Below are 288358 nucleotides of genomic sequence, written 5' to 3'. Positions count from 1 at the left end.
TGATTGTTGTAGCTACTTCAATTAATTTAATTGCTAACATACAGTGAACTTACAAGGAGCAAAGTAGAGACTTGCATCTGAGGGAAATAGGCTGTTAAGCAAGTGACATGTTTAAAAAACAGCCAAAAAAGCGAAGTTGTATATAATGATCAACTCATAAACTTGCATCTTATTTGATGTATTTCACGCAACTGGAACAACTCAATTAACGTAGTTTCTTGTGGTATGGCTGTATGAACTAATACGCAAGTCAAATATTTGTAGTTATATGTTACAAAAATATAGAAATGTCATATTTAAAGAAATAGATTCAGATCAAATTTTAATCGAACCAAATGATTTACATCCTCTGTTATCTCCAGCAATAATGCAGAAGACAACAGATAGAGATTAAATATAAATTCTCAAAATGTAATAGGTGTGTTTTTGTTTTTTTATTTCATTAATGTTTAACTAAATCAATGGAAGTTAATTCCTAATGCATGCTCAGTTTTATTTAAATGCATTAACAGATTTTGACATCCGATAAAAAACAGAAGCCCTACTAAGTCTGTTCATGTTTTTTTCCCCCTGAAATGTAATCTTAAATAACCCTCTGTATAGCCATTCAAATATTCCATATCACTTATATTAGAAAATAATATCTCCCATGGATCAAACTACCCTTTCCTTTCACAAATTACTTCTGATCCTGCTTTCCTTTTATCTGAGATCATTTTCCATTCTAAAGTTGCTTTTCATTTCATAATTCATGTAAATAATTAGCTATGTTTAGGACGGACATATTTTGTCCTAGGTAAACAAGGCACTAATGGATTAAAGGCCTACAGTTCATTATCAGCAGAGAGGGAAATATAACTTAACCAATAACCTTACAATAACTTATACTCTATAAATAACTTATAACTATAAATAACGACACAACAACTTATATTTAGTGGATAAATTTTAAACCGTCACAGGTTAAAAATTTGTTTATTAGAAAAATAGAGATAACTTAGGAGCCAACAAGGCTAAGCTGGTGGGAACAAAAGCTGGCTAACCCAGCTCTACAGGAGGTCAGTGGCCCCAACGGAGACTGCAGCAGAGGGGAGGGTCCCCTCTGCCCTGGGAGATGCTACAGAGGGAAGCAAGCGGATGGACCCACCCGCAAGGGGAAGGAGGGGCACCTCGTGCGCACCTGAGGCTATCCGCCCCTCATAACTTTTAGAATGGCCACCGCTCCCCCCATTCACCCTCTCCCCCCGCAACAAGGCCACGACCTCCCGCAGTCAGGGTGTAAGTATTCTCCGCCTGTAAGGATAACTGCCACCCCAGGCCGCTCGGACCGAGGAAAGTAGTATGATGGAGAATCATATACTACGGCTATGGGCTTACTAAGCTTAGATTGACTAATCATAACTATGCCATAGCAGTATTATAATCTTCGAACCGCCAGAACAAGGGAAAGGAGAGAGGGGAAACGTCTCTGCTTCAGGATCCAGGAGAAGAGGGCAATGAGACTGAAATCAGCACACTTTAAGGTCAGACTGGGGCTCCTCCCTAAACTAGCAACAATGTTGCACACTTCACTACCCAGCCCTCTACTCCTATCTCACTCACTGCAGCCTTAACCCTTAGATTGCTACAGTCCCATTTAGGTCCTTTCACTGCCTTAAGGGATTAAAGGCCTACAGCTCGTTACCAGCAGAGAGGGAAATATAACTTAACCAATAACCTTACAATAACTTATACTCTATAAATAACTTATAACTATAAATAACGACACAACAACTTATATTTAGTGGATAAATGTTAAACCGTCACAGGTTAAAAATTTGTTTATTAGAAAAATAGAGATAACTTAGGAGCCAACAAGGCTAAGCTGGCAGCAACAAAAGCTGGCTAAACCAGTGCTACAGGAGGTCAGTGGCCCCAACAGAGACTGCAGCAGAGGGGAGGGTCCCCTCTGCCCTGGGAGATGCTACAGAGGGAAGCAAGCGGATGGACTCACCCGCAAGGGGAAGGAGGGACACCTTGTGTGCACCTGAGGCTATCCGCCCCTCCCACTTTTAGAATGGCCACCGCCCCCCCCCCCGTTCACCCTCTCCCCATGCAACAAGGCCACAACCTCCCGCCACAAGATAACCTCGAAGACGGTATCCTTGCCGCCACAAAAAACCTAGCACCTGACTTAAAGGAAGGGGATAAGAGACCTTCGAATATCACTGATAAATATATCCAAGGCTGCATCCTCTAAATGTACCCTATCCTTCCTGTAATGCTCAATCTTGTCAGCCGTTAAGGCATCGTGTCTGACCACGAAACCTCCCTGCTCTGTGATGGTTCTACCTACGGTCAAATTATTTTTTTTCCTGACACTATACGCTGCACTATGTGAGGACATGTTCCTTCATTCCAGCCTCGGTATAATGTTAGACCAACCCAAGATGACATTGGGGATACGGGTTTTTATCCATGTTATGTCAGCCTGCATGATCTTAATCAGCTGCAGAACGGGAAGGGCACCTAAATCATTTCCCCCTAAGTACAAAATGATGATATGGGGTTTTCCCCAGCGAATAAGGGCCTCGGACAAAAGGGAGGGGAGCCTAAGCCAACACATTCCTCTCTCCCCCAATCATCTAACTGATGCTCTGGCAGGGGGAAACCCAAAATTTTGTCCACCGGGGTGGGATAAACACCGGATAGATGCCCAGTGTACGTAGGAATACCCTACAATCCAAATTCTTGTTGCGCCTTTGGATGCTCCTACAAAAACAAAAGGAGGTTAGTAACTGTGTCTGACTATAAACAGAGTTAAACAAGGGGCCGAAAATAACACTTATACTTATTCGAACGCCACCTACCCAAGCGCTTAATAGATTCCACTGATTGCCCTGATGTCGCTGCATTCATCGCTGCACCTTTCCTAAATGAGTGCAGGGCTCTTTTGGTTGCATCAAGACCCGCTACAGTAGCAGCGCGGGACAGTATTCTGTGGAACTGATAAGTGGACAACGCAGAACCATTTTTGTGCATAAGCAATGGGCCTGGAACTGGGGGACGAGTAGCCAGATATAGGGTCACTAATTTGACAGGGCAGCAATCACCCAACATTGGGGAAATGGTCACCCAAATTCCCTTGCCCTGCTGATCAGTTTTTGAACGAGGGAGGAAGAGCAAAATAGAATCAGACAATGCTTTAATATGCTGTATTTGGACACCCTTATTGGTGCAACGTTTAGATGGGAAAAGCAGTTCGCCTATGCGCAGGGCAGCCACGTATGCCAATACAAACGCTGACCGGAATAAGCCTAGCTCATATGGAGAAGAGCACACCGCCTCCAAGGCCGCAACCAGCTTCTCCAGGCGCTCTCGGGTAATGGGCTCACGGGAATCTTTTAGCTGCGGCTGAAAGCGACCCCAACCCTTGAGCACTTGCCGCACAAAAAATGAATTAGTGGGATTGGGTAAAGCAAGTGCCCGATTGAAAAAGGCGAGCGTGGCCATGCAAGACTGAATGGCACCGAGGCGTGCCCCAGCCGACCATAAACTCACCAGCCAGTTACATAAGACTATTTGCGTAGCTGCAACCGCCTCCACTTCCTGATCATGGCAGAAGGACTCCCATTCCCTCCAAGACCTGACATAAGAGTACCAGGTGGATGGAGCCAATGATGCGCGGACTAAAGAGAGCAGGGATACCCAGGATTCAGAAGCTGCCAAAGAAATTGGGGACAGGGTAAGCCTAATCTGGCAGCGCAAGGAGCAAGACGCCTAAATGTCGCCCATTCAAACCTAGATAGGGCATCAGCAATTACATTATTCACCCCGGGGACATGTTTAGCTTGAAACTGAATGTTAAGTTCCAAACAGTGTAACACCAAGTGCAGTAACAAGCAGACCACAGCAGCCAAAGTGGCAGACATTCTATTTATGGCATGCACTACACTAAGGTTATCCATCCAGAAAACAACATTCCTATTAGAAAACTGTTGCCCCCAGAGCTCGATCGCCATGACTATGGGGAACAATTCCAGGAGTGTGAGATTACGGGTTAAACCCCTACTCTTCCAATCTGCAGGCCAAGGGCCCGCACTCCACTCCCCCTGAAAGTATGCCCCATAACCACCGGATCCCGCGGCATCAGTGAACAGGTGAAGTAGCTGACTCGAGAGAGGTTCTGAGCGCCAGAAATGAATGCCGTTAAAGTGCTGCAGAAAAGACTCCCACACCTTTAGGTCGGCAGTCATTCCACCTGAAATATATATTTTTCCCGTTGGTTTGGTCCTGCCACATAATTTACTTTCAAGCCTGCAATTAAATACCCTCCCCATGGGAATAACCCGGCAAGCAAAATTCAATAGGCCAAGGATTGACTGCAACTGTTTCAGAGTAATGTATTTTGAAGACACGGCCGCTTCTAACATGCTCTGCACCTTGTCCATGGGCAACCTGCAAATCATTTGTACTGTGTCAATCTCTATGCCAAGGAAGGTTAAGCAAGTAACTGGACCTTGGGTTTTCTCCTCCACAAGAGGAACCCCTAAAAAAGCCATGAGCTCTCGCATTATGTTCATTGCTTCTAAGCAATCCTCCAAATCCTTCTGACCTAGAATCAAAAAGTCATCCAGATAGTGCGCAATGCAATCCCTACCCACCCTATGACCTACGGCCCAGTGCAAAAACGTGCTGAATTTCTCAAATAAGGCACAAGAAATGGCACAGCCCATAGGCAGGCATCGATCAACATAGAAACCACCCTGGAACTTACAACCCATCAGCGGGAAGGCAGAAGGATGTAGGGGCAACAAACGAAACGCGGATTCAATATCCAATTTCGCCAATAAAGCACCTCTCCCACACCCCTGGACTAGCTCAAGAGCGCTATCAAAAAATTGATAACGCACTGAGCTAAGCTCAGGATCAATAGCGTCATTCACTGAAATTCCTTTAGGGTAGGAAAGGTGCTGTATCAGCCGAAATTTCCCTGGCTCTTTCTTCGGGACTACCCCTAACGGCGAGATGACCATGTTAAGAAAAGGAGGGGACTGGAAGGGCCCTATCATGCGTCCAAGGCGTATTTCCTTGTCTAATTTTTCTTGTACTACTTGTGAGTAATCATATACTGAGCGTAGGTTCCTATGCTTGACTGACCCCTTAACACTCGTATTAACTGGAATAACGAAGCCGCTGCTGAAACCATCTCTTAGTAAATTTGCAGCTTCGCGATCAGGGTAATAATGCAGCCATACTTCAAGCGCGTGGGCCGTCACTGGGGAGTGCTTTTCTGGCCAGCAAGGGTTCTAACTCAGGGTCTACTAGCTGTGGCATATTTTCTCTTGCAATCGCAACCTGAGTGCAACCCTCCGCAGAACTTTCAATTATGCTTAAATCCGCAAGCGCTTCCTTTTTCGCATTTTGTTATCTTGGAAAGCCCAGCAGAACCCACCCCTAAGCTTTCCTTTCTGGTTCCGAAAGGACTGAGGCACTGTTGAGGTGGACGTGGAGGGAGAACACTGCGGGCCCAGGCGCTGCCAAAGATGGGAATCCGTACAATCAAATGTAAGCACTGGATTACCCGCCATTTTGCGCCTGAACTCAGAGTCATAGTCCCGCCATGCCCCCTCACTGAATTTCCTTTGAATCCAGTGTATTGAGTCTGTGTACTTTAGAATAGCGAGGTTTTGGTTCGGGTATCTCTCTAGATAACAGGAAGAAAACACTCTAAAACAAATGAGCCACTCCTCAAAAGTTTCGGGGCGTTTAAACCTCTTAGGGCCAGTTCCATCGGAGATTTTCTACTTCTGCCTATAAGCCTCAGGGGATAATTCAAAAATATTGACGTATTTCCCCTGCTGTATTTTTTTAACAATCTTTGGCTTTAAATGAGCATGCAGCGAAGGCATATACGAGGGAATAGTGTTGCCATGCATTGCAACCTTTCTTTCGAGGATAATAGTAAATGGGGGATTCTGCAATGCTGGATTCTGCAACTGACTTCCCTGAGGAGCTGACTGAGCGACCACTGGCAATTGCGCAACCGCTGGCGGGGGTGCTTAAGGAACCATGCTACTTTGTTTAAACCCTCCCGACTGCATCTCGCGCCACATTTTTAACCATGTGAAACATCCACTTTCCTCTCAAGCCTAAAGACGTGTCACTACCTGAGTCTGATTCGGATAAGGATGAGTCAGCCGAATCAGATCTATCATGTGTGAATGTGGGTGTACTATGCTCATTATAAACATTTGCACATGACTCACCGGTGGCAGAGGAGGCTGGTGGAACATGAGGTGATGCTTGCTCCGAAGCCGCTTGAACTGGAGCAGTGGTTGCAGCATGCTGAATTTGAGTAGAGCTCGTCGCTGTAGAGCTTGCCGCAAACCCTGATGCTTGCTGCAAGGTGGATGGCAGGATAGATGGTTCCTGCAGCGAACTCATGCCTGACGCCTGGTTTTGGTTTTGCGGTAGCATGACCCCCTGTAAGAGAGAAAACAACTCGCGAGCATTGCGAACTTGTGGCATGGCAGGAGCTGTTAAAGATACATTTTGTGAAACTTGATTGCCATGATGAAGCACATCAGCGTTCTGCCCATGCATACGATGATCATGAATTATGGGTATGTATGATGAATGATTATTGACATTACCAGCATCACTCACACTGCCAGTGCTGGTTGGCACATTCACCCCGCCAGTGTTATCTGTCACATTCATTCCAGAACAATGAGCTTGTGAAGCATTCTGCAAAACATTCACTCTAGAACAATGAGCCTGCGAAACATTATGCACAACATTTGGCTGTGCTACTTGTGTCCCAACATTAATTGTTTGCACATGCTGCAAACCACTATCTGCAAAATTATGAGCTGGTTGAATATTATGAGCTGGCTGAATATTAATAGCCCCAGCTCCCAATGTCGCCGTATTATGCTGCGCAGCAATGGTATTGAAGCCATGTTCCTGAACTGCTGCGATGCTCTGCGCATCGTTTATGTGATTAGCATTTAAATTTTGTACATTCAAAATAGGCTGTGCAGCGTGTATGTTAATCGGCACAGCGCTCTGTGTCACGCTTGCAATAGCCTTATTAACTGGCATATTAACTGGCATATCAGGGATCACCCTAGCACCTTGCCTGCCTGAATTCCGTAACGGAGCTTTCCCTTTGTTTGCAACTTTCTTGGTGGCCTGAGTTAGTCGAGCTGCGCCACGCCCTCTCCCCCAAGACCTGTTGCCAATGTTCCCCCTTGTAGGTAAAGTGCCCCTCACATGCTTAGCCCTTTCTGCTATGTCGCCTTGATGAATCTGAGCCCCCCTATGGTCAGGTCCCACCAGGCCCAAAGCTCTCTCGTGATGCTCACCTGCAATCCGAGGAGCGATGGACCGTGTCTGCTGGGGACCGTGCTGCGAATGACTTCCGGTGACGTCACCGGAAGAGGCGGGGCGCGTTGCGTGGACCAACCGGAATGGCGGAGGACGTCGCTGAAGATGCCATGGCTGCCGCGATTGACGAGAGGAACGCCGAGACCGCCGACGCTGCAGATGGAGGTACCGACGCGAAGAGGGACTCGACTGACGCTCTGGGTAAGATGGCGGCTGGCTGAAGGTAAGTATCTGAACCAGGCCCTGAACCACCAATGACGCACGTGGACGCCATATTAGCCTGAGACGTGCCAGGCTGTTGTAAAAGAATGGCGGATTGAACCAGGGGTTGCCTGGCCAATTGAGGGCCAAGATTAGGCCATGAACCACCAATAAAATGTGTGCTAAGGCATAGGTTAGTAGTCCCCACAGAAACGGCAGTAGAAGCGGTCGCAGCACTGGAGACATTAGGCCCTGCGCAACACCCACTAGAACCGGGGGTTGCCCGGCTTACACTAGGCCCCAAATTAGGCCCAAGGGCAGCCATACTGGTAGAGGGGGCTGCAATAGTAGAAGTGGTGCTAACGCTAGGCCCCAAGGAAGGCCCAGGAGTTGCAATGGTTGTGGGGTCCGCTCTAACGCTAGGCCACAAATAAGGCCCTACATCACCCGGCCCTGTAACTAAAGGCCCTGTCTGTTGATGTTCTGGAGATTCTGGAATAACAGTTAGTGTGCTCTGCCCTTCCTGATGTGAAACTGCATGCTCTATAAGCCCACTAGTGTTCTGAGTTGGAGGGATCACATCCCCTATGTTATCAGAATTATTCTTGGTACTTATCTGCTTTCTCCCTGTAGGTTTCTGGAACTGAAGTTCCTTGAAGTGGGCTGGAGGCAAGCTGAATCGTCTGGAGCGATGCATGCTGACAGGATATAGGCCTAGCAGACCAAAGAAACAGGACAGAAACGTCTCTGCTTCAGGATCCAGGAGAAGAGGGCAAGGAGACTGAAATCAGCACACTTTAAGGTCAGACTGGGGCTCCTCCCTAAACTAGCAACAATGTTGCACACTTCACTACCCAGCCCTCTACTCCTATCTCACTCACTTCAGCCTTAACCCTTAGATTGCTACAGTCCCATTTAGGTCCTTTCACTGCCTTTGCCTTGGGAAGCATTGTTTGAGTCCTACTACTACTATTATTTATTTATTATTATTATTAGGATATTAAACACTAAATAAATTCTACATTGATGTATTTAAACATCAGATGAGTCTAAGAAAAATATGCAGATGTATTATTAAAATATTATTATTTAATTATTGAAAAAATAGAAGTGGAAAGTTGTTTATAAATTAATGGAAGCTGCCATGTTGTAATCTACATGTTCTTGTCTGCAGAGACCAATTAGGTACAGTTATTAATGGATTAATACAGTGTGAAAAGCTCTCAATTCCTATGGCAAAAGCACACAAAATTAATTATATTGCAAAATATTTTTTAAAATAAAATTGACAAAACATTATATATTAGTTTGCATGTATTGATTTTTTTTTATTTTAGTCAATATATTTTTAATGTTAATTTCATAACAGAAGTTTACATTTCCCCTTAACTGTTTTCTTTAAATGCTTTGACTGATTTACTAATATTTTAAAAGTAGAAAATGTAGTCTTTCTAATAATGATTTTATACCTTATGCTTGCATTCCCTTACCATAATGAACCCCCAAAAAAACAAACCCTAAAGCCCAAACATGAACTCTAAGAATGGAGACAGACACAAGTATTGAGATTTTGAAAAGGTTTATTAAATCAAGCCAAATTTATTGCCTTCATGGAAGAATTATGAGCAAACAAATTTAAAATCAATTAACCAAATTAAAATCATATCAATAATATAATTTAGCAGCATTGAAATGAAACTTTGAGGACCACGTGATTAAGTAGCATGACCTCTCGGTTTTCAGAGGTGTCATGGTAAATGACAAGAGAAAACCCAACACTGGTTAGCAGGACCATCTGAGTTTGATCAACAGACCACCACTACAAGTCCCTTTACCTGCAGGCTTCATTCCCCGGGCATCACCTCACCCATCCAACTATAGATCCCACTTGAGTCTCAGCAATTACCTAATCTACTCCATACAGATGTCATTACCTTAATCTGAAAGATGATCTCCATTATTATAGAGATTTTCAGCCTTTTTGCATTGATGAAGGGATGCTCAAACACGTTAACCCTAATACCCTCATTACCTTACTGCCTGTCAGATTTTAATCTGAAACCTGTACAACATAGTGAAGAAATCACAGTAGACCAAATTAAGCAAGTTTCCGGCCATGTCCACTTTAAGCCATTAAAGACCTCATCAGTCTGTCCTTGGAGTTCTGTTATAATCACTTATGGGTGAAGCAGAGCAGGAAAGGTATAAAGAGACAAGCAAGGGGCTTGAGACATAGCTAAAGAAGGCAAGCATAAGAGGTGAAAACCGACACAGATACAGCCGATTTAGTAACCGATACAGTCGGCCCTACCGCAGTGATGTCAAATACTCCCTGCTTTTTATCAGTGCTACTCTTTTTTCCCTCCTTCTCTTGCTCCCCTCTCCTTCAGATTGCACTTCCCATCCAGGTATTTCATGGGAATAGTCCTGTTTATTGAGGCCAGTATCTTCAGAATTCAGGAGCTCCAACACAACATAAGTAATACAAAAAGCAAAGGATAGTTTTTCTGACTACTTCCTTCCTACCTACACTGCCTTTAATTCCCTCCAGACCTCTCCCCACAGGTAACTCAATGCCAGCCTTATCTCCCCATATGTAGGCAACAGCTATAACATCTCCAATACACTTTTTCTATAGCTAATGTCCACATTAACCAAACACACATTTCCATTCCACCCAAGGTTCCCTTCCTAATTAGTCAGTACACTATTCTTATTTCTGATTCTACTGTTCTTTTGTTAAGTTATTATGCTATAATTTGTAACTGCTGCAAGTAGTGGAGATCTGTTAGATGTTTTAAAGGGACATTAAACACCCCTTGCTTTTTGTGTAAAAAAAACAAAAACTGTTGATGCAAATCAAATACCCGGGATAAACAATTTAGAGCATTTTGAAAACTTAGGTTACAGTTTTTGCTTTTTGGCATCTCCAGTTAAAGTGGGACAAACAGATATTTTACATGATAGAGGTGACTAAAGTTCCTAAAACAATATTCTTCACATTTACCTTGTATATATAATAATCAAATTCAGGGCCCTCGCAAGCTTAGAATCAGGGGAAGAGAGTACTTTATTAATCTGGAATTGAATCTTTTAGACACTGGCTACTTGCACATTAGCTTTTACAGTGAACTTGCAATTTGTCTTAGTAACATTCTTTGACTTTTGATCTGGTTTGCCATAGCAGAGATTATATGATCTCTGACAAAGAACAGTTCCCACTCAAGCATGCCGGGGTGATGGTGTTTTGCAAGAAATGTGCTTCCAGTATGTGAGAATGTACAATAGAAATATCCAATTTATGTCAGCAGATGTAAACTAAAATCAAGTCCATTATTGGAGAAATTTTGCAAACAATTCAACCACATAGATTTAAACTGAAAATGATGTGATACATATCAACCCCAAATAGCTATAATCATGATCAATTTGGTTGGTCTGTTTTTAAAGTGCTTGTTTGTACTACTTATCTATCCAGTGTATTTATTTTTCCATTTGTAGGTTATATGATCTTTTCTCTGAAGATTATGCATGACTTGTGTAAGCAATTAAACTTTGCACCTTTACCTATATACTGTATAACCTTTGTGATCTTGGAAGGGAGAATTACATTAAAATTTGTTAGGTTTAAATCGGTATGATAAATAGAATAAAAATAGACACTATGGGCTCCATAATAAGCAGCAGGTTGCAAAGTTGAGGTCATACTGCTGATTTTTAAGTTCTTCTCCACCATTGAAGTTAAAGATATACATCACTCCAAACAGAATTTGTCAAGGGTGATTGACAGTTACTGCTCTCGTTGGTGCCTCACAAGCAACGACTGCAATGTACAAGTTTAATTGCATGGAAATTACATAAATGTAATCTTATTGCAAAGTTTTTTTCACTACATAAAATCAAACACTCTTTACAGCCTGAAAATATTATATGTTCCTTTTAATGACAAAAATGTACAATGTATAAAATAAATAAAGTAACACACACACCATTTATTCTGGGAATAAGCAATTGACACTATGGCTCCATTTATCAAGCACCAATAGCAGCTTTGGAGTGAGCCTGAAATGCTAGTTCCTCTTTGCTACCCAAATGGGATGATTGACTCTTATATGCTATTGGCTGCGCACAAGCAGGGAGCCTCATTGCACAATATGAAGATTGTGCAGTGTTAAATGCAGGCAGGGTACTGCTGCATGCTCACCAAGAGGCTGGGCAGATGAGGTTCATTACAGTGAACCTTGCCCATCTGCCAAATAATACATGGAGCCAAAAGTATAGAACATGCAAAATAAAATAAAAAAAGACAACATATGTCAATTTTAAATTAAAGCAAATATCTATCAAGATAACTCCATTTTTAATCAACCATAAATCTAGACATCACTCATCATCTAAAAAAAATAGACTCCTATAATTTGACTTCTCAACTGTTCAATGATTTTTTTATAAAGAGGGTTGTACCGTCTTGTTGACCAATACGGTTATTTCTCTTATTTAACTCAGTACCTAATAGATTAAATATTAATCTTTTTTTCATCAACTTTGATATTAAGGGGCCGAATTATCAAGCTCTGAATGGAGCTTGATGCCCCTGTTTCTGTGCGAGCCTTCAGGCTTGCCAGAAACAGCTGTTATGAAGCAGCGGTCTGCTCTGAGACTGCAGACATCAATCCGCCCAATCCTAAACGATCGGTCTGATTGACACCCCCTGCTAGCGGCCGATTTGCTGTGAATCTGCAGGGGGCGGCATTGCACAAGCAGTTCACAAGAACTGCTTGTGCAATGATAAATGCCAACAGCGTATGCTGTCAGCATTTATCAATGTGCGGCCGACATGATACGCTATATTGTATCATGTCCGCTCTCACTTTAATAAATCAGCCCCATAGAGGGTTATTACCCCTCATTTAAATGAGGGCCAATTTTCTTTTGCATGAGGTGTCCTGTATATGTGTCTTTTTGACAAAGTGTGGAGTTATGATCATTATCTGCTTTTAATGCTTTAATAAAAACGAAAGTGTAAAATCTTTCTTGCGCTGCAAAATTAGGTAAGCTAAAACTCCTATTATATTCCCCCTGTGAATATCTGGTGTTGTAGTGTGAAAGGAAAGAGTTCAGGAGTAGAAAGCGCAAACAAATAGGGAACCCGAATGCTTAAACCTTTATGGAGCAAAATATGTTGGTCTGATATATATTGAGAAGTTGGAAGTACTCACTTTAACACTTAAACAATTAATGTCTCAGTGTACTAATTAATGGTGTATAGTACCTATTAGAGAATGCTTTGCTGTATAATTAATGAGTCGTCAAAAGAAAACTACATAAATTAATCCTAAATACCTCAAAATACCTATAAATTCATTGATTTCTCTATAAATGTGATATAAATAAATTTAATGGAACATCTAGTCAGATAAAAAATAGATATTTAATTAATGAAGCAATATAAAACAGGATAAAACAGATTTAAAAAAAATAAAACAGTCGGCCGACTGGTTTCAAAGCGCATATATATCGGAATTAATCAGTGCACTCCTTAAATGTGATAATAGTAAGAAAGGTTCATAGGTAAGTTGTTCTACTGAGTGTCGATTCAAGACTATTTGGGTGATTTCAAAAAATCCCCGTATTTACTTGCCGTTATTAATGGATATCTTAATCGTTTGGTCAATAGAACCAGTTCTCCTTTAGTTAATATCCATGTCCGGAAAACAAAGAAAAAGAGAAAGTGGAACAGTATTTGCTCACTGTCTGCCGTGTTAGCACAGCAATCCGGTCCTGGCGCTTAATGTAGGTAATCCTTAGGTCTTTAATGAAAGGATACCTAATCGCAGTCTCAACCCAATTTTTGTAGAAATGTTACTCTTTTCGGGCTCTACAGTCTTGTCTGGGGAAGTGAGGTCAGCACAGTATAATGAGGTGGTAAGAGTTTATCAGCGGTCTCAAAATAAAGTGGTGTTTACTTACTGTCTGCCTCTGTTGATTTAAACAAGCCAGTTCTGGAGCCTTCGTGAAATACCTCATTATCTGTGAAATCAGGTTGTTCAGTCCAGATCTTTAGAGGGTTTCTTTGTGTTCTGTTGTTTTAGGCTCTGCGGTCTTGCATCCGATCTTACATCAGGGTCAGAACAGTGATCAGCAACGGTAATCAGCAAAAAGTTAGTGTAAAAATTTCGATCCTCCAAATGATGGATTTGGGTTTTCTGTATATCACATCAGCAATCTCAGCATGAGGGATGAATTTATTTAGCAATATGAGCAGTAAGAGCTACGCGTTTCAGCCGTGTCCACCTGCCTTTTTCAAGCTGTACTGCTAGACAGGTGTGTTTGGCGGGTTTTTATACCTTTTCTTCTGATGGCTTGCAGCTGAGCAGGTTTATTTTCCACCTGCTGCTGTTATTTGCTTGAATAAGTTCCCACATAAAATCACCATTAAAACACATAGAAGTAAATGGAACACATAAATTTAATAAATGTGATCAAGATATAAGAGGATTTCATTCACATTTTAATATTATTTCAAATAATTTTTTTGATAAAAAAATTGATCGATAATACATGAGATAAATACTTAACCCCTTAAGGACAAGGCCATATTTCAATTTCTTTCCCTTAAGGACCAAGGCTATTTTTACATTTCTGCAGTGTTTGTGTTTAGCTGCAATTTTCCTCTTACTAATTTACTGTACCCACACATATTATATACCGTTTTTCTCGCCATTAAATGGACTTTCTAAAGACACCGTTATTTTAATCATATCTTATAATTTACCATAAAAAAATTATAAAATATGATGAAAAAATGGAAAAAAACACACGTTTTCTAACTTTGACCCCCAAAATCCTGCACATCTACAACCACCAAATAAGACTCATGCTAAATTGTTTTTAAAATTTGTCCTGAGTTTAGAAATACCCAATATTTACATGTTCTTTACTTTTTTTGTAAGTTATAAGGCAATAAGTACAAATAGCACTTTGCTATTTCCAAACCATTTTTTTTTCAAAATTAGCGATAGTTATATTGGAACACTGATATCTGTCTGGAATCCCTGAATATCCCTTAACATGTATATTATTTTTTTTAGTAGAAGTCCCAAAGTATTGATCTAGGCCCATTTTGGTCTATTTCATGCCACCATTTCACCGCCAAATGCAATCAAATAAATAAAATTGTTCACTTTTTAACAAACTTTTTCACAAATATTAGGTTTCTCACTGAAATTATTTACAAACAACTTGTGCAATTATGGCACAAATGGTTGTAAATGATTCTCTGGGATCCCCTTTGTTTAGAAATAGTAGACATATATGGCTTTGGCGTTGCTTCTTGGTAATTAGAAGGCCGCTAAATGCCACTGCGCACCACATTTGTATTAGGCCCAGCAGTGAAGGGGTTGATTAGGTAGCTTGTAGGGAGCTTGTAGGGTTAATTTTAGCTTTAGGGTAGTGTAGTAGACAATCCAAAGTATTGATCTAGGCCAATTTTGATATATTTCATGTCACCATTTAACCGCCAAATGCGATCAAATAAAAAAAAATGTTCACTTTTTCACTGAAATTATTTACAAACAGCTTGTGCAATTATGGCACAAATGGTTGTAAATGCTTCTCTGGGATCCCCTTTGTTCAGAAATAGCAGACATATATGGCTTTGGCATTTCTTTTTAGTAATTAGAAGGCCGCTAAATGCCGCTGCGCACCAAACATGTATTATGCCCAGCAGTGTCAGGGTTAATTAGGTAGCTTGTAGGGAGCTTGAAGGGTAAATTTTAGCTTTAGTGTAGAAATCAGCCTCCCACCTGACACATCCCACCCCCTGATCCCTCCCAAACAGCTCTCTTCCCTCCCCCACTCCACAATTGTCCCCGCCATCTTAAGTACTGGCAGAAAGTGTGCCAGTACTAAAATAAGTTTTATTTGTTTTTTTTTTATTATTTAAAAAAATAAAAATCATATTCTGCTGTATAGGATCCCCCCCCCTTAGCCCCCAACCTGCCTGATCCCCCCCAAAGAGCTCTCTAATCCTCCCCCCACTATTAGTCACCATTTTGGGTACAGGCAGCTGTCTGCCAGTACCCACTTTGCAAAATAACATATTTTTTTTGGAACATTTTCTGTAGTGTAGCTGCCCCTCTCCATACCCTACACCCTCCCCCTCCCAGATCACCCCTCGATCACCCCTCCTCTGCACCCACCACCCTCTCCCAGCAAAAAACAAAACTTCACAATTGCATTAGATTGCGGGTGCGAACGCACGCGCGCGCGCTCCCGCCATGTAGAACAGCCGGAAGGAAGTTCCCCAGTGATGTGCCGCCCACCCACCTCCCTGCAATGGCTCCCACTCGCCAACGATCGGCACCATCACTGACCGATGCAGAGAGGGCCACAGAGTGGTTTTCTCTGCATCGGTGTGCATAAAAAGGTATTGCAGTGATGCCTCAATAATGAGGCATCACTGCAATACCTTGAAAGCGTCTGGAAGCGACCAGGATCGCTTCCAGCCGCTTGAAACCCTTAACGACGTACAGGGTACGTTGCTGGTCTTTGAAGACCAGCTTGTGTAAGACGTACCCTGTACGACATGCGTCGTTAAGGGGTTAATTACATACATAGAAAGTTGTATGGATATATTATGAAGGCATGTTTTGGAGCCTGTTTAAATCTATATACGAGTTATAAGTCAGAGTGTTTAGCCCTCCAAAATAAAATATTATTATATTACACATAGTTTTTAATAAAAAAATAATCATTCATAAATTCAATAATAGATTGGTAAATAAGTAAATATATTGAAAATAGTGTGAATGTGTTCTATAGGTAATGATAAAAAAACAGAGTATTTAGCCCTCTTTTAAAAAGCTATTCAAATTAAAATCAATATTTAAACCTTTTGGATGTATTGTCTGTAGCTTAAATATCCATTTTGCTTCTGATTGTAAGAGGTTTTTTATGAATGATTCCCCCCTTCTGCAATCTTTTCTTACTTTTTCTATTGCAGTGAAATGGGAAAATTTAAGATTACTACTATTGCACATTCTAAAACTTTTAGGGACTGGGAGTTCTAAATTTCTTTTATATTCTGAATTTTCAATTGAGAGAATGTGTTCTCTTAAACGTTCTCTTATCATCCTTTCTGTTTCCCCTGTATACTGAATTTTGCATTTTCTGCATTCTATAAGGTAGACAGCATTCTTATCCATACATCTAATAGTGTTATTAATCTTATATTCTTGTTTTGTGGTATTGGACGTAAAAGTGTGTGTTTTTTTTAGAATGTCTGCATGCTTTGCAAATATGGCAAGGAAAAAATCATTTTAGATCTGTGCCTAATATTCCTTTTTCTACTCCTCTATTGACATTGTTATTTTTCATAGATGGAGCTAGTCTACTCAAGTGTTTTTGCCTTTCTATATCCAAATCTTGGTTTACTGGCTAGATATGAGCCTATGTCTGGGTCATAACTTAGAATGTTCCAATGCTTTTTGATTATTTTTTCTACAGTCAATTTATCTTCCCCATATTGGGTAATAAAAAGGATATTAAATTTCTCGTTTGTCCTATTATCATTCACTGTTATTTTCTTTGTGCTATAATTAAAAATATATTTTCTTTCTATTTTTCGTACCTGTTCTATATCTTGTTCGATTTTTGATTTATCATATCCTCTGTCTAAAAATGTTTGTTTGAATACTGTAGTTTGATGTTCAAATATTTCAGTATCCCTGCAGTTTCTTTTTAGTCTGAGGAATTGTCCTTTTGGGATGTTTTGTTAACATTTTTTAAGATGGCAACTATCCCAATGTATATAATTATTCGCGTCCACTTCCTTAAAGTATGTTTTTGTATTAATCTTTTCTCTTTCGGTAGTTATTTCCAGATCTAGATAATGTATCTTTTCCTTATTATAGGTGTACGTGAACATTAGGTTCTTATCATTATTATTCATATCTTTCAGGCAACAAATAAGATCATCTATATACCTAAAATAAAATAAATTTGGTACCCATTGAAGTGCCGCAAACCTGTCCATAGAATATTCCTTCATACAGGAAATAATTGTGGTTGAGGATGAAATTGATGCCATCCAGAATGAAATCAATCTGATTTGAAGGCATGTCACCATCTTTGGTTAGAAAATGTTTTACTGAATTTATTCCATCAGCATGCTTAATACAAGTGTATAATGAAGACACATCGCAAGTGACTAGTAAATAGTCGGGTTGCCACTTAATGTCCTCTAAAATCTTTAGCAAACTAGTGGAGTCTCTGAGGTAGGAGTCAAGATTTTTAACATGTTGTTGTAAGAATTGATCAATGTAGGCAGATAAATTTGATATAAGTGAATTTATGCCTGAAATGATTGGACGACCAGAAGGGTTAACTGTAGATTTATGTATTTTAGGAAGTGCATAAATTATTTGAATTCTTGGATAGTCTGGATATAGGAAATCATATTCTTTGTCTGTAATAATTCCTACTGTATTAGCTTCTGTAAGATGATGTTTCAGAAAAATCTGATAGACCTTAGTCGGATTTGAAATCATCCGTTTATATGTATTGGTGTCATCTAGGAGTTTAAAAAATGTTTCATCATATTGTGATTTATCTAAGATGACTATTCCATCACCTTTATCAGCTGGTTTGATAACTTCTTTATTCTTTTCTAATTCAGAGATGAATAATCTCTGTCTTCTGGTAAGATTCTGTTTCATATTTTTGTTTTGTTTAAGATTCATTATATCAGCCATAATTAATATTTCAAAGGTATCTATATATTTTCCTTTTTCATTTTTAGGATAGAAGTTAGATTTTCTTTTCAGATCTGTATGGATAAATCCCATTTCATCTTTAAAAAAATACTTTAGTTTCAGTGTTTTTGTCTGTGTTTATGTACAGAATGTGTATTGTCTATTAGTTGTTTCTCAACAGGATTTTTTATAAAGTACTTTCTTAAGGTTAGATTCCAGACAAATTTGTGGGCATCAATAAATGTGTTGAATGTATCTATTGTTTGTGCGGGGGCAAAGGATAATCCTTTAGTAAGTACTTGGATTTTGGAGTCATCTAACTTTATTTTACTAAGATTATAAATTCCTTTTTGTTTTATGTCTATTTCCTTCTTTTCCTCTCGTGGAATTGGGCTCTCTGTGGATAGTCACTAGTGAAGAGAGAGGTGCTGCTGCAGTGATCGTCCGCCAGGCACAGGAAACAGTGCGGATCAAACCATATGTGAGCAGGGGGAAATGGTGTGGAGCCAACCAAAGGGTAGCGGCGGACTACCGCAAAAAATGTACAAAAGGAAAAAATGGAAGGCTGCTGAGCATCAGTAAAACGGTTAGTTTATTTCCAAATATAAAAAAATACACATAGAAGTGACCAAAGTGACCAAAGTCACAACAAACAGGGAAGGAGACAGCAGTCTTACATGTTTCACGCACACTTGCGCTTAATCATAGATGCTGGGAACAAGTATGGACAGCTGCTTCATTTAAAGGGACAACACACCAATAGAAACATTCATGTAATTAAGTCATGCAATCCTTGGTTATCAACTTATGCATTTGATTTGTAAAGTGTGTGTCCACATTCAATGATGCAGATCAGATAAAAACAAAATACAAAATACTTGTGAAGGGGGGACAAAATCTGGCACATATATGAAAGATACATATAACTATAATTTATAATATGAAAATGTTCAAGTAAGTAATATAAATATATATATATCCTCAAATAAAATAGTAGATAAGAAACAAATATATGTGTGATTGTCTACAAAGTATGAAACATCATGGAACCTGTGACATATTAACAAAGCATCACATTAAATTTGCAGGATAAATAAATGATATTCATGTGTCCTTGTCAAAAAATATGTATATATCTCAAATGGAATAAACCTGTGACCTTACTACTGAACCTATTGGTGTAGTCCATAGTATCACAGGTTAAACAATTCGTGAGATGTGCCCTAAAATTACCTACACCCCTAAGCCAATTAGCATTAGATCTAGTCTCATTTTTAACTAAGCTGGGGGAGAGTTTGCTAGCTAGTGTGGGTGGCTTTTTTGCAACGAATTTGCAGTCTTTAACATAAGGCTGTAAAACCTCATCACCCTTCAATAAATGTAGGTGCTTTTTAATGATACTACATATGGAATTGTATTGGGGTGAATACTGAGTTGAAAAAACAATACTTCTTTCATCCAAATAACTCTTCTGGTTACCCTTGATATTGGCATGTCTTGTCCCTTCGGCTGTGTCATCAGTGTTAACTGTGTGCACCTTGTTTGGAGGTTTCCAATCCTTAATCTCCTCAAGAGTTTTATATAACCCTTCCTCATTGTATCCTCTGGCCTTTAGTCTAATGATAAGATCATTTGCACCTTCAATATATTTTTCTAAAGTGCTGGCATTCCGTCTTAACCTAATGAATTGGCTTCTAGGGATGGATTTAATTAGATGTTTGGGGTGGCATGATGTGGCATGAAGTAAGGTATTACCTGCCATTTCTTTTCTATATGTAGTTGAAATAATCTTATGTGTGGTGGCGTCACCATGTAAGCTAAGATCCAGAAAATTTACATCCTCGTGATGTACCTCCCCAGTGAATGTAAGATTGACATCATTATTATTCAAAAGTGTCAAAAAATCATCAAACAAAAAATCCTCTTTTACAATGAAGATAAGGTCGTCTATATACCTCATGAACAACAGGATGCCGGACCTGAAAGGTTCCTGTATGTCATATAAGTGAGCTCCCACCTACCCACAAACAGATTGGCATATGAGGGGGCAAATTTTGCCCCCATAGCTGTTCCTTAGATCTGCAAATAAAAAACAGAATCAAACATAAAGTAATTGTGGGTAAGTAGGAACTCAACAACCTCAACAATGAATTGTTTCGTCTCTATTTGATAGGAAGTATTCTTATCCAAGAAAAATTCCAGAGCCTGGCATCCGTGCACATGAGGTATAGAGGAATATAAGGATGTGGCATCAATTGTAATCCACTAATAGCCTGCCTGCCAAACAAAGTTACTCAATATATCCAAAAGGTGACCCGAATCCCTGGTATAGCTGTAAAGGTTGGTCACCAGGGGTTGTAATATACTATCAATCCATTCAGACATAGGCTCCAAAAGGGAGCCTATGCCTGAAATGATTGGTCTGCCAGGTGGAGATAAGAGGCTCTTATGCATTTTCGGGAGATAATGAAAAATGGGTGTAATAGGATGTGAGGGTAAGAAGCTCTTAGATTGATCAGCAGTAAAGATACCTAAAGCAACAGCTTCATCAAGAAGCTTGTTTAACTGTTTAGAAAAAATATGAATGGGATCAAATCCAGTTCTATAGGTGATCACATCTGAAAGTTGCCTATTAGCCTCTGACATATAGTCAGATTTGTTAAGAACGACAACATTGCCACCTTTATCTGAGTTGCGAATGACAATGCCGTCGTTCTCAACCAAGTCTCTTACGGCTGATCGTTCCTGATTGGTTAAATTTTGACTAGACCTGAAGTTGGAGGAATAACATTTTTCCTCCAGTTTCAGGACATCCTCCTCCACCCTTTTATGAAAGGTATTAAGGAAATTCCCCCTAAAATGCCTAGGATAGAAATTGGATTCATGCTTTTTTGGAATGGGTAAATTCTCTAATGTAGTACTGGTGGTATTAGTATCAAAATTATCAATGGTTTCAATCAAGCAAATCTCTGAAAAGGAAAACATTTTATTCCAATCCACTTTTTCTTCAATGCTGTGAACCATGGGATTATAGACATCATAGGTAACTTTTTTCTCTGAATCATGAAAGAATCTTTTGAGGGTCAACTTTCGAACAAATTTGTTGACATCAATGAGTGTTTTAAAAGCAGAAAATGTATGCGTGGGAGCGAAACCTAGACCCTTTTTCAAGACTCTCTCATGATCCAGGGTGAGTTTTGTGTCAGATAAATTAATGACACTTAGAGTCATTTCTTTTTCTGTGTCTTGTGTTTCCTTGAACTGTTTTCTTTTCTTCCTTCTGGATCTTCGGGTCCGTTTCCTAAAGGGATATTCGGTTGGTTGCGTGTCTTTGGGCGAGCCGCCATCTCATTCTTATTTTTATCCTTCTTTGAAGAAACCTGTATGGAGAAGGGAAGAGAAGAGGGAAGGGGAGACACAGGAGCTAGTGCATCATCACTGGATCCTGAGGAGTCTGTATCATGATCAGTGGATTCTGGTTCAGTAGATGAGAAAACCACTCTGCGTTCTTTATCCTTTTTGAGAATGGATTTGAGAGATTTACTATTCTCTTCATCTGTTGCGCGTTTCTTTGAAGGTTTTCTGTTTCGTCTACGGAACCTGGACCAATCATATACTCTCTTATTGTCATAGTCATCACGGTCTCTTAGAAATTTGTTCTTTCTCACAGCAATTTCTGCATATTCTTTTTTTATTTTCTCTTTCATTTGTGATTTTAATGTTGCATATTGTTCGTCTGTTTTACGTTTTTTCAAATCTGCTTTAGTGTTTAGGATTTTTTCTTTTAAGTTGTTTCTCTTTTGTTCCTTACTTCTAACCAGAATCCCCAATAGCTTTTATAGAACATCCATTAAGGGCATTGTTCCATTCATCCTGTAATGCACTGTCCTCTAGGTCATAATTGGGGTATTTCTTTAGTCTGAGACCCCTAGGCACCCTTTGGACTTCAATGTAGTGATTTAGGGTTACAACATCCCACATGGTGTGCGTGAAACATGTAAGACTGCTGTCTCCTTCCCTGTTTGTTGTGACTTTGGTCACTTTGGTCACTTCTATGTGTATTATTTTATATTTGGAAATAAACTAACCGTTTTACTGATGCTCAGCAGCCTTCCATTTTTTCCTTTTCTCTGTGGATAGTGTTGATCTCTTTGGTCTCTTGGATTTATCTTCTCTATTTCCCCTCTTTCTGAGTGTCACCTTTTTCTTCTCCCGTAATGGGAGCTGTGGCCTAACTCTCTAAAAAATTCCTATGCTCATAGGAGTTGGATGTTCTAATTGGGGATTTGTTTTTAATAGTGTGATGATCTCTATTCTTCTAATGAAAATCAGAATTAGATCTTTGGTTTATCAAGATTTTCTAAGCTGGAAAACCTGTTTTGTAGACTAAGATGTCCTCTTGTTAATGTCTACCCATGAGCTGTTATTTCTATTACAGTTGTCAAGAGGTTTATTTTGTGTGTTGCATGGTGTTTGATTCTTATATTGTTTGTTATATGAATGGTATTGGCTACTGGTATTCTTAGATTTTCTATAATCCACCTTTTGCCAAGAAGGCCTAAAATTATAGTTATTATGTTGTATATTTTCTGATTGCCTGAGGGAAGGACTCTGGAACTGTGTTTTTTGTTCTTTCTTTGTGTAGTTTTCTAAGTTTGGTTTGGGTTTTTCATAGGTTTCTATTTTCTTGCCTCTCCATTTGTGACTTATGGTAGTTATCTCCGTTTTTTTTTTCTTTCTTTCAAAAGCTACATAATCTGCTTTGTCTCTCTCAATTTTTTTAAATTTATTGTCTACTAGTTCTTGTTTGGTTTTATTTAAGTTGTTTTATCTCTTCTTCTCTTTTTTTATATTCATTTAATTCTTTAAATTCATTGATTTGTATTTCCAGTTCATTTATCTAATTTCCCAATAATAGTAGTTGTTCTTCCCTATATTCCTTAATTAAGTTCATCAATTTAAAAGAAGTTTCTTCTAATTTTTCCCTCCATTTACTCTTAAAGTTAGAGTCTATGTTTTTAAAAGAACATTCTTTTTTTATTCTCAGTCCTCTCGGGACTCTTTTTGTTGTTAAATATTCATTTAGAAATATACATTCTGTTTTGTGCCTCATTTCAAGAACGAGTTTTGTTTCTAAATTCGTGAGGTATTCCCTCATTTTGACTATATCTTTGTTTTTGGGTTCTATTTTTTGTCTTCCTTCTTCAAAGATATTGTGTATGTTGTCGTATATTTGTGATCTTAAATCAAAAATATTCTCGTGTGTGGGAATTACTTTTTGATTTGCATTTTACATGCTCTCTGATTAGAGGTTCATTTGATACATTGTTTATGACAATACTTTCCATGGCTGCTGCAATACTTGATTTTTAGGGGGAAGAAATCTACAATGAAAACAAAAGTGTAAAATCTTTCTTGCGCTGCAAATTTAGGTAAGCTAAAACTCTTATGATATTCCCCCTGTGAATATCTGGTGTTGTAGTGTGAAAGGAAAGAGTTCAGGAGTAGTAAGCGCAAACGAATAGGGAACCCGAATGCTTAAACCTTTATGGAGCAAAATATGTTAGTCTGATATATATTGAGAAGTTGGAAGTACTCACTTTAACACTTAAACAATTAATGTCTCAGTGTACTAATTAATGGTGGATAGGTGTATAGTATCTATTAGAGAACGCTTTGCTGTATAATTAATAAGTCGTCAAAAGAAAACTACGTAAATTAATCATAAATGCCTCAAAATACCATTAAATTCATCGATTTCTCTATAAATGTGATATAAATAAATTTAATGCAACATCTAGTCAGATAAAAAAAGAAACGAGTAGCTCTTACTGCTCTTATTGCTAAATACATTCAGCCCTCATGCTGAGATCGCTGATGTAATATACAGAATATCCAAATCCGTCATTTGGAGGATTGAAATTTTGACACTAACTTTTTGCTGATTACCGTTGCTGATCACTGTTCTGACCCTGATGTAAGATCGGATGCAAGACCGCAGAGCCTAAAACAACAGAACACAAAGAAACCCTCTAAAGATCTGGACTGGACAACCTGATTTCACAGATACCGAGGTATTTCACGAAGGCTCCAGAACCGGCTTGTTTAAATCAACAGAGGCAGACAGTAAGTAAACACCACTTTATTTTGAGACCGCTGATAAACTCTTACCACCTCATTCTACTGTGCTGACCTCACTTCCCTCAGACAAGACTGTAGAGCCCGAAAAGCGTAACATTCCTACAAAAATTGGGTTGAGACTGCGATCAGGTATCCTTTCATTAAAGACCTAAGGATTACCTACATTAGGCTCCAGGACCGGCTTGCTGTGCTAACACAGGCAGACAGTGAGCAAATACTGTTCCACCTTTTCTTTGTTTTCTGGACATGGATATTAACTAAAGGAGAACTGGTTCTATTGACCAAACGATTAAGATATCAATTAATAACGGCAAGTAAATACGGGGATTTTTTTGAAATCACCCAAATAGTCTTGAATCGCCACTCAGTAGAACAACTTACCTATGAACCTTTCTTACTATTATCACATTTAAAGAGTGCACTGATTAATTCTGATATATATGTGCTTTGAAACCAGTCGGCCGACTGTTTTATTTTGTTTTAATCTGTTTTATCCTGTTTTATATTGATTCATTAATTAAATCTTTTTTTTTTTTTTTAAGATCTAGGACTCTAAATCAGAAACATCAACATTTTAAACGTTAATAAAATTATAACTAAAACATTATGTGTTGTTCAGCTGCCGGAACCTGTACACAATAGTGGATATGACAGTTTTCATGCTATGAAGTTAACGGTGCAGCATTGTGTCATGAGAAAAAGCTTGGGTAGAAAAACAATTTTTATGGGGCCGATTGCTTTCTATGCCGAGTCTTTGTTTGCTTATGCACATACCAGCTGTTGTCCTGTATAAGAACAGTCCTGTGTCGATAGCCAGGCTAGGTGGGAGCACCCTGAATACTCCCAGTCAGGGCAGCATGAGAAGAGGCTAGAGAGTCCTGTGTTGCGCCCCAATCTTTAGCATATGTAATGGTTGAGAGATTATTATGCTTGAAAAAATAACCTTTAAAAGTATAGGCAAGGCTTGGTACAGGCTTGGTGAGTCTCTTATCAGGTGAGTATGCCTTTCCCATGGTTACTTTCAGTGATCTTTCATCGCCCCAAAAACCATGTCTTGCTTCAAGGTAGATACTGTGTTCCTCGGGGAGGCCCGTGTGGCGATCATTAGTGTTCTGGAAGTTTATCTGTTTTCCTTTCTCAGCCTCCCAGGGGCCCCCCATGAACCCCCTCAGGGCTTCTCTTTGCACCAGGCAATCCGCTGTCTGATTTAGCTTATTCTTGATGCCGGTAGTTTCCTCCTTAGCAGCTTTGCTATCTGGAATGCGCCTCTTTTCTGTGATTTCCTCCAAGCAGGTACACGATATCCCTGCCGGCGCCTTTTCTTTCTGAGCCGCATCCCGCCACTGAGATTCTGCTGTAGTAATCAAGGTGATATCAGTGGTTTCAAGCGGTGCAGCTTTGGGGAAGCAATAGTTTAGTAGGAAGTCATACGGGGCTCTACCTATTAGTCTTTGGCACATTTCTTCAAATTTAGACATGCGGCTGTTTATTTCTGCCTGCATTTCCATTTCCCATGCAGCTGCCATTTTGACCCACCAAGTATTTTGCGGGTATGTGCGATGTATCTCCGTCTCCTTGCGTTCCTCCCTGCTATAGCTGAAGATGAGTGAGTATGGTGTCGAGCAGACTAGATGTCCAGATGCGACAAATACCTTCGGCTTGCTGAGGGGGGGTAGCGCTACCTATTATGGGCCCGCCGCCCTAATCCTTTATTGTCTTTTCCTGGTCTCCGGTTTCAAGAATACACCATAGAGTGGATTGTATAGTGCTTTGCCCCATAAGGCTTCACTCTAGTGAGCAAAGGTTGTGCAAACGCTGTAGAATTTCCCCTTTTATCAGCGGTTAACTGGAGATTCTGCTGGAGCTCAAGAGAATTGCGACCATTCCCGGTCGCTGTTAAGACACGCCACCCTAAATATCTATTTTTTTATCTGACTAGATGTTCCATTAAATTTATTTATATCACATGTATAGAGAAATCAATGAATTTATAGGTATTTATGATTAATTTATGTAGTTTTCTTTTGACGACTCATTAATTATATAGCAAAGCGTTCTAATAGGTACTATACACCTATCCACCATTAATTAGTACACTGAGTCATTAATTGTTAAAGTGAGTACTTCCAACTTCTCAATATATATCAGACCAACATATTTTGCTCCATAAAGGTTTAAGCATTCGGGTTCCCTATTTGTTTGCGCTTACTACTCCTGAACTCTTTCCTTTTATTGCTTTAAACCTGGTGTATGATTGGCTGAGACATTTTTACATAGACCATGTGATATTCAGAGGTACAAGTGTTCATGCAGTCTCACATACAGTCATACTTGTGCATGCTTTCAGAGACATGAACAGTAAACAATAACTAATGTGACAGAAGCACATATCCTATTGTCCTTACTGCAGGACCAATATTTTTACCCTTGGCATTGATGACTTAGGACAGGAAAGGCAGAGAGCAATTCCTGGACCTATATTGGGTTTTTAGATATATTCAATCTCAGGCAGCTCCTCCTCAATAAACACTCTTGGTGCGGAGCAACTTCATTGGTACAAACACCTTCTTTAATGTTTTTGTTTGTACAGATTAACTTACTAGGGTGCAGGGGGTACACTTTACAAATTAAAAACTGTAGCCAATACAAATCAGATTATATTGTTTTCAAACTATAGTATCGTACAATGGACTCTATTTTGTGTGTGTTTTTTTCTTTTTAGGGTAATAACTGTTTTATATATTTTGACACAATCTCGCTATCTTGGTTTTCTAGATAAAAAAGTGACAATATGTTGAGACCTTGCAGTCAACTTTCAGCTACATTTATGAAATGCTTTTGTTCACTCAACTAACAGAGGCGTGAAAACAGTATTTTATTAATTTTATACTTATAAGTATTAATTTATATGTTTCTGCTTGTGCAGTGTAGGTTTTAGTTATATTTTGATTTGTGCATTAAATAGGTTTTTCCTGCATAATTTCAATACAAATTTTATTTTTACATATAATTTGTTTTGATTGTTATTGTAATTTATCTATACACTTAAACTGCATATTTTTATTTCAATAGTTTATTAATTCTTTAAAAATTTAAATTACAGCTTTTTTGTGAGCAGTACAAGAAAGTCCAAAAATCTTAAGATAATCAAACCCAGATTTATTTAATAGGTGAAATGAGAATGTGTAAACACTGAGAAAAAAATATTACTGTGGAACATACCTAAAAATATTAGAAAGAGGTAAAGTGTGTTTTTAAGTGTTCAAAATAAAATACGGATGTTGCGTTAAAAAGCTAGGTATATAATGTGTGCAGAAAAATCACAGTATTTACACAGAAATAACAGTATTTAATATAACTTCATAAAAAATATATTGCTATATAATTGATGCTAAGTAATCACCAGTGGTACACTCTTTAAAAACAGTAAAAAATATATATATTTAGGAAATTGAACTGTCCAGTAAAATAATTATAGCGACCAAGAAATGAGCAAACCGGGGAGCTTTTTTTCAGTAAAAATAAACTTTTATTTTCACGTTGTTTTCACGTTAAAAAAGTGAAAACACTTCACCCACTGTACCCGGATGTGTCGGCAGCATACCAGACATGCAAATGGTTAAATATTGTCACTACCGGGTGATCAATCAACAGAAATTCAGCAGTTTTTTGATCAAACATGCCTAATTCTTTCCCTTTATCAATTAAGTAGCTAATTTCTCTCTTGAAACCATTTGTTGGGTCACTCGCCAGTGTCAAATATTTTGTATTATCCTCAAATAATTATCCAGAATAATGGTGAAAATCCAGATAATATGCTTAGAAGCCTCTTAATTTAAAAGTGTCTTAGTTCAATATACACGTTTGTGTGGCTTCAGGTAATGGTAAAGGGAAAATTAAGAGAACAGTCCGCTTAGAAACAGTACATAAGAGGGTGCAAACACTGAATATTTTGTATGACACGCTACTATGTTACCAGAGTAAGATCAGCAGTACAGTTCCATTCATTCAGCTATGACCATCTCCCGTTGATCGCCTCTATCGGTCTGTAATCAACCTTCTGGGCCGGGTTAAGGATCTACCTTTTAGGTGTCCGGTCATCCTACTGTGGGTCTTCTGCAGTGTCTAACAGTTTAACTTGGTGTGTAGCGGTTATTCTTCCTTCCATATGGAATGATCACGTGGTCAGTTTAAACCAATCTGATTCAGGTTCTCACGCTGTCAGCCACAGGATTGCAGATTTTGAATATAACACAGAGCGCTCTGTTTTTTTTAAAAAAAAGTCTTTCGAATAAAGACTAGAATGGTCATCTACGCATTTCAGCTTCCAACATAGGCCTTTATCAAGATGATTTTTTGGTTTCCTGTGCAGCCTTTTAAGGCCCTTTCAATTTCCTGTTAGCCAAACAAGCTGCATCAATTACCTGACACATTAAGTATTTTTTTTAAGTTTGTGTTCAACGCTGTTAAAGGATTCTAATCATTTTTAAAATATCACCTTGAAAATATACAGCAAAGAAGCTGGATAGCCTCATAGCTGAATAAGGCTTGACCATGTTAAGCATAGGATTAAGGGTTTGTAGGTGAATCGGGGGGGATGGATATTTTTTTCCCCCCAAAGAGTAGTGTTTTTAGGCAGGTGTTCTAAAAAACAGGAAATATTACTCTCTTACCTTATCTTTCCTGACATTAAGAAGGAGGGTGCAGTCTTCCTGACATAGATGAGATGATCTCTGAGATAAGTATCCTAAACAAAAAAGAAAATGGAGAGATGCATTCAACTGAGACTTAAATGATGATGATATTCCCCTTCCCCTGTACCATACTTCACAGTCCCCATGACCTCTACTGTGGGCCTGGCTTCTTGCCAACTGCCCTAATTAGCAGATATGTCCCTGGTAGATGTTAACCTTGGATAAACTCCTAAAGATTTGAATTTAAATTCTTTGTTGACTGCAGCTCAGAGAGACTTGGGCTGGTTGCTGAGGTGCAATCTGGGTTGCAAATGTATTGGATACCTGTCTGGTGGTGGGAGGATGAGACTGCCTGCTTTTTCCTACCTTGCCCCTTGGTACAAACAGAATTTTAATGAAAGCCTTCACCGTGCACTCCATGTGGCTTGCTCAGTGGTCAAATATGGTGCCATCCTCGGAACTACTGGGTCTACTTTCGGCGAGTGGGTTCCACTTTGAAAGCTGCTGGCAGTGTGGGTGTGTGTCAGGAAAGATGGGGGAGGCAGGTGGACATTTAGAGGTAGAGTAGTGAATAGGGGTCACCAATAAGGGAATATCCTTCAGACATGGGGTGGGGAGTGTGCAGTATAAGCAGCAGCAGGCTGGATTTGGTGGCATGCAGCATAGAAAAGAGTAAGATTGCAACTGTTAAAGCAAGTAAGATGCTGACCAAAGCTAGAATGCTTCACAGATCAGCAGCTACAAGAGCAAGTAGTGGAGGCTCCATAGTTAGTGTTGGAGGCAGGTAATCTGGTGGTATGGCAGTGGGATAGGTTAGCATGCTCTTTGTTGATTACCAGTAGAAGCTTGGGACATATGCCTCTAACAAACAAGGATCCAATATGGGAGTGCCTTATCTAGTAGATGGCAACTGTGTCTAAAGCACAGGACCTGCTGTGTTGAAGCCAGTGGATGTAGATACATATAGTGATTGTACTAGAGTTTGGGATAGTGTACCATCTAGTAGCAGCTCCTACTCTTCTTCTACTGGAAAACCAAAGTCAGAAAAGATATATATAAATTTCTTAAAAAGATTGCAAAATTATGTAAGGTAGGGCTTCTGCAACCATTAGGAAGCAGGATCATGGGAGGTTCAGAAAGCAACAACAACAGACTATTACCAATGAATTATCTATCCTTTTCATGAACACTTGAAACCCAAGGAACCCTGAAATGATAAAATACAAATATGTTAAGTTTTTTTTCATTATTCAGGACTGCCTATGAGGATGAGTGTACAGTGAGGAGCGTAGGGAGTAGGTAATTACATGCAAGTTGCTTGGCTCACAAAGTTGAAATTGGAATGTGCATCAATAGTTGTAGCTAGATCAAGATGGTGGCTGTTTCATTCGAGTGTAAGATACTCCACGTGCAGGAGCTAGGAAATAATTTTTGGTTAAGTCTTTAGCATTAGGGTGGAGCAGGGCCATGCTTAGAGACATTAATAGCAGGGGACTACAACGACTAGGGGCAGAGATAGATGGAATTTGAGTTTTACATTTTAAAGTCAACAGAAAGATGAGGGCACACTGAAATTATTTTGCATCTTGGAGGAAATTATTTTTGTAGCTCTTCAGCAGCAAAACCTCATGGCTATTATGGTTTTTGATCTGAGGTGTCTGCACACTGTGTGAAATTAGGGTGGTCTTACATCCTCCTAAGGTAGAAATTGTGTTTTTTGATGTCTCATTCAACAGGTCAATGCATTTCAAGGAAACTTAATGTGAGCAGGGCTGATTTTTATTTGGTGGTTGGCTTTCTGATTACCTACTGTCTGAAATGAAGATCAGTTTTCAAAATTGGCAAGGGGAAGTGCAGTTGTCTGACATGTCTTTGAGGAATTGGAAGGCTGTTGCACTGTTGTGCATAAGTTGTAGTTCTGGGGTGCGATTAAATATACGGCGCAGGTGTGGAAACCGACGCCGCCCCCTAATTTCACCTCGCACATCGGGGTATTACATATACTGCACTGTTGGATGCTAAACTGGCATAAGTAGGACAAACTGTCGATCTTCTGAAATGTGCGCAAATGCACATTTCAGTCGTCGTAAGTAACTTACATCAGTATTTTGTCCACGGAAAGTGTCAATAAAGAGTAGTTTTATGCAAATTAGGCTAACACTCGTAAAAATTAACCGTGATTTCATATAAAAATGCGACACATAATTACGCTATTCAAAATTCATATATGAACCCATACGCAGCCGCCATTTTCTTCAGTGTGTTTGGATTGTTCGTTGAGCTACTGCACACTACACTGAAGTTTAGAATTAGTCAGAGTGGAGAAAGAGAGAGGCACAAGCAGAGGAGTTAATTAGGTTGCATTGTTGTTTGATTAAACTTGTACACTTACACATATTTTTACATATTGCATACATACATATACAAATACACCACACTTTTTGTTCTAACACCTCACATTTTATTTGAATTTTACAGTGTGATAGGCTGATAGGTGTGTGATTGAACTGGGAGTGAGTGTTAGTGTGTGTAGTGTAATTTTAGTGTGAGGATGGCAGGGAGAGGTAGGGAGGAGGGGAGAGGAGTGGCAGAAAGAGGAGTATAGGAGAGGACAGGAGGAGCAGTGGGCCCCCCGTCAGGGAGTAAGTGGAGTGGGGAGAGGGAGAGCCAAAAGGGATGATGGGAGGGGAGATGCCCAAGAGCCCCAGAGAGCAGGCACATCTAGGAGAGGGACAGAGGGTGCACATTTGGACAGAAGGGGGAGGATGGAGAGGATAGGGAGGAACCCACACCAGGGACATCACAGGGAGGAAGCCAAGTATCCATGGAGGATGAGAGGTTGAGATGTCCCAACTTCTCATTTGATGAAAATGTTGCCCTTGTCCAGGCCATCATGGACAATTACAGTGCCCTCTTTGAGCAGGAGAAGGGCAAAGGCATTGCCAAAAAGCAAAACATGGCTTGGTTGGTGGTAGAGGATGCCATCAACAGTGTGACCCCGCAGAGGAGGACTGTTGAGGGCCTTAAAAAATGCTGGAATGACTGCAAGAAGGGAACAGGTGGTGGTCCATCCATGGATATAGCGTATAACACCTGGTAGGAGATGATACGCAGGTTCCTGAGTATCACAGCAGTCTGTTGACTTCCAGGGGCTCGTGACTCAGGGGCTGCAACCACAGCACATCATGATGGTGAGTAACATCACACACACCAGTTGTTATATGTATTTGAGATATAACATCCTTTAATATCACACATTCATGTACACAATGAGGAGCATGGTATTTGGCTTACTAACAAAAACATCTACAATTATACTTGACATTACTGCTACTTAACACAATGCAATTCATGATATGAGGTTGAACAGTGAAATACTAACATGCCCCACCAGAACCATCAGATGCAGCTGAACCTGCCCCACCAGAACCATTGGATGCAGCTGAACCTGCCCCACCAGAACCATTGGATGCAGCTGAACCTGCCCCACCAGAACCATCGGATGCAGCTGAACCTGCCCCACCAGAACCATCGGATGCAGCTTAACCTGCCCCACCAGAACCATCGGATGCAGTTGAACCTGCCCCACCAGAACCATCGGATGCAGCTGAACCTGCCCCACCAGAACCATCGGATGCAGTTGAACCTGCCCCACCAGAACCATCGGATGCAGCTGAACCTGCCCCACCAGAACCATCGGATGCAGCTGAACCTGCCCCACCAGAACCATCGGATGCAGCTGAACCTGCCCCACCAGAACCATCGGATGCAGCTGAACCTGCCCCACCAGAACCATCGGATGCAGCTGAACCTGCCCCACCAGAACCATCGGATGCAGCTGAACCTGCCCCACCAGAACCATCGGATGCAGCTGAACCTGCCCCACCAGAACCATCGGATGCAGCTGAACCTGCCCCACCAGAAACAGCGGATGCAGGTGACACTGCACCTCAAGCAACTAGAAGCCCTGCTGCTCAGGAGCCTGTGGATAATGTAACTTGATAATGTAACTTGGATGTGTTGGTTGAGCACTTTACACACCAGCAGGACACTACCTCCAGCCTATCATCTGTTGCCAGCACACCAGCAGAAACACCAGAATCTGCTATAACTAAGAGAACAAGGCAATCCACTACAGGCACCTCAGCTCCCTCATCCAAAAAGTCCAAGAAAAATAAATAATGTTATAGTTCACCATAAACATTGTCCTTTTTTATTTACCATGTAATTTTCATACATATTAATGTGATGTTTTTTTTACACTAATATTGTTAAAACATGATAATATGACCTGTGTTGAAATAGCCAAACAAAACAGGTGAGATTATCATGTTTATGACACATTCATGTACTATAACCAACATCACATAGTTGTGTATGAAGGGTACATATAATACTATTCACTTATAAGATGTAAATCAAAGGGGGCCGAGCCGGTAGTGCTTAAGATGGCCACATAAACTCCGTGTAAGCCAGCAGCAAATAGAGAAATAAATGCCATAAAATTGGGCTTTGTATCTCAAATTGAGCACCAGAAGCAGGCTCTGTATTGGGTCACTCATCACAAGTAAAAACCGAGTCTTAGGAGCAGATCGCCACTACACAGCAGTCAGATTAGACCGGGAGGTGCATAACCGTAATGGTGGAGTAAAAGAGCAGCAGCTCCGACGCAGCCCAAACTTTACCGCTCCATGATCAGACAGTTACTTACCCACCATCGGGGGATATAGCATTTAGCAGCGGAACGATCCTCACTGACGGCTCCTGCTGTTGGATATCAGCTACGCACAACAGAATAAGGTAAAAGTCAAAAAAGCACTGACATTACATAAGTAGTCAGCGGATCACAATTGGGAGTGACAGAGCACCATAAAAGCAAAGTGGGACTAGCATAAGAGAAAGAGAAATACTAATGTGAGCAGTGCCCAAATCTAACATTGGGAATCGACCAGGCCTTTACAGTTTATTCATAAACAGAAAAAGGACATAGCAGTTAAAGCAGTGGGCCCCAGGCACTTTATTTATTTGCAATTTATTTGCATCCCACATGACAGCAAGTGAACTACAACATAATTATCAATACATCATAGTTTGAAGCTAACATCTGTCACGTGGTGAACTTAAAAGGATATCACACTTAGAGTGGTGGTTTTATTGCTGCTGATACAAATATAAAGACGCATATCATAAAATAATAGTCTATATTCTATCAAATGGCCTCCAAGAGAAACACCAGAACTGACAGATTATCTAAACCTTCAATAAGAAAGAATTCTACAGTGGCTTCATACTTTAACCCGTCCGAAAGCACTGGTATCTTAACATCTCACATATTTCCGCCAGCAATGATTTTCCCACAATCTCAGTCGGCACCTACAGTTTCACAACCACCGAATGTGGTACAAATACCCTCAACTATATTGTCCACTTTTCCATCCAAACAGGATATTGTGGACATTGTGCGAGCCTGTGTTCGCAAAGAGTTAGCTGATCTAAAGCAAGACATACATGCAATCTGATTTAGAGTAGAAGCCCTAGAGGACAACAATGATACTATCAGAGAAGATATTGACGGCTTACAAACCCAAGCAAAAACTTTTACTTCCACTATTGAGATCCTACACTCCAAAATTGAGGATTTAGAATAGGAGTAGAAGGAAGAATTTAAGGATCAGGGGGGTACCTGAATCAGTCTTGCCCAAAGACCTACCCATGTATCTACCTGCCCTGTTTAATCACCTCAGAGGGAATGCTTTTAAAGAGGAGACCCCTTGGGATAGGGCACACAGAGCCCTAAGAGCTAGACCCCCAGATTCTGCCCCTCCCAGTGATATCATCATTAAATTAAAAAATTACAGGGATAAAGAAGAACTCCTAAATCTTTCGGTCGACAGACCCCTTGCCTAATGACACTAAAATCCACCATGTACTTCTGACACGTGAGTATGTTTATGGTAAAAGTGAACTAGTATAACACAAATTGATGTTCATAAATACATACTGTGAACTCTGTGGACAGATAAGCTCCAATTGCTGGATCACGAGAATACTATGTACACTCAAGAAATGTTAAATGTTCATTACATCTTCTATATTACCACTTTGTCCTCTGACATACATCTACATGCTATATATTAACAAAGCTAATGGGATACATAAGATAGGCTTACACCTACCTCCCCCTGTTGTTATTTACATCGTATTTACATTGGTGTAAAGGTTTCTAATTTCACCTGCACTAATGGTTCAAACATTGCATTCTAATATGGATTCCTGGCTAAATATGTCAGGATTTGAAAGTTTTAGTTATTTTAACATTTATATTTGTTATGCTACTAAACACAGGTTCCTACAATTGTTTTTTGCTGTATTATGGTAGTTTTGCTCATTATATGTTTATTTTACATGCGTGAAATCCATGACAAATGTGTTCGTATCTGATACTCTCTAAGTAAAGATGTAATGGCTACTAAAAAAAAATACATCCTCTTACAATTCTAGCTCAAAATGTTAAGGGATTTCTCTCTCCATGTAAAAGATCAAAAGCATTGTCAGATATATACAAGAAAAAATCAGACATTCTTTTCCTACAGGAAACACATTTCAAGAAAACACAAATCCCTAGTTATTTTGGTAAACACTACACCTAGCACTTCCACAACACAGCGCCAACTAAACATTGCAGAGTTAGTATCTTAATTCGTAAACACATCACATTTATGGCTTTGCAGACTGTCAAGGATGGTGAGGGTAGATTCCTGGGAATAGCAGAACTACTGTATGGTAAACCAATTACATTGATTAATATTTACGCCCCTAACATACAACATCTGCCCTTTTTTAAGACAATGTTCCGGAAGCTACTTGATATTTCTAAGGGTCCAATTTTTCTTGGGGGAGATTTTAATTTCTCTTTCAAACCATCCATAGACTCTTCCAATCCTCACCCTAGAACTTCGAAACGTACTTTGTCATATTTATGGAAAGCAATGATAGATTATAATATGTATGACATATGGTGATTCATACACCCTTCCACAAAAGACTATACTTTTTACTCACATCTCTCGCAATCCTATAGCAGAATAGATTATTTCTTAACTAATCAGACAGAATTTTCATTAATAACGAATTCCACTATCACCCCTACATCCTGGTCCGATCACTCAGCAGTTACGGTGCAAATCGCATGGCCAAACACTCCTACTAACCCTTTCCACTGGAGACTTGATAACTCACTGTTAACCCATCAACCCTTCATAGACCACTTAACTAAAGTAATGGAAGAATACTTTCAGATTAATAATAACTCAGTAGATGACCCATTTGTGGTCTGGGAAGCTCACAAATGTACCCTTCGGGGAGAGTTTATAAAATATAAAGCTCATCTTCAAAAAACTTCAACACAGCACTACTCAAAGTTAACCTCTGATCTGGCAAATCTAGACTATTTACACAAAAAAGACCCCAAAAATGCTGTCATTCTATACGAAATAGGTAGCATTAGAGATCAGTTAGAAACATTCCTTGCCTTAGAACATCAGAAATTATCCATGAAGCTAAAACAAAAATTGCATTGTGAAAGTAATAAAGCAGGGAAAATGTTGACTAGAATTCTTAAAAGAGTAAGATTAAAATTGTTTATTCATAAACTCAAAACCCCTCAGAACACCTCGGTCTGCACAACCCCAGATATTCTCGACCAGTTTCATGAATATTACTCCAATCTATACTACTTACAGGACAAGGCCTTACCAACAGACCCATTTTCTGCAGATGCAACTCAAGCTTATCTTGACTCATGTAATCTCCCTTCAATATCCCCTAAACAAAAAGAAGCACTAGAATACCCAATGACCACAAATGACATTTTTGCATCTATAAAAGAAATGTCACCGGATAAAAGCCCGGGCCCAGATGGTTTTTCTGCCAAATACTATCAAATATTTGCTTCAGTTCTTATCCCTAACCTACATAACATATACAATAGTATATCCTCTACTACACACTTCCTTTCTTCGATGTTAGCAGCACACATTATAGTACTACCGAAACTGGGTAAAATACCAGATACAGCATCAAATTTTCGCCCTATCTCATTATTGAACACAGATACAAAAATGTACGCAAAGATAATAGCAGGTCGTTTAAACAAGTTACTCCCTCAGTTGGTACATTACAACCAGATTGGCTTTACTCCATGCAGGGAGGCTAGAGATAATTACGCCGTGAAAGCAAAACCCCCCACAATCTTCGCATCCATGGACGCAGAGAAAGCTTTTGATCACTTAAATTGGAACTTTCTTGAACAGATCCTAATTAAATTTGGTTTCCCAGATACCTTTATATTAAAAATAATGCCCCTGTATAGCACCCCAAATGCAAAAATCAGGTTAAATGACTCATTATCCCCGGCTTTCAACATTCACAACGGCACAAGGCAAGGATGCCCTTTATCCCTGCTTTTATTTGCCTTAGCCATGGAAGCTTTAGCAGGTAGAATAAGAAACAATCAGAAAATAACAGGCTTATCAATACATGAGGATTATAAAGTTTCTCTAGATGCGGATGATGTCTTTTTGACCATAACCAATCCGCTCACCCCATTGCCCGAATTACATTCTGAATTCCAAACTTATGGTAAATTATCAAACTTAACCCCTTAATGACCACAGCACTTTTCCATTTTCTGTCCGTTTGGGACCAAGGCTATTTTTACATTTTTGCGGTGTTTGTGTTTAGCTGTAATTTCCCTCTTACTCATTTACTGTACCCACACATATTATATACCGTTTTTCTCGCCATTAAATTAACTTTCTAAAAATACCATTATTTTCATCATATCTTATAATTTACTATAAAATAAATTATAAAATATGAGGAAAAAATGGAAAAAAACACACTTTTTTTAACTTTGACCCCCAAAATCTGTTACACATCTACAACCACCAAAAAAAAACATGCTAAATAGTTTCTAAATTTTGTCCTGAGTTTAGAAATACCTAATATTTACATGTTCTTTGCTTTTTTTGAAAGCTATAGGGCCATAAATACAAGTAGCATTTTGCTATTTCCAAACTACTTTTTTTCAAAATTAGCGCTAGTTACATTGGAACACTAATATCTTTCAGGAATCCCTGAATATCTATTGACATGTATATATTTTTTTTTAGAAGACATCCCAAAGTATTAATCTAGGCCAATTTTGGTATATTTCATGCCACCATTTCACCGCCAAATGCGATCAAATACAAAATATCGTTCACTTTTTCACAAATTTTTTCACAAACTTTCGGTTTCTCACTGAAATTATTTACAAACAGATTGTGCAATTATGGCACAAATGGTTGTAAATGCTTCTCTGGGATCCCCTTTGTTCAGAAATAGCAGACATATATGGCTTTGGCATTGCTTTTTGGTAATTAGAAGGCCGCTAAATGCCGCTGCGCACCACACGTGTATTATGCCCAGCAGTGCAGGGGTTAATTAGGGAGCTTGTAGGGAGCTTGTATGGTTAATTTTAGCTTTAGTGTAGTGTAGTAGACAACCCAAAGTAATGATCTAGGCCCATTTTGGTATATTTCATGCCACCATTTCACCGCCAAATGCGATCAAATAAAAAAAAAAACGTTAAATTTTTCACAATTTTAGGATTCTCACTGAAATCATTTACAAACAGCTTGTGCAATTATGGCACAAATGGTTGTAAATGCTTCTCTGGGATCCCCTTTGTTCAGAAATAGCAGATATATATGACTTTGGTGTTGCTTTCTGGTAATTAGAAGGCCGCAAAATGCTGCTGCGCATCACACGTGTATTATGGCTAGCAGTGAAGGGGTTAATTAGGAAGTTTGTAGGGAGCTTGCAGGGTTAATTTTAGCTTTAGTGTAGAGATCAGCCTCCCACCTGACACATCAGACCCCCTGATCCCTCCCAAACAGCTCCCTTCCCTCCCCCACCCCACAATTGTCCCCGCCATCTTAAGTACTGGCAGAAAGTCTGCCAGTACTAAAATAAAAGCTTTTTGGGGGGTATAGGTTTTTTTTTTTTTAAAAATAATAATTATTCTGCTGTATAGGACCCCCCTTAGCCTCCAACCTCCCTGATCCCCCCCAAAACAGCTTTGTAACCTTCCCTATCTGCCTTATTGGGGCCATCTTGGGTACTGGCAGCTGTCTGCCAGTACCCAGCTTATACAAAAAAGTGCTTTTTTTTCTTAAGTTTTTTTTTTTCTGTAGTGTAGCTTCCCCAAACCCCCCCCCCACCACCACCACAAACCCCAACCACCTCATTGATTGTTTTTTTTCTTCAGTTATTTTAAACTGATTGCACCTTTTTCTGTAGTGTAGCGGTTCCCACCCGCTCCCTCCCCGTGCACGCGCCCGCCCCCGCCCTCCCGTGCACGCGCGCGCGTCCGTGCGTGCCCCCGGGCATCCCCGCCCACGATCCCGCCCCCCTCCACATCTCCAGGGCCATCGATGGCCGCCACCCGCCTCCCGGTAATGCTCCCACCCAGCAACGAAGGAAGCCACCGATCTCCGGTGCAGAGAGGGCCACAGAGTGGCTCTCTCTGCACCGGATGGCTTCAAAAGGTTATTGCAGGATGCCTCCATATCGAGGCATCACTGCAATAACCGGAAAGCAGCTGGAAGCAAACAGGATCGCTTCCAGCTGCTTTCCACACCGAGGACGTGCAGGGTACGTCCTCAGGCATTAACTGCCTTTTTTTTGAGGACGTACCCTGCACGTCCTCGGTCGTTAAGGGGTTAAATAAAAAAAATTCGGAATTTATGGGAGTACAGATCCCTGACTCTACGATTACTCAAATACAATCCACATATCACTACAAATTCCAAAAAAAATATTTAAAATACTTGGGCATTCAAGCTACAAAAGACCCTCAACAAATGTACAATGCCAACTATGCTCCCCTACTAAAAAATATACAACAGGAACTACAATCTTGGCACAATAAAACCTTATCTTGGATGGGCAGATTGCATGCTATAAAAATCTTATATATATTTCAAACTATCCCAATTAAACTGCCTAAGCTCTTCTTTAATAAAATTCAAAACATATTAAACAAATATTTATGGAACAATAAGCGCCCTAGACTTGCTAAAGCAATCATATATAGACCTAAATTAAAAGGAGGGTTGGGAATGCTGAATCTTTACTATTACTTCATAGCAAGCCCTCTTACATGGATCATAGATTGGTGCAAACATGGTACCCACAAAGAATGGGTAAGACTTGATCATGACCTGGCACAAAACTCACAACTGGGAGCAAGCTGTTGGATACCACACATTCATAGGACCCTACACTCATCCACCTCAGAAATAGCTAAACTAACATTTAAGACTTGATCATGACCTGGCACAAAACTCACAACTGGGAGCAATCTGTTGGATACCACACATTCATAGGACCCTACACTCATCCACCTCAGAAATAGCTAAACTAACATTTAATACTTGGGACAAATGTCTTGGCAGCTTTCCGGTGATTTCTGACACCCTTGAAACACATCCCAGAAACACGGATACCATTTTCTATTCATTATGTAAAGAATTTACCCTTACAGGAAGCCATACCATGTTGTATGGCCATAGATAATAAATCCCTTAAACCTAAAGCTGATCTGCAAGAAAAATTTGGAAGCTACTTCACTCCTTGGTTTAAATATTTTCAAATAAATCATTCTCACCACACATACCAAACATACCCAAATTCATAGACCTTTAACTCCCTTTGAGTCTATATGCAAATCAAACTCGTACTCAAAAGGCTCACTATCCCTGATATATAAATTACTAGTATAATACCACTCCAGAAACCTACCATCTTACACAACTAAATGAACTGACGAATTTCAAATCCACTTACCCCCTGACCACTGGGCAAGAATTTTCAACAACATGAATGGACACACTTCATCCATAGCACAACTAGAATCGAATTTGAAGCTACTGTACAGATGGTACTATACCCCTGCCAAATTAGCGGCTATGTATAATCTCAGAGATAATAACTGTTGGAGGACGTGCGGGGGAGAGGGAGATTATCAACATATATGGTGGACTTGCCCTTACATTAGCCACTATTGGAGAGAAATACAATTGGCGGTTAACCATGCAATTAACATTGAACTTCATTTAGACCCTACCATATTCTTATTCAATAATTTATCCAAAATTAAATGTAAAATAAGAAGAAGACTACTGATTCTATTACTCAATTGTGCTAGGAGATGAATATCTAGGAAATGGAAATCAGCAGAGGTTCCATCAGTCACTGAATGGCGATCTTTAGTTTAATATACTTTGTCAATGGAAAGGTACCATTATGCTATTACGAAAATATTGGAGGATTTCTTAGATATAAACTTCATATGGGAAGAATACTGTAACTCTATGAAACATAACGGGCAAATTATAACCTAAGTGTAAGGATAAGTTGAGCACTCATTCGATAGGATTTTGTGTTCTTAGTTGTTAGGATCTAATGTTACAATGTTAAGAGATACAATATATTGAATCATAAGTTAAACAGTCGTGGGTGTCATTACTGTACACTCACCATAATAATTGGGATGACTTTTTAAGGTTGTCATGACTTTTTTTTGCTTTATTTGTACCATCATCCTGTGACATATTGAGCATACTGTAACTTGTGTTGTTTCTTTGTTTGTTTATTTCTGTATCATTCTTCTTAATAAAGAAAAAAAAAATGTAAATCAAGTTTTGTTACATCCAAAATAAATTGACACATGGATATATATATATATATATATATATATATATATATATAAATAATAATGTATTTACAGAAGGTGTGAACATAAGGTGTAAACATCCATTTTCATTCTTCTTAATAATGATAGTCAAGAAATCATAGTGACCTAAACATGAATTAAACAAATTAGATATTTTCAGTAATTAGGGTGTTTAAGGGAAGGGAAGGTGGGATCTAGTAGTTTCACTTACATGCAGTGGAAATCCACATTATAATTCTGCAAGACATGATATATACACATGGATTGGTTGGTGAGGTACAGTCAAACATCATAATACATGTGAATGTTACGGTTTACTGTACTGTTATGAACAAGTAACTTACAGGTGAAGTATTCACGGATGACAAAGTCCCTCACTTCATTCCCCCTCAGTGTCCCCCTGTCCACATCCTCAGGTACAGGAACCAGCTGCTGATTTGGTCTGGTTCTATGTCCCCCAATATACATGTGTCCACAGCAATGTTATATAGAATACAACATGCATTGACATTGGAACACACTTTGTTGGGGTTATACTGTAAAGCTCCGCCTGTCAAATCCAGGCACCTGCATCTGGTTTTGAGTAGGCCAAAGCTCCTTTCTATTACATTTCGGGTGCCTATGTGGGCCTCCTGGTACCTGAGATGTGGCTCTGTAAGGGGGTGTGCCAAGGGGGTTAACAGCCATGGTCTGCAGCCGTACCTATGTCACCTGTCATGTAACATATATATTCTGATTACTACAGGTTCATCATGTGCTTAAAGGGATATAACATGGATTTAATTTAAAATATATATTTTTCAAAAACATTAAATTGGTGCATTGTAAGCAATATACTTTTAAGCAAGGATAAGTCTAGACAAAATTCTATTTTCATGATTCTGATAGAACATGCAATTTTAAGAAAATGTCCTTTTAAGTGAAAAACTATATAGTATACTGTCCCTTTAAATGGACATGAAACACACATTTCTGCTTTCATGAGTTAGAAAGAACCTGTAATTTTATTAAATTTTATAATTTACTTCTATTATGTAATTTGCTCCATTCTCTTGATATCATTTGCTGTCAAGCATATTAGATATGCTCAGTAGCTGTTGATTGGTGGCTGCACATAGATGCCTCATGTGATTGGCTCATCTATTTCTTCAACAAAGGATATCTAAAGAATGAATCAAATTAATAATAGAAGTAAATTTTAATGTTTAACATTGTATTCTCTATCTGAAACATGACATAATTATTTTGTGTTTAGTGTCCCTTTAGTAGCAAAAATACAGACAGAATGAAGGTAGTGCATACTCACCAAGCAGCCAACCTCCAGAGAGTGTTCCAGAATAAAAAAGCTGGAATAAGGAAGTCTAGCGCAGGATGTAGGAATCATGGGCACTCCCTGGAAAGCCTGCATACACATGTGTGAATTTCAGAGTGGTATCACAGACCATCTGGCAATTCAAGGAGTAAAACTCTTTCCTGTTAATATAGAGGAATGGCTCCTCATGTGGGGCCACAATAGGCACATGTGTGCAATCAATTGCCCCCATGACATTGGGAATACCCCCCAGTTGATAGAAGCCTTGTTTAAGATTGTTCCATTCCTGGGGGTTACAGGGGAAATGAATGTATCTCTGTGTCTGGTTATCTAGAGCAGTCAAAACCTCCCCTAGGATCCTGGAGAAGGTGGACTGCGCTAGGCCAGACACAAGGCCCTCTGTTGACTGGAATGAGCCGGATGCCAGGAAGTGCACAACACACAACAGCTTCTGCATACCAGTCAGAGCTTGGTTCCTATTCGCTTGAAGGTCAATATCAACTTTCAAGACCTCATATAGGTCAATGAGGCTTGCAGAAGTCAAGCGATACTTTTCCCTAACCTCCCCTTCTGTCATTCCAAACAGGGTGACCCAAACCTTGTGTATTCTTGGTGCCCTTTCTCTACCCCTCTGCTGATGCCGACGTCTTATAGGCCCTGCTGGCCTATGACCAGCTGCAGCAACAACAGCAGCAGGGGCAGCACCAGGAACAGGGACAGCATCAGGAGGAGCAGGGATGGCAACAGCACCATGACCAGTGACCTCAGCAGCAACTATATCAGCAGCAGGTATATCCTCCACAACATGCTTCCAGCACCCCTTGTGCCCCATGATGCTGTCTCTCTAAATATTGTAGATAAAGCAGGGGAAACATGGTGGCTAATGAGGGTGAGCATGTGACAGACCACTTGTCTAATGACACTAAAATCCACCATGTACTTCTGACACGTGAGTATGTTTATGGTAAAAGTGAACTAGTATATCACAAAGTGATGTTCGTAAAGACATACTGTGAACTCTGTGGACACAAGAATACTATGTACACTCAAGAAATGTTAAATGTTTATTACATCTTCTATATTACCACTTTGTCCTCTGACATAGATATACATGCTATAAATTAACAAAGCTAATGGGATACATAAGATAGGCTTACACCTATCTCCCCCTGTTGTTATTTACGTTGTATTTACATAGGTGTAAAGGTTTCTAATTTCACCTGCACTAATGGTTCAAACATTGTATTCTAATATGGATTACTGGCTAAATATGTCAGGATTTGAAAGTTTTAGTTATTTTAACAGTTATTTTTGTTATGCTACTAAACACAGGTTCTTTCAATTGTTTTTTGCTGCATTATGGTACTTTTACTCATTATATGTTTATTTTACATACGTGAAATCCATGACAAATGTGTTCATATCTGATACTCTCGATGTAATGATGTAATGGCTACTAAAAAAAAAATATATCCTCTTACAATTCTAACTCAAAATGTTAAGGGATTTCTCTCTCCATGTAAAAGATCAAAAGCATTGTCAGATATATACAAGAAAAAAGCAGACATTCTTTTCCTACAGGAAACGCATTTCAAGAAAACACAAATCCCTAGTTATTTTGGTAAACACTACACCCAGCACTTCCACAACACAGCGCTAACTAAACATTGCAGAGTTAGTATCTTAATTTGTAAACACATCCCATTTACAGCTTTGCAGACTGCCAAGGATGGTGAGGGTAGATTCCTGGGAATAGCAGGACTACTGTTTGGTAAACCAATTACATTGATTAATATTTACGCCCCTAACATACAACATCTGCCCTTTTTTAAGACAATGTTCCAGAAGCTACTTGATATTTCTAAGGGTCCAATTTTTCTTGGGGGAGATTTTAATTTCTCTTTCCAACCATCCATAGACTCTTCCAATACTCGCCCTAGAACTTCGAAACGTACTTTGTCATATTTATGGAAAGCAATGAGAGATTATAATATGTATGACATATGGCGATTCATACACCCTTCCACAAAAGACTATACTTTTTACTCACATCTCTCGCAATCCTATAGCAGAATAGATTATATATTAACCAATCAGACAGGACTTTCATTAATAACGAATTCCACTATCACCCCTACATCCTGGTCCAATCACTTAGCAGTTACGGTGCAAATCGCATGGCCAAACACTCCTACTAACCCTTTCCACTAGTGGAGACTTGATAACTCATTGTTAACACATCAACCCTTCATAGACCACTTAACTAAAGTAATGGAAGAATACTTTCAGATTAATAATAACTTAGTAGATGACCCATTTGTGGTTTGGGAAGCTCACAAATGTACCCTTTGGGAGAGTTTATAAAATATAAAGCTCATCTTCAAAAAACTTCAAGGCAGCACTTCTCAAAGTTAACCTCTAATCTGGCAAATCTAGACTATTTACACAAAAAAGACTCCAAAAATGCTGTCATTCTAAACGAAATAGGTAGCATTAGAGATCAGTTAGAAACATTCCTTGCTTTAGAACATCAGAAAATATCCATGAAGCTAAAACAAAATTTTTATTGTGAAAGTAATAAAGTAGGTAAAATGTTGGCTAGAAATCTTAAAAGAGTAAGATTAAAATTGTTTATTCATATATTTGATATTTTGGCAGCTATAAAAGTAATGTCACCGGATAAAAGCCCGGCCCAGATGTTTTTTTCCGCCAAATACTATCAAATATTTGCTTCAGTTCTTATCCCTAACCTACATAACATATACAATAGTATATCCTCTACTTCACACTTCCCTTCTTCGATGTTAGCAGTACACATTATAGTACTATCGAAACCGGGTAAAACACCAGATACACCATAAAATTTTCGCCCTATCTCATTATTGAGCACAGATACAAAAATGTACGCAAAGTTAATAGCAGGTTGTTTAAATAAGTTACTCCCTCAGTTGGTACATTACAGCCAGGTTGGCTTTACTCCATGCAGGGAGGCTATAGATAATACCATCAAAATACAAACCCTGATAGATTACGCCATGAAAGCAAAAACCCCCACAATCTTCGCGTCCATGGATGCGGAGAAAGCTTTTGATCACTTAAATTGGAACTTTCTTGAACAGATCCTAATTAAATTTGGTTTCCCAGATACCTTTATATTAAAAATAATGTCCCTGTATAGCACCCCAAATGCAAAAATCAGGTTAAATAACTCATTATCCCCGGCTTTCAACATTCACAACTGCACAAGGCAAGGATGCCCTTTATCCTCGCTATTATTTGCCTTAGCCATGTAAGCATGTCAGCCTTGAATTTCTGTAATAAGCTCCTAACCTCCTCCACAATCAGTAATATGATGTCAAGAGAGCATTTGTTCAATACTGCGCACCAACGTTTGCAGAACTCGGGGTTAGATCTACCGATGGTGGGTACATTGGTTATACAGAATCCCCTAGAGATTAATGTCTTCCTGTTGTATTCAGATAGATTTCCTGTGATTTGAGATCTACCTCTTTTTTTTGAGTTTCAGTATCTGTATATAAAGTCTGTGCATTATCTGCTGGGTTATCAGGAATCACTGTGTCAAACAAGATCCTTGCAGCATCATTCTCACTCAGAGTGAGTGTTTCAACCCTCTCAATCTCAGCAGGGATATTTGGTGTGGGTTGTGACATGGAGATGTGATCTATAACTTCTGCAGTGATATGTGTACAAATAGTGACACCACGGTGGTAGTAGAATGTCAAACAAATGACCGGGTACAAGACAGTGTGGAGGATCCAATGAGGCAGACAATGGTATGTGCAGCCAGGAAAGTAGTATAAAAGCAGAGATAGGTGCACTCTCAGGAACAGGTTTTAAATGCCAGGGTGCTGAATGTAGATAGGATATAGTAGATAGAAGACAGCACTCACTGGTCTTAATGTAATAAGTGATGTTTCGGGGAAGGCTCCCCTGCATCAGACCCCAGAAAATAAGTGAACATCAAACATTTATACCCTGTGAGACCCACCTCCTGTGTGCAAAAAAACCCCCACCAAACTGGTTGCCAAGGCAACCAGCCAGTACCTTAATACAGCAATAAGAAGAAAAAGTAGTAAAAAACACCCTATATACAAAGTAACAGTGCACTGCAGGAAATGAAATACACATCATACATATAATTCAAAGTGCATGTCATCACCACTAGTAGTGCCAAAATGTTCCTTGAGTCTCAGGGTTGTAGTGAATATTTGTACATCCATGTGTAAGTCAAAATGATCAGGTTTGGAAGTAGGGACAAATGAGAGGCCCTTATTCAGGACATTCCTTTCGTCTTCTGTAAGTATGTGACTGCTCAGATTAATAATCAGTTCTTCATAGACCCCCCCTCCTGGGTGATCTTGGTGGGCGACCTATGACCCCCCCCCTCCGGGTATGTGTCCTCTGCCTCCATTTTTAGAACGTGTTTGCATTCCCAATTGATTATCTATGCCTGTTGTCATCGGTCTGTTGGTATTGTCGGAGTCTGAGCTGTTACCTGAGCTATCCACAGTCCCAGGTGGTCTAGTATGGTTTTATATATATATATATATATATATATATATAATATGGAGGCACCGCATAGTGCCCTAAGTACAAATAAAAGTTACAAAAATGGCAACTCACATGTAGAAGTGCACATAAAGTGTGATGGCAACAGATCAGCCCTCAATCACCTTGACAGACTAACCTCCCAATACCGAAACACCCATCAAGTCAATCTACCATAGGACACGGTTTCAGCAGTCCAATGTGCTCCTATCCAAAGCCCAGTTGTGCACTTTCTGTCAATTTCAAAATTAATTTAACTTTACCTTTTTCAAAAAAAGTTAAACATTTTATTTTTTTAACATGCATAATAGAAAATTGTTGAGTTTAATGTCCTTTATCACACGGTGCAATAAAGCTTTGCAATTTTTTATAACAGTTCGTTTTTAGATGCTTGAGTGTAAACTGAAATATATTTGACATATCCTGCTATATTATCTCTCTATGTATTTCAGTCTTGTACATAACATTTATGACAGACATATTTAGACAAAGAGGTTAGTCTCTCAATCAAACTCTCCAGGATATAAAAGTTTTATCTAGCAAACACATTTCCTTTAAATTTTGGTGAAGCTTATAGCTTTTTTTTCCCAGTGTAATTCTGCAGTAAGAGATAAAAGTTTCTTATCACCTTGATGGCTATTGCTGTGATAGAGACATTTTGTAAACTGTTGATCCCCTGAGAAATTTGACTCTGCTTTGGCTTTGGGTAGAAAGTTAAATCAAATGATTGTAAATGTCAGAGATGAAACGGATCCATTATCAAAGCCTACCTGCTGCAGAGCTCATAGTATTTAGTGAAAGTAGCTCATGTTTTGTAGCAACTATTAGCTCTAGAGAAGTTTACCTATTTCCAGATTGTACTGCAGTGTTGTACCCCTCCCTAATTGTCCTGCCTTCACCTCCTGTTTCTTACTATCAAACACATTTAGCTTCTATTTTGTTGCCTTGTTTTAACTGTCCTTTTATCCTCTAGTTTTCTTATCATTTTTAATGTTTTTCTTTACCTTCTTTTTCACTCTATGGGATCAATTTATCAAACAGGACTACAAGCTGTTTGCTTATATATATATATATATATATATATATATATATATATATATATATATATATATATATATATATATATATATGTGTGTGGAAAAAGAGGTAAATTTGTTTTAGGCTTGCGCTGTGTATTAAATGCAAATATTTATTTTGCTTTGTATATAGTTCCTCCTGGTATATTTCTAAGCAGCTTAGTCTGGTGATTCCATTATCATCAAAATGGAATAAAAAAGTATGGGTAGCAATTTGCGGTTCCAAACTTTAGCGCTTGTAGAAAGGGAGAAACATAAAAGGGGAGAACAGTTTATGGTGCAGTATAACTATACTGGTTTTCAGCATGGTATAAAAAAAACTTTTTTGTTGCTCACCTTTTGGCCTCAGAGACTGTGAAGTATAGGGAGTGTCTTTGCTTCTCCTCTGTGGAGTATGGTAGTTGTTAAATGCCAGTGATGATTAACATCTTTGTGGTGCCAGTAGAAAAACTTCCTTTTCAGGTGATATAATATCCCTATTTGAGAGGGACAATAAAAGACTTCCCCTCTCAGGAGTATGGTAGATGCCTTTCAATCAGTGAATGAAACAATTGCAAATGGTTAATGCAAATAAAATGTCTTTTATTTTAGCACAAAACAACCAGTATTAGTGCTAGTGATTAAAAAAAATCTCCGGATAGTGTAGAGTTAAAAAGTCCATACAAAACTTTGCGGTAAATTCCTTCCCAAATAGGCTGTGATGGATAATGCCTAGAATATGTACAAACAGATTTGTAGAATCCTTGGTAATCCTTGTTGATCTCCTTTTGTTAAGAATTCTAGTTCCGTTTTGAAGATGACAATAATGATTGTCAAAGAAGCCTGTGCAGATTGTAGGATAGGTGAGGTAATTTTTAGCCTCCACAGGTCTTTCCTTCCTTCGGATGGCGTTGGATACACTTGTGCTTGACAAGTGATCTGCAGAGTTGCGGTATCACCGGACCGGAGGTGATGTCACTAGTGGGCGTGCCCTTACGCATTTCATGAAACTGTCTTCACTTCATCAGAGGGTATGCTCACAGGTTCCTAGGTAGTACTATTTATAGTCAAGATATGATTTAATGAATTGCTGCAATGATATTATTTACAAATAACTTGCTTGTGAACTGATGTCAAATTTGTGGTTGACTCCCCTGATTGAAAAAGAATTGGATTGATACACTTTTCATTTTTTTTAGGGGCCAAAAAAATAAAAAATAAAACAAAGATTTGATTCCCAAAATGCTGATGCAAACTTTAACTATGTGTTTATGTTTTCCCTTCATGAAAAAAAAAAGGCTAAATAGCGCTTTAGATATGGACTTAATAATAACACAAGTATTTCTTTGATTCTATACTTCAGTTTCTCATGCTTTTTATGCTAGGGAATTTTTCCTCACTATAGCCAAAAATTATTCCGGTGATGATATACAGGGAGTGCAGAATTATTAGGCAAGTTGTATTTTTGAGGATTAATTTTATTATTGAACAACAACCATGTTCTCAATGAACCAAAAAAACTCATTAATATCAAAGCTGAATATTTTTGGAAGTAGTTTTTAGTTTTAGCTATTTTAGGGGGATATCTGTGTGTGCAGGTGACTATTACTGTGCATAATTATTAGGCAACTTAACAAAAAACAAATATATACCCATTTCAATTATTTATTTTTACCAGTGAAACCAATATAACATCTCAACATTCACAAATATACATTTCTGACATTCAAAAACAAAACAAAAACAAATCAGTGACCAATATAGCCACCTTTCTTTGCAAGGACACTCAAAAGCCTGCCATCCATGGATTCTGTCAGTGTTTTGATCTGTTCACCATCAACATTGCGTGCAGCAGCAACCACAGCCTCCCAGACACTGTTCAGAGAGGTGTACTGTTTTCCCTCCTTGTAAATCTCACATTTGATGATGGACCACAGGTTCTCAATGGGGTTCAGATCAGGTGAACAAGGAGGCCATGTCATTAGATTTTCTTCTTTTATACCCTTTCTTGCCAGCCACGCTGTGGAGTACTTGGACACATGTGATGGAGCATTGTCCTGCATGAAAATCATGTTTTTCTTGAAGGATGCAGACTTCTTCCTGTACCACTGCTTGAAGAAGGTGTCTTCCAGAAACTGGCAGTAGGACTGGGAGTTGAGCTTGACTCCATCCTCAAACCGAAAAGGCCCCACAAGCTCATCTTTGATGATACCAGCCCAAACCAGTACTCCACCTCCACCTTGCTGGCTTCTGAGTCGGACTGGAGCTCTCTGCCCTTTACCAATCCAGCCATGGGCCCATCCATCTGGCCCATCAAGACTCTCATTTCATCAGTCCATAAAACCTTAGAAAAATCAGTCTTGGGATATTTCTTGGCCCAGTCTTGACGTTTCAGCTTGTGTGTCTTGTTCAGTGGTGGTCGTCTTTCAGCCTTTCTTACCTTGGCCATGTCTCTGAGTATTGCACACCTTGTGCTTTTGGGCACTCCAGTGATGTTGCAGCTCTGAAATATGGCCAAACTGGTGGCAAGTGGCATCTTGGCAGCTGCACGCTTGACTTTTCTCAGTTCATGGGCAGTTATTTTGCGCCTTGGTTTTTCCACACGCTTCTTGCGACCCTGTTGACTATTTTGAATGAAACGCTTGATTGTTCGATGATCACGCTTCAGAAGCTTTGCAATTTTAAGAGTGCTACATCCCTCTGCAAGATATCTCACTATTTTTGACTTTTCTGAGCCTGTCAAGTCCTTCTTTTGACCCATTTTGCCAAAGGAAAGGAAGTTGCCTAATAATTATGCACACCTGATATAGGGTGTTGATGTCATTAGACCACACCCCTTCTCATTACAGAGATGCACATCACCTAATATGCTTAATTGGTAGTAGGCTTTCGAGCCTATACAGCTTGGAGTAAGACAACATGCATAAAGAGGATGATGTGGTCAAAATACTCATTCAATCATGATATAGTTTATCTGATGATATTACACAACATATGTCTAAGACCGGGTCTATCTCTCTTGATATGCTATCATAGTGTTCAGTGCACCAGTGGTATAACAGACATACATCTGTTATACATAATAGCAAGATAGCTATGCGTCCAAAGCAGATGGGTTTAAAGGTGTCAGATTGCAAATTGGTGGCCTGTATGTTTGTCTTAAATCCGGATAGTATGTCAGATCTGCTTAACATCTGTTGTGGATATCACAAAAAGTCCAGCACACACTCCAATGATATTAGGTGCACGCTATAGCTGGGCACTGCACAACCCAGCAATAAGTATTCAAAGTATAGAAAATAGCAGCACTCCAAAGGATAATTCTTCAATATTTATTTCATAGCCAAGAGCACAAAAAAGACAGTGACGTTTCGGACTTCATCATGCCATAAATACACTATTTCCACATCCTCCTTAAATACCCATTAGGACACACCCACTACAACAATACTTAACTCTCTCTACACCATAATGGTAACAATTTCTCATTAGCATATGTAGATATCCTAACTATAATCTTACTATTTTACAATCAAATATCTGTTCACCTTTACAGAAAGCAAGAGGTGAAATGTTACACAATGATTAGGAGGCAACAAACAATATTATAAAAAATATTGTAAAAAAATACTTAAGTATATTCATTTAAATTTCTTTTTCTTTGTTTTTTTCTTTCTTTTCTTTTTTTCTTTTTTTCTTTCATCATCATAAATTTGCACACAGATTGGGGAACATCATATTTCTATATACAACGCTATACATTCAGGAAAGAAAGGAGATTAGATAACAAATCTTAGATTTACAAAAAAACAGATGTCATAATCCTTATTCATACCCAATGGGGATAATGAGTTTAAAGTAAAAATCCAGAATGCCTCCCTCTGTTTAAGATGCTGTTCGTTATCACCACCTCGTCTGCAGGGGGCAATATGTTCCAAAACTTGAAACCTAAGTTGACTAACTCCATGTTGGGTTTCTAAGAAATGAGTAGCTACAGGGGCTTCAAATTATTTTTCCTAATGCTCGACTTATGTTCAGTGATATATTGCATAATCAGTATTGCACGTCAAAAAATCTTTAATCCAAAAATGTTTTCCGGATGTACAAAAATTGGCCCCTTTATCATATTATTACAATGAGAGCATCCAAGACATGGATAGCATCCCATATTTTTACTAGTAATATATTTTTGTCTATCAGTTCTTGCACTACCAATATCTGCTTTAACTAAAGTATCTCTTAGATTAACCCCTCTTTTATAGGCTGGCATAGGGACATTCTGGAACTCTGGTTTACCAGGATTGCAATTTTTCAAAATATACCAGTGTTCACGAATAATTTTCTGGATTTGTATACTCAATTCATTAAATTTAGAAACAAACACAAGCCTGTCCCAATTTTTCTCCTTAGACTTAACCTGTGGTTTCAACAAACTTTCTCTTGTTATCTCCATTTATCAATCAATCTCCTTCTGAATAAGTTCTTCATCATATCCTCTGTTTAAAAAGAGATTTCCCATTTCCCTGAGCCTTATTTCACTTGTCTTGTCATCTGACACAATGCGTCGAACCCGCATAAATTGGCTCTTGGGAAGGGAATTCTTTAAAGACTGAGGATGTGCACTATTTGCCAATAGTAAATCATTCCTATCAGTATCTTTTTTTTATACAAATCCACCCTGATTCTCCCATTTTCTTTGAATACCAATGTGTCCAAGAAAGCTATACTCTCCTCACTATGAACCAGAGTGAATTTAATGTTCCTAGTGGCTGATTTTAATATTTCCACAAATTGCAATAGGCTTCCAATGTCGCCCAGCCATATGCCAAACACATCATCAATATAGCACCTAACACAAACACAGTGGTGTTCAAAGAACAACACTATTAGACCCCTAGCGCTGTCGATACAGCTGAAATAATTGAGAGCAAATGAGACCAAAAATATATATCAAATTAGTCAGTATATAATCCAAAGACCATTAAGAATTAATAATTTATCGGTTAAGAAGGCTCACCGGGAGAAATGAGTCATAAATGGTCACAAAAATTTATTAGAACAATCGCAAACATTTATACATATAACCTAACACATCTAAAACCCTTAATGCACTGATCAGGCGTTTAAACAGGTGTAGCAACAATTAAAATAAAATAAATTTCCCTATACAATAAAAATTCCCTATACAATAAAATCTAGACAGAGCAATGGAAAATAAAAAATATGTTTAAAAATAATGGATCGCTGGAGAAAGGAGCCAGAATGGTGATCCCAGAGAAGCAGTCAAATTGGAAACCACGTCAGCTGGAGGTAAGGACTGTCTGGAGCTGCAATGAGATCGAGACCCAGATAAAAGACAAGAAAAGAGCCACAAAATTATGGTGTTCACTTTTACTTACACCATAACGGTTCTCTGTAGTCTCCGGCTCTCTTTCTTTTCTCCTGGTGTTTAGTAGATGATTACCGCAGTCTCCCCTCTTCCAGGCAGCGCTTTGCGATCAATCAATCAAACAGGACTGCTCAAAGAAATTCTTGCAGTCTCGGCCAGAAGCAGTTTTGTCAGGAACACCTGGTTCACAAGTGTAAGTGGGCAGAGCAACGCGTTTCAGCCCGTTCTGGGCCTTTGTCAAGCTCCTGTTGATCGGAGTACCCGGTCTTTTAAACCGTCAGAGACTCATTTGATTGGCTGTAACTCAAATTGAAACAGATGGTCATTTCATTATCATAACCGCCAAATACGGATCTGAAGCAACTCAGTAGCTTTCAACTATACATACAGACAATTTTTTATTTTATTATTTATCGCCTGTTGTCATTATATAGTTAGTGCTTCCATTATATATTAGCCAGTCAAAAGATGTAACATTATAACAGAAAGAGCAACAAGTATAAAGGCTACTATGTATGCCTGATAAGATGTAACAATTTCTTAACCTAAAATACATTGCCATTTATATTACGTTTTTTAAAGAGACAGTACCCGCACTAGTGTGCACAAACTGGAAAACTTATATGTAATACTTGCATTTACAATTAAATTACTTCAACATGTTTATTTCAGCATATAGAAATGAATAAATAATATAGCGATAGAGATAAAAATAAAAATGAATAATAATAATTAAAAAAAAAAAAATACTTAATATCTTTGTAACCATCTAAGACCCATCTCTCCAATAGCAAAAAAATCATCTCTCCAATAGCCAAAAAATCAAAAGATCTGTAACCAAGACAATTAAGGATAAAATGAAAACTTGCATATATTATTGTATATGCCAAATACCATTCTTTGTGATAGACATATAGCCTCAAAATTGTAGATTCTTATATATCAATCAGATAACCATACAGTACTCAGATTAACATCACTGTAAATTTGGGCCATATACACAGATAGAACTCAGTTAATCCCTAAGAAAACACCCTATGTCGAAATCTAGATTTAGACCATTTGGTTTCAATGTTTTTAAATCAAAAATCCATTTTGTCTCTCTTTTTAACAAATCAGATTGCGTATTGCCCCCTCTCCAATTTTTCTTTATTTTATCTATACCTATATAGTAGAAGCATTTTAAATCCCCATTATTACAAGCAGCAAAGTGTTTGGGGATGGGTAGTTCCTTATTCCTCTCTAGGTCATGTTTCTCTATGTACCATATATGCTCCCGAATACGGTCTCGTAGGGGTCTTTCCGATTCCCCCACGTACTGCTTTCCACAAGAACATTGTATGAGATAAATAACAAATTTATCCGCACATCTTATGGTCTCATTTATTTTGAAAGATTTCCCTGATATATTTGATTTAAATTCTTTCTCTTTTTTAGAGTGTTTGCATGACTTACAAGTCAGGCATGGAAAAAAAACCTTTCAACCTTTTTCTTTCTAGACTCAATTGGGTATCTCCACTCTTACTCTTCTTTTCGGTTGGTGCCAACATAGATTTTAAATCTGGCCGAGACTGCGGTCATTTGGTTTAGACAGGCATGTCATAAGCATATTAAAGAAAACAAATCTTTAGCCTATTAAGAAAAACTATGTTATATACATATCATACATGTTATAAAAAGCATTGCAAATCAAAATGTGTGTTGAGTCCTTTAAGGATCAACGTATCCAGGGTATGAATCCATCTGGACTCCTTCTGCAACAATACTCTTCCCCGATCCTCCCCTCTTGGTAGGGGCAGTACATGGTCAATAATGACATATCTGAGGTCTTTCACTGTGTGCTAATGCTTGGCGAAATGTCTGGCGACCGGTTGTTCAGAATCACCATTCGTAATTGCAGCACGTATGGCTGCCCTGTGATTCGCCATCCTCGTGCGCAGATCATCGGTTGTTTTTCCCACGTAGAATCTGCCTCAAATACAGTGTAGCAGATAAATTATAAAGGTGGTTGTGCATGTGACACGATGTTTAATTTTGAACTTTTTATTTGTCCAAGGGTGTGTGAACTCGGTGCATTGGATTAATGCACTACAAGTGGTGCATCCTAAACACTTGAAACATCCTATTTTCTTTCTTTGTTGTAGCCACGTAGAGCTAGTATACGCCTGTGCTATGTCTGGTCTCATGAGCATGTCTCTGAGTGATTTCCCTCTACGGTAGCTTATTCTTGGGGACCTGGTGTCATAAAGGGGTAATCCTTTGTCGCTTGAGATTATCCGCCAGTGTTCATCAAGTAAGTTCCTGTAGGAACTTTTATCTGGACTATATTCTGTAACATATGTTAGTCTTTCTATATTTTGATTCATCTTTCTTTGGTCACTACCAGTTAGGGCTTGTTGTTGTGTCATCTTGTAGGCCTGCTGGTATGCTTGATTAATGACTCGTTCATCATATTTTCTTTCTTGGAACTTCTGGTACATGCTCTTGAGTTATTTTTCTTTGCCCTCTGTCATAGAGTTGTTTCTCACTACTCTTCGAAACTGTGAGATTGGTAAGGCCTTTTTTGTGCCTGGTGGGTGGCAGATGGTATATAACAACATAAAGTTCCAGTCATTTGGTTTTGAGAAAAGTTCTGTGTTTAATTTTCCAGAGTTGTTACTGATTCTTAAATCTAAGAAATCAATGGAATCACAGTGGCACATCATCTTAAATTTTAATTCACTGCAAAGTTGATTCAGTTTGATGAACCATTCATCCAAATCACATTGGGTGCCCCGCCAGATCACAAACAAGTCAATATATCTCCTGAACACGATTATGTGTGAATCTTCAAACATTTCAGTGTGTTCTCTTTCAAATACCCCTAGGAAGATATTGGTGTAGGTTGGGGCTACATTTGAGCCCATTGCCATTCCAGATGTTTGTAAGTAGTAATGGTTCTCAAATTTAAAATGATTCATCCTTAGGCAGAATTCTAGTAGCTGCATTAGTGCTTCAGCGGAAGGCCCTATGTAGGGGTGTCTAGATAATTCCATCCTGACCGCTTGTATTCCTTTATTGTGGGGGATCACAGTGTAAAGACTGGTCACGTCTAAGGTGACCAGTATATCTGTATCTTCAATACCAGCAATTGATTGCATTAGTCTTATAAGCTCGATAGAATCTTTCAGATAAGAAGGTATCATTTGAACCACTGGTTGCAAGACCTTGTCCAAGTAAGTAGCAATGGTTTGTAATATTGAACCCCTGGCAGACACAATGGGCCTGCCAGGTGGGTGAGTTGGATTTTTGTGCACTTTTTGGAGAGTATATAGCACCGGTGTGATAGGGTATTCAACCATTAAATATGTCAACAGTGTTTGAGATATCTGATCTTCCTTTCTCAGCTCATTAAGATATTCATCAATCCTCTGTTTGAATCTTCGGATTGGATTGCAAGATAGCCTTTCATATACAGTAGTGTCATTTAGTTGTGACATGATCTCTCGTCTATAATCCACATAATCTTGAATCACCAGGGCTCTCCCCTTATCCGCCTCACGGATGACAATCTGGTGTTCTCTTTCAGATTTTTCAGAGCTTGTCTTTCTTTTTTGTTCAAATTATTTCTGATATCCAATCTGTTGTTCTTGGTACTATCCAACATATCTATGCTTGTTAACCTAGTATAGGTTGCTATGCTAGGTTGTTGACTCCTTGGATCGAATGTACTCTTTTTCTTCAATTTGGTGGTCCCCCCTGTTGTGCTTGAAGGTGTATTCATGTAGAATTCCTTTAACCTGAGTGTTCTTTGGAATTTATAGGATTCCACTGCCATATCAAATTCATTGGCATATATGGTTGGCACAAAACTTAAACCTTTGTTGAGTACATTTCTCTCTTCCTGGCTAACTGCTTAAATTAATGATGTTATCTATTAGTATCTCCGGTTGTGTCTGGGTGGCCTGCCTCTCCCGGCAGTTCTTGCGCCCCCCCCCCTCCTCGTGTGGGGCCTTGGCGCTCCCCGTTTTTTGACCGTGTGGTCATGGGCATGGTTTCATCCCTCTGCCAGTCAGTCGAGGTTGATGGAGCTTCATTGTCGGTAGCATTATCAGAACTATCAATGGTGGTTTGTATACCCTGGGTCTTCTCCTCATCATCCTGTAGTTTCTTTCTTCTGGACTTAATTTCCACTGGACAGCAGCAGAGGAAGATTCTGTAAAAAGTAGAGCAGTTTGGGGAATAGAACTACTTTAATTAGCATGATTCGAGCCGTTAATGCTAATGGAAGGTTACCCCATATATGGAGTTTCTCTGCCATATCTTTAATACATGGATCAAAATTCAGAGCGTACCATGATTTGGGGTTACATGCCAAAGAGATCCCTAAATACTTAATTTGCATCGTTTCATAGAATGGATGCGGGATAGGGTTAATGGGTTTGTTAATCCATAGTAATTCCGACTTCTCATAGTTTATTTTGTAACCTGAAAAAGACCTAATACTCATGGGACCTCTACGGCCGTGTTGCTCAAAAAAAGGAGTAAATCATCTGCAAAGAGAGACAGTATAACTTTTTGTCTCCCTATATGTATACCCTGAAGTTCTTGTCTCAAGAGAATCGCTAGTTGTTCCAGGGCAACATTGAAAAGTAATGGCGATAATGGACAGCCTTGTCTTGTGCCTCTTTTTAGTGGGAACCTTCCTGTAGTTTCGCCATTCACAATAATTGATGAAAATGGAGCACGGTATAGCTGGTGAATAAATTGTTGAAAAACTCCTGTCAAGCCGAACCTCTCCAAAGACATAAAGAGATGATCCCAAACAATAGAGTTGAACGCTTTTTCGGTGTCGACCGTTAAAATGGCTAGGTCCGGCCTGACAAGAGATCCCTTACCCTCAAGTTTGTTCCAAAAGGCATCTAGTACCAACTGGACCCTTCGCGAGTTCTTAGCAGGATTCCTACCTGTCATAAATCCTGTCTGGTCTACGTGTATGATATGGTCCAGGCAGGGTTTTAGTCTATTTGCTATGATAGCAGTAAGGATCTTGTAATCTTGATTTAAAAGAGATATTGGTCTGTAAGATGAGGGAGACTCTGGATCTTTACCCTTCTTAGGAATCAATGCTATATTAGATTCCGCGAATAGGTATGACTGTTCCTGGCTATTAATAAAATAATCGTTATACAGCGCACAAAGGCTAGGCATAATTAGATCAATTAGTAGTTTATAGAACTCTGCTGGTAATGAGTCTGGGCCCGGGGCTTTACGTGTTTTAAGTTTATTTATCGTGCTTGCAATTTCTGTTATCGTAATAGGTACACTTATCTTCTGCAGATCCGTTTGGTCTTATTGAGGTAACTTGATCTTATGCCAAAACTGCTCCTTACTCTGAATATCAATCTCTTTTTCTGCATATAGCTCCTGAAAAAATTCCAAGAAGGCCTCTCTAATTCCTGAGGCTTCAGTGAACCTCGTATTTTTTTTTTTTTTTTTTTTTTAAAGTTTTAAAATATTTATTGGAAAACCAAAAGATAGATATACATAAGACGAGGAGACGCAGCTCCAATGCAATAATTTGACAATCACAAACATAACATAAAGTTGAATACATCTAAAGTGAAATAAACATTTTGGGTTGTAATAGATTGTTGAGTATGAGTCTGACTTGTCAAGTCTTGATCCATGACCGACAAGTCTAAAGGTATGGGGGAAAGTGGGTCATAATGATTGAGAAACTAGAAAACCATGATGAGGGTCAGGGAGAAGGAAAGAAGAGGGTGGGTGAAAAGGGTAAAAAAGGGGGGGTAGGGGGATAGGCTGAAGACAGAGAAGGAGAGGGAGGGCAGTCCTGGAAAGGCATCCAGAAAAACTGAAAAAAGGACAGAGTAGAGGGAGACACAGTCGGGGGACTATGTGTCCTGAGCGGTCGCATTGGGCTTCCAGTCTGTGTTGTAAGACTCCTTCCAGTCAGCCCAGATCAACTCAAATAGGTCAGATTTATTTAACTTGTAAAAGATATCCTTTTCCATCGTGTACATGTAGGCCATATTATTGCGGATCGCCGCCCAACTTGGGGCTCTTTCCTTCTTCCAGGAGCATGCAATAGAGTATTTCACAGTCAAAAACAGGTAGATGCAAATATATGCATGGTTTTTAGGAAGTGCGTGTAAGTTTAGGTGAAGAAGGGCTGAGGTAAACAGCCTAGGAATTCTGATGCCCATATCCTGTAGCACCGAGTAGCACTTTTGCCAAAGAGGCTGAATCACGGGACATTCCCACCAAATGTGTAGCACATTACCCCTATGTCCACAATTTCGCCAACAATTGGGGGACACATTTGGGAAAATTTTTGCTAACCTGGTAGGTACATAATACCAATGAGATAGAAGTTTAAAATAGGTTTCGTATAACGTTGTACAATGTATAGCTTTCTGGGTCAAGGAGAAAGCCCGTTCCCACTCCTCGGGAGACGTGCCCCTACCTATTAGCGTCTCCCAGCGGGACAAGTGGTTAGGGGTTTCTGGGTTCCGTGATCCGCCTAGCAGTGTATAGTGGATAGACAAGGGCCTGCATAATCGCTCTCCCCTGGTCCATATGGACTCCCATAGGGTTAGTGGACGGTTTAGGCTGGGTTTAAAACCCCAACTGCAAAGAAAACTCTTGATCCTCTGGTATTCAAAGGGTAAATACGATGGGACCTGATCCTCTGCACTAATTTGAGATAGTTGTTTAAAAGAGTCACGGGGGGCTGTGGACCAAAAGGTCAGATATACTATTGACACCTAATTGGGCCCATTTATTTGGGTGAGAATCTTGTAAACCCGAGAGGAGGCCCGCCAAGGAGGTAACTGAGGATGGATGTGGGGCAACGTGAGGATGGTGGCGTATTTTATCCCAAAAGCTGAGACATTCATATACGACAGGATTGGTTAAGGCTAACTCTCTTCGACAATGTGGGGGGGTCCAGATTAGGTCCCGTAAGGTAATGTGGAAAGGCAGTGAGGCCTGTTCTATGGATTTCCATTTGGCATCCGACGACCTAACCCCCCATTGGGAAACATGGGTTAGCATTGCTCCCTCATAATATCGTGTCACTGACGGAGAAGCTATGCCCCCCATGGACTTAGGAAACTAAAGCACTCTATGCGCGACTCTGGGAGGTTTATCCATCCAGATAAATTTAGTAAACCTGCTCTGGAATTGGAGAAGCAGGTGTCTCGGTAAGTTAATGGGAAGGCAGCGGAATAGGTACATCAGCCTGGGGAGGAACGACATCTTCAATGCCGCAATCCTACCCAGCCAGGAAACATGTTGGAGATTCCAGTCCTTCCTCAGGGAGCGGAGGGAGGTTAGGAGAGGAAGATAGTTATCTTTAATTGTTTGTGGAAGGCTACTAGAGATCCTGATACCCAAGTGATGAACAGAATGTTCAGTCCAATTGAATTTATAGGTCTCGGTGAGGGGGGCCAATTGTGTACTGGTGAATCCTTGCGTGTACACTTGCATTTTTGACAGGTTTAATTTGTAATAAGAATGGGCCCCGAACGTGGTGAGCAAGTCAAGAAGTCTGGGGATCCCCCTCTCAGGATGAGACAGAAAAAGGGTAACATCGTCGGCAAAAAGTGCGATTTTGTGCGAGGTGCCCGACAAGGTGACACCTTTGATTTGGGGGTCAGACCTAATCTGCTCAGCCAACGGTTCTATTGAAAGAGCAAACAAGAGAGGTGAGAGGGGGCACCCCTGCCTGGTACCATTAGTGATAGAGAAGAGAGAGGAGTGAAAGCCCAAGCCTCTCACAGAGGCGGTAGGAGAGGAGTAGAGAGCTTGAACGGCCGCTATGAAATCTGGAGGGAAATGGAATCTCTCAAGGACTGCCCAAAGGTATTGCCTTCTGACCCGGTCAAAGGCCTTCTCAGCGTCGAGAGAGATGACCGTGAGCGGCCTCCCGAGTCATGAGGTGGAAGTGAGTATGTTAAGGAGACGCCTCGTGTTGTCTGGACCCTCTCGGAGGGGGACAAATCCTACCTGATCCGGGTCAATAAGGGAAGGTAGAAGGTTGGAGAGACGATTGGCCAGAATCTTTGAATAGAACTTAATGTCCGTGTTTATCAAAGAAATGGGCCTATAACTCGCGCAGAGCGATGGGTCCTTGTCCGGCTTGAGGATGGTGATAACGTTAGCCTCAAGAAATTCACTCTCGAAGCTACCTTCCTTTCTCGCCAAATTATAGAATTTTAGTAGTAACGGGGCGAGTTCCTGAGCGTAGGTCTTATAAAAGTGGGCCGGGTAACCGTCCGGGCCAGGGGCCTTAAAAGACTTTGCGTTCTTAATAACTCTCAAGACCTCTGGAAGAGAGAAGGGGGAGCTCAAGACATCTCGTTGTTCTGGGGCCAGCGTGGGTAACAATAGAGTCTTAAGGTAAGTTTCCATTACCTCTTGAGAAGAGGATCTAGGAGACTCAGCCGTGGCTATATTATAGAGCTTGGCATAGTAGTCACCTATCTGGGACGGGATTTGAAGATGAGATCCCGATGATTGAATGGAATGAATCCTGGATGCCCCTAATCTTTTCCTAATTTTGTTTGCCAGCAGATAATCTGCTTTATTACCTTTATAGTAAAATAAGTGTTTGAGCTTGGTGAGGTTAAGTTGGGTTCTGCGCAGTTCGAACCTGGAAATGTGGTCTTTGATCTCAATAATTTGAGAGGTAGTCTCTGCCGAAACTGTAACTCTATTGCACGCCTCTAGTTGTCTCAACATAATATGGGCCTGTGAGAGAGTGAGGCCTGCCTGTTTTCTAAGATGCGATTGTTTAGTGATAAAAAGACCTCTAATTGTTGCTTTAGCCGCGCCCCATAATGTGTCGTCCCTAACCGAAAGGTTATCATTAGTTTGAATAAAGTGGGTGATATCTCTACGGAGATCCTCCCTAAAGGGTATGTCCTCTAGAATCTGGTGGGGCAGTCTCCAATTAGGTCTAATATGAGTGGTGTTAGTGGAAATTATGTCAGCTTGGACTGAGTCGTGGTCAGACCAGGGGCAGAGGGAAATTTTGGCCCTCTTAACTAAGTCTAGAGAGTCGGCTGTAGAAAAGATGTAATTGAGCCTGGAGTATAATTTGTGAGGATGTGAGAAATGGGTGTAGTCGTGATCCCTGGGGTGTAGGGCTCTCCATATGTCATATAAGCCCGAGGCAGTCATTATTTGGCAGAAACTGTGTGAGAGTTGTTTAGCTAGAGAGGGTGCTGGGTCTGTGGATCTAGGTTTTCTATCCATCGAGTGGTCCCAGACCATGTTAAAGTCCCCTGCTATGAGGACTCTCCCCTGTTGGACTTGAGAAAGGGCATGAAGAATGTGTTTGAGGAAACGTGGCTGTTTGGAGTTTGGAAGATATACGGACACTAGGGTGTATGTGACATGATTTATTTTACAGATCAGGATAACATATCTTGCCTGGGGGTCACTAATATCTTGTACCTTTTCAAAGGCCAGGCGCTTGTGCAACAATATCGCCACCCCTCTGGCTTTTTTAGTGTAAGAGGCGACTTCTATATGGGTATAGGACTTAGAAATTAGCCTAAGGGGTTCCTTGTAGAGCCAATGGGTCTCCTGGAGGAATACCACATCAGGGTTGTGGTGGCTCAATGTCCTGAGTAGCAAGCTACGTTTGTGAGGCGAGTTCAGACCTCTGACATTATGAGTCAGAAGCCTAATAGTGGACATAGTCAGTGGTAAGGATGGAAGTGTAGGACTTATTGAATAATCTAAATTGTGTTGTGGGTCCAGTGAAGGAGGAAAGAAACAGCAAAAGAAGGGGAGGGCGGGAAAAGAAGAGCACCAGAGAGGGTGCTCAAAAGTGTGGTGGAATGAGTCCACCTCAAAGAGTCCTATAGTGGACTTCTATGTGGGGGCGGAGCAGTTGGATAGATTACTCTTAGGTACACAATGTAGAAAGCACCTCGTATTTTTATTGTTCAGAGATGTAATATAGCTCTTTGCTTGCCTGATTTTAGAGATTCTTGCGAAGAACTTTGCTGAGTTCCCTTGTACTCCTGTAAAAAATACCTTCTGCTTTTGGTCTTCAGATATAGAATATTGCTGGAGTTCTACATCGCGGGCTGTCATACTGTCCTTATACTTGATCCATGTAATCGTAGATGGGTCATTGATATAGTTCCTGTAGCTATTTCTAAGGGTATTAGCAAGTTTTTCTTTTCTTTTGATCCTAATAAACTTCTCCCTTACCAGGTATGCTTTGATCTCCCCTCTGAATACTGCTTTAGCAGTTTCCCAGAATATCTCCGGTTTGTGCCTATACTCATCGTTCTCTTTAGTAAACTGTCTCCATCTATTCTGTAACCATGTTTTGAATTTCACATTATTAACAAGATATTTTGGGCAAAACAGTCTAGAATTAAGTGCCGAGAGGGGATCTTTTAAACCAATTTCCAGTGTAATAATAGCATGGTCAGATACAACAATTTCCTGTATATTGGCTTTTATACCCAGCCTCAACATATGTTTAGCCACCAAAAAAAAATCTATTCTAGAGAAAGACTTGTGCACCCCCGAGACACACGTATATTCTCTGCTGTCTGGATTTTGTGCCTGCCATATATCCTGTAGTGCAAGTTTCTGACAAAGCCTGCGCAATAGTTTTGTTTCTCGTGATTTCCTAAAGGTGTTCCTAATGCTAGATCTATCTAAAATGTGGGAAAAGGCCATATTAAAATCCCCTACCATCACTATGTCCTTCCCTATATAGGAAAACAATTTCAGACTAATATTCTGCCAGAATTCTGGGTCTATTACATTTGACCCGTATACATTACAAAATATAAAAGTGTTTCCTTTTATGACTGCTTCTATAATTTGGTATCTCCCGTCAACGTCATTGTCTACTGAAACTATGTGATATTGTAGTTGTTTATTAAACAGTACAGCCATTCCCCTTTTTGCCTTATCATAGGGGTGTAAAGCGCCTCCCCAACCCACTTGCATTTAAGTTTAGCAGCCTCTGCTGGTTTCAAATGTGTCTCCTGAACAAAAACTTTATCTGTTTTTTTGGCCCCCAAATGTCTGATCATTAACTTTCTTTTCATAGGTGTAGAGATCCCACCTATGTTCCAGGAAACTAGGTTTAGTTTAACCATCTAGCTCTCGCATAAGGAGAGGAGAGAGAGGAGAAGGAAGAGGAGAAAAAAAAATGCGGGGGGGGGGGGACAGGTGAATAGGAGAAATAATTAAAATAGAAGAGTGTAGAGGGAAGTCCCCCTCCACGCCCCATTCTACCTTCCCAACTATAGAAGGACCTATATAGTAGTAAAATCAATATTGAACTTAAAAGTTTAAAGCAATATCTTGTAACAGTTAGTTTACTGCTCATCTGTAAAACGCTGGACCGCAAGGGTCCAAAAAGCGGGGACTCCCCACTTCTGAAACACTGTATGTCTAACCATGTCCCTATGTATACTGAAATTATCAGTGACATATTTCTAATTGGTGTTCTACTTAACCTCCTAACCAACTCAGTATCAAGCTCTACTCGACTCCCATATTCTGACAGAATGTCTTGATTTCCTCCACTTTGCTGAAGACATTGATTTCACCTTCCCTATCAACGATGATCTTGGCCGGGTAAACCAGCCTAGCTTTGTAGTTGGCTTTGATTAATTTGGAACAAAAAGGTGCCATTTGTCTGCGTTTATATTTTGGGTCTCAACAGAGAAGTCCTGAAATAGGAGAGTTTTATGTGGGTCCAGCATTATGTTATTGTTCTTGCAATATAACCTTAAAATATGAAATTTGTCCTGGAAATTCAGGAACCTGATAACTACTCTGGGTCTAACTGATCCATCTGGGTTCTTTCTTACGGTACCCATTCTATGTGATCTTTCTATTGGTAACCTTAGATTTTCAGAGTTACTTCCAACCAACTGGGGCAATCTAGTAGAGGCAAAGCTAATCAGGTCCTGGAACTCTCCTGTTTCTGGTAATCTCACCACCCTTAGATTGTTTCGACGGAACCTATCTTCTAATTCTTCTAATTTTTGACTGATCAAACTTATTTTACTCTCTTGGGAAGTGATTATTTGATCTATGACTACTGATCTATCCTCGAGATCCGAGACCCTTGTTTCTATCTCATTCATCCTGGCAGAGAATTGTTTTACTTCACTAATCAATGTAACCATCTCCTGTCTTAGTAAATCAAACTGAGGGTTTATAAGTGCTGAGATCTGCTGTAGTAATATTGTATTATCTTGGGTGGCCATACCTATTTTGTTATGTGCCTCTAAAGTACTATCATTGGTTTTAGACTTCTTCTTTCTCTGCTTAGGTGGCATAGCGGGTGAATTAGTCTTAAGGAAAGAGATAAACCTTTCCATAAGAAATCCCTAGTGAGTATGCAAAAAAGAAATAGTGGTTCTCGCCAGTACAGTGACCTAATTAGTAAAGATATAAAGAACAAGTCTAACAGAAAAATAAGCAACAAATAACAGAATTCTGGGAAAGTCTACTTTCCAATATACAGTGTTATATTAACAACCCAAACACACAGAAGAAAGGAACGGCAAAACCACAAACCTTGTGTTTATATACTGTGAATAAAAATCTACTAATGTGAAGCCTCTCAATTACTGTATATAAGCAACTCCCACATAGAGGCTTTTGATTGTAGTAAGGTGAAAAGATAACCAAAAAAAAAAAAAATGTGTCTTTTTTTTTCCTTTTTTTTTTTTTAATTTTTTTAGAGTGCAATTATTGTGCTCCAAAAAGGAGAGAGAACAAGAAAAGAAAGCTATAACATGGCACTTAAGGTACCTGAATTTGTAGAATTTTAGCTGATATGTGTCACCTTCCTCTACCAGCAATACAGCTGAATAATATTATCTCAACCTGATCTACCAGGTCTAAATGACCTTTCCCTTTTATATTTCAGCCTGTTATGTTAATCCTATCACATCGAGAAAAATATGCATAATTCTGCCTTAAAACATAAGTGATCCCCAACCAACAGTATAGCTAAGAATTGGAAGGATCAATAGTGTATCATTACAACATTAGCCCTTATTCAATGTCCCCTTGAAGTGAGTTAAAGCCAAGAGATGTTAATAAGCAGGTTAATGAAAATTTAAATAGTTTGAACCCATATAGATCCAATAACATAATTACGGTTAGTCCGTTTCCACAAGTTGTTCAGCCTGGGTATTCCCAAAAAAAAAAAAAACTCAGGTCAGAGCAGGTATTGTATACAGTTTCCAGAGAGCCAGGACTCCTACTATGGGTCACTTCTGTTTGATAAGTCCAATCTCCTGTTAATACCAGTCTCTCAATATATGGCAGTCTCTGATGTTAGGACATGCAAAGAAGGTGCAACTTGTTAGTGGCCTTTCAGCCTAAGCATCTCCCACAATGGGAGCAAAGTATTAGTTCCACCATTCACCTATGAGGCTGTCCTGTAGTAACCCAGCTTTTTATGCCTGCTCCTGACACCAATTATGTGTAGCAGAAACTTTTATTATATCCCAAGGCTTATTAGGGTGAGATAAGTGGTTAGGTATGGAGCTGCAGGTTAAGAGGAACCTATCACGCCATTAACATCGGTATAGGTAAATTTATATGTATAAACAGGTTCAACAGCCTTTCTTTTCCTCACATTGATGAGGTATAACATTAGCCAATGGTGACTTGTTCCCTGTTAATAAGGCCTTAATAAGAGGAGACTAGTTTTCAGTATTGGTCCCTTGTTCCATACAATGGACCTTCAATAGCCCCTTACTAGTCCTGATTATAATAGCGGAGGCTTTTCTGCTGTAGCCAAACTGTCCCCTCAATCAGGACTTATTCGTACGCAGGCAAATCTTAAACATGCACACCTTACTTTGAGACGGCTCCTCCTACTCAGCCGCACGACCCATACTATGCATACATCAACCGGGTACCTTAATAGGGCTTGTCAACTCCGTGATGCTCACCGGAACCTGTCTAAGCCTGCGGCACCTCCAGTTCCTTAGTTGGCCTCTTAGGTCTGTTCCCTGGACCCAGCTACATATGTTTGGTCCGGCGCTGGGTACAAGGGGTCACAAACTTGACCGGCTTTCAACGGCATTTCCCCCACATCCAAGTTGCGTCCTGCAACCTCGCTTGTGTTCCGGGTCCTTCCGCGGTGCTTCAATGCCGCTGTTCAGGGGGTGCCTGAGTTAGGGGGAGGCACAATTGATGAGTCTGAAGGAACAGTAGAATGCCAAATAGCGTAATGACTCCGCATGTGAGTCGATTTGTGGTTGGTGACTTCCGGCCCGGCCACAACACGAGATCCAGGCTCGTTGGGTACCAATCCGGCCAAGGAATCAGGGCAGCCTGGGGAGATTGAAAAATGCCCTTCAATCTAGAGCCTTGTGCTAGCGCTCCACAACTCTGCTAGCTCCACCCCGGAAGTCTGCTTGTTTTTATTGTTCTTAATAAAGTTGTTAAACACTTACCTGGGCTGTTATAGCTGATTTTGTAAAGACTTGTTACAACAGTAACCATCGCTATAATATTTATTATTGTTATTATAGTTTATTTATAAAGTACAAAAATATAACATAGTGATGTAACAAACATTGGAGTCGATTTATCAAGCAGCGGATGCTGCAATCTACCCCTGAAGTTTCAGATCCGCCTGAAACTTAAGTTATAAGTATGCTGCTCCTTAACTAATCCGCCACCTCTGAGGTGGCGGACAGCAATTATCGGATACGATCGAGATGATTGACACCCCCTGCTGGTGGCCGAATGGCCGAGAATGTACAGGGGCCGGCATTTCACCAGAAATGCTTAGGCAATGTTAAATTTATCAATGTCGGGAGGAAATATTATAAATCTGCCCCAAAGCTCTACAGAATGTGATGCATCTTTGGAAATAAAGCAGCATTGCATTGTTTTTTTCTTTCTTCAATGTTTTTTGGCGATAACCTTTGCTAGAGACTGGTCAACATTCTATTAGACATGTATCCCTTTTATTATGTTTGAGAGATATGCACACTAATTATACACTTTTTTCATTGTAGTTATTTCATTTTTTATAATTGGATACACGTTTTGTTTACACTTTTAATATTTGTGTTTAACGCGTCGTTATGAGGGGTTCACATGACTCACGATTGGCAATGTTATACTTAATCCACATTCTTTTATTGAATTATTTCATTTTACCCATGCAAAGTTATTTGTATATTTGATGCATCACACTTGTATGTTCTTTGTAATATCTTCAAGGTAGAAATGGTCATCACTAATCATTTTTATGTATTATATTTTATTTTGTATGGTTTTGTTCTAGCATGAATGACTTGTATTCATTTATTGGAGAGCCTGCAGCCCATAGTAAAGAAGACCACTGCTTGCAGACTAAAATATCCCCAGAAAAGTCAGACCGTTTGTCCACATGCTAGCAGGGGGCAGCATTGCACAAGCAGCGGTTGGTGCAATAATAAATGCAGGCAGTGTATTGCTGCCTGCTGGCCGCGATACCAGTGCGAACAGGTTTGCTGGAGTAGGGCTTGTCCGCCCCCGGTGCTTGTTAAATGTCAGTCCTAGTGTAATGTTTGTTAGAAATATGATTAACATGTATTACTTATTGGGTGTTTAAAAGATTTTAAAATTTTTTGTATATTGTTTTGACTATGTTGATATAGTAGCAGATATAAGTTTAGGAAGTATATAGAAAGTGCATCTTTGCAATGTTTAAGGATGCTTTTTATATGACAATTTTTATGTGGTATTTTGAATACTTTGTATAATGTTTTAGCCATGTTGATATGGCAACAGAACAAATTTTATGACAAATAAATAAAAAGAGCACATTCTTTGTTGCATCATGCCTGAGGAAACGGCCCTAGAGCCAAGGAACGTGTTGCAGCTATTGTTACATTTAACAATGGCAATTTTTGTTTTAATAAACCATTTTTTTTTAATTAAAAATTGGGATTTTATGTTAAAGTTTTCTTCCAGGTGAGTGTTCCCTGTTTTTGAAGTGTTTTCAACATTACCGTTGCATCAGTCAGCTGGAGACTAGGAAAACCAGCCAGTATGATTTGCACTAAATTTTTTTTGGTGCTAACACCATTGTGAATAAATATTGTGGATTACACATTTTATCTTTTTTTTTTGGTAAGACTTTATCATGCTATGTGGTGCCCCTTTTTTATTTATGGATGTTTTCATGCATTTGGGGCTGCTGGACTGCAGGAATTTAATATTCCCCACCCCTTGCTCTCAGGCAAAGTGCACAAGAGCAGGGCTTGTCAGTCTTTCAGGATGAATGAGTCCACATTGTCTGATGTCCACAAACTCTGAGCTTGCAGACAAAGAATCAGAAGTTGTATGTTCGGTGCTTATTAAATTTTGGTGCTCAGAAGCTGCTTGCGCAGCTTCATAAATGGTGGCCTTTTTATTTCTAGAGGCTCTCTGTTTAAACCCTATATCCATATCAATTTAATTTTCTTCTCCGGCACATCCTCTGGTCTTTAGCACTATCTGTTGAGATGCAACACATTTCTGTTCTAGTTCTAAACAAATTATTCCTGTTTTCCTTAATCAAATCCTGAGAGTTTCCGTATCTCCTGTATGCTGACACCAAAAAAATCTACCATTTGTTCTCCAGATCTGCTCACTTCATTGCTTCATACTATTCAAAGTCCAGTATCTTCAATAAAGAGCTCCCATAATCTCACTTTTCATCCACTATCACTGCCTATCATATACTAGTTATAGTTAACAAAACTTTTAATCCATTCATCCATTTAAGGCTACTGGATTGGGGTTACATTTGACATTAAATTCTCTTTTACCCTATACTTAAAGCTTGCGTAGCTCCTGTTGCTTCTACTTTAAAAATTTCTGTTAGATGTTTCTTTTCCGCACACAAGACAAAATTAAGATACTAATCCACTCATTATTCTTTTTCCATGGGTGTAACAGTCTCTTCCTATTTTGTCTCCCAAGTTACCATTTGTACTCTCTGCAGTTCTAAATGAATAGTTCTGTCAAACTCAAATTTGTCCTTTAATGCACCCACACTCTAGAGGTCTGATGATGGAAAACTCGCTGGCATGGAGAGAAATCTCGCCAAATCTTTGAGGGCTTTTTTTAAGCATTATATTGTAATGTTGGTGTTTTTGATTCACATCCAGAAATCTATATAGTGCATCTCAAGATAAAATTTGCTTTTAATAAAATTATTTGAGGGACCTCGCAGCACTGACGGAACTTGTTATATCATCTCACCAGAGCGGAGATCATCAGGTCCTCAGTCTCCATTGTCTTCTCTCAACTTCAGACTTTTCCTCACTAAGTACTCTCATATATTTTGGTCATATTTTTTGTGAAAACCTTGGTTGTGTATGTGCATATACATATTAATGAACACAATTGTTTTATGATTTAAAGGGACAGTCAAAACCAGAATTTTTATTGTTTTAAATGATTACCCATTCCCCAGTTTTGCATAACCAACACAATTATATTAATACACTTTTTACCTCTGTAATTATCTTGTATCTAAGCATCTACAGACTGCCACCTTATTTCAGTTCTTTTGACAGACTTGCATTTTAGCCAATCAGTGCTCACTCCTCGGTAAATTCATGTGCATGAGCTCAATGTTATCTATATGAAACACATGAACTAACGCCCTCTAGTGGTCAAAATGCATTCAGCTTAGAGGCGGCCTTCAAGGTCTAAGAAATTAGCATATGAACCTCCTAAGTTTAGCTTTGAACTAAGAATACCAAGAGAACAAAAAATTGGTGATAAAAGTAAATTGGAAAGTTGTTTAAAATTACATGCCCTATTTGAATCATGAAAGTTTTTATTGGACCTGACTGCCCCTTTAATAAAAAAAATATATTAGGTAGTACTTTTAACTATAAATAATTTATGCTTTTAATCAATTGTTTGAATCATAACAAATTCCCCAAACAATTTGAAATAAGTATTAATTAATATTAGTGGTTAGGTGAAAATATGATAGTTCATTTATTATAAAATCAATGAACTTAAAAAATAACTTTGAAAGTGCACCTCTTGCTTCTTTGTCTGCGAAAGTCCCTTGAAATTATATCGAATCACTGTTCATAGTAGTTTTTCTGTCAGGCAATCCAAATTAGTAATTTTATTGAATATATAATTTGGGTACACTTAATTGGTGGATATTTAAATGTAGGGTATTGGTTTAGACAAATAAGCTAAAATTAATCTGAGGTACTATACAATATTTTCACAAGATAATAGGGATCCTTGTGGCTCTTAGTGTCAATTTCCTTTTTGGACTTTGGAGCTAGTGAGGACTATATATGTTTATTATTGAGGAGAAAGATCTAAAAGTGAAAAATAAAACAATTTGGGTTCCTTTTGTTTATTTTTCCTACAAGTGGATGTATCTTGTTTGTTAGTCGTGGACTATCTTAAATTGCCTGCTTGTAAGCTGGTGCTGTTGATAAGCTAATTTTTAATTTTATAATGAAGATGTGAATTGCAAGTCCTCCAGTAACCTGTTTAAATGTACTGGAGGAATGCCAGTGACTAATTGTTCATTTTTAGGCTTCCAGCTCTACGCTAATTATTGTCATTCCCAGAATTCTGGCTCCACTTTCACTTGTTGTAGAGATACATTATAATGATGCTTTCTGTTTGTTTTAAAAGTACTGTCATCCTTAATTGTTATAGCAATTGTAAACCATTGAAGATTTTCAAAAATGTTTTCTACCACTGTCATTTTTGTGCCTAGTCAGCAGATAGGTTATAGATTACCTTGTAATACGTAAATTTACATTTAATTTATTAAAACTGGTTTTGCTAAAAAAAAGGACTTTAGATAAACATATATACATTTACATTGCTTGTTTGTATTATTTACAAGAATATTAGGTAGAAATAAAAATAAAACTTTTTCTGTATCCTTATTAAAGTATGGATTCATATACATCAGATAATGTCTGAGTTGCTAAAGATCTATCAGGCAGCAAAAATGTTAATTTATATTTTATTTTAGCGTATCATAAATTCAGTACCCACACATGAGAGTAATTAGTCCTCAAGAAGCGTCAGCCACCAAGCAAGTTTTATCTAATTGCTATCTACAATATCTAAACAGTTCCCCCCCTAAAAAAAAAAGAAGCACTGATGGTTATCTACATATACAGCAGCTTGTACAGAAATGTAATGATCAATCATTATTATATTTAATTATTTGGGGTTAATAGCGTATCATGTCCGCCAGACATCGCTGAATGCGGACAGCATACGCTGTCCGTATTCAGCATTGCACAAGCAGTTCTAATGAACTGCTTGTGCAATACCGCCCCCTGCAGATTTGCGGCAAATCGGCCGCTAGCAGGGGATGTCAATCAGCTCGATCTTATAGGTCCGGGGGATTGCTACACGCAGCCTCATAGGTGGCGTATGAGTTAAGGAGCAGTGGTCTATAGACCATTGCTTCTTAACTCCTGTTTCCAGTGAGCCTAAAGGCTTGCACGGAAACAGGGTGAATTGGCCCAATTCGGCCAATAATAAATTGACCTATGTTTTAAAGGGAAGTTAAACACACAATTTTTCTTTTGTGATTCAGAAAGTGCATACCTTTTTTATTTTTTTTATTTCAATTGATTTTTATTATCAAATGTAACTTTTTTTGATGATATTCTTTATTGAAGAGATAGCTAGATAGGTAAGTTGCACATTTTTTGGAGCGATACATTACAGGAAACACTACTGCTACCTACTGTTTGAAGTAAATTGGAAAGTTTTTTTTTTAAAATGTTACTATATCTGAATCATTAAATAATTTTTGGGGAGGATTTATGTCCCATTGAGTTTTGTCAGTGTCCATCATCCTCTGGGATGGAGAAAAGGATAAAAAAAGAGGTTTCTGCATCTTAAATATGTGGCAGCAGACTGAAACTATCCAAGAAAAAAGTAAACATGTCTATGCCACCAAAATTGTATTACTTCAATAAAGCATTATCTCTACACAATAAGGGAGTGGATTCATTCAGCACACAAGCATTTTGTCTTTTGTGAATGTGGCTTACTTTTTCCACACTTAATCCATCCTGTCTGGCTTGGAGACATCTGAGCACTACCAGAAGAGAATGAAAGGGGTGAAGAGGGAGATAGGAAAATTATATTTAGGGAAGAAGAGATAAAATATATATTTTAAAAATGATCTTTTTCTATGCTGCAGCAGTCTTGTAGCCATAACACTAGCTAGCTACTAATTTCTATTCATTTATTTAAATATATGCAGTTGGCTAACTGTTCATGACACGTAATGTCGTTTCCTCTGTCTAATTGCACTGACAAGACGGCAGTGACTACTAGCAACAATGCTTCAGCAGGCCCAACAATGGAAAGCTGCTACTTTTATTTTGTTTCCTTTTTTAGCTTTTAATTGGGGTTTTCTTTCATGTAATTAACAAGAGTCCATGAGCTAGTGACGTATGGGATATACATTCCTACCAGGAGGGGCAAAGTTTCCCAAACCTTAAAATGCCTATAAATACACCCCTCACCACACCCACAAATCAGTTTTACAAACTTTGCCTCCAAGGGAGGTGGTGAAGTAAGTTTGTGCTAGATTCTACGTTGATATGCGCTCCGCAGCAAGTTGGAGCCCGGTTTTCCTCTCAGCGTGCAGTGAATGTCAGAGGGATGTGAGGAGAGTATTGCCTATTGAATGCAGTGATCTCCTTCTACGGGGTCTATTTCATAAGGTTCTCTGTTATCGGTCGTAGAGATTCATCTCTTACCTCCCTTTTCAGATCGACGATATACTCTTATATTTACCATTTCCTCTACTGATTCTCGTTTCAGTACTGGTTTGGCTTTCTACAAACATGTAGATGAGTGTCCTGGGGTAAGTAAGTCTTATTTTCTGTGACACTCTAAGCTATGGTTGGGCACTTTATTTATAAAGTTCTAAATATATGTATTCAAACATTTATTTGCCTTGACTCAGAATGTTCAACTTTCCTTGTTTCCAGACAGTCAGTTTCATATTTGGGATTATGCTTTAATTATCATATTTTTCTTACCTCAAAATTTGACTTTTTCCCTGTGGGCTGTTAGGCTCGCGGGGGCTGAAAATGCTTCATTTTATTGCGTCATTCTTGGCGCGGACTTTTTTGGCGCAAAAATTCATTTCGTTTCCGGCGTCATACGTGTCGCCGGAAGTTGCGTCATTTTTTTGACGTTATTTTGCGCCAAAAATGTCGGCGTTCCGGATGTGGCGTCATTTTTGGCGCCAAAAGCATTTAGGCGCCAAATAATGTGGGCGTCTTATTTGGCGCCAAAAAATATGGGCGTCGTTTTTGTCTCCACATTATTTCAGTCTCATTTTTCATTTGCTTCTGGTTGCTAGAAGCTTGATGTTTGGCATTTTTTTCCCATTCCTGAAACTGTCTTATAAGGAATTTGATCTATTTTGCTTTATATGTTGTTTTTTCTCTTACATATTGCAAGATGTCTCACGTTGCATCTGAGCCAGAAGATACTACAGGAAAACCTCTGCCTGCTGGATCTACCAAAGCTAAGTGTATCTGCTGTAAACTTTTGGTAGCTATTCCTCCAGCTGTTGTTTGTATTAAATGTCATGACAAACTTGTTAATGCAGATAATATTTCCTTTAGTGATGTACCATTGCCTGTTGCAGTTCCCTCAACATCTAAGGTGCAGAATGTTCCTGATAACATAAGAGATTTTGTTTCTGAATCCATAAAGAAGGCTTTGTCTGTTATTTCTCCTTCTAGTAAACGTAAAAAGTCTTTTAAATCTTCTCTCTCTACAGATGAATTTTTAAATGAACACCATCATTCTGATTCTTTGGACTCTTCTGGTTCAGAGGATTCTGTCTCAGAGATTGATGCTGATAAATCTTCATATTTATTTAAGATGGAATTTATTCGCTCTTTACTTAAAGAAGTACTAATTGCTTTAGAAATAGAGGATTCTAGTCCTCTTGATACTAATTCTATACGTTTGGATAAGGTTTTTAAAGCTCCTGCGGTTATTCCAGAAGTCTTTCCTGTTCCTAATGCTATTTCTGCAGTAATTGCTAAGGAATGGGATAGATTGGGTAATTCATTTACTCCTTCTAAACGTTTTAAGCAATTATATCCTGTTCCGCCTGACAGATTAGAATTTTGGGACAAAATCCCTAAAGTTGATGGGGCTATTTCTACCCTTGCTAAACGTACTACCATTCCTACATCAGATGGTACCTCGTTTAAGGATCCTTTAGATAGAAAAATTGAATCTTTTCTAAGAAAAGCTTATCTATGTTCAGGTAATCTTCTTAGACCTGCTATATCATTGGCTGATGTTGCTGCAGCTTCAACTTTTTGGTTGGAAACTCTAGCGCAACAAGTAACAAATCGTGATTCTCATGATATTATTATTCTTCTCCAGCATGCTAATAATTTCATCTGTGATGCCATTTTTGATATTATTAGAGTTGATGTTAGATTTATGTCTCTGGCTATCTTAGCCAGAAGAGCTTTATGGCTTAAGACTTGGAATGCTGATATGGCTTCTAAATCAACTCTACTTTCCATTTCTTTCCAGGGAAACAAATTATTTGGTTCTCAGTTGGATTCTATTATTTCAACTGTTACTGGTGGGAAAGGAACTTTTTTACCACAGGATAAAAAGTCTAAAGGTAAAAACAGGGCTAACAATCGTTTTCGTTCCTTTCGTTTCAACAAAGAACAAAAGCCTGATCCTTCGTCCTCAGGAGCAGTTTCAGTTTGGAAACCATCTCCAGTCTGGAATAAATCCAAGCCTGCTAGAAAGGCAAAGCCTGCTTCTAAGTTCACATGAAGGTACGGCCCTCATTCCAGTTCAGCTGGTAGGGGGCAGGTTACGTTTTTTCAAAGAAATTTGGATCAGTTCTGTTCACAATCTTTGGATTCAGAACATTGTTTCAGAAGGGTACAGGATTGGTTTCAAGATGAGACCTCCTGCAAAGAGATTTTTTCTTTCCCATGTCCCAGTAAATCCAGTGAAAGCTCAAGCATTTCTGAACTGTGTTTCAGATCTAGAGTTGGCTGGAGTAATTATGCCAGTTCCAGTTCCGGAACAGGGGATGGGGTTTTATTCAAATCTCTTCATTGTACCAAAGAAGGAGAATTCCTTCAGACCAGTTCTGGATCTAAAATTATTGAATCGTTATGTAAGGATACCAACGTTCAAGATGGTAACTGTAAGGACTATATTGCCTTTTGTTCAGCAAGGGAATTATATGTCCACAATAGATTTACAGGATGCATATCTGCATATTCCGATTCATCCAGATCATTATCAGTTCCTGAGATTCTCTTTTCTAGACAAGCATTACCAATTTGTGGCTCTACCGTTTGGCCTTGCTACAGCTCCAAGAATTTTCACAAAGATTCTCGGTGCCCTTCTGTCTGTAATCAGAGAACAGGGTATTGTGGTATTTCCTTATTTGGACGATATCTTGGTACTTGCTCCGTCTTTACATTTAGCAGAGTCTCATACGAATCGACTTGTGTTGTTTCTTCAAGATCATGGTTGGAGGATCAATTTACCAAAAAGTTCTTTGATTCCTCAAACAAGGGTAACCTTTCTGGGTTTCCAGATAGATTCAGTGTCCATGACTTTGTCTTTAACAGACAAGAGATGTCTTAAATTGATTACAGCCTGTCGAAACCTTCAGTCTCAATCATTCCCTTCGGTAGCCTTATGCATGGAAATTCTAGGTCTTATGACTGCTGCATCGGACGCGATCCCCTTTGCTCGTTTTCACATGCGACCTCTTCAGCTCTGTATGCTGAACCAATGGTGCAGGGATTACACGAAGATATATCAATTAATATCTTTAAAACCGATTGTTCGGCACTCTCTAACGTGGTGGACAGATCACCATCGTTTAATTCAGGGGGCTTCTTTTGTTCTTCCGACCTGGACTGTAATTTCAACAGATGCAAGTCTCACAGGTTGGGGAGCTGTGTGGGGATCTCTGACGGCACAAGGAGTTTGGGAATCTCAGGAGGTGAGATTACCGATCAATATCTTGGAACTCCGTGCAGTTTTCAGAGCTCTTCAGTTTTGGCCTCTTCTGAAGAGAGAATCGTTCATTTGTTTTCAGACAGACAATGTCACAACTGTGGCATACATCAATCATCAAGGAGGGACTCACAGTCCTCTGGCTATGAAAGAAGTATCTCGAATTTTGGTTTGGGCGGAATCCAGCTCCTGTCTAATCTCTGCGGTTCATATCCCAGGTGTAGACAATTGGGAAGCGGATTATCTCAGTCGCCAAACGTTGCATCCGGGCGAATGGTCTCTTCACCCAGAGGTATTTCTTCAGATTGTTCAAATGTGGGGGCTCCCAGAGATAGATCTGATGGCCTCTCATCTAAACAAGAAACTTCCCAGGTATCTGTCCAGATCCCGGGATCCTCAGGCGGAGGCAGTGGATGCATTATCACTTCCTTGGAAGTATCATCCTGCCTATATCTTTCCGCCTCTAGTTCTTTTTCCAAGAGTAATCTCCAAGATTCTGAGGGAATGCTCGTTTGTTCTGCTAATAGCTCCGGCATGGCCTCACAGGTTTTGGTATGCGGATCTTGTCCGGATGGCATCTTGCCAACCATGGACTCTTCCGTTAAGACCAGACCTTCTGTCTCAAGGTCCTTTTTTCCATCCGGATCTGAAATCCTTAAATTTAAAGGTATGGAGATTGAACGCTTGATTCTTGGACATAGAGGTTTCTCTGACTCCGTGATTAATACTATGTTACAGGCTCGTAAATCTGTATCTCGAGAGATATATTATAGAGTCTGGAAGACTTATATTTCTTGGTGTCTTTCTCATCATTTTTCTTGGCATTCTTTTAGAATACCGAGAATTTTACAGTTTCTTCAGGATGGTTTAGATAAGGGTTTGTCCGCGAGTTCTTTGAAAGGACAAATCTCCGCTCTTTCTGTTCTTTTTCACAGAAAGATTGCTATTCTTCCTGATATTCATTGTTTTGTACAAGCTTTGGTTCGTATAAAACCTGTTATTAAGTCAATTTCTCCTCCATGGAGTTTGAATTTGGTTTTGGGAGCTCTTCAAGCTCCTCCGTTTGAACCTATGCATTCATTGGACATTAAATTACTTTCTTGGAAAGTTTTGTTCCTTTTGGCCATCTCTTCTGCTAGAAGAGTTTCTGAATTATCTGCTCTTTCGTGTGAGTCTCCTTTTCTGATTTTTCATCAGGATAAGGCGGTGTTGCGAACTTCTTTTGAATTTTTACCTAAAGTTGTGAATTCCAACAACATTAGTAGAGAAATTGTGGTTCCTTCATTATGTCCTAATCCTAAGAATTCTAAGGAGAAATCATTGCATTCTTTGGATGTTGTTAGAGCTTTGAAATATTATGTTGAAGCTACGAAATCTTTCCGTAAGACTTCTAGTCTATTTGTTATCTTTTCCGGTTCTAGGAAAGGCCAGAAAGCTTCTGCCATTTCTTTGGCATCTTGGTTGAAATCTTTAATTCATCTTGCCTATGTTGAGTCGGGTAAAATTCCGCCTCAAAGAATTACAGCTCATTCTACTAGGTCAGTTTCTACTTCCTGGGCGTTTAGGAATGAAGCTTCGGTTGACCAGATCTGCAAAGCAGCAACTTGGTCCTCTTTGCATACTTTTACTAAATTCTACCATTTTGATGTATTTTCTTCTTCTGAAGCAGTTTTTGGTAGAAAAGTTCTTCAGGCAGCGGTTTCAGTTTGAATCTTCTGCTTATGTTTTTTGTTAAACTTTATTTTGGGTGTGGATTATTTTCAGCAGGAATTGGCTGTCTTTATTTTATCCCTCCCTCTCTAGTGACTCTTGTGTGGAAAGATCCACATCTTGGGTAGTCATTATCCCATACGTCACTAGCTCATGGACTCTTGTTAATTACATGAAAGAAAACATAATTTATGTAAGAACTTACCTGATAAATTCATTTCTTTCATATTAACAAGAGTCCATGAGGCCCACCCTTTTTTGTGGTGGTTATGATTTTTTTGTATAAAGCACAATTATTCCAATTCCTTATTTTATATGCTTCGCACTTTTTTTCTTATCACCCCACTTCTTGGCTATTCGTTAAACTGATTTGTGGGTGTGGTGAGGGGTGTATTTATAGGCATTTTAAGGTTTGGGAAACTTTGCCCCTCCTGGTAGGAATGTATATCCCATACGTCACTAGCTCATGGACTCTTGTTAATATGAAAGAAATGAATTTATCAGGTAAGTTCTTACATAAATTATGTTTTTTCCTCTGGCACTTAATACACACACAATGTGTGTCTTATCTAACTGCATCCTTGTGAGTTATTGTCAACTGCCCAAATGCCTACACTAAAGCAAGCAATATTGCAGCAGGTTCTACTGAGTCTGTCCCAACTTTTAGCTCCAATGTTTCTTGTAGAAGTTTGAGTTATACATTTATTCTGTTGGTTAACTGGCTTGACTGACCAAACTGACAACATATCCTTACTACCAGTAGTGTGCCCATCCACTGTCCAAACACCAACACTGCATCCAGCAGTACTGAAGAAATGACCCAAATTCTGAGAATTTTAGAGAACTTTCTGATGCTGTATCCATAGTTAAAGGCTCCCACCTTGCTGTGACTTTGTTGATGTTTACCACAATGTCCTGCTGCTCTTGGTTCCCACTTACCCATTTGTTTTAATGCAAATTACTACATTTTTCGATAACACTTGGTTTCTGGATTAGGAATGACTATCATTTTAGACTGAGCACAGAGCTTCTGGACTGATGTGTGTGGAGCTGTGAGGTAGCAAGAGGACACTCACCTAGCCATTAGGGAATTGCATCATCCCCTAACCAAATGGATATGTTGAATCAACAATGACCAATCTAATGACAGATTTTGCAGCCTCATCACACCGATATCCTTATTTCTTCTTCTTAGACAGAGCAGCAATTTTTATGCAGCTGCATCTGTCAACCTCATTCAGATCAACAATGCTAGTAATGTGCTTAGACATGATTAACCAGGCAGCTTCTGATCTAGTTACATGAAAATGTATTTCCATAAGTCAATGAGTAGGTACTGGTAGGTCTATACTGAAGAGAGGACACTGTGTGATAGTAGTCTTACTATCCATGTTCCATGTTTTTGGTACAATTAATTTGCAAGGGAAGATGTCCATATTTGTTGTCGGATCTCTTTATGGTACTTCAATGGTGTTAGTTAACTCCATCCATGTATTGCAGCATCAGACTTTCCCAATAGGACTATATTAGTCATCTTCAAAATAAATATCGCCTTTCTACCCATTTTGTTCTGCAGTCTAGTGGCTCCTCTGCGGGCCTGTATTTCCTGCTGCTTCAAATGTGACAAATTTGGAAATACTATGATGCTGTATCCATCCAAGTCGCTAATAATGCTAATGTGTTCTGGTATTACAAGTTAAGTGCAATGCGAACGTTGACTTGCATTCACATTGCTAGAAAGCATTGCGCTCATGAGAGTGCGCTTCTGTAGGCTGTAATGGGAGCCTCGTTCTGATGCCATCAGAGAGGGAATCAGAATCTAAGTGCAGTGAAAGGGGTAAGTAGCGTAGCGATGGCAACAAATATATACAGGTGGCTCTCGTTTTACAACGGTTCAATTTACACCGTTTCAGAATAACAACCTTTTTTCCCAGTCATGTGACTGCTATTGAAAAGCATTGTGAAGCAGTGCATTTATTAAAATAGCCAGTAGGTGGATCTGTCCGCTTGTGTTGCAGCAAAGTCAAGCAAGCTGAAATTAATCAGTTTAACCAGACCTGAGCTATCGAGCAGATTTCAAAGGAACAATATCTTCCTGTCTATAAATCAGTCCAGATTGGAATTCATAGAAAGAACTGTTTGCAGAAAATGCAAGTGAAGTCTGTGTTGTGTGATTATTTTTTAGGTTTATAATGCTGTTTAGCAAATGTTTTTGTTCATTTAACTTAGTTTAATTATATATTCTGTGTTGTGTGATTATTTTATTAGGTTTATAATGCTGTTTTGCATTTAAAGTCTTTAAAAAAAAAAAAAAAAAAAAAAAAAAAATAATGTATTAAGTGTTACTTATGACAATTTTGAGAGGGGCCTGGAACCTAACTCCCTCACTTCCCATTGACTTACATTATAAACTGGGTTTCAATTTACAATGGTTTCGATTTACAACCATTCCTTCTGGAACCTAACCCCGGCGTAAACTGAGGGCTACCTGTATGTATGTAAGCATATACACATAAATATTTACTAGGAACACACAGTTCCCATAGACCTTTTTAGTGATGTTTTTTTTCTTTTCTTACAACCCACTCCCGCCAATTTTACCCTTAAAATACTGCCTAGTGCATTGTATTTTTTTAACTATTTTTACTTTTTAAACAAATACACTGCATTGTATTTTGGGGGCATTATTTAAAAAATTAGCCAGAGATCTGATCTCTGGTTAATTTTATAAGTGCTACCACAAGATTGCGGTAGCAATAACCAGCCACTTGGTGCATGATAAATTAGCACTCCACTTGTCATCTAGCCCTTAGTAATGAACAGATCGTACTAAGGAACATTTTGTTTGTACACTTGTCAAATTATAATACAAATAACATAAATAACAAAATAATAATAGTATTCGGTTGTTAAATATATAATACTATTCAGTACAATTCCTTTTCATCAAATATTCAGACTCTTTTAAATTATTCTTAGCTTTCACATATTTTATGAGTATCAATGTATATAATGGCAACAAACAGATCCTCTAAGGGGAAAAAAACTGTGTGGAAATGTTTAATGTTAAAAATATACTTAAGAAAATGGAATGCCAATCATAATTCTAAGAGGGCAATTAATTCCAGGTATATTAACCCTTGCGTGACTGGGTTAAAGTGTCTACATCGGAACAATTGTTCTGATGTAAACAAATTGTGCACAATTGCGAGATTTCAATTATTGGATCGGGTCTGGGGGGTGTCCATATAACCCTAGGAATGCCCTCCAGACCGCGATCAAATCCAGGAAGCACAGAAGACTTAAGAACAGCCATTGGCTATGACATTCTATTCCGTCATAATGATCGGCATAACGGTGTTAAAAAGGTTAAGGAGGGACACAACTCTGACCCACAGGAAAATCTTGCCTGATTGACAATCTGATTAACTTTGGGCCTGTTATTTTAAGACAACCTAACGTTTTTGTATGAATGAATTAATCATTTTTTCTCTACTTTCTTCTGTCATAGAAAATTGAATGAGTTCCAAACTTTCCACCCTTATGTTTATCATATCATAAAAACATAAGTATTACAGTGTGTTTGGGTTAAAGGGTTAACACATTGGTGACCTGAGGTCTGTCACTTTCAGTTTCTATAATGTATATTGCAATTGATTATATTGACTGTGCAAAATGTAGTTTTTTTTTTTTAATCAATATTTTTTTTATTAAGGTATTTAGTGTTACAGCATTAAAAGTATGACATCATACATATTTTCATCATATTACAACAACTTGCTTTTTAAAAGATGACAAAGAGAAAATACAGGAATAACCTCGTAGTTGACATATCTATTTACAAGAATAGGATTCCTAAAAGTTGTTATAAACCACTCAATCGAGATTATCAAAGAAAGTCTTAATAGGTGTCAAGCGCTATGATACCTAATTTTTAAGTTTATATGACTGTGTAACTCCCTGATTAACTAGTTTGTCTAATAAGGTGATATATAGTAAATAATTTGACAAATTGAAGATGAGGCTTTTTTTTGTAGATGAGGGGAATGAAAACAAGTTGTGACTGTTGGTGTATTGCAGTTTGAGAGTCATAATTATTTGGACTAAGATTAATTGTATAATTTGTACTATAATATTTTAAGATTAAGTAATATCTCTACCGTTGATGGAGCATCAGATTATTATGTTCAATCAAATGTATAATCTATAAATTCTATGCCTGTATGTTTTAATCGACTCTATTTGGAACATTTATATTGTGACAACTAGTACAAACAAGTAAATGCAAAGCAGCGGATTAGTACCGCTAAAGAATTCACCAAGTTGGGTAAATGTAAAAGTACTGGGTCTTTTATGTGATGGGGGGGGGGTTCATTTTAAAGTGATACCTCAATATATACACATTTCAAGTGGTAATTACTTAGCAGGCCTCTCGCGAGCCAGTGGATTAATGGTTATAAGCATGAGCTAAGAATAAGATATAAAATATAGGAGCAATTTAGATGTGGCATACGGAAATCTGGGAACACATATCTTTAGTTTGTGAATTATGCTGTCTATTTGTAAACAAGGCACTAGCATACTATATGAAATTCCTCTAATTATATAGCTGAATGGTGCTCTTACCTGAGAAGGTCTCAAATGTACTAAAAGTGAGCCTTACCAGATGTTGCGTAAGCATCCTGTAGTGAGAGACATTAAGAGGTTGGTACTCATACAGGGAGTGCAGAATTATTAGGCAAATGAGTATTTTGACCACATCATCCTCTTTATGCATGTTGTCTTACTCCAAGCTGTATAGGCTCGAAAGCCTACTACCAATTAAGCATATTAGGTGATGTGCATCTCTGTAATGAGAAGGGGTGTGGTCTAATGACATCAACACCCTATATCAGGTGTGCATAATTATTAGGCAACTTCCTTTCCTTTGGCAAAATGGGTCAAAAGAAGGACTTGACAGGCTCAGAAAAGTCAAAAATAGTGAGATATCTTGCAAAGGGATGCAGCACTCTTAAAATTGCAAAGCTTCTGAAGCGTGATCATCGAACAATCAATCGTTTCATTCAAAATAGTCAACAGGGTCGCAAGAAGCGTGTTGAAAAACCAAGGCGCAAAATAACTGCCCATGAACTGAGAAAAGTCAAGCGTGCAGCTGCCAAAATACCACTTGCCACCAGTTTGGCCATATTTCAGAGCTGCAACATCACTGGAGTGCCCAAAAGCACAAGGTGTGCAATACTCAGAGACATGGCCAAGGTAAGAAAGGCTGAAAGACGACCACCACTGAACAAGACACACAAGCTGAAACGTCAAGACTGGGCCAAGAAATATCTCAAGACTGATTTTTCTAAGGTTTTATGGACTGATGAAATGAGAGTGAGTCTTGATGGGCCAGATGGATGGGCCCGTGGCTGGATTGGTAAAGGGCAGAGAGCTCCAGTCCGACTCAGACGCCAGCAAGGTGGAGGTGGAGTACTGGTTTGGGCTGGTATCATCAAAGATGAGCTTGTGGGGCCTTTTCGGGTTGAGGATGGAGTCAAGCTCAACTCCCAGTCCTACTGCCAGTTTCTGGAAGACACCTTCTTCAAGCAGTGGTACAGGAAGAAGTCTGCATCCTTCAAGAAAAACATGATTTTCATGCAGGACAATGCTCCATCACACGCGTCCAAGTACTCCACAGCGTGGCTGGCAAGAAAGGGTATAAAAGAAGAAAATCTAATGACATGGCCTCCTTGTTCACCTGATCTGAACCCCATTGAGAACCTGTGGTCCATCATCAAATGTGAGATTTACAAGGAGGGAAAACAGTAAACCTCTCTGAACAGTGTCTGGGAGGCTGTGGTTGCTGCTGCACGCAATGTTGATGGTGAACAGATCAAAACACTGACAGAATCCATGGATGGCAGGCTTTTGAGTGTCCTTGCAAAGAAAGGTGGCTATATTGGTCACTGATTTGTTTTTGTTTTGTTTTTGAATGTCAGAAATGTATATTTGTGAATGTTGAGATGTTATATTGGTTTCACTGGTAAAAATAAATAATTGAAATGGGTATATATTTGTTTTTTGTTAAGTTGCCTAATAATTATGCACAGTAATAGTCACCTGCACACACAGATATCCCCCTAAAATAGCTATAACTAAAAACAAACTAAAAACTACTTCCAAAACTATTCAGCTTTGATATTAATGAGTTTTTTGGGTTCATTGAGAACATGGTTGTTGTTTAATAATAAAATTAATCCTCAAAAATACAACTTGCCTAATAATTCTGCACTCCCTGTATATGCATTATATTACAAAGTTTATCTATAACTTGCATGACCAACTGTCTTCAAGTCGCACGCAGATAGTATAGGTAGCTAAATGATACAAGGTATAGGAGCTGACTATCTCTAATTGACAATGCTACATGCAATCCACCGTCACCCTCTCCGGCAGAGGGAGGAAGGGGAATTAAATCTCCTACCAACTTGTTTTTTAGCATACCTTTCAGTTATGGACAGAGCATATAAAACATAACGGTGCAAATTGCTGCAAATTTATTCCTGCTAATTCTGCCCTTGCGCATCTAAGAACTAATTGTTTAACCAATGCCCTCACTGACAAGAAATCTGGTTTATCAGTTGCTGTGTGACCACATAGAGAACAGCGTCTTTCGCATACATGTCTAATGTCTCCCTAAGAGCTCAAAGCTACCCTTGTCAAATAGCTAGCATTCCTGTCATAGAGGATAGAAATGGAAATATGTAGAGAGGAGTGGATAACAGTCTGCCTTTACTTCCCTGTACAGTAGTCTAGAATAGCTACAGGTTATATAAAAACACTGTGAATGACTCCAAAAAAGTATATAGTGAATATAAGGGGACAAAGATAGTATCTAACTCTCTCTATAAGCATATCAAAACAGAAATATCTGGTAACAATGACAACAAACTTACAAGGTGTTATGTCTAACTCAATTCAATAAGATGCTTCTAAGAGCGTTCTATTACAACCTCATGAATGTGAGGTTAATTATACATATACAGTATACTTATCAGCAAGATAGTGAGCATATTCCCAATCTTTTAAAATTCCTTATATCAATTAGGAATGCTTCAGTTTCCTTCAATTACAGATGTTGCTATACGTTTTTTATATATTTTACACCAAACTAATAACAGAAAATAAAAGCTTGATATAAAAAGGGTTAACTAGGAGCCCTGTAAAGCAAGGGCCACTGAAAGGATGCAAATGCAGGGGGTGAGAGTTAAGCATAATAAGTATAAAGTGTTCTCATCTGAGCTGGGGAATGAATATAGTAACCATATTAGTCTCAGCCTCAGGAAATCATTGTTCTCGGTCGCTATAGAGTAAGGGTTATGGGGCACAACTTGTAATGTGTACTTGGAAAGTTTCATGGAACTTTTTAAGCTCATCGCTAAATAACATAGATGAGCAGAATAAGTGGGTGCTCTATCTCTCCTCAGAGATCGTTCATAAGTTACCCCACTTCTGTTTTCATACAGAGCTTGTAGGTCAACCTAGCATCCTGGGGGTACTTGCCGATGGGGTTCCAAGCCACTTGAGGTATTTCTCCACAGATCCCCAGGCAAACCGATCCAGAATCTCCAGCCATCTTAGAAGCAGGGGTACATTCGTAATATGATAACAGCCGTTGTTGCGTGGTTGTCAGCTCTCTTTCGTAGCATATATACTCCTGATGATGATTACCGCTAGTGACTCAGAGTCATGAAGGCTTGTGACCCACTGCTGCATCCCAAGTTCTGGCTCTAAATCTGTAGCGTGATCAAGCTTAAGGTTCTTCACTATTTTCAGCTCTCTCCATTCCGGTCCTGCGACAAGATCATACTCTCCTTGCTGCATGTACTACTTTTTAGATGTGCAATACAATGCATTATCTCCGCTGTCAGATAGGGCATCTGCTCTGTTGGCGTGTAGATCTTCAACCAATACTGTGGCGTAAGGAGCACTAACTACATTTTTTTAATGTGTCCACAATGGCTGCCTGGTGTTGATCGAGCCTAGCGCACAATGTTTTCAGAAGGGAAGTTACCAGCTCCATGATGTGAAAATCAAACTTGAGCAGGTGTTAATGTATAAAATAGTGGTGCCTCACATATTCCAGAATATAGAGTGTCTTGATCTGTATTGTGCGCTGATGGATGCTGCCAAAATCTGTTATTCTGGGAAAACTTTTATGCTGCCTTAAGCTGTTTGGGGCCTCCGATGTAACACAGTGGCCATGTGTCAATGTTTATGCGACCCAGGAGAGATATCCCTCTCCTTGATGCTCAATTAGGTGGATCGGTAGATTTGCTGCTGTATCATCTCTGTCGGGTTCTGGACCACCAGTGTATTAGTAGTCTGGGCTCGTGTATAATTTGCATACTGGCATGTTAGGCACGAAGCCTCCGCATCTGTTACACATTGCGGTTTGGCTCAGTCTTCGCCCAATTGGACTAGTGTGCTTTTCACAGTCGTTTAGTGTGTAATTGGGGCTTCCGTATTGTCCTGATACCCTAGCTCTCAAATATGAGGACAGCTTAGAGCTTTACAAATTTGTGGCCATCTTCTTCGTAGGCTGGCTCCTCCCCAAAAAGTTAGTTTTAAATAGCATACATTTTGAAATAACAGGCTCAACTGTCCTTTATAACGAAAGAGTTGGACACTTACAGCTCTGTTTATTTTTTGCTCCAAATGTTGCTATCATTGTATCATTATTTTAATACCTTTTGAGTGTCAGCACCATAGTTCCAATTTATGTTGTGCACATCCCCCCACTATCCTATTAAGTACAGGTTCTCACTTCCTCTTAAATTGTCCAATAAGTGTATTGTTCCTACCCTATTGTAGGTGATGGTAGGCATTTTCATTTAGACAAATCATGATTCATAGCACCTTGATTACCAGATAAATGACAAGCAAAACAATCTTCAAATCCAAAATCAGCATTTTCAAAATCATACTCCCTTACAAAAATGTATAAATAACTTGTCTTATTTTGCAGGTATCTTCAATACTTTTTTTTTAACTCCCTGTCATTCTCACAATAAATCCTGTTTTCTCCCAGAACCTTTGCAGGATTCTAATATACCAAAATATATCAAACCTTCTGATGTGCTCCCTCTCAATGTTGAATTCTGAATACTCAGCATTAGGTTCCCATCTCTCTGCATTCATGTTAGCTAACTGGGATATCCAGCCATCTCCAAAAGTCCATATGGGAAGGGCTCTGCTGTGTTCAAGAAGACCTGCTATTTGTGTGTTATACAACATTGCTATTATAAATTATTATAAAATATTATAGGGTTGATCATTTTTCAGTTATTTTCTCCCTAAATAGACTTTTGCTTTTAGGATAAATTGGTCAACGTATTATTTGAGTGATTCCAATGTAAAATGCATTTGTACATTAAAATTCAGCCTTGAGGGGGCAGAGCTTGTAGCTGAAGTGGCAGGACGCATCTGAGAGGAGCTCCTGACACTAATCACTCTAGTAATAGCCACTAATCCTAGATAATTTGTTAAAATAAAGTATACATATGCTTTATAATAGTCTGAAAAGATAGTTTGGGACTTTATCAAGATTGCTGACCGCCTATGTTCTTTAGCTGGCCGTGAGGTGGTTGCCATTACTCACAGGGCCTTCATCTACACGACCAGGGCTGCCATATTATACCCCCAGGAAACTGGGTTACTAGGCAGATATTTAACGCTGCCTTAAACCTAAGTAGTCATTAGGTCTATTATTCTAAAGAAGGGTATCACCTTTCAGGACGACTCATCTACATGTGAATTTGCTTAGAGGGGAGCTGTACAAATACCGCTTCAAAAATGGAGGCCCTAATCATATGGGAAAGCAAGATGCTGCAGCTCACAAATGATCACTAACGGAGCCTGGAGGAGGAATTATGCAGACTTATCCTAATACCGGCAACTGCAGTGATCCCTCCAAGTAGAAGTATTTGTAAATCTATACCTTCCTGGGCAGACCCGGCCAGCAAAAAGACCTCTAACACCTACAGTCAAGTAGGTACTGCCGTGCTGACACTGAGGGAATACCGACAACCAGATAAAGATAAGCCTCTGCAGATAGTGAGTCCTACAATGTCGCTAATACAAGAAGGCTTGACTTCCCTAGCTCAACGAAATAAGCAGCTTGTCTCCCCACGTGGCAAACAATTCAGGGAGCCTACTGAACCTGCGTTGTTTCCTGAGAGAGAGGGTCACACAAAGACAGCTCAACACCACAGTACCTTAGCTGCACAGTCATCCCACCTGATAGTAAAACCCTGCAGTACTAGCGGTGGCAAGATTGTGAAGGTGTCATCCTAGCCGTAGAGAAACTTTGCGATCAGGATGGGGACTTACTGAGATTCCATATCTCATGTGGCTCAAGAGCGGAGGTGTTTGCGGTTGAAGGCGAAGGACAATACAAGACAGGCTCCCTCACTATATTTAACTATCTGTACAAGCAAGCAGTTCTGACAATAACCAAAACTGGAGTGGGTTAACTAACATGTTTCTAATATGTCTGGTTTGGTCGGCATCTCAACTGGCAGACCTAGCCTAACGTAAAATCAAAAGTGTTTTTCCTGTCAGACTTAGCAGTAAGGTCCCCTTTTAACCACACGTTATTAAATCATGATTTTCACTTTAAGATGATTGCAATTTGTTCTCCACTTAGTCAGACTTTCAGGTCATTATTTGTGATTGCTGTCCCTTTAAGTCCATATAGAGCGAAGTTAGTTATCCCATAGGGACGATGTTAGCACCATAACTGCATAAGTATTTTTTACTTTTTTATATACTGTATGTTGCTAAATATTTACTTCTTTATATACAGCCTGAATGTTTATTATTATCTACTATAGTAAGATGGAAGTGTAATACGCTAGCTCTATACATACTGATCAATATGGAAGTAATTTCATAACGCTAATTCTCTGTTTTACATATAATATGCATGTGTATTGTATTTCAACTCCCCTACTAGTTAATGGACAGGGACAGTTAAAACTTCCAGTTATTTAGACTGGCTCTAATATCTAGGAATTATTGCAATATGAGCCCTCTAGCTAGATAAAATACATATTGCTCTTTATGCTGTTAACTAATCACTCCTCTATATACAGCTGGGTCATTTACTCTATATATCGGTAATGTGGGTGAGCAATATGGTGCTCCATGACTGCTGTTAAATAGGGAAATATATTTTGCAACCCCAAATTTTTGCATTACATATGACATGCATGCAGATTGCTATATTATTTTCCTTATAGATAATTAACAGAGACAGTTTAAACCCCTATCCTGCATTTAGAACAGTAGATTGTTTCACCTCTTATAGATTATGTTAGACTGTTACTTAAGTTTATATTAAAAGTAAAAAATGAGGCTGGTCAGTTGAGACCCAAAAGTGGTCTCTTAGGTCGGACACAACCTCCTGTACCATGATTATACTGTTGGGGTCCAAAAGTGACCTCCTGAGTAAATTTGGAGTTGTACAGAGCATTAGGCTATATACATGCTTTGCCCTTGGTTTTCCCATAGAAGTACGGGTTGCATGTTTCAGTTATTTTGCAATATGATTTTTGTATTTTATTGTTGTTGTGTTCTATGGAATTCATTTAACATGTATGCCTTTTTCAAAACCTCAAATAAAAAAATAAAATAAAATAAAAAGAAAGGGTTAAAAAAAATAATAATCAGCCTTGAATACCTGCAAAGAAAACTGGATACACACCCTTTTCACTGATTGGTGGACACACAGAATCGGAGCCTTGAATACCTGCAAAGAAACGACAGAGCGAGTTTGCAGCCTGTTTTACTGATGTTTTAGTGCCTTTTTATATTTTTTAAAGTGTGAGTACGATTCCTTACTAGGGCATATTTATATTAAAGTTGTTTATATAATCTGCACTTAGATGCGTTTGTGCGCTCCTATTTTTTCTTTTACTACAGTCTCTACCCAGAGTTTGTGATGGGACTCTTTTAAAGGAGCAGCCTTCTGAATTATAACGATTCAGCATTGGATATCTTTCCTATCCCCATATGGACACATAGGACTCAAATAGAATTTATTTCTTTTACAAGAGGGGCATTTTAGCCAACTGCAAGAACATACACTGTATACAGTATTTATTTATGGTATAGTGTATTGTACCTGTAGAAGGAGAGATATTTATATATACATAAGTAGTACCTTTATAAGTTTAAATTTATTTTTATCACTGTAGCGCCTAGTATATGTTCTTTTTCTTTTTTGAATTAAAATTCGGCAGCCACAACTTTTTTTTCCTAAAGTCCACCAAAAGGCCTTTTCTCATGTTAAAGGGCCAGTCAACACCAGAATTGTGTTGTATTAAAAGATAGATAATTCCTTAATACCTATTCCCAGTTTTGCATAAACAACACAGTTATAATAATACATGTTTTACCTCTGTATTTACCTTGTATCTAAGACTCTGCAGATTGCCCCTTATTTAAGTTCTTTTGACAGACTTGCATTTTAGCCAATCAGTGCTCCCTTCTCGGTAAATTCACGTGCATGAGCTCAATTTTATCTATATGAAACACATGAACTAACGCCCTCTAGTAGTGACAAACGGTCAAAATGCATTTAGATTAGAGGCGGCCTTCAAGGTCTAAGAAATTAGCATATGAACCTCCTAGGTTTAGCTTTCAACTAAGAATACCAAGAGAACAAAGCAAAATTGGTGATAAAAGTAAATTGGAAAGTTGTTTAAAATTACATGCCCTATTTGAATCATGAAAGGTTTTTTTGGGACTTGTCCCTTTAAGTACTTGTTAATCTAGGAATGCACCCAAATCTTTAGCAAAGCTCTTTTGAATTAACTCCCTTTGAAATTCTTATGTGAGATTAACCTATTGCAATCTAAACCCATCCTCACCACTGCTAAACCATCTGAATGTCAATTTTATGTAGGCATGATGGACATATTGGACATATTTGCTCAATTACTACTTTGTCACTGTAATATTTTAGTATTAATATTTAGTAACAATACAGGTTCATATAGCTCAAGCTATATTCATATTGGGTTTGCTATTCAAAGAGAAACGCAACCAAAATAGATGACAAACCCTTGCTGATGGCTACTGTTGTTTAATTGTACGAGTTAGATTAAGATTAGCGCCAAGTGATTATCTTTATGCTCCCTCACAGGTAATCTTCCCTATGATTACCAATTTTCGAAAATACAACAACAAAATAATTGCAGTTCAGGAGCGCTAAAAAAGCTTAAAGGATGATATGGAGACTATATTAAAGTAATAAAATAATGTGTGTAATTTATTTGCTAAAATAGCATACAGATTGATGCATTTACTTCTAAAAAATTATAAAACAAAATTTTTCAAACAACAATAACAGAGACAGAAGATATTCACTAGAATCAAAGACAGAAAAATTATATTTAAATAAGGGATGTCTCCCTATATAATTAATGTTTATATATATAACCAGATTATTATTTTGATTGGTAGATGTTTTACACTTGTTAACACATTCCTATGATTTTATAATTATAACCAAGTATTATATATATAAAAACCACCTTAATCCACCTTATATGATATTGGATATAAAAACAAACACAGTAAAAATAAAGTGTATTTAAAATGATTCCACCTTGATGCTGTCGTGACAAATTGTCAAATAAAATGTTCATCAAAAATGTTCTGATTTTAAAAGTTCATTTTGTCAATGAAAATGTTTCAGTTTAAAAGTTCATTTATATTGTGCAATCCGATACACTTTTGTTCTCAGAAAGATGTGTCAATTTGTAAATAGATAAATTTGTAACACTTGAGTCTTTTGTTGCAAGTTGTAATAAAAGTTTAGAGGGCTTACCGGTTCTTCTGACACTCTCTGTGTCTGGCGATTTTTCAATTTGTCTTACCGGGAAGATTTTTGCGCCTCTTATCAGCCTTCCAGTCTTGTACTGTACAAGATTCTCCTGGAACCTGATTCTCAGAGCCTGTTCTTGTCTGTGTGACCCCGGTATTCCAATACCCTCTCCTTTGGCTGTCAGTTCCAGCGGCAGACTTTTAGGACTGGGTATAGACTTGCGATACACGCTCCGGCATGTCAGCAGCTCTTCCAAAATTCGATATACAAACGGCCATTTGTTTTAACTTACTGCTTCTTCCCCCGTACTCAATTGGTGTTTGAGATCTTGCAGGGGCTATACGAGCTGTGGTGGGTAACGTCTACGCGTTTCGCTGGTCGGCTTTATCAAGACGGATCCTTGAACCTCCTAGGTTTAGCTTTCAACTAAGAATACCAAGAGAACAAAGCAAAATTGGTGATAAAAGTAAATTGGAAAGTTGTTTAAAATTGCATGCCCTATTTGAATCATGAAAGTTTTTTTTGGGACTTGTCCCTTTAAGTACTTGTTAATCTAGGAATACACCCAAAACTTTAGCAAAGCTCTTTTGAATTAACTCCCTTTGAAATTCTTATGTGAGATTAACCTTCTGCAATCTAGACCCATCCTCACCACTGCTAAACCATCTGAATGTCAATTTTATGTAGGCATGATGGACATATTGGACATATTTGCTCAATTACTACTTTGTCACTGTAATATTTTAGTATTAATATTTAGTAACAATACAGGTTCATATAGCTCAAGCTATATTCATATTGGTTTTGTTATTCAAAGAGAAACGCAACCAAAATAGATGACAAACCCTTGCTGATGGCTACTGTTTTTTAATTAGCAGATGATAGCCACTATAGTAAACTGAAATTACTGAAATTACAGACTTTTGGCCCCATGTATAAAATGAACACAGACAAGGTTCACAACTGGAGAACCTGTATGTCCAGATTTGCGGCGAATGGTGAGGGAACACTGTACGTCTGCTGCTTATATGTACCATTTCACACTTACTTGTGTCTGTTATGTTGCCCCCTTCTCTCAGGCAACCAATAACATGTGAGATGGGTCTTTAAATCACCCCCAACTAACATGTTTGGGATGATTTCTATCTCCCAATTTAGAGATGGCAGACATTGTATGAAGCAGTGGTTTGACGCTTCTTACATTTTTTTTGTATTGTAATATGATGTTCATGCATATTACACCAATAATAGGACATGTAAATTCATTTTTTTAATGGTAAATAAATGTCAAATATGGATGCAGTAGTGGCTTTTCACTCTTTTTGGAGCTGGATTTCTTTTTGTAAAAGAGCAACACACAAATATCTGTATTTTCGCAGATCTTTGTATGTTGGACTTCCAAACAAAGCAATGAAAAAAACTAATGCACGTCTACCAATTATGTTCTTTCTGGGTTAATGCATGACTATTAATGCAAAATTTGAAACCTAGAGCTCACGTTTTTCCCTTTTGAAAATACTTAGGACTAGATTACCTAACATTCACTGGATCAGATGTGAAAAAATATGTTGACAGTCTCAGGGGCTGCACTCTTACAAAATTAACATTGGCCAGTCTAGATTTGTTAATGAACTACACAATGAGTTATTTTCTCTATATTTTGTGCGTAGTAGAGGATTTTAAACTCGCCTTTTACCTCCCCCTAATTTTAAATGTTGTATTTTGCCCAAAATCAACTTCACCCAGCAGTGATTCAAACCTTCTCCCAGCTGATGAGCAATAGCTAAGAAACAGTCTGTCCTGGGATGGTTATGAATCACTGCACTAACCCTAGCTAAGCTTATAAGCTGTGTGAACAGTGATGCTTTGGCGTTAAGGGAATCTGTTGAAAAGCAGACTTGAAGTTAAAAGGTGTGTCATTGTGAACCTAATTTGCATATCTTGCCATATCTTACCCAGAATCCTTTATTGCATTGAAAACAATGTATTCCAGAAGTTTTCTGTGGGAAAAACAAGCCGCCTGGCCTGTCTAGATTTGTTAATGAACTACACAATGAGTTATTTTCTCTATTTTGTGCGTAGTGGAGGATTTTAAACTCACCTTTTACCTCCCCCTAATTTTAAATGTTGTGTTATATATATATATACACACACACACCCCGTAGGCCACAATGTAAAGGTGCTGGTTTTTTTCACACCCCACTCCCGCCAATTTTAGACCCCAAAAGCAGCCTAGTTTTTTTATTAAAAAATGCTATTTGTTTTTATTATAATATATAACTACAATGCCCTCTATCTTGAGGGCATTTGGGGCACTGTAAGAAAATTAACCAGAGATCAGATTTCTGGTTAATTTTCTAAGTGCTAATTGCTACCGCAAGCTCATGGTAGCAATAACCAGCCACTTGTAATGGCAGTTTAATTATTACACGCCCTCAAACCAATATAATTCTTGATCCACGACCATTTGATTTTTCCAGTGCCACTGGCACACCCAATTCCTCCAACATTCCTTTCAATCAGTTCTTCAACACCTCACACTCCCAAAACTACTAAGATTACAGCTGTATTGTTCCCTTATCTCTGAACTAAAAGATAATGTTAAAAGGAGTTAAAGGCCTAAAAAATTGCACAGCACACCACACATCTGTCATACTATCAAAATACTACTGGCCTTGAAACCCCATCAGTTTGTTGATTTTTTTTTTTCTAGCAATGCCCCTGGGCCTATGATTTTTACCATGTTAACTGCCTCATCAAGAAGATGATATGGCATAATTAACTAACAGTGCTCTGGGTTAAGGCAAGCGCTGTTTCATTCTGAACTTTGTCTCTTTTTTTTTAGTACTGCACCTAAAGGAGATATGACTAGGCTTTTATAGGCAACTACTTAAATGTTCCCTCCACCGTCCCTAATTCTACTTCTTTCAATAGGTTTTTTTTTCATATTATTGGGTAATACTGTGCTAATGTAAAATTCCTAACCTTATGGGACCTCACTACCTTCCTATTGACTAGAATTTGAAAAACCTCTTTCAATTTGTTTGACAGAAGCTTCCTTTATTTTTATGATGGATAAATCTATAATTCTTTCAAAAGTTTATTCGTCTTAGGACTAGATTATAAGGGGAGAACAAAATATTGCTTCTGCGAAAGCGATATTTGAGCTCCACTTAGTAATACCAGTGCATGCAAACATGCACTGGTATTACAAGTTATGTGCAATGTGAAAGTAGACCTCACGTTTTAATTGCATGGAAGCTTTGCACTCATGAGATCATTCTTCCATAGGCTCTAATGCGAGACTCGTCCCTCATAGCATGAGAACTAGAGCAGCAAAGGGAGTAAGTCACGCAGAGATGTGCAGCAGATTGTGAATATATATGTATATAAATATTTATTTTTTAATATGTGTATATACACATATTAACATTTAAAGGGACAGTCTACACCAGAATTGTTATTGTTTTAAAAGATAGATAATCCCTTGTTTACCCATTCCCTAGTTTTGCATAACCAACACAGTTATATTTATATCTTTTTTACCTCTGTGATTATCTTGTATCTAAGCCTCTGCAGACTGCCCCTTTATTTGTTCTTTTGACAGACTTGCAGTTTAGCCAATTAGTGATGGCTCCCTGGTAACTTCACGTGCACAAGCACAGTGTTGTCTATATGAAAAACATGAACTAACACCCTCTAGTGGTGAAAAACCTGTTAAAATGCATTCTTAAGAGGTGGCCTTCAAGGTCTAAGAAATTAGCATATGAACCTCCTAAGTTAAGCTTTCAACTAAGAATAGCAAGAGAACAAATACAAATTGGTGATAAAAGTAAATTGGAAAATTGTTTAAAATTACATGCCCTATCTGAACCATGAAAGTTTTTTTTGGACTAGACTGTCCCTTTAACTATATGTACAGTATATGAGCATAAACATATATATTTACAGTTCCCATCGAGCGCTGTGTAATGGCAGTTTTCAGTGCTGCTTTTTTTATAACCTCCTGCACCTGCCAACTTTAACCCCTCATAACTGCCTCTAATTGCTACTGCGAGCTCGCGGTAGCATTAACCAGCAACTTGTAATGGCTGTTTATTTATCGCACACCCATAAATGGCAGCAAGCAAAAGCATCCAGGAATACTCCAACAAATGATGACAGGACAGCCACGGAAACATTATGTGATGGTCACAAAAAGATGAGATACAGTACCAAAAGATGACAAGAAGGTTGTCAAGGTAGGGGTAGGCAATTGTGACAACAATACCTGCAAATATGCTTGTTTTTACAGTTTTTGTATCTCCATCATACCGTTTATCATTAGGGGCATTTTCTTGCAGCATTGTATTCTGCACCTCAAGTGCCCCTTTCTCTTTTCCTGTTTGATTTTCAGAAACTTTAACCAACCTTTCGCCCTTATCAAATATACTAACCTTTAATAGCTTCCTCCCTTTATCTCCCATCTTCAGATTATCCTTTCTTTATTCTGTATCATAGTCTCTCCATATTTTTTGTAGAACTCTATCATTTGCTCATGATGTGCTGGCAAGAAGCATTCTACATACATCACTATCCCATTCATCACATTTTTTCGATTTAATTATTTTTTAAAATCTTTACCTTTTGAGCGCTTCGACGATAAGCGCATCTCTCCCGCCCGGCATTTTATCAAATTGAGTGACAGATGAAGATTCTTAAAAAGAACGAATCATTGTTTCTCCCCAGGCCGTGATGTTTATGCAAAGGGGCTGAACGCCCCGGGGGAGAAACAAGGATTCGCTCACAAGGTAAAGATTTACAAAAAATTATAAAATAAAAAAAAAATTGATAAATTAAACCCACCCTCATTTTGCAAAGTTTATCCGATGCCGTGAGGCAGTTGCGTGAAGTTGACGTTCACTTTAACATCACGCCAGCCTCTGTGTGATGTGGGAAAATATATAAAAAGCCTACATTTGTCCTACAGTGCATCAAGCACTTGTGACAAATGTTTAGAAATGGTGGACTTATGCACCACAGTGACAATACCCTCTTTCACCTGAAATGATCTAGAAGCCAAAAAATGTAGTGCCCCTAGTAATTTTGTCATTCCAGGGACATTCCTACTTGAATAACCCCCACTTTGCAGCCTGTTTTGCAACAGGGCATCTCAATTATGAATTTGCTCCTTGGTAAGCATGACATTTTCAACAACTTGCTTCTTATTCAGGGATGATATATCTAGCCTCACTCTGGGGATGTCAGGCCTACGTGCTCTCCTGTCATCATTGTCATGTGCCACAGCATGTCTCTTACCCTGCATTTTTCAGTTTTTGTTCTGAGTTTAGGCTAGGGGTGGGCTTATTTTTATAAATGTGTGTTGCTGGTTAACAAATGTGAAATTGGTGACTACAGTGAATAATGTGTGGGGGGTTTATCTTCAAATCAGCCAATCCTTTTTTTCAGGAGCAGTTTATAAGCATATACTGTACTTATCACTTTTATATGTAATAAAAAATATAATTGCAACATATGTAGTTGCATATTATAAATTCAAAGATACAATACTTTTGTTTATATGTTAATTTAAATATATAAGCCTTTCTCCTAACTTTAAAAAAATAAAAATAATAATAATATAATAATTATCAGACATTTATACATGTAAGTGAAGAGTCGTTTTATATATAATTACATTTTTATATGTCTTGAAAATATATATTGCATCCCTGGGCATAGGTCTCATTTGAGAGAGCGCTGCGGAATCTGTTGGCGCTCTACAAATAACCGATAATAATAAATAGGTAGATATATGCTCGCATCTATTTTTCAATGTGCATACATATTTATATTTCAACAAAAACACCAGTGCAACTATTCCTATATATGGGACAACAATATATATTACATATATCAATGTATTTCTACATTGACACTTGAATTGTTTGCAGGATTTCCAATTTTAATGAGAACCAGACCTCAAAAAGCTAATTTTTCTTCTTTTACACCTAGTTGAGTTGGGTGTAATTTTAATGAATGTATCAACAGCCTCCGACAGTGTATTAATGGTTTGTGCTTTCATTGAAATCCTGGTATAATTTATAGATTAACGGCTTATAATACTTTCTATGGGACGCAAAAATGTTTTTGGTAACCGGAGTATATGAGGTATAACGCGCCATTGGGAGCAGTCAATAAACGAAATTGCTTCCGACAGCATATTTATCGGTTTGCAAGCACACCCAAACCTAATTACGGCTTAATTGAAGTGAGCCCTGTGTCTCTATTATCAGGAACCTTTTCTGCAATATCAGATTTAACACATGTTACACCATACAGTCTCCAATAATATTTAGGGAGGTCTCACTTTAGGCCTGGTCCTTTTATCTGGCCTGCCATCACTGCTTTGAGAGAAAATAAAATATTAATAAAAGGTGTCTGACTTTGCTAAGGACCCATATTATTATCCCAAACTTGCAGAGGGAAGCCATTATTATTTTTACTTCATCGTGGACCTCCAATGCATGGGCATTGTGAAAATCCAAATGGAATAGCCCCATTCCAGGGTATACTGTTGCCCCATGTCTGGTGCTGAGACCAGTTGTTAGGCTTCAGCACAGGCAGTGGCTTTAGAAAGAAAGTTAACAATGGGAATTACCTGTGCTGTGCTGGGAGGCGGGGGGCAGGGCAGTGGCTGTGGAATGGGAGAGATAAGCAGGAAGGAGAGCAGGCTGGAAGAAGCTGCAGTCTCAGACAAAGGCAACAGCAACCTCCATTAAATTGGTGCTGGGAGGTGGGGGGCAGGGCAGTGGCTGTAGAAAGAAAGTTAACAAAGGGAATTACCTGTGCTGTGCTGTGCTGGAAGGTGGGGGGGGGGGGGGGGCAGGGCAATGGCTGTGGCATGGGAGAGACAAGCAGGAAGGAGAGCAGGCTGGAAGAAGCTGCAGTCTCAGACTAAGGCAACAGCAACCTCCATTAAATTGGTGCTGGGAGGTGGGGGGCAGGGCAGTGGCTGTAGAAAGAAAGTTAACAAAGGGAATTACCTGTGCTGAGGTGGGGGGGGGGGGGCAGGGCAATGGCTGTGGCATGGGAGAGACAAGCAGGAAGGAGAGCAGGCTGGAAGAAGCTGCAGTCTCCCTTGTGGTGTTTCCCATCTCCTTCCTTCACTGCTGCTCCTTGAAGGTGAGAGACTCTCATCTGTTTTTCCCTTCCATCTAGAAATTGCTTTGGAATCTTCATGTTTCCTGTTTTAAACCTGTGGGCACTCACTTTCAAGACTCTTTTTAGGCCCTTCCAATTTTATGATCTATCCAGTACTTATGTCTTCCTGCAGCAGCCCCCCCCCCCACCTAGGTCTGTGAGCTGACTTCTGCTCCTTCTCCACATTGATCTAGCTTTGTGAACCCATCCCTTAAACCATTCTGATCAGTACACTCTTTAAAGTTACAAGAAAATAAACGCTTTTTATCATTTTGCCATATTATTTTTTATTATTATTATTTTTATTATCAGGTATTTATAAAGTGCCAGCAGATTACGCAGCGCTATACAATTAATAAAACATTACAAGGATGCATTACATACACAAACAAACAAGTACAGTATTGGGGTACATTACAGTTGTAGGTGCAATAATTGAGTTATACAAAAGGAGAGGAAGGCCTTGCCCTTGAGCACAATCAGTAGTAGTTCACTTTAAATACAAAGTGGCCTACAGGTAGAGAGGCTCTCAAGCTTACAATCTAAAGGAGAAGGAATGGACACCGAAGGAAAGGAGAAGGGAAATATGTCTGATATGGCAGAGTAAACTGAGTGAGTAGTGATGTAAGCAAACAATAAGAAAAAGTGTGTGGTGAGTGGGCAAATAAGGATTGGAAAAGAGTAACAGAATGTGGTTAAGTGTCAGTACAGAAGCTGTGAGAATGAAGTAGTGTTTCTATCCTGGATTATTAGGGACAGCTGCACCCTATAGCTGTTAGGAGGTGTGTATATACTAAGGTTAAAGCCAGGGAGGGTGGTGGAGGGAGCATTGGAGGGGTAGTGCTTGCAGAGCAGGGTAAGTTGTGTAGTTAGAGGTGCAGCTGTAAGAAAGTGAATGGTAAGGTGAAAAATCATGGTTATAAAGTAAGGGGGAGGTGACAAGAGATTGGAATGTTACAATAATAAAAGTTAAAAGCAATTCCATATTCGCCCAACAGATATAAGAAATAAGTGCACTCAGTGTCTTGATTGGAAATATCTTTCAGATAAATTACCTTTTCAAATGGTTTGCAGAGCAGGATAAGTTGTGTAGTTAGAGGTGCAGCTTTTCAAATGGTTTGCAGAGCATAAAGATCAAATGTTAATTCAATTTCTATTAGCTCAGAATGTCTTTGAAAAGCAGCATTTTACATTACATTGAGAAAAAAATTTAGAAAGAATGTCCCAAAAAAATAGATAAACTAATAAGCACCGCACATTACATTTGTTACAGCCGTAGTTCTGCAGCTATCTTATGAATAATTTAAATATGGTAGCTTAAGAGAAAAGGAATGTTTACTTTTTTGAAAATTGTACTAATTTTATCCGAAAAAGTATGTTTGTATTTTTTTCCAACAAATAAAGACAAGATACTTTAGAGTATACATTTTAAATTATATATTTTAAATGGGAATCCACATTTTATTCAAGCAAATCATTAAATATAAAACAACAACACTATTAAAATAAAACATTTTCTTATATATACAATATATCAAACCAGAAATCAGGTTAAGTTGTACCAAACAATGTTTTCTTGCCAGGGTAGAAATATATAGCAGCCCTGATAGTTTTATTTATTTTCCTTCCCAATTCTAAGCAGATCCTATCAAGCTTTAGTTTGCCTAAAATAAAAAAAGGACCAACCATCTACATTACATTTTGCTGGTCATGGATATAGTTCATTGTAATAACTGCTATCTATTGGATGGCTACTTCCTCTGCAAGCTGCTTATTTCATCTCTTTTCTGTGAGGGGTGTAAGTTTAGGTATCTGTTGGTTTGGCGTAGGCGTAGGGGAGAGAATTGGTTGCTCATAGAGTGGCTGCAAAATAGCTTATGTGCAAGGGACTCTTCAACAGCTGTGAGTGTGAATCCTCATTCAGTGGATAAAACAGCCATAACTTATTCCGCCACTGCTGATTTCTCGCATACAATGTTCTGTTTCCATGTTGAAAAGATATTTTTTTTACATTTGTTTTGGGGGATGTCAGATGTTGTAGTCTCTGTTAGGCTTACAGATGACATACAACAGTATTTTTCTTTTATGATTGCTTACAATTGAATGTGACATTATATTATTACTATTATTATTATTATCAGGTATTTGTAGAGCGCCAACAGATTCTGCAGCGCTTATAGCCACAATATGTTTCTAAAAAATTTAAATTTAATGGTAGTGATATTTGCCTATGGGAAAAAGTATAAAATAAGTGATTTTTGTACCCCCCCCAACAAAAACAACCCAAAACAAAAACAATTTTTAAAATAAATGAATATCCTTACATTGATCAGTTAGGTATATGCAATTCTGTATCCCTTTGCTTATCATTTCTCCTAACAAACTCATCATCTCAGTGAAAAAAAGAAAAAGAATATTCAGAACACATTTTACTACTAGAATTATAAAGTTGCAGAAAAAATATGGTATGACTACACTCTAACAAGGGGACATAGTGCTTACTGGATGCTAAAATGAAAAATTAGTCTACCAACTCTCTATTCACTACAGTCTAAACCCAAGCATAGTCAGCAGACTAAAGTTCAGAAGATTTATGTTGTGCATGATATCATGGTGATATGATACCCAGCCAATGGATTCCATATGAGAGTCATGTCTGTTAAAGGACCAGTCAACACAGTAGATTTGCATAATCAACAAATGCAAGATAACAAGACAATGCAATAGCACTTAGTCTGAACTTCAAATGAGTAGTAGATTTTCTTTCTGACAATTTTAGAAGTTATGTGTCTTTCCACTCCCCCTGTACCATGTGACAGCAATCAGCCAATCACAAATGCATACACGTACCATGTGACAGCCATCAGCCATTCACAAATGCATACACACTTATTCTTGCACATGCTCAGTAGGAGCAGGTGACTCAAAAAGTTTAAATATAAAAAGACTGTGCACATTTAGTTAATAGAAGTAAATTTGAAAGTTGTTTAAAATGGCATGCTCTATATGAATAATGAAAGTTTAATTTTGATTGAGTGTCCCTTTAATCACTATAAGCTGGGAAGTGCTTTCCCTATGTGCCACCCTTGTTAAATGCAACCTGGGTCACATTATCTTACCTAATCCAGTTTAAACAAAAAACCCTTGTTCTGACTATTTTTAGGGCATGGTGGTTAAAGGGACATGAAACCCAAACATTTTCTTTTATGATTCTGATAGAGAATACAATTTTAAACAACTTTCCAATTTACTTCTATTATTTAATTTGCTTCTTTTTATTGTTGTTCTTTGCTGAAAGGTTTATCTATGAAAGCTCAGGAGCAGCAAAGAACCTAGGTTCTAGCTGCTGATTGGTGGATGCATATATATATATATATATATATATATATATACCGATTGTCATTGGCTCAAACATGTTCAGTCAGCAACCAGTAGTGCATTGCTGCTCATTCAACAAAGCATACTAAGAGAACAAAGAAAAAAAGTTAATAGGAGTAAATTAGAAAGTTGCTTAAAATTGCATGCTCTATCTGAATCATGAAAGAAAAAAAATTGTGTTTCATTTCCCTTTAACTAGCTTCTGATCTGGTACTTGCAGATTATTTAGGCATAATCTTATAAGCAAAAGTCAGTATGTAAATGCATGGGCTGCAATTAGCTTTTCAGATAGATAGGATATTAATATTTGGCACAAAACAAAAATGTAGATATTTTGTCAACATTTAAAAAAGATATATAGGAATCCGGTCTTCATTTAAATTTATGGTGAATATATAAGATGTGGGGGAAAAAAACTCCTCCATTTTAGAAAATATTCAATAGGTTATTGCATAGCCCATCTGTACCTCAGCCACAGAAAACCAGAACTACCAATTTATGTATGTGGCAGAGGAAATCGGGAAGTAATATGCAAATTAGCTAAAGAATACCACAATTTTAAGTATCCATTCTAAACATATGTTCCCTCATGTTAGTGCAATGTTGCACTGGGTAGCTTTTAAAGGGATACAATACCAAAAAAAAAAATGTTTAAAAAGATAGATAATCCCTTTATTTACCAGTCCCCAGTTTTGAATATCCAACACTGTTATAAAAATATACTTTTTACCTCTGTAATTACCTTGTATCTAAGCTTCTGCAGACTGCCTCCTTATCTCAGATCTTTTTACAGACTTGCATTTCATGCAAATAGTGCTGACTCTTAAATAACTCCACATGCATGAGCACAATAAAACACATGCACTAACACCCTCTAGCTGTGAAAAACAGTCAAATGCATTCAGATAAGAGGCGGCCTTCAAGGGCGTAAGTTAGGTGTTCAGCTTTTTGTGCTCGTGTGGTTAGTGCGCAAGCAAAAACACTTTACTTTCAACTCATAATACGAGCGCAACCTGACGCGCATTAAAAGCTTACTCCTGGCACACTTTAATATTGATCCACTTGTAAACTTGTTGTGTGGTTCTTAGGTGTCATGGAAGCTATATTTCTGTTATTTTGTCTTAATATCGTTTTTTTTTTTACTTTTTATTTTATTTATTTTTTTAAATCCAATATTTCCATAATTACTTGTTTTGCTTATCAGTTTTCATGAGCATATACCCAAAGGAATATTCATATTTTTGCATTCTTATTTTAAATGTCATGCATTTCCAGATATCACAGATCATTAGTTCAAGATACTAAGTAGCTAAATGTCACAAAGGGGTAATTCATTAGAAGTTGAAAACATATCCTGTTGTGATAATTAGTACCATTAGTGTTGACATGGCTTAAATGAATTGCTTTATTTTTTAAATAAAATAAAAATAAAGAGAAATTAAGAAAAGTAATAGATCACCACATTTTTTAAAAAAAAATATTTTGGATTTAATGAAAACCTGTAATGAAGAAGTGCAATCGAAAACAGTCATATGCTTGGTAAAAATAAATACAATTATTCAAATCTGTAACTTTTATCAAAGGCATAAGACTGTATACTTTACTATATTTACTGTTCTTAAAGGACCAGTCAACACATTAGATTTGCATAATCAACAAATGCAAGATAACAAGACAATGCAATAGCACTTAGTCTGAACTTCAAATGAGTAGTAGATTTTTTTTATAACAAATTTCAAAGTTATGTATATTTCCACTCCCCTTGTACCATGTGATAGCAATCAGCCAATCACAAATGCATATACGTATAGTCTGTGAATTCTTGCACATGCTCAGTAGGATCTGGTGACTCAAAATTTGTAAATATAAAAGACTGTGCACATTTTTTTTAATGGAAGTAAATTGGAAAGTTGTTTAAAATTACATGCTGTATCTGAATCATGAAAACTGAATTTAACCTGAGTGTCCCTTTAAGTTTATTTTCCATTAAGTAAAACAATCTTAGTCCCACTTAATCAAGTAGTCCAAACAGATAACTGATGCGGCAAAGGATGACAGTCTTGTCCCTCTAGTTTTGTGCACAGGTCAGCTCTTCTTCAACAAAAGAAAGGGGTAGAATTATTAAATGCCGAGCGGACATGATTTGCACAATGCCGCCCTCTGCTCACTGGCGGCCAATCATCTCAATGGTTGCAAAAATTCAGTTAGAAAACTGAACAAAAGAGTGATACTCTATAAGCACTCACGGCCACCCCTAGTGTGAATTATGTAGAAGGTTGTTTGTCATAAATGAATAAAACATAAACTTTATTGAAACAATTTTTAAAAAGTGGCTGTAAATTAAAACTAAAGTGCTAGCAAAAATACAGTTCATAATAGTTTTTAAATTCCACATTTGCTAGTGCTTGTATATTGTTGCAGCAATCTGCAAAAATTGCATGGCTGTGTGATATTACACAGTGAGATAGCAAATAGATTCAGCAGTTATGTACCAACTCTTATGTAAACTTAGCAGTTAGTGGGATGCTGCTCAGAAAATCCTCAATTACTGCCCAATATTAAAGGTGGTTTACTCCTATACAATCAGTGAAGGTCACATAAGATACTGCGGTTAAAACTTATAAAATAACCAAACGTGTGCAATGTCTGATGTCAGGTAAAGTGTTAAAGGGATAGTAAACTCAATTTTATTCTTTTATTATTCGGATAGAGCATGCCATTTTAAGCAACTTTCTAATTTACTCCTATTATCAAATTTTCTTCGTTCTCTTGCTATCTTCATTTGAAAAGGCAGGAATTGAAAGCTTTGGAGCCAGCCTAATTTTTGTTCAGTACCCTGGATAGGGCTTGCTAATTAGTGCCTGCATTTAGCCATCCAATCCTCAAGCGCAACCCAGGTTCTCAACATAAAATGGGCCGTCTCCAAAGCTTTTATTCCTGCTTTTTCAAATGAAGATAGCAAGAGATCAAAGAAAAATTGATAACAGAAGTAAATTAGAAAGCTGCTTAAATTTGCATGTTCTATCTGAATCATGAGAGAAAAAAAAATTGGGTTTAGTATCCCTTTAAACACTTTTTGCATAGTAATCATTCATAGTAACTTATATGTGATTGCACTGTATTGTAAACAAACGACCACAATTGATTAATTGTAATTGGTGCTGCAAGCTTTATAACTTCAGCTGTGTTTAGCGTCTAAGCGGCGATGCTGTCACAGAGTCAGATAGTAATTAGTATTATACCAAGTAAATTTGTAAGGCAATATCTGTTAGTTATAGGATAGATTGTGCCATTATGCCCATGTAAGCTAAGCCATACAAGATACTTGGAAACTATAAAATATATATATATCTAGAGCAATTTACATATTACTGTGTAACAGTTAATATCCTGAGAACAACTGTATAATCATAGTTTGATTGAGCTAATTATCGCTGCAAGTTTTTAAAAAAATAAATGGAGCTCCCACCAGCCCACTCCCCTTCCCTCCTTAACATGTTCCGGCTTTATCAAAAGGCCGCAAGCAGGGGCTGTCAATCATCACAATCATATCACTGTATTTATACACATATCTGTATATATGTTTAATGTCTTGGAATTAAGATGTAAAAATATGCAAATTTTTCTAAAGAGGTGATTCATATATATCTAAAGACAGTACCAAACTTTGGGACTTTTAATAATGAAGAAAATTGCTTTAAAAATGTTTTAGGTGTTGAAACTAAGGCTATTTCTTCTTCATGTTACTAAAAAAAAAATAAGAGACTTTTTGAACCAAAGCTGTTAGGCATCTGCCATGGTGGAGTGTAACTGTAATTATAGTATATGAAATACACAATCACTGGAATTAAACACAGTGACCTTTTATTGAAAGGTTACTATAATAAAAAAAAACCCAGAAGTGAATACAAAGCAAGTATATAAAGTGTAACAATCTTAAATCTAATCTAATCAGCAATATTCATAAGTGGATACTAACAAGTGATAGGCCCTCTAACACTTCAAACATGTAAATTGCTGATTAGATAGTACAATTAGCCCCCCAAACATATCTATAGCCCTGCAGAACATTTTAGAGAGAGAGATTACAAGTTGAACACAAATGTTAGCATAAGTGTGATAATGAAATATCACGCCCACTCTAGCTTGCGTTCATATTAAAAGTTGTAAGTAAACGTGACCGCAAAAGTGCAAATTAAATTTGAACTAGACATGTGCGTTTTGTTTCGTTCCAAATCTAAATTTGGATGAGTTCGCCAAATTAAGAGATTCGAATAAATTCAAATTTCCGAATTACCCTAGCAACAAAACTAAATGAATAAATCCAAATTAGTTCGGATTTATTTGTTACATTCTAATGGACTAATCACAATTCAGTATACAAATTAAATTTATAATTACAATTCAGTATAAAAATGTAATTTATAATCACAATTCAGTATAAAAATTAAATTTAGTTAGATTTAGTGAGATAGAACAGTGAAATAATTCCATTTGTGTAACTTGGAACCATCTGAATCAACATAACACATACCGAACATCCGAATTTACGAATTGAATCAAAAACGAATACATCCAAATTTATTTTAATCCGAATGAAGCTGAAACTAATACATTCGAATGTATACGAATTCAAATTGATCCGAAAGAAATTCGAAAAAATACAAATCGGTCCAAAACGAACCAAAACACATTTTGCAGCTGCGCACATGTCTAATTTGAACTCGCCGGGTGTCATGCTCAGCAGAGTGGGTTCAGGTGTTTGGAGCTCATATGTAGCGCTGTCAAAATTAGTTTCTTCTCGAGCACTAAAAGGGGCCAGTGGAATGGACGTCTCTGCTCTACTATACCTTTTAGGCATGGTAGCAAACAGACAGGCAAATGGGAAAAGGTCTAGTCAAGAAGTTTAATGTGTCTTTATCCAATAAACCCTTTCAACTTAAGTATTCAATGTTAGGTCAATCTCAGACTTAAAGAGTGTTTATGGTCATTCCTCAATTTCAAATTGATTTATAAATGCAAAGAGTACAAAAGGGAAAATTAGATTCAGTACAGGAGAGAGAAAGGGTTCATTAAGGAGAAGGTTAATTGTTATAAAGTTTATTGATTGGGTGTTGATTTACATTGTTTCAAGTTCATATTTGGTAAGAGAGAAAGTTGTTCAATTTGTTTACATTTGTTTCGTTTTTTAAAGTTGGTTATTAAATTGAGCACTAACTTTTTGCAATGATCCTGAAACAATAATCTCCAATAGTTTTCTCTTTTGTATATTTATTCTACCATATAGATCATGATGTCATTAAATCTAATGCATAAAACAAACAACGTTTTGGATATGCATCCTTAATCATGTCTAATATGAATACAATTAAAATCAACCTTAAATAGACCATAGCCACACTCACATACACCTCTATTACTCTTAACCCTTACCTATACAGAGTCACATCTATATCAAAAGACAATGCCCTCTAGTGGTCAAAATATATATAAGTTAAACACATAGTCAAAGCTGACATTTGGATCAAATAATTTTTATGAGAGAATTCTATTATATTCAACATATTTACATTCCATATTTAAACTGATTAGACATCTGTTTATTACAAACTTATACCCCAGTCCATTTCTCTATTCATCCCATTCGGGATCATGGTACCTAATTCATCTATCCAATATAACTCTCTATTACACAGAATTTTGGCTCTATTACCCCCTCTCCTGTGCATCCTTACATGCTCCAGTATCTGAAATCTCGACTGATTTATTTGATGTCCTGCCTTAATAAAGTGGTTGGATACTGGGGCCTCCAAGTTACCTGTCCTAATATTGCTCTTATGTTGATTGATGCATTCACGCACCTTGCGGGTGGTCTCGCCCACATACCCCAGTCCACACAGAAACTTAATTAGATAAACCGCATAGTTAGTATTATAGGTAAAATGATCCCTAAGTTTATATTTTTTACCAGTTCGAGGATGTGTACATATGGGGGCCTTTTATAATGCTATTACAATTTTGACATCCCAGGCAGAGAAAACAACCCAGGTTGTTCTCTCCAATATATCTTTGACTTTCCTTTTTTGAACCAACATCTGCCCTCACTAATGTGTCTCTAAGATTTTTACCTCTTCTAAAAACAGTCATGGGAGGACTCATAAATTCTTTAATGTCATGGTTTGAAATCTGTAAATCATGACAGTGTTTTCGCAAAACTTTTTGTATCTGGCTACTCCAGGGGGAATATTCATTAATGAAAATCATTCTAGGGACATCCTTCTTCCTCATTTGATGTTTCAATAAAGTAGCACAAGGGATTTTCAAGACATCGTCTATACCCTGATCAATAATCTCAGTTGGATACCCCCTCTGTTTGAAGAGTCCACCCATTTCTACAAGCCTCTTTTTAACCAAATTCTTATCAGAGACAATCCATCTCACACGCATGAGTTGGCGTCTGGGCAGACTCTTCACCAGAGCAGGAGGGTGTGCACTTTCAAAGTGCAATAAATTATTGCAATCCATTTGTTTTTTATAAAGGTCCACAGCTAATGTATCATCCTTTTTGTACACTGAAGTATCTAAGAAGTCATTTCTCTCTTCACTTACATTTAGCTTGAACTTGATATGCTGTGTGGCACAATTCAGATTCCTAACAAAAGGCTCCAGGGTCCCAATGTTGCCCAACCATACTCCAAAAATATCATCTATATAATGCCACCATGTGGCGCCATATAGATGAAACAACCTCAAACAATAATCTCCAATAGTTTTCTCTTTAGTATATTTATTCTACCATATAGATCATGATGTCATTAAATCTAATTAATTTTCTTATTTGTATTGTTTGGAGATATTAAAATTATGCTAAATGAGCCTGTTAACTATTTAGATTAATAAAAAAAAATATATATATATATACACAGAATCAGTTAGTACTTAGACGCAGGAAACTAAAAAAATATAATTTTTAAAACTGAAATGCAGACTAAATTGTTCTCCATACACAATGTGCTTTCCTATTTATCTTCTCCGGGACTTATATCATATATCCATCAGTCCTACATTTAAGTGCTCTCTTCTAATATGTATAATATTTCCACTGTGTTACTATTACGGTTTAATTGTACCTCCACTATACAGTGACCACAGTCTATGTAGTCTGGCATTTTCTTTTCTTCTTTTAATCTTTTTCTATCCAATCTTTATGCACTCTACACAAGCCCAAATATCTCAATGTTTTGATACATCTAGCATGGACTTGTCTAAAGTGATTATACATTTTCTAATCTGTTTCCCCTTTCTCAATTTCCCATATGTGTTCCCTTATTCTTTTCCTTAAGGTTCTATTCATTTCTGTAATATATTGGGGGTTTTTTTTAAAATTCACATTTTAAAATATGAATCACTTTCCTTAACTGTGCATATCATTGTGTCCTTAATTATATTATGTTCTCCTGTTACCTTTGAAGAGATACTTGTCTTTTTACTTCCTGTATCTACAAGATTTACAGCAAAAAATGGGAAAAACACACAGTTATCATAGATTTTCATGTACAGTAGGTTAACATTTTTCGAAATTTTAGCTGGTTCTATAAAGGCTAGCATGTTTTTTTTTTTAATTTTCATTCTATATACAACTTTTGGTCTAAGGTCTAATTTTTCAACTAAAATTGGGTCTAACTTCAGGATTAGCCAATATTTTTTTAGGGTTTTCTCCATCTGTAATCTTTAATGAAAGGCATATTTAATGTTGTTTATATTTTCTATTATGCAACTTTTTTTTCTCTGTACTTTAAATGTTTGTATCTATATTTCCTTTTTCCTTCCTCTATATATTTTCTTGAACTTTATTCACATCATAAAACTCACAAAAATTTTGCTGTAATCATTTTTTTTTTTTTTAATAATCATCTTTATTGATCATAAGTACGAAATATATAGATACAGACAACGGTACACTTACCATAAAGATATACACGTTACAATTCGTACTTTCGTTTGCTAGAACAGTTTCAATTAAAGATGGTTTCTTGAACAACAATAAAACTTATATCATAAAAATAACAAACAAAAACAATACTGATCGCTGATGTCCACTTTCTCTCTGAAAAACCGCATATTTATCACAGTGTACTTAACATGTATAATTTATCATTATACATTTGACAAACCATAAGGGCTATAACTGTTTATGTACATAACACCATATACTAATTATTAAAATATTGCCTACCATATCTGGGATTTGTCATCTGTACATCCCTAATGGGGAGGAGGGGAAGGGGGATCCTCCGACCTTGCGTCCGGGTGTGGATCAGGTACAGGGGGTTGTAAGCCTGCAGGTGTCAGTGAGTCCTCCCACAGGAATCTCATGTCCTGAAAAAATTATAGTCTGTGTCTTTTTAGATATCCAAACTCTTCTAAACCTAATAACTCATCAACTTTTGCCAGCCATGCCTGTCCTGTCAGAGGGAATGATGTCTTCCATTTTAAGGCTATCAAGACCTTAGCGCTATTTAGTCCAACTTGCAGTAACTGTCTCCTAAGCTTACAGTGAATTTTCGGAAATTTGTTAAGTAGGACCATGTGTGGTGTCAAACAGATCTCTAATTAGACTTTTCCTAAAGTGGTTCTCTATGTATTGCCAGAAATGTGCTAGTGTTTCACACTCCCACCACATGTGTAAATAACTACCTTTCATTTTACACCCTCTCCAACATTGGACGCTGGAGGATGGGTAGATAGAATGTAATCTTGCTGGTGTCAGGTACCATCATGTCAACACCTTGAAATTAAGTTCAAGTATCTTAGGTGACGTAGAGGATTTTCTAGTGTATTGAAATATTAATCCCCAATCATTATTGCTCAGTGTATCACCTAGGTCTCTATGCCAATGGTTGGTGTATGCGGGTAAGTCAGTCTTCAGATGTGTCTGTAATATGCTGCGCATTTTTGAGAGCGTGTGGGACATCGGTGCGCTGGCAGAGCAAGCCTTTTCAAATGGAGTTTTTTGTCTTAAGAAATCTGCCTTGTACGGCGTTGTGTTTACGAAGTGTGTGAGTTGCATGTATTTCAGCCAGGGGTGATAGGCGCCATGTGCTATCTCTTTAATTTCTTCCCTATTCAAAAGTTTGCCTTCTCGCAGAAATTCTCCCAAGGGAGTAGTATATCCCCATTCTGTCAGTCTCTGATAGTTCTTATCTAATCCCCCTGTTAGTTCAGCATTCAATGGTATAGGGAAAAAGCAGTGTCCCATTCTTCAAAAAAAATGTTGGTGTATTGGGAGTGTCATGCATTGTGGGGGTCTCAAAGATTTGGGCACCCAGCAGAGGGCCCTTACTGTGGGGACTTTTAGTATCTGCGAATCGATTGCTATCCAAGCTTTATGTTTTGATGTATTATGCCAATCAAATACCCTTTGAAGTACTATCACGTCTAGATACAGTTTTATGTTCGGTAAACCCAGGCCACCTGATCTGGTTGGTCTGTACATTATGGCTCTGTTTACACAAGGTTTACACGATTCCCAGGCAAACCTGTTTATATAGCTCTGAAGTTGAAAAGAAAACCATCTAGGTAGGGCAACAGGCAGAGCCTGTAATATATACAAAATTCTAGGAAGAGTAGTCATTTTTATGCATTGGATTCTGCCCCACCAGGAGATAGGTTTTGTTGCCCATGTGTTTAAGTCTCTTTGTGTCGTTAACATCAAAGTTTCATAATTATTTTTAAAAAGTGTTTTAGGATTCAGGGACAGATAAATACCTAGATATTTGAGAAAGTCAGATTGAAGTTTCAATCGGCAGATTTCTGAGAGCTTTGCAAATGCTTCCTGATCTAGAGAAATATTTAATAACTCCAATTTTGCTATGTTCACTGCAAAATTGGAATATCTTCCAAATGTATCTAATTCTTGCATGATTACATTTAAGGATTGGGCTGGGTCAGTAATTGTAAAAAGGACATTGTCCGCATATAACACAATTTTAAAACTATGTGGGCCAATTTTGATTCCCTTTATGGATTGATTGTTTCGAATGTGTGCTGCCATTACTTCCATAGTCAGGATAAACAGAAATGGAGACAAGGGGTAGCCCTGCCTTGTTCCATTGCCAATTTTGAATGGGTGTGATAGAATACCATTCGCTTTAACTCTTGCGGTGGGGTGGGAATATAGGCTGAATATTCTATGGAGCATGCGGGGTCCTATCCCTATTTCTATCAGAGTTTCATTGAGGAACTGCCAATCTAGCCTATCGAAAGCCTTCTCTGCATCAGTCGCCAAGAAGACTGACGGTATTTTGTGGTGTTTGGCATATGAAATGAGGGTAAGGGCTCTTATCGTATTATCCCTCGCTTCTCTATGAGGGATAAACCCGACCTGGTCGGTGTGAACTATATCTTTAAGTAACCTATTCAATCTCTTAGCTAGAATCTTACCTAATATTTTTAGGTCTATATTCAGTAATGATATAGGCCTGTAACTTTTAGGGTCTGTAGGAGTTTTGTCTTGCTTTAAAATGACTGAAATTTGGGCCTGTTGCATCTCTATTGGCAAGGGACTTCCTCCGTCTATGGTTTGAAACAGGTTTAGAAGATGTGGTGCTAAAGAAGATCTGTACATCTTATAGTACATGTTAGTGAACCCATCTGGGCCTGGGCTCTTCCCCGGGGGTAGATCAGCAATGACTGAAAGGATTTCTTGTAGTGAGATGGGTGCCTCAAAGTCTTCCTTTAACAATGTCTGAATTTTCTGTAAATTAGCCTCTTTTATGTAATTTTGTAGGTTAATTAATCTGTTAGGGGATTTGTCTGTCTGCAAGTTATATAACTCCGAATAGTATATCCCAAATTGATCTGCAATGTCTTTGCTGTCTATCAAGTGTTGTCCTAGTGGTGTTATCAACTTACTAATATGGGATTTCGCATTTTGTTTGTTGAAAAGTCTAGCTAATCGAGGCACTGACCTGTTACCTTCAAAAAAGTAGATTTTTCTAAATGCTAGTGCTTTCCTCTGAGCTTCTTTGGATAAAATATTGTTGATGTCCTGTCTTACTTTTGTGATGTATGCTAAGAGTGTTTTATCTGACGGTTTGTTCTTGTGCTGCACTTCTAGGCTATATAATTGAGTTGTCAATTTCACTATCGAGGAGTGGTAGTGTTTTTTTAGTGTAGCTTTTTGTTTTATACATTCTCCCCTGATGAACGCCTTATGTGCCTCCCATACAAAACTGGGGTGTGTGTCCCCATTACTATTAAATTGAAAGTATTCTTTAATTGCTTTTTGCAGCACCTCCTGGACAGGAGGATAATGGAGAAGGGAGTTATCCATTCTCCATATAAAAGGTATTGTCGGTGTGTCAGGCCACTCTAGATCCATGCTGACAGCTGAGTGATCAGACCACGCTTTCGAGCGAATGTCTTTGTCCTTTAAAAGGGACAAATGATTTCTATTTATAAATAGGTAGTCAATATGAGAGTATGTAGCCCAAGGGTGAGAATAGAATGTGTAGTTATGTTGTGTTGGGTGCTGTACCCTTTATGTGTTGATTAGGCCCAGCTCTTTCATGCATGCAAAAGCCATGTTCGGTGCTCTTGTCTTAGTCTGCCCATGTTTTGAGGAGGAATCTAAAGCCGGATCTAATGTAGTATTAAGATCCCCTCCCATTATAATTGTCCCCTTCCTATGCTCCAGGATCAGTGAGAGCAGTTTATGGTAAAATCTACGCCGACGGCTAAGAGGGGCATAGACATTAACTAATGTAATTGGTTTATTGAATAGAAGGCCAACCAGAATTAAGATCCTTCCCTCTGTGTCTGTGACTTTATTATTTAATTGGAAGTGTAGATGTTTGTGGAATAATATGCTCACCCCCTGTTTTTTAATATGATAAGCGTTATGATAGCCCGCGGGAAAGTCTTTTGAGATCAAAGAGGGTTCTGCGCCTGCCATAAAATGGGTTTCCTGTAGGAACACAATTGAATGAGAGTGTTTAGCGAAATGTTTAAGGGCCACTGTGCGCTTATTCGGAGAGTTAAGTCCTTTTACGTTTTGTGATATCACCTGTATTCTAGGCACTGTCATGATCTTTGCCGTAAGGGACTATAAGCATCTGTCGGGGTTGGCTTACCTGATGCAGGGAGATTTGCAGAGGTCGGAGGTATCCCCCATGGTCAAGTTCTATAAACATAGCTGTAGGTGGAAGTATGTGATCAAAATAGTAGAAAGGACACATTCTCTTGAGTAGATCTCTGAGGGTTACAAGTACAGAAATATCAGCAATCAGTACAATTGACAAACAGCAACAAAAACACAAATAAAACAAATAACACAAATGTCTACGATTATCAATCATAAGATTAGAACTAAGCAGTTTCTTCTCAAATTATAACTAAGCTACAAGTGAGTGGGGGGAAATAAGGCTGGTGGCTTTACCTATCCACTCTAAAACTGGGTAAAAATTATTTTTCTTTTATTAAACAGTGATATTTATATAATTCAACTGGGTTTTCATAGTGGGAGCTAGTAAGTCTCAATTATTTGCCCTTCGTTAAAACTAAGTATAGTATGAAATGGCTACCACAGACAGTATTTCACAGTGGGTCCGCAGAATGTCTGGAAGAGGCAGATTCAGATGTCTCAGTGTTTCTTCTTTTCGTAGGCATCGTGGGCCAGTTTCTTCTTTGTGGTTTAGGTGCAGCTGCTTTTTGTTGGTTTCTACCTTTATCAGTCTCTGAAAGTCCAGGTAGAGACGGGGGAGCTATATTTAATTGTTTATAGAACTGTTCTAAGTCCTCCGGTCCCCGGTAAATATATGTTTTTTTGTCTTTCAGGACCTTGATGGCGAAATGAAATCCCCAGCCGTAGTTTATTCCTAAATCCTGGAGATGTAGTGTTAAATATCTGGCCTCTTTGCGTTTAGCCAAAGTAATCGGGCTAAGGTCAGGGTAGATCTGAATAGTGTCTTCTCCGAAATGAAACAGTGATTTAATCCTAGCCGCCTGAAGCAGTTTTTCCTTATCTGTGAATTTATGGGTGCAAAGAATCACATCCCTAGGGGGCATGCTGTCAGGAGGTTTGGGCCTCAAGGCTCTGTGAGCTCTGTCAAGCGTGATAAGCTCCTTTTCAGGATCTAATAGGTATTTAAACAAATTTTGGAGATAGGAGGGTAGTTGCTGTGGCAATATCTTCTCTGGTATGCCACGGATCCTAAGATTTTGGCATCTGCTCCTGTTATCAAGGTCTTCCATTTGTCCCTGCAGGTGCTCAATAGCCTCATGTTGAAACTGAAATGCCTGTGTTGTGTTGTCTGAGGATTTATTTGTGTCCTCCATCTTCTCTAATTCCAACCCTCTGTCTCCTAGTTCACGGATATCTCTTTTTACTTCTGCTAGGCCGTCTTTTATGGCTCTGCTGACTTGTTGCATGATATTTGAAAGATCTGATTTGGTAGATAATACTTGGAGGTCAGCCTGTCTTATTGGAGTTGTGTCGTCTATTACAGGAGTGGTGGCTTGGGATATAGAGTCTTGGTGGTCAGGAGTGAGTGATCTCATCTCCCCTGGTGGGGATGCATCTTGGCTTTTGAAATATGAGTTTAGTCTGCCTCCTACTCCTGTATTTCCTTTGATTGATTTCTCTGCTTTATTTTTATATTTGGAGGCCATTCTACAAACAATGTCTCTCTGGCTGTCTTTCAAAGGCTCTATATGCTCTGCGATGTGCACAGTGAAGTATTACAGGTCCTTATAAATCCCTGACTTTATAATATATAGATATATATTAAATGCTCTAGTCTTTAGTAGTCAATTGAGTTTCTGTGTCTGCTGCATGCAAATAGACGATACACTTACAATCCGCATAGGCCCATCAACCCGGATTGTAGTAAAGTTGCCAGCTGATGTCAACTCCCTTCACAGCCGTCAGTGATCCTCGGTCACTATCTACTAGTAGGACGGTATCTACTATGTTATGAGCTGCTGTGAGGTGCTCGTTGCCAGAGTATATATCTGAGGCTGTTTTTTATTTTCTCCGTCTCCACTTTCCAGGTGTTAATCTGCGTCACAGCTCTAACCGTTTATAGGCCCTCCGTGTGGCGTTGTTTACAGCCCGTCGGGTGAGTGTCTAATTGTCAAGTTCACAGGGGCATGGTCACTCCGTAAAGGTTTACTCACTGTGATTGTGACTTCTGCTGTGTTCCAGGCAGCCGATGCCTCTTTATCCCTGCGCCATATATTTTTCTATGCACATCAGATTGGCCTAATGCTGTAGCCACCGTTCGTTATTCACAAGGGCTTCTTTCTCGGTATAAGTACATCTACTAAGCTTCCCAAGTTATTCTGAATGATAATGCAACCCAATGATGATCAGTTATAAGTTATATAATGCCCATTAGAGTTATCTTAGCCGGAGCTCTGGTTTAGTGCGACCATTTCCCTTGCTGGTCAGCTCCGCCCCCCCCCAATCATTTATTTTGATCATTATATAAATTTATTATGGAGAAGTTTCTCCTCGCTCTCAAACATTATTTTGGAATATTATGTAGCCAACAGATCAGGTGGCAACTATTAGAGCGAATTTAGTTATTGTCAACTTGTTTTAAGGGAGTACTGGTTACAAAACGTATCTCTGTATACAGATCTAAAAAGGTAATTTTTGGGGGGTTCTATATTCTGATGTAAATCTAATCCCATAGACACGTACATTCATATCTTGTAAAAACATGGTAAGATCTTGTAATGTTCCTTTCCATGTCTGTAAGCAATTGGAAACGTTTTATTCCATACACAAATAATCAAACGGTTACTATATTAGCAGATTATATTAGAACTTTACTTCTGGAGAATATATATACAGTATTTATATATGTTTGTGTATGTATATGTGTGTGCATATTTATATATATTAAACAGCATATATATGTCTTTAAGAAAGTTACACCGTTTTCACTTTGCTGTCTTGCTCTTAGGCAGTGCTCTAACTAGAAGGAGAAAGGGGGCCACATTCTAGTGAAAAGCACTTTGTGTATGAAGAGTCATTTTGTTTTGAGAACACTTAAGTTAACTAACACTGTAATGCTCGTGGGATATTCCACTATCAGACCGAATTCAACCAGTAGTCTTCTTATCCCAGTGACGAGACGGAAAGATAGGGAATATCCCAGAGCAGAGAGAATACGCAAGATGAGGTAGCCGGGACACTCACCACAGGCAGGATAGTCTGCGGTGGCAACAGACAGTTCAGGGGTAAACCACTAGAAAGGTCAGACAGGCAGGATTTGGCAACATTAAGGCAATCCAAAGGTAAACCACTTGAATGGTCAGACAGGCAGGTTTTGGCAACAGTAAGGCAGTCCAAAGATAAACCACTTGAATGAACAGACAGGCAGGTTTTGGGAACAGTATGGCAATCCAGTACTTTAAGGATTAAGCAAGCAGAGTACTCAGGCAGAGTTAATCAACAGTGAGGCAATCCAGTACTTTAGGGGTTAAGCAAGCAGAGTAGTCAGACAGGCAGAGTTAAATAACGATATGGCAATCCAGAATACAGTAAGCTATCACATCCAGGAGCACAATTGCTACAAGATAAAATGATTAATAACATAACACATAGTCATGCCCCACATGGTTGTGTTGATATTACTGTCCTCCCTGGTACACTGATATTAAAACTCTAATCTGAAGATAAGTAATGCGTTCATAGATTAATAACAGCCTTGTATGATAAACTGTTTACTGATTTATACAAAACATATTGAATAAATCACAAATTAACAATAAAAACTAAAATAAATGTGATAAGCAAAATATATAAAATCCAAATTCTAATCCTTCAAAAGTGTCTCCCTAAAAAGAAACAAACAAAAACACAATAGTGCAATATTTTATGAATTGAATAAAACTTCCAATAAGGAATGCCAAGTGTGTACTCACATATGGTGGTGCATAATATGCTCTATATTGTCAGCCTGCTGTATAAGTTAAGGGCTAAACACTTCCTTCTATGTTATATGTAAATCTGCAGCCAGATGTGGGATAAGAGATATTTAATAATACACATATAAAAACACTAACATTGTTAAAAGTTGGATAAACATCAGCACTTAGGAGAAGGTCCTATGTAAATAAAGTCCCTAAACAATAGAGAAACCGCCATTGTGTATGTTACGGTTGCCTCCAGGCTGGCTGGTAGTTGGACCGTAGAAAAGAATGCTCTTAGCGCTCACCAAAGGAGCAGCAGCACCGTGGACACTATAACTACTGCATAGCCACCATCAGTAATGCAGACTCTATGAACCACCGCTGCTGGGCTGGTATCTTGCCTTCTGCTCTGCGCCCTGGACCTACGACCAGGCTCCAGTAGGTGAACCTCTTCCTTCTTTAGAGCGAAGCAGGATCAGGAACAAGAGCTCTTACAGGAGCTCAGTAGCTAAGGGAGTATATAAAGCATAGCAATCCCTGTAGTGATTATAGCTGAAGCTGTCCCCTACAAACATGAGTCAAAGCTGCAAGTTAGAGGGTCAGAATAGGTCTGATGTGCTGGAACACACAGCCTGGTTTTTATTGAGGTTACATGCAAAAAAGACACTCTCAGGGGGAGGCATAAAATCCCCAATCACACATTTAATGCATTTAGATAGAGAGGCAACGCCCTTTGACAGGCCATAACAGCAGATAACATTACACACAAGAAAACAATGCAGTCCACCTTATCACTACTAGCAGTCTGATTAGACAATGGGAATGTTTTTCACTAAACTTAATTAGAGCTGATCCCAGCAAACTTGTATTTAGAATGCTTCTTGAAGCTGAACAAAGTTATCTCTTTAGTTCTGACCGAAGGGTCTGTCACATAGCACTTAATGGCACACAATGAAAACCAATGCCTCTGTAACAGTGCTCCCCCTCTGTGGAACACTCTGCCTGTGTGGCACCTGGCTCAGCAAGTCCCATTCACTGAACCAAGTTGGAGAAAGCCAGGGACAAGCTATTTTACAGGTCTGGGGACATAGTCTTAAAGGGGCATTGTTCACCAAAGTCACAATATGTCCCCAGACGGTTCTTAAAGGGCCATACACACCCAATAAAAGTTAATATGTTCTCAGGGGCACAATCTTCCAGGGGCCATAGTCATGAGGAAGGAGGCTGGCAAATAGGCTTCTCCACGATCCATGGAAGCAGGGCAATTTTTAATTTAAAGGGCCAGTTACAAATAGCAGTTTGTAACAGTGTATATCAAATGTGGTTATTCCAGTTCCTTGTTGACCACCAAATAGGTAATAATCTCAAAAACCTGCACAGTCTACTCTACTCCAGACTCTGACACGTGTTTCGCCAATAACATCGGCTTTTCTTTTTTTTTTAATGTCATTGAAAACTATTATAACATTTGTTTGTCATAAAAGGTCTCCTTTTTATTATCTTTTTGTGTTACTTTAAATACATTCGGCTAATGACAAACAATATATCATTTTAGTCAAATTCTTTCTCAATAAATCAATAATATTCTTAGATACAGTACTTCTTCTATGGAATAACAGTAAAATATTTTTCATTCCAGTCATATAATTTTACAAGTAAATCAATAAAAAAGATATAGAAATATTAATACATTATTTTTTTTGTTCTTAAAGAAGCAAATTTAATTTTGCAAACATTAATTAGTGATTCTAATTTTTCATTATTTGCATTAGAATACAAACAAATATGCACACAAAGTAAAGGTTAAAAATGGTAAATTGCAATATATTCAGTTAACAAAATGTAATTTAACTCCCAGGTAAATTAGAATCCAAACTCTATTGCTTGTTTATTTAATTTTATGTTTAACATCCTACTAGCTATTTTTACAAGTCATTAACTAATTCACTTTAATTATACCATTTACGTTTGCCTAAGCTTCTATTTTTCTTATATTTTCCAACTCCCACAAACTGCACAGCATTTGAGCCATCGTATTTCTTTCCCTTCCATTCTAATTATATAATACACATATTTAATTTATATACTTTGACATTAAAACGTCCTTAGGAATCATGCAATGCTGGAAGAACATTAACTTAAACATGCTTGTTCACACTTTGCTTGAGTGAGTTTTGATTCCACCTCAGATGCATAATGATTTTGGAGTACTTGGTATTTTTAAGATTATTGACACAGGCAAAGGCCTGTTCTAAGCCGTTGGATAGAATCGTATCTGATCTAATCAAGATGTTGCATTGATGCATGAGGTTGAAAAGAACAGCCAAATAAACCTAGCTGAAATAATGTTCGTTCTCATTTATCATAATTACAAACTTTTCAGTACTTTTTTTACTACTAAGCTTTATTACAATACTTGAGTTAGTTTTTAGTTTTATACGCATTTTTATAAACAAATCATCGCATAAAAAATATTTATTAAAACCTACTTATAAACAATCTGATACATTCCCATGGTTTAAGTATTTACTGAGAATTTGAATAAAAATGTAGGAAGCAAAATATGATATAATTTATAAATAGATTTATCTGTAGATGGGAATGGTTTAACTTAAAAATTTGCATTTGGGATTTTCGGAGCCGAATATCCTCTTGTGCAAGTGAAATACATTGATATCTATGCAAATCCAGATCTTAGTTTGTTTCACGTGCACAAGAGGATTTTTGGGTCCGAAAAGGGCAGAATACATACTGAAAGTAGCCTTCTACTGCTCTCCTGGGCCTCTCTCTGCTGCAAACTCTCTAACAGTGGTGAGATTGTGCTATTTCTGCATGCCCCACAAGTGGGGCAGTGCAGAAATAGAGTTAGAGAGTGACCAATGCAGAGAGAGACACTCTGTGTCCCTTTCTGCATTGGGTAGTGGTGGTGAGGATTGTTGGTGGAGTGGGAGGTTTAGGAGGGAGGCGGGTGGGTGGCTTATCGCTGGAGGGGGGAGGTAGGGGTGGGAACAGGTGGGGCCACTAAACTGCAGAAAAAAAATAAATGCAGAGAGTGAGAGGAAGGAGGAGGGAGGGGGAGTGAGGGAGAAGGAGTGAGGGGGAGTGAGGGGGAAGGAGGGGGATAGAGGGTAGGGCAAAAGATTGTGGAGGGGGAGGTGGAGTAAATGAGGGGGTGCAGCTACACTACAGAAAATAGTTTTTTTTTATTATTCAATAAAAAGAAAAATCATAGAAAACTAGGTACTGTCAGACAGCTGCCAGTACCTAAGATGGCAGAAACTAGTTAGGGGGGTTTAGAGAGCTTTTTATAAAGGATCAGGGAGGTAGGAAGGTAAGGGGGTAATCATATACTGAAGAAAATAATAATATAAAAAAGGTCTAAAACTGCATAATGGCAGACTGTCTGCTAGTACTTAAGATGGAGGTGACCAGTGGGGTAGGGAAGAGAGCCATTTGGGAGGGATAAAGTAGGGTTTCAGGGGGTGAGAAGTGTCAAGTGGGATGGTAATCTCTACACTAAAGCTAAAATTAACCTTACAAGCTAACTGATTAACCCCTTCACTTGCGGGAATAATAGAAGTGTGGTGTGCAGTTGCAATTAGCGGCCTTCTAATTGCCAAAAATGAATGGCAATGCCATATATGTCTGCTATTTCTGATCCCAGAGAAGCTTTTACTACCATTTGTGCCATGATTACACAAACGGTATGTAAATAATTAAAGTAAGAAACCTAAAAATTTTAAAAAAGTTAACATTTTTTTTTATTTGATCACATTTGGTGGTGAAATGTTGGCATGAATTTTATTCCAAAATGGGCCTGGATCAATAATTGGAGTTTTCAACAACAAAAATATATATATATAGTATTGATAGGTAAAAAGTGATGGCAAAATGCTAAAAATGATATGGTCTTTTGGGAAAGTTTGAGTCTGAAATGCCCAGTCCTTATGGGGTTAAATAAAATTGTTTATATGTATTTTTTTAAATAAATATTATACTGAAACTTTAATTTTATAGAAGTGAATTTAGTATAATGTGTGACTGGGATTTTGCTGTCTCTGTTCAGAGAGGAATTGCCTGGTATTTTGGATTGGACTACAGGATAGTTCTTCTCTGTGAAAGCCACACATTGAGCAAAAAGAAGTTGCTCCTAGGGTGGTAACTAGCCATAGAAAAAGCTATTATGCTATTGTTCATTCCCAGGCTAAGCACTTCTATCATTTGGTATATGCAAGTTATGACCCAGAAGGAAGTCTCCCTGGGGGTGATGTGGGAAACCAGGCGTTGGCCGTTGCTCAATGTGCCTAGAGGGATGAGGTTCACACTAGACCTAAACGTAGATCTGGGATTTTTGCCATTTATCACGTTCAAAAAACGATTGCCTGGTATTTCCGAACTGGACTGTACTGCACTTTTTAGTTATGATCAGACTGATATACTACAGGAAAGCTCTTCTCTTTGAAAGGCACATACATATACAAAAAGTCCCCCTCTGCAGCTCCAGGCTGTGGCATTATATATATATATATATATATATATATATATATATATATATATATATATATGTTATATTGAGGAAGATAGGTAGATAAACTCACCCGGCAATCTTCAGGTTATGCTGTGAATGTGGCCCCACTATGCGGTTACGGAGTTACCATCCGGTTTTCTCAAAGGCTTTCCAGCTGTACCCAGGATTTCGTCTCCGCCGGCCTCCTGTGCACTAACCTCTACCAACGATATGCCGGGTGAGCATCAGCGTGTTCCTAGCTGCCGATTGCAGCACACGCTGCTGTCCTAGTAAACTCCTCCTTACTCTACATGAAGACATGACATACACCAATCAGACTGCTGCTGTTCCGGTGTACGCCAAGGCTCAGCTGGAGAATAGTGAGTGAACAGACTTGATTTGAAGAAACCAGTGAGACCTCAAGGCGTGTTGCAATAAAATTGACTTTTATTGGAGAAAGTTAAAATAGCATAAAAACATATAGCCCTTGCATCAGGGGTACAGAAAACAGGTCCTACGCGTTTCGGCAGCCCTCTGCCTTATTCATGGACTGATAAGTTAACACAATCATGCTTCTTAAATACACCTGAGCCCCCAGGTATGAGAAACCCCGTAGATGCTTCTTTAAAGGGACAGAACAATTCCAAACATTGCATGTTCATATATGATATATGGAAATATATAAATTTAACTTAATTAAATAATGAAGTCACATATTCTCAATACATCTTGAATACAAATTGGAGTATTTAAATAATCTCATATCCATATAGGGGAAAAAACAAAAGGGAGAGAAAATTTGTGCAATCAAAAGGTTAAACAACATAAAATAATAATAATCCCCCAAGACTTAGACTGATAAAATTTTAGATAGTAAGTAAGTCAGTACAAAGGCTTCTTTGAAAGGCACATATTGTGCAAAATGAGACTACTCATAGGGTGGTAACTAACCAAAGAACAATGTATTATGCCATTGTTCATTCCCAGGTTGAGCAATTTCTATCTTTTTTTTTAAGATTAGAGTGTGCAGCGCTAGTCCCAAAAATAATTGTATCCACATATGTATGGCATAGGTGTGGACATGCTAACTGGCATAAATATATATATCCCCTTATAGGTCATCCTAATAATTAAGGTCATAAAAATGTTGTACACTAGTTTGCCCTGACTCCTTTACCGTGGTAGTTGATCCATAGAACCAGGGCCGGTGCTACCATTAAGGCGAACCAGAAGATTATTCCTTAAGAGTATATCCAGCAATCCAAGTTCTCAGTAAGTCAACTGTCTCTAAATCCTGTTATTTATTAAGATTGGAGAAGTTCATAAGCTGTAGTTATGATTCTTTAGAATTACATAGTGAATGGTGATACCTGTGACACTGAAATGTTTGAGATCATGGGGGGGCTGATAAGGAATTTACCCAGTGTGTTAAAAGCTCTCTCTGATAATTTAACAATAGGTGTGAGCTACATAGGTGAATAGATTACGGTTTGTTTATTATGTATAACATCCATTTGAGGAAAGAGTTAAGTGGCAAGTTTGTCAATAAGCAATAAGAGTAAGATTGTTTGTTGAAGGAGGTGGCAAAGTGTCTCATTGGCTGGGAAGGTGAAAATCCTTTCATTGGTACTGCATACTAAATATAATAATGTAGGCATCCGAACCTTATTCATCCACCCAATTTTTTTATTTTTTTTAAATTTTATGACATATTTTTTAGATTAAATAACAGTAATAATGTAATTGCAAGTAGAACATTTGTAATAATTAAGTATGCTCCAATGATTCCATATTAGAGATCCAAAATCCAGATTTTCTTTTTCAGTTAATTGTTGCTATAATTAACAGTTTTTCAGACTATGCTATAAATTATTTTTTTTTAATTTAAGGTCACACAGCATGGATCAGCAATATTTCCAGAACTTCTGTTTCCTATAGTTGCAATGGCTAAATACACGTGTAAATACAATATACATACATGACTTTTGTGCTTTTCAGAGGACAACACTGAAGAAAAAAATAGCCACTAAGAAAGAAAGTCATGACCAAAAATTAGATAAATTGCTATACCCCAAATAAGGTCTAGTTAAACAGTACAGCAGTTCTGCTCTATTAACTTTGCAACTGTAATACTGTGTCATTCTCTGTACCATATCATAGGTTGCATCCTTCTCGTCACTGTGTTAAAGGTCACTTGTGTAGTGGGATATTTTTTGGGGGCCATTATGTCTATATAGTTGTGTCATGAGAATTTATTAATACCTGTTTTTTTTTTTTTGTTATCTTGCATCCTGGAATCATTTCTCTGTATTTTGTGACATTTGTTTCTTAAATAAATCAATGGGTACTGATAATTAAAAAATCTTGCAGTTTATCAACAACTAAAAAGTAATTGTACTCCTATAATTTAGCGTGGGGCTTTCCTTAAAAATATAAACAACAGTTTACAGAAAAGAAAAAAGAGGTAACCTGCAGTATATTAACAGTACACAGATACATTTTTTAAAAAAAAATCTTTTGCATTGTCTGATGTGTATTCTAATGCTTTTCTATAATTTCTTAATTTTTACCTCTACAAATTTTACTTGAAAACTATTGCCTGTTTTGATTTTCCTAAACTTAGCTGGAATAATAATGTTTAAGGGCTCCATGTACTAAGCAGTCAACGAGCTGTCTGTGATTTTTTTCGCGTAAAAACTCACGCACAGATACGAAATCGTATGTACAAAGTAGTCAACTATGGCCAAAACCCCAGTTTTAAACTTACGAGCGTTCTTGTCTGCTAATCGCCAATACCACTGTATTTTTCAATGAAAAAAGCCTGATTTGACAACAAACTCGCAATAATCCTAATGTAATAATAAATCAATTTATCCGCTCGCTATATTTCTCTATAGCACCTCGTAGATTTTGCCTCTGCCCCTTTTATGTGGCGGGCACTGTACAAAACAATAGGAAAGTCAACCAAGACGCCAGCCTATAGCTATATAAAAGGGTGTAAACTCATCAGTGTACTTACATTGTTGAGTGTTTGAGCCTTGGAGACACTTCTGTATTTGTTTCTCATACGTTTGATGCAAATCCGGGCTAGAAGACTGAATATAGTAGAAAATGTGGCAAATAGATTTAGGAGGAGGAGATTGTGTGTACCCCTGTATTTCTTCCACGGGTTGGTTTACATGGCCTTTCTGACCGAAAGATCATACAAAGATTCCGGCTTGATAGTGAATCAATATTACATTTGTATTGTGAAATTGAAGATTATTTGGAGCCGATGATGGCGCGTTCACAGGCCATTCCTGGACTATTAGCGACATTGCATTTTTTGGCAACAGGGTCCTTTCAGGCAGTTTTAAGCATCATTGGAATAAGTCAATCCACATTTTCACGTCACTTATTTAAAGTCATTGAGGCAATGATGATTATTTTTCCTCAATATGTTTGCTTGCCATCTACCCCTGAAGAATGGCAATCTATAAAATCAAATTTTTATAAAATGGCAGGGATGCCAAATGTCCTCGGGGCCATTGACTGTACCCATGTTGCAGTAAGACCACTTCATGCACGCAAGGAGGTGTATCACAATCAAAAGCACTTTCATTCTTTGAATGTTCAGATGGTCTGTCACCCCAACATGAAGATCATCAGTGTACGTTCAAACTACCCAAGCCTGTGTCACAATTCCTACAAGGCACACTGGATTATATAGAACGTTTGAGGATGGAGATATGCCAGAAGGATTGCTTCTAGGTAAGCAGTAATGGGGTCAAATTTGACGTTTTTAACTAGCTTTATTAATTAAAAGGACCTTAAACCCTACAGTTTTCTTTATTTATTACAATAGAATAAAAATTTAAAATACTTTCAAATTGAATCCCTTTATGTAATATGCTTCCTTCTCTTATTATATTTTGCTGAAATGGTTATCTATTATTTTTAAAATAATATAAATAATGAAAAAATTTTTTTAGTTCTATGTCCCTTTTAAATGCTTAAAAACATATTTTAATGGTTTGTTATATTGCTATATGATTTAAAAATCAGGGGTGGTTTTCATAAGCAAGACCCATTAACCTTGCACTATATAAGATCCTTTATTATTTTAAAATATATTAAGTATGCTTCAATAATTCAAGAAAAGTATTTAAAGAAATTTCAAAGCACATACTCTATATTTGTAACACAGACTATGTATAGAATGAAAATATTTTAATAGAAAATAATAAATTTCTCTATATATTGACGATAAGAGTTAAACAATAAAGGGTTCTACAATTAATCTACACATTATTTTTCATGGAATTGGAGTGTCAACTCCAAAATGATTGTTTACAAATCATCTAAACTGTTGAATTAGTATTAAAGTTGTTGTGTTGTTGACTTTTGTATTGTATTATTTATTAATTCCTAAAACATTATTCTTTTGATGTTATTTCTTTTATTTCCATAATAGGAGATGGAGGCTACTCATGTACAGAATGGCTGTTGACTCAGTATAACAATTCACAAGAAAGAAAACAAGTTTGTTTCAATGAGGCACATTGGTCTACTAAAGAGATAATAGAGTGGACATTTGATCTATTGAAAATGAGATTTAGATGTCTTGATCGTTCTGGCGGTTCAATGCAGTATGCAACTGAGAGGGTTGCCAAAATGATATTGGTCTGCTGCATACCTCGAAACATAGCAATTAAGAGAGGATGCCAATTAGAGGAAGACATCCATATACCTATTGATGATTTGCCAGAAGAAGTGTGTAGAGAACAACCTATTAGGAGTGGTATGGCAATAAGGGACATGGTGTCTGACCAATATTTTAAGGATTAAAGTCTAGTTCATGCTTTTTCTAAAAACAGTTTTGTTAAATGAATAAAATGTTTTGCTTTTTTACCCATTGATTTCTTTTTTTTTCTGTAATCATACAATAAATAATTATGTATCAGATTATATTGAAGATAAATAATCATGGTTCTCAGCAGCTGACATAACAATTGACACGCCACTGTATACAACTATTACCATGTAAAATGTCACTAATATTTATAGGTTCCATCGAACCAGGTGTCATTCAATTACACATTTACCTATTACTAAGGTGTCTTTACCATAAACAATGGTGTTTAATAGTTGATATTTATAAAAGTTTTAAGATGTAAAGAACATGTAATGATTGGAAAAAAATAAATCTATAATTATTTTTTAAAAAAAAATAGGACATAATTATGGTTTTCTAAACAAAAATAGGTTATATGTATAAATATATATGCTATTCTTGTAAGGAGAAGAAATAAGACTGCTCTGGCTACACATCCTTTGACCCTTCAACATGCATGGGATTTGAAATATACAAAAGAGAGCGCAATCCTGGATTCAAGGTAGTATTTATTCAAGTTGAATAAAAATCATGCTAGTAGTATCATACTCACTAGACAGTTAAAAACATAAAGCCCATAGTTGGTCAAAAATCCGATTGGAATACAAGATGTTGCACAAGTGAAGTCTCTGATACGGCACAGAAAGATTACTTTTATTTCGAAATCCTCACCGGAACAGTAGCAGTGTAGCTGACGTCACACCAACAGCTTCCTACGGCTTCTCAATGAGGACAAAAATAGACTCCATGCATGGAATTTGGTTTAGGTATACACCTTGATATCATACCTGGGGTTGTCTAATATGGTCGGATGCTATTACAAGGAGAGAGAGAGAACGAGAAAGAGAAAATAGAGGGACAGAGAGAGAGATAAAAAGAGAGAGATTGAGAGAGACATTACATATTTTAAAATGTAGCACAACACAGTAGTAAATGCAAATCAATAGATAATATATATTATACAATTTTAGAAGAATAGAAGATAAAAGTTAATCAAAGGGGAAAAAAGTATATAAATATAACTGTGTTGGTTATGAAAAACTGATGGGTGGGTAAAAAAGGTATTATCTATCTTTTCAAACATTTAAAATTATAATGTAGACCGTACCTTTTAACAGTGCTAATAATACAATTAATAATACACTATTGTGTGCAGGCACCAATCATTAGATAGTAACCACTGATAGCAGATTTGCGCATATTATTTTTATACAAGGGATAAAAAAGCAAACCAAGCACACTGAAGAATATAAGTGACCTTAGAAGTAAGTGTCTTATTTATATCTAATTCATAAATTAATCACAATGCAAAATTAAAGCAATTGCGTCATTTATGTAATGCAATAAAGTACGTGTGGCCTATTTGCAACGTAAACCTCCGTAGGCCCCAAAAATTATTCTTATGTCAAGTACAGTACTTTAGCATAAGTTATATTTAACACATTAATATGCAATTGGAATATACATTAGGAACAAAATAAAATGAAATGATAAATAATCTAAAATATTTTCTACAAATTTTGGTGAATTTGTAAGTAATAATTTTAACCTCCAAAATCGCTGTTATAGTCATCTGTTATGCCAGTAATGATCTCAGGTCCTGGCCACTGAACAAGCTTCTGTTCATAACACATCCAAATTACTCAACAGAGTAATGAAGCAGCGCAAAAAAAACACCCTGTATATCCGTAAATATCAAGATAAAAATATATAAAATTGATCATATTACACAATGATCTAAAATTTGATATATATATATATATATATATATATATATATATATATATATATATATATATATATATATAGAGAGAGAGAGAGAGATATGAGGTAGAAATAGGTTAAAAATTCAGAACGTTAGATCTCTCAAAAAATATACTTAACGAATCATATAATTAAACAAATAAACATATTCAAAACATATAAAGTCTGTATTCACCAATACTTGTAAAGTTCCTGGATGAAAGTCCTCCACAGCAAAGTAAAAACAAATCTGAGTTCTTGAAAGTTCTGCAGCTCCTCTTGATAGGGTATTTCCACAAACCCAAAAAAAAGCACAGTCTAAAAGATAAGCCCGTGCTACCGGAGTTGGACCAGGATGTGTCACAGACTTGAACGATTATGAACAGAAGTTTAGTCTAAAAAGATAGAGAGGAGAGAAGCGCAGGGTACACGATTCAAGTGTAGATTACTGTTTAATACATATAACACGCACAATATTGTACTCACAAAATAAAACGATAATATAAGCACATCTGGTGTGTATAGATACCCCATAGTCATGTAGCTTGGGTCTTGCTTTATTAGTTAGGAGATTTTTTGGCCTCAGGTCTGTAAATTCCCCCATGCTGTTCAATTCACACAAGGAAGCAAGGGTTCAAAGATTGCCACCTGCATACACGCCTCCAGTCTCAACCGCTACGTAAGGGACACACCTGCACACACCCTCAGCTCTATACCAATAGGAATACCTCTAATGCTGAGCTCACTGCGCACGAGGGCCTACGGTGGCTTCACAGGGTGAAAATACGGAACACCACAGCTGAGTTCTACGTGTTTCGTCCCGATCGACGGGACTTTCTCAAGAACAGATGATGTGTTTAGAATCAGGACCTATTTATGCAACCAACAATGGATCCACCCCCTAAATTTCATTGATATAATATGGGAAGTGATACCGGTTACATAAAAAGATTATAACGAAGCTCCAAATTGCCTTGGTCCTGATTGTAAATCTATCACCACTCTATATTGATTTTTATATAAATACATACATAAATATACAGTTTATAACAGGAGTGGTAAATAAAAACATACATTCCACCGTACAACGAATCCTACCTAGAGTGAATACACTAGAGTGAATACATCCATATAAAAATTCATGTCCCAATACATAGATCTGTGCAATCTACATACAATTCATAAAAATATATGTTACATATATACACATAACCCTAAAATTCATAAATTACATTTCATTCTATCTATAAAAATATAAATAAAAAATTAATATAGAAAAATACACCACACAATATAAAATCATTATAGAATATACCTATATAAAATAACCCTTATGTAGATAAAAAGACACAAAATGTTTTATATATATATATATATATATATATATATATATATATATATATATATATATATAGAATACTAGTAGGGAAGGAGGGCACTCACAGGACTTCATACATAAGGTAATCTTTTATTGTAGTTCTAACAAAAGTGCATTGTCGACGTTTCGGCCTTTTCTTAGGCCTTCTTCAAGACAAGTTTCATAATTTATCTTTACTCCACACGCTATAAATCATGCCAGGTGCTGAACTTGATGCAGTAAGCCTAATATGAGAGCATAGAAATAATTATACATAATTAAAAACTATAAATCCAAAAGTAAAAACTATATATATATCTATGTTTACTTAACACTGTGCGCCTAGTATGAGACCATAGAGGTATTGTTATAAAAAGGCAGCAATATCTAATTCAATGTTTAAACCCTTGGGATCGAGGCAAAAAGGGTAAAAATAGAAATGGATGTAAAAATAGGTATACCTGCCATACCACGTATGTGGTATACCAATTGTCTTGCAAATGTGAAAAATATACATTGGGCGTACAAAACACAAGATAAAGTATAGGCTTAGAGAGCATATTAGAAATATAGAGGCAGGTTTTGAGAATCACAGTGTTTCGTACCTCTTTAAATTTTATCATAATCAGAACCCTGAGGATCTCTCTATTACTATAGTGGAATGGGTGGCAGTAAATAAGTGGGATACAAACCGTCTTTTAAGATTAAGACAGAGGGAAACCTTTTGGATCAAGACGCTGGATTGCCTCGATCCAAAGGGTTTAAACATTGAATTAGATATTGCTGCCTTTTTATAACAATACCTCTATGGTCTCATACTAGGCGCACAGTGTTAAGTAAACGTAGATAAATATATATAGTTTTTACTTTTGGATATATAGTTTTTAATTATGCATAATTAATTATTTCTATGCTCTCATATTAGGCTTACTGTATCAAGTAAACATATATATATATATATATATATATATATATATATATATATATATATAAATTTTTGTGTCTTTTTATCTACATAAGGGTTATTTTATATAGGTATATTCTATAATGATTTTATATTGTGTGGTGTATTTTTCTATATTTATTTTTATTTATATTTTTATAGATAGAATGAAATGTAATTTATTAATTTTAGGTCAGAAAAATAAAACAAAATGTCAGTTGCTGTTGCTTAAATAAAAAGTCTCTTTATTGAAAATTGTTTAAAACATGGAGGGTGCATACCCTATAGAAAAAAGAAATAGACTAACATGTTTCGGCCTGCGCCGTATTCATAGTCCTAAAACACCAAACACACACTCAAGTTTAAAAACCCACCTCTGGGATTTAATTGGTGGAAATCCTAAACATCAATTAGGGTATTAAAGAAACAGTGTATAAGTGCTTGTATCCATTGACAAAATAGAAAAGAATTTTACATATAATCTCATTCACAGTTTGTAATGTGCACATTAGACAATATCTTAGGCCAAATATATAGCAAAATGTTCAAAAAATTTTTGTTATGTTATATTATTGTTATTATCTCATTAATAGGTCCATTGATTTGCCTAAATTGTGTTAAAAAATTCATGACCGATATATTCAATTTAAATTTCCTATCAATAAACTTCCTAGTTATAGGAAATATTATGAAGTATATAAAACATAAATGGTTAGATGGTAAAAAATAGGGAGATAGAAAAATAGAAAAATAGACAAATGGAAAAATGGAAAAGTGGTGAAGGAAGAAATGAATTAGGAGAAAAAGAGAGATTCATAGTTATATATATGTCTATTCCCTCATTGATAGTTGTAATGCACTTTATTATTATTAAGGAATATTTTCAACTGAATGGGCGACATATATGTCCTACACTACCATGTATCCCAAACACTATATTGATATATTCAGAACTGGTTCATTTGATATATGCACACTGTAATTGATGAGATTTAAAACACGGGGCATAATATCTATAATTACTACATATATAGTGTCTTTATCATGATGATATGGGTACAATGAATCGTTAGACCCAAACTCCTAAATTTCATATTCTTTTATTCAAGCCATGGTTTACAACTCATCCTATAGATGAATTTGTATAACCAAATATTGGAGAAAGATAATACATAAACAGTTGTTAACCTAAATGTTTCTCTTTCAGTTTTAGTTTAGGCATATAACAATTATTTGTCCTATGCCCATTACTCAAAGACCCGGAGGGGGTAGGTGGACAGGTTTAGTTCCAATGGTTGATAAAATCATATTCAGAGTTCAGACCCAATGGAACCTTGGTCTGAAGTCTGAAAATCCAGTACATCTCCTGCCTGGATAAAACCTGAAACTTTCTAATCCATGAAACAACATATAGTGATCCCTACAGAGCCTTTGTGCTGGAGGTCACGGAATTCTTACTGACACATAACTTTTTTCAATTTGAGGGTGATTACTATCTGCAGAGTTGTGGGACCGCTATGGGCGCCAAGTTCGCCCCTACATACGCCAACCTATACATGGGTTGGTGGGAGCGGTCCCACATCTATGCAGATAGTAACATCTTCCGGCCTGCGATTAAGACATACCATAGTTTTATAGACGATTTGTTGTTTGTTTGGGACAGTGAGAGATACTCAGTAGACGAATTTGTGAAATACCTGGGTCAGAATGATTTCAATCTACGCTTTACTCATGAAACAAACAGACAACAAATTCACTATTTGGATGTTAAGCTCAGAGGTTGGCAGTCAGGTGAAATCACATCAGAAGTGTACAGGAAGCCTATTTCAGGCAACAGTATCTTACATGCGAAGAGCTGCCACCCCCGGCAGGTGCCATATTCTGTGGCTAAGGGACAACTCATTCGCATCAAAAGAAACTGTACGCAAACCAAAGATTATGAATACCATGCTGAAGCGCTGCAAGATAGACTCAAGGAAAGGGGTTACAGTAATAAAGTCCTTAAGAGAGCTAGGACTGACGTAGATAGAATAGAAATAGATTCTCTCCTGGTAGACCATAAGAGATCGAATAATGATTCCCAACGCAAATTGACATTTGTTACGGATTACTCAGAACAATATCACACAATCTGTAACATAATCCGGGGGCATTTTAGATTGCTTGCAGCCGATGATGGTCTAGTAGATGCAGTTAGTAAAGGTTGTAGGTTTTCATATAGGAGGAATAGATCTGTGGGGAGTATTTTATCCCCTTCACAGCTTAGAAAGCCTGCCTCATCCACTCAATCCTCCTGGCTTAGACATAGGGGCACCTATAGATGTGGGAACTCCCAATGCAAAGCGTGTGAACATCTTCACATAGGCTCCTCTTTTCAATCTTGCACAACAGGGGAAACCTTTGATGTGACTGCCTGTGTGAATTGTAGATCTACTTATTGTATCTACCTTTTATGGTGTACAGTTTGCAGTCTACAATATATAGGGTTAACAACAAGGGAAGTGCGCTCACGAATACGTGAACACCTATCCACCATCAGAGTGGGTAAAAGCAGCACCCCCTTAGTCAACCATTTTGTTAACACACATGACCAAGATTGTACAAGCCTGAGATGGATGATCATTGAAAAAGTTCAGGTTCGACAGAGAGGGGGGGGGGCAAGTTTCAGGTTTTATCCAGGCAGGAGATGTACTGGATTTTCAGACTTCAGACCAAGGTTCCATTGGGTCTGAACTCTGAATATGATTTTATCAACCATTGGAACTAAACCTGTCCACCTACCCCCTCCGGTTCTTTGAGTAATGGGCATAGGACAAATAATTGTTATATGCCTAAACTAAAACTGAAAGAGAAACATTTAGGTTAACAACTGTTTATGTATTATCTTTCTCCAATATTTGGTTATACAAATTCATCTATAGGATGAGTTGTAAACCATGGCTTGAATAAAAGAATATGAAATTTAGGAGTTTGGGTCTAACGATTCATTGTACCCATATCATCATGATAAAGACACTATATAGGTAGTAATTATAGATATTATGCCCCGTGTTTTAAATCTCATCAATTACAGTGTGCATATATCAAATGAACCAGTTCTGAATATATCAATATAGAGTTTGGGATACATGGTAGTGTAGGACATATATGTCGCCCATTCAGTTGAAAATATTCCTTAATAATAATAAAGTGCATTACAACTATCAATGAGGGAATAGACATATATATAACTATGAATCTCTCTTTTTCTCCTAATTCATTTCTTCCTTCACCACTTTTCCATTTTTCCATTTTTCTATTTTTCTATCTCCCTATTTTTTACCATCTAACCATTTATGTTTTATATACTTCATAATATTTCCTATAACTAGGAAGTTTATTAATAGGAAATTTAAATTGAATATATCGGTCATGAATTTTTTAACACAATTTAGGCAAATCAATGGACCTATTAATGAGATAATAACAATAATATAACATAACAAACATTTTTTGAACATTTTGCTATATATTTGGCCTAAGATATTGTCTAATGTGCACATTACAAACTGTGAATGAGATTATATGTAAAATTCTTTTCTATTTTGTCAATGGATACAAGCACTTATACACTGTTTCTTTAATACCCTAATTGATGTTTAGGATTTCCACCAATTAAATCCCAGAGGTGGGTTTTTAAACTTGAGTGTGTGTTTGGTGTTTTAGGACTATGAATACGGCGCAGGCCGAAACATGTTAGTCTATTTCTTTTTTCTATAGGGTATGCACCCTCCATGTTTTAAACAATTTTCAATAAAGAGACTTTTTATTTGAGCAACAGCAACTGACATTTTGTTTTATTTTTCTGAGCTGGAATCTTTTGCCCAGGTCAGTTTGCTGCTGTATCACCTAAGCTGCACTGCGGTCCGGATTGCCTAAAACCCTCTCCCTGGATAAAGACTTTTTTGGCACCCCAAAAACTACAACATTACAGCATCTATAAAGCATTCAGAATATATTGTTGAAAATATCGTTTCACTGTTTTCCATATGTATACGTACAGTGGGATTTGAAAGGCAGTCAGAAGGAATACGCCGATTGGTCCACGCTCCCTCAGGCTCCATTTCCAGTGTACCTATCGAAAACCGCAAACAGACAAGTGAACCCGGAAGTGACATCACGCCACACGTGGGTGAGACGGGAGACGCTGAATCCGCAAGGTGTGGACGGACGAGGGTCCGGAACAGCGTACAGAAGGACCAAGGAGTTCAGATCAGAGGTACTGGGGCACGGAGGGAGCGGAGGTACGCATAGTGTACATGGGCAACAAAGTTGAACACGGATTACCTGACTTTGCCATATGTGTGGAACTTTCTTTGAATGCTGTTTGTTAATTTGGCCATATTGGGTCTTATGTTGTGAACCGGGGATATGCTGAACAGAGTGACTTAGTTAACAATTAGCGTATCATATAAAGAAAGAAAAGAAATATATAAAATATAACGCTTATCTTTGGTCTTTATTTCTTCCATGAGAGAGGGAGGCGCAATATTGAAATTGCAATTTTGATTATTACTGGGATTACAAAAAGAATATATATGTCTTTTTAAATCTGGACTTTAAGTTAAAGCAGTAAAAAGTTTGTTTTGTTGCGTTAAACCGTTTTTTTCTCTTATTAATTTTAGGGTTATGTGTATATATGTAACATATATTTTTTTATGAATTGTATGTAGATTGCACAGATCTATGTATTGGGACATGCATTTTTATATTGATGTATTCACTCTAGGTAGGATTCGTTGTACGGTGGAATGTATGTTTTTATTTACCACTCCTGTTATAAACTGTATATTTTATGTATGTATTTATATAAAAATCAATATAGAGTGGTGATAGATTTACAATCAGGACCGAGGCAATTTGAAGCTTCGTTATAATCTTTTTATGCAACCGGTATCACTTCCCATATTATATCAATGAAATTTAGGGGGTGGATCTATTGTTGGTTGCATAAATAGGTCCTGATTCTAAACGCATCATCTGTTCTTGAGAAAGTCCAGTCGATCGGGACGAAACACGTAGAACTCAGCTGTGGTGTTCCGTATTTTCACCGTAGGCCCTCGTGCGCAGTGAGCTCAGCATTAGAGGTATTCCTATTGGTATAGAGCTGAGGGTGTGTGCAGGTGTGTCCCTTACGTAGCGGTTGAGACTGGAGGCGTGTATGCAGGCGGCAATCTTTGAACCCTTGCTTCCTTGTGTGAATTGAACAGCATGGGGGAATTTACAGACTTGCGGCCAAAAAATCTCCTAACTAATAAAACAAGACCCAAGCTACACGACTACTGGGGATCTATACACACCAGATGTGCTTATATTATTGTTTTATTTTGAGAGTACAATAGTGTGCATGTTATATGTATTAAACAGTAATCTACACTTGAATCGTGTCCTGCGCTTCTCTCCTCTCTATCTTTTTAGACTAAGCTTCTGTTCATAATCGTTCAAGTCTGTGACACATCCTGGTCCAACTCCGGTAGCACGGGCAGAATTTTTTTCTTTGTCCAATTTTGCTTTGGCAAAATGTTTAATGTCATTGTACCTTTTCTTGTCAACTTCTTAAGGGGTTAAACTTCTTAATACGTCATTTAGTTTTCAAACATATCCCATACCCTCCTCCCCCCCCTTTTTCCCCAATAAAGACACAACAACTGAGTTGGGAAAAAGACCGGTCACGTTTATTAAAACGTAAAACTTTATGAAACTATTCTATAGTTTCATAGCAACTTTAAAACCTGAACTTTGTAAAAGTTCCATAACTCTTGGTGGCATATATCCCTAACTAACTATCCCCTACCAACAGCTGGTCAAAGCCCCATACGGTACCTACAGCGTAGCACGGATTGCTGACGCTCATTTGCATGTAATGGATGTAATATTTGAGCTCTTCGGCCGAACTTTGAGGAGGGGAACCCCTAGGCCGGCACCTAGCGGGCGTCACCCCTCCCCATTCCCCTAGGCCATCACTCATCATTCGGACTGCTCGCTCCAGGGCAATGACCGACCGCCAGCTGGGGCACCACCATCAGCCCAGAAGGGCGACCCCCACCAGCTTGTCATACAACCCGCCGGTAAAGGGTGATGGACTAAATTACAACCTGGGCTTACAGGGCTAATTCAACTAAACCAACCCAGGCCAGGGGCAGGGCCCTGCTCTTTGCCACCAGTACTCACCTGCCGCCAACCACTACTTCAACAGGGACAGGTAGGTGGGGAAAATCCTCTCGAAGTCTGGAAGCAGGAAAAGAGGCCGGGATCACTGCAGCATGGACCTATAAAAGTAAGCACACTCTCCGCCCCTCATATTGCAACAAAGTAACACATTTCCCCTGCAAACTCCAGACTTCTAAATTGTTAACCCTTAGTTTTGTTACAGTCCCATTAGAGGGCCCTCCACTGTCATAAGGGGTTAAACTTCTTAATACGTCATTTAGTTTTCAAACATATCCCATACCCTCCCCCCCCTCCCCCTCCCTTTTTCCCCAATAAAGACACAACAACTGAGTTGGGAAAAAGAACGGTCACGGTCACGTTTATTAAAACGTAAAACTTTATGAAACTATTCTATAGTTTCATAGCAACTTTAAAACCTGAACTTTGTAAAAGTTCCATAACTCTTGGCGGCATATATCCCTAACTAACTATCCCCTACCAACAGCCGGTCAAAGCCCCATACGGTACCTACAGCGTAGCACGGATTGCTGACGCTCATTTGCATGGAATGGATGTAATATTTGAGCTCTTCGGCTGAACTTTGAGGAGGGGAACCCCTAGGCCGGCACCTAGCGGGCGTCACCCCTCCCCATTCCCCTAGGCCGTCACTCATCATTTGGACTGCTCGCTCCAGGGCAATGACCGACCGCCACAAGAGAAAGAACACTCTTGCCGCCAACCCGACTGACATAACAGACCCCCCAACCACAAGATTGTTAAACAAACTTGCATTAACCTAACCAATTTTTTTTTTTTTTTTTTAAATTTTACATTTGAGCCAACAATGCTCTCCTAATGTCTGCTAAGAATATATCCAGCCCTTCATCCGTTAAATGCACCCCGTCTGGGCGATATAGTTCCTTCCTGTCAGCCGTAATGCTCTCATGTCTGATCACAAACCCCGACGCTGCCATGACCGCTCTTCCCAACTTTCTGTTCACTTTTTTTCTGACATTATAGGCCGCTCTTTGTGACACCATAAATCTCCACTGCAGTCGTGCAACCACAAATGACCACCCCACTTTGACGCCTTGCAGCCAAGCACACAACCAATTCACATCGGAAACCATACGTCTTATCAGGTCTAAGGCAGGTACAGAGCCCAGGTCATTCCCCCCTACATGCTGAACCACTATTTTTGGCAAACCCCACCTCCTGTAGGCATCCTGCAAAAGGGAGGGCAGGTCGTTCCCGGATAAACCTCTACGGCCGAGCCAGCGAACACTGGCCCTCGATGCCGCAAAGCCCAACTGCTGGCCTCCTGGTGAGCGTAGAGCCCTGATAGCCGCCCAATGCACAAATGAGTGCCCCACAATCCAAATGCGCACCGGTGCCTTCCCCTTACCTAAAACAACAGCATGTGGACACTCAGCACAGGAAAAACACAGAACTATATCGAAATCAATGCAAACAACCCCAATAGACCATTGCCCCCCGGCCCTTTCCTTTCCATCAAATTAACCAAACCTACTTAGGAGCCTTCAACGGCCTTACATACAGTTTGTACCTATTTGATTTCCAACGCCCCAAACGCTTAACCTCTTCAACTTGTGCCCCTTTTGATACCGCGCTTGTCGCAGCCCCAATCCTAAAGGATCATACTCCCTCCCGCAGCAAGCACTTTTCAAAACTGGTAGATTGACAATGCGGGCGAGTCTTCGTGCACTAGAAACAGCGCTGCACCCGACGGTCGCACTTTCATGTAGTTCCCTACATTAACTACCGGGCAACATTCCGGTATGTCACAGCTTTTCAAAGGAAGCCAGGCCCCTCTGGCTGCCTGATCCGTCTTTGATCGCTGAATGAACAGCAACAAGCTCCCTTCCGCCCATCTTACATGTTCTACTCGAACACCTCCCGTTCCATTAACTCTCGCCGAAGATACTAGCTCGCTTACTCTTAACGCACCCGCAAAAGCCAGCGCAAACGCTGCCCTAAACAGCAACACCTCATAGGTGCCTGTGCACACGCCCTCGAGTGCCCCAACCAATAGCCTCAAATGCTGAGGCGTGATAGGTTCCCTTTTATCCATCGTCTTGGGCTCAGACCTGCCCCATCCTTTCAACACCTGCCTCACCAAAAAGGAGTTGGAAAACTCCAGTAATGTCAAGGTTTTACTAAAAAATGCCACTGCTACCAAGCGGCTTTGTGCCGCTGGCCAGGACAACCCTCTTTCCTTCAAGCAACCCAGCCATTCCAACACATGTACCTGATTGGCCTGATGTGGCCCAAAGCCCTTCTCGGTGCAGAATGCCACCCAAGCCTTCCAATGATTCTCATATGCCGACCAGGTCTTTGGAGCTAAGGACACCTTCAGTAACTGAATGATTGATGCCCACTTGTCGCTAGCTGCCAGAGAAACAATGGGCAAATTAAACCCTGGGATGCCGCCCTCGGCGCCAGCCTCCTAAACTCCACCCACTTGAATCTAGACAATGCGTCAGCCAAGCTTTTGTTTACTCCAGGCACATGGCGTGCCGTAAAAACCACGTTAAGCCGCAAACAGCATAGTACAAGGTACCTCAGGTACCTGACCACCACAGGTGAAGCAGCAGACAACCTGTTGATAGTGTACACAACGCTCATGTTGTCAGTCCAGAACACAACCTCCCTGTTTGCTAGCTTGTTCCCCCACAATTCAACAGCCACAACAATTGGAAATAATTCCAATAAAGTCAAGTTTTTTGTGAGTCCAGTCTCAACCCACGAAACAGGCCACGCACCCGCGCTCCATTACCCATCCAGGTACGCCCCGTAACCAAAGCCCCCAGCTGCGTCTGTAAAGAGATGCAGCGCGAGGTTCGACAATGGTTCTCTTCTCCATAAGCAGACTCCATTGAAATGAGAAAGGAACTCATCCCAAACTTTGAGATCGTCCCTCATCCCAAACTTTGAGATCGTCCCTCATCTCACTGGTTACTTTAAACCTCTTTGCTGTTGCCCCCTGTCCGCTTAACTGCTCCTCCAATTTTCTATTGAAGACGCGGCCCATAGGGATCGCCCTTCCTGCAAAGTTAAGCAGACCCAAGAGCGATTGCAATTGCTTCAAAGTAATGCTAATTGAGCTGGCAACTGTCCTGACTATTGCCAGCAAGTTGACAACTTTATCCTGTGGAAGCCGACATTCCGCTGCAACGGTGTCGATCTCAATTCCCAGAAAAGTTAAGCATGTACATGGGCCTTGAGTTTTGTCCTCGGCAAGCGGGACACCAAATTCTGTAGTCACCGGTCGCATAACTCTCATGAGGTGCTCGCATTCCCCTGACCCTGCACGTCCTGTCAGCAAGAAATCATCCAGGTAGTGGGCAATCCTACCCGTGCCCGCAGCCTCTTGCACCACCCAGTGTAAGAAGGAGCTAAAGCATTCAAACAATGCGCAGGACAGAGAGCAGCCCATGGGCAGGCATCTGTCAACATAAAACCCCCCATCAAACTTCAAGCCCATCAGCTTGAAGGCAGACGGGTGCAGAGGGAGCAACCTGAAAGCGGATTTGATATCCAGTTTCGCCAAACTTGCCCCTCTCTCTGCCGCCTTAACAAGCTCCACCGCATCATCAAATGACTGATAATGTACGGAGCTCATTCCTGGGTCTATTGCATCATTAACTGATCCCCCTTTCGGATACGAAAGGTGGTGTATCAGTCTATATTTCCCAGCTTCCTTTTTGAGGACTACCCCCAATGGGGAGACCACCATATGAGTGAAAGGTTGGTGCAAAAATGGGCCAACCACCCTCCCTAAAGCCACCTCTTTATCTAGCTTCTCTCGCACTACTTCTGGGAATTAGTATGCTGACTGCGATGCACTGTAGAACCCCTCACAAACTGTTGTACAGGTATTCTGAACCCCTGCGTCAGCCCCTCCCGCAGCACCCCATCTGCTTCCTGGTTAGGATAGCGCCCCAGCCACGGGATGATAGCCCCCGCCTTAAGAGGCGTTGGGGCCCTTTCCACCAGGGCCACCTCTAGGGGCTCCCTTGTCACCCCCGTGCTCCTTTCGCTTTGCGCAATCGATCCCTGAGTGTGGTCCACCTCAAAACTTGCAGACGTGACGAAAGGAGCAACTTGCCCCCCTGTCACACTGCTTATCTTGAAACTTCCAGCATTCCCTGCCTCGTTTCCTTGCCCTCTGTACTGACCTTCCACTCCTTGACCTACTACCAGCAGGTGGGGATGGAGATCTATCCGCCAGCAACTTAGACCACAAGTGCATCTCCTGCGTGCCAAAGTGCAGCAGCGGGTTACCCACCATTTTTCTTCGGAAGGCCATATCATACTCCCTCCATGCTCCTTCCTTAAAGTGCTCATGCACATACTGAATTGTATCGGCATACTTAAACAAGTTATGCCCCTGGGCCGGCCTCTTATCCACATAACAAGTGGCTAAGACCCTAAAGCACTTCTGCCACTCCTCGAAGGTCTCGGGCCGCCGGACCCTTTTAGGTCCGGTACCGTCCTCCGCCTTCTCTTTCTCCCTATATGCCTCTGCAGATAGCTCGAAAATATTAACATATCTCCCTTCCTGGATCTTCTTGATAACCTTAGTTTTCAAGTGTCCATAGAGGGAGTGTACTAAGCAAGGGTAAGTATCCCCTTGCATAGCCACTTTACGCGACATAGGGAGACCCGGCTGCCCCGCGTCCAACATAGCTAGCTGGTAGTTAGCCAGCACCACAGGCATCTCTACCACCCCCAGCTTTGCTTTCTCCTGCGCAGCAAACATCTTCTTGATCATCCTAAACATACGCTGCTGTCCTTTACCCACTAGTCCTAAAGCTTTCCCACTATCTGAGTCAGACCCACTGGATGAAGAACCTAAATCCGCATGTGTGTGTACAGGAGATAAGGGCTCACCTATTCCTGTTTGCTGCATCTCGACCTGCGCTGCTGCTGGTATTGGAGCCTGCTGATTATCCACCTGCAGTTGTGATGCACCTTGCCTCCCTGCAGAGCTGGAGGCCCTGGCTGCCATAGTTCCCTGTGAAGAAACAGAAAGATAGGGAGTACTCTGGGAAAAGGATGGAGCTCCAATGAGGCCCCCCCTGTCGTTCATCCCCGTGCTCCCACCCAGGCTAACGCCTAGCGCCGTGGAGACCACCCTCTGCCAGTTCACATTCTCAGTTTGAACACCCCTCACTGGATCACTAGGGCTTAAACCTGCCCCCCCCCCAGCCCCCAGGGTAATAGAAAAGGATGTCTGCCCGTGCTGTTCTATAGGAACTGTGCTTGTCATACCTCCCACTGACATAATTGGGGCAGATGTCACTCCAATCTGGCTTGAGGAGACTATGCCCCCCCCTTGTGCCACATACTGTGCCCCCGTTTGATTAGCAGCCATTTGAGGCCCAGCAAAATTAGCCACACTCACACTAGCATTGTGCCCCCTCTGCTGCCATTCATTCACATACTCAGAGGATCGCTGCGCAGCTGCGCCCGCACCATGTCCCATTGCCTGCTGCTGTTGAATGCTACTGCTCGGGCCTAGGCCCGCGTTATGCGCCTGTTGTGACCCCCCCGGAACCACTGATCTGCCACTTAAGCACACCCCGCTGCGCCCTGGCCCAACCGATGACCTCCTGATTCTGTTTGTAACAAGACCTGTGCCATGCATCTGCTGTGACCCTACCGGAACCTCCGCTCTGCCACTCAAGCACACACCGCTATCCACAGGCCCCCCCGGTGACCTTCCTGGGACCACATCCTCCCCCCGGAGCCTCCCCAACTTACAGGGGGCTTCATGCTGGTAAGCGCTCCTGCTTCTAGTCCTGCGCCTCCATCTAGCAATATCCGAGTCCGCCTCCGATGATGACGTTGTGCGTGATGCGTCATCAAAGGAGGCGTGCCCCGGACCGGGCCTACGTGCCCTTAGGCCTTCAAGCCCTTGTGCCTCAGCCCCGCAACCATGGCCCTCCGGAACGGGGCCAGCCCCCGCCGCCTGAGGCGACAGTGACCGAGCCAGTGCCAGAAGGGCGGTAATAGTCTCAGGGGGTAGCGCAGCTAAACGCGACAGGCCGGACTCCTCCGTCAACTCCTGTGGGGTAACGACGACCCCCACCTGTGGCACCGGCATGTCTAATGCCCTTGAGGTGCGAGCAAGGCCCGTACAGGCCCCACTCCCCTCGGTGCCAGCCCTACTGGGCCCTGAAAGTTCCACAGCCCCTGAAACCTGACTGGGGCCTAAACTACTGCCCCGCTCTACCTCCTCAGTCCTATTAGACCCTTGACAGCCCCCCGCCTCTAGGACAGATGGGGAATCAACTTTTTTGGGCCTTGCGGGACCTTTGCCTTTGCCTCTTCCACCCCTAGCATTAATGATGTGGGAAACTGGGGACCTGGATTGGGGGGTAGGCGGTACAACCTCCTCAGAACTGTCCCTGCTCTCTCCTGCAGGCCTCCGGACCTCTGCTGGACCAGATTCTTCCTCCCTGAACCTCCTGGGCCTAGCTGAAGTTCTCCTAGCACGCTCCATCTCAGACAGAAAATCCTCTCGAAGTCTGGAAGCAGGAAAAGAGGCTGGGATCACTGCAGCATGGACCTATAAAGGTAAGCACACTCTCCACCCCTCATATTGCAACAAAGTAACACATTTCCCCTGCAAACTCCAGACTTCTAAATTGTTAACCCTTAGTTTTGTTACAGTCCCATTAGAGGGCCCTCCACTGTCATTTTCTTAGACCCTGGGCACTAACTGCATCACTTATTCGTTGCCAGATCATCTTTCATCGTGCAAAATTGGTCTGTCTTACACAACATCTGAATTAATAGTCATATGATTCGATAATCATATCTATTAAAACCACGTTTTGTTGATGAGAAAAGTGTGGGTTTTTTGCTTTCGAAGTCTGGGATCCAGATGAAGCCATATCGAAGGTTGAATTTGATTCCTACAAAAATAATGCAGGTAATAAAATCTTCCAACAATTTTGAGCTATATTAGAGTTCTTCAGAAATGTTTCACTTTTATATTAGCTGATTTCTATTCCCGCGACTACTATGACGTTTGTGACACCTTGCAGGTCACATGGGAATAATTGGCCTTACAATTCTCCAGACATTTTAGTACATTAGATTAGTTGTGGCAAGCGAGGCATCAAAAGTTATCAATCATCCGTCACTGCTCACGGTGGACTAGACATGACAATTTCCACAATGTTTTTAAGTACATAGTGCCAACGGACATTATTTCTCTCACTGCGAGTTAAAGCGAGTTTATCGGCGTCTACAATTTCGAATAAAATGACTGCTTAGTACATGGAGCCCTAAATATGAACTTTTTCTGAAAAGTTCTTCCTACACTTTGACACACACACATATATATTTATATATATTTCCTTTTCTTCTCCAAGCGGCAAATATTAAATATGTGAAATATGGTTTATAATTTTATTTTTTTTGTTTGTATAATATGTTAGCTTCTAAAACCCAATGAAATGATAACATTCATTAAAGAGACCTAAAACGCCATCATTTTCTTTCATGATTTAGAAAGAGCATAAAACTTTTTCAAATTAATTATTTTATAAAATGTTCTTTGTTTTCTTATTAACCTTTGTTAAAAAACAGGAAGGCAAGAACAGGAGTGTGTATGTGTCTGCAATACTATTTGGCAGCAGTTTTGCAACAATAGCACTAGATTGCAGCACTATATCCTGTCATGTAGTGCTCATGACACATGCGCGCTACCTATCAAGATATATCTTAAAAAAAAAATTAGAAGAGAACAAAGCAAATTTGTTAACAGAAGTAAATTGAAAACAACTGAATCATGAAAGAAACATGTGGGGTTTCATATCCCTTTAAGTTAAAGGTCTAATTGTTTTATTCAAAAACCACAGTGTATTAATTCACAGTTGCATATACTGTATGGTTGTTTCAAATGTATATCCTCTGAGATACTGTATTATAGGTGTGGCCAACAGAAAATGTTGAGGTATGTTAAATACAACTAGTATTAGAACTGTACTGTTATGCAATGTAAACATTTATTCTATATGTTTGACGCCTGTTTGCTCACTCACCAATGGTATTGAGCAAAAAGAGGTTTTAGCAGAATATAAGGATTATGTGCAAATCGGCTGTAGACCTACAAAAATGTTTTGAGATTTGTCTGTCTTATTATTAAAGGGACATTAAACACTTTGAGATATTAATATAACAAAATTAATTCTACGTAGTTAAACAACTTTGCAATATACTTCATTATTTATTTTGTTTCCTTTTCCTGTAATTTAATTCTGAATATTGGTGGCTTTCCCAAATTGCTGTTAAAAGTGGAAGTGCAGACACAGCTGTAATCCATTAACCAATCGCAGTCATTGGTTGTACTCTCTAGTAAGCCATTTATAACTGTCATTAATTGGCCTTAGCAGAAAAAGAAACCTAAGTTACAATATGGCAGCACCCACTTTTTTGTTAACATTAAAATGTTAAATTAATTTTTTCAATATTTAAACAAATAAAATATATATTTTTTTAAATACATGGCAATTATTTTAAGGCTAATCTTTGCTCTTAATTTATTTTGAGCCAGATTACAAGTGGAGCGGTATTTAACGCTAGAAGTAAGCTTTTTGAGTCTGTTGGATAGCGCTCATATTACAAGAAAGTGCATTCAATGCAAATTAACTTCAATTGTGCTCAAGCGATCACGTTTACTTTCAACTTGTAATACCAGTAGAAAACCAAATGCTTACTAACACCCGCGATAAACCCCATTTCGCTTGTGCTTTACTGTTGGAGCCCCACTTGTAATATAGCTCTTAATGCTTTATGCCTTTTTAAAGGGTCCTACTTTGTAACTGTAGAACCAAATCTTTATCAAGGGACATTTTTAGTTCATAAATAAGATGATGTATATATAATTTATTTTTGTATTATTTATTTTTAATTGGCATTATCTCATTATAAACTAGTATTTGATGGATGATATATGCTGTTATTTTGCAATATTTTCTTTTTTGTATCTATTTCATTAGCATATTGTGTCATGTACTGTAGGTTGTTCAGAGGGTAATCAAATATGAAAATGTAGTATCTATTTTTAACTTATGGGTTTCATAAGAGCAAGGACAAAAGGTAATTTACATGCTGCTTATGGTAAAATTTAAAACTCATCTTCATCAATGATACAGTTTTAGATTTCTAGATTAGGATAATAATCTACTTACATGATCTTCCAACTGATTGCATAGAGTGCCAAATCTAAATTTAAATGTATCTCTTTGGACTACAAATTTTAGGATTTTCTTTTTAAAGTTTGATATTAGCTTGTCCTTAAGGAAGCTTAAGAGTACTTTACAAGCAATTTCATTTTCTTTTCTAAATAAGTAAAATTACAGAATACAAATCAGCGCCATTTGCTGATCTACATTTCATATAAAACCATATAAGGCTATATTTCCATCTATTTGAATGTAAACTTAACTGTTTTGTTGGTCTTCTTACCAATCTCAGTGCATGTAAATCAAGTTTGCTTAAAGTTGTTAGCATATTGTAGGATAGTAAAATACGGCTGAAGTTTGTGCTTGCTGACACCTGTTAGCATTGTGTGCATGATTTATATGTTTTCAGTGTAATATAATTATGATAGTACATAATCATTAATAATTCTTATGAAAATATGTTTTGTGTGTGTATAGGGTTGCCAGGTGTCCGGTATCTGACCGGACAGTCCATTTTTTCCACCAACTGTGCGGTTGAGAACTGCTTTGAAATGGTCCTGACCCTGCATTATTTTATGTTCCTGTAATGTTAAGAAAGGCATGTGGGAGTACAATCCCTATGCTTTATAACACTTCACTCGCTGGGTTAAGCAGTAGACAGTGCCCCCTCCCCTGTTAGAGACCTCTGACCTCTGATGTTTGACAGGTTCACGGTTGCTGCTGGGGGCGGGGTCTGCACAGAGACGAACAGAGTCAGTGAAGCGTGTGCACTTTCTCCCCGAGTCCACTCCAAATAGAAAGGATATAACTGCTCTCTTCCCTACCTGCTCTGCTAAGATGTAAGCTGGTGTCACATTTCTTTAGCCTAGTAACACAAACTGCTTGATCCCTTGTCTGCTAGATGGCTGAGTAAAGGAGATGTGCAGCCCTCTCTGGCAGTTCAGGGGCTTAAACAGTGTGTTAGTTTTAAATGTAGAATAACAATGTTAATTTCCTAATCAGTCTTAAAACATTAAATACTTTTTTTATGTATTGCTTTCTAATCGTTTATCATTCACTTAACTTATTTCTGGCATAAAAGGATGTTTTATATATATATATATATATATATATATATATATTTTTTTATATTTATATATATATATGTGTATATATATATATATATATATATATAAATATATATATATATATATACACACACACTATATATATGTGTGTGTGTGCATATATATATATATATATATATATATATAGCACTATAAATATGCACTCACTGGATTTAAACCACAACACTCTTTATTTTGTAGTGACATTTCGGGGCATTCACCCCTTCCTCAGATGTCCCTGGTCTTGGGACTTTGGCGAGTGGGAGTGCGCTATCCTGGACACCCTTTTTTGCCTTAAGAAGCCATTTTGCTCTTTTTTTTTAATATATATTTTGTGTAAATATTTACCGTATTTTCTGTTTGTATCTTAATAAAGAGACTGAAAATTAAATTTGGATGGTCTTTAAAATTATGCTAAAACAACAAATCGAATGGTGGCCTCAAACTTTTGTACTGTGTGTGTGTGTGTGTGTGTGTGTGAGCTCCTTATAACCCCCCCTTTAATTCTACTCCAGTTTCTAACTTTTCTATCACTGTTGGTGGCACCACTATATCCCCATCACCCCAAGTCCACTGCTTTGGAGTTAAACTTTCTCTCTTCATCCTGCCACAACCACCTACTCAATATCTCCAAAATGTATCTGTTTGCCAAAACTACTAAACATCTAATACAAGCCCTGATAATTTCCCAACTTGACTACTGTAATAACCTACTAACTGGCATTACTCTTTTTCCTGCCTTTTCTCCCCTTCAGTACATCCTAAATGCCTCTGCTAGACTAATCCACCTCTCCCGACGCTCTGTATCTACTGCACCTCTCTGCGAGTCCCTTCACTGGATCCCCATTCACAGCACAATCAAATTCAAACTTCTCAACCTGAGCTACAAAGTCCTTTCAAACACTACTCCTCCTACTTGTCCTCACTCATCAACAAATACACTCCTGTCTGCCCCTTAGGATCCAACAATGACCTGCTCCTTTCATCTTCTACCATCACCTCCTCCCATGCTAGACTGCAGGACTTCTCTTGTGCGGCACCAACCATCTGGAACGCTTTTCCTCGAGTCAGACTTCCCCCTAACCTGTCCTCCTTTGCAGTCCCCACCTCTTGTTCCTCACCCTCCTACACATTCCTCTCTCTTTCTATCTGACCCGAGCCTGAAGTACACTCAGGTACTGACAGCAGTAATCCAGAATACAGAGGCATCACCATCCACTCGAGAATGAATCAAGACTGGAATAGCCAAGTTGCAAATCCATCTACCTTACTGCCTTCTGGCTCTCTCTCTGCTAGATCTTCTTTTATAGGCCGAGGCCGCATATGCGGAGAGGGGTTCATTGCCTACCGCCGTAGAAGATAGATGATAGTCTTTAACATTAGCGCCAGAATAATTACAATATCTGAAAAATCCCTTTTTTAATAAGGGTCTGTTGTTCGTTCCATCATCAAGTATGAATTCCTTTAATACGTATATTCACATACAAAGATTTGGGAGAAATCTCCGGAAAAAAACTCCATCACCACAGTAACTAGTTATCTTACACAGATGATTGTCGAAAAGGATAAAGAAAAAATTCCATGGAATGATAATCTTTCAAAACAATAAAGAATGGCTCTTTAATACCTGAAGAATGACAAATCCATCATAACCCGCCCTGCAGATAAAGGTGGTGCAGTGGTCGTCATGGACATTATAGACTATAGGGCTGAAATACTACGCCAATTGAATGACAACCTCACTTATCGGACATTCCCGAGGGATCCAACCTCAATATTCAAGGCAGAAATAGACAATAAGCTCATCACAAGTTCTTGCTTTAAAAACTGAACATGAATTCCAGTTCCTGAAACAGGATCACCCTATCACACCCCTGTTGTATACGTTACCAAAGATTTACAAAGATGCCTCCAAACCCCCTAACAAACCCATTGTCTCAGCCAGGGGGGGTCTTTACTACAACCTTTGGCACAATTTGTAGATTTTCATCTTCAACCTTGCGTTAAACGTATGCAATACAACATTCAGGACTCATCATCTTTTATTTGCTGTATCACACAGCTTTCCAACATTGCCCAAACAGATCTCCTGTCGACCATGGACGTTTCCAGTTTATACACTGTGATGCCACAAGAACTAGGGATCACTGCTGTAAAGAAATATCTTAGATGTACCCTGTACTTGGGTCCTACAGAAGAAGTGCTAACCGAGATGTTGAGACCCTGTCTAACAACTATTTCCTCTTTGAAAAAAAATTTCTATTGGCAGACAGCCATAACTGCGATGGGGTCCAATGTGGCCACATCTCTGGTAAATCTCTACATGGCTGAATGCAAAATGGAAATGATGCAGGTCTACAACAATAGACATGTCAAATTTTATTGCAGATACATCAATGACCTGTTCCTGATTTGGGATGGGGATATGAAATCACTATCTGCATGGGTGACCCATTTGAACGAGCTTGAGAACACCATCAGATTCCAATATAGTGTCCACAAGGACACCATTGACTATTTGGACGTTAGAGTTTTTAAAAGCCAGGAAGGATCGGGCACCACTGTTCACAGAAAAAGCACTAACAGGAACTCCATACTCCGAGCGGATAGTTGCCATCCTCCCTTTAAAGCTCAGTACCAAAGGCTTATCAGAAATAACACTGAAAGCGAACGGTGCAAGACAAAATTAGAAGAAATGACTATCAGATTCAGGCAAAGGGGCTACAAAATGTTACTACTGACGGGATGCAAGCAAAGAGCTTGGAGTCATATTGATGCTACTACCGATGAAACACAAGATAGATTGACGTTTGTCACAAAATATTCTCCAAAGAAAATCAAATTATCAAAGCGATGAGAGATGAATGGAAGTTGATTTAGTCAGATTCCACACTACCTTTCCAACATTGGGCTGAACCAAGGGTGGCATACAAAAGAGGATGAAGCCTCAGATCTACTTGTCAAGACGGATACCCAGGATGAAAATGAGAGCAGGTTCTGGTTAAAGAAGAAAAGGGTTGCTTTTGCTGTACCTATATCCATTCCTTGGATGTCTGTTTTTAACATTTTGTAATTATGTTTGTAATTGTATTATTTTAATTGTTCATTTAGATTTATCTATTTTTGTTGATACTATGCTAAATCAATTTGTTGTTGATACTACGCTTATATTAGTTTTTTTAGATTTTGTGTGTTACATTTTCATGAAATTGTGTATTTTATTTGTTCATTAAATTGTATTATACATTCTAATTGGTTCAAATTTGCACCTTACTCCTCCATTTTCTAGAAATTGCACCATACTTCTCATTATTTTATACACTTTCTTGATATTAACTACTCATAGGTGTTCATAATACACTACACTGTCTCTGATTTTTTATTCCCTCTAAGGCAACTACAGAAATATGTAAGAACCCTCCCCTCTTATTTAAAAGACTCCTCAGATGTTCTGAAACTTATTGAAAAGATACAGTGGAACAAAGATTATATTTTAGCATCATGTGATGTGACTAGTCTGTATACTTGCATAAACCATAAAGTTGGGCTAGAAGCAATAGATCACTATTTAAAACATGACATTACTTTAAAAGTAGAACAAAAATATTTTATTCTAAACGCAATCGAAATTATTTTAACTCATATTTTTTTCTCTTAGGGACAGTTTTACAATCAAGAACAGGGGACAGCTATGGGCACCAGGTTTGCTCCAAGTTATGCAAATCGTTTTATGGGTCTTTGGGAGAAATTAATTTTAAACTAAACCCCATTTGGAGCAAACCCGGTGTTCTATACTAGTGTTCATCTAGGGAGCCATCCCATAACACTAAAATGTTGTCGACATAACTTATCCAAAGTAGGACGTTCTTATAAAAATATGCTGATGTTTTTCAAAGACATTGTTCAATTCACATGCCCCCAGATGTAAGCAGGCATAGGTGGGGGCACATACTGCCCCCATTGCTGTCCCTCTCACCTGTCTATATATCCTCCCATCAAAGGTGAATATATTATTCTCTAAAATAAACTTGAGGAGACTTATTACAAACTCAGTGTGTTTATCAAATCCTTGGCCCCTTGTCTTCAGAAAGGTACTTATCCCTTCTAAACTAACTGGGTGGGGTATTGAAGAGCATAGGCTCTCCACATCAAGAGAAGCCAGTATTACACTTCTAGAGACCGTTATGCCATCCAGTTTTTTAGGTCAACTGTATCCTTCATATAAGATGGAAGGTTGCAAAAGAAGAGTCTTAGAACTACATCCACATTTTTACCCAAATTCTCTGTTACACTATTGATCCCCGAGACTATGGGTCTCCCTGGAGGGTTCCCCATATTTTTATGAATTTTAGGAATAGTGTAAAAGACTGGCATCTTACGGAATTCAGGGTAAATAAATTTAAATTCTTTTTGAGAGAATAAACCTTCCCTTTTTGCCTCACTTAATAGTGCAAAGAGCTCAAATTGTATCATAAAGTTGGGCTAGAAGCAATAGATCACTATTTAAAACATGACATTACTTTAAAAGTTGAACAAAAATATTTTATTCTAAACACAATCGAAATTATTTTAACTCATAATTTTTTCTCTTAGGGACAGTTTTACAATCAAGAACAGGGGACAGCTATGGGCACCAGGTTTGCTCCAAGTTACGCAAATCGTTTTATGGGTCTTTGGGAGAAATTATTTTTAAACTAAACCCTATTTGGAGCAAACCCAGTGTTCTATACTCATTATATTGATGCTATTCTTATTATCTGGCAAGGCACTGAGGACTCTTTTGAAAACTTTGTTTCAAATATGAAGGATAACAACAAAAAATCTAAAATTTATTCATGAAATAAATAAACATTGCATCCATTTTCTTGATCTGGAATTGTTTGCTGAAGGAAATAAAATCAGCTCCAGGATTTATTTAATGAAGGTGGATGCAAAATGCAAATGAGTTGCCATCATCGTAGATTGAAGGAAAATATCCCAATGGGGCAATTTTTTAGAATTAGAAAAAACTGATCAAATATTGAGGATTTTGAATTACATCAGATAAACTAAAACAAAAAAAAATTTAGATTGTGGATATGAAGTTGAATCTAAACCGAACCAAACAATAACGAAAGAAAATGATGTCGCATTTATTCCGTTTATAACATAATATAGTGGAGACAAGTATCTTTTAGAAAAAAATAATTAATAAACACTGGGGTCCTATAAATAAAAATGAGAAATTTGGTCCAATTCTGCCAAATAAACCCCAAATTGTCTATAGGAGAGCGAAAAATCTAAAATCAATTCTAGCACCCACAGAGCTGAAAAATACAATGAATAATAAATATGATGTGGATCTTATGGGCAAAAAACTACAGGGATTGTATCCATGTTTAACTTGCAAATCATGCAAACATTCCAAAAAACATAGAGGTAGTTTCTCATGTAACTACCCAAAGATATAAAATTAAGAACTTATTTAGATGTTCAGATAGGAATGTTAATTATGTGATCCAATGTAAATATTTTGCTTCTCATTGGAATCTTCTTGTATTCCAGCGTTCCTGGCTTCTTTTTACCAGAAGAATTTTGTCAAAGACTCTATGGCATCTTTTCCTGGATTCATTCCTTGGATGTCTATTTTTAACGTGTAATTATGTTTGTAATTGTATTATTATTTTAACTGTTCGTTTAGATTTCTCTATTTTTTGTTGATACTATGCTTATATCAATTTCTTGTTGATACTACGCTTATGAGGTTTTTTTAGATTTTCTGTGTCACATGTTCATGAAATTGTGCATTTTATTTGTTCATTTAATTGTATTATACAGTCTAATTGGTTGAAATTTGCACCTTACTCCTCCATTTTCTAGAAATTGCACCATACTTTAATTATTTTATACACTTCTGATATTAACTACTCATATGTCTTTATAATACACTACATTGTCTCTGATTTTGTATTCCCTCTAAGGGAGCTAGAAACTTACTTGTATACCTTTTTGCCATCACTTATTTAACATTCATTACCTACTGCACATGCACTTTGAATTTATCATCTTTGTTGCATATATTTTTTGCCATCATTTATCTAACACTTGCACACGCACTTTGAATTTTTTAATTTATCATCCTTGTTACTAATTCAGCTACACTTAGTAGCGCATAGTACGTTTTTCTCTTTCAAAAGAAATATTTCCTTTTCTAACTCACTGTTAGGGGGATATAGGGATCCCCTTTTTTGTACTGTGCTTTTAGTAACTTTTCTATAGCGCAAATATCTATTCACTTTTATTATTGATTAGTTATATTGTGGCTCGTTCATATTGTTTATATATTTTGGACTTTCCCTCCATATATACGATATGCTCTATGCATTTATAGTCTGTCCCTCAATGCTGTTTCACTTTGCTGCGTGTTTATTCATTTGTGCATGGTGTGCCTGACAGATTGGCCACTCCCCCTCTGTATGGTTGGCCTGTGATGTATTCAACTCAACTCTCAACTTAGCTTATAGACTCTTCACATGTGCATCTGTTTACATGTCTGGGTTTCGGCTTTGGGGTGTCGAGCAGGACACTTATCCCCATTGGTTTCTCTCTGGTTGCGTCAAGGCACGCCTGTTTATCTTCTTCCGACCACTCCATCTATTTGCTGACCGTCCATTCTCTCTGCACACCATATAGGCATACATGGAGTCCTGAAGCCCTATGAGATTCCATTTTATGATCTAGCAGGCGTTTGTTGTTTGTTGTTCACCAATCAGCTGGGTTTCTACTAGTTTTTAGCTTTAGTTCGGTGTTTGGTTAACTTAAGTATTTTTGTGTTTATATGAATATTACTGTTTCATCTGGTCTGTGTGAAGAAATCCTATTTTATACAGTTCTTAATACACAATCATCATTTGCAGATATATTCAGTAATCTTGTTTTGAACACGGTGCTCACTGATTTGCTAATTGCCTTTAGGGTGGGCCTAATAGTACTATAAATGTTTGTATTTCACTTTGTTTCATTGTCAGAAGAAGGGGTTCTTTTACCCCAAAATGTCACCATAAAGAACGTTTTTTCACACTTTATATATATATATATATATATATATATATATATATATATATATATATATATATATATAAATGCAAAATTTGGTTTATCACACCTTACAAAAAGTTTATATGCACATCTTTGGGAGTGCTGCCAATATGACACAAACAAAAAAGGCGCATAGTCTATATTGGGACACCTTGCAAGTGGTGACTGGCTAAGCAAAATATTGCCAAATTGTGTGACTAGGATCCCAATTTTATTTAAAAAGAATAGTTTTTCATTGATGTTGTTTGCAGGCAATTTTTTGCAGCAGTTCCAAAAATGTTGTGCTTTTGAAAATGGATGTGCACCAATACCTTTTTGTTTGTGTGTGTGTGTGTGTGTGTGTGTGTGTGTGTATGTATATGCTTAAATTGTAAATGGAGAGTATAAGCCTTACTTTCTTTTTATTTTTGATATTTGATTATAAAGATAACCTTGTCCAGGTATGTGGTGCTAACCCTCCAACTAAGAAATCAAGACACAATTTTTTAGAGAGATTATTAAAGGAGGAAAAATATCCCTCCCTTATAAAGAAAAGAGAATACAGCACTCTTTAAATAATTACAGGTTTTTAATTACCATTCATTTTTAATCCAAATTTAGTAGTTCCTTTTCAATACCCACTGTGACACAAAATAATCAAGCCTAAAAACACAAAGTGTTAAATTGCTGCATAGAGGTCTAGCAATTGAGAATTAAACCTTACATAATATTTAACCTAGTTTAACATAGCAATATACAGAACCTTACTTCCTACACAGTTCCCTGCATTAATCACTTAAACCTTTACAGTTACAGGTCGACCAGTTCACATGATATCATATTTAGACAGGAAGCACATTATGCAAACAGTCCCCTTGTATAGAGTACTGCCAACATGGAGCTGAGAACTCACTCTATGAATACTCTCCAGTGGAACAAGAAAAGGGCTGCAGTCTCTCTATATGCGCTCCATGAGCTGATGTGTTTGTATAGGTAAGAGACCGCGGTATCCAGCAACCGCTCCTTGAACGGAAAAAGAGAATAAACACCGAGTACCTTATACATAAGCCACCTGTTACGAAGTCTGGTCACCAAACCCCATGCTGTGCCTTCCTGGCCTCTGTTAACGAGAACTTGTGTCCATATGAATTTGCTTTAATCACTGGGGCTTTGTCAGGGCTCAATTCTTTGGCATTCCTTCTGTGCTTATGTGTTGTTTAAGCCCATCCTACTTAATTGAAATCCATTTTCTTAAAGGGATATTTTCTCCAACATAACCCCCACACTTCCTATGTGCTTAAGAGAACCTTCAATTAGTACAGTATATTTTATTTACATATTGGCCTTATGTTTTATTACCAAAACTAAGTTCTATGTGCTAATCTGCTATATTGCATCATTTAATAATGCTTCTTTATTAGGTACTGTGCTTTAAAAGCGAATTTGCACATTTTTCAACACCTCTAATTCCAAATTTGACTAAAAAAGCATACACGTTCTCAGAGCCTTGGATGTGCCTACGTTTCCCCGACATTTACCTAGATAGTAAAAGTTTAAACATAAAAGAACTACAGCTTTATTATTATTAATTACATTTATTACATTATGAGGCTTTAGATTATATACATTTCACTCCAAATGGGTATATTACCGTTAAGGTGTTTTCCTTGTTTACTTTTTTACAATTCTTAAATCTGATCATTACAGGGAACAGAAATCTACAGATATTCCTCTCATCCAGACATTGGAACCCATGGCTGTTCCTTGGAGCTGGAGGCCTACCTGTTGGATTTTCAAGCCGCTTGTGAACCTTTGGCATAGTATAAAAAACTGGGATGCACAGGTGATCTATGATTAAAAAGTCAGCAATATCTTTAGATATTACACCTGTTTTCAAAGCTCTATTCACCATAGACACAATCTCCTTTTGGAATAGTAGTTTGAAAATTTTTATTTCCAAAAAAAATCTTTAATTTTATTGATCTAAAGAATCTGTACAAATCTTGTTCTAATCTAAACAGATCTAGACTTTGTGATGGACTAAACGACAGACCTTTATTTAGGGCTAGTACTTGCTCATTAGTTAAAGTATGATCAGAGATATTAATAATCAAGTAATTTTTCGGCAGTTCGTTATCGGGGTTACCTCCACCAAGTGTCAGACAGTCAGTAGGTTTCTCTTTACCTCCCTCTAGTATCTCCGGCCTCGACCCGATCTCCTCGAACCCCTCCGGGTTAGTTGCGATCCGGACATTATTCCTCTTGCGACCCTTGTTTGCGGCCACCCCTATGGCCTCTCCTTCCGATTCTTCGGTTAAAAAACCGCCTGAGGAATCTGTATCGCTCCCTGGAGCAGCATCACCTTGCTGCCTGTGTCTCGGATGCCATCGGTTGCGAGTTTTCCCTGCTTCTGGGTGGTAACCCGGCTCCCGGTCATGTGACCATCTATAGACCAATCCAGATTTATAATCCTCGATGTCCCTCTGAAACTTCGTTCTTTTTCGATCTTCCAATATCTTTCGATATTCAGCTTCTCCTTTCTCAATATTTTTCACCAGGGTGCTGTATGTATCCAGTGTCAGAGATTTGCTCAGCTCCTCCCTCAGTCTCGCAACCTCCGATTTTTGTTTAGCTATTTCTTTATGCAAGAACTCCACAGTAAGTATCATGAGATCGTAAAAACATTTGTTTAATATACTGATAAATAACTTGCAATATTCCTCTTGCTTGTCATTAAGGTTGGTCGAACATTTATCCGGAGTCCCCTTGGTATCCTCTTAACCCTGCAGTATTCGGCCAATGTTACTGCATGTAAATCCAAAGCTGTATGTTTCTTAGTCTGTTTCTCCAACAATTTTCCATTAACCTCAGTTGCTGAAGTTTTCAAAAAAGTCACTTGAGCCTTGAACCAGAGTCATAACTCTGGCAGCATCGGTATCTGTATAGCCAAACGTCGGTAATCCAGTAGTTTCTGTAGTGTCATTGGTAGACATATTTAGACAGGGTGCACGAAGCTAGTAACAGCAACCAGCAATAACAATATTAAGACACTTTGTAGCTCAGCTCCACTGTCAGGTGCAGGCCAAGAAGGGTGCTGTAATCCCTTACTATTCACAAATCCACAGAGAGAGGCAGCACCTTGCAATATAAAAATCTTTATTTCCACATCCTGGAATAAAACAGTGACGTTTCTGGTACAGGACCCTTAATCATACAAAGCTCAAACACACTGTTCAATCCTTATAAAGGCCTACCTGTACACAGGTGTTCAATTAACACCTCTTAACAGCCACACCTAGTGGTTACTTATTTTATTACATTAAAAATTAGAATTTTGCATTCTTATTTCACCTTAGTGCAGGATACCAATTAAAATCAATACAAAAACATATATATATACATAGCAATAGCTCATACAGATATCGATATTGACATAATATCATTACAGCATATTAATAAAAAACCCCAATGCAGCAATTTTTAAAATCAAATGACTACAAAATAGAGTATAGTCCAATTCTTTATTTAAACCCAAAGGTTGCATAGTATTGAGTTTGTATATCCAAAATGCTTCCTTCTTTTTAAGGATTAACTCCCTATTACCCCCCCGTCTGGGACGTGGCATGGCATCAATGATTTGAAAACGAACCTGACTAATATTATGACCACATTGGATAAAGTGACCTGACACTGGTGCCTCTAAATTTCCACATCTGATATTGCTTTTATGTTGTATTATCCTATCACGGACACGACGAGTCGTCTCCCCAATGTAAATTTTTCCACATGGGCATTTTATGAGGTAGATAGCAAAAGCAGTATCACACGTAAAAAAAACTTTTATTAGAAATGTTCTACCAGTGAGAGGATGAAAAAAGAGGTATGAAAGAAAAAAATAAATTTGAGGATAGAGGATTGGGGAGACAACTCGTCGTGTCCGTGATAGGATAGTACAACATAAAAGCAATATCAGATGTGGAAATTTAGAGACATCAGTGTCAGGTCACTTTATCCAATGTGGTCATAATAAAAAGTGTCTTAATTATGTCACAATTAGTACCAAGCTTGATCAAACAATTTTTAACTTTCAAATATCAAGTTTTTTATATTAATCTTTCAGTAGGCATCAATCATCTCCTAGAATGAGAGGTTATTAGTATCATCTATCAGTACTCTCAAAAAATGATTAAATTGTAAATGGAGAGAGGATAAGCCTTACTTTCTTTTTATTTTTGATATTTGATTATAAAGATAACCTTGACCAGGTATGTGGTGCTAACCCTCCAAATAAGAAATCAAGACACAATTTTTTAGAGAGATTATTAAAGGAGGAAAAAATATTCCTCCCTTAAAAAGAAAAGAGAATCCAATCTAGTCCAATCTAGAAAAGATTAAGACAAAATTGTGTCTTTTATATATATATATATATATATATATATATATATATATATATATATATATATATATATATATATATATATATATATATATATATATATATACAGAATTGTTGGGAACTGCACTCTCACTGACAAAAAATGACAACAACCAGGGTGCCGGCAGGGGCAATTTAATAGAAGGTATACAGACTGCACTCGCTGAGTTTCAGACAATCTTCAGTATTTCTTTATTCTGGTGACGTTTTGAGGATAATCTCCCCTTCCTCAGACCAACCTGATCAACAGTTCAATGAGTGTATTTAAACCCTAAACCCCTCCCACAATTGCAAAAGGCTCCAAAATGGGTTCCCATAGCAACCAACAGAGAAAATAACCTAGTTTAAAGTCAAATGGTGTATCTTAAAGTAGTATCTCTGTATAACAACATGTGTACAGTCACACATATAAGAGTATAGAGTGTGAGTCTAATTAATATACACAGTTCAGCAATGCAATAAATAACATTGTGCCTTTCTGCTGTGTTATAACTGAACCACAAGTCTCTCCTAGGACGTCTAATTAGCAAGTGAAAACCCCAACTTGTGAATGAACACAAAAGGGTGGGCACTTTAATCGTGCACTCTTACCCTCCACCTCCGACTTTCCGGCTTCTGATCAAAGAGGGACCTCAATATCCTATCGATAAGAGCAATCAGCTCCCCGGTCTCCTCCGCCTCCCTCAGCGTCTCAAGCCCAAAGCGCTCAACAGGTGGCCCGGCACTTCCTGGTGACGTCCCAATCAGTAGGGAGTTGCGGATTGGTTCTCCAGTAGAGCGTGTAGTGAACAGCTGTTAGGCGGCGCTGGATCTCTGGAACTGGCATACGGAACTCACAAAAGGAAATGCGATCCACGGATTAAAATTTGAATTTTATTTGTTTCATTAAAACAGAAGGAAGACTTGCAGCATGCAGAGTGAGCGCAGCACTTGGCTTACGCATTTCGGCAGATAGGTGTTTAAATGAGGAAATATGAATAGTGCTTTCCTCATAAAAAATTATACATCTGGTGGGTCAAGTTGGATATAAAGTTTATGACCCAAAGGACACTGAGTTATCTGCCCTAATTTGTGACATTATGTGTCCCCAAGGACCTATGATATTATTACCTGCAATCAACATCTCTGATAAACAATTTCTCCTAATTAGTATGATGCGCAAACTGCAAAATTTATATAAACATGGCATTGATATCAGTGTAGCTAATATGCTTGAAGTTTATCATAAAGCCTAAACTACATTTAAGATTCACTATTATTCCCAGTAATTTATCATGTCAGATTTGGAATTTAGTCCCTTGGGGACTCTGGTTTCCATTTTAAAAATCCTCTTTGCTAGAAGTTGGTCAAGGTTACTTTTTCAATAGCGTACCACCTGAAGGTGTTTAGATTGACATCATGTATTTTTGCAAAGTGCTGTACCAATGTAGTGGATGCCTTGCCCAGACTTATAGTAAAAAGATGTTCCCTAATTCTTGAATTCATGTCTCTTGATGTGAGGCCAATGTATTGTTTTTTACACTGCTTGCATGTAATCAGGTATATAACATAACTGGTTCTGCAATTCCGGCAAGAGCGTATGTCATACTTACCATTCGCCATTGACTCAAAGTCTTTGGTGATTTGGACAAATTTACATGGGCGACAATGATGGCTCCCACATTTGTACATGCCCACTTGGGTGAGCCAAGAGCTAATTGTGTTGGTGCCAATAGTGAACCAAGAGTTTTACTTTTATTGTAGGAACATCTAATTCCTGTATCCACAACCTTCTTTAGCTGATCATCAACTGCCAAAAGTGAGACATTTTTTCTCACTATCTTGCAGATCTCATGATATTGAGAACTAAACTCTGTAACACACTTTGTCTGACTTGTCATTGTTCATACCTGTCCTCTTGTCTACTTTTAATAACTGGGCCCTCGGGATTAGCTCAACCACCTCTTCTGCCCTAGCTATATCTTTGTTGGGATATTTCCTCTCCCTTAATCTTTGTTTGAGATCAGAAGCTTCTTTTCGATACTCAAAAAGGTTTGAGCAGTTCCGTTTTAGCCTATTAAGTTGGCCCTTTGCTATCGCAAACCTGATCTGCTTGGGATGGCAGCTATTGCCATGTAAGATAGTATTCCCCATTATGGGTTTGTGATATACACAAGTGGCAACCCCCTTGTCTGTTGTACCTTTTAATGACAAGTCCAAAAAATTTATTTCTACTGGATTAGTCTCACAGGTAAATCTTAAGCCCATGTCATTACAATTAAGGGACTTCATGAATTGTTCATTACCCTCTGCTTCACCCTTCCAGACCAAAAGCAGGTCATTAATATACCTGTAATATAGCTTGATATTATCTCTGTAGGGATTGCCATCTCCATAGATGTGGCCTAGCTCCCACCAGCCGAGATATAAATTGGCGTAAGATGGAGCAAACTTTGCTCCCATGGCAGTGCCGCACTTCTGGAGATAGCAATCCCCTTCAAACTGAAAAAAATTATGAGTGAGAAGAAATCTCACTACCCTCAGTATGAATGTCTGAAATACTGAACTGAAATTTGAATAATTCAGCAGAAAATAGTGGACAGCCTCTAAACCCTTGTCAAGTGGGATAGAGGAATACAATGCAACAACGTCGACCGTTAGCCACTATCCCACTTAAATCTCTGAATTAAATTAATGACATGTTTGGTGTCCTTAAAATGTGACACCAGCTGTATCACTAAAGGCTGCAATATGGAATCAATCCACTGCGACAAATGTTATAGCAGTGAACCAATTCCACTTACAATGGGCCTTCCCTGTACATTTGTTAGGGATTTGTGTACTTTTGGCAGATGGTGGAAACAGGGGGTCCGTGGGTGTTGTACATTCAGATAAGCCACCGTCTGATCATCCAGGAACCCCTGTTCCCTACCATCATCCAAAATTTGTTTGAGTTCTAGCTGATAAGCTCGGGTAGGATCCCTATCAAGTTTCAAGTAGTCATGTGAGTTGTGTAACTGTCGGATCGCTTCTGCTACTTAATCTGCCCTGTTCATGAACACAACCACACCACCTTTGTCCGCGGTGCGTATTATTGATATTATTCTGAAGGTCCCGCTGGGCCTTCCTCTGTTTATGATTTAAATTTTGTTTGGTATTGGTACAGGAACTTGCCAGATTAGTGAGATCCATTTCCACTCTCTGTTGAGATGTTTCCAATATACTCCCTCGATTGTGAATGGGGTAAAAGGTGGATTTATTTTTAAAGGTTGCTGCTCTATTGACTACACCTGAGGGGTTACTGGACTCATTCTCCAAAGACTGTAAAGCAATTATATCACAGACCTCATGGAAGTTATGTAGAGTGTTATCCTCAGTTTTGTGTGATGTTGCTCCCTCTTCCAGGATTATTGTACTTTCCCTTGTGCCGAAGTGCTTTTTTAAAGTCAAATTTCTAATCAGACGATTAACGTCAAGTAAAGTCTGGAACAGATTAAAATTACTGGTGTTCGAAAAACCTAGGCCTAAAGAAAGAACCTGGATCTGTTCTTCCGATAGCGTATCAGAGGAGAGATTCAAAACATTATTTCTCATTTGTATCTGGTTTGCGGGCAATTGCCCCTGAGTTGGTATCTCTCCCCCCTCCCCTTGCATCTGTTGTGTGTCCCCCTAATTGATCTCAGGTCTCTGGAAAAACCTGAGGAAAAACCTGTTTGAGATCTAGGTGTAAGGCCCCCTGTGTATCTATAGATTTATACACTTGTTGTGACTGGTGGTATGTGTCTTGTCTGTTTGTTGGTACAGAATTTTACTCATTTCTTTTGGTCTAACCACCGGACCACTTGCAGGCATCACCAAGGAACCTGTATATACTGAGGAGGAGACTGATGTCTTAGCTACGGGGGGCAGGGTCAGCTGTTATTAAGGCAGCTGCAGTAGCAGGGCAAACCTCTTTTCCTTCATCTGAGGAATACTCTGTGTCACTTCCAGAGAATGACACATTCTTGTTTTGTTTGTTGCCTCTGCGGTTGCCTTTTTTCTTGTTGGGAAACTGTGTTCGTCTGAACTCCCCTCTTTTCTTACGATTACAGATATAAACTGAATCTGTTTGATAATCTGATCTATCACGTAAATATTTGGTATGCTTGTTTTCCATGACCAGGCTCTTGCCTCTGGCTATTATACCTCTCAATATGGTATCAAACTTGCCAAACTGTGGATCGCCAATGCGCTTATCCATTTCAGTTTGCAAATCAGATATCTCTGTTTATATCACAATAAATTGCTTCAATTTATAATCTCTCAACATTCTCATTAATTTCAATGAACATTCAGACAATGTTAAAATCCAATTTGTCACAAAGTCTTTTTCATTTTGATCCACATAAAACTTTGGAAATTTGAACAGTCTCAGTCCTCTAGGTATCATTCCCAGCTCAAGATATTTATCAAAAGTCCAGATATCCCACTGGATTTTGCACTCTTTTAACAACAATGATTCCATGATTTCAAAAAGGGAACTTAAGGATAAAACACCATTGTTTTCAGAGAAAATATGCTCATAGTCCTGTACATTATGCTCCCTTGCAGTCGCAGGCATTAGTGAGAAGTAGTCCCTATTGTGTTGGACAAACTTCTCTTGCTGTTGATGGACTTCCATAATTAAGCTGTATCACAACACTAAAGACTCTAACACTCTCAGACGATACTTCCAGGCAGTATCCAAAATACAGTCACACATATAAGAGTATAGAGTGTGAGTCTAATTAATATACACAGTTCAGCATTGCAATAAATAACATTGTGCCTTTCTGCTGTGTTATAACTGAACCACAAGTCTCTCCTAGGACGTCTAATTAGCAAGTGAAAATCCCAATTTGTGAATGAACACATAAGCGTGGGCACTTTAATCGTGCACTCTTACCCTCCACCTCCGACTTTCCGGCTTCTGAGTAAAGAGGGACCTCAATATCCTAATGATAAGAGCAATCAGCTCCCCGCTCTCCTCCGCCTCCCTCGGCGTCTCAAGCCCAAAGTGCTCCACAGGTGGACTGGCACTTCCGGGTGACGTCCCAATCAGTAGGGAGTTGCGGATTGGTTCTCCAGCAGAGCGTGTAGTGAACAGCTGTTAGGCAGCGCTGGATCTCTGGAACTGGCATACGGAACTCACAAAAGGAAATGCGATCCACGCCGAATGGATTAAAACTTGAATTGTATTCATTTAATTAAAACAGAAGGAAGACTTGCAGCATGCAGAGTGAGCGCAGCACTTGGCTTATGCGTTTCGGCAGACAAGCCGTAATCATAGCCTATAGTGCTGTGTTCACCTCTGCTTTTTAAGAACATGAGGAGAAGCTCATTGGCTCAAAATGAATTACATGTTAAAAACACTTGTGCGCTACTCTGTTAACTGTTTATCAACTGACAGCAAAAGAGCAAAGGGGGCAAAACAAATAATCACATAATGGTATTAAGAAACAAAAACCAAAGATGAATACCAAAACAAATACAATTGCATAGAGAGATAAACCTTATGTAAGACCCTTATCAAATCCATTTGAAAATGGAAAAGATAAATAATATAAACCACTTATTTTCTGTATTCATATGTGAAATATATGTATATGGAAAACCCCAAACATACAATCAGAATATAGTTCAGAGAATATGCTAGGTGTTTAAATGAGGAAATATACATCATAAAAAGTATACATCATAAAAATTATACATCTGGTGGGTCAAGTTGGATATAAAGTTTATGACCCAAAGGACACTGAGTTATCTGCCCTAATTTGTGACATTATGTGTCCCCAAGGACCTATGATAATATTACCTGCAATCAACATATCTGATAAACAATTTCTCCTAATTAGTATGATGCACAAACTGCAAAATTTATATAACATGGCATTAATATCAGTGTAGCTAATATGCTTTAAGTATATCATAAAGCCTAAACTACATTTAAGATTCACTATTATTCCCAGTAATTTGTCATGTCAAACAACATGTGTACAACGTAACTTTAAACTTGCCAGGATATATTGTAACCCATATCTAACATGTTACAATGTTTCAAGATATCAGAAAAATAGGTCAGGCATTTTTAGATTAGTATGATATGACAAAGACAGCAGGTAAAATAAACCACATCATAATATAGCTAACTGGTTTGTAACAGCATACCAATGTTATATTACAGGGAGATTAATAATATAGAAACATTGGTATTAGTCAAAAGTCAGACAAAAAGTATTGATATTAAACATCAATTAGGACATATTTGTTAGTGGACATAGAGGCTTGCACTGTTAGCCAATAAAATTAGAGAGCTATGAACCATTTTAATGTAGTAATTTAAATGGTTTATGTTTGCGATCCAGTCATAAGACCGACATGTCCAGTCAAATGTTTCTCAATCAGGGGCGATGTCACACCGTGATGTAACCAATCACATGACCCTGTATCACCAATCACATACCCACAGCTATCCAATAGTGTTTACAGCTGCATGTAATGTCCAAAAAACCTCATTAAATCTATTATCTCTGAGGAAGGAGGACTATATTAACCTTTGACACGCATCAGAAATAGCGGTATTTATCTATTTGAATTATACTTAGGGACTTTGGGTGATTTCTAGTGATATGTTACCATTGAAATGCAATCTCTATGTGAACTGTACCTCCGGTAGCTGCATTTATAATAACTCATAATGGCCTTTTAAAATACCTTATATTATGTGTGAGTGCAGTTCTTATGTTGATGACTTTAACCACTTTTTAAATAAATAAATAGTTTTACACTAATTGTTGTTTTTTTGCTTTACCTTTACACTGTGTGTATGAATTCCGCAGGAATACCATACTCTAAGAGGCACTGAGAAGGGCAGGTATAACAAGGCAGTCATCATGCAGGAATGCAAATGAGGAGGACACCCCTAAAACGTGGCACCTCATATTGGATTGAGGTCCTTTGCAGTATGTAAATTACCCTTAGGGTTATAAGAACCATACGCCATATTGCAGGATCCACTAGGGATTGTCTTGTTTATTACTCTAAACTTTGGATTCTACCCTTTTTATTTATGTGAATTAGCTACATATACTGAATAAGCGCTTACACCCATTCCTACCCTATATCTTGTTTTGCACTGATCTTTTGAGCCGATTTTTTTTTTGTATATTGTAATCTGCTTTGTATTTGTAATCTATTGTATTCATATTATTGTTAATTGCACCTACATTCGTATACATTTCTTTATTTAATATAATACATATGCACAACTTTGACATAGATTGCTTCTGGTTTGGAGTATATATATATATATATATATAGACACTCACACACGCTGTTTAAAAAACAGAAAAATATAATTGCACACAAATGAAAAAGATGGAACATTGGCGGGGCAGTACTTAAAGGTGAAAGAGGAAATAAACCTCTTCAAAGGCAGATATCAAATGTTTGTGTAGGGCATCTTTAGTAAACAGGACTGGGGAAAATCTTGATGGTAGGGGATGCACAATGGCGGAGGAATACAGATATGAATAGAGCACCAGACCTAGGGAAGCCATTCTGTCCTGTCTTACCTCCCCCTACAAGATGAAAGCCGTGGATGGTGACCCACATGGACCAACATTCAGGTTTTCATAAAACAGCTATTGGTTACCTTCCAGGGTCATCTTTTCATGATAACCAATTAGCGTTTTCATGGTCATTGCCTTTCTTGTGTTGGATGGTAAAGTTGTATGATTGCAGTAACTGGCTCCAACAACAAAGCTTTTCATTTTCCCCAGCCACCCTTCCTAAACATACCAAGCAGTTGTGATTTGATATGAGTGTAAAGTCCTGGGCATACAAGCAGGGTTTTAATGTCTTCAGGGCCAAAATGAGGGCCAAACATTCCTTCTCAATGGTAGCATAGGTAGATTCTGTCTCAGATAGACAATTGTGTACTAATCCTATTTGGCTCTACTTGACTGTGAACTGCCCCTATCCCATAGGATGAAACAATATTTTGCACCACAAATTGCTTGCTGTAATCCGGTACCACTGATACCGGAGCCCTGGAAATGGCTGTCTTGACAGTCTGTCAGGTTGTCTCACCATCAGGCAACCAAGACACACTGTGAGGGAATATTTTCATTTGTCATGTCTGTCAGGGGCTTGGCTATAGCACTATACTTTCCCTACCATGTGCCCCAAGTAGTATGCCTCAGCCAACCCTTTCTGTTCTTTACTGGGTTTAATTGTCAGTCTCACTTCCCTTATCCTGTCTAATATCCCTGCTAGGTGGTGTAGGTGTTCATCCCAGGTATGTAAGTATGCCCAAGCAACTCCTTGCAGTCCATCCAGTAGTTGGTCAACTAGTCTTTGAGATGTGGGTGGAGCATTCTTCAAAATGGCATAACTAAAAACTCATACTGACCAAATGGGTAGATGAAGGCCAAAATCATGTGGAGTCATCTTTTATTTTAGGAACTAACATGACCAGATATGCCCAAGGGCTATGGGACTTCCTAATGACTCCTGAGACCCGGTAAGCAGTTTATCTCAAAGGTCTCTAAGTTCCTGTGTCTAATTCATGTTTAGTATGTGCTTTCTGGGTGGGGTTTAGTTGCTAAATATAAACTGTTCCAGTACCACCAAATTTAGACAGTTCTCATAGGTGTGTACCTGGATGCCCCCCATCCAATGAGATGCCTACTACCACAGGCAATTCAATTGTTAAATCCTCTTTTAAAGCTCCTTAAGAAGCTATCAATGTCCTTACTGTCTTGAAATTTAGGGAACATGTTTGCCCTTGCCCGGGATATTTTATCATTCACATGTTCATTTGCATGGGTCCTGGGGCTGGACAAACAGTCTGACCTCTCCAGTGAGTGAAAGTAGCAGTCAATCCGCTGCTAATTTGTAGCTGTGGAGTCCACAATGGCCTGGGCCCTTGCCATCAAATAATTTTCTACTCACAGTATGAGGCTGTTCACTGCTTTGGCAATTTCATGCCAGTCCCTGGAACTCCCCTTCTAGGCCAGGCTTTTCAGAATCTCATATCACCATTTCTTTGTCATTTCCCCCCTATGTCAGAGGCATTATCCCAATGATACTGGCATAGGATCTGCACCCGCTCCTCCTTGTTAGCATCTCTGTAAAACTACTCTCCTCATGCTTCACACAGAGAAAATAAGCCATTCCCAGGTTACTGTACATACTGCTCATGTTGCACTGAGCTATTTAACACTAAGCAAACATAAATGAACAAAATAGTGTAGGTGTATGCAAGTGACTGTATTTTGCACTGTGCTATCTCGGTGTTGAGGTTATCGTGCCCCCTAGCTCCCAGTGTGAGGATAATAGGTATTCCACGCAGTGAGGCTGTTAATCACATCATTGCCAGACAGAAAAAGCAAAAAAAGTCTATGGCATAACTCTTGTAGCTACAGCCCACTATGTCGCAGAGTTCTATATTTGTTCATTATGAGGCACCCAGAGCACTGCTGCAGACTTCCAACACTTCACCAGCCCATACTCTACTACACTTGGCCCCCTTCCCACTCCTGAGATACCCCTCTTCTTATAGAGTTACTCTCACTGCCCCAGATAGTTTTAATCCATTCAGATCCTGGAGCGAGTAAAGTAACCACACACAAGCTAACCCCCACACTCACAGTAATTCACAGACCCCAAAAAATCCCAGAATTACTAAATTAAAAAAATAGTAAAAACACAAAAATAGAATAGAATAGTTGCACTCTCATAAAACATAATGTGTCAAAGCCCTTTGGTAACAGCAACTATATATTTATATGCATAATCACTTAAAAAGAAGATTAATAGCACCAAAGTGTGTCAAAGGCTGCACTAGAGATTTCACAAGTATTTCGCCAGAAATGCTTGTGCAATGTTAAATGCCTACAGCGTATGCTGTCGGCAATTAATGAGGTTGAGCGGACATGATTCACGAAAATGATTTGACCATTAATAAAATCTACCCCTATGTATCCTTCTGCAAACTTTGGGCACTTAGCGCTATGTTGCATACTCACTCCAGATCAAACAGTTTTCTTTCATATGAGACTTGGGACTCTGAGCACTTAATGCTATATATGCTATATAGCAGTGGTCATGAACCAGTGGTCCACGAGAAGATGTTGGTGGTCCTTGACACCATCAAGCAGGAATTAATCTCCTCTGATGGTGTCACCCCCGTCGCGTCGCAACTCCCTACAGTGCCTGGCTGGACATCAGTGAAAACCGACGGAGGAGAAGTTAAATTACAATCTCTTTACGCACGTTGCGTAGTACTGCACAACTTGTGTAGCTAGATTGTATTTTTAACTCCTCCCGCCCGGCGTGCTGCTCAGAGAAAGATGCTTCCATTCTAAAGCCAGCAGAGGTTGGTATAGTCTTGGCTTGAAATAGTGGAATTAAAGTATATAAAAAAATAAAAAAAAATAAAACAAAAACTTTCTCTTATTTCATTAATTTTCTTCCCTTTACCTGTCTCTTTGTAGTAGTTTTCCTAATGCCTTCAGATGGACTTATATCACTGTTTGTCTTCCTCCCCTCCATCTTCTTTTATTTTAATTAGATATTGTTTTTCATTCTAATAATTTTCTCACGCACAAAGCCATTCCACCTGAATTCCAGTAATTGCCATCCAGCAGATCAGCCATATCCCACCAGTGTTATAGTAATTGCCAATAGCATCAGTCGTGGTTAGCTCACATCCATATTGAGAGCTTTCTGATATAAACTTAATTTATGACTCCAATGTCTGTCCATGATCATCAGTAGTTTTAAATAATTCCTAACTGGGGAGGTAACTTGGAAGTCTTGTGGTCCTTTTAAACATAATTTTTTTTTCCCGCTTTTTGCTTCTCTGTTTCCAGCTCAAAAGTTGACACTCGCCCTTCATCTGTCATTTGGAAGTATTCTCTCAGTTCTGTCATTCAGTTAGTTAATTCCAAAAAATAATTCTTAAAAATTTACAAATATATACATCATGTAAACTTAGCTATGGTTATAGTAGTTATGTACAGTATTGAAACACTTTGGTAGCTCAGCACCACTGTCAGGTGCAAGCCAAAAAAGGGTGCTGTAATCCCTTGAGTACTCACAAATTCACAGAGAGGCAGACCTTGCAATATAAAAAGTCTTTATTTCCACATATTGGAATTAAAACAGTGAAGTTTCGGGTACAAAACCCTTAATCATACCATACCGGGTTTTGTACCCGAAACGTCACTGTTTTAAATCTAGTATCTGGAAATAAAGACTTTTTATATTGCAAGGTGCTGCCTCTCTGTGGATTTGTGAGTTATGTACAGTATGTGTGTGTATATATAACACACACATTATAGAGGTTTGTACCTTTTAAAAAGAAATCATGTTAGTGGTCCACGGGATTAAAAATTGTGAGCTTAGTGGTCCCTGAGGTCCGAAAGGTTGGCAACCCCTGCTATATAGCACACCCCAGATATAGTTGTAGCTTTAAGTTATGTATGACAGTAGACCAGTTGAAGCCGTCTGAAATGTACACATCATTTTTGAAAAATAAAGCTCTACGGCAACCATTGTCACACTTTGATAGTGATTATAACAATAAATAGAAACCTCAACAACCTTAATTCATCAACAGCCAATACTAGAAAGCTATTAAAGTAGCATTTAATACATAAAAAAAAGAATACAAAGTACAGTCAAATACAGCAAATTAAAATGGGGAAATATGCACAAAATCTACCTCACAGTCCCTGTATCCAAATAAAATAATTCAGTGGGTTTGGAATATCCAGAGCAGAGGGAAGTATAATTCAGTAGAACCTCTCTCATGTGACCCTGGTTGTTATCTGGCGTGGTCCAACAATATGAACTGCCTGACCTGAGATGTGCTTACCTTTTTAAGACCATTACACCCTTTCAGGATTACAGGAAGAGTTGAGACCTAATCAGGAACAGCCAATCAATTATCACTCCCTCCGTACAAAGAAACTGGAGTGAAAACGTGCATCAGCACTGGGTAATACTGGGGGGTGATGCTGGTTGCGCACATTGTTAGTTTAGGTTATTCTAAGGTAACCTCCAGTGTGTATGGTTAGAGAATAATCAGCCAGTAACAGCCATGAAAATGACAACATGGGGCATATCTATCAAGCTCCATATGGAGCTTGAAGCCCCGTGTTTCTAGCGAGCTTTCAGGCTCGCCAGAAATACCAGTTATGAAGCAGCAGTCCATAACCGGTCCGCCTGCTCTGAGGAGGGGGACAGACATCGCCGCAATTCAAACCGATCGAATACGATCGGGTTGATTGACACCCCCCTGCTAGCCGCTGATTGTCCGTGAATCTGCAGGGGGCGGCGTTGCACCAGCAGTTCACAAGAGCAGCTGGTGCAGTGCTGAATGCAGAGGTTTTTTGTTTTTTTACTTGTGCTGTGGCGTTTTGAGGATACAGCTCTCCTTCCTCAGACAAAGAGATATTATTGTGATACAACTTTTATAACAAACAATACCATAATTAAAAAAAAACGCCAACGTTGTCATAGTGACCTAATTGTGTATATACATATCAGTGTACAACATGTGCATTTAAATATATAACACATTTCTCATAAAATTTTAAAGAAACACTGTGTGGTAATATCAAACTATGAATCATAATATCATATCTATAGATTGTTTGGTAAACAAACTTACAATATGCTCATAATGGATTCCCAATAATCAGATCAGACCAAACATCACAAGCACTTTCGCTTATCTTCATCATTAAACTAACTTAAAGGGATAAACACCAAAAGTGTTATTGTTTAAAAAGATAGATAATCCCTTTATTTACCATTCCCCAGTTTTACATAACCAACACTGTTATAGAAATATACTTTTTACCGCTGTAATTACCTTTTATCTAAGCTTCTGCTGACTGCCTCCTTATCTCAGATCTTTTGACAGACTTGCATTTCAGGCAATCAGTGCTGACTCACGTGAGTGAGCACAATGTTATCTATATGAAACACATGAACTAATGCCCTATAGCTGTGAAAAACTGTCAAATGTATTCAGCTAAGAGGCGGCTTTTAAGGGCTTAGAAATTAGCATATGAGCCAACCTAGGTTTAGCTTTGAACTAAGAATAACAAGAGAATAAAAAAAATTTGATGATAAAAGTAAATTAGAAAGTTGTTTAAAATTACATGTCCTATATGAATCATGAACGTTTAATTTGGACTTTATTATCCCTTTAAAATGTATACAGCATGTAGTTTACACTAAAACACAGCTTTTCACCATAGTCTTTAAGCGCTAATATGATCATGGCAATTAACAAAAGTTGTTACCTGTATATTTGTGAGTGTTAGCAAACACTTCCTTGTTCTGTGATCACAGTGTATACGCGGAGGATACCATCCAATCATTCTGTGTTGACGTCACTGTAACATGATGGACATGTCATCACAATGTCTAAACTGCATATTTGTGAGTGTCTAGCTATTTAGTAACATAAAGCTAAATGTGTTTAGAAATATAACACATCACAGGACATTTCAAATGCCAGCTTCTGATTAGAATATTTTGTTGCCTATATATCATAAAATAATATAATTGTTTAGGGCTGATATAGATTTCGGTTAAATAGTAACTAGATTTGCTACAGATACAATCGGATACGTTATTAATTAATGTAATCCCCTTTTTAAGATTTAACTGTGTGTAAATGTGTATGTGTGTGTATATAAATAAATAAATATATATATACAGTATATATATATGTGTGTGTGTATATATGTATATATATATATATATATATATATATATATATATATATATATATATATATATGTATATATATATATATATATATATATATATACTTGCAAAAAGGAAGGCACTCACCGGGTTTAAAATGGAAAACAGCTTTTTATTCCTTATAAAATGTAACGTTTCGGAGTTTTACCTCCGTTTTCAAACATTAGTAGTAGGGTCCTGACACTGGATGAGAAGAAATTGTTTGCAAAAAGGCTTTTCATATGTACCAACGGACCTCACTGATAAATTTGACCTTCATATAGATATATTGCGATTCCAAAGGACACTCAAGCTACATGAATATTTTGGACCCTGTAGTGGGGGCTATGGTCAATTCAAAAGAAAGAGCACGTTTGACCCTAATAGCCAGATCAGCACCATTAAGACCTTTATCAGTAAACTTGAAAAGACTTTAAAGACTCTGTACATACTCAACAACGTGTCAGATTCAGTCTGACAAGAAGTGAGAGGGAGGCACTAAAGGGTTTAACTAAAGACGAATCCATCGTTTTAAGAAGGGCTGATAAGGGTGGTGCAGTGGTTATTCTGGATTATGAATATTATCAGAAGGAAATATTACAACAGCTTAGTGTAAAGGACACTTATAGGACGCTACCCAGTAACCCTACCACTCAGTTTAAGGAACGGATTGATGGCATAGTAAAAGAGGCATTTGCTATGGGATGGATAGATAAACAGACACTATAATTTCTTATGAAGGATTACCCAAAGGGTCCTGTTTTTTACACACTTCCCAAGATCCATAAGAACCTTAGTGAACCACAGGGACGAACAATAGTGGCTGCAACAGACTCACTACTTCAACCACTGGCAGTATATGTGGATAGTGTACTACAGCCCATGGCACAACACATGTCAAGCTACCTGAAGGATTCAGGGGATGTTATTAGACTATTAAAGGGTACAGGACCAGTGAGTGATGATCTGCTTGTAACATTGGACATTACAAGTCTATATACGGTAATCCCGCATGAAGAAGGCATTGAATCCATTAAGAGACATCTACAGAAATACCCATATGTGGGACCTCCAATTGGGTTCATAATGGAGCTTCTGGAATGTTGCCTTAAAATTAATTTCTTTCGTTTTGAGAAAACGTATTATTTACAATTGACTGGCACTGCGATGGGGTTGAATGTGATCCCATCATACTTGAACCTTTTTATGGCTGAGTTTTAGAATAGTAACGATTTTATTTTATCTTCAGAAATCCTAAAGTCAAGCCAACTGATAGAAACTCGATGCTTGAAGCATCTAGCTGTCACCCACCTGTGCTTGAAAAGGCATTACCTAAATCTCAGTTTATGTGTGTTAAGAGAAACAACACCCGAGAGGAGAATGCCAGTATTCAACTCAAAGAGATGAAACGAAATTTAATTGAACGAGGCTACAGGAGGAATGCTCTCAGTGCACAGTTGGAAGTGATGCAATCGGCTGATATTAGCCGTAAGAAAGTTGACAGTAAGAAAAGATTAACGTTTACAACTACGTATACTGCTGATAAAAATGAATGTAATGGAATCTTGAGGCGGAATTGGGAAATTCTCCAGAGTGACGAGTCACTTCCCTTTAAAGATATGACGGCACCCCGAATTGGGTACAAGACGGGTAAATCCCTTAAAGACAATCTGCAGTTGACGGATCCTGCACATTGTTACTCAAAGAACTGGCTTAACAAACAGGCGCTTAAACCAGGATGCTTTAAAAGTAGTGGCTGTATCACTTGCAATGGGATGTCTGCAGGCAAATATGTTGTCCACCCGAGACACAACAAGAAATATTTTCATAAGTATAGAGTAACCTGCACGACCCCATATATAGTGTATATGCTCCATTGTTCGTGCAGCCTATTCTATATTGGTAACACCTGCGATAATCTGAGGATTAGAATGGCTAATCAAAGGAGTGCCATTAAACAAGCCATTAAAAATGGAAACTCTAATCAACCTGTAGCTAGCCACTTTCAAGATCAAGGACACAGTGTGGCAGATCTAAGATACACGATTATAGAGCATGTACCCGAGATGAGCAGAGGCGGCGATAGGAATAGGCTGTTACTCCAAAGAGAGACAAGATGGACCTTCAAGTTGGATACTATAATCCCTAAATGACTGAACACTAAATTAGAGTGGCACAACTTCCTATAACCTCTATATGAGTCATTAATTCCCAGCACTATGTATTTTTGTTTTATTGTCTTGTGATATTTTTGTATTCTTTATGTGATCTTCTCTCTTTTTTTTGAATTTTTTTAATTTTTGTCTTTGTTCTTTGTGTGTCCTTTGTTGAATTGTGTTTTTCATTTGTGGGTTGTTTGTTTTTTATTGATTTTTTTATTTTTTTATTGGTTTATTTCTTGTCTTTTCTTTATTTGTCTCTTCTTATTATTTTTTACTTGTTTTGTCAGTTGTTTTGTTATTTGTCAGTCTGTTTTGACAAGGCAAGGCTGTGGAACCGAGATTTGACATAACTGAGTTGTTTTATGTCATCCTTAGATATAGGACAGCCGAGATTAGCAGTATGTATGATGCTGGATGTATCTGTTTTTCTGATCTTACTATGTAGCAAATGATTCTTTGATATATTTGCTTAACAGATTTAGAAATCTTTAGGTAGCAATGATATTTGTGCTTAAGTCCATTTAAACATGCTTCAATTTCAATATATACTAAAATGCTTAAGATGCTTTAATAAGCTTCAATAAGAGATATAGCATTATTCACAGTAATATTGTTTTTAGATACAATAGTTTTTTAACACGTTGTTTTTTTTTATAAAGGTATGGATGGTCACGTGAGGTTGTTTATTTGGTTACTAAATTACTGGCACCTGCTGATGATGCGTGCTATGTGCTGTGCAACACATGCACTAGGTGATTAAGGTAAAGAGGGTATTTAAGGCTGTGTATAGTTAGAGTTCTTGTTGTCTGTTTGAAAACTGAGGTAAAACTCTGAAACATTACATGTTATAAGGAATAAAAAGCTGTTTTTCTTGTTAAACCCTGTGAGTGCCTTCCTTTTTGCAAGTACATGGGATCTTCGAAGTATGTTTGATCGTTTGATGTGCACCCCGGTGGTTTTAAGGTTACCATGAGTGCTAGGTCATACCATAGAAATTATATATATATATATATATATATATATATATGTGTGTGTGTGTGTGTGTGTGTGTGTGTGTATATATATATATATATATATATATGTGTGTGTGTAATCATAAATGATACATGAACAAAGAAATGTATTCATTACTAATTAATTTGTTTGTTTTACTTTATTATTATTTTTTTCCCTCTAATAAGAGGAAATAGCTCTTTCAGACATTCCCAACAGACTGCAATTAAACCAAATAATCAGAGTTCAATCGACAGAAGTCTCTAATGCATTCTGCTTGCACAGGAACAGATAGAACCATTTTCAAGATACATTGCAAAGACCACCTGCTGTGGGTCGTTCCCATTTGCTGCTTTGTTCCTTACAACAGATACAAGTGGCGTGTGGTTAATAGTACAGCTCTTAAAATGTTTAACCACACATATAGCTGGTACATTGAACTCCTCCACGTACTCAAAGCCACCAGTCTTCTGTTTGCTAATGGGTGACACAGGTTAGAACATAATCTACCATTTAACGAACATGACTAATGTAAAGCTGAGAGTAGCAAGCAGAACTCAACTTTGTTGGTTAGTTTTAGACTAGCAAATATTACAATATCTAGTGCGATTCAACATTAAGTTGACGGATGCTATAGATGAAAAACAGGTGGATAAATAAAGGAAATTATAATTTATGTACGATAAATAGCTTACATTTATTATAGTATGTCTGGCTTACATTTAAATAACTACATTAATAGACAGTTACTGATAATATGCTATGTATTCCTTTCTTTTATTTTTACTATCTGTAGATTGCTATTATGAACAGTTTAAAGGGCCATTAAATATAGAATTGCATTCTCAACATATGCATAATAAAAATAAATGCAATAGCATTTAGTCTAAATTTAAAATTAGAAGATATTTTTTTACATTTAGTTACTGCAATTTCCCTGCTATGTGTATCATGTGACAGCCATAGTTCAATCACAAATTTATATATATATATATATATATATATATATATATATATATATATATATATATATATATATATATATATATATAGTGCCAAAGTAGGATATGCACACAACTACCAGGGTGCTGAATCAAAGGTTTATATGAAGCATCATGTCTCCCCCGTTTGCATACAAATACAATTACAATTCACACAACCCCCACACCTAAGCAGCCCTGCCTAGTCGACTTAAGCCATGTATCTTTAATATAGTAAAGGTAGGGTTGTACCGATACCATTTTTTAAAGACCGAGTACAAGTACCAATACTTTTTTTCAAATACTAACCGATACCAACTACCAATACTTTTTTTTTTATGTCATGACAGTTTACCAAGCACAATGCAGAATAATGATTAAAGATCACTCCTTTATAATTATGAACTGTATCTCAAAAGACATTTTGAAATAATAGAACAGTTTTATGTGTTTGTTGTCACAAAGTTCACAGAATATGTTTATAAATGAAAATATTACAATAAAATATATTAATAATAACAATAAATAACACCCGCTATTGCTGGGTTTGGAAAGCTACAATTTAAAGGGGGGATTACTAGATGCAATTTGGTTGTAGGGTGCCTATATAACTCATCAATCTGACATTTGTACTTAAAGGGACAGTCTAGTCAAAACTAAACTTTCATGATTCAGATAGGGCATGCAATTTTAAACAACTTTCCAATTTAATTTTATCATCAAATTTGCTTTGTTCCCTTGGTGGTGTTTTTGAAAAGCTAAACCTAGCTAGGCTCAAACTGATTTCTAAACAGTTGAAAACCGCCTCCTAGCTCAGAGCATTTTGAAAGTTTTTCACAGTTAGACTGTGCTAGTTCACATGTGTCATATAGATAATATTGTGCTCACTCCCGTGAAGTTATTTGGGAGTCTTCTCTGATTGACTACACTGCATGTCTGTAAAAGGCACTTAGATAAGGAGGTTGTCTGCAAAGGCTTAGATACAAGATAATCACAGAGGTAAAAAGTATATTAAAATAACTGTGTTGGTTATGCAAAAACAGGGAATGGGTAATAAAGGGATTATCTATCTTTTTAAATAAAAAAAATGTTGGTGTAGACTGTCACTTTAATACAAAGTAATATAATTTAATTCTGAAAATAATATTGAGGAAGGAGTATTCCAGTAATCCCCTTTGAGAAAAATGGGGCATTTTCATTCTACTGACTCAACAGAAAATAATGCTGGTCTTCATATTTTTCCAGGGCTGCTTTGTGTTCCCAGTCCAGCCCTGGCTAAGGATGTTCCTCAGAGTACAGTATATTTTTAGCATAATTTTGCAAGATGAGAACTAGCAGTATAACGGGCAATCTAGCTATTAGAATAATTTTTCAAAAGTTAGTGGCAAGTTCTTATTAAGGAACAGAGGCATCTCTGCATGTTCAGCTATAAGTCTGTTTCTGCTATCAGTAAGGACGTTTGGCGCTAAGCTGAACAGTCTTTCACTTTTCACACTACTTCATGGGTATTTTGGGAGCATTAAATCTTAGTTTATTAACTGCCCAGTACTTCAGGCGTTTGTCTGAATGAGGTACAGTGATCTCTCCCATGTAGGCTTCCAGCTGTATTGTATAGCAGCTTTTGGAGCACTGCTCTGATGTACAATGATACAAATAACAGCAATTTGTATTGGCAGAACAGGAATATGGGTAGGAATTGGAGGTATCAGTTTAAGTATCTGTGCATTTGCACGAGTACAAGTACTCATGCAAATACTTGGTATCGGTACCGATACTAGTATCGGTATCGGTGCAACCCTAAGTAAAGGTAGTCATAAAATTAAGGCCAGGGTCAGCTTTAGATTCCTTATTGTGATTACTCATCAGTAGATCCTCCTGTGTTTTGGTCTCCAATCTTCTTCTTACCCTGTCAATATCTTCTAGTCTGTATCGTCTAGCAACAAGTTTGTCACACATTTTATCCGGCTGTAGACAGAGATTCTCAGCTTCAGTGTTGTTATGTATGACCCGGGTGAGTTGCAAGGAGATAATACCTATTTTCTGATGATGGGGATGATAGATAGAGGCCAAAAGGAGAGAGTTGCTATCTGTGGGTTTATTATACAGGGAAGTGCAAAATATAACTATATCATTGCTGTAAATCTTAGAAACATTTAAATCCACAAAATGAACATTATTTGGGTATTATTCAAGTTTAAATCTAATCGGGGAATCTATGCTGTTGGTTAACTCTACCCATTCCAATAGCTCACTAAACGTCCCTGTCCATATAAAAAACAGGTCATCAATATATCTAGTGTAGAGGGAAATCTTAGGATGTATGTGTGGTTTCAGAATGTTCATTTCATACCAATACATATATATGTTAGCATAGACAAGGGCCATATTAGACCCCATTGCATTTCCTTAATGTTGTATGTAATAATCCTCCTCCAATCTAAAATAGTTAATTGTTAAACAATGCTCCATGAGCTCAATAAGAAACTCCAGAGATGGACCTTTATAGTCAGTTGACCCATGGATAGTGTCTATGGTCACCAAAATATCCTCTGTATGTAATTCACTATATGCTTTCAACTTCTTGATCATAGTGTTTGAATCCTGTAAATAAGAAAATGTATTTATAATAACCGGTTGTAGATGGAAATCCAATCCACAAATTCAGCAATATCGTAAAATATCGATTCCTCCCTGGCTGACACAATTGGTCTGCCAGAAGGATTCAGTAGATCCTAATGCATTTTGGGAAGTAAATATAGTATTGGTATTTTAAGGTCCTCTGTAGTCATAAAATCAAACTCATGTTGAGTAATAATGTTTAAATGTAAACCAAGGGTTAGTGTCTGATCAATCAGTCTCTTAAATTTACTAGTTGGATTAGCTGGAAGTTTACTGTACATGGTTTGATCAAACAATTGTCGTAATGCTTCCTGTCTGAAGTCTCAGTAGTCTTGTATGACAATTGCCCCGCCCTTATCAGCAGAGCATATAACAATTTGTGTATCCTGTGTCAATGTGTCTATATAATTGCGTTCATCTGGTGTTAGATTAGAGACTGTGCGTTTTTAATGGTTTAGTCTCGCAAATCGTTTTTCACAAGTCTGGAAAAACCTTTCATAGATGGGCTAACAGCCTGTGGGTCAAAATGAGAGGGTGTTCTAAATTAGGACATAGTCTGTGTATTATTCTTATGTTTAAAATATTCCTTAATATTCATCTGTTTTTGAAATTTGTGTATGCCCACCATAGTTTGAAATTTCCTAACCTTAGGTGTTGGAATGAAGAAAAGTCCCCTATTCAGAAGATTTGTTTCAGCAGAAGTGAGTGGTCTAGTACTTTAATTAAAGACTATATCTGATGTCTCTTGAAAAGTTTTTTTTTTTTCCTTGTATTCCCCTCGTCTAATGTGGGGTTGTCAGCATTTTTTTGAGATCATAGATGCAGGTTTGTTGCCAGATCTATGAGAGTTAGATGTGTCATGTATATCTAAGTTGGTAATAGCAGTGTCCCCTTTGGAAGAATCTCCCCCACTAGTGTCAGCTGTGTCCATAGCTACCTTAGCTCTTTGATTTCTATGTCTTGGTCTAAATGTTCTGTATCTATCATATTTGCCATAGAGCCATTTATATATTATTTTTTCCCTATAGTCAGTCTCTACTGTGGTTAGCTTTCTATTCATTTATTAAGCATAGAGCACCACTTCCTACAAAACTCAGGATTAGATCTACCCAAAGTGGGAATGTTACTGATCCTAAAGCCCCTGGGTATCTGTTTATTTTTATTATAGCTTGATAGGTAGACAGCATGCAGAGGATAATCTATTTTGCGTTTTCTGAGATTTAGTAATTTATGTTAGATATTAATAGGAATATCCCCCCCTCGCAACTCACGTATGTCATTAGAAGTGCGTATCCTCTCAACATCGTCATCAGCGTATACAAATGTGTCTGTATTGACATTGTCATCATCCTCCAAAGGGATCCCTCTGGTGGGCATTGTTGTTAGAGATGCTGTATTCATATCCTATACAGGGAAAGTGAACAGCTATGTGCTGTTTAAAAACAGTCCACAGTGGAGTCAGTGCAAACGGTTAAATAATGTCCGCAAAAAGGTTTGGGTGCAACATCCATAGATATGATAATGCAAAGAACCAAAGTAGGATATACACACCTCTCAAATCCACAACTACCAGGGTGCTGAATCAAAGGTTAATATAAAGCATCAGGATTCAGGACAGCACTCTCTGGATTTTGCAGAAAACATAACTTTTATTGATTCATCAGTTAAAATCCGATTCCCATGATGTTCCGGTGCCATACATTATCAAATTTATGTTTTATATTGTTCAACTGTTCATTAAATCTCTTCCTTATTTTCCTTTTAGTCCTTTCCAAGTATAATAGATCATAGCTGATTTTTAAAAAATATACGACATGTTGAATCTTAATTCCCCCTGTGTGTGATGTCAAAATGTAGAGCTAGATTACAAGGGGAGTGCTAAATTATTGCGTGCCCGCAAACGGGCGCGTGATAATTAGCCAGCCATTATAAGTGGCTGGTTATTGCTACCGCAAGCTCGCAGTAGTAATTACTGCTAATAAAATTAACCAGAGTTCAGATCTCTGGTTACTTTTATAAATGTGCCCCTAATGTCCCCAAAATACTGTATAGCGTATTTTAGTAAAAAATAAAGATAGCAGCATCTTTGTTTTTTTAGTAAAATTACTGCACTAGGCAGTTTTTTTGGGGGTAAAATTGGCTGGAGTGGGGTGTTTAAAAGAAAAGCAAATGGCACTGAAAAATTCCTTTACATTGTGGCCTATGGGAACTGCGTGTTCCCTGTAATTTGCTAACACCTCAAACCTATTGTGATTTGATGATTTCATCCCCATTAAATCTAACTGAGGTAGGGGTTTTCTTATTGTAATAGTTCTTATGATTTATTTTGTAATAAAAGATGATGTAATCTTTCTTAGTTATATACCCTGACCTATTTTTATTGTAAAGAATGTGCCAGTTTCTAACACCTCAGGGTGAAGTTGTTGACATGGTGGTGGTTATTGTTGTTGTAGGTCTTATCTGTATGTCTCTTGTTTGACTTAGTACATTTATTCTGGTGTTTTCTCCTATTTTCATCTGTTCCCAGCTTGTCATTTTTTAGATCCTGTAAATCTCTAGATAATTTCTGGTATTAGAGTATTCTAAATCTTTCTAAAATTAAAGGGACTCTGAACCCAAATTTGTTCGTTCGTAATTCAGATAGAGCATGAAATCTTAAGCAACTTTCTAATGTACTCCTATTATCAAATGTTCTTCATTCTCTTGGTATCTTTATTTGAAATGCAAGAATTTAAGTTTAGATGCCGGCCCTTTTTTGGTGAACAACCTGGGTTGTCCTTGCTGATTTGTGGATACATTCATCCACCAATAAAGTGCTCTCCAGAATCTGAACCAAAAAAAAAAAGCTTAGATTCCGTTTTTTTTTTTTCTTCAAATAAAGATAGCAAGAGAACAAAGAAAAAATTATAATAGGAGTAAATTAGAAAGTTGCTTAAAATTGCATGCTCTATCTGAATCACAAAAGAAAAAAATTTGGGTTCAGTGTCCCTTTAAGCAGTTTTCATCTGTATGCTCGTATTATGATTTTTCCATTTTTTTCTGTCTTAAAATGCTGAACCTTAGTTATTGCCTCATTGATTTCACTTTTACCTTTTTTTCTAATTTATGTTCCCTATATGTAATAAGGTTTTTTTATAAGTTTTAAAGAGCATTCATGTAAAGCTGTCTCCCATTCTGAGGTGTTCTCTACATCCTCCAAATTAAATGCATGGTATTTAAATAAATGTAGGCCTCAAGGTATTACATCGTGCAAAATATAATTATCCAGTAAGAGGAGATCTTGCCTATCTTTCATGTCTTGTACTAAACATTTTTCTAGTCTTTTAAAGAGATCATCCACATCCTCACATTTGTCTATATTAAAACTCTTATTCAAATCCGTGAATAAATGTTTTACTTCCTGACACATATTCCCCAAAAGACTCCTTTTGGCTATCTACTGTATCTGTAGCTGCCTAATAACATACCAGCACATATTTGTGTCCCAATGGAGTGTTGAAGAGAAATGATAATCTGTTTTTTTTCCTCCCATGTAAATTGACAGTTATTTAGCCTAATTTAATATTAAATACATTTTTTTACATAGGTTAGATTTTTTGCAAACCCCCTTTATGAGAGGGGGCAAGGAGTATAGCCACCCATTTTTATATCTCTCATGCCCTTGCTGAAATTAGAGTACACATGATAATTTTAGGTAGGCTTACCATGATTTTTAGAGGTGAAACTGGGATCACCTGGTGCAGTGCCAGTGGGGGTGTGGTCAGGGGCCTGGTGATTACCAGTCCTTTTAAAGTAGTAGCTTTTTTGTGTGTAATGTTTAGTGAATACTCTACCCTTCCTCAGTCAAACAACAAGTAAATCACACAGTTTAAATAGACCATAACACCACCCCCTAGTGAAAAAGGCACCATTACGTTGTCATGGCAACCCATACACAACATGAGCAAATAAATCATTTGTCTAAATCTCAGATTCTAAATAATGCCAACCATCAAGCACATTTATCAATTTCATAAAATAGTGAAAAGCATATACATCACACAATTTAATATATGCAGTGTAATATAGTTGTTGTATGTGTCTAATTAAGGAACAGAGCCAAATACTGATAAGGCATAAATACAACATTGAATTAAATAAGTAAAAAGAAGCACATACCTGCTAAAGTTGTTTAAGAGGCTATGCTATACCATTATGCAGGAAGATTACAGCCAAAATGCTACTCTGCATGAAGTAAAGCAAGATCCACGCCAAAAATCCTGCCTGTCTGCACTTCCTGGTCATACCCATATGATTCCCCTAAAGGTGTATCACTAGTGATGTCACCAGGGGTCAGAGGGGTGTTAAATTCTTAGAAAAATAAACCAAGTAGTACTACAAAATTAAAAAAAACCCTATGCTGCTCACTCAGCCTGTATTACTAAATGTAAACTTTGAAGGACATGAACGTTAAGCTAAGCAGGGCTGAAAGTAACAAAATATAAGCATCCAACTATGCTGGAGAGTCACAGTCCAGTCATTTTAAATATTGTGTCCGGGTTTCAACCGGTCGGAAACCCGGACACATGATTTGAAGCCCGGAGGTGGCAACCCGACTGGGACAGAATGAACAACCGGGTGGGACACTGGGACAGCGCCTCCAAACCAGGACAATCCCAGTAAAAGTGGGACTTCTGGTAAGCCTAATTTTAGGTATATACAGAATCAATACACTTGTAATTCAATTGCCTTTTTAACCAGCAAAAAAATAAATAAAGACAAAACTCACAATATCCCTGTCACGGTTTGTGAGGAGGAGGTTAAAGGTAATTCGTTGGTCTAGGCAGCGATGTAGAGTGAGTCTTGAGGTTGCGACACTTGCTCCTATACCAGGTAGAGCTGAGGATAATCCTGGAAAGCTTGAGAGAGGCAGCGGTGCAGGGAGCGATGTGTCCGTAGCTGATGACATCAGTGCAATGTCAAGTCAAGAATACTTTATTAGCATGACATTATTACATGTGTTGCCAAAGTAATATGTTACAATTAAACAGATCAATAACAATTTATAAAGTAGGAGTATAGTGGGTAAATATGGTAACAGTTCATATAAACTGATTGGGTGTTCTGGTCATGTGACAGTCTGCTGCAGATTTTGCTACTATCCTTGTAGCTTTGTTTTTTTCTCCTAAGAGTACACATAGCCTTTCTTGTTCCGACATTTGTGGGAAGTCTGTTATTTCTTTCATTATTTTTTGGCAGTATTTATCCTTAAGAGTTTGTATCTTGTACAGTACAAGAGGAAGTGCGCTTCAGTCTCTATGTCCCCACTGTCACACTGTGCACATTGTCTGGCTGCCCTGGGTCTCCATTTTGTCTGATATCTGCCAGTCTCTATTTCCAGCTGGTGGTCAGAGATTCTGTTTTTAGTGAGTATCTGTTTGTGCTTTAGGTTGGTGACACTTGTGAGATACTCAGCTAGTTTGTACTCTCTTTGTAGAGACCTGCAACGCTCCAGCTTGTTCTGTTGTCCTATCTGTTCCTCCCAGTGCACAGTGTACCTCTCCTTCAGAGCTGTTTGTAAGGTGTTTGGTGACACTCTCTCATACGCTGTGCTTTTGCTGATGTGGTTCTGCAGGTCTGATGTATATTCTCTAAATGCTTTTGATACTGGGTCACAGAGTGCTTGGTGGTAAAGTGTACTTGTGTCACTATTTGTGAGGTGACACCAGAATTTGTACACCTGTTTATGCATTGGTAGCAACAATGGGAATCTTCCCAGCTCTGCTCTGCACTCATTGTTAGGGGCGCTTCTGTGTACCCGCAATGCATATTTACAGAATTGGAGATGTGCAATTTCTGTGAGAGTTTTGTCCCATTCTTGGTAGTTCTGGGTCAGTGTTGGGACCCAGACCTCACAGCCATACAGCGGGATTGGTACAATGGTGCTTTAAAATACCTTAAGTAACAGTTCTGTAGGAGGGTTTAGACCGGCTAGTAGCTTCTTTATTGCATGGAAGGCTCTAAGGGCTTTTTCTTGCAGTGTTTTGATGGCCAGTTTAAAGCTTCTGATGCACTCAGTGTAAGCCCAAGATAGGTATAATTTAGTGAGTGCTCTACCTCTTTAGAGAACAATAGGAATTTGATTTTTTTCTGGAGATTTTTGGTCTTTTTCTAGAAAATCATGACTTTCGTTTTTTCCATATTCACTTCCATTGTCCATGACTTACAGTATGTCTGCAGTATGTCTAGTTTTTCTTGCAAACCCACTGCTGTGGGGGACAGGATGAGCAGGTCATCTGCATATAAGAGACAATGGATTTCCTTCCCATTCAGGGATATACCTAGCGCTGTGCATTTCTCCAGTACTGTGGGCAGATTATTAATGTACAGGTTGAATAATGTGGGGCTGAGGCTGCATCCTTGTCTGATGCCTCTCTTTTGTTCAAAGCTCTTTGTTTGTAGTTTGTTTATTTTTACTTTATATTTGAGGGATTAACACATGGCCTTTATTATGTCATATGTCTTCCCACCAATTCCTCTTTGCAGCAGTTTCATGTATAGGCCAGGGTGCCAGATTGAATCAAATGCTTTTTTTAAGTCCACAAAACATGCAAACATCTTCCCTGATGGTGAACTTTTCACATACTTGTTAGTGATAGCTTGTAATGTGAAGATGTGGTCTGTGGTTCTTTGTTTAAGGAGGAAACCTATCTGACTCATGTGTAGGGTTCTGCTGTCTATTAGAAATTTTAATATTCTCTGGTTCAGGATTGTGCAGAAGAGTTTGCTCACATTGCTGTTTACACAGACTCCACTGTAGTTATTTGGGTCAGTTAGATCCCCATGTTTGTGGATTGGGGTAACCAGACATTCTGTCCATGTTTCTGGGAAGTGCCCTGATTGTAAGATGATATTAAACAGGTTTTTTGAGAGCCTCTTGGAGCTGTGGGCTGCTGTGAATCAGCATCTTGTTTAGTATTTGGTCAGATCCACAAGCTTTTCTTGGTTTTAATGATCTTATGCTTTCTGCAACTTCCTGTAGTGTGAAGGGGAAGTCTAGAGGAGTTTGATAGTTCTTTATTACATTTTATAAATGTAACAGTTTTTCTTGAGTTTCTTTTTGTGACATACTGAGCTTATTATCTCTTATTAGCTCTTTGTATAATGTTTGAAAATAATCTGTCCATATGTCACCATCTTGGATTGGAATATGCCCAGTGGTTTTTGATGTGAATTTTTTTCCACAAGCTCCAAAAGGAATTATTATCTGTTGATTCTTGAATTTGGGAAAGTTGTTTTATTTAGGTGGTTTATTTTCTTGTGTTTAAGGGTGGATTTGTACTCTTTTAGTTTACGATTATATGTGCACCTCAGATCCTCTCGCAGTGGTTCTCTGTGTTTAAGGTTTGATCATTTTCTCACCTCAAGTCTTAAGGCTGCACATTCTTTATCAAACCAATCATTTTTATTGTTATTTTTCCTCTGTCTTTTGTCTGACAGTTTAAAGGATTTGTTTGCTGCTCTATGGAGAATAGTTGTTAAATCATTTGTTGCTTTATTTGTGTCATATGGAGTATAACTGTAGCTTCTATTAATAAAAACATTAATTTGATTAGTTATCTCCTCCGTTTCCAAGCTGTTAATAAAGATTTCCTTACTTTGTTGGGACCACAGGTAATTAGGGGGCATTCTGTGCAGATGTTTCCTGGCTTTCCATGTTGGGATTTTCTTTGAACTATTGATGTGTATGACAATTTGGTTATAGTCTGATAGGTAGGACTGGGGTCTTACGATCAGCGAACTGATCTTTCTGATGTCCAGGTCAGTTATCACGTAGTCAATGACACTTTTACCACTTGAAGAGTGAAATGTAAAACTTCCCAGCCTGTCTCCAGTTACTCTTCCATTTACAATGTACAGACCTAATCTTTTACAAACATCAAGGAGTTTTTTTCCCATGTGTGTTTATTATTTTATCATAGCTGTTTCTCTGAGTGTCCATCAGGGTGTCAAAATTCATACTCTTTCCAAATATATGTTTATTTCCTTAAATTAAAAGAGAGAAGCGCTCAACCTGGGAACGAACAATAGCATAATAGCTTGTTCTATGGCTAGTTACCACCCTAGAAGTAGCCTCTTTTTGCTCAACATGTGCCTTTCACAGAGAAGAACTTTCCTGTAGCATATCAGTCTGATCCTGACTTCACAGTGCAGTCCAGCCCCGAAATACCAGGCAATCCCTCTCTGAACAAGGGAAATGGCAAAACCCCAGAGGTACGTTTCGGCCTAGTGTGGGCCTCGTCAGTGAGGTGCAGCCATAACCCTCTAGGCACACTGAGCAACGGGTCCATGTCTGGATTCCCGCATCACACTTAGGGAGACTTCTCCAAGTGTCATAATTTGCATTAATTAAAAGAGAGAAGCGCTCAACCTGGGAACGAATAATTGCATAATAGATTGTTCTATGGCTAGTTACCACCCTAGAAGCAGCCTCTTTTTGCTCAACATGTGCCTTTCACAGAGAAGAACTTTCCTGTAGCATATCAGTCTGATCTGACTTAACAGTGCAGTCCAGCCCTGAAATACCAGGCAATCCCTCTCTGAACAAGGGAAACGGCAAAACCCCAGACGTATGTTTCGGCCTAGTGTGGGCCTCATCAGTGAGGTGCAGCCATAACCCTCTAGGCACACTGAGCAATGGGTCAATGTCTGGATTCCCGTATCACACTTAGGGAGACTTCCCCAAGTGTCATAATTTGCATAAATTAAAAGAGAGAAGCGCTCAACCTGGGAACGAATAATTGCATAATAGATTGTTCTATGGCTAGTTACCACCCTAGAAGCAGCCTCTTTTTGCTCAACATGTGCATTTCACAAAGAAGAACTTTCCTGTAGCATATCAGTCTGATAATGACTTAACAGTGCAGTGCAGTCCAGCCCTGAAATACCAGGCAATCCCTCTCTGAACAAGGGAAATGGCAGAACCCCACATGTACATTTCTGCCTATTGTGGGTCTCGTCAGTGAGGTGCAGCCATAACCCTCTAGGCACACTGAGCAACAGGTCCATGTCTGGATTCCCGCATCACACTTAGGGAGACTCCCCCAAGTGTCATAATTTGCATAAATTAAAAGAGAGAAGCGCTCAACCTGGGAACGAACAATAGCATAATAGCTTGTTCTATGGCTAGTTACCACCCTAGAAGCAGCCTCTTTTTGCTCAACATGTGCCTTTCACAGAGAGGAAATTTCCTGTATCATATCAGTCTGATCCTGACTTAACAGTGCAGTCCAGCCCCGAAATACCAGGCAATCCCTCTCTGAACAAGGGAAATGGCAAAACCCCAGATGTATGTTTCGGCCTAGTGTGAGCCTCATCAGTGAGGTGCAGCCATAACCCTCTAGGCACACTGAGCAACAGGTCCATGTCTGGATTCCCGCATCACACTTAGGGAGACTCCCCCAAGTGTCATAATTTGCATAAATTAAAAGAGAGAAGCGCTCAACCTGGGAACGAACAATAGCATAATAGCTTGTTCTATGGCTAGTTACCACCCTAGAAGCAGCCTCTTTTTGCTCAACATGTGCCTTTCACAGAGAAGAACTTTCCTGTAGCATATCAGTCTGATCCTGACTTCACAGTGCAGTCCAGCCCCGAAATACCAGGCAATCCCTCTCTGAACAAGGGAAATGGCAAAACCCCAGAGGTACGTTTCGGCCTAGTGTGGGCCTCGTCAGTGAGGTGCAGCCATAACCCTCTAGGCACACTGAGCAACGGGTCCATGTCTGGATTCCCGCATCACACTTAGGGAGACTTCCCCAAGTGTCATAATTTGCATTAATTAAAAGAGAGAAGCGCTCAACCTGGGAACGAATAATTGCATAATAGATTGTTCTATGGCTAGTTACCACCCTAGAAGCAGCCTCTTTTTGCTCAACATGTGCCTTTCACAGAGAAGAACTTTCCTGTAGCATATCAGTCTGATCTGACTTAACAGTGCAGTCCAGCCCCAAAATACCAGGCAATCCCTCTCTGAACAAGGGAAACGGCAAAACCCCAGACGTATGTTTCGGCCTAGTGTGGGCCTCATCAGTGAGGTGCAGCCATAACCCTCTAGGCACACTGAGCAATGGGTCAATGTCTGGATTCCCATATCACACTTAGGGAGACTTCCCCAAGTGTCATAATTTGCATAAATTAAAAGAGAGAAGCGCTCAACCTGGGAACGAATAATTGCATAATAGATTGTTCTATGGCTAGTTACCACCCTAGAAGCAGCCTCTTTTTGCTCAACATGTGCCTTTCACAAAGAAGAACTTTCCTGTAGCATATCAGTCTGATAATGACTTAACAGTGCAGTGCAGTCCAGCCCTGAAATACCAGGCAATCCCTCTCTGAACAAGGGAAATGGCAGAACCCCACATGTACATTTCGGCCTAGTGTGGGTCTCGTCAGTGAGGTGCAGCCATAACCCTCTAGGCACACTGAGCAACAGGTCCATGTCTGGATTCCCGCATCACACTTAGGGAGACTCTCCCAAGTGTCATAATTTGCATAAATTAAAAGAGAGAAGCGCTCAACCTGGGAACGAACAATAGCATAATAGCTTGTTCTATGGCTAGTTACCACCCTAGAAGCAGCCTCTTTTTGCTCAACATGTGCCTTTCACAGAGAAGAACTTTCCTGTATCATATCAGTCTGATCCTGACTTAACAGTGCAGTCCAGCCCCGAAATACCAGGCAATCCCTCTCTGAACAAGGGAAATGGCAAAACCCCAGACGTATGTTTCAGCCTAGTGTGAGCCTCATCAGTGAGGTGCAGCCATAACCCTCTAGGCACACTGAGCAACGGGTCCACGTCTGGATTCCCGCATCACACTTAGGGAGACTTCCCCAAGTGTCATAATTTGCATTAATTAAAAGAGAGAAGCGCTCAACCTGGGAACGAATAATTGCATAATAGATTGTTCAATGGCTACTTACCACCCTAGAAGCATCCTCTTTTTGCTCAACATGTGCCTTTCACAAAGAAGAACTTTCCTGTAGCATATCAGTCTGATAATGACTTAAGAGTGCAGGGCAGTCCAGTCCAGCCCCGAAATACCAGGCAATCCCTCTCTGAACAAGGGAAACGGCAAAACCCCAGATGTACATTTCGGCCTAGTGTGGGTCTCGTCAGTGAGGTGCAGCCATAACCCTCTAGGCACACTGAGCAAGGGGTCCATGTCTGGATTCCCGCATCACACTTAGGGAGACTCCCCCAAGTGTCATAACTTGCATAAATTAAAAGAGAGAAGCGCTCAACCTGGGAACGAACAATAGCATAATAGCTTGTTCTATGGCTAGTTACCACCCTAGAAGCAGCCTCTTTTTGCTCAACATGTGCCTTTCACAGAAAAGAACTTTCCTGTAGCATATCAGTCTGATCCTGACTTAACAGTGCAGTCCAGGCCCGAAATACCAGGCAATCCCTCTCTGAACAAGGGAAATGGCAAAACCCCAGACGTATGTTTCAGCCTAGTGTGAGCCTCATCAGTGAGGTGCAGCCATAACCTTCTAGGCACACTGAGCAATGGGTCCACGTCTAGATTCCCACATCACACTAAGGGAGACTCCCCCAAGTGTCATACATTTGCATAAATTAAAAGAGAGAAGCGCTCAACCTGGGAACGAACAATAGCATAATAGCTTGTTCTATGGCTAGTTACCACCCTAGAAGCAGCCTCTTTTTGCTCAACATGTGCCTTTCACAGAGAAGAACTTTCCTGTATCATATCAGTCTGATCCTGACTTAACAGTGCAGTCCAGCCCCGAAATACCAGGCAATCCCTCTCTGAACAAGGGAAATGGCAAAACCCCAGACGTATGTTTCAGCCTAGTGTGAGCCTCATCAGTGAGGTGCAGCCATAACCCTCTAGGCACACTGAGCAACGGGTCCACGTCTGGATTCCCGCATCACACTTAGGGAGACTTCCCCAAGTGTCATAATTTGCATTAATTAAAAGAGAGAAGCGCCCAACCTGGGAACGAACAATAGCATAATAGCTTGTTCTATGGCTAGTTACCACCCTAGAAGCAGCCTCTTTTTGCTCAACATGTGCCTTTCACAGAAAAGAACTTTCCTGTAGCATATCAGTCTGATCCTGACTTAACAGTGCAGTCCAGCCCCGAAATACCAGGCAATCCCTCTCTGAACAAGGGAAATGGCAAAACCCCAGACGTATGTTTCAGCCTAGTGTGAGCCTCATCAGTGAGGTGCAGCCATAACCTTCTAGGCACACTGAGCAATGGGTCCACGTCTAGATTCCCGCATCACACTTAGGGAGACTTCCCCAAGTGTCATAATTTGCATTAATTAAAAGAGAGAAGCGCTCAACCTGGGAACGAATAATTGCATAATAGATTGTTCAATGGCTACTTACCACCCTAGAAGCATCCTCTTTTTGCTCAACATGTGCCTTTCACAAAGAAGAACTTTCCTGTAGCATATCAGTCTGATAATGACTTAAGAGTGCAGGGCAGTCCAGTCCAGCCCCAAAATACCAGGCAATCCCTCTCTGAAAAAGGGAAACGGCAAAACCCCAGATGTACATTTCGGCCTAGTGTGGGTCTCGTCAGTGAGGTGCAGCCATAACCCTCTAGGCACACTGAGCAAGGGGTCCATGTCTGGATTCCCGCATCACACTTAGGGAGACTCCCCCAAGTGTCATAATTTGCATAAATTAAAAGAGAGAAGCGCTCAACCTGGGAACGAACAATAGCATAATAGCTTGTTCTATGGCTAGTTACCACCCTAGAAGCAGCCTCTTTTTGCTCAACATGTGCCTTTCACAGAAAAGAACTTTCCTGTAGCATATCAGTCTTATCCTGACTTAACAGTGCAGTCCAGCCCCGAAATACCAGGCAATCCCTCTCTGAACAAGGGAAATGGCAAAACCCCAGACGTATGTTTCAGCCTAGTGTGAGCCTCATCAGTGAGGTGCAGCCATAACCTTCTAGGCACACTGAGCAATGGGTCCACGTCTAGATTCCCACATCACACTTAGGGAGACTCCCCCAAGTGTCATAAATTTGCATAAATTAAAAGAGAGAAGCGCTCAACCTGGGAACGAACAATAGCATAATAGCTTGTTCTATGGCTAGTTACCACCCTAGAAGCAGCCTCTTTTTGCTCAACATGTGCCTTTCACAGAGAAGAACTTTCCTGTATCATATCAGTCTGATCCTGACTTAACAGTGCAGTCCAGCCCCGAAATACCAGGCAATCCCTCTCTGAACAAGGGAAATGGCAAAACCCCAGACGTATGTTTCAGCCTAGTGTGAGCCTCATCAGTGAGGTGCAGCCATAACCCTCTAGGCACACTGAGCAACGGGTCCACGTCTGGATTCCCGCATCACACTTAGGGAGACTTCCCCAAGTGTCATAATTTGCATTAATTAAAAGAGAGAAGCGCTCAACCTGGGAACGAATAATTGCATAATAGATTGTTCAATGGCTACTTACCACCCTAGAAGCATCCTCTTTTTGCTCAACATGTGCCTTTCACAAAGAAGAACTTTCCTGTAGCATATCAGTCTGATAATGACTTAAGAGTGCAGGGCAGTCCAGTCCAGCCCCGAAATACCAGGCAATCCCTCTCTGAACAAGGGAAACGGCAAAACCCCAGATGTACATTTCGGCCTAGTGTGGGTCTCGTCAGTGAGGTGCAGCCATAACCCTCTAGGCACACTGAGCAAGGGGTCCACGTCTGGATTCCCGCATCACACTTAGGGAGACTTCCCTAAGTGTCATAATTTGCATAAATAAAAAGAGAGAAGCGCTCAACCTGGGAACGAACAATAGCATAATAGCTTGTTCTATGGCCAGTTACCACCCTAGAAGCAGCCTCTTTTTGCTCAACATGTGCCTTTCACAGAGAAGAACTTTCCTGTAGCATATCAGTCTGATCCTGACTTAACAGTGCAGTCCAGCCCTGAAATACCAGGCAATCTCTCTCTGAATAAAGGAAACGGCAAAACCCCAGACGGAAGTTTCGGCCTAGTGTGGGCCTCGTCAGTGAGGTGCAAATTATGACATTTTGGGAAGTCTCCCTAAGTGTGATGCGGGAATCCAGAAATGGACCTGTTGCTTACTGTGCCTAGAGGGATATGGCTGCACATCACTGATGAGGCCCACAATAGGCCAAAATGTACATCTGAAGTTTTGGCGTTTCTCTCGTTCAGAGAAGGATTGCCTGGTATTTCAGGGCTGGACTGTACTGTGAAGTCAGGATCAGACTGATATGCTTCTGGAAAGTTTTTCTCTGTGAAAGGCACATGTTGAGCAAAAAGAGGCTGCTTCTTGGATGGTAACTAGCCATAGAACAAGCTATTATGCAATTGTTCGTTTCCAGGTTGAGCGCTTCTCTCTTTTTATTTATGCAAATTATGACATTTTGGGAAGTCTCCCTAAGTGTGATGTGGGAATCCAGAAGTGGACCAGTTGCTTACTGTGCCTAGAGGGATATGGCTGCACCTCACTGACAAGGCCCACAATAGGCCGAAATGTACGTCTGGGTTTTTGCTGTTTCTCTCGTTCAGAGAAGGATTGCATGGTATTTTGGAGTTGGACTGTACTGTGAAGTCAGGATCAGACTGATATGCTTCAGGAAAGTTCTCTGTGAAAGGCACATGTTGAGCAAAAAGAGGCTGCTTCTAGGGTGGTAACTAGCCATAGAACAAGCTATTATGCAATTGTTTGTTTCCAGTTTGAGTGCTTCTCTCTTTTTATTTATGCAAATTATGACATTTTGGGAAGTATCCCTGTGATGCTGGAATCCAGACATGCACCCGTTGCTTACTGTGCCTAGAGAGATATGGCTGCACCTCACTGATGAGGCCCACAATAGGCCGAAATGTACGTCTGGGGTTTTGCTGTTTCTCTCGTTCAGAGAAGGATTGCCTGGTATTTCAGGGCTGGATTGTACTGTGAAGTCAGGATCAGACTGATATGCTTCAGGAAAGTTCTCTGTGAAAGGCACATGTTGAGCAAAAAGAGGCTGCTTCTTGGGTGGTAACTAGCCGTAGAACAAGCTATTATGCAATTGTTTGTTTCCAGTTTGAGCGCTTCTCTCTTTTTATTTATGCAAATTATGACATTTTGGGAAGTCTCCCTGTGATGCTGGAATCCAGACATGCACCCGTTGCTTACTGTGCCTAGAGAGATATAGCTGCACCTCACTGATGAGGCCCACAATAGGCCGAAATGTACGTCTGGGGTTTTGCTGTTTCTCTCGTTCAGAGAAGGATTGCCTGGTATTTCGGGGCTGGACTGTACTGTGAAGTCAGGATCAGACTGATATGCTTCAGGAAAGTTCTCTGTGAAAGGCACATGTTGAGCAAAAAGAGGCTGCTTCTTGGGTGGTAACTAGCCGTAGAACAAGCTATTATGCAATTGTTTGTTTCTAGTTTGAGCGCTTCTCTCTTTTTATTTATGCAAATTATGACATTTTGGGAAGTATCCCTGTGATGCTGGAATCCAGACATGCACCCGTTGCTTACTGTGCCTAGAGAGATATGGCTGCACCTCACTGATGAGGCCCACAATAGGCCGAAATGTACGTCTGGGGTTTTGCTGTTTCTCTCGTTCAGAGAAGGATTGCCTGGTATTTCGGGGCTGGATTGTACTGTGAAGTCAGGATCAGACTGATATGCTTCAAAAAAGTTCTTCTCTGTGAAAGGCACATGTTGATCAAAAAGAGGCTGCTTCTTGGGTGGTAACTAGCCATATAACAAGCTATTATGCAATTGTTCATTTCCAGGTTGAGCACTATTCTCTATTTTTATTTCCTTGGCTGAGGGTACAGTCTCTTGCATTGCTTGTGTGAGCACTCATTTCTCCGATTAGCATAATTTGTCCTTTTGTTCGAAAGTTTGAGATCTCCCCCTGCAGTGTATTGAAGTATTCTGGGTCATAATATTGTGATTCCCATGGTGGAATGTATATGGCACCGAGGTAGAGATTGTGAGATGTCTGTACAAGGTTCTTTGATATTTGTATCCACAGATGTGTTGCACCTCTCTTCACTGGGGTGATAAATGGTTTGAGACTCTCTTTGTACCACACTAATAACCCCCCTGAGATTCTCCCTCCTTTCTTTTTTTTTATGTTGCAGGAATTATTAACTCTTTATAGTCCATAGGGCAAGATGATGCTGTTGTTTTATCTTGCCATGTCTCCTGTAACAAGATAATATCATGGTTTCTTATATTTTGTTGAAAATCAGGATCTTTGATTTTGTCTCCAAAGGTGGAGGAAGTGAGTCCTTGTATGTTCCAGCTGCTAATTGTGAGACTGTTCATCTTGTGTTCAGTCTATAGTGTGCTAATTAAGCTTTCAGGCTGTGAGAATTAAGGTTTGTTTGTTGTTTGTTTTCCCTCTTACAGTTCATTTGTGATATCCTGGTTTGTTTCTAAAGCTTTTCATATAGTGCATGGATTAGTTCTCGAATTTCCCTACGTTCTGAGTCTGCATGCGTATTTTGCCTTCTATTTCTTTGGAAGTCTCTATAGTGGGCACTGCATTGGCTGCTGTTAGGAGCCTGTAGGTTCTCCCTGTACCATCCTTTTGGTATCAAGGATCTTTTACTTTTATTCCATGTATGTGAGTACCCACTCCAATGTGTAGTTGTTCTATCCCTGTTATTATCATAGGTACCCCCGTTTGTTCAAATGTACTTGATCATATAGGTGTGTACAGTTAATGTTGTGGTGTTGGGCCACCATTATGTTTGGGGTTTGAGCAAAAGCCTTTAGTTGCATATTGATGTTTTGGACAATATAACTGTGTATGTCATTCCTTGGAATAGGCTAGAAAGGATGATTTTTGTTAGAGGGAATTTATTTCTTGTGATAGTTATCAGGTCTTCCATTGCATTAATATATTTCTCTGGATCTTGCAGTTCATTTGAGCCAGTGTGGATGATTATATATTTTGAGTTTGGGTTTAGAATTATTTTGCTTTTTCCATGTTTACACATTTGTACTGGAGAACTCTCTTACCAGGGAAGAGGCGCTTTCCATCTAGGTATTTGCCATTTGAGTCCATTAAGATGAGAACATCTGTTTCAGGGGTTTGCCTTGTGTGCTCTTCTGGTTTATTTTTTGTAAGATTCTGTAGTGGTTTCTCAGGGATTTCCTTAGTGGCCCCCAGTACACTGGCCAGCTGCTCTGCTTGGTTTTCTGCTCTAACCTGGACTGTAGTCTGTTTTTGCTTGGCAGGGGGCTGTGTCTGGTCTTTGGGTGTTTTCTCTTGAGCAGACTCAGTCAATGCTTGTGGTTCTTTCTGCCTTTTTTCTCCAAAGGTCACTGTTGCTGGGTTATGTACTATTTTGTTCTTTTGAAGGTTTTTTGTTGGTCTATGTGGAGGTTGTTTGGGTGATTTTCCTGATGGTGTTTCAGTTCTTCCTTGGATTTCTTGAGATCACATTTTAATCTTTCATTGTCAATAATTAGATCAGAGATTTGTGATCTGATTTCCTGTTTGTGCTCCTGCTTGATGGTCATTCTAAGTGATCTTTTTGTGCAAGGTCCTTCTTTGTTGATTCACAGAACTCTGCAAAGTCTCTTTCTAGTGAGGCCAAACAGTCCCTTAGAGCTTTGTCAGTTATGGGTGAGTGTTTCACTGTTTTATTATGTTTCTCTGTCTGTGAAACCCTTGTGTTTTCTGTTGATAAAATATCTGATGAGGTTTTATTTAGTTCTTCTAAAGCTTTTCTGTTTCAATGTTTCAAAACTGTGTTTCAAATAAATCCAGGCAGGATTTGCTTCCTTGTATCATTACTGTGCTGTTATTATATATATTTATTGTATAAAGCGTATTTTCACAGTCTTCTCCATCATATACAATTATTTGTCTTCCATTCCCATTTCCCTTTTTTCAAATTTTAATAAAGTTTTCCCATAAGGTTTGGTGCCAGACATCTTTTTGCTCTGTATGAAATAATAAGTTGGTTTTGTGCTTTTTTTGGTCTCTATAAGAATAATCAGCGATAAGTAGTTCAGGGTTGTTGATAAGGATGTTTTCTTTAAATCCTTTTTGTGCTGCTCCAGTTTTGAGGTCCTCTGGGTATATAATTTCGTAGCATTCCTGGCCACTTGGTACAAGGTAATCCAGGGTTTTGCTGTTCCCGGGGTTCATTTTCTGTGCAGTATTATTGCTTAGATATTCAAAATATGTATTTGTTTAACACACCTAGAGGAATCGGAGACCTTCAAATCCTATTACCACGCTCTCTATAACATAGAGGAGGATCTGGAGTACCATCCAGCTAATCCAACGGATATTAAACTCTTTCTGAACTCACTACATTTACCCCTTCTTTCACCAGATCACCTCCCGTTACTAACTGATCCTATAACACTTGAAGAAGTACAAAAAGCAATCAATGATATGAAATTAGGTAAATCTCCCAGGCCAGACGGCTATACAGCCCACTTCTACAAAACCTTTCAACCCCTAATTGCCCCGATTTTATGTAACTATTCGGAGAGATAATGAAGAAGTGTTCTTTTACCAGAGAATTCCTGGAAGCAACTATCACCACAATCTTAAAACCAGGGAAACCCTCTGAGCTATGCAGTGGTTATTGTCCCATCTCCCTCCTTAATCTAGACACAAAACTTTATGCTAAAATACTTGCTAACAGACTGTCAAGAGTCATTACCTCTCTGGTTCATCCCGTTTAGGTGGGATTTGTTTCACAGAGGGAAGGACCTGACGCTACTAGAAGAATCCTTAATATTTTATCGACTATAGCAAGTAAAAGAGTGCCATTACTTGCCCTGTCACTAGATGCAAAGAAGGCTTTTGACAGGGTAAGATAGGAGTACCTTTGGATCACGATGCAAACCTTTAATCTACCAGATGCTTTTATTAGGGCAGTACAGGCTCTATACTCATTGCTCTCAGCCAGAGTAAAAAGAGTGGGGTTCAGGTCAGACCCTCTGCAAATAACCAATGGCACCAGGCAAGGATGCCCACTCTCACCCCATCTTTTTGCGCTAGCAATAGAACCCCTGGTGCAGGCGATCTGACTACACCCCCAAATTATCGAAGCACAATTGGAAACCTCATCACATAGTATTTCCCTCTACACTGATGATATCACCTTGTTTCTCACTTCCCCAGCTACCTCTCTACCTGCAGTATTTGACCTAATTAGACACTTTAGTCAGCTAAGCTACTACAAATTAAACATTGATAAAACAGAAGCCCTACATATTAATGTTTCTGCACAGGAATTATCTTACTTCCAAAAAACATACCAATTTCAATGGAATGCTCTGGCCATTAAAATCTTAGGAACTTTCTTGAGCCCTGACCCAAAAATTACAATTACGAAAAACTTTTCAGATAGACTAACAGAATTTCGGATCCTTCTCTCCTCATGGGAGTTTAGGGAGGTTTCATGGACAGGGAGAATAGCTGCGATAAAGATGTCTTTTATCTCCAAGCTCACTTACTTATTTTGATGAATTCCTTATAACATACCCCGGCCCTTGTTGACCAAGCTACAAAGTCTTGTCACGGCTTATATTTGGAGAAGCAATAGATCCAGAACATCTAGAACCACACTACAGAGGCCACTTACACATGGGGGCTTAGCCCTCCCCAGTGTCATACATAATTATACCGCAGCTAGGCTATCACATATATTCAGCTGGAGTCTTGCAGATGACCACCCATGGTGGTTTGACGCAGAATCAGCGGTTCTCCCATTAGGGCTTAACCTTTCCGACCTCTTGTGGATCCCCCCTCACTATAGGGAAAAACTTGCCAATATATCCCCAATAATATCGGATGCCCTTAAGTTTTGGGGTAAAACGAGACACAACCCAGATCTTGCTCCACACCCCTCCCCAGCACTATCTCTGAGTAGAGCCCTATACTGTCTTCCAGATTCTCACCTCATGTCTTGGCGAAGCCTCCCTCCGGTTTTGGCCATGGATATCTATGACCTTGGTTTATGGCTCACACATTCACAATATTGAAATCCCCACCTCCCTTTATTTTGAAGCCTTTCGCCTCCGCACATGACTGAAGTCGTGGGGATACCCGGGTAAAACCTAAGGACACCATCAAAATGGGAGAAGATATGGATTCAGGGAAAATGCCTTATGCATGCCCTCTCTTTTCACTAAAATCTTCTCCTTGAACCCACTACATGTCATAAACTAGCCCAACACAAAGCATGGTAATGGGAGATAGACTTTGTAGCTGACACCGATTTATGGCACACACACATCACCATAACTAAAAAACTCCTACACTGTGCTACTATTTGGGAGCTACAGTATAAAATTCTGGTCAAATGGCATCTTGTCCCCTCTGCCCTACATAGGATATATGGCTCACATTCTCCTTTGTGTTGGAGAGACTGTGGACAACTAGGAACCCCCCTACATATATGGTGGACTTGCCCTAGGATTCAACCGCTCTGGAGAAAACTCTTTAGAATATTTATGATAAAGTAATTTTTATTGTTTTGTAACAAAGGCATAATAACAGACAAAGTATGAAACAAAAGATGAATCAAAATAGGTCAAGAGAACAAACATCTTGGTTCTCTAACGTTACATAGTAATAAAAACCGTGCAAAATACAAATCAATAAAACGTTCAAGTACTGAGTTATAGCATGTGGGGTCGCACTTACAGGAGAACTTTAATAGCGTCATGCGTTGAGGGACAGTAGTCCTTTTAACATAAATTCTCATATTTGAGCTAAAATTCAAGTAATTTAGTTCATTTTTATGAAGCTGTAAGGCCCACATTAATTGTATATTACCAAGGTAGATGTCATCTAGATAAAGTATTAATGAAAGATGAAAAAAGTAAGGTAAAGTAAGGAGAGAAAGAGAGATGGGGTGTAGAGAGGGGAACAACTCCTGACCATTCTGCTCCAGTTTGTGTAACGATTTATTTTATGTAGGGTTAATATGTCCCCTAGTTATCTGTGTTATACCTATCGTTTCTGGGGACTCCATGTACCTGAGGGTGGGGCCCCTGAAGTGAGGGGCTCTATTCTAGTAGACTAATGTGTTAAGACCCGTTATTTAATATCCAGTAATACCATACTTTCTGGAAGGTTTCTTGGGTATCTAGGAGAAATGCTGCCTGTTCTGACATATTATAGAAGAATTTAATTTTGTGTTGGATTTCATCCCAGGAAGGGGCACCCTCCCTCCAGTGACGGGCTATACAGATCCTCGTGGCGGTGCATGTTATCCTGATAAACAAATTAATATGTTTGTTAAATTCTTTAAGCCTAACATGAAGCAGTGCTTGCTCCATGGTAAGTCTAATGGGGCTGTCTAGAGTAGAGCTTAAGAACCTAGATAGTCGGTTCCATACCCTATGTGAATAGGTGCAGTCCCACCACATGTGTTTATAGTCCCCCACCTCCCCACAGCCTTTGTAACAAAGTCTGGATCTATCTTTGGAAGAGTGTGAGGTTATCAGCGGTGTTAGATACCAACGGAAGTTGGTTTTAATTCAGTTTTCCCACATATCTGCACTCAATAATCCCTTTCCTGCACTAGAGAGAATTGTATACCAAGCCTGGACCTCCATTTCCTTGTTGATGTCCTTTTCCCATTTAGTTTGTATAGAGGATTTGGAGTTCTCTTTAGAATATTTAACTTATTAAACATCAACCTCCCATTTAAACCAGAGATATCCCTACTTCATATGCACACTCCAAATTTAACACACCCTTAGAGAGGCCCCAGTAATATACCTCCTCATGGCCACTTAACTAACAATTGCCAGAATGTGGAAACATAAAGACCCACCCCTTATAACCCAAGTTCTTACTACAGTCCATTATATCAAACAGATGGAATTATAATCGCATAGAATTCTAGACAAAGTGGACTTCTACCAAGAGACATGGTCCCCATGGATCGAGAAATTCCCTGACTGATTTAGACCCCTCTATGCTTTACTTTACTTGTGACTCTGGAGTGATGTGAGAGGGAGAGAGTAAGAGAGGAGTATATAGATTTTTTTCCTTCTTCTCCCTTTAGACCTTATTGTCAATGCTAAACCCTGACCCCTTACCTTCTTGATGATACTTTCATAACTGCTCTTATTCTCAATGTTATCCTATTGATTTAGCTGCATAAGAGACTGTTTATTATAGTTTATAAGAAAAATCTTGAGGTGCAGAGTTCTTGGTTTAGATAAAAATAAGAACACTAATTTAACTTGCTGTTCTCTATATTTAACACTGTACGAGTCTTAAAATCAGCCTCGCCACCAGTCCCTGTCGTATAACTGGCCGATATTTGATGTACAGCTGCATGGTTTATGTCATTTCACTGACCTTTATGTATTTGAACCTGCTCCTCAATAAAATAAAAATAAAAATAAAAATAAAAAAAAATGTATTTGTTCAATCCAAAGTAAAAGTGATATAAACCAGCTATAATATCCAAAAAATTGTATTCTGGTAACCTTTAGATCTTGTTAGTATTTAATTTGCATTCTAAGTAGTAGAAGACTTGTTTCCATGCATTAAAAGGATGTGATGCTTCTCTTGTCCCAGGGTATAGAGGTGGTAGTAGTATTTAGTTGAGACTTTTACTTTCTCTATGAGTAGATTCTAGGTTTTCCAAGTAGATGTAGAAATGTATTGTATTATATCCAGTAAAAATTCAGAAAGTTAGCTTAATTCTCACAGCCTGTAGCTTAGAAGTTCAGCAGCATCTTGTTTTCATTGTCAAATTTATAATCCTGTATTATCTCCAAAAGGATTGTATTCCAAAGTCTATCTGTGCTATAGTTACTGTAAGCTCAGTCACTATATGTACAGCAGCAGTAGAACCATCTGTTGTCTGATCAGAGTGGAGGATATTAGCGTGAGCACAGTGGATGAATCAGGAGGATGTGCCTGATTTCTCAGCTGCCGAAGGAGAATGGAGCTGGTCAGTGTGAGCTCAGCAGCGCTGCGGTAGTGGAGGTTGATGAGTCTGGTATACAAGACACTGGCACAGTGGTGGTAGGTTATACTATGGAGGGTATAAGAAGGAAAAAGGAAGTCCCAAAACAGAAAGTCTGAAGCAGTCTAATATTAGACTACTGCTGAAAAACACTGTTTGAAGCTATCTAGGGAATAAGCAACAATACCAAGCAAGGAGTAAAAGGTTAGGAACTGATTTATAGGTTGATGAGGAATAGACAAACCCATCAGATATGATTTCATGACATATCCCCCACCCCTAAAGAAACCACAAGGGGGGTTCAGGGCCGAGGCCAGTTGGGAAACCTGCAAAGAAAGAGTGAAACCACACAGGGGTTTAGTAGATGGTTCACAGGAATCCTCATCCAAGCTATAACCCTTCCAATGTACCAAATACTGCAAAGGACCATGAACGCGTCTTGAATCCAGTATGCTGTGCACTTCATATTCCTGATCAGGTTGGATAGGAGGGGTGATGTTGTGGGGAGTCTGGAAGGAATGGCAAGGCTTAACAAGAAATGGAAAGTGGGATGGATCCTGTAAGTGGCTGGAAAATCTAATGTTACTGTGTTAGGATTGGAGATGGCTGGAATAGCCAAAGGACCAATATAGAGAGAACTATGTTTTCTACAAGGAGATCGCAGATGAAGATGTTTAGTGGAGAGCCATACATGATCACCAACTGAATACCTAGGAGTTTACCTATCTCTTAAATCATAATAATGTTTCTGTTGATTCTGGGCAGCAGAAATGTTATCATTGATGATTGAGAAGGACTCAGAAATACTGTTAATGTTATCTCGGTCAGAAAACACATGGAAAGATGGGGTAAAAACATATTTTGCAAAAAACTGCATCATCTTGGTACTAGTGTTCAAAGTATTATTATGGGTGAATTCCGCCAAAGGTAAATGGGAAGACCAGTTTTCTTGCCGATGAGAACAGTAGCAGCATAGATATTGTTCAAGCCACTGGTTGCTTCTTTCAGTCTGACCATTTGTTTGTGGATGGTAGGAGGTACTGAGTTGTTGCTGAATTCTTAGAGAGATGCAGAATTGCTTCCAGAATCTTGAAGTGAACTGGGTACCACGGTCGGAGGTTAATGAAGTGGGTAATCCATGTAATTTAACTATGTTTGAGATAAACAACTCACAGGTTTGCTTAGCTGTAGACAGGGAATGGAATGGTATGAAATTAGCCATTTTGGTAAACATATCCACCACAACGAATATGGTTGTGTTATTTGAGGTTTTTGGCAGGTCTATAATTTAATCCAGAGTGACATCAGCCCAGGGTCTGGATGCAGCAGGAATAGACATGAGTAAACCATAAAGTTTTTTGTTATCGACTTTGGAGGAAGAATAGGAGTAGCAAGCAGCAACATATTCTTTAATGTCAGTGGACATTTTCGGCCACCAAAATGACCTTTTTAACAGGTGGTAAGTGTTATGGAACCCCAAATATCCAGCAAGAGAGCAATCATGTACAGTCTGGAGAATTTTTTTGTTCTGTAATTAGATGGGATGTATAGTAAATTATTGTAGTGTTATATACCTTGTGCATCCTTTTTGAGAAGGTGACTAGGTAAATTATTATTGTTATCTTGAGTGTCTTTAATAGCAGAGTATGGAAGGGTGAAAAGTCGAATAAATCTTTCCGGAGGAATTATATCATCATCTTGAGTGGGTAGTGACGGTTTGTCCTCTCTTCTGGAGAGGGCATCAGCTTTATTATTCTTGGACCCTGAGCAGTACAGGATTGTAAAATTGAAACGTAAGAAGAATACGCTCCACCTCACTTGACGTGCAGGTAAGTTTTGCATCTTTGTAGATACTGAAGATTGCGATGGTCTGAGTATATAATTATAAGAAGAGATGTACCCTCTAATAAGTGTCTTTAATGCTCAAGTGATGATTTGATGGCGAGTAATTCTTTTTCACCTATGGGGTAGTTGACTTCTGCAGATTTTATCTGCCTGGAGAAGTATGCAACTGGGTGTAAGGGATCCTTAAAGTTCTTTTCTGTGAAAGAACTGCACCAATGGCAAAGTTTGAAGCATCCACTTCAAGAATAAATTATAAAGAATGGTCATGGAGTTGGAGAATAGGGGCTGTTGTGAACTTATCTTTTAATATATCAAAAGCATCTTGGGCTTCAGTAGTCTACATAAAGGAAGGATGTTGTTTGGTAAACTTGGTGAGGGGTTTCGACATGGTAGCAAAGTTTTAAAATATTTGTGTTAACAATTTGCAAAACCAAGGAAGCGTTGTACCTGTCTTTTGTTTGTGGTTGTGGCCAGTGTTTAATGGCTTGGACTTTAGTATCTTCCATTTGTATGCCAGAGGGTGATATGTGGTAACCTAAAAAGGATATGTCGGTGGAATCAAAGATACACTTTTTCATCTTAGCGTACATTTGATTGGCCCTTAAGCGTGCAAGAACTGATCTAACATGTTTATTATGCTCCTCCTGGGATTTTGAGAATATGAGGATATCATCCAAGTAAACCACAATATATACATTGAGTATGTTTCTAAAGATGTCATTAATAAAACTTTGAAAGGTAACTGGGGCATTTCAAAGCCCGACGGGCATGACCTGGTACTCAAATAAACCATATCTTGTGCGAAAGGCATTGAGTAATTTAGCACCAGCTCTAATAAAGTTATAAGCACCTCTAATGTCAAGTTTTGTAAAGGTGGTAGCCCCATGTAACCTTTCAATAAGCTCAGATATTAACGTCAATGGTTAACAGATTTTCTTGATGATTTTGTTTAATTACCTATAATCTATGATGGGGTGTAAAGAAGTATCCTTATTTTTTTTACAAAAATATACCAGCTCCAGCTGGTGAGGTGGAGGGTTTAATAAAACCTTTTCTAAGGTTTTCGTCAATGTAGCTTTTTAAATATTCCAATTCATAATAGGTAAACACAACCGAATGGTACTGTACACCCGGGGAGTAATTCAATGGGGCAGTCATATGATCTGTGTGGGGGTAGAGTCTGTGCTTCTTTTATGTAAAAAATGTTGTGGAAGTCTGAATAATGAGCAGGAAGGCTGCTATCTGATAAAGTATGTTGGAAGTGGAAAAACAAGTTTTATTGCAATAATCTGAAGTTAAATGGTGTGAGAGCTTCCCAATGGAAAGTGGGTTGATGAATTTTAAGCCAATTTATTCCTAATACCAATGGAAACATAGGAGAAGGGATGACGTCAAAGGAAATCTGTTCAGTATGATCTGTCTTAGTGATGATCATTATGGGTACTGTTTTGTGTGTGATGGGACCCGTGGTGATAGGTGTACCATTAATAAATTGGACAGGATTTTGTTATGCTATAAGTGGGATTTTATTTTTATTAACAATATTTAAGTCAATGAAATTCCCTTGTGCTCCAATATCAATAATGGTTTTAATATTCAGGCGTTGCTTATCCCATTGTAAAATTAAAGGCAAAGATAAGTATTTGATGTTTATGGTGGGTGTGTTTAAACAATCTAAATATACAAAAGGCTTACCAGTCTTCTGTTTGTGGAGAGAACAGTCCTTAAGGGAGTGATCCTTAGACGCGCAGTACATGCACGATTTGAGTTGGCATCTCCTATTCTTTTCTTCTGACATTAGGGGACCCCTCAACCAAGTTTCTTATGGAGCTGGTATTCAACACATTTCTTTTAAGACATCTCTCTCGAAGGCAGTGGTCTATACTTATTGATAATATGAAGAAAGCCTCTAATGTATCTGTAAGATCAAAACAGGCCAGCTCATCTTTAAGACCTTCCGATAAATCCAAGCGGATATGGTTTTTGAGTGAAAACTCATTTCAGAGTGAGTCCTTAGACAAGGGAAAAGACCTATTGAAGATTACACTATGCAGAGATCGAAAGGTGATCTAAGATAGCAAAGAGTATTTTCCGCAGTTAATTAACTGGACTGGGTACACATCCCATTACCCTGCAAAACTCACATCCCTGGGTGTGCACTTATAGCCAGTTGCACGGCTTTAAGCTAACCCATAGGGAAAAATACAAAACAAAATGAACACAATACATAGAAAGTGTGTGTGTGTATTATATATATATATCTGCATATATACTCTGTGTAGGTAGGTCTATGTGTGTGTGTGTGTGTGCTGCTAAACTACAAATTGATGTGCAGTTTGTACCTCTGGTGGGCTTTAACAGAATCATTGCTGATTGAACCTGTTTCTATACTTCATTGAAATTTTTGCTACAAAAAAGTTTTCTCAGACACATATTTAATTTATTACATTTGTTCAAATTCATTGGAAGTCAGAAAAATCTTAACGGGACAGTCTACACCATAATTTTTATTGTTTTAAAAGATAGATATCCCCTTTATTATCCATTTCCCAGTTTTGCATAACCAACACAGTTATATTAATATACTTTTAACCTCTGTGATTATCTTGTATCTAAGCCTCTGCAAACTGCCCCTTTTTTCAGTTCTTTTGACAGACTTGCAGTTTTGCCAATCACTGCCTGCTCCCAGATAACTTCACGTGCACGAGCACAGTGTTATCTATATGAAATATGTGAACTAACACCCTCTAGTGGTGAAAAACTGTTAAAATGCAATCTGAAAGAGGTGGGCTTCAAGGTCTAAGAAATTAGCATATGAACCTCCTAGGTTAAGCTTTCAACTAAGAATACCAAGAGAACAAAGCAAAATTGGTGATAAAAGTAAATTGGAAAATTGTTTAAAATTACATGCTCTATCTGAATCATGAAAGTTTATTTTGGCCTAGACTGTCCCTTTAATATTTTACTTGGTGCTGTTTTAACATAATTCTAAGTGTAACATTTGTCCTGTGGGACACTAACCCCAATTAAAGGTTCCATAACATTTTCATTTATGAGTAATTTAAGAAATTTTGCAATGTATCTTTTTAGAACTGTGTGTGTGGAGGGGGGGGGGAATGTTTGACAAATCATTTGTCATGAAAAAAATTCAGTTTTGTTGGATATTCGAGGGGTCTTCCAGAATTTAACGAAAATCAATGTCCAATTTTTCATTCTCTATGGAAACTTCTTCACAGTAGAAGAGCCTTTTGAAAGACTTTTCCTGCCTTTAGCATATCCGTTTTAACTCACAAATTAATTAACTTTTTTTCATACAATAGATTTGCTTAATTTGTTTTTTTGAGTTTTTTTTTTTGTTAAAGGGATATTTGTGTATAATTTTTGAATAATTGAACCAAATAAGTTACCTTTGTCAAGTTTTATAGTCATCCAAAAATGAATGCACGTTTTCTCATAATTCATTTTACTGATTTTTCCTGTAACTCTAATATTCTGCAGGATATGTAACCATGATTATTATATTAAAAGGTTTTAAAATGTTTATTCTGAATGTTGATCTTTTGCATCTTCATATTTCTCACTGGCTAAACTATGTATCCAAATAGATACCTGTAAGACAGGGGCTTTCAAAGTGTGAGGCGGGGGCTCCTCAGAGGGATGCTAGGGCATATAAGGCAAGGAGCGGAAGCAGTGATCTTTGGGAAAAGAGAGGATGTTTTTTAAGAGCTGACAGTGACACCACTTGCGATGGGATGTAGGTGAAAGACACTGAGGTTAGCTGTGTGTGAACCCTGGATTAGATGCAAAATGATCTCCTTACAACTAAAAATAAATATTACAATTTTCTTTAAAGAGAAAAAATAAAGTAACAACTAGTATGGGGGGCTGTATTATAAATTTCATCAAAGGGGATGCCCACTCTCTAAGACTATGAAAACCCCTGATTGTAATATAGCAGGAAATATACTTTATATGACAGAAAAGTATCTCCCTGACAGGTCTGCCTAGGCAGCTGCCAGCACTGTAAAAATATGAAGTAACAAACAAACCTGCACAACGGAGCGCCCTTGGGGTAGTTAGATGATTCTTAAAAGGTGTGAGTTAGGCACAAAATAGAGAGAGGGTATAAAGTTAATTTCCACAGTGGGATATAAATCTTTTATAGTAGATTCCAGACGGCAGCCATAGTTCCCTGTGTGTCTGCACACACACCCATGATCACAGGAAATTCACGCAGTGATCAAGTGCGTGAAGCATGAAACGTTTTCTGTTTTTTGCACCTGTTCTTTTACCACTTTTTACATATTTTGCATGTTTTTAATCATGTTGGAATAAAGTTGAACTTTTAACTTTTTTCTGGGCTTGGAGCGCTGTTTTTTTCTTCCCTCTCTGGATTTACTGTAAAAATATGGTCATTATACCACCACAAAAAATCTGAGGTATTAGCCATACAACTTCTAAACATAGCATTACCAAGTATCAAAATAGTATAATTATTTTCTTTTTAAAAAAACATGTCTTTTCTCAGCAGTTGAACAAGTTTTCCATTATCAATTAGTTTTTCACCTACCTGAGAGTGGTTTCAGCATAAATAACTGTTTTTGTGTACAGAATACATTTGAAATAAAGCAGTAACCTGGTCAATGTGTGTGATTTATTTCCACAAGAAAAATAGTGGCTTGCAAACCTTAAAAAAATAGTGTTGTTCACCAAACTGACCTTTTGTATTCTATTGATAAATGATATAATCCTACTTCAAATATAACCTCCTATTTACTTATTGCGTTAAAAAATATAAAACTAAAAATCAGACACTTAATTTTAAAATTATTTAATTCTAGCTGCATGGATTGCTTCGGCACTAAACCTATAGGGCTTGATTACAAGTGGCCAGTGGTGTAATTAGGTTTTGTGCTGTCCTAGGCACTCAAAATTCTGCTGCCCCCCCAAAGGCCTTTTTTCCCCCACAATATTTTTTTGGGTCAGTGTGTAGAATATTTTTTTTTTCTCTCATAGCAATTCAAAAGAAAATGGGCTATGAAAACACTTGCATACAGGTGGGTTGAATTGCATGCATCTCATACCATTTTCTCCCTGAGAGAAGGGAGGGAAAAGAAGGGGAGGGGAGAAAAGGGAGGGAAAGAAGGAAGGGAGGGAGAGTTAGAGAAGAGAAAAGTGGGGAGGGAAAGAAAGGAGTGAAAGAAGGGAGGGGGGGAAAGAAAGAAAGGAGGGCGTTGAGGGAGGAAGGGAGGGAGAAAGGGAATGAAGGGAGAGAGGAAAGGAGGGAAATAATACACTTTGAAACAATCACTGCCCTTCACATGAAACAACATACAGTAATTACCACCATTCATGTAATTAAACTTTTTAAGTGTCCATTTACTATTTACGCCGTGGGTTCATGAATGCCGATAAAGCTAGCTATTAGTAGCTAACATGCATTAGAACTGAGAGTTTATGATTAGACATCACAAGGTGATCTAAGCAATGCACAGACGCATCCAGTCTGTTAGCTGCTAAGACCTGCAATAAGCACTGCGCTCGCAGACCCACCACAGCTGAGAAGGGGAGGCAACATATCGGCACAAAGTATTCTCTTCTCCTCCAGCCTCACCTTGTAAGCATATCCCCGAGCAAGTTTCTCACCAAGAACACTTCCACTGCAAAAATGCTTGCGGCTCTAAATTAAGCAATGGTTTAAAGGAGCACTGCCTGTAAAAAATGACCTAAATCAGCGCACATGCCTTGTCTTCTTTGGAAAAGCCTGCACTTTTTCGCTCACTGTACTGTGTGCTGGTCCTCCCAAATATGCTGACCTAGGCACCGGCCTTGTTGGCCTAGGCCATAATATCCCCCTGCAAGTGGCGTGTGCTATTGTTAGTGTGGGACATGATAAGAATAATACTCAGATTACGAGTTTTGCGTTATGAGTGAAAAAGCAGCGTTATGCTTTTTCCCTAACGCTGGTATTACAAGTCTTGTAGGTATAGGTGTACCGCACACCTTTTTGGCCGTCACGCAACGTCAGTACTGCCTTTTTAAAAAGTCCTTTTCCAATGGGACTTCCATAGCGCCGGTATTATGAGTTTGCCTTGGAGGTCAAAAAATGAGCGGTACACTTTATAACCAACAAGATCTGTACCACCATCTAAATTGTCAGTAGTTATGAGTTTTACGTTACAAAGCTATAGCTAAAAGTCATAACTAAAGTGTTAAAAAGTACACTAACACCCATAAACTACCTATTAACCCCTAAGCCGAGGCCCTCCCACATTACAAACACTATAATAAATTTATTAACCTCTAATCTGTCGCTCCCGACATCGTCGCCACTATTAAAATTTATTAACCCCTATTCTGCTGCTCCCCGACATCATCGCCACTATAATAAACCTATTAACCCCTAAACCGCCACCCTCCCGCATCGCAAACAATATTTAAATATGATTAACCCCTAATCTGCCGTCCGTCCACACCGGCGCTATAATAAACCTATTAACCACTAAACCGAAAGCCCCCAACAACGAAAATACTAAAATAAATTATTAACACCTAAACCTCTGACCTCCCACATCACTTACTCTACATAAATATATTAACCCCTAGCCCTAACACCCCCTAACTTCAATATAATTAAAATAAATCTAAATAAACCTTACAATTATTAAAGGGACAGTGAACCCAAATTTTTTCTTTTGTGATTCAGATAGAGCATGAGATTTTAAGCAACTTTCTAATTTATTCCTATTATCACATTTTCTTTATTCTCTTGGTATCTTTATTTGAAATGCAAGAATGTAAGTTTAGATGCTGGCCCATTTTTGGTGAACAACCTGGGTTGTCCTTGCTGATTGGTGGATAAATTCATCCACCAATAAAAAAGTGCTGTCCAGAGTTTTGAACCAAGAAAAAAAGCTTAGATGCCTTCTTTTTCAAATAAAGATAACAAGAGAACGAAGAAAAATTGATAATAGGAGTACATTAGAAAGTTGCTTAAAATTGCATGCTCTTTCTGAATCACAAAAGAAAAAAATTGGGTTCAGTTTCCCTTTAACTAAATAAGTCCTATTTAAAACTAAATACAAACTTACCTGTAAAAAAAAAAAAAAACTAAGCTAGCTACAAAATAACTAATAGTTATATTGTAGCTATCTTAGGTTTTATTTTTATTTTACGGGTAACTTTGTATTTATTTTAACTAGGTAGACTAGTTAGTAAATAGTTATTAACTATTTACTAGCTACCTAGTTAAAATAAATACAAAGTTACCTGTAAAATAAAACCTAACCTGCCTTACACTAAACTAGGTTTAGGGGTGAATAACTTTAGTATAGTGGTGGCGATATCGGGGTCGGCAGATTAGGGGTTAATGTAGGTGGCAGATGTTAGGGGCAGCAGATTAGTGGTTAATAAATGTATGTAGGGGGTGGCAGAATTGGGGTTAATAACTAATGTAGGTGGCGGCGATGTTAGGGGCAGCAGATTAGTGGTAAATAACTGTATGTAGGTGACGGTGATATCGGGGGCGGCAGATTAGGGGTTAATAACTGTAATGTAGGTGGCTGCGATGTTAGGGGCAGCAGATTAGGGGTGTTTAGATGTGGATTTTTTGTTAGGGTGTTATGTTTAAACATTACTTTTTTCCCCCATTATTATTATCATTTATTTGTATAGCGCCGCCAAATTCCGTAGCGCTGGGTACAATGATAGGGGTATACAATGACAACGATTTGTGATACAATACAAAACATAACAAGACTAAGCATATCTAGCACAGGAGGAAGAGGGCCCTGCTCCGGAGAGCTCACAGTCTATAGGTTTATGGTGCAGAGACATAAGGATGGGGTAGCTTGTTACATCTGTTGTATTTGCAGCAGTGAGTCAGGCAGTTCATGTACATGTATTAGCTTGGTTCGGATGCAGGATGGAGGAGAGATGATAAGCCTCTCTGAATAGGTGGGTTTTCAAGGATCGTCTGAAGCTATACAAGGTTGGAGACAGTCTGATGGAGCGGGGTAGAGAGTTTCAGAGGACAGGAGCAGCACGTGCGAAGTCTTGGAGGCGGGAGTGGGATGTAGAGATAACAGGAGTGTAGAGACGTAGGTCAGAGGTTGATCGAAGAGGACGGGATGGGAATTATTTCACGATGAGAGAGGAACTATAGCTGGGAGTTAGACTGTTGAGTGCTTTGTAGGTTAGGGCTAATACTTTAAATTGTTTTCTGGAGTGTATGGGGAGCCAGTGTAGAGACTGGCAGAGCGGAGCAGCTGATGTAGATCGTCGACTTAGGTGGATGAGTCTAGCAGAAGCATTCATAATAGATTGGAGGGAGGAGAGGCAGTGTTTTGGAAGGCCAATTAAGAGTAGATTGCAATAATCAATGTGTGACAGGATGAGGGAATGAATAAGTATTTTTGTAGTTTTTTGAGTAAGGAAGGGATGAATTCTGGAAATGTTGCGTAGGTGTGAACGGCAGGATTTGGTAAGCGTTTGTATATGTGGGTTTAATGTGAGTTCTGAGCCTAGTGTGACCCCAAGGCAACGGACCTGGGGTGAGGTGTTGAGAATAGAGTCTCCAACCATCAGAGAAATGTCAGGTGTCGGATGTCTTGAAGAGGGGGGGATAAAAAGCAGCTCAGTTTTGGACAGATTGAGTTGGAGGTAGTGTGACGACATCCAAGAGAAAATTGCAGAGAGGCAGTCAGAAATCTGGTTGAGTAAAGAGGTAGAGATATCAGGAGAGGAAAGATAGATTTGGGTATCATCAGCATATAGGTGGTACTGGAATCCAAAGGAGGCTATAAGTTTTCCAAGGCAGGATGTATAAAGAGAGAAAAGCAAGGGACCCAAGACAGAGCCTTGAGAGAGGCATTGGATCACAAGATATGTTGTTAAAGGAAACTGAAAACGAGCGGTTTGAAAGATATGATGCAAACCAGGAGAGGGCTGTGTCTCGGATGCCAAATGAATGTAGTATTTTTAGGAGGAGAGGATGGTCAACTGTATCAAAAGCTGCGGACAGGTCAAGAAGAATTAGTAAGGCGTAATGGCTTTTTGCTTTAGCTGATAACAGGTCATTTGTTACTTTAGCATGAGCGGTTTCTGTTGAGTGTTTAGGGCGGAAACCAGATTGTAGTGGATCAAGTAAGGAGTTAGTTGTGAGAAATTGAGTTAGCCGATTATAGACTAGTCGTTCCAATAATTTTGAAGCAAAGGGAAGTAAGGAGACCGGTCGATAGTTAGAAGGCGTGGAGGGGTCAAGCGAGGGCTTTTTTAGGATTGGTATGATTGATGCATTCTTGAAAGTGTCAGGAAATGTGCCAGCAGTGAGAGATTGGTTAAAGAGATGAGTTAGGGTAGGGGTTAGTGAAGCAGAGAGAGAGGGAATAAGTCATGAAGGAATAGGGTCAAGTGGGCAGGTTGTGAGATGAGCCGAGGATAGGAGTGCAGAGACTTCTTCCTCTGTTACAGGAGGGAAATAGCATAGATTTTTGTTAATAGAAGGGGTGGTTAGGATCGCTGGGTTTGCGGGGTGTGAGGTGTAGATCTCTTTTCTAATGATGTCAATTTTATTTTTGAAGTGATCAGCAATAATTTGAGCAGTGAGGTTGATAGTGGGCAGGGGGGGCAGGCGGACGTAGAAGGGAGTTAAAGGTTGAGAACAGTTTTCTGGGGTTGGATGCGTGAGATGACACAAGGGAGGAGAAATAGACTTGTTTTGCCAGGCTGAGCGCAGAGTTGTAGGACTTAAGGGTGAATTTATAATGTTGGAAATCTGCAAAGGTGGGTGATTTCTTCCACTGCCGTTCAGCGGCCTGTGGGCATCGCTGAAAATATCTGGTCTGTTTAGTGTGCCACGGTTGCCTTCGAGTGATTGATGTACGTCGAAGAGTGGAGGGTGCAATTTTGTCAAGTGTTGATTTTAGTGCCGAATTATACTGTAGAGTCACGAGGTTTGGACAAGAGAGGGATGAAATGTCAGTGAGCAGAGGACTCAGTTGAGTGGAAAAGTCTGTGAGATCCAAGTCATTTAAATTCCTGTGAGGTAGCAGTTTTTTGGGGGCTTGCAAAGATGTAGCAGGTAGAGTGAGAGAGAAAGTTAATAGATGGTGGTCAGAGAAAGGAAAGGGGAAGTTAAGGGAGTTGGAAACAGCACAGAGCTTTGTGAAGACCAGGTCTATGGAGTTGCCTTCACAGTGTGTTGGAGATGTTGTCCACTGGGACAGGCCTAAAGATGTGGTAAGGGATAGTAGTTTAGAGGCAGCAGGCGTGTTAGGCTTATCAAGGGGTATGTTGAAGTCCCCTAATATGAGAGAAGGGACATTAGAAGAGAGAAAATGTGGAAGCCAGGCTTCAATGTGGTGCAGACATTGTGATGCTGGGCCAGGGGGCCGATAGATAACTGCAACATGAAGAGCTATAGGGGTGAAGAGTCGGATAGCGTGAACTTCAAAAGATGAGAAGGAAAGAGATGGGGTGAAGGAATGCAGTGAAAGGTACTGTGTGGAGACAGGAGAATTCCTACTCCTCCTCCTTGTTTGTCTCCAGGCCTGGGAGTGTGGCTGAAGTGCAGGCCGCCATAGGACAGAGAGGCTACAGCAGTTGTGTTAGAGGAGGAAAGCCAAGTTTCAGTGAGGGCTAACAGGTTAAGTGAACGTTAAATAAATAGGTTGTGAATAGATGTAAGCTTATTGCATACCGAGCGTGCATTCCAAAGGGCACACGAGAATTGGGGTGTACTAATTGAGGTGCAGTTAATGAGGTTTAGAGGGTTACGTGTGCAAGGTGTATGAGGTGTCATTTGGGGTAGTGATTTGAGGGAAGCAGAGGGTGGACCTGGGTTAGGCGAGACATCCCCAGCTGCAAGAAGAAGAAAGATGGTGAGTGAAAGGAGATGAGAATGTGTCTTATGTGAGTATTTCAATTTAGGATCAGTAAAGCATGGCTGGCTGAGGGATGTGAGATAGGAATAAAGTTCATGTGTGTTGTAGAGGGGGGAAGGTAGAAGAGAAGGAGAAATATGAATGTTCTGAGTGCTGTTTGTGAATGGAAGAGCTGTGACTTTAAAGAGAAGGGAGGAAAAGGTTAAAGCAGACATTAGAAAGTGTAGCATGTTTGCATTTAATTGTTGGAATTTGAAAGTACTTATTTCTGTTATGCACTCCTTTGTCTAACTCCGTTGCTATAACTCTCTCTACACTTATGAACTAGCACACTCCGTTGTTATAACTCTCTCTACACTTATGAACTAGCACACTCCGTTGTTATAACTCTCTCTACACTTATGAACTACACACATGCAGTGCTGATCTAACAAGCTAAGCTTGATGTAACAAGCTGGGGATATTCAATTTAAAGGTAATAACAGTCACATGATCCTAATTAGCATAGGTCATAAATTAGAGCAGGATAAAACAGGGCCTAACCAAACATTGCAGATGGCACCTTTCTTATCAAAACGGAAGACACAGAAAAGAAAGTTTTTTTTGTTTTTTTTTAAGGTAATACAGACATACCAGAGATAGATAAAGTTTGATGGGGGAAATATGCAGTTCTAATATGTGTTGCAGTTTTAAAATGGAGTCCTTGTTAAGCACATACCAGAGATAGATAAAGTTTGATGGGGGAAATATGCAGTTCTAATATGTGTTGCAGTTTTAAAATGGAGTCCTTGTTAAGCACATACCTGATGAGAGAGGAGAGACAGCAGTGTAAGCAGGATTAAAAGTTCCAATTATGTTCCAATTATATACCAGTCGCTGTTCTATATTGTTAATATCCATATATAATATATATATATATATAATAACTCTGTTGTTATAACTCTCTCTACACTTAGGAACTAGCACACTTAGGGAACTACACACATGCAGTGCTGATCTAACAAGCTATGCGTTACCGATGTTTTTGTTTCCGCGATCGTAGGTGTTAGCCTTTTTTTTGCCGGCTCTCCCCATTGATGTCTATGGGGAAATCGTGCACGAGCACATCAAAGCAGCGCTTGATTCGGTGCGGTATGGAGCTCAACGCCACCATATCGCCCGCACAAGACTTCTTTTTGTAAACTTGCAATAGAAGCGCTATAGGGAGGTGAAATAATGCCAAAAATGTTGCGGTCGTTAATTTCCCTATAGCGCTCAAAACTCATAATCTAGCAGAGTGTGATCATGCTAACTAGAGCTAACATTACAAGTTGATAGTAAACTGGTGCGTTTGAGCGCAAACAAAATTTTGCCTCATGGGGTTAGTGCGAATGAAGACATCTTGTAAAGTGTAAGGGTAATGAGAGAGAGAAAGATATAAATATGTGTATGTATAAATACAGATATACACTTTGGAGCCCTTTCCACTCATATATTAAAACCTGAAAAATAATTTTTAATCAATTTTAGTACTTTTATTATGTTTTGATCTGTTTACTGTAAATATTTTACATTCCAATGTTCTTCACTTAAAGTAAGAAATTGGGTAATCCTAGCATTACCCAGGTAAACCTGACTTTACCCAAGCGGCTGTGGGTAAAGCCTGATGTTACATGATAAATTTTCTCAGAGTGCATTGATTCACTGAATCAAACATATATACGATGCACTGTAATTCACACATTTTCACTATCTTTTTTTCCTCCTCCTGAGGGGGTTCAATAGGGGGCAAAGCCCCCCTTTTAAACTTCACTCCCAAAGGTGCACTTGGGTTGGCTGCCAGAGGATCAGCGGGGTGCCTTTCTTGGACCCCCCAGAAAGAGGCAAAAAAATAATGTAGATTGGGGAATTTCATTACATCTGGCTTTACCTACAATTACCTAGGATTACCCAGATTTCTGACTTTACCTGTATTATATATAGATATAGAAATATATATACAGTATCTATATATTCATATAAGTCAATAGGTATAGATATATATTTAAAAAAAACATATATATATATATATATATATATATATACATATATATATATATATATATATATATATATATATATATGAGCTAGGAAAGGGAGGGCACTCTCAGGATTTATATACATCAAAGTTAGTTTATTGTTTATAACAACAACATTAGAAAGTCATAAGGATAGGTCGACATTTCGGCTTACATAGAAGCCTTCATCAAGACAGATGAACAACTCATAACGGCGACTAGCAGCCGCACACAACACCACCGGTGCCGAAACGTCGACCTATCCTTATGACTTTATAACGTTGTTGTTATAAACAATAAACTAACTTTGATGTATATAAATCCTGAGAGTGCCCTCCCTTTCCTAGCTCTTATCTACAATCCATTGAGGATTGCACCCAGGTGTGAAGAACATTGGAATGTAAAATATGAATAACTACCTTCAGGTTTAGCGCAGCTGGCCTGATGTAGTGTCAGATTAGCATACTCAATTAAATTATATGAGTAGAATTTAACACGGTCGTGATATCTGAAATTAAGAAGTTAGCATGAATTAGGTTTTGCTCATGCGCAATCAATTTACTTTTAACTTGTAATATGTGTGCTAGCTCACCCGTGTTAAAATGTACTTTGAGCGCAGTTAGTGTACAAACAAAAAAAAAATGCGTTAGCTCGCCACTTGTAATCTGGCCCAAGTGTAAGAAAAATGACTATAGCGAAACTCATGTGTAATATGTGCATCAAATTAAGAGCTGTACAAATTTCTTTGACCTCCGCAAAAATGTGAAAACAGCTCTACAGGATACTGATTCTCCAGTGTTGCTTTTCGTTAATATTTCTAAAAATGTGTCTCTGAAACTATCACACTACAGAATAAATAAAAAAAAGCACAAAGAGATTCATTCCCTACTGATTCTGTAATTACATTTGATCAGAAAGGAGAATTAAAAAAAAAATTGCTGAAAAAGCAGGTTACCTTGCAATTTATTTCCCAGTACTAGACTTTTGCTAATTGACTTGAAAGGTATTTGGAAAATAATTACTATCACGTTGTTATTAATACTTTCTAGCATAGCTGACATTAGTTGAATTCTTACATTATAATTAATCCTTAATCCACCACCCACAATGTTTTAACTGTAAATAAAATGCATTCATTAAAACCGGTACTGTACAATGCAATTAAATATGGATGATTATTCATTATATTTTTTGTAAGTAGACTATGGGCTCCATTTATCAAAGGCTGGGGCGGACAAGGTTCGTGGTCTTGAGTCTCGTCTTGCCAAGTCTTGCGGCTGATATTGCAATGATGCCCCCTGCTTTTGTGTGGCCAAGCACATGCAAGAGGGGGCTGTCAATCATCTCAATCAGATCAAGATGATTTCAATTTGCCATCTTTGGACCACTGCTACTTAACATAAATACTGGGGCTTTAAAACAGCTATCACTGAGTGTTAAATTGAGTCCTATATTTAAATTTAAATGTATTTTCCCTTTCTTGGTTAAACGTTACATTAAATTGCTTTCACATTACCTAAAATAAAGGGGGTCTTTTTAAGATAGAATTTTATATTGCTTTAAAATAATCAGAAATCTTAGTTCCCTATAACCAAACACATTTATTTGTATTAATTTGCAAGAAGTGGTTAAAATAAATGGCAATATTAGCATTTCTGGTGAAGTTGCTTTTTTGGTTCCAATAAGCTCTGCTCAGCCCATAAAAAACAAACAAACAAACAAACAAAAAAAACACTTCTTAAAGGAAATCAATGTGAACTTTGTCCTTGAGGATTCTTAGCTGCCCAAAACTGTTTTTTTATTTTGCTATGAATAAGAAAAGTGTCCATTATCCAAACCAGCACATATTGCAGGCCCTTAAAATATTCTATTTTATTGAGTGCTCACTCACTCATAAGACTAAAAAGAAGGCAAAGACAAACACACTTCTAAACAAAAAAACTCAAAATGGTAGATTTACCATAGGTCGAGCCGACATAATTCTCTCTAGTATTTAACATTGCACAAGCATTTCTAGTGAAATGCTTGTTCAATGCTGCCCCTGCTCACTCGTGGCCAATCGGCCGCAAGTAAGGGGTGTCAATCATCCCGATCATATCAGATCCAGGATGATTTTAGTATGCCACTTAAAAGATGGAAGAGAAGTTAAGGAGCTGCTGTCTTATGAACGCTGCTTCTTAACTTTTCAAGCGAGCCTGAAACGATGGGCATAGAATGCAGCATCCACTGCTTAATAAATCTACCCCTATATCTGATGAGCAAACATATTTTTTTATGTAATGCAACAAATCTTAAGAATGGGCTCACTGAGACCTTTGCCTCTTGATTATTAAACTATTATTCACTAAAACTATTTGGTTGCATATGAATATTGCAGTGCCTTACAAAAAAGTGTGAACCACGTCATGTGACAGAAATAACATGCATATATGCACCTACCATTCTATGAAGTCTCCCTGACCCTTTTCTCCTCCAAATTAAGCTGCCACTCAAGCCTCTAATAAGCCCCCCCCCATGTCAACGGGGCCAGGTTTCCCATACAGCAAATATAAATACTATTACACTATCTACAAAAGAGATGGTGACGGTGCCAAACCAACTTCCTCTGCAGCAGGCACTAGTTTTCTAAACTTGGGCCAGTAAAAAGTGGAATAAACATCTGCTTTTTAATTTAGCGTGCCAGGCACATGCCAAGATGTAGCTGTAAGGTTATAACTTAAGCCCCAAAGAAAAATAAAGCACAGAAAGTTAATTACAGACAAAGATAATACATTTTTGACCACATGAAGAACAATTAAGTTGTTTGCTCATAAGGTCACTAGCCAAATAGTTTGCCTACAGTTCCACCGCCACATCAATCAAAAACTGTTCCATGCTGTCATGTTTCTGACTAAGTTGTCCTTCTCACATGGCCATCTCTTGGTGCACTATTCACCATTAAAATAGACGACAAAACGCACCTCTCCAGCTGTGTCCGTGTGTCATTATAAAATGGCATTTGAAATTGTTGGGGCAGTCCAATCCTGATCTCATTAAATAACCCTGAAAATACCTGAAGTTTGCAATAATTTCTCCATGTGTGGTCTCTGGGAAGACCACCACTTCACAGAACATATTCTGGGCTCTGATGAAAGAAATTCCCCTTGGGAATAACTCTGATAATTCAATTTATTAGTCCTAGAAATTACTCTAAGTGCTTCCTGGTAAAGCAAGATTTTCACATTGCATCATAGAATGCAGCGCACAACTTTGCCAATATGTTTATGTTGTGTTTAGCGCACGTTTTTTAACCCCCCTAATATAATTTTGTGCTTGAGTGGTCACATTTACTTTTCACTTTTAATACTGCGCCAAAGTTAGTACAGTTACGATATTGATATAGCAACTCGAGCTACTTGTAAGCTAGACCTATGTCTGGTAACTAGTGAGCTTAATGCAAGTTACTGACTCTTTCAAACATCTGCTACTTGCTTTTCAGGTTACATAGAAAGACAAAGATTATATAAAAAAGGCAAAAGATTTACTTGTTTTCTGGCAAAATGAACATTTAGAAATTCACACTCTAGTACCTGCCATCAGGGAGATAATAGAAGAGAACTTAAGTTACCAATTTGTCAGGTCTAAGCATGGGCCAAGCTGACTGCCTGTTTCTTTAAGCCAGCTTATGCTACTCTAGAAGTTTTATGACAACAACCTAGATATGCCTTCCTGTATTGACCCCAGCCCCCTTAAAGGGTTTGTGACAGGTAGTAATTACACCTTACAAATTAAGTTAAAAATATAACATGTAAAATCTTTTTAAATTGGTGAATAATACATATTGCAATGATTTGTATTAAGTAGAAGACACTGCTTAATGTATATTTTTCAACAATAAAACAGACTATTTTATATACCTTTTTAACAATTCAATTATTTTGCCCGCTGTAGAGGATACAACACCTTTTCTTAACTGTGGAGTAAAAGGAACAATGTTGCCCTTCATTTTATAGTTGTTTGACATTTTCCTTTCCAAATGATCACCCCTTTGGTGATTAAAGTAGCACTGTGCCCCATTCTTGCATATCTACTCCTGAAATCACCAATACTTGTTATCCCCATGCCCCTTAATTTGAAACCCCACTCTTTTTTTTGTAAATGGACAAGCTGTTTTTTTTGCTCATTTTGCCCCATAAATGACTAGAGGCCCATGTATTTCCTGACAAAAGTACTGTGATCCCCTCCTTAACTCACTCTTGTCACATTAATCCTTTACACTTGGCATAAATCTAGTTGATGACTTTCATTTACTTTTAACATATTTGTGGCCTGATGCATCCTAGCTTCAAGATTACAGGAGTCAAAGACCCTAAAGCATTTTTGCTATACAATACCTTTTGATATTTTTACAAATGCCATCTTTCACTCTTTTACTAGCCCTTTAATCCTCTGTAGACAGAGTAAAGATCTTAACATATTTCCCCTGTCTGATTCTTTCAAGCTATTTTAGGTTGCAAATGGGCAGGAGAAACATATGCAGATGCCTCTATTATTCACCTATGTGTCACTGACACCACCACTGGACTTGAGCACTGATGCTTATAACAACCACCATGGATGTGAGAAGTCTATATACTTCAATACAACATGAAACTGGTATTGCCATCATCAAGAAAAATCTATTGGTGAACAAGACACTCACACGAACAAACAGACCTTATAGAGGAACTATTGAGACTTATCCTATACTGGAACTATTTCCTATTTCAGGATGATTGGTTTATACAGACCAAGGGGAAGGCAATGGGTTCCAACGTTGCCCCATCATACACCTAACTCTTCATGAATGAAGTTGAGGAAAGCATCATCTATGAAAATAGATTATTTAATCAATATGGAGCCATTTGGTGGCGGTACAAAGACAATGTGTTTGGCATATGGTGGGGCAACATGAAATCTCTTTTACAATTTGTGAGAGATCTTAATTCTAAGGTGAGAGACTTAGAATTCACTGTTAGCTACAGTGAAGAATCAGTACCATTTTTGGACACTAAGATATACAAGTCAGGACACTATTTGGAATTCGATCTATATGTAAAAGTAACTGACAAAAACAATTTGTTGTTACAATACAATAGTTTTTATCCAAGACCACTAGTTGATTCCTTACCCAAAAGCCAGCTTCTTAGGGTTAACATAATTGTGAGTGACAAAGACAGGCAGGAGATGAGGCTAAAGGAAATGGCTAAAAAAATTCTCAAATAGGTTATCCCTCTAATCTTCTAGATATCACTATTGAGGTTTTGAAATTGACAACACACAAGAGTAAAGAAAATAGAATGGTTTTTGTTAGTCAGTATAGCCCACTGAGTTTTCAGTATATACCAGGGTTATAATACAATTTATTAATTATTATTCTTTAAAATAACCTCCAATTAAAATGTATATACGAAACAATTGAAATTAATATTTTTTCCTAAATTCTTGAGATTAGTTAAATTTATATACACATTGAAATATATATCTATATAGAAACTAGAATAGATTATGAATCAACTATCCACGCGTATGCTGTTATAATATTCTTTACAAAGTAAATCAAAAATATATCTCTAAAATGGACCATACTTACAATGAGTCACATTAAAACACTACAATAAAATACCAGAATATGGACCGCTAACTTAACAGTGTTTAGTTAAACAATATAACAAGATACTTCACACAAATTTTACTGGATCTCAATAGATTTAAGATAACTTTCAGACAAGTATAATTGCTACTTAGCCCAGAAATGATTCTATATAACTTCAATAAAAAACACCAAAAATTGTATATATTATTAATGCAATTTATATGTCAATATGTCTCACCTGAAATAACCTCTTATTTATCTACAATAAGGCAAATTCTAAAATATATAGATAGCAATAACTGTAATTTATGATAATAAAATACAAAATTATTTCTAAACATTAATATTTAATACCAGTATACTTACTACCCTTGGTCTAATTAATATTAAATACAAGAATAAATTCTCCTTTTAAATCACAACTACAATAGAACTATAGTTTTAGAATACCTTTGTTTAAAATATTAAAAATATAGAGCAGCCATACGTTATCACATAACCAAATGTATTTTCAGCTTACAGAATTTCTTGTGGTTCATCTAAGAAGAATTTAGTCCACTATTGTAAGGATACAGGCCTCAAAATTGTTATCTTCCATTGTCCAAGAAAGTGTCCCAAAGTGGCAGAGAATATACTTGGCACAAAACCTGTGTATTTTTCTCTCCAAAAGATATGTTTCTTTGAGTCTGTTTTTTGTCTACTGTGTGTGCCAACCTTTATCAGATAAACCACTCCTCCTTTTCTTTAATCATTCCCAAAAGATTATGATAGGCCCTTAGCGATGCTTGTCTGTGATATACCCTAACAGAGCTGAGCATTGTTTGGCCCTCGGATCTGTACATTTAATAGGCTATTTGGGCAATGCTTCTGTTTTAAACAATCAATTCATTTGGCTGTCATACCAGTTTTAATCCACTAGGGGGCAGCGGACAACCAGAAATGCAATCTCATTATCAATACTGCTACAGTTTAATATTGATTCTTATATATTTTTAAAATGTATATTTAGTATAGTCACTATTTCTTGCCTCAGCAAATAATTATGCCCAATTTGTATAGGATCAGTTTTTATAATACTATTTAATCAGGGCATTTTAATACTAAAGATGTTACACTTCCCACAATATTTTAGAAGATGCCTTTAAGCTACACTAGATCATTATCCCATATTGATACAAATACAGAATATGGAACATACATATCTCTTGTTGAGAGCACAAAACATATGACTCAATTTATGGGACAACCACACATGCACTTGTCAGATGCCTGAAAAATAAAAAGAATCGGTTATTCATTTTGAAATAAATTGGACATTTTAAATTGACTGTATAGCTACTTATTAAAATCAGCAAATATTTATCTAACATGCCACTGTTAGGCATTTTCACTCAGATCCACAAATATACGTTTTTACGATTTATTTGGACAGTCTGGGGCATATATTTAATGTTTGAAAACTATATATATAATTTGTCCAAACTTTAAATCCTTAAGACTTCTATGTTTTCAAAAATACATAGGTTAAGACATGTTAAAATTTTAACTCTCAGGCTTTCAACTTCCCATATTAATATAAATATTGCATATCGGTATATCTCTTGCTGAGTGTACAACTATTCTCCTGGAAAAATCAAGATGATGTTATTTGTTTCATGCATCTTTAAATTACAGTTATACAGTTGTTCATTTAATTTATTACAAACATGAAATGCATTTCTCAGATCCATGGATATATATATATATATATATATATATATATATATATATATATATATATATATATATATATTCTGAGTATCAAATCTTTGAGAATTATAGAGTTCATAGAGATGAATTTCTAACTTCTCTTTTTAAAACCAAGATTTACATTTTTATATGCGTAACACTTAGATGATAAGGGCTATCTCCACTGAGTGTGTTTTTATATTACATTATTAGTTCAGACTGAGTGACTGTGTATGTATATATTAAATAAGTTTTTAGTTTTTGCACAATACTGACTTGCTGCCAGTAGATGAAGCTAAAGCTCCACTTTAGGTGTGTTGGCGCCAAAGGAAAGATTTAAAAGGTTACTTTGTATCAAGCATGAATAAGGGACTGTGACCACGAAACGTCGCTGTTTTTCTAGAATAAATTGCTGAAAAGAATTTGATTGCTGAGGATTATTTTCTTATTCAACCACTGTACTTACACTCATGATATTCCCTGTTCCCATTTCCAGAAATAGATAAACTATTGTGTGAATTTGTAAAGTACTTGTTTGGGCACTGGGACTTGTTCTATTTAATGCTGGGTTCAAAATTACTGTACATTTAACTTGCCTCTATCAGTAAAATAATTTGAGTTCTCAGAATCAACTGAACTAATATATCCCACTCCAGCCAACACTGTCATATACAGGTCCTTGGTTTGTAAGTAGTGTCATATTTCCTACCAATAACACCAACTCCATCTCGACTGGCACATGTACTGCACTGCTGTGTCCAGGTACCATTTTATGCTGTGGAATTTATTTGTGGAATCAGTGACACCGCCAATGTTGTCTGCAAGGAACCAGAAACAAGGTGGTAAAATACTGAAACCAGCCCTGAACCCATTTATTGACCCCCTGCTGTAGCATCAAGATCTTTGTCACCCATTTGATTTGTCAAAATGTTGCCATTTTCCTATGCACCTTGTCATCAATGGCTGGGGATTTGACTTTTGCATTAAGTAGAAACACTTGAGCTATGTCCCCCCCTTTAACTTGACCATGGCCACACTGAAGCACGTAAGACCCTAAGTGCCACATCTTTTGCTTGGGATTTTTTTTTTTTTTTAATAATAGCCCAAGGTTGCTTACAACCTGCTGCTCTCTTCTTCTGCGCTCTATTTCGTTCAACTCTTTGCTTTATTTTTAGTGCAGGTCATCAAGCTAGCTCCTGAATAAAACCTCATTTTAGAACTCAACATAAGGCAGAAGATGCCTTGGACCTTTAGTCAAACTAACCATATTCTTCTTAGCAAGGCCTGGACCATGAATGTATAAGTGTCCTGGAACTTTACAGTGAGACCTCTGCATGCTAACACCAGGAACTTCTACAGGAATAATGGGGCAAATACTATCTAGTTATGGCCTGCTCCTCCTCTGCCATTAGAGTCAAATTGTTTATCAAAGTCATTGTTTATTTATGGACCGTATGTATTTAACTGTACGTAAATCATAGCAGCTTTTTTTTAGGTATGCCAGAATAACCCTGCCTGTCTCATATATATATATATATATATATATATATATATATATATATATCCACTTTTGACAAGGTTTTCTATCATACTCCAAATGGCCTGATGTATCTTTAAGTTTTTAAGTTGTTGTGATATCGTCAGTTTCTATGGTGGCTTCTACATTTTTTGATCCCCTCAGCTATTTCAGTTCATCCCTTATTGGTATATTTGTTTCCCATATCTTTCCTGTAATCTTGGTGTATAATATAGCTATGCTTATTAGTCATCCGTCAATACTGATATTGTAATTTAAAAATTGATTGCTATGATAGTTCATTTTGCTATAACTATTTTGCTCATGCATCTATTATAGGATATCATATGGGCCTATAACTACGATCAGTCCCCATCCTGTCACTCTTGAGATACACTTGTAGCATTTCACAACAGGCTTTGTTGTTATTTACGCCTGGTTGCTATTAGCTACGGTTGCGCCCTTTGAGTTGCTTAGCTCTACGCCTGCGCATTAACGCTCCAAGTGTCTCCCGAGTATGACAGACGCTCCTCTATTTGGCTTTGGACGTTACTATGGCAACGTCGTGCTATGCGTCATCACGCTAGGTACACTAGCGTGTCAGCGTGAGGTCAATGTAGGCGGAAGGGAGGAGAGCGATATCAGATGGCGGCAAGGTTTAGAGTACTTTAAGTATTTAAGGGGTAAGTTTTTAAATGTATGTCATTTGATTTTAGGTGCTTGATTGCACTTTTTTGCTGGATATCTTGTGGCATTTGACAAAGGCACAATTCAGTGCCGAAACGTTATGTCTCCTGATTTTTAACTTGATCTAATAAAGTTTATACTTTTTAAGAAAGACCAGTGAGTGCCTGCTTTTCTTGGAGGATTTATATATTTATATATGTATGTATGTATATATATATATATATATATATATATATATATATATATGGGAGGGCAAGTAGAATGTTACAAACCAGATTATTGGAATGATAACAAGCAACAATAGATATGTGCCAGTATAAAGAAAGAATTGCAGCTATTGCGATAAAAAATAGAACAGGTGTTAGTAAAACACTTGCACCTGTCCAGAAGTGTAAATGTAGAAGGAGAAAGGGTTACAACAGTGCAAATAATTTCTATACTATAACATGAAACATAAAAAAGCAATAGGACATATAAAAACAAACGCAAAATAACAAAACCAATGTAAAAAGAAAGTCAATAACAATGGTAATTATATCTATATAGCTGATGATTCCAATGTAAGTTGCCGCAACTGGTAGAGGGTGATGCAATTCCAGTGTGTATAGATGATCAATGTCGTGCCATCCACCTCTTGGAGTAAGTGTTCTTCCGTGATCTTTCCTCCCCAGGGATATTAGCTCATAGAAGAGAGAAAGGATGAACTATCCTCAAACAATATGAGGTATGTAATAAGCAGAAGTGGTCACATAGAACCTCCAAGAAGCAGTTCCAGATTATGTGCAGATTAAAAATAGTACACAATTCGGAATGAATCAATCCAGTAATGTGCAAAATATCGTTTAAAAACTCCGGTAATATAACCAGCAAGAAGTCCAAATATAAAATACAGTTAAGATTCCGTCCCTAACGCATTTCAAAGGTTTTAAAATAGATCCTTCTTCCTCAGAGGGGTATATTCATATGATCCCAGAGTCTCTTTAAATAAAGGAAGTGGCGGCACACCCCTTTCATTCATTGGCCTAAAGTCCGGTCACATGGTGCATATGTAAACAGAAGCTAATATATTCAGTAGTAATACAAGCAGAGGGATAGATGCCGGGTATGACATAACCATCACATGGGGCTGTAAGTGTTAGTGCCACTAAGCGTCGTATGTGCATTGTAACCCTGTGATTAGATTTCTATTAGAGTGCAAATTGCAGGAGACAATGTGCGGTTAGAACCTCAATACTCGCTTTGTTAAATATGAGTTACAGAAGAAACCATGATAGTAACCACACTTTACAACGTTATATCTGACTCCTCAAAGAAAATATAATACATATTAGACATGTGCAATTTGTTTCGGATCGATTCGGAAATTCGGGAAATTCGGCAAATTCGGAGATTCGGATCGATCCGAATTTCCAAATTAAAATACTGCCGAATTTACCAAATAAATCTGAATTAGTTCGGATTTATTCCGTAAATTCGGATGGCCATGGATTACACTAGTATTGTACAGTATATTAGGTTATATCACTCTGCTATGGGTTACACCTAATATACAGTACATAATACTAGCCTAATACACAGCACACATACCGAAATTCCGAATTTCCGAACCGAATCCAGACGAATTTTTTCGAATCCGAATGAATCTGAAATGAATTCATTTGAAGTTTTCCGAATTTGAATCGATCCGAAACTATATTTGAAAAACTCTGAATCGATCCAAACCGAAACGAAACAAATTTTTCGATCATGCAGATATCTAATACATATAGATCATGGATTGGCATAGAATGATCTAATGAAGGGTCTTCACACATAAGTGTTGGCATTCTAATAGAAGCCAATCCTAATATGTCAAACTAAAAAATTCAGCTATACAGAAAATATGTTAATGTAAAATGTATAAATTTAAAAATGCCCCAATGATTATTAAAACCCTAAATATTTTGGTGTTAAAATATAATAATACATCTTGGAGCATGTAATTTGATGAAATAAAGGTATGTATACAACAATCCACAAATAGTAAAATGAATATTCTCTAAAAGCATAAATATTTGCAATATTACAAAATGTGATAAAAAATAGAACAGTATATAATACCCCTTGTTCCTTGTGTGTGTAAATAGGGATAAAGAAGGTATAATTCCTTGAATAGCCCAAAAATGTAATGATACATATTGGAGCATGTAATTGGATAAAATAAAGGTATATATACAACAATATATACAGTTTTTGTTTGCATGTTTTTTTGTTCTAAACTTGTTTAAAGAAGAGCTGGTGTATGACCAGGAAAACCCTCCTAGGCTGGCCGGGCTCTTGTTACTCCCGGTCGGCCACAGGACAGCAGGACACCTGCTAACTTTGCCCCTGGTCGCTCCAGCAGCCCTTTGCCCCAGAGCTCTGCTATTTTGGAGCTTGGTAGCCCCTGGGGAGGACAAGAGCTTGGGAATTATCGGAGGGGAGCTCCTTTGGGAACTGGGGGTTTTGGACACCCCTAACCCCATAACTTCAACAGACTGTAACTCCGGTCCCCAGTAATGAATCACTGATTGGAATGTGGCATGAGGGGACAGAGAGCTTTAAAATGACACCCTGGAAGTGCCGCCGCTCTACCTGGATCACCCCGAAACCGCCATCCCTAGACATTGGGATTCTGTGGGACTGTGGCTGCTATAGACGTGCCAGTCAGTCTGGAGGGGTGGGTATGGCGGGAAAATGGTGGGATTGTCCTTTGCCTTATCAGAATGAGCTGTGTGTATAAAAGGAGTGTATGTTTTACAATAAAATCAGTTCCTGTTTCACCTGAATGCTAGTATGTCTAGTTATTTTGGTGGGCTCCTGCTAAAATCAATTTCCTGGGCTACATAGCAGCAGGTACCACGCAGAGGAAGGACCTTCTGGCAGTGCTACCTAGTCTGGGTAGCCGGAGTCTGCCACAGGGTTGGACCCTGAGAACTGGTGCTGTCAGGCATCAGGAGTGGCTACAGGCTGTGGTCACTTGCCAGCTACATAGCTGCAGTTGGTAGGGAGGAAGCAGGACCAGTTACCCAGTCGGGGTAGCTGGGGTATCCGTTACAATATATATATATATATATATATATATATATATATATATATATATATATATATATATATATATATATATATATATATATATATATACACTGTTATTCTTCCCTAACTCTAGCCCTATCCTCTCATCATTGCAATAAGCCACCTAAACCAACTCAAATTACTAGTCAACCTCCCTTCCAAGTGAATTTAATCCTAACCAACCAGCCCCTTCTTGTAGATAACCCTAATTTACACCTCTTACCTTAATAGACAGGTAACCAACCTACATCTCAATATAAATTAACTCTGACCAGCCTTGTCCTCTACAACTACAACAAGCCTCCATTTATCCAGACTCCAACAGCAATTCACTTTATTTAACCAGGCCCCCAGCCCCTTTCTTGTCACAATATACAACCTCCACCATTTTGTGGCCAGTTTCCCAGCATTAAAGGGACAGAAAACCCCAAATTTGTATTTTGTGAATAAAAGCATAACATTTTAAACAACTTTCCAATGCAATTCTATTATTAAATTAGCTTCATTCTTTTAGTATCCTCAATTTTCAACAAAATATACCAAAAGAACAAAGAACATTAGATAAGAGAAATAAATTGGAAAGTTGTTTGAAGTTGTCTTACCTGATGTGTTCATCAAGCTACCAGTAGTCCATTGCTATTCCTTCAACAAAGCATATAAGAAAACAAAGCAAATTTGGCAATAGACTTAAAGGGACAGTCAAGTCCAAAAATTGTTTTCATAATTTAAATAGGGAATGTAATTTTAAACAACTTTCCAATTTACTTTTATCACCAATTTTGCTTTGTTCTCTTGGTATTCTTAGTTGAAAGCTAATCCTAGAAGTTTCATATGCTATTTTCTTAGACCTTGAAGACTGCCTCTAATCTGAATGCATTTTGACCACTAGAGGGCATTAGTTCATGTGTTTCATATAGATAATATTGAGCTCATGCACAGGAAGTTACCCTGGAGTGAGCACTGATTGGTTAAAATGCAAGTCTGTCAAAATAACTGAAACAAGGAGGCAGTTTGCAGAGGCTTAGATACAAGGTAATTACAGAGGGAAAAAGTATATTAATATAACAGTGTTGGTTGTGCAAAACTGGGGAATGGGTAATAAAGGGATTATCTTTCTTTTTTTTAAAAAACAAATTCTGGTGTTGACTGTCCCTTTAAGTTGGAAAGTTGTCTAAAATTGTGTGCCATATAAGAACATTCTGGATTTCATATACCATTAATGAAAAATAATTTATTAAGGAGAAAGCTCACAAATAGTAAAAGGTATTGTAGTTATTCTAAAAGGTCTTTGAAAAGGTAATAACAATGACTATTAATTGTAAATTAATGACTACTAAATACAACATTCTGCTCAATTTAATTTTCTATAAAATATTTTAGGTGAATTAAAACAAAAACACACAGAAAAATGCAAAGTTCTTTTACAAAGAAAATGAAATAAGATAAACACATGCAGTGTATGTCCCTAGAAGGCAAAGTAATGCAAAAGGTCAGAATATTTTTTTTACAATTTTAATATGTTGATATGTTTCAATTCTGTTTTACAGTTGACATAGTATGCCTATATTACTAATTATGTTAATGTTCTCTTAAAGGGACAGTCTAGTCAAAATTAAACTTTCATGATTCAGATAGGGCATGCAATTATAAATTACTTTCCCATTTACTTTTATCATCAAATTTGCTTTGTTCTCTTGGTATTCTTAGTTGAAAGCTAAACCTTGGTAGGCTCATATACTAATTTTTAATCCCTTGAAGGCCGCCTCTTATCTAATGCATTTTATAGTTTTTCACAGCTAGAGGGCGTTAGTTAATGTGTGTCATTTAGATAACATTGTGCTCATGCCTGTGGATTTGCATTTTAGGCATTCAGTGCTCTCGCATAAGTAAGTCTGTCAAAAGAACTGAAATAAGGGGGCAGTCTGCAGAGGTTTAGATCACAGAGGTAAAAAGTATATTAATATAACCATGTTGATTATACAAAACTGGGGAATGGTTAGTAATGGGATTATCTATCTTTTTAAACAATAAAAATTCCCGAGTAGACTGTCCCTTTAATTGTTGAAAGGAGTATAGACCTACACAAATTTAGTTTTCACTGCGTTCTTCTAGACGTGCATTTGTTTTGATATGTATGTACGTTCGTAAAGGAAACAGATATGCGGCTTATTTTCAAGAAATTGATATCCGAATGAATGCAGCACGAAATTTAAAGAAAACAAAGAAATAATGATGGTTATTTAGTGGAGAATCTGGGAGCCACCGCGCTTAGCCTCCAATTTGCTCGGATGGGGCTCTGTGAAGAAGAGGAGCAGGTTAGCGCGACTCTCCCGTGCTCTAAAGGTAAGTATAAATCTACAGCTGAACTTTTTCACCTGTGGCTTCAGAAACATTGAAATTGGCTTAACGAAAACGAATGTAAATATTTCACGAACAGTTGGCATTCAATACGTTTTAAAGCCAGATGAATACCAAATAGTTTAGGTACCAAATATATGAAGTGAGTTGAATATTTTAAATGAAAGATTTGGCCAAAACAAAAATTATGGCTGTGCACTTATACTTTTTACAAATAGATTTTTAATTTGAAAATAAATTGTGATGTATTGCTTAAGTTTTTCTATGTATTATGCATAAATAGCAATTGCTTAATAATATGTAACTGGGTCAGAGTTCTATATCTAGTAAATAATGAAAGAACATTATTTTACTAATAAATAAACTTTGTATAGGGAATACATTTTTTTTTTCCATAATATATCACTTTAAGAAAATTCTAAGGTTATAGGATATAGTTCAAAAAACTCTTGAAAACATTTCCTTGTGTATAAAGAACACAATAGTTCTTAGAATCTTAGATAATTCACAGCAATGTATTGTAAAGCAATCTGATATTATCCACAAGAATACAATTTGTGAGCAATTTGTCAGGGTTGATTATCAAATGTTAACACTGAAAAGTCAATTGAGCTTTATTGTCAAGTATGTTGGCATAATGCTAGCGTCTGTAGTATGGCTTTTCTTCTATAATGCATGGATTTTATTCATTAAGCCAAGGTACTTGGGAATGTATAAAATGTGATCATCAAGATTATGCAAATCAAAATGTGATTGCCCTTCACAGAAATCTGCCCAGGAACAATCAAATAATGGAGATTTAGAAGTCATGTCAACTAAGATAATAAGCTCTGAAGGTCAGAAAGCTCGTTAGTTATCTATGCCTCCAAAAGTGTTGAGTATTTTGATAACAAAACATTTTCAGTCCAAAATGAAAATGATTGAAGGGATAGCTGTGGGAAGAGAGAAACTGACAGCAATGAACTTGTCATAATGAGCAGATATTGCTATCCTTTACTCTATAGTGACTCTGGAATATCGTATTATGAGCCTATGAAACTCAGTAAAGCATAATTGAGAATCTGTGCCGTGGTTTTATTCTCTTAAAGGGACACTCAGGTTTTATTAAATTTTCATGATTCAGATACAGCATGTAATTTTAAACAACTTTCCAATTTACTTCCATTAAAAAAAATGTGCACAGTATTTTATATTTACACTTTTTTTGATTTACCAGCTCCTACTGAGCATGTGCAAGAACTCGGACTATACGTTTATGCATTTGTGATTGGCTGATTGCTATCACATTGTACAGGGGGAGTGGAAATATACATAACTTTGAAATGTGTTAGAAAAGAATCTACTACTCATTCGAAATTCAGAGTAAATGCTATTGTATTGTCTTGTTATCTTGCATATGTTGATTATGCAAATCTGCTGTGTTTACTGGTCCTTTAAAAAATATATTTCTGTGCTTTAGAAATTATTATTATATAATGTATGAACTTTGCAATCAATTGCTCTAATGTGCCAATAGAACATGAATTACAACAATTTTCCAATATACATGGTAAAGATCAATAAAATATGTTAATATTTTGTGGATCTTAGTGTATATGTATTCTGTATTGATTACTACAGAATTAATCTTTTACATTCAAGCTAAGATTGAGATGAACACTAATGACAAATTGACTACGATATCTACTAAGGTTGGCATATGTGATGCAAATGTAAATGTTGTTAAGTGTTGCATTTAGCATATGTATGATTGGGTGTTGTTCATATGGTAGAGATAAAGTGAAAATGGTATAAAAAAAATGAGATAGTCGATAGGATGACGTAGGAAATTGGTTAAGTAGATTTAATGGGCAAGGAGACTGGTTATTTTCATTTGTTGATTTTAAAATATTGGTAAGTTTATATTTTAATGTTTAAAAGACATATAATTTTATGTATATTTGTTAACAAAACAACAACATTTTATTAAATAGAAAAGTATTTTGTTTCTTCTTCCTTAGCTGAAGTCGTGTAAAACAAAAACAAAAAATCCCATAAAAGCAGACATTTATTGGCTACAAACTCATATTGCAGTAATGTGATAGGACATCCATTCAACATTTTTCAACTGTGACCTTCTTGCCATGAATATTTTGTGTGGTAGTTTATATACTTACATCATGTTTATTGTTTCTTTAGATACATGTACATTTTATTTTGTTTAGAGAAGCATGGCTCTATTATATCTATTTAACAGAGAGCCTTAGTATAAAACACTAGTAAGTAATAGTAATAATATTAAATGCTGATATGAGTAATTACTAGGAATATAGCTAGATAGATAGAAAGATATGATAGACCTTCAACCTGCACTAATTATATGTTTCCCTGCATTAGGATTGTATACATTCTGCACATGGTATGAGTCCCCAAGTGCTTGGGTCTGCTGCCACTGCATTTACTGCATGAATAGTAGTTCTGCCCCTAAATGGATCTAAAATCATTAACACTAAATACCAACAACAAAACAAAATAAAGCTAGTGTTTTTGTTTTGTTTTTTTGTCAGATCATACTTCGAAGATCAGATAAAAGATGTAAATCTTTCAATGATCTATGTGGAAATATTTAAGACAGAGGTTGCCACAACAGTGCATTACTGGCTGGAAAATAAGTGACAAATTATTATATTTCAAAGTATGTAAATGTACAAGCAGTGATCTTTAATACAGCCTCCCAGATGACTGACAACCTAGTAAAGGTTAATTCCTCAATCCATACCAAAAAGATCTCTGGGAGCTCCAAAAGGGTTAAACAATAATAATAATAAAAAAGGAGCAGCTCAATTTATTGTTGAAAACACAATCTAACAAAATGTATTTAAAATACATCTAGAATAATACAACACCCTTTTCACCAGATTTTGACGGATCATAAACACATGACCACTTAAGTGAAAGCTAATGCTTACCTCTTGCAAAAACATACTCTGTTTTATTGGGTACAAGAGAAGGCCATTGTCATGGTAATCATGTGACACCCACCTGGAAAAGGTCCTTCTAATATGAAAATAATGGACACTCCTCTCCTAGGTGTTGTAATTTAGTGTTTGTGTGCATATATCAATGTTCTAGAGACAATTTCAAAATCACTTGCTTTTTCTGTTGAAATTACTTGATAACCGACAGAACCCCCTCTTTCATATAAAAGGTGGTGTTAGTTTTTTGATATATCATGTGCCAGATTACAAGTGTCGTGTTAATAATAGTGTGGGTCTCGATAAGCAGTATCACTGGATCCCGCTAACATTAGCATGCAACTTGATATTAGAAGTCCATGGTAAATTCAATTTACCAGAATTGGGTTAGCCCAGCCAACATCACTCTGGCGCAACCCATACTTTTCATGGATATTGTGACTATGTTAAATAGCGCTTATAGTTAAAAGTTATAGTTTGGGTTCAAGCGAAACAGCTCTAGAATATTTAGCGTAACGAGATCTGAAATAAAGTGTATTGGATAATTTAATTTTTTTCACTGCTGTGATACTAGGGTGACACATATGCGATAGATAGAAATATAGCTGGTACCTATTGATTGTTACCAGAAAACAAAAAGCACTGTTCTTGGGGGACAATGTAGTGTCTTTCTCCACAAAGGGTATGAAAGTTAAGGATAGCGTACAGTCATCCAGTTCATAGAGGGGAATAATTTTTCCCTTATTTTAATGCTGCCATAGGAAGACTCTTATATTTCCTAGTAGTTAGTTTGGCTCTGATTACAAATAATGCAGTTGGCTTAAACTAAATACTGGAGAAAGCAACATCTGGAAAATATGTAATTCAGTATTATGTTAAAGCATATAGGTTTATTCTTGCCTATAATAGCATTTTTTTTGTAACACATACAGTGAGGCAAGACCTTGTGAGAGGAGTCAAAAAATGTAAATGAGGTCAGTATGATAGACCTGTGGGATATGTTATAGCAGGAAAAGCTCCTAACCTATAATTAACCAAGGCTGTTAATCAAGTTTAACAGGTGTTGACTAATGAAGCGAGACAGGGCATCTGTTGTGACCTGGCTCAATGTATTCTAGTTAATGCCAGTCTCGAGCCAAGATATGCTGGAATGGTCAAATATTGTATTATTTTGGATACGCACAGCAGGTTTTTGATCACTGATCACATTCAATGAATAAAATCCACAAGGAACCAATTTTATAATTTTCTTATATTAACAAGTTTATCAATGCATTATTCATGTTTCCAAGATAGTTTTTTTATTATTTTTTTTACTTCCATTGTCTGACAAAAATATGCAAAATATTTATCTTCTCCTTGACTCCCCAAGATGATTGCAACACAAGAGGTTAAATATGATTTTTTTTTTCTTTTTTAGTGGAAGAATAATAATTATTTACTTGATCTGAACACAGCCTGACACTTCAGGAATACAACATTTTATTCAACTTTTGCCTGTATTATTCACAAAAAAGTGTTATTGTAACAATTTCTCACAATGTTAAAAAGTGCTAATTTAAAGGAACTATATCCCCAGGATTAAAAATTATTTGCAGTATAATTCAGGAATAAAATAAAATATGCATGGGATTATATGTTATATTAATACTGTTTTTTTTTTTTTTGGGGGGGGGGGTCGTCTAATAGAAACAGAAATGAGGACTAATAAGGATGTAAGTCTATATTAACAACAATCATTAAAGGGACATAATACTCATAAGCTGCAGAACTGTAAAGAGCTGACAAGAAAATATCACCTGAACATCTCTATGTAAAGAAGGAAGATATTTTATCTCAAAAATGTATTATCTTACAATAAGTGCTCTATGAGCAGTTATTCTTTAGCTACTGTAAGCTGCATAAAAATAATATCAGCTTCATCAGTGATGATGTCACACTTTGCTTTACTGAGATTTCATGGGATTTCATAGTCTCTCTTGCAAGTCTTAAGACTATCATGCTGATTGGCTGCTTAAAGTTCCTTTACAATGGGATGTGGTTGTCAAGGGCATCTCCAGAGCCCAATTCCAGGTGGGGCAATGTGGCAGATTATCTTGCTTTAACAGAGCCAATAGAAAAGCAAAGTGGCCTATCATCTTTAATATACAATAGATATTGCTCCCCACTCCACTATCCTCCAGCAATAATAAAACCCACGCATTCTTATTTTGTGATTCAGAATAAGCATGCAATTGTCATTTGCCAAAATTACTTTGTTCTTTTGGTATTGTTTATTGAAGGATCAATAATGAACCACTGAAGGTTAGCTGAACACATTGAGCGAGCCAAAGACAAGAAGCAAATAGGTGCAACCACCAATTAACAGCTAGCTCCCAGTAATGCATCCCTGCTCCTGAGCCTACCTAGGTATTTATTTAAATAAAGCATACCAAGAGAATAAAGCAAAACACATTTTAGATTTAGGTATTTAAATTATGGTCCATATGCATAAACACACACTCATACATATATTTATGTATCTATGTGTGTGTATATGTATATATATATATATATATATATATATATATATATATATATATATATATATATATATATATATATATATATATATATATACATACATACTGATACACACACTCATTATCACATATGATAGGGTTACCACCTTTAGCTCAGGCCAAACCTAAACACACTTGATCTGCTCACAGTGCAGCAACATATTTGTTTTGCAGAATATACTCTATGCATACTAACACACATATATATATATATATATATATATATATATATATATATATATATATATATATATATATATATATATATATATATATATATATATATAATTTTGCACATAAACATTCACACTCTCAAAATACTTTCTCACACATATACACTCAATCACTCACAAACATACAATGTTTCTCACATACACACACACTCACTCTCTCACATACACAGACACTTACTCTCACATACACACACCAAGACACTCACTCAAATATACACACACAAAGACACTCAATCTCACAGACACTCTCACATACACACAAAAAGACACTGACATACAAAGACAAACTCACAGAGACACAATCACACAGGCACTCACAGACAAACTCACACACAGTCTACTATGCACTCAACCCTTAGGATGAGGGCATACAGTCCACAAGGCATGCAGACACAAATGACAGCAGACAGCAAGGTTCCAGGGCCCACATACAATCAGACCGAAGGCCAAATATTTATTAGGGTCAGTTGCCTTGGTTACCAAGCAGGTCCCCAAGCATTAGTGGTACTCTGGCATACATATGGTTTACCTCTGTACATGTATATGAATTCTAGCTGTAATTGACTGTTGCCTAACATCAGAAAACAAAAACGGTAAGTGAACTGAACAGTCCAGTTATGTACATCCTGCACACAGGCTGGGGCCACCGAGTGCCCTTTCTATGGGGACCACTCTATTTGCCATTTGAATTTGCGTTATGTGACCAAGATGGTGTATATGTAAACTCTATATTCTTTCCTGGAATCATAATCTAGTAGTAGCATTCAGTGACAAATAGTTATTGGCCTCTGACTATGCACAACAGAGAGGGCTTTTGAAATGTTGAGGTCCTACAGCAGACAAAATCACCACTCTATATGCATGAAACAACACACGCAAACTATATAATACATGCACACTTACAGTAAATACACACATGCACTGCACACGTCTGATTCACTTTAATACCCTCAGCATCCTCACTTTTTTATAAATACCAATAAGGGCCAAAATGTGCCTACAGCACTTATTCACTAATTTATAAAAAAAAAAAATTAGTTCAGAGTGTGTGTATGTATGTATATGTGTGTGTATTTATATATAGATAGATAGATATATATATTTAAAAAAAAATAATATATATATATATACATATATATATATTGTGTGTGTGTGTATATATATATATATATATATATATATATATATTTATATAATCAAATTAGCAGCAGGGAACCAGCACTCCATAAACTCCAACCGCCGGGGTGCACTTCTAAAAGTCTAGACAATCCCAAATAGCAGGGAAGGCACTCTCCGTTTACAAACCTATCACCTGTTTGACGGTATCACACTATGTCTGTTTTTTTCTTATATCCCTAATTGTGCATACGAGAGAGAGAAAGGGAAGGAAAACCGACATGGTGATCAAGATAAAGCAGAGGAATGGAAATCAGCGTTTATGATAAGAGGAGGGTTCCATTTGACCTGAGGAAATCGCTTCCAGACCGGGTTTCTTCCAGTACTCACCACTTACCTCATATGATTGGGGGTCCAGAAGTAAGTAGACTGTGAGACTTATTGAGGATAAAAAGTTTGGAGGGTCTTTACTGTTTACGTTGGAACATCCTTTAATCTGAAGAATGAATATTCTGCATTGGTGCAAATTCTAAATGGACATTTAACTCTGTATTTTCCCTAATATATCTTTCTCTTGGACTGTATATACACATATAAATTTTTTTCAGGGGTAAATTGTGTGTACACATTAATCTGTAATTACGTCTGACGGTTCATTAATATGAATATCAGGGTATTATATTGCACTCCGCTTCTCATCTGGTACTAACCAATACTTATTGCTGTTCTAGTGTGACCAGTATTATTGTGCAAGAATATATGAATTAATATATATTCTTCATATATATCCTATTCATACGAGTAATCACACCATATATCAGAGTGGGTTGAAAACGAATCCAACTAGACTCAACTTCCATTGAAAGCTTTCTATATTTTTTATATATATTTTTTTTCGTGTATAATAGTATAAGTCCATACACATTGCATACCTTATTCCAGTATAGGAAATCGTATTCCACACTCCATATACCTTATATATGATACAAAATATATTCTAAACGATCAGGGTTCAGCGCTGTGTAGTTCACTTACACTTTCTTTTCTAATACTATCCAGTGTGCAGACATTAGAGGGTAATTTCTGCACACCTCTTTTAGAGTTAACTCCAGCAGCTTCTCCCTGTAAACTTTAAACAAACACTTTTGCTCCTCCAGTTCAGTTTTTTTGCTTCTTGCAATTACTGTTCTTCCCAAATCCCTTTTTCTAACATATATATATATATATATATATATATATATATATATATATATATATATATATATATATACACACAGAGAGAAATGCACTCACAGGAACGAGCAACCAGCTCAATACCATTGTTAGCCTGTTCTATGGCGATTTACCACCTGGGTGCAACTTCTTTTAGCCCAGCAATGCTTTTCACAGAGTAGAACTTTCCTGTAGTATATCAGTCTGATCCCGCCTATTACGAAATACCAGGCAATTCCTCTCTGAACAAGGAACACAGCAACCCCAGACGATCGTTTCGGCCTTCATTGGGCCTCCTCAGTGAGGTGTAGCAGTATTCCTCTAAGCACAATGAGCAAGGAGTCCACGTCTGGTTTCCCCTTTTTCCCATAGGGAGACTAAATACACACAGAGAGAAATGCACTCACAGGAACGAACAACCAGCTCAATACCATTGTTAGCCTGTTCTATGGCGATTTATCACCTGGGTGCAACTTCTTTTAGCCCAGGCGGGATCAGACTGATATACTACAGGAAAGTTCTTCTCTGTGAAAAGCATTACTGGGCTAAAAAGCTACACCCAGGTGGTAAATCGCCATAGAACAGGCTAACAATTGTATTGAGCCAGTTGTTCGTTCCTGTGAGTGCACTTCTCTCTGTATGTATTTAGTCTCCCTATGGGAAAAAGGGGCAACCAGACGTGGACTCCTTGCTCAGTGTGCTTAGAGGAATATGGCTACACCTCACTGACGAGGCCCAATGAAGGCTGAAACGATCATCTGGGGTTGCTGTGTTCCTTGTTCAGAGAGGAATTGCCTGGTATTTCGGTGCTGGACTGACTGTAATAGGCGGGATCAGACTGATATACTACAGGAAAGTTCTTCTCTGTGAAAAGCATTACTGGGCTAAAAAGCTGCACCCAGGTGGTAAATCGCCATAGAACAGGCTAACAATTGTATTGAGCCAGTTGTTCGTTCCTGTGAGTGCACTTCTCTCTGTATGTATTTAGTCTCCCTATGGGAAAAAGGGGCAACCAGACGTGGACTCCTTGCTCAGTGTGCTTAGAGGAATATGGCTACACCTCACTGACGAGGCCCAATGAAGGCTGAAACGATCGTCTAGGGTTGCTGTGTTCCTTGTTCAGAGAGAAATTGCCTGGTATTTCGGTGCTGGACTGACCGTAATAGGCGGGATCAGACTGATATACTACAGGAAAGTTCTTCTCTGTGAAAAGCATTACTGGGCTAAAAAGCTGCACCCAGGTGGTAAATCGCCATAGAACAGGCTAACAATTGTATTGAGCCAGTTGTTCGTTCCTGTGAGTGCACTTCTCTCTGTATGTATTTAGTCTCCCTATGGGAAAAAGGGGCAACCAGACGTGGACTCCTTGCTCAGTGTGCTTAGAGGAATATGGCTACACCTCACTGACGAGGCCCAATGAAGGCTGAAACGATCGTCTGGGGTTGCTGTGTTCCTTGTTCAGAGAGGAATTGCCTGGTATTTCGGTGCTGGACTGACCGTAATAGGCGGGATCAGACTGATATACTACAGGAAAGTTCTTCTCTGTGAAAAGCATTACTGGGCTAAAAAGCTGCACCCAGGTGGTAAATTGCCATAGAACAGGCTAACAATTGTATTGAGCCAGTTGTTCGTTCCTGTGAGTGCACTTCTCTCTGTATGTATTTAGTCTCCCTATGGGGAAAAGGGGCAACCAGACGTGGACTCCTTGCTCAGTGTGCTTAGAGGAATATGGCTACACCTCACTGACGAGGCCCAATGAAGGCTGAAACGATTGTCTGGGGTTGCTGTTTTCCTTGTTCAGAGAGGAATTGCCTGGTATTTCAGTGCTGGACTGACCGTAATAGGCGGGATCAGACTGATATACTACAGGAAAGTTCTTCTCTGTGAAAAGCATTACTGGGCTAAAAAGCTGCACCCAGGTGGTAAATCGCCATAGAACAGGCTAGCAATTGTATTGAGCCAGTTGTTCGTTCCTGTGAGTGCACTTCTCTCTGTATGTATTTAGTCTCCCTATGGGAAAAAGGGGCAACCAGACGTGGACTCCTTACTCAGTGTGCTTAGAGGAATATGGCTACACCTCACTGACGAGGCCCAATGAAGGCTGAAACGATCGTCTGGGGTTGCTGTGTTCCTTGTTCAGAGAGGAATTGCCTGGTATTTCGGTGCTGGACTGACTGTAATAGGCGGGATCAGACTGATATACTACAGGAAAGTTCTTCTCTGTGAAAAGTATTACTATGCTAAAAAGCTGCACCCAGGTGGTAAATCGCCATAGAACAGGCTAACAATTGTATTGAGCCAGTTGTTCGTTCCTGTGAGTGCACTTCTCTCTGTATGTGTGTGTATATATATATATATATATATATATATATATATATATATATATATATTCACACAAAGAAGAAAGAGGGCACCGCCACCTCCTAGTGCAGTAAAATTAAAAAAAAGCATTAGGTGAAGACAATATATTCACAAACTGTGCAGCAAATGTGCTTATTATTGCCTGCTTGGATCTCTCTGTGTCCCAGCTAACTGATTCCAGGTATGCAGTCAATTACTCACTGCCTTTCCAAAGACAGAGATTCGTAGATGTGAAACATAAACAGCATTGAGAATAGAAAATACTATTTATTTCAAACTTTAAAATAATCAGAGTAAATAAACAGTAATTGCTCTTAAAACGCGTTTCTCAGCTGCTTTCGCTATTTAATCAGGCATATTCTGCTCGTTTCTCACATCTACTTAATAAAGAAAGGTAGGACAAATCAAGAGGTCAAACTTACACGTCCTTAACCCTATCAGTACCTAACCTTTTGACCATCTGACACATCATATATCTAAATTTCACTCTCACCATGTGTCTAAAGCATCATATATCTAAATAACATTATCACTATGTGTAAAAAACATCCCAAATAATAATGCTAAACGGTTGTCAGTAGTAATGACATACAGTAGTTATAGAGCGTAGGTGTCATAACCTAATAATCCACAATATATAGATGTCAATTAATAAATCTTACAATATTGTTGTATTGTCCCCAAACATCGAGGGAATCCAAAAAGTTGACAATAAAAATGATTGTCAGAGATCCTCCACATCCACTGAGATATCAACCATGATGTATAGCCGAGAAATAAACTTACATTTTATTTACTAATGGAAAAACATCTAAACATTGCTAACCTCGGTCTTGTCTATTGTGCTGACTGTTTCATTGGATGGTGTTTTGCAACCAATCATAATTGTCATAAATGATGTCATCTCCCTAAATACATAAATACTATGTTGCTATACAATATTTATAATGATACTGTGTCCTATTAGTAATCTGGTGAAACAGCAATTTAAATTATATTTAATCACATGAATAACTATAATAATGTGAGTGATATACAAGTCTGTGTGAAATTTCAATTACGCTTCTTATATGCTGTGATCAACACAAATAATTTTTATGACCCACCTGTGATGTAATTTACCTATCAACTATTCAGATAGGGCATTCAATTTTAAACAACTTTCCAATTTACTTTTATCATAACATTTGCTTTGTTCCCTTGGTATTCTTTGTTGAAAGCTAAACCTAGGATGAATCATAGGCTAATTTCTAAGGCTTTGAAGGCCTCCTCTTATCTCAATGCATTATGACAGTTTTTCACAGTTAGAAACTGCATGTCATATAGGTAATATAGGTAATATTTTTTTAAGTAAAAGAAGAGATGAAATGCATCGTGATTAATATCTTATTTGTTTTTGTGCTGAATGAATCATAAAATTAAGTATTCCCGCCATCAATGCTTTAAAGTTATCAACAGATTGCTGATCCTCACAGCTTTTTTGACACACGCGTGTTAAGCCTTATTTTTTGTAAATGTAAAAGTCGGATGTGCAATTTTGGTAGCAAAGTTCAGTGGACGTATTGAAACCGCTGATTGTCTAAATGAAGCTTTGATAAATGGTGCCCAATATTTCAGATAAATTATTGCCTCAATGTAATGGGAGCTTAGATGTTACATTGAGGCAATAATTTGTTTAAAATAAGATTTCAATTTTACAATCTAATGAAGATTGGGAGCTTGATTTAAATTTTTCCCCATTTTTAGTTATTTGAATGAAAGTTTATTTCATTCGTATTAAAGGAGTAATGGAAATGGTGCTTATATTTAGATAGATATAAGGAGCAACATTACAGGGGGTGATATCTTCATCTACCACGCCCCATGCATCTATGATACATTTTATTTTTTATATTGCTATGCATATATAAAACTACGCTGCGCTAGAAATTCTTTTCTTGTGCTCGTCAGGTTGGGCTGATATTATGAGTTGAAAGTAAACTGTTTTCGTTTGTGCATTATCCCAAAGAGCGCAAAAAGCCGAAATTAGAAAATTGCGTGCATGTTCACGTATTCTCCTGTTAAAGTCAATGGAGCAAAAAAGTGGAAAGAAAAACCCCACTTTACTAGCGTGCATATTCTCATGGGCAGTAATTTATAACCTTAGTACCGCCTCCCATCATAGAGTTGTGACCAGAGTGCTATATATTTATTCTTTTTCTTTTGTTTTCATTTCTTGAGTAAATTTAACAGCACCACTCTTTATTCTTCAGGAGATAAGGTGTCATAATGTATGTTTAAGGGAGAGAGCCCTAGGTAGTGCAATTGAGTTTGATTTGATTTTCACAGTGGTGGGATTCAGCCATTTCTAACCAGTTCCTAAAATTTCCCAGGTTCTCAAGAACCGCTGTTTAGGGGGTGACATCATCCTTAAAGGGATAGTGTGCGGTAAAATTGTTTTTGCCATAATATGTTTCCAATTTATTGTTTTACCCAACATACAGAAAATACAATATATGACAAATTGCTCTTTTAGGCTTATTTCGATCAAAGCATGGTACAGTCTTGTAATTTGATATAGAAAACGGTTTTTAAGGAGTTAAAATAGTGAGGCTGAAAGTCTAATGGTTCGGACATCACAGCAAAAACGTCCTAACTTTTTGTATTATAGAGAAGTTAGATAAGCAACCACAAAAAAACAGCAGGCGCAAATCACCTAAGTGTAGTATTTATTGTAAACAGCTAAAATGCACAAGTAAAATCACACTTAATAAAATAGTGAAATAAGAGCATTTCAGTGTGCAGTGGTGTTGGAACACCTCACCTGGTACCAATCTATGAAGGACGGCAGCGTCAGTTGTGCTTTTTAGCTGTTTACAATAAATACTACACTTAGAGTATTTGTGTTGCTGTTTCTTGTGCTTGCTTATAGTAAAAAGAGTTACATTAAAAACCCCTATTTTAGAAAGAAGCGTGGACTCAAGTGAATAGATTGTACCTACAACACATTTGGCTTCTATCTTACCCTATAGAAGGATGACACATCTGCGGATTTATCACAATCTCCCCAGTGGAATGACAGGGGGACTTTGTACCAAGATCTGTACCTTGAATTATCATGTTTAATTTATATCACAAGTAACATATTTGGCTACATTACAAGTGGAGCCATAAATATTGCTTATGAGTAATATAAAATATAATATAATAACATCCACTGAGTAATACCAGAGCATGCTAATGTGCACTGGTATTACAAGTTAATCTCAATGCAGATGGGAGTTTGCGTTCGCATTGCTAGGAAGCATTGCGCTCACGAGAGCACACTTTCATACGCTCCAAGGAGAGCCTTGTTCTGATGCTGCCAAAGAGGGCATCCGAACCTAAGCGCAAGCAAAGAGGGTAAGCAAATGTAGTATATATATATATATATATATATATATATATATATATATATATATATATATATATATATATGTGTGTGTTAATATGTGTATATACTAATATTTACACACAAATATATATGGAGAAAAGAGAAAGGGGGCATCTCTTAGTTTGTTATGATGAATCTCAATCGATGTGGAAAGGAGTAAAATACACTCACCCAATGTGATGGCACCCCGTATCAGAATAGGGTGCAAATGAGCTGGCCAACACTCTCAGTTGTTAGTACACTGATCACAGGTGCTCTGTCAAATGATCTCCGCAGGATTTTTACACCTGGAGGTGTTCACTGGGTCAGTAGCAGGAAGCGGGTAGTTCCCAGGTCCGTACAAAGGACCGCTCGATACAAAGTGCTGACGGGTAGGAAAATGTTTGTGAAGTAGAAGGGGATGTGGATATAAATGATATATAATCCATAGGATAATCTTATAAAACTGTTAACATGATACTATAATGGGAACATGAGAAGGTGAAAATGGTATAATAATGACAAGGAATGTGATTTCATTATTTGAAAGCTGCCACGTCAATGTTGGCATTGAGTCCCAAAGGTGATAATGTCTTAAACTTGAAAATTCAGAAGGTTTCTCGTTGTGTAAGTCTTAGGAGTCTATTATAATAATTTGATTATAATCAATATGTAGACATTTGTAAATGTGGGCATTACTTGCATGAACCGTCAAACAGGGGTTGGGGATACTATGTTTAATTTTTCCTTTTTGGCAGTTCTTGCAATTTTGAAAGTTTTCACCCCAACGGGTGCATATATCTTCCTAAAGGTGCGGCCTACATATTGTAGGCCACGCAAACATTCTATTAAAAAAACAACAAAGTTAGAATCACAATTGAAAAAAACTTAAATGGGAAATTTTTCTCCAGTTACTGTAGATATAAATGATTTCTCCTTGGAACATATATATTTGCAGGAGTTGTAACGTCTTTTTCCACATTTGTATACCCCTTTTAGTCAGAAGAGCCCACTTTTTGTTTGTTTACTATTCTTTTGTTGGAAATTAACATGTTTGACTCTCTTGCTTGGCGCTAATCTGTTTGTGAGTGTAGGAGCTCTTCTATAAACTATGCTGGGTTTTTCATTCACCAAACTTCACAAAATGGGATTTCTCTTTTTGATGTACCAATGTATATACAGTATGTTTCTAATTCTGTGGTGATTACTATTGTATAGTGTCACAAACATAGGGACTGATTCACTTTTTAAACTTTTCTTGGATTTGTTTTCTCTGTTGAAGAGGGATGATCTATCTAAGACTTTTGCTTTCTCTAGAGCTTGGTCTAGTAGATAAGTGGGATAGCCTTTTTCGAGAAATCTGTCATATAAGACCAAACTTTGTTCTAAAAACATGTATATATTGGTACATTTTTTTCTAATTCGTATGAATTGACTGTATGGAATGTTTTTAATCCAACTCTTCTGGTGATTACTGGAATATTCTAGATAACTGTTGCTATCTACTTCTTTGAAATATGTTTTGGATTCTAAGTTATGGGAAGAGTCCCAATTCAAAACAAGATCCAAAAATTCAATAGAAAAAGTGTGTATATTAGCCGTAAAAGAAATTCCTAAATCATTACAATTGATATGTTCTACAAAAGCGTGGGCTGTTGTTAAATCACATCCCAAATGAAAATCAAATCATCAATATATCAGCCATAGTAGACCAGGTTGGCCCCCAGCTGACATCTTTATATATGTTTGTCTTCAAAAAAATGATAAAAAGGTTAGCATAGCTGGGGGCGAATCTGGTCCCCATGGCCGTGCCTCTAGTCTGGAAATAAAAACGATCTTGGAAAATAAAATAATTGTGTGTCAAGATATATTCAATACTTTCAAGAATGAAAGCCTTTTGTAAATTGGGCATAAATGGATCCTTCTCTAAAAAATGTGAAGTGGCTAAAAAAAATTAAACTGTGTGTGATGTTGGAATACAATGAGCTCACATCACACGTAATCCACAATCATTTTTGATCATAGTTTTTGATGTTCCCTATTTTTTTGTAAAATATGTTTAATATCCTTAATATATGATGGCAAAGTAACTACAAATTTTTGTAGAAATTGATCAATGTAATATGATAAGTTGTATGTAAGATTCCCAATACCTGCAATAATGGGACGGCCAGGGGGGTTTGGGTATTCTTATGCACCTTAGGTCGATGGTAATAGTGTGCAACACTGGGATTAGATGTTCTCAAAAAATCTCTCTCATTCTTATTAAGAATGCCCAAGTAAGTACCCTTATCAATGAGAGTCTGATATGTTATTAGGAAACTATCTGTGGGATCCTTGTCTAGAATTTTGTAGTATTCTCCATCCCCTAAAATTCTCTCTGCTTCCTGTAAATAATCTTGGATATTCTAAATGATGATCCCACCTCCTTTGCCTGTATCGTGGATGATAATGTTGGAATTTTTCTGTTAATTTAATAAGGCTCTGTTTTTCACCAAGGCTCATATAATAATTATTTTTATTGTTGGCCTTTTTTTTTTAATCTTCCATTACCAGGTTTTGATATAATTAAATAAAATGGTTAGATGAAATATTGTGGTTGAAATTTGACTTTTTCTTAACAGAGGTATGTATATAGTCGCCACAGATATAAGATGTTCAAAATTCACGTCTGAGAATATACAATCATTTTTTTTATCAGATGGCATTGGATCTTTGGAGATTAATTGACAGTCAGCTGAGTCTATTTTGTTCTGTTTGAGTTTTTTAGCTGCAAAATATTTTTGTAATGTTAGTTTCTGAGTGACGTTATTTACATCTACAAATATATCGAAAATCTTATGAGGATTGGGTGGGCAGAAAGATAAACCCCTTTTTAAAACTTTTTTCATCTAGAGTAAGAGAATGAGATAAGTTGAAGATGCCCTTGTCTAATTTCTAGGCAGCAAGGGCTCTACCTCTAGAGCCTCGTTTTCTTTGTGATAGGGCTTGAAGCAAAATATTACTTTGTTCCAGATATACAACCTTTCAATTTTCCAGAGGTAGTCCCTGTAGAATTTAGCCCTGAAATTCAAACTCAAATAAGTATGCCTGCTGAACCCCAGAAAACTTCTCAGTCAGAATCTTGTGCCAAAATTCCTCTGCATCTACCTGAGAGTGGCATATTTCAGTACACTCCACCTTCTCCAAGTTCTTCTGTTACTGCATCTAAGAAAATGTTTTCCTTGGAGATACTTCGCATCTACCTACATTTTCTACTATATCTGTTCCCTGTACAGGAATTCCTGATACTGAACCGTGTGAGGATATTATTGAACCTAGCTCCCAAGTGGAAGTTCTTGACCCTGAATCATGTACTAAAGTTATTGAACCTAGTCCCAAAGTGGACATTCTATACCCTGAAACATGTACTAAAGTTTTTCAACAAGATTCCCCAGTGGCCATTCCTGTACCTGTTTTCCCATGATGATACTACTAAACCTTGCATTAAGGTGGACTCTCCTGTTTTTGACCCTGGTATTGGTATTTCTTTATTTAACCCAGAAATGGGTGTAATAATACTTGATCCTGAAGCTAGCCATGCCCTCTGCTCAGAAGTGAGTATGGTTCTTGGCTCAAAAGTGGGTCTTGTAAATTCTTCGTTTGTGAACCCTGGAGAAAGCCTTGCCCTCTGCTCAGAAGAGAGTAGGGTTCCTGGCTCTAAAGTGGGTTCTTTTTCTATAGTTGAACCCGATCCCAGTACAAGTATCTCAGCAACTGTCCCAAATTTGGACACTGATGTTTCTAACCCTAATGAGGGCATACCAGTCTTCAAGCCTCTTGTCCATGAACAAAGCCTTGACATTAATACACCTGTCCTCGGTTCTTCTGTCCTCAAACTTTGCTCTGGTGTGGGCTTTCCTGAACCATGCCCTGGAGTGGGCATTTCTGTACCTAATCCTACTGAGGATATTCCTGAACCTTGCCCTGGCATGGGCATTACTGTACCTGATCCTACTGAGGATATTCCTGAACCTTGCCCTGGCATGGGCATTCCTTTAACTGATCTTTCTGAGGATATTCCTGAACCTTGCCCTGGTGTTGGCATTCCTTTACCTGATCTTAGTGAGGACCTTCCTGAACCTAGCCCCATAATAGGTATTCCTATACCTGACCCTAGTGAGGACACTCTTGGTTTCTGAATCCAGTAAAGAAAAAGCTATAGCCACTTCTTATAAAATATGCTACACTGTATTTTAGGGGCTTAAATTAACCAGAGATCTGATCTTTGGTTAATTTTATAAGCGCTAATTGCAAGCTCACAGTAGCCATAACCAGCTACTTGTAATGGCTGGTTATTGCAAATTTGCTAGTTTGTGGGCACGGGATAAATTAGCAACCCACGTGTAATCTAGCCCTTTGTACTTTAGTATCTTCATTTTTATGTGCTCCATTTAACTTTCATATTATATTGCACCATAAGAATCTAGATCAAAGTGACAAGGCCAATGGGCTTTTGTTAAGAAATCTATTGTTTATCATTTGCATACTACCTTCAAACTTTGTATTTCCAGTAGGTGGAAGCTACTTAGTACTGACTCACACAAGCACTGGTATTGGCTTTCAGAGAAATTAGAGAACATGTTGCTAAAATTTCTAAATCCCACCAATGATTTTACATTTATATATGTCATAAGATCAAACAAAGAAAATGTAGTATCTAATAAATCACAACTTGGTTTTACCTGAAAAATATAATCTAGAGCTGTAAAAAAATTAAACTTAAAGGGACAGTCTACTCCAGAATTTGTATTGTTTATAAAGATAGGTAATCCCATTCCCCAGTTTTGCATAACCAACACGGTTATATTAATATACTTTTTGGGGTCGATCCGATAAAAATCGTTGCCCGCAAAAGCCGGCGACGCCAATATTTGCGCGGGTTTGGTATCCTATATACGGCGTAACCTAGAAGTTACGCGCGTATATTTCTGCCGTCGCCCGTAGTTTTTTGGGCTATAGGCAGGTATACCAAACCTGCGCAGTTTGGTATCCAATATGCAGCGTAAGGACTTACGTGGCGAAAATGGAGAAAACTTACTCCATTTTCACCTCGCCACAAAAAGCAGCCGTAAGAAGCCTTACGCTGACTATTGGAGCCCCGTAACTCCCTAAACTGGCTGCTAAAATAAACCTAACACCTAACGCATGCGCAATGTCTATCTCCCTGTCAACCGCGATCTGCTAAAATAAACCTAACACCTAACGCATGCGCAATGTCTATCTCCCTGTCAACCGCGATCTTCTAAAATAAACCTAACACCTAACGCATGCGCAATGTCTATCTACCTGTCAACCGCGATCCCCCGCCCCCGAAATCCCTAATAAAGTTATTAACCCCTAAACCGCCGCTCACGGACCCCGCCGCCATCTACATAAACTAACCCCCTACTGTGAGCCCCTAAAACCGCCGCCATCTACCTTATCTATCCCCTAATCTGACCCCTTACACCGCCGCCACCTATATAAAAATTATTAACCCCTAACCTAATCCCCCTATACCGCCTCCAGCTATATTCATATTATTAACCCCTAATGTAAGCCACTTACACCGCCGCCATCTCTATTAAAATGATTAACCCCTTATTTAATCTACCTACCCCGCCGCCAGCTATATTATCTATATTAACCCTAAGTATATTATAGTTAATATAGGTATTACATTATATATATTAACTATATTAACCCTAATTATATTAGGGTTAATATAGTTACTATAGTATTTATATTAACTATATTAACTCTATCTAACCCTAACACCCCTAACTAAATTTATATTAAATTAATCTAATTCATTTATAAACTAAAATGTTCCTATTTAAATCTAAATACTTACCTATAACATAAACCCTAAGATAGCTACAATATAATTAAATATTAACCCTAACATAGCTACAATGTAATTATTATTTTACAGGTAAATTGTTAATTATTTTAACTAGGTATAATAGCTATTAAATAGTTATTAACTATTTAATATCTACCTAGTTAAAATAATTACCCAATTACCTGTAAAATAAATCCTAACCTAAGTTACAAATACACCTACACTATCAATAAATTAAATAAACTACAAACATCTATCTAAAAATACAATTAAATTAACTAAACTAAATTACAAAAAAAAAAAAACACTAAATTACAAAAAAAAAAAAAAAAATTACAAGATTTTTAAGGTAATTACACCTATTCTAAGTTCCCTAATAAAATAATAAACCCCCAAAATAAAAAAATTTCCTGCCCTATTCTAAATTAAACAAATTTCAAAGCTCTTTACCTTACCAGCCCTTAAAAGGGCCTTTTGTGGGGCATGCCCCAAAGAATTCAGCTCTTTTGCATACAAATACAATACCCCCCCCCCCCATTACAACCCACCACCCACATACCCCTATTCTAAAACCACCCAAACCCCCCTTAAAAAAGCCTAACACTACCCCCCTGAAGATCTCCCTACCTTGTCTTCACCACACCGGGCCGAACTCCTGATCCGATCTGGGCGATGTCTTCCTCCAAGCGGCAAAGAAGAATTCTTCCTCCGGCAACGTCTTCCTCCAAGCGGCAGCAAAGTCTTCATTCTTCCGGTGGCATCTTCAATCTTCTTTCTTCGCTCCGCCGCCGCGGAGCGAAGAAAGAAGATTGAAGATGCCACCGGAAGAATGAAGACTTTGCTGCCGCTTGGAGGAAGACGTCGCCGGAGGAAGAATTCTTCTTTGCCGCTTGGAGGAAGACGTCGCCGGAGGAAGAATTCTTCTTTGCCGCTTGGAGGAAGACATCGCCCGGATCGGATCAGGAGTTCAGCCCGGTGTGGTGAAGACAAGGTAGGGAGATCTTCAGGGGGGTAGTGTTAGGCTTTTTTAAGGGGGGTTTGGGTGGTTTTAGAATAGGGGTATGTGGGTGGTGGATTGTAATGGGGGGGGGGTATTGTATTTGTTTGCAAAAGAGCTGAATTCTTTGGGGCATGCCCCACAAAAGGCCCTTTTAAGGGCTGGTAAGGTAAAGAGCTTTGAAATTTGTTTAATTTAGAATAGGGCAGGGAATTTTTTTTATTTTGGGGGTTTATTATTTTATTAGGGGGCTTAGAATAGGTGTAATTAGCTTAAAAATCTTGTAATCTTTTTTTATTTTTTGTAATTTAGTGTTTTTTTTTTTTTGTAATTTAGTTTAGTTAATTTAATTGTATTTTTAGATAGATGTTTGTAGTTTATTTAATTTATTGATAGTGTAGGTGTATTTGTAACTTAGGTTAGGATTTATTTTACAGGTAATTGGGTAATTATTTTAACTAGGTAGATATTAAATAGTTAATAACTATTTAATAGCTATTATACCTAGTTAAAATAATTAACAATTTACCTGTAAAATAAATATTAACCCTAACATAGCTACAATGTAATTATTAATTATATTGTAGCTATCTTAGGGTTTATTTTATAGGTAAGTATTTAGATTTAAATAGGAATATTTTAGTTTATAAAGGAATTAGATTAATTTAATATAAATTTAGTTAGGGGTGTTAGGGTTAGATAGAGTTAATATAGTTAATATAAATACTATAGTAACTATATTAACTATATTAACCCTAATATAATTAGGGTTAATATAATTAATATATATAATGTAATACCTATATTAACTATAATATACTTAGGGTTAACATAGATAATATAGCTGGCGGCGGGGTAGGTAGATTAAATTAGGGGTTAATCATTTTAATAGAGATGGCGGCGGTGTAAGGGGCTTACATTGGGGGTTAATAATTTTAATATAGATGGCGGCGGTGTTAGGGGCTCACTTTAGGGGGTTATAGATATAATATAGCTGGCGGCGGGGTACGGGAGCGGCGGTTTAGGGGTTAATAACTTTATTAGGTTGCGGCGGGGTACGGGAGCGGCGGTTTAGGGGTTAATAGCTTTTTTATTGTTAGGATAGTGAGGGGGGATAGCGGATAGAGGGATAGACGTGTCGGGCTATGTTAGGGAGGCGTGTTAGACTTGTCGGGCTATGTTAGGGAGGCGTGTTAGACAGTGCGGGTGTTTTAGACTTTAGTCAGGTTTTATAGGCGCCGGCAGTTTCTAACGTGCGCAAGTCACTGGCGACGCCAGAAATTTGTACTTACGCAGATTTCTGGACATCGCTGGTTTGTCAGACTTACGGCACGTTAGCATCTGACGGCGACTTATATGGGATAGCTCGAGTTGCGAGCTAAAACTGCGGGCGACGCCGGTTCCCTCGCTTGCGCCGCAAACTGCGATCTATATCGGATCGTGCCCCTTATCTCTGTGATTACCTTGTATCTAAGCCTCTGCAGACTGCAGCCTTATTTTAGTCCTTATGACAGACTTGCATTTTAGAAAAAAAAAGGGGGGTAAATTAAAAAGCGCTAGAGTTAATAGCCCCTAAGCCTCTAATCCCTACTATCTTCTTCCTAGATAGTGAATAATTTGAAGGAGATGGGGAGGTGGAAATGAGGCGCTACTAGGGGTTAAAAGTACTATGGATAAAGTGATATCTTACTATTATATTAGTGTGTATTTAGAGAGTTAAAGGCTTGTAGATGTTGAAATCACATCAGATTAGATAATTAGCGACAGGTGTAAAACATTTACATCTTGTCACTAGTTCTTTAGTGATTTCAACATTTACAAGATCTGTATAACATAAATAAACAACAATTTATTACAAATGTAACCCTGTTAATAGAAAAGCACAAATCTTAGTGCTATAAAATGGGCATGTAAAATATACAATAAAAATTATAAAATACCTAAGTGTTGCAACACTGATTCATAAATTCAAGTTATTTTGATTAGCACAAAAAACAGTAGGTTTTCTGAGTGGGGACTTTTCTAAAGTATACCAAGGGTTAAACCACAAAAACTGTTACAGAAGTTATATGAGCGGTGATACAATGTATCAGATAAAAGTCAATCCTTGCAATGATGCCGTTAGGGATATATATCATGCAGTTACTTTCAGGTTATAATCCCATATGCAGCAATATTAGCTGTGTAGTGGAGTATTAGTGGCAAATATCAGATGACAATGGTATTCACATTTGTAAATGAACAGGAATGCTTGTAATTTAAAGTCAGTTCACTGAATATTCCATTTGGGTAAGGGTTATTAGTGTAAATGTTCTTACCCTTATTTGAAGATGAATCCAGCTAACCTTATTTGCAGCGTTCTGCCTTATTCCCCAGCGCTTGCCGCATCTATTTACTCCGTATTTCCGGGCGGTCAATTGCCCTATGACCTGAGTCCCCATCTGGATCCTCTGTGCCCGTAAACGTAAGGACAGACACCTCAAGTTGTAGTCTTTTTTTTATATACTTGCGCAAGTTATTACTTGAAGTCTTTCTTGCACTTTAGTACTGAACGTACGCAGGTAATTCTCCGTTCTCCTTCTGGTGTAATAGAAAGTCACACTCCCATCGACATGTTTCGCCAGGTGTTCTGGCTTTTTCAAGATCCATTGCATTTTAGCCAATCAGTGCTGATTCACTGGAGTGAGCACACTGTTATCTATATGGCACACATGAACTAGCACTGTCTAGCTGTAAAAAACTGTCAAAAGTCACTGAGATAAGGGAAGGCTTTAAAGGGCTTAGAAATTGACATATGAGCCTACCTAGGTTTAGCTTTCAACAAAGAATACCAAAGGAACAAAGCAAATTTGATGATAAAAGTAAATTAGAAAGTTATTTAAAATTGCATGCCCTATCTGAATCATGGAAGTTTAATTTTGACTTGACTGCCCCTTTAAGTACAGGGCATCCACAAAAATGTCATGGTGTTTGCAAAAAATAAAAGATAAAACAAATTATGATGTCTGAATAAAATTGTATCACTGGAAATATGTGCAGTTAGAGATAACAGCTTGTTCTAAGTTATTGAAGTGCACAATTTAAAAAAACAAAAAAAAAACAAATAGTTGCTCATTCGCATAAAACGGATGCTTATGCTAGATAGATATACTGACTAAAATTATGGGGGGGGGGATCTTTTTTACTCTAACCCCAACACGCACATCTATGATAAAAAAATTATATTGATATACATATACTGTATATGGTTTCAAAAAAATATGTATGGTGCTCTACTGCTAAAATTGACTTTAAATGGACATTTAAACTTTCATGATTTAGATAGAGCATGCAATTTTAAACAACTTTCCAATTTACTTCTATTAACAGAATGTGCACAATCTTTTTATATTTATACTTTTTGAGTCACCAGCTCCTACTGAGCATGTGCAAGAATTCACAGAATATACATATACGCATTTGTGATTGGCTGATGGCTGTCACATGATACAGGAAGAGTGGAAATAGACTTAACTATGACATTTGTCAGAAAAAAAAATCTACTACTCATTTGAAGTTCAGACTAAGAGGCATATTTAAAAAATGTCTTGCGGACCTGATCCGACAGTGCGAATCAGGTCCGCAAGATATCGCTGAATGCGGAGAGCAATACTCTCTCCGCATTTAACATTGCACCAGCAGCTCACAAGAGCTGCTGGTGCAACGTCGCCCCCTGCAGACTCGCGGCCAATGGACCGCCAGCAAGGAGCTGTCAATCAACCCGATCATACTCGATCGGGTTGAATTGGTGTGATTCCTGTCCGCTGCTTCATAACTGCTGTTTCTGGCGAGTCTGAAGACTCGTCAGAAACACGGGCCATCAAGCTCCTTTCGAAGCTTGATAGATAGACCCCTAAGTGCTATTGCATTGTCTTTTTATCTCACATGTGTTGATTATGCAAATGTACTCTATTTACTGGTACTTTAAGTATAGTCAAACCATGAAATGCTGGAAGAATGAAATGAAGGCTTTGAATTGGCAAGTAAATCTGATGACTTTTTCAAAGTACAAGTAAAAAAACCTCCTTTAACATTTTGACACATACTTTATCTCTGAATAACTAAATTTCCATAGCAATTAGACGATGTACTGAGGAAAATTCAGTTTAAGCTACACAAACATCTGTTGTTCCAGATTGGTCATATAGCGTTATCTGGCAGAACATCTTTCTTCTCATATTCGTTAATTGACTTGAGTACTTTTATATAACATGGGACTGCCCATGCAACACAACTGTTTAGATTTTATGATTCAAAAATAGTAATATATACTCTTCTCTTAAAGGGATAGTCCAGTTAAAATAAACTTTTATGATTCAGATAGGGCATGCGATTTTTAAACATCTTTCCAATTTACTTTTATCATCAAATCTGCTTGTTCTCTTGGTATTCTTTGTTGAAAGCTAAACCTTGGTAGGCTCATATGCTATTTTCTATGCCCTTGAAGGGCACCTCTTATCTCAGTGCTTTTTGACAGTTTTTTACAGCTAGACAGTGCTAGTTAATGTGTGTCATATAGATAACTTTGTGCTCACTCCCATGTAGTTATTTATGAGTCAGCACTGATTGGCTAAAATGCAAGTCTGTCAAAAGAACTAAAATAAGGGGGCAGTCTGCAGAGGCTTAAATACAAGGTAATCATAGAGGTAAAAAGTGTATTAATATAATAGTGTTGGTTAGGCATATCTTTTTAAACCCTAAAAGTCTGGAGTAGACTGCCCCTTTAAGTTTTACATGTGTAAATTTGTCATCCACTCACTATAAAGTTATTAAATTCACCAGGAGCTATGAAAAAAAATAGATTCTGATAGCATAAGAGTAACTATATTAATATTAAAGGGACACCCAGGCAAGTGGCAGAAAAGTTTTGGAAATAATTCGGATTTCCTTCTATTATCAATTTTGCTTTGTTACCATGATATTCTGTGTTGAAGAGATACCTAGGTAGGCATCTGGTGCACTTTATAGCAGGAAAAAGTATTGCCATCTAGTGCTCTTGCAAAAAGATAGCATTCTTGGAAAACTGCTGCCATATAGTGTTCCAGAAATGGGCTGGCTCCTAAGCATTACAACCCTGCTTTTCAACAAAAGCTATCAACAGAAGGAAGTTCTAGTTCTAGTTGTTTAAAATCACATGCTCTATCTGAATCATGAACAAAAAAAATTAGGTTTCATATCCCTTCAAAGCAACTGCAGGAATACCCTTTCAAATGGGCTTGTCTCTCTCTCTCTCTCCTACCCACACCGGGCAGTTAGTTTCGTCTGCTGCATTTAATTGAAATAGCTTTTCTATAACCAATACTGCAGTATTGAAATTTTCTGTATAGTTGGCAGTTTCTACATGCAAAGGCAGCTATTTGAAAAGACAAATGTAAGGGAAATGTTTGCAAGCCATTTAGTTCACTCCAGCATTTAAAAAGGATTATTGGGAACACATTAAGGGCCAGATTACACCTGGAGCGGTATTTAATGCTCCCAACTTGCTAGAAGTAAGCTTTTTACACGCGTCAGGAAGCGCTTGTATTACAAGTTGAAAGTAAACAGTTTTCACTTGCGCTAACCTTGATGCGCATAAAAAGCCCAACTTCAAATATTTCACGTGCGATAACCTATTCCCCCATAGAAGTCAATTGATCCCATATTCTCAAGTGCGCTAACCCAATATGAAAATATGAATATTTCACATTCCAATGTTCTTCACATAGGGGATTATGTTCTATTTATTCATAAATACATATTTCTATATCTATGATGGTATTTTGTGTACAATGTATATCTATATCTAAAGATATGCTGATAAGACATAGGTATAGATATATACAGATATATATTGGAATATCTATTTAGAAATCCAAAGAACAATTCCTATGTGAAGAACATTGGAATGTGAAATATTTACAGTAAATACACACTAACACTTTATTAAATATGAATATTGCATATATATGCTTTTACATAGTTTCATCTACATATATATATATATATATATATATATATATTTAGCTAAGAAGTAGGAACCACTACAATCAGTTTTCACAATACAACTAGAGATACAGAGTTGTTTACCTTTAGAACCAATGGTATGAATTAACCACCACATGATGCTATTCACTACCACGTTATCAACCAATAGCATCAATGACTTAACATGTGATCCCAAGAGACCAATTAGAAACATGTTTCAACGAGGGGGCGTGCTGCCGCCCCATACCGGTCTTTATAAACTGAGCTATCCATGCATTCGGTAAATACCTCTGAGGAAGAAGGGCTAAAGTGTTTGTATCCCTTCGAAACGCGTCAGGATTCAGTCTTACCTTATGCTAAGTTTGCACTTAGTGCATATGTTACCAGCACCGTGTTCCCGCAATCGAATAAAAGGATTTTAAAGTTTTTAATTACCTCATAATATTGATGTTCTTTGATGTAAGCGTACATCGTTGCATTTTAATAAATAGTGTGATATTATAAAACAGTGTTGCACTATCGTATGTCCTTTTTTCTTTTATGATTGCACATACCATGGGAAAAGAGCGGTGAGAGGAGAGATAAAGATAGCACACCTCAAGTTTACAGCCGACACCGGGAAGGAGACTTATCTGTACACTATGCGGCACTTACCTCATGAGATTGAGGTGAAGGAGTGTAAGTAAGCTCCCAACGGGAACGTTGTGGATTGAAGAACTATCTACTTTAAGATCTGCTTATTAGACATGGACTATTATTTTACTCACCCTTAGGAGTTTATACTTGTTCTTCAAGGACGTTTACTATTTTTTATATATATATTTTATATTGTATTTTTATTGTAACAATATTTGGTATCTATCAATTTTTAGTCAATATTTAACTATTACTTTTACATATCTTATATAGATTCTATTCAATATATATTTTCAGCATTTAGTCTGATTTTCATGACATTGATCACCATTATAATAACGGAAGAGTGTTTACACATCTTCACTATCTGCTATAGATCGTTTTTCCTTTTTTTGTGTGCAATTACCTAACACTAATAACTGTATTAGTTACCTTGCGGCATTACTATTAACTATAACAGCACATATCCACTGCTCCATTAATTTTATACATTTTTTTATATATTTTTCACCACTTAATACTATGTGGGAGGCGTAAATTCTACATATATATGTAGGAGATATAGGAGATATATATCATATTTACTATACCATCTAGCTTGAGCTTGGTCTCTATATACTTCGTGTTAACATTTTACTATATCATACAGTCCTCTTATTCCCTATTATATCAGACATTACACATTGGGCCTATTTCCAGAGTGTGGCACCATTTGAATATTTTCCCTTTTCCCCTTTTCCTTTATATTTGTTCCATTTTATATCTAACAGGTGAAGAGTACTTGGGGGCACAATTCACACTGGTTAGACATTCGAAGGCAGCCAGTCATACACTCTAGTAGTCTTTAATAAATTATAGGACGGATCTTCAGCGCCAAACCTACACCCATCTTCCTACACACATCTTTTTCATCCCAGTAGGAGGCAGCAGTCGACACCCTATTCTTATTTCTTATTTCTCTTTTAATTAAATCCCTTTGTATATATCGAGGATCATTTACTATAAGCAATAATATTGTTGACTTATTCATACAGTTTATTTTATCCAGTATCATATTCATTGTTACACTTGGGGTATACTATTGGTGGAATATTTGCTCACACGTTTATACTTTTTAGTGTAAAACATGTCACTCTCTGCTGAAGAATATGAATATGGGGATTATTTTAATCCCACTAATAAAACTAGGAATTTAACCATCAGCGAAGAAATGACAGAACATCAGGAGACAGTGAGCTCAATAGACCTAAAACAACTATTAATAGATCTGTAGAAACTGTGTCGTGAACAGATTTTAAACTGGCACGACAGCAATAATCTAGAGAGGTATAATAAATATAAACTTATACCTAAAGGATTGAAACTAGAGAAAAAAACGATAATGGATAGTACAGAAGTAGAATTACTAACGGAGTGGGATAATGCACTGGAAGAGTGTTCCCACAAATTTATTGACATTCTTATTAGATTTAGAAACAAAAAAGTACAGATTATGGGGGAACAGATCAAAGAGATACGCGAACAACTGAATCCCTTTAAGGGAGATATTTATTATAGTGAACTTGATAAGGAAAATAAGATCAAAATGGAAAGATTTGATAAGGTCATAGAAACTAAAAAACTCAATAAATTCTATAGAGACTTTAATCAAAACAAAAAAAAAGTAGAACAAAATCAAGAAATGGACATTTGGCATAATAATACACCAATTACTGCAAATGGTGAAGATGATGTATTTAACTGGCTCCAAATAGATTCACCTAACTTTTCTGTGAATCAACAGTACAGGGAACTGAATGAAAGTCTATCCAATCCGTCTCAACAAAGTAAAACAACTAAAGACACAAAAAGGGTAGATTTCAAACAGCCACAGCATACAAATAGAGATGATAGAATTAATAGAATAAAAAATAATAATAAAAACAATTATGAACATAAGGGAGAGTCTAGGAGACCCTCTTTTAGAAACCAACCACATTGGAGACAACAGCAACCTCGTGGAAACAACTATCAGGATCACTTCAATAGAAGGAATTATAGGGAAGGTGCATTTAATAGAAACCAAACAGTAAATACAGGTTATGAGAGAACTTACCATACCAATTACCACCAAAGGCGGGAGTATGGTACTAATAATCATCACTATAACAATAATCCTACTTATTCAAGGGGTAGAGATTTCAGACCCAAATATAGACAAGAGGAACACTTAAATTGGGGCAACAATAGATCAGAGGGACTGGAAAGAAGGGAGGAATATAAGAACCCAGGATTGAAAGAAAGATATCCAGAGAACAGAAATGGTCATTTTTTAGACAAGAGCACGAGAAAAATAGAAAGGAACAAGGGGCTAAGTACACAAATACCCCCAGAAACCCCGCAATGGAGAAAGAGGAGAATAAAGAGAGGCAACGAAGATATAGAGGATGCAGAGGAAGGGGAAAAACTAGGAGCCAAAAGGAAAAAAACAATTTTGATTCTACAAACAAAGATGTAGAAACAAAAATATTCAATTTGTCCGATAAATCCTTTTCTACAAAAGAAATAAAGGTTTTACAAAAAGGACTCTCTTTTGCACCCACGAAAGGACCAAACCCCTTCCAGCTGTTCCTGGATCTTAATAAGTTTACGAGAAACCTGACCCTCAAACGACATTTTGAAAAAATAAAAAATCAAAATGAAGAATTAAGAGATGAAGTTAGCATAGAATGCATAGGAATGTCACAAGTGAGTGATACAAACACTCTTGATATATTAATTGCTCTTGAGAATGAGAATAGAGGAGGGTCTGAAACAATAGAAGATGTAGATAAACAAGAAAAACAAATATTTACACATCTGAAATCCAAATCGACTTTTTTTCCTGTCCAATCGAAGGGCAACCATATTCCAGTATTTTCTAAAATAGTTCAGGAAGATTTTGATATGTTATGTAAAAACTACAAAATCAAAAATGACAATTTGGATAAAACAGAGAAGGAATTTATTAAAAATCTGGAAAAGGATAACAACATTATCATCAGAGAAGCGGATAAGGGGGGCGGCATGGTTATACAGAATAGGGAAGACTACCTAAAGGAGGCATATCGGATGGTATGTGATACAACTACCTATTACAAACTAACAGGTAATCCGACAAAGAAATATCAAATTGAATATAGCCATCTTTTGGATAACGCCAGACATCTGGGTGTGATTAACAAAGAAGAATTTCAATATCTGAAAAAAGATACACCCACAACGGCAATATTCTACCATTTGCCTAAGGTCCACAAGGATATTTTAAGCCCTCCTGGAGACCAATAGTATCCGGAATAGATTCCCTCACATCCAGGTTGTCTGAATATATAGATATATTTCTTCAACCATTGGTGTCCGAAATTAAATCTTACTTGAGGGACACTCCAGACACAATAGACAAATTAAGCAAAATTGTATGGGAGGAGGGCTACATCTGGGTTACACTTGATGTAAGCACCCTTTATACAAATATACCCCATGATAAAGGCCTGAAAACGATTGACTATTGGCTAAAAGAAAAGACTGTACTATCAAGGAATCACCAAAATTTTATTTTGGAATCAGGCAAATTCACTTTGGAAAAAAACTACTTCTTGTTTGAAGATAAATATTACCTCCAGCTAAATGGCACAGCGATGGGGACAAAATTTGCCCCCAGCTATGCCAATCTTTATATGGGGGCATGGGAGGAGGAAACTATTTGGCACAATAATGAAGATCTCCCCCATATTGTCATTTGGGGGAGATATATTGATGACATTATCTTCATCTGGAATGGCACTGAGACTCTATTGGATACCTTTATTGAACGACTAAACACTAATGAATATAACCTTACATTCACAGGCAAAAGAAATACTATGGAGATAGATTTTTTTAGATGTTATATTCTTCCATGAAAATCAGGAAATACAGACTAAACTTTTCAAGAAAGACACAGATAGCAATGGCTATCTTCATGCCTCCAGCAGTCACAATCGAAAATGGATCAATAACATTCCTATGGGACAATACCAAAGAATTAAAAGAAATTGTTCCAGGAAGCAAGCTTTTGATCAAGAGGCAAGTAACCTCACAGAGAGATTTATAGCAAGGGGTTATAATAAGTATAAATTAAAAATACACTCCAAAGGGTGAATTTGATGGACAGAGAGTCCCTACTGAATACAGGGAAGAAGAAGGAACAACAACAACTTGATACCAACATTAATTCAAATACAGTAAATTTCATAACTACTTATAACGAAGGATCAAGGGAAATCAGAAACATCATTATGAAACACTGGGAGATTCTTAAACAAGACGATCTATTAAAACCTACTACAGAAATAGCTCCTAAAGTAATATTTAGGAAAAATCGGAACTTGAAAAACATTCTAGCACCCAGCCAATTGAAAGACAAATCGGATACTAATAAGAACTAGTTAAAGAAGTCTACCATTGGATTCTATAAATGCAATAGACGTAATTGCGTGGCCTGCGAACATCATTTAGGGAAAAACAAATCCACAAAGACAATAACTTCAGCGGTCACGAAAAAAAGTTATGAGATAAATACATTGTAATTGTCGCGCGGAAAATGTGGTATACATTCTAGAATGTGGGTGTGGCCTACAGTATATAGGCCGCACCACTAGACCCTATAAAAAAAGATTATTGGAACATCTCAATAATATAGAAATAGGGGAAAAAAACCACAATCTCTCTGCCCACTATCTTAAGAAACACAATAAAGATTCGGGAAGTCTAAAAGGATCCATTCTCGAGTACATACCTGAGAAGAAAAGAGGTGGTGATAGAGAATTGGAAATCCGGAGGAAGGAAACTTTCTGGATTTACACTCTCCAAACACTAGCCCCTAAGGGACTAAATAAAGACATCGACCTTGCAGCTTATCTTACCTAAAGCTATGTATATATGCAGCATATCTCTCCATAGCTATTCTGTGGGCTAAATAATAATCCAGGAGTAATAAATTAACTACTAACATAATCATATCCACGTAATATTACTCAACTGGAAACTATAGTCTATGTTCATAATTACTACCATACTTGTCTATTTATATCTCATAATGAATCCTCATATATCTATATAATTGACTTTTTTCACTCTGCATATCTGAGTCTCCCTATAATAGTGGACATTTTGATTGGAATATTTTTACATTATACTCTGTAGGGATATGTCCTTTAGTATTATTTGGTTTATAAAAAAAAAAAAACCTTTTAAATTTTTATTTTATTTTAATCAATTTGACATTTATTTTTAATTAATGATCTTGGATCTTATAACAAATACCATATTTTTATATCCAGAGTGTATTTTTTTACACATGTAGCGTAGCTTCTATATTTACATAACCATTAATCATTTTGTTATTATAAGTATTTTCTCTGAATGTAATTTTATTAATATAGTTTTTAATCTTTCTAATAAGAGCACTTCCCCCCCTCTTTTTTTATTTTTATTTTTTTCTTTTATCTTTTTTCCACACTTTGCACTATTTTAACTAGTGTCCATATTTTAGTGAATCACTATCCCGATCGCTATTTATTAAAACCAAATTTTATACATGCAGTCAGCAGGGCCGCATATATTAGTTCTAGATATCATAGTAGATAAATGGTGGTATACTCAATGGAGTTCTTAGTATATATTTGATTTTTGCTAAGTATTTTAAACATGACGGTTTTTATAAACAATATTTATATCGATTACTAGGCTATCACAGATACACTCTCTGAGTAGAATTAATTGTCAATCCGTTGACATTTGCACTTTACAAAATATTTTTAACAATTCCTTTTTATTGTTTATAAATTTAACGATTATCAGGCTTTTTTAGATATACTCACAGAGCTTAATCAATTGTCAAATTACGCCACACTCTGGAATAGATTTTTATTTTATTCTATTAGGGGAAAATCACATCCATTAGTATATCAGGGTTTTCCAATACTATAATAGTAATTAATAAACATTTTATACACGATTCTCATAAGTATACTATAAATAATCATCATGTAGTTTAGCTAAGAAGTAGGAACCACTACAATCAGTTTTCACAATACAACTAGAGATACGGAGTTGTTTACCTTTAGAACCAATGGTATGAATTAACCACCACATGATGCTATTCACTACCACGTTATCAACCAATAGCATCAATGACTTAACATGTGATCCCAAGAGACCAATTAGAAACATGTTTCAACGAGGGGGCGTGCCGCCGCCCCATACCGGTCTTTATAAACTGAGCTATCCATGCATTCGGTAAATACCTCTGAGGAAGAAGGGCTAAAGTGTTTGTATCCCTTCGAAACGCGTCAGGATTCAGTTTTACCTTATGCTAAGTTTGCACTTAGTGCATATGTTACCAGCACCGTGTTCCCGCAATCGAATAAAAGGATTTTAAAGTTTTTAATTACCTCATAATATTGAGGTTCTTTGATGTAAGCGTACATCGTTGCATTTTAATAAATAGTGTGATATTATAAAACAGTGTTGCACTATCGTATGTCCTTTTTTCTTTTATGATTGCACGTACCATGGGAAAAGAGCGGTGAGAGGAGAGATAAAGATAGCACACCTCAAGTTTACAGCCGACACCGGGAAGGAGACTTATCTGTGCACTACGCGGCACTTACCTCATGAGATTGAGGTGAAGGAGTGTAAGTAAGCTACCAACGGGAACGTTGTGGATTGAAGAACTATCTACTTTAAGATCTGCTTATTAGACATGGACTATTATTTTACTCACCCTTAGGAGTTTATACTTGTTCTTCAAGGACGTTTACTATTTTTTATATATATATTTTTATATTGTGTTTTTATTGTAACAATATTTGGTATCTATCAATTTTTAGTCGATATTTAACTATTACTTTTATATATCTTATATAGATTCCATTTAGTCTGATTTTCATGACATTGATCACCATTATAATAACGGAAGAGTGTTTACACATCTTCACTATCTGCTATAGAGCGTTTTTCCTTTTTTGTGTGCAACTACCTAACACTAATAACTGTATTAGTTACCTTGCGGCATTACTATTAACTATAACAGCACATATCCACTGCTCCATTAATTTTATACATTTTTTTATATATTTTTCACCACTTAATACTATGTGGGAGGCTTAAATTTTACATATATAGGTAGGAGATATAGGAGATATATATCATATTTACTATACCATCTAGCTTGAGCTTGGTCTCTATATACTTCGTGTTAACATTTTACTATATCATATAGTCCTCTTATTCCCTATTATATCAGACATTACACATTGGGCCTATTTCCAGAGTGTGGCGCCATTTGAATATTTTCCATTTTCCCCTTTTCCTTTATATTTGTTCCATATATATATATATATATATATATATATATATATATATATATATATATATATATATATGTGTGTGTGTGTGTGTGAACTTATGTATTTATGTGTTATACCTTATATTTTTGAGTCCTTTTAACTTTTTGGTGCAATATATATATTTTTTAATTTGTTATTAGTTATTATGAGTGTAACTGCACTTTGTAATGTATTTTTCATGTGTGCCCCTTTTTTTTTTGCGAAACAGTTTACCAGAGCTCTGAGACACAGTAATCATTTTAGCATAAATTGCAATTGCGCTCAAGACGTGTTGACGTTTAACTTGTAATACACACGGTAAACCTGACAAACGCAAACAGTACACCCGCGATAAACCCCTTTTCGCTCTTGCATAACTGTCAATGTGCCAGTTGTAATCTGGCCCTAAATGGGAGAAAATTTTACAGTACAATCCGCCTTTAAAACTCTGTTAATGTATTAGACATAAATATATAAAAATGCTAATATACTAGAAAAATATGACACTTTGTACAATACAGTTTTTTTTGTGAAGCACAAAGTTACATATGAATAAATGTTCTTTCAAAGCACAGAAAGTTCTTTCCGAACATGTTATATTAGCATCAACTTAATTTTATTCAAATTAAATCAACATAATTTTTTATAAAACATTTACAAAGTGTGTGCGTGTATATGTATGTATGTATATATATATATATCAGCAAACAGGTACCGATTTGCAAAAGAGCTGCATAGAAAATATAAGCTCTATAAAGGTTTTAAACTCACTGTTCAAAAGTTTGGGGTCACTTAGAAATGTCCATGTTTTTGAAAGGAAACCATTTTTTTGTCCATTAAAATAACATCAAATTTACCAAAAATAAATTGTAGACATTGCTAATGTTGTAAATGACTATTGTAGCTGGAAACGGGTAAAGGGGACCTTGAAGAAGGAAGGCTATCACTTTATTTTGCAACACCATGCCATAACCTGTGGACGGTGCTTGATTTGAGCCAATTCCCTCCTACAATAGCTCTTAACTTGCTAAAACTATTTAGGGAAAAGCAGGCAGCTGATATTTTGTCTTTTATGGAGTGGCCACCACAGTTGCCACATCTCAACCCTACTGAGCTGTTGTGGGAGCAGCTTGACCAATTGGTACATAAGAAGTGCCCATCAAGTCAATCCAACTTGTGTGGGTTGCTTCAGAAAGCATGGCGTGAAATCTCTACAGATTACCTTCTTTGTTAAAAGCAAAGCTTGATGGACACATAAACTTTTGAAGGTATGTGTGTGTGTGTAAGAATATATAAATAAATATAAAGGAGTCTGAAAACGGGGGTTACTCCCCGAAAACGTTTACTCACCATTTGAAATAAAATAATTTATCTTGAGGAATACGAGAGTGCATCTTCTTTGACATACTAAATATTTTCTGGATTGCACCCCAGATACAAGACGGAACAGTGAATGATGATACTTTGAACAATATATATATTAATAATTTTGTATTTATATTTGTTTTTTTAAATTGTTTTTAATCATACAGTTTCACAAACTGTGGTGCACTAGTTTTGTTATTTTGCTTTATCTGAGACAAATTTTATATAACAAAATAGACATACAAATATTATACGCTTACACATATTTACATTCATTATGTTCCTACTGTTGTTGTAAATGTAAATAAGTTTTTGTTTCAACTCTGAAATGTCATCTGTCGGGCACTTAACACAACTTGGAAAAAATGGTAAAGCTATATTTAATAGATTTGAAACATGATCTTGCCTTTACAATAAGTTCTCAATAAATATAGCTCTTTCAGTGACATCTCTAGAAATTTCATCTGGCAATGCTCTTCCAGGAGGCCCAACAGTAATTTGTAGGGGGAGCGATGCAAGGAGAGCAGTCCAACATGCTGCAGACACGGTTGACATGGAGTGTGTGGGTTGGAATGCAACAAGAGAAGGGCAACTCAGAACTGGAGTGGTGGAGGAAACTGATGGATCACCACTGTTGGCGAGCAAAGGAACTTTATTTTGGAGAGTATTAAATTAATTTTAGAGAAGATTTTTTTTTCTTTCAATGAAAAAAATGTTTGTACAAATTAAGGACACAGCAATGGGTACAAGGTTTGCACCAAACTACATAAACCTATTTTTGTGGAATTGGTAAACTGAGATCCTGGGTTTGTGTGGCTTGGTGGAGTACCTTGTACTCTATAAGAGATTTATTGATGATATGGAAAGGAAGTGAGGATTCTCTAAATAACTTTTTTAGAGATAAATACGAATGAGAGTGGTTTAACCTTTTTATTACAATAAGAAACAAACCTCTTTTTTAGATCTTGATATAGAAATAATGACAATAACTTTGATACAAAAACATTTTTCAAAAAAGTTGATGCAAACATCTTTATCCATTCAAATAGTTGTCATTTAAATTAATGGAAATCGAATATCCCAAAAGCACAATTCCTAAGGGTCATAAAAAATTGCTAGACTAATAGATTATGAAGAACAAGCCAAAATCTTAAGTAATACATTTGCAGACATGGTGTATGAAGAAAAAAGATTAGTGGAAACTTTTAAAGAAGTAAAGAAGGTAGACAGAGAAGGTCTTCTGAAGTATAAGAATAAGGAGGGTGAAAGAATGCAACTTACTGACACCAACCAGAATTTAAAGGTACCATTTATAACAAACTTTAATCGTCAGCACATGAAGGTAGACCGGATTATTAGAAACATTGGCACATTGTCAGAGAATATCCAATTTTAGAGGATAAAATAAGCATAAATCCAAAATTAATTTATAAGAGGTCAAGGAACCAACCACCAAGTAAACACAAAGGAAAAGGATCTTAAAGAACCAATTAGACTTACTAGGGAAATAAATACAGGGATTATTTTTCATGTTTCTGCTGCAGGTCATGTCACTATTAAAAAGGTGAAACAATTCACCTCAAAACTGGTGAAACATTTGAAATAAAATATACTATTAGATATACCGATAAGGTTATCTACCTAACAGTGTAGTCGCAAAAAAACAATATTTAGGATAACTCTAGAACCCTTGGGGAAACAATAAGGAAACACCTTTTTATTATAGAAAAAGAAAACAAGAACAAACATTTGTACAAATATTTTAGTGAAGTACATAAAAACACTCTTAAGGATTTATCTTTCTGGGGGATTGATAAAGTGAAGCCAGAATGGAGGGGAGGTAATTTTGAAAACCGATTATTAAAGAAAGAAGCTGGACTAATATATAGAATGAGAACTCTTTACCCACAGGGACTAAACTCAGAACTGGATTTTACCCCATTCATGTATGACTGAGTTTCCGATAAGTAAAGAAATCTTTTTGTATGTATGGTTTATAACTCCCTACTGGAATTCAGTAAATCTTTAGTCCATGATAATATTTTAATAGGATATTCAGATGAGATCCTTAAATATTTTATTCCAAACCTAAGAAGTTAGTATAAACCTAAGTAACTATTTAGAGTATGCAAATATCTAATTAAAGTAAATGTGTATGTAAATGAGAGACACACTAATAACATTGATATAGGTGTATACCACCTTAAGAATTCCACTTCAATTTGGGAGCAACCATTGAAAATTGAGTAAGGGTTTTAAATAAGTGGCATGTTGGAGCTCCACCACATCTTGAGAAAGCCCTTGGCAGGTGAAACACATTGATTTGGAAGAGCAACCCATAAGTATACTTCAACATTGCAGTTATCCTGTGAAGGTTCTTCAAAAATATCAGCCTAGTGGAACTGAAAATTTCTTATTTGGTAACCATCACTATTCTATCAGGGATTCCCCCTTAGGAGTGAAGATTGCACAACACGTGAGCAAACATTCCGGTTCACCTACATCACACACCAGAGAAGGCAAGGAATGAAATAAGTATTGGAACTGAAGATGTTTCAGATTAAATGAAGATCAAGAGCAGCTGGAGCGGACAAAGAAAATACAGCTTTCTTGAAGATTGGGTAAGCCACTGCTCTCTGAGCTTATCTGCTGACTTCAGTTAGTGATCGGAGTATCACTCAAACAAGTTAACCCCAATAGCTATTGCAACTACCAAGGGGACATTTTTGTAAACCACTTACATTTTATTAGAGATATTGGAGTCTGGACATCCTATTTTACCCCTTAATATTATACTATACATATTTTATGAGATATTTGTGTACAGTTTTTATGAGATATGTTTACATTTTTATTAACTTTTATATAATATTTTTAAATATAAAGATTTATTTATTAACCTCTTTTGATTGTGTGTTATATACTTAGATATAGCCTTATTAGGCAACCGTTTAGACACATTTGCATATAGAAGACATATTTTTATACACTCCAGCTTCTTTCTAGCTCCAGTACTTTTCTTTCCTTTCCTTTTGATCTATCTATTCTAATAGGTACCTTTGAGAGAGGATGTACCCTTAGTACCAGGTAGTGGGTGATTTTAGGGTTTAGCCACAGTTTATTCGCAACCTTCAAGGTGCATTGGGGGAAACCTTCATTTTGGAGGCTATTGTCCCCTGGCCTTCACCTCTTAATGCTACTAACCCCTAACTAATTGACTATGTCTTAAACCTTTTAATATTTTTTAAAAAAAATGTATTTGTTAAAAAATATACAATACTTTATTGAAATAGAGCTTTTTATTTTTTTTACACTAGAATGTATTTACATGTTATTTACTTCTTAATATAATGTAAGAGTTAACCAAGTGTGTCTCATAAAATTATTGCATTTACTTTCATTAATATTGCCACAAATCTATTGTAAAACTGTTTCATCTCAATTATTATTTTGCACTATTCCTGTAATGTATATTGTTTAATCTTTATTAATTACACTGTAAGAGATATTTAGAAAAAATGGTGTATTAGATGGTATTAGACTACATTTAAAAAAACTTTAATACTACTAAAAACAAACAAAAAACGCATGGAATACAAAACTAGTTGAATTGTTCATACTGTAAAAGAGTTACCTTAAAGGAAGGAAAGCCTTTTCTGCAAGTGGTAAAACCATCTTTGCAGGTGGGAAAAACATCAGATTTACTGTTTTACACTATTTAATTGCTATGATTCACTGTTCTTGAACCCATTAAAAATATATTAATAAAATGATTTTCTTTTTGTGAGGCTGCTGGCTTGTAAAATTAGCTCTATCTACTACTTTAACTTTGTTTACATTTAAGCTGAAGTCAAGTCGCTCCTCTGCTGCCCTAAAGATTTTAGGGGTTAAAAAAAAACTCATGGATGAAACACAATAAATATTTTTCCATAATTCTGCTGATCACATGTCTAAAAAAGAATACGGTTGAGATTATTCAGCCAAATTCTACTAATATGTGGTAAAAATATTTGTCGCTTTTACATCTGATATTAAAACATATATTAAATGCTTCCTCATAATTTATTTTAAATTCTGGTTCTTTACTTACTCTAGAGAGTGCATCCTACAGGATGATAAATATGAAATTGCATAAATATAAATAGAGAGAGAGATGCACTCAGCTGAGACAGAACAAAAGCTAAAAAAACTTCCGTGCCTGTTCATTTTAGGGTGCCACTCAGGGTGCATACTCTTTTAGCACACTATGCCCCTTCACAGAGAAAAATTATCCTGTAGCATATCAGTCTGACCCTGCCCAATGACAGTCCAGCACCGAAATACCAGGCAATTCTTCTCTGAACAAGAGAAACAACAACCCCAGACGATTGTTTCTTCTGGGATTGTTGTTTCTCTTGTTCAGAGAAGATTTGCCTGGTATTTTGGTGCTGGACTGACATTGGGCAGGGTCAGACTGATATGCTACAGGATAATTTTTCTCTGTGAAGGGGCATAGTGTGCTAAAAGAGTATGCACCCTGAGTGGCACCCTAAAATGAACAGGCACAAGAGTTTTTCTAGCTTTTGTTCTGTCTCCGCTGAGTGCATCTCTCTTTTAATAAATATGAAATTGCAACATCAAACATCAGTGCAACTATTCCAATAAATAGGACGACAATAAATATTACATATTACAATTTCTTTCTACATTGAAACACTTGCATTATTTATTTCAATGGAAAATAGGTCTCAAAAAGCAAACTTTTTCCTCTCTTACACCTAGTACAGATTTTTAATGTATCGACAGACTCTGACAGTGTATTCATTGTTTGCACATTTTTTAGAAACTTGGTATAAGGTATCGCTTAACGGCTTCTATGGGACGTGCCATCGTAAGCAGTCAATAAATGAAATTGCTTCCGACTTCATATTTATCGGTTTGCAAACTCGTGCAAACCTAATTACGGCTTAATGGAAATGATCCCAACGTTGGTGGATAGGAACAGAAGTATTTTTTTAAGCACACAAGCTTCCACTTTAAACTATAAACACTTCTGAAGGTATCATAAAGCATTATAGGTTTAACTAAACTGTCATCATAACAACAAGAGAAAGCAATGTAATAGTGTTTACTGAACAACAGATCTAAAAGGTTATAGACATCTAATATTTCCTCTAGCAGAAAGGGCACCGAAAAATACAGTAAAAGATTTAAAGAATTTCTGGAAAAGGCATATGTTCTCTAAGGATTAAACGATAAACTTAAAGGGACATTAAACCCAAATTTTCTTTTTCATAATTCAGATAGAGAATACAATTTTAAATAACTTTCTAATATACTTATCTTATCTAATTTGCTTCATTCTCTTGATATTCCTTCCTGAAAAGCATATCTATATAGGCTCAGTAGATTCTGATTGGTGGCTGCAAATATTTGCCTCATGTGATTGGCTCACCCATGTGCATTACTATTTTTTTAACAAAGGATATCTAAATATTGAAGCAAATTAGATAATAGAAGTAAATTGGAATGTTGTATAAAATTGTATTCTCTGTCTGAATCATGAAATAATTTTTTTGGGGTTTAATGTCCCTTTAAACATGAATTAATGTAGAAATTTAACAAGTCTGCTGCACTTTTTTCACAAAGTATTTTATTTATAGGGGTAAATTTATTAATTGTCAAGCGGACATGATTTACTATAGTGAATCATGTCTGCTCGGCATCGCTATTAATTTTAATCTTTTTGTGTCTTTAAAATAAAAAAATAATAAATATATACAGTATATATATATATATATATATATATATATATATATATATATATTTACATCCCAGTTGTTTTATTTTTACATGTTAGTTATTTCTTAATGGAACTAGTTGATAGAAATTACAGTTAATAGAGTATGTTTACTTGAGATGACAATTATTGAACATGAAATGAGGTTGCAGTAAAAGACCTCATTAAAATCCCAGAAGTGCTTAGAAAAATTATGCTTATGTCAAAGGATAATTCATTTATTCATAACGGTCACTTCTGTCATTTGATAATTATTACACCGAAAATGAATTTTAGAGATCAAGACACTTAGCATTTTTACTTTAAACCTATACACAATAAAAGGAAGTCCCCATAGCAATTTAGAATAATATTTAATTCAATTAATTTATCCATTTGTAAGTTTTTTACCTTGTCTGTTTTCTTGATTCTTGGTCTCACCTTATTTGCATCGTACATGAAATTAAAATTAACTTTTTTTTTGCAGTCAACTCTTAGGTGAATAAATGTTATCAGCGTTGTAAGTGACCAATAAGGTCACATAAATGTCAGAATATCCCAAATGACACACGTTTTAGTGTCAAAAGTGATACAATGCCGTAACCATTATTTCAGTATGTGTGAAAGGACATTCTATCAGGTGAATTAAAGTTGAACCCTAAAACCTTTGCTGGATTTAACATTTTATGTGGATAAGAACCTCTTGCAAAAACTTATTTCAATTGAAACATAGCACTGTGAAAGAGACATGTGTGTATCTCATTAAAGGGATACTGTACCCTATTTTGTTTCTTTCATAATTTAGATAGAGCATGCAATTTTACGCAACTTTCTAGTTTACTCTTATTATCATGTTTTATTCATTCTCTTGGTATCTTTATTTGAAAAAGCAGGAATATAGGATAATGAAATGTAGCCACCAGTCAGCAAGTGCTTTCAAGGGTGCTGAACCAAAAATTGGCTGATAATCGGAATAAACTAGAAAGTTGCTTAAAATTGCATGCTCTATCTGAATCATGAAATAAAAAAAATGGGTTCAGTGTCCCTTTTAATTTGTTTACTACTTTTTAATTCTAACCTAAAATCAAATTAAATAGAGCCACCTGTATAATTTCTATTTAACCAGAATATTATGAGTGACATTATAAATTCAACATTCCAAAATTGTTGTAATGACTAGTGATGTCGCGAACAGTTCTGCCGCGAATAGTTCACAGCGAACATAGCATGTTTGCGTTCGCAGCGGACGGCGAACATATGCGATGTTCGATCCACCCCCTATTCGTCATCATTGAGTAAACTTTGACCCTGTAGCTCACAGTCACAAGACACATTCCAGCCAATCAGCAGCAGACACTCCCTCCCAGACCCTCCCACCTCCTGGACAGCATGCATTTTAGATTCATTCGGAGCCTGCATTCTTAGTGAGAGGAGGGACAGTGTAGCTGCTGCTGATTTAATAGGGAAATCGATAGCTAGGCTAGTGTATTCAGTGTCCACTACAGTCCTGAAGGACTCATCTGATCTCTGCTGTAAGGACAGCACCCCAAAAAGCCCTTTTTAGGGCTAGAACATCAGTCTGCTTTTTTTTTTTTTCCCTGTGTAATCTAATTGCAGCCTGCCTGCCAGCTCAGGCTCACAGCGTATACTGTGCCCACTTGCCCAGTGCCACCACTCATATCTGGTGTGACAGTAGTGTACATTTAAAAAAAAAGAAAAACTTTTTTTAATTTGAAATAATAGCAGTCATTTTCCTTCACACATGTGCGTTGGAGGTCCTGCAAGGGCACAGTGTGACACCAGTGCAAGTCATATCTACTAAAAAAAGTAGTGTACATTTAAAATAAAAAAAAATAACTTTTATTAATTTGAAATAATAGCAGTCATTTTCCTTCACACGTGTGCGTTTGAGGTCCTGCCAGGGCACAGTTTGACACCAGTGCAAGTCATATCTGCTAAAACAGTAGTGTACATTTAAAAAAAAAAAACCCTTTTTTAATTTGAAATAATAGCAGTCAATTTCCTTCACACGTGTGCGTTTCAGGTCCTGCCAGGGCACAGTGTGACACCAGTGCAAGTCATATCTGCTAAAACAGTAGTGTACATTTAAAAAAAAAAACAACAACCTTTTTTTAATTTGAAATAATAGCAGTCAGTTTCCTTCACACGTGTGCGTTTCTGGTCCTGCCAGGGCACAGTGTGACACCAGTGCAAGTCATATCTGCTAAAACCGTAGTGTACATTTAAAAAAAAAACAAAACTTTTTTTACTGTGAAATAATAGCAGTCAGTTTCCTTCACACGTGTGCGTTCCAGGTCCTGCCAGGGCACAGTGTCACACCAGTGCAAGTCATATCTGCTAAAACAGTAGTGTACATACATTTAAAAAAACCCACCTTTTTTATTGTGAAATAATAGCAGTCAGTTTCCTTCACACGTGTGCGCTCCAGGTCCTGCCAGGGCACAGTGTCACACCAGTGCAAGTCATATCTACTAAAACAGTAGTGTACATACATTTAAAAAAAAACAAAAAAACTTTTTTTACTGTGAAATAATAGAAGTCAGTTTCCCTCACACGTGTGCGTTCCAGGTCCTGCCAGGGCACAGTGTCAAACCAGTGCAAGTCATATCTGCTAAAACAGTACTGTACATACATTTAAAGAAAAAAAAAACTTTTATTGTGAAATAATAGCAGTCAGTTTCCCTCACACGTGTGCGCTCCAGGTCCTGCCAGGGCACAGTGTCACACCAGTGCAAGTCATATCTGCTAAAACAGTAGTGTACATACATTTAAAGAAAAAAAAACTTTTTTATTGTGAAATAATAGCAGTCAGTTTCCCTCACACGTGTGCGCTCCAGGTCTTGCCAGGGCACAGTGTCACACCAGTGCAAGTCACATCTACTAAAACAGTAGTGTACATACATTTAAAAAAAAAAAAAAAAAAACTTTTTTTTACTGTGAAATAATAGCAGTCAGTTTCCCTCACACGTGTGCGTTCCAGGTCCTGCCAGGGCACAGTGTCACACCAGTGCAAGTCATATCTGCTAAAACAGTAGTGTACATTTCAAAACACTACCTGAACGATACAACATCATACCTGATGTTTTAAAGCACGTTATTCCAAACAATTTAGGAATGTTAGGTGATTTATGCCCTTTATGGATTAAAACCAGACTCTGCATCAACTATGTAATTTTCCATGGGAGTTTGCCATGGATCCCCCTCCGGCATACCACAGTCCAGGTGTTAGTCCCCTTGAAACAACTTTTCCATCACTTTTGTGGCCAGAAAGAGTCCCTTTGGGTTTTAAAATTCGCCTACCTATTGAAGTCTATGGCGGTTCGCGAACTTTTGCGGAAGTTCGCGAACGCAAAATTTTAGGTTCGCGACATCACTAGTAATGACTTGTGTTATTTAGGAAGCACCATTAACAGTGTGACATTTATTATTTATAACACCAGATATACATATCTTCTTTATTCAATGTTAAAGAAAATTACATAAACTTTTACCATGATAATAATATGCTGTGTAGTATCCAAAAAGTGTAGCTGTAGATTCACTAAAAGCTACAATATTGTAATAAACTGTTTTTCTCTTGTTACAATAGCTTAAGTTTTATTGTATTTCCTTTGGTAACATTTTAAAGGAACAGTCAAAATTATAATTAAATGGATTATTTTAAAAGATTTAACAAAAAATAAACATTTTGAAATTCCCTCTTTTAAATGCAACCATGCCATTTGTTTACAGTGTTCCTTTAAGTATTCTAAATTAAATAGTATTTCAATGCATTCTTGTTTTTACTGTCTGGCTTACTTTCTAAGATTTGTGGTAAGCAATATGCTGCCTGCATTTAACATTGCACAAGCCGCTGCTTGTGCAATGCTGGCCCCTGCTCACACGTAGCCATTCACATCTGCAAGAGGGGGCTTTTAATCATCTGAATTGGATATGATTGGGATTATTGAAATCAGCCACACTTTATGTGGCAGGAAGTTTAAGTAGCAGTAGTCTTAAAAAACAGCTACTTAACTAACGTTTCAGGCTTGCTCACGTGAACCTGAAATGCTAGGGCTCTGAAACGGTTATTGCAGTTTGATTAATGGAACCCTATGACTTGTTATGCTCTGCATTGGTGAGGGCTTTAGATTGTCACCAAAACAACCTTCAGTGTTTATCCTTTTTTTCTTTTGCACTATACTGTATTGTTACTAGCATTGTAATATTACAATCTAATCTCTGGTATAATGTGACCATCATGTTACCCTAAAGGGGCCCTATGTTTTTCCTTTTCAAAACGTTCTGAAACATGTTAGGAAGCGCAAGTGTCAAAGTAGTAGATATCTATCTTTAGAGAGATTTTTTTTCCCAGAAATTCATTTAGTATACACCAGAGACTAAGCATGGCATAACAAATTATATTTTAAAATAAAACCATTTAAAGTCATCTTGTTAGCAGTATGCACCTTTTTGCAGTCAAAGAACGCACACCTTCACCATATTTCCATATTTGCGCCTATAAATACTCTGTCATAATTTCTCCTATTTATAAATGCAAAATATGCCTAAAATTAAGCAAATACGACCGCAAAATTCTCACAAAGGTGCACATGTGCGCCAAAAAAAGCTTAAAAATTTGCTTTTTTGGTCGTATTTTTAGAAACACGCCTCACTAATCGCCGATATTCAGATTTTTCGTTATTTTGCGCCTTAGGAGAACCTAAAATTATCCTACAAAAGAGAAGATGGAATATTTCTTAATTTTGGCTGCTATTTCTTTGGCAAGGGTCCGTGAAAATCATTTTGATAATGGAAATATGCCCTTACGGAGATGCCAAAGAGTGCCAAGAGTATTTCTACCCCGTTGTGGACTTCAGGCATTGTCAGATAGGAGATTACACAAAGATTTAGGATTAATAGGGAGAGCATACTAAATCTTTATGCCCTTATACAAAATTACATTGATCAAGAAGAGCAAGGGCAATACATGGATTATTAAAATAATTGGCTGTTTTGCATTTTCTTGCAACAGGTTCATTTCAGGCTGTGTCTAGTGCTGTGGTGGGCATGAGTCAGCCTTCATTTTGCAGAGATAGAAGGGAAAAAGAAATGGCGCCTCCTAGTGTAGCCAATATGGTCATTGGATAAAGAACATGTATAGATGAATATACTCACAATATATGAAGGCAGAGGTAATGCCTAAGAGAGCGGTCTGGGAACTTGCAGTGTCCCAGCAAACTGTGCACTGTAGCGGGCTGCTCCTTCTAGAATCAGAGGTGGATTCCAAAATCTATGAAAGGAAAGGAGGAAAAGGGCGACTCCTAGTGCAAATCAGTATGGTATTTCTGAATCAATTCGCTCCCCCAGTAATACAGGTACTCACGTTTTCCAAAGCACCAAAATTGTGCAAATTACACCTACTGGACTATTCTAATGGTCCAGTACACATAACCCTTGGTGTCCCAGGTACGTGTGTTGCAGCTTTACACTGGTGTGCGGCAGCGGTAAGATCAAGCAAGGAGACTCAACATTTTGCTTAGTGGTAAAAAGTATTATTTATGTTAAAAAGATACAAGAAATATAAGGTACAATCATATAAAAGCAAATGTACTAATTGCTATGCGTGTCTCGGCATCTGCTGTGCCGTTTCCTCAGGCATATAATACATAGATCAAACAGAATCTCCTATAACACAAACCGCTACCAATCGGAAGTAAGTTACCTCCCTATCAACAGGTGTTAATCAGCAAGTATGTTGCGAACCCAAACTAATATCTGAAAGATCTCATTTAAACGCAAACAACTGTCGATCAAGACTTTCACTCCTAAATAAAAAATTACTTTTTAAACATCATTACGCTGTCCTGACTGTTGGTTCCATTAAAATATGACTAAACAATATCTATGGCTCATTGCTAGAGGCATATAAAAAGATTGTGGTTATGGTCGTTGGATAATACAATATATTCTATACACACTAATGACAGCATCCATTCTATGATACACTGTTGCCCGTATCATCAAATAATAGAAACATCTAGTATGTAGACTGTATAGAAAAAAACACAGTATAATAATGGGTATAGACATGATGACATAGTGAATTATAGCAGCCTATCAGATTTTGAATGTAGAGTGACGTAAGTTGTACATACCCACATAATAGATAACAGAATACGTTACATAGGCCAATCAGGTAAGGAAAAAAGTGACAGGAAACAGGCTCTCCAACCCAACGCCAACAATTTTTCTCTAACCAAAATAACAATAATCTAATTCTTAGATACGAATAATAAAAGGACCAAAGAAAATATCTAAGAGAACTATGGTGGTGATTGGATACAAATCGATTAAAAGGGGTAAAAAGTAACAACTCTGATACAAAGAGTTAGAACTGCAAGCAGTATAAGGGAATAAATAATGAATACTAAATGCATATCACATGATCATGGAGCAACAGTGTATTTACACAAAGTATTGTTATATTGTTATAATGATAATAAATAAACAGTGCATAAAATTATATATATAAAAGGTCGACACCATTTCTAATCAATAGAATAAACCAAGTATAAGAGAATTAGGGCTGACATGCTTATGGTCATACCACACAATTGGGCAGCCACACTCTAGAAAAGACAGAACAGTGATATATGGCAATAATATCTTATGGGCCTCAATGATCAATATCTAATGGTATACAATCAATTAAATAATACACAATTATTTTATATATTGATAATATTACATGGTCACCAAATTAATGTTGTGACAATGATAGTTGACAGTGTCAGAGAAAAGGGAAATGATATACTCTAATGATCTTAAATAATATATACTAATCTTTAATGATATATATGTAGATCAAAAAATATTGTGAAGTTATAATAGTAATAATAATGTGTGTCAAAAAATAGTAATGTTTTAGTGGTAAGATGTGTGACCCAAACCATTGATGTGTTGGTTACTTATGTGAATTGATAGTAACAACAGTCAGACTGATAATGATAATATGTCATTTAACAATTTTGATTATATCAAAATGGTATCACAGTTAAAATGATTAGCATGTTGAAGCAAACGATAACGTGATAATTATAATAACTAACCAAATAACTCTAAATATATAAAAAAAACAGGTGAGTGGGATAAAGAAGAGGGAAAAAAACTCTGAATATGTGAATGGTGAATATGTTAGGTGAATGGGATAAATGAATGAAATAAAGATTAAGTGTTAGACTGTAATATGTTAAAATGCCCCTGTATCTATAACCTAATTTAATCCATCAGGGTAGAGCGATCCAAATTTATAGATCCAATATGTTTTGCGTTGGCGAAGCCTAGACATTCTATTTATAGATTTATTATTGGTAATGATTTCTAACTGTGTAATTTTCATTTGACATTGTCCAATACCATGTGCCTGTGTATGGTGCCTAGATGTGCTATATTTGTCTGAACCTCTTACTATGCATCTAATATGTTCAGACCATCTTTGTCTTATTTTTCTAGAGGTGCGGCCTATATATTGTAGGCCACAAATGCAGGAAATACAGTACACCACATATGTGGAGTTACATGTGATTCTTTGTACTATCTGAAAAGTTTTGCCTCTATTAAAGGCTGTAATGGATGTTGATCCATCTGTTATGTAAAAGCACATATGGCACTGGCTGTGTCTGCATTTATAACATTCCCAAATTAGTGTCAGTGTTGCAGTGTCAAGTTGCAACACACGTACCTGGGACGCCAAGGGTTATGTTTACTGGGCCACTAGAATAGTCCAGTAGGTGTCATTTGCACCATTTGGGAGCTTTGGAAAACGTGAGTACCTGTATTACTGGGGGAGCGAATTGATTCAGAAATACCATACTGATTTGCACTAGGAGTCACCCTTTTCCTCCTTTCCTTTTATTTTGCTGACATTTAAGAATTGTTTAAAAATCCATTCTGAAGCATCTGAATAAGTTTATTTATGTGTCTAGGAATGTGCACGAATGGCACACAGTAAAGGCATAATTTTACCAAGTAGCTGGTATGTCCAATGTTCTTGGTGCAATAGATTGCACCCATATAGCTCTAAGACCACCATCTTTAAGGGAGCAGCAATATTGGAATAGAAAAAACTTCCATTCACTCAATGTTCAGGCAGTGTGTGATGCAAACCTTAGAATTAGGGCTGTGCGGTCAGGATTTCCAGGGTCATGCCATGATTTCCACATTCTAAAACAATCAGCATAATTTGCATAATTTGAGCGTGGAGAAATGCCACATGGTTGGCTTTTGGGTGAATATAACATTATTTTCTATTGTGTTATTGTAACAGTGAAATGAGTTTTTATGTTTAAATGAACTGAATAAATGTATCAAAAAAAATAAAATAATTTTAATCTAGTCATAGCCCTATTTTTTTTTTTATTGAACATATTTTATTTAGATGACCTTTTCTTCAATGTATATTCCTTACAGCAATGAATATCAACAAGAAGAAATGAATTAAAATAAAATTTTAATCAACTTTTAATTTCCCAAAATTTTTTATTAAAGGTTAGGATACCTGTTTTTTTTTTTGTTTGTTTTTTACATGTCCATATATATGTATAAATATTTTTTTTGTTTTGTTTTTTTTTTTCAATATTTTTTTTTTACTTTTTTAGGTGACAGTGGTTATCCGTGTAGGCCATGGCTTTTGACCCCAGTCCCATCTCCTTATACACGTGGAGAAATACAATTTAATGAGTCCCATCATATCACAAGAAGTAAAATAGAGGGAACATTTTGTGTGTTAAAGATGCGTTTCAGAGTGTTGGACCGTTCTAGAGGAGACCTTCAATATTCACCAGAAAAATGCAATGATATCATTCTTTTCACATGCATGTTGCACATTATTTCCATTGCACAAGGAAACTTAGAGGAGGTGTGCCCTGATGATCCTCCAGAAGATGTGTATATACCACAAGGTATATTAAGCAGACACACTACTAGAGCAGGTGTGCAAAAAACTATGGAAATAATTGAAAGATATTTTTCATGTAAGTGTATATGTAAATTATTTTTATTTTTTAATTTTTAATTGTTTAAACTAATATTTTTTATTCTTTATTCCAGAAATCTTTGATTAAGATAAGATGTTTTTAAACTTTTAAAAAGAAGAAATACCATAATTAATGTCTATAGTTTGTTATTTACTGGGAGAGAGAGACTAACCTTTTTTGTTTTATTTTATTGTTTTTACTTTTGATCAATAAAACTATTGTTATTAATAAAGATTGAAAAGATTTAAAACTTGTATTTATTCAATTTAGTTTTATTAATGTTATCATTGTAACCATATTTATTAGCAACATTTTATATACAGTTTTTTTTTTTACAAATACTTTAACAAACACGGCTAGATCACGAGTTTTGCGTTAACAGGGGTGTGGTGCTAACGAGCAGTTTATGCTTACCACTCACTTACAGACAGCGCTGGTATTACGGGTTTTTACAAACCTGGCGTTAAAAGACAAGAATTTTGCTCCACATTTCACTTCAATACCAGCGCTGATTACGTTAGCGGTGAGCTAGTGTAACGTGCTTGTGCACGATTTCCCCATAGAAATCAACGGGGAGAGCAGGCTGAAAAAAGCTCTAACACCTGCAAAAAAGCAGTATTTAGCTCCTAACGCAGCCCCATTGATTTCTATGGGGAAATAAAATGTATGTCTACACCTAACACCCTAACATGAACCCGAGTCTAAACACCCCTAAGCTTACACTTATTAACCCCTTATCTGTCGCCCCGACATCGCCACCACCTGCATTATATTATTAACCCCTAATCCGCCGTAACCTACCTACATTTATTAACCCCTAATCTGCTGCCCCCAAAGTCGCCACCACTATTCTAAATTTATTAACCCCTAAACCTAAGTCTAATCCTAACACCCCCTAACTTAAATATAATTTAAATAAATCTAAATAAAATTACTATCATTAACTAAATTATTCCTATTTAAAACTAAATACTAAACTATAAAAATAAACCCTAAGTTAGCTACAATATAACTAATATTTACATTGTATCTAGCTTAGGGTTTATTTTTATTTTACAGGCAAGTTTGTATTTATTTTAGCTAGGTAGAATAGTTACTAAATAGTTATTATGTATTTAATAACTACATAGCTAAAATAAATACAAAAGTACCTGTAAAATAAAACCTAACCTAAGTTACACCTAACACTACACTATAATTAAATGTATTCCCTAAATTAAATACAATTAAATAAAATGATCTAAAGTACAAACCCCCCCACTAAATTACAGAAAATAATAAACAAATTATAAGATTTTTAAACTAATTACACCTAATCTAATCCCTTATTTAAAGGGACACTGTACCCAATTTTTTTCTTTTGTAATTCAGAAAGAGCATGCAATTTTAAGCAACTTTCTAATTTACTCCTATTATCAATTTTTCTTCGTTCTCTTGCTATCATTATTTGAAAAAGAAGTCATCTAAGTTTTTTTTGGTTTAAGTACTCTGGGCAGCACTTTTTTATTGGTGGATGAATTTATCCACCAATCAGCAAGGACAACCCAGGTTGTTCACCAAAAATGGGCCGGCATCTAAACTTACATTCTTGCATTTCAAATAAAGATACCAAGAGAATGAAGAAAATTTGATAATAGGAGTAAATTAGAAAGTTTCTTAAAATTTCATGCTCAATCTGAATCACGAAAGAAAATTTTTGGGTACAGTGTCCCTTTAATTGTATTTAATTTAGTTAATTTAATTATAGTGTAGTGTTAGGTGTTGTAACAGGTTAGGTTTTATTTTACAGGTACTTTTGTATTTATTTTAGCTAGGTAGTTAATAAATACTTAATAACTATTTAGTAACTATTCTACATAGTTAAAATAAATACAAAGTTACTGTTAGTTATATTGTAGCTAGCTTAGGGTTTATTTTACAGGTAAGTATTTCGTTTTAAATAGGAATTATTTAGTTAATGATAGTTATATTTATTTAGATTTATTTAAATTATATTTAAGTTAGGGGGTGTTAGGGTTAGACTTAGATTTAGGGGTTAATAACTGTAATATAGTGGCAGCGACGTTGGGGGTGGAAGATTAGGGGTTAATAAATGTAGGTAGGTGTCGGCGATGTTAGGGACGGAAGATTAGGGTTAATAATATTTAACTAGTGTTTGCGATGCGGGAGTGTGGCGGTTTAGGGGTTAATATATTTATTATAGCGGCGGCGATGTCCGGTTCGGCAGATTAGGGGTTAAAAACTTTTTTACAATGTTTGCGATGCGGGGAGGGCTTTGGTTTAGGTGTTAATAGGTAGTTTATGGGTGTTAGTGTACTTTTTAGCACTTTAGTTAAGAGTTTTATGCTACGGCGTTGTAGTGTAAAACTCTTAACTACTGACTTTAAAATGCGGTACCAGTCGTGACAGGAGA

Source organism: Bombina bombina, chromosome 7, assembly GCF_027579735.1.
Source record: "Bombina bombina isolate aBomBom1 chromosome 7, aBomBom1.pri, whole genome shotgun sequence".
In the NCBI taxonomy this organism is placed as follows: Eukaryota; Metazoa; Chordata; class Amphibia; order Anura; family Bombinatoridae; genus Bombina; species Bombina bombina.
Note: the sequence above shows the minus strand (reverse complement) of the source record.